At 43.1% G+C, this 265,563-nt stretch overlaps 1 protein-coding gene across 1 annotated transcript; it reads right to left on the reverse strand.

The window, feature by feature from the left end:
• Nucleotides 1-7,776: 7,776 nt before the first annotated feature.
• CPS1 (carbamoyl-phosphate synthase 1) lies at nt 7,777-171,366 on the reverse strand. Its single transcript, XM_029606134.1, has 38 exons — nt 171,091-171,366; nt 153,903-154,012; nt 145,952-146,096; nt 139,945-140,034; nt 136,022-136,078; nt 132,762-132,854; nt 128,411-128,500; nt 122,465-122,593; nt 119,485-119,591; nt 117,296-117,437; nt 116,139-116,216; nt 109,187-109,285; nt 104,976-105,071; nt 104,646-104,835; nt 103,512-103,669; nt 102,176-102,304; nt 100,671-100,815; nt 98,394-98,604; nt 94,493-94,691; nt 87,513-87,689; nt 81,630-81,748; nt 76,597-76,738; nt 72,483-72,548; nt 71,489-71,552; nt 65,442-65,623; nt 64,563-64,757; nt 62,807-62,874; nt 49,220-49,295; nt 45,321-45,398; nt 42,331-42,438; nt 41,218-41,307; nt 38,736-38,906; nt 35,075-35,149; nt 26,869-26,967; nt 11,960-12,019; nt 10,520-10,632; nt 9,481-9,610; nt 7,777-9,026 (listed from the first exon to the last, which is right to left on the reverse strand). The coding sequence occupies exons 1-38, from the start codon at nt 171,214-171,216 to the stop codon at nt 8,928-8,930; spliced, it is 4,506 nt and encodes a 1,501-aa protein (XP_029461994.1). The 5' UTR covers nt 171,217-171,366; the 3' UTR covers nt 7,777-8,927.
• Between the last annotated feature and the right edge of the window lie 94,197 nt (nt 171,367-265,563).

Here is a 265,563-nt window from a genome sequence, read left to right on the forward strand (position 1 = left end):
CCAGCTATCTTACTTAGCCAGATAAGTAGTGCTTTTAAGACTTATTCAACGAAGTAGCTGCAACTGCTGTATGCATGTATTTTTGTTTCTTATTTTAAAAATATATGCGGGGAGATGTTAAAGATGTAATTTACATGCATTTAGCCCCCCCCCCCTCCCACCGATTAATCGGCTTTGATGCATATAAGTTGGCAGAGTTTCCAACATTCGTGTATCAATGAAATTACCAGTTTTAACAATTTATCTACCAGTTTTCCCAGTCCATCTGTAGGTCACCAATACCCTCCTAGTTCTTCAGCCTGAGCTCTCCCCACTTCACCCAGTCTCCCACCCAGTCAGTACTTCACAATGAAGATGTTTACTATCGCTTACGCCAGATAAAGAGCAGGTGTAAATATACGCAAACAAGCTGCCAAATCTGCATGCACACATTTTTTATAAATAGCTTAAGAACATAGGAAGTTGCCAAACTGGGTCAGGCCGAGGGTCCATCAAGCCCAACATCCTGTTTCCATCAGTGGCCAATCCAGGATACAAGTACTTGGCAAATATCCAAACATTAAATATATTCCATGTTACTAATACTGGTAATAACAAGCAGTGGCTATTTCGTATACTAAACCACAACAGGAAGAAGCAATGTGTGATTAAACAGCAGCACTTATAAATAATCATAAAATCATAACAGAATACAAACTCTATTCAAAGCAAGCATAATTTTAAGACAATTTATTATCAAATTTTCATCATTCTTTAAAGAAGTTGTTTGTTAGTACAAGTATCAGTACTAGGGGGACTAAAATGAGTCATTGAATTCTCTGCTGTGCCTCTATTTTCAAAATAGAGCATATCACATTTCTTCATATTTAATGATAAATGATAAAGTATGATAAAAAGTGAGAATGGATAGGTTATGGATAACACACAGTATAGAGCAAATTTTAAGAACCCTACATGTGCCAAAGCCGGGACATATGTGTAGAAGTCAAGCCGGCACGCACCACACAGATTTTGAAAAGTATGCGCGTATACATGTATCTCCCTGTACATGCACAAACATTTTTTGCCAAAAAAGGGGTGAGGATTGGGCCTGGTCTGGGTGGGGCATGGGTGTTCCTAGATTCATGAATAAAACCAGCGCATAAGTATTTACATGTACAAGTGCACATCGGGGTCCCCTACCATATAATGCTATGGATGGCGTGTAAGTCATAAAACAAAAAAAAAAATTGGTTAGTTAGCTGGGTTTAAGGGTTGTGGCTAACAGGGTAAAAGGGAGGCTATTTAACTAGGAGGGTTAGGAAGTCCTATCCTTTACCTTGGTGAACTGGGAATGAACTTGGGAAACTGGTAATTACATCAGCACACATATCTCTTAAAATCCCCCTTCCTTATGCGATAGAGGTGGCATTTGTGCACACATATGTGAACCCATATAAAACTGTGTGCACAAGTATGCGCGAACAGCCCATTTTATACCATGTTATAAAATGACTGCATTCTTTGGTGCAAACCAAATTATTTGGTAGGTGTCCATGAAGATGCTGATATTTAAAGAAAGCTGAGCTTCAGTTTTAGGCATCTAAAGTTAGAAAAATTTTCAACCAGTACCTACATATTGGGTTGAAAATAGGATCCTAAATTACATTACTAAACATAGGCCTGCAATTTAGTTGCCACATTTAGGAACCTAGGTTAGGCTCCTAGCACTGGAAAGCAATGCTGACTTACTTCCCCCTGACCTTGACCTCCCATACTTCCCCATCCTGGCCCTCACACACGGATTCCTAATAAAAATAGGCTTCTAAATTTAGGAGCTTAGTGGGGCTAATTTTCAATTAGGAAGATCTAGGCACCTAACTCCTTAACACGGTAAATTTCAAACCAATGCACGGAGGCACATTTGACGCATGTGTCGGCTCACACCCAGGTAGACGGCTATTTATAACTTGCACGTATGCGCGCAAGTTATAAATAGCCGTGTACCTGCACGCACAGGTGCGCCAAATTTCAAGCAGGCGCACACAAATCCTTCTTCAACCACCGTTATGATCTGCCTCTGGAATTATAGTATATAAAAAGCATAAAAATAAATAAATAAATAAGTTGGAAGATTTTAAAAGAGGAGTGCGCCAACATCATTAGCAGTTAACCAGTTCATCCACCAGTTCGCCCAGTTAACAGCTAGATTCTCCACACACTCCTGGTTTAATAGCATGTATTCCCCCCAGTTACCCCCAGACCTTTTTTAAACTCCTCCTAAAGGCTCAATCATTTTTTATGTTAACTTACACGCCATCCATAGCAGAAGTAAAATTATGTGCCAGGGGACCTAGGCACGCGCCAGGACACATAAGTATGTACCCACATATCTCTTGGCTATGCCCCCACACACCCATGCCCCACCCACACCATGCACATTCTCTACCCCCTTTTGAAAAGTTTTGAAATGTGCACTGCAACAGATAAGCGCATATCTGGGTGGCTTTTAAAATCCACTTGGCATGCGCAAGTCTGACTTATTCGCACATCCCTAATTAATACACATGCCGGGCTTTTAAAATTCTCTTTTAAATTAGGTACCTAGAGTTTTTGAATATTGGCCTCAAAATACCTGTCTAATAGGGATGAGCAGAGAAAATATTTTCTATTCTGAACATCTGAATCATTTTTGGATCATTTTTTATTTGTTTTTGTTTTCTGTTCCTTGGGGGTGGTTCTTCATTTTTCATTTTTCTTTGTTTCAGAAAATAGTGCACACTATTCACAAATAATGTGTACTATTTTCTGAATCAAATGAACCTCAAAATTTTCAGGATTTTTTGAGGGGATTGTGCATTTGTTTTGAAATAAAATGAACTAACGTAAAAATGCTTGATTGGGTTTGGATAAGCAATCATTTTAAAATGAATGCTCATCCCAAATATTTAACGTCACTTGGTAAAAATAAGTCCTCATATAGCATGGATTACTAAAAAGTGATAGATATCCAGGGCACTATGAGACCTATTCTATTAATACAATAGATATACTAATGAGAAGTCATTGTTGGTTTGTGGGAATCTGTAGCCATTGAATAACTGTGACTTTAGTAGCTAACAGGGTCATTCATCAAAATGTGTTATGGCGTTAACACATGCGTTAACACCATAACACATGCGATAATAGCAGTAGCATATGGCGCAAATACAAATTTCAGGAAGAGGCGGGATTAGGGAGGAGATTGGGTGGGAGTTATAAAAATGAGGGGCAATATCGCACCATGCGATAGCATAATACATATGTCACATGTTTTTAACACTGGAAATAACTACACCTATTTTCCTGGCATTCAGCTGTGCATTATGACCGAAATGGCCATAACGCAATTTCTGATACATTTTTTGAATTGCATTTCAGACATTTCTGGGCTTGGAAGGGGAGAGGGAGAGGGGAGACAGCGGGCGTTAGGTCTGCGATATTACAGCATTTTGATGAATCTAGGGGTAAATTTGTTATGCTGCTTTACAGAAAAGTGACAGTGGTTGGTGAAGCACAAACAGAAGCCTTGTTCTTTTGTGACTTCCATCAGATAATCCAGGATTTGGCAACTCTCGGCACATAAACCACAAACCTCCTTACTAATATGCTACCTCCTCTGCAATGCTGGCATTCAGGTGGCTATCATTTATCATTTTCAAAGTTCGTGTGCCTCTGTCCTAATCTCACATTCCAAAAAACTTTGCCAAATCCTGAGATAAACAGTAGTCCAATGATTATATGCAATGATATATTAAGAGCCAGATGTACAAAGCATTTTTCTCAGGCATAAAATGGGGGAAAAAACCTTTTGCACATCTGGCCCTAAATGAGACAACTCTGCAAAGTTCTGATAGTATGACTTCTTCTAGAGGAAATAATAATTTCTTGATAAATTTCAAAGATCAGGCTTTTGCATCATTCACAGATTCTGTCCAATCACTTTTTTCTTGCAGAAAGCTTTTCAATGTGTTATAAATCTTAAGCAGCAAAATGCAGGGACATACTCGGACAACCTGTTCAACTATCTAACTCATATAGTTGACCATCTTGCCTTCTTTGGAAAATATTTAGACATCTGAGGGTCCAGGGGTCCTTGGGATTTTTATTTTTTTTTCAGTTTCAGAATACTCTGTTTAATTTAATACATAATTAATTGACCACGTTAGGGCCTAGTTTAAAACCGTTTCTTAATGGGAGTCCGAGTGGAGAGGAGAAAGTGGGACCCTGGAGCTGTTCCAGCACTGAGAGACTGACTTACCCGCTAACCCGGAGGTGAGAGACCCCAGAACAACTTGATTCCAGCTGGGAGGTTCGGCGGGGGGAGGAGTCCCAGTGACGTCATCGCCCAGCGTCTGCCGATAAAATCGGAGGGCAGACGCTGAGAGACCGGGAGTCCGAGTGGAGAGGAGAGAGTGGGACCCTGGAGCTGTTCCAGCACTGAGAGACTGACTTATCCGCTAACCCGGAGGTGAGAGACCCCAGAACAACTTGATTCCAGCTGGGAGGTTCGGCGGGGGGAGGAGTCCCAGTGACGTCATCGCCCAGCGTCTGCCGATAAAATCAGAGGGCAGACGCTGAGAGACCGGGAGTCCGAGTGGAGAGGAGAGAGTGGGACCCTGGAGCTGTTCCAGCACTGAGAGACTGACTTACCCGCTAACCCGGAGGTGAGAGACCCCAGAACAACTTGATTCCAGCTGGGAGGTTCGGCGGGGGGAGGAGTCCCAGTGACGTCATCGCCCAGCGTCTGCCGATAAAATCGGAGGGCAGACGCTGAGAGACCGGGAGTCCGAGTGGAGAGGAGAGAGTGGGACCCTGGAGCTGTTCCAGCACTGAGAGACTGACTTACCCGCTAACCCGGAGGTGAGAGACCCCAGAACAACTTGATTCCAGCTGGGAGGTTCGGCGGGGGGAGGAGTCCCAGTGACGTCATCGCCCAGCGTCTGCCGATAAAATCGGAGGGCAGATGCTGAGAGACCGGGAGTCCGAGTGGAGAGGAGAGAGTGGGACCCTGGAGCTGTTCCAGCACTGAGAGACTGACTTACCCGCTAACCCGGAGGTGAGAGACCCCAGAACAACTTGATTCCAGCTGGGAGGTTCGGCGGGGGGAGGAGTCCCAGTGACGTCATCGCCCAGCGTCTGCCGATAAAATCAGTAGGCAGACAGCGCACCGCTGCCGCCGGCGCGCTGCCTAAGCCGCGCGCTCCGAAGGGGCGCACGGCTTGGTCCGGCTTAGGCCGGCTGAGGCTGGGAGGCTGGCCCAATCCTTTAGGTCCGCTCTCCATCCCTAGGTGTTTATATGGAAGTAATGTGAGTATTGTGATAATTCTGTATAGTTGTTTAAATGATATTATTGCCTTAAAATAATGCCGCATACCAAAAGAAAGGGAAAGGTTAGGCAGGAAGCCTCGACCCCTGTACAACCTTCCCTAATGCAGACAACTATTACAGGTTTTCTCACATCAGTAGAAGCGAATGCCCCTGAGTGTTCCGTTGAAGAAGGAGTTAAGAAGCAAAGCTCCTTTCTTCTGGAAGAAGTTAGTCTAAGTCCGGGGGCTCCAATAACACCCTCCCCACCTCAGCTGGCTGCAACTACCGTGGGTCTAGGCTCTGTTTCCCGACAAGAAATGTCGGCCTTCTTGAGCCCGATTGAGGGAGAACATGGGTTAAGTATGGCAGCTAGGGGAAAAGAGGTGGGATATAGTGAAGAGTTTCACTCTTCTAGAGGAACAGATTTTACCTCTCCCTTGGTTAACCAAGGTAGACAGGAACCTCATTTGGTAAATATACAGAGTTCTTTATCATCTACACCTATTGAAAATCCACCTAAAGTAACAATGGACATGATATGGCAGGCAGTAATGGTATTACAATCTAACATTTCAAGTTTGAACACTAGCATAAAAGACATGCAAGCTGTATTATTTAATTTAAATCCTATAGTTACAAGTCATGTGGGATCTTTGGGGAAAATTGAGGAAGATATAAAGCAAATAAAGAATGTGCAGTCATCCATTATACAGGGAGAATTGAATTTGTCTAGGAAGGTTGAAAGTATTGAAAATTCTATAAGATACACCAATTTAAGAATTGTTAATTTTCCTAAGTGCAAAATGATATCTCCCAGAGAACAATTGAGGAATTACTTTCAGGAGGTATTGTTATTAACCCCAGAGAGTCTTCCCTCAATATTAAATACTTATTTCATCAGTTGGAAAACTGAGGGCAATATAGATCAAGGAATGGGTGATGTATCATTAAATGTAACAGATTTAATAGAAACCTCCTCAAGTTTGCAGGTAGAAAAAAGAGGCACCTTAATGGTTAAATTTAACCTTTCTTCGGAAAGGGATAAAATTTTGAAATTATTTCTTGTGAAAAGAGCCTCTATGTACCTGGGTCAAAAGGTCTGGATTTATCCAGACCTCGCCAAAGAAACCCAATTAAGAAGAAAAATTTTTTTACTGTTGGTAAATCAGGCCAGAACATTTGGCATACAGGCAATCGTAAGATTTCCGTGTAAGTGTTTAATGTGGGTAGGAGGAGAAAGATTTGTATATTATGACCCGGAACATCTTGAAAGGTTCCTTGAAACTAGACGTAATCAAGGGGAGGAAACTGAGTCCTAATGCAATTGGAATAATTAATGTATTCTGCTTTACTCACATTCATTAGGTAAAAAATATTTTGCTTTATTTTTTGTTTAAATTAGGACTCCTCTACTAGTTTTGTAACATGGAAAGGGAATTAAGATGTTGTTGATTTAAAACTATGGAAGAAAATTATAATTCTGTTTTTCCTGATTTTGGTATATATGTAAAAGTGAAATATGTTATATTAAAACTTGAAAATAAAAAAAAAAAAAAAAAAAAACCGTTTCTTAAGTATCTCCCATAGAAGTTTTGACAGATTTGGTCTTCCCTGGCAAATTTCTTCTGTTTAGGAGATTCTCAATCATGGCAAAGATCAAAATTGGGACCTCTTGCATTCTAGGAAAGTTTAATTAAATTTCCAAATAACTGTAAGCCTGGAAAGAAATAGACATTTAGCTGGATCCTACTGGGTCCCAATGACAACAAAATATATCCCAAATACACACCATGAGACTGCACAAAGAAAGTGTAAAAGTCAAACCCTTACTAACAAAAATGTAGAAAATTGGGAGTGTTACATTTGGTGGCTCATGGGACGGCCCTGTGAGCCATCTCACTCACTCCTGACATGGCTAGACTCGTTCTGTGGTCAATGCACAGCCTCCTGCCCCAAATACCATTCACTGCGGCCCAAGACACTACCAGCCGCCGCTCTCGCCAATCTTCCTTAGGTGCACGCGTGCCCGATGACCCGCCTCTTAAAGTGCCTGTGGTGGGAACTCAGCTGCGGCAACCTTGGATAATGTCACTGACCCCCTCGCTATTTAAGACTCCATCTGAAGAGCAGAAATTGCCTCAGTAACAGGTCTCCTGCATCTGCAGTACATGTTGCTCCTGAGTCTTGGTTCCTGATTCCTGTCTGCATTCCTGGTCCCTGTCTTGCCTTGCCTCATCCAGCCTGTGACTACTTGGAAATTGCAGAGGACTTATTTCTGAGAGTGCACTTTAGCCCTGCAATTATTTGCATTGGTTGGTAAGTAAATCACTTGCAAAAGCAAAGTTTTAAGTGAGTCCACAGTAAGCATGCTAATAAACTCAACCAAGGTTGCATATAAAAAAAGAGAAATCTGATTATAGAAAAGGAAACAAAGAAATAACTCAGATGCAAACAGCAAGTTGGAGTAATATTTTAAAACTCGATAGACTTTGCATAAAAATTAGTTTTTTGCACATACAATTATATTCAAATATCTGCAACTTTACAACATGATCACCATATAATCTTGAAAACTGTGCCATATAGTTTTAAAATTCTTGCCACATAATCTATCCTAGAGATGCTGCAGGAGACCACTGACCTTGATCTGAGTTACCACATGGGATATATTGTTCAATTAATTATGATCTGTGCCTGAATGCTACAGCAGGAAACTTAATAATTTTAATAGTAAGTCTCTGAAAGAGGAACAAAATCTGTTTTCATTTGGTAAACATAGAAAAATGATAGAGAAATCATAGATCCACACAAACAGTAAGGTAACTAAATGCCTCAATAAACACAAAGACATTTTTCTACAGTTTTACAGCTATTGACACAAAGTGTTCTGGGATGGGTAGTTTTTGTCTCAGTAACAATACTTAATTATATATCCCAGAATGCTTTACAATAGTAGTCAAAAAACGGGACCGGTGCAAAATGTCAGGTAGTCACTCTACGGTAGGATATAAAATGCAACCTGGCCCATTTATATTTACTGTATCTTTTAGCACCAGAAAAGTGTTTTAAAGGTGACCATTCCCTTTGTGAGCCTTTGTGTGGGAATTGAAAAGAATCACAAAAATGGCAGGTCTTGCAACCAGGAGCATCATGTCCTCTGATCCCTGTGGGTGGTGCTGTTTCACTACTAAGAAGGACTTTTGGCTAAAATCAAGTGTAAGTTCAGAGCCAGGGACCGAGTGTCCATTTCTTGGCCTTTTGTCTGAGATTAAGAACAATATGGAAGGTTAACACTCTACCACCTGAGTCCACTGGAGAAAAGAAAATGTCATGAGAATGGCCACAAGAGAAGTATTAAACTTCCTGTTAAAATAAAAAACGTGTTTTTGTATTAGCTGAAAATGTGTACACGGGCTGGGGGATGATATAATGCTGACCATTGGTTTGTAGTTATGATAATACTAAGAAAACATAAAAGCATTAAACTCTATATACTACAAGTAAAGTAAAAAAAATAACAGAGCCTTCTGTGTTAGTAATAAGGGCTAGGGATTCCTTCTTGCTCCTTGTGGAAGGTGGTCGGATAAGTAGCAGCAATTCTAGACTTCTTTGCGAACACCAAATTGTCTGTAGTGGAAAAGACTCTTAGCATCCAAGTCTCCTGAGTACTTAATAGCTTCAGCAAAGAGTTTTGCCACCTACAAAATACAAATGTGTGTTTTTAAATAATAGAAAGCAGTAAGCACAGCAATTGCATTATCAATGTATGTTAAAGCTTAGAAGTCTCAACCTGCCTAGTTTGGCTTGGAGTCTACAAAAGGAAACAATTCATTTTTCAAAGCTTTTTTTTTTATTGATGACCCATTCCTCAGCAGTAGAAAGCATGAAAGCTCATGAAACATAAATCCTGATCCATAAATATAGAGGGATAGATTTTTTTTTTTTTACTGAAATCTTAGATATCATTGGAATCTATCATTTTTAGGACAGTTCTTGACTACCAAAATGTTATGTGACATAAAACAAATTAAAAACATTTTTCAGAATCCTGCACTACAAATTATGTCCCATCACATAACTAGGTTACTTATTTTTAAGGGCTTAATGAAATAGCATATTGACCAGATAAAGAGGGAAGCTGGAGTACAGTACCTGGAAATTAGTGATGAGAGCAATTCCGGAGTCAACAGCTGTCCTGCGGATGATATAGTTGTCCCGGATAAACTTGGTGTTGTTGTTGGGGAGGTTGATCACCATGTCAATTTTACCGTCTTTTATCAATCTGAAAAAGAGGAAGATTGGATATTGCATATTTCCACATAATTTCACCAGCATTCATTATTTCTTGTCAGTAAATTAGTAGGGCCCAGTGTAGTGCTCTGAGTGCTAAACCAGATGACAACCTGTCTATTAACGCAGCCGTGGCCCGAGAGTGGAAGATCACACCGGGACCCCCCCACTGGACCCCAGGTAATTTAAAACATTTTGGGGGGGTTCGGGAGGGTGGGGTATTTATTTTAAAGGATCGGGGTGGGTTTTAGGGTTGTTTTAGTGTGCCAGTTTTCCCACCCTCCCCCTTCCCCTCCCCCTCCCCCGATTTACGATTTTTGACGATAAATCCAGAGAATTCCTATTGTATCGTGCCTCTAACGATTTTTGACGATTTAAAATATATCGGACAATTTTTTAAATCGTCAAAAAACGATTCACATCCCTAATGTGTAGTACACCTTGAAATTTTCATATTCTCAAATTCTGTCACTTTTGATGGGTAGTCTTCTAGTATCAGTTAAAAAAGGGAGAAAGCTGTGCATATTGCCTATTTCAGTAGTTACCAGGATGCTGCCAAATCCCAATATACAGCACTATTTGGTTCAGAGGTAGAAAAATATTCAACTGAACAAGGGGAAGGCTCCTCCAGTCCTCGAGTACCACAAACTGGTTAGGTTTTCAGGATATCCACAATGAATATGCATGAAATGCATTTGCATAGCACAGAGGTGGTACATGCAAATGCATCTCATGAATATTCAGTGTGTATATCTTGAAAATCTCACTGGCTTTTGGCACTCAAGTTGAATATTTAGTTGAATATTTTCTTACACACAAAACAGAGGAAAGTGCACAGGAAAGCTAGCATAGGTCATAGCTGCTTATGTAACATCAGAAATCTGTGTCCTCGCAAACTTACTTATTAATGGAGGCAAGGTTGGGGTTCTGTCCCTCTTGGGTTGGCCATGCTACAGGGGTGGCCGGAACATCATTGGCATTGAGCCATGCTGCAGTGGCATCCGTGGCATAAAGCTGCATTGAGAGGAGAAAATGTGTGTTATTTGTATATTTGTTATATTTTTTTTATCTGGGTAAGTAGAAAACGCTCTCTAGTAATGACCTTTAGTATTCAAGTCATTGCTTTAAGTACCATATGATTGCTGCTCCCAGCGAGCTGACCATTTGTTTAGAATATTTTTTGTTATATGGACTCATTCTTGCTCTGTGTCAGTGCTATATGCTGCCATGTGGAAGACCTGGGTTTGATTGCCAGACCAGGACTCTGCTCCCCAGGCCAACTAGGGCTAGGGATACTGTGGAGGCAGTGGTCAGAGCCTCCGGGGTGAGTGGAATCTTAGCCCCGTGACACCTACTGGCTAAATTCAGGGCCCATGATTACACAATCTGAAAGAGCCATAGAGCATGGCCCCTGGCCATGGCTAGGCTAATGTTAGTGAGAAGGGATGTAAAACTGGAGGCAAAATTCATGAGGGCTTATGGTCCTATAGCCCAAAACAGAGAACAGTTCCAATTATGTTGGAGGACAAATGAAGGAGAAAACTGCTGGGCCTAAAACAGATGTTTAAAAAAATCAGTTATATGAAACCCTTTGTAATCAGGAAAAGAAAAAGATTGTACTTGACTAAATCTGGGTTTCCTGCTCAACAAAATAAAAAAATATTTGATCTGAAAATAATCTGAGTGATATCCCTCAAGTATAAACATTTTATAAGCTAGATATTTCTTGCTTTCTCTCTGTTATTATACATATTCTCTATGCTAAGGTAATGTAGTGTGGGGTATATTTTCAATTAATCCCCAACTGAAAACGTATGCATGTACTTTTCACTCCAGGCAAATTAACCTGTTCTTCAAACACAAAGCAACTTCAGAGTTCGTGTTTGAAGATAGGGGTGTAAGGTGGATATAAAGTATGCATATATCTTATATTGTCTCAAATGGGAGCATAGAATACTTAGGCTGAGGATGTGCATACATTTGTGAAACTTCAATAAACGTGCAAAGTCTTTTCACCCAACTGAGTTGTGCTCCCAGAAATGCCTATTTTACTGCTTCTGCTAGTACTACTCATGCTGTGAAAGTACATAACTTGGGAGGATTTAGCCATTCTACATGTCTAATTCCCAAATTTCCCAACAGAGATTGAAAATTATCCCTATAAGCCAGGCAGTAGAGACATTTATGAGGAAGAACCTTGTCAGACCACTAAGTATCCTTCTTGCTTTACTCATGGGTTGTCTTTGTTTGAGGTTTCATATGACATTGACCCTGCTTAACTGTTCTCAGCTAGAATTTGAGAAAAAAAGAAAATATGAAAGCAAAAGAAAAAGGAACCAACCTTGAAACCATCTTCCATTAACTGCTGGGCTGTACCAAGGAACCGAGGCCGGAATGAATGCTGACAGAGAGAAGGAAGCACAAAGAATGTTACTACCTTCTATTGCAGGGGAGCCACCACCTCACCCTGGTCAACTCACAGTCTTATCCTGTGTGCATGGAATTTAGTTCTGACTACATCTCCATGCATGCAGTGGGGCTAAATCAGGAATTGGCCTACCTCTTCAGGATGACTTGGGTGAGGAAGCAGCCTTATCTGCCTTACCCTTCTGTATCAAACAAAAAAAATAAAGAACCCCAAATCAAACAGTCCTATCCAAAAAATCAAAAAAACCAACAAAAGGACACTGTGTATCATTTTCAGTACTGTGACATGATGGGAATAATCATATCTTGATAATGATGAAACCGCATCAGCAAGCCTGACAACGGCAGTATATCAAACTGCCGTCCGGTCTAATCGTCACTTGCGGTGTTGTTCCTTTAGTCAAGGCACATTGCTATAAAAGTGATTCCAAATAACAGTTCAAAAGATGTATAAGTAGTCCATCTGTTCCCGTAAGCATACATTTATTATTAGACCCGACAGCGGCCGGTATTTCGCGACTTAACAGTCGCTTCTTCGGGAATATTTTTTTTAGAATAGATGCTTCATCTTGAGTCCGGGATGAACAGATGGACTACTTATTCATCTTTTGAACTGTTATTTGGAATCACTTTTATAGCAATGTGCCTTGACTAAAGGAACAACACCGCAAGTGACGATTAGACCGGACGGCAGTTTGATATACTGCCGTTGTCAGGCTTGCTGATGCGGTTTCATCATTATCAAGATACGGTTATTCCCATCATGTCACAGTACTGAAAATGATACAGTGTCCTTTTGTTGATTTTTTTTATTTTTTTACCCTTCTGTATGCCAGATCACTCTATATTTTCATATTGCACATAGACAGCAGATAGCTGGCCTCCACAGGTTCAAGCTATAAAAATTCAGGTCAGATAATTAAAGGTCTCAAGTGAGAAGAGACAGATGGTATAAACACCCCAGGAATCTTGGAAAAAAAAAACCCAACATGTATATTCTGAACTTGCCTGCTGTTGTAAGCATGATCGTTTTTCAGAACGTCTGCCGGTCCCTGCCATGTTTGCTGCTGACTTTTGTTTGTGACCATTGGTTGACCATACTATCTCATATCATCACTTTTATTCCTTGAACCAGATGTTTTGATGCTGTGCAAAACAAAAATTCTCCCTCTGCTTAATCCTCCCACCCAGTGCCACAGTCTTCAAGAACTCTGCCTCCAGAAACATTTTGCAGAGCTCAGAATAATCATTTGAAAAAAAAGAAAACTGCTGTAACTATGGTGGAACCACTGTCCCATGAACCGATCTTCATATTATATATCAGACATCTCTGGGGTCACTGGTGTGCACAGAAAAACCCTACCTCTCAGTTAAAAGAGACCTTTTCTCTCCCTCTCTAAAGTTACAGTAAATAGCAATCTGTCTCTCTCTCCAAGACAATAGCACAGACTGAACTTGCGAACATCACTTGACTAGATAAGCCAGAATAATCCTCTCTGAAGGAAACCTACAGAATAATCAAAGTTGAGGATGTAACACCCCCCCCCCCCCCTTACAGGGCTATCTGCTGGAGATTCCCCTTAGGGTAACAATACAGTGAGATTAGAAAAGAAAACATTACAAAATGCCCTTTAAGAACTAGGGAGCTTGAACTGGTAGAAAGCTCATTACAAAGCTGTTCCTTTTCCTTTTTGCAAACTAGGAAAGACAAATATACAACACAACAATATTGACAGGTCCCCAGCATGTGAGCTGCTGAAAACCTTCTAGTCAGGAATGCTGGCTTTCACAACAGTGCTATAAACCTCTATCAAACGTGTATTGAACATTTGTGACACATAAAACAGCTATTCGGCCAAAAGAAATTACAGCTGTCAGCATGCATCAGAGCAGCCCTGAGATTTAAACGCTGATTGAAGCAACTTGCACAAGGAAGCATTTGTTATCAAAGGTGAAAAATATAAAACACATTTACAGGACTGGAAGGTACTTATTTAGGGAGAGCACTACAATAGTAGGAACTGGGGAAGATTTTATGTTATGTGTCATTTTCCTAAGGTTAATGTGTGCAAGTCAAGCAACCTTAGAAAGAAAACTAGCTTCTGCTAAGACCATGCTCCAACAATTATTGGCTTTTTAAATGTAAAGTCCAGTTCAAGGCAGTCAATTCACTTTCTGCCCCACTGAACTTTGATTTTGGAGAGTTCAATCAGGGCGGAATATAGAAATGTGTTAATGGCACCGTGAGATCCTATTTTTGATGATCCTTTCAGCCGCATGCTTGATCTCAGGCACAAAATGAAGAGAACACATTTCCCTTGCTCTCATTGACCTACATTGGCTGCCTATCTGCCACGTATCCAATATAAAATTTGCCAGACAGTTTTTATGTTAATTAACTCCAATGATTCACCTTGGAGTAATGCTTTATTACATATTTATTGTCCTACACGGACTCTGAGAGCTTCCCAAAGAGGATTCTTGGATATACCATCCATCCGACAGGCTAGGCTGGTAGAAACGAGGGAATTGCTTTCTTCATTGTAGCTCCTATTCTTTGGAACCTGCTACCTGAGACCTTGCATTTGGTGGATTGTGGGAAGAATTTTAAAGTTCTTTTAAAGAAATTTCAATTTAAAACAGGCCTATTTTTAAACAAATTCCCAACGTGTACAGTTTTACGTGAAATGGCGACCTTATATTTAACAGATTGTGAGAAGAATTTAAACATTTTATTAAAGATAGCTCCTTTGAAAATAGGCTTATTGCAAGCAAATCTCTCGTGCGAATAGTTTATTTGAGGTTTCAGAAACGGCATTGTTATATGTCTTGTTTTATCTGTATTTTATTGTTTTTAAGCTTTGTCTTCTCTGTGTTTTGTAAATGTTTTTCTTTTTTGCTCATCGCTTAGTGCGCTGAGCATAAGCAATTAACACATTTTAGATAGAGAGATACAGGTGAGAGATCCTCATCATAATGAGTGGTCTTATTCATCCTTTTGATGTGAGAGTCCTGAACAGAAGTCGGTTCTTAGATTCTACATTGTAGAGATGAAGAAGGGCACAAAACTCTGAACTAAATGCAGAAAATGATAGATATTTTCCTATATTTATGGCTGCTGTCAAAATGTAGGTTTGCTACTGCCTTCTGCACTCAAGTGAACTCAGAATTCATCGCAATGCCACAAAGCTAATGCAATGGAATGATCTGCATTAGATACAAATTGTCATCTGGCTGCTAGCAAATTGAATTCTACTACATCAAACTGTCAGAAAATGTTATACTTGGAATATAGTAAATGTAATGGTGTACTTCATTTTAGTTGTTTTGCACCTTTCCTCATTTATTATTCCCAAGAATATTCACGTCACAGCAAGGTCTTTGTTTCTCAAAATTCCTAGGCTCCTCCTTCTCAATCGTATTGTGACCCACTAGGAGGCTAATTTACTAACCTGCAAGATTTCCTGTGGGTTAGTGATCTCATTAACGGATCGATACTGTAAATCCGCGGGAGAGCGGACGAACGCCCGCTCTCCCGGCGCACCCACCGGCCCTTGGCCGGTGCGAGCTATACAGTATTCAAATGAGGTGACGCGGTGCAAACGAGGGAAAGGAGGCGCTAGGGACACTAGCGCGTCCCTAGCGCCTCCTTTTGGCCTGGAGCGGCGGCTGTCAGCGGGTTTGACAGCCGACGCTCAATTTTGCCGGCGTCGGTTCTCGAGCCCGCTGACAGCCACGGGCTCGGAAACCGGACGCCGGCAAAATTGAGCGTCCGGTTTTCGGCCCGACAGCCGCGGGCCGAATTCAAATTTTATTTATTTTTTTTTTTTTACTTTTTTTTTACTTTTGGGGACCTCCGACTTAATATCGCCATGATATTAAGTCGGAGGGTGCACAGAAAAGCAGTTTTTACTGCTTTTCTGTGCACTTTCCTGGCGCCGGAAGAAATTAGCGCCGACCTTTGGGTCGGCGCTAATTTCTTAGAGTAAAATGTGCGGCTTGGCTGCACATTTTACTTACTGGATCCCGCGCGCATACCTAATAGGGCCATTTGAGGGCGCTATTAGGTGCCGCGGGTGGGCCGCGTGTTTTCCTCCCCTTACTGAATAAGGGGTAAAGGAAAACACGTGTCCAGAGCAGGCTGACAGTGCGCTCCAACGGAGCACACTTTACTGTATCGACCTGTAAGTTTTCTACTCATGCTTTTCTACTCATGCTTAAGTTTTCTACTCATGCAAATGAGCCGAGTAGAAAATTTACATTTGAACTTGAGCTCCTGGCATGGCAGAAGAAAGATACCCACCCAATATTGCATTTGGGTGCCAGTTTTTAAAAAAATCATAAATAATAAGCTGCTTTGTAGGTTTTTGCATCATAGCAACTCAACATTTATGAATTTAAATTAATGTTTGTGTGTAGCAGACCATGCATGAAAGCTTACTACAAAGATTGGCCTAAACTTTCACATTTATTCACAGAAAAGGTAATTGTGTGACAAACACACAGAATGCAGAACTGCTGGCATTTTGTGTGCTTTTTAACATAAATAACCTTCTTGCAAAAAAATGTATGCAGGGTTTTTTTTCAGTTTAGAAAAAAACTGACTTCTCGGAGAGCAGAAGAGATCCAAGAAGCTGTTTCTAAGTCAAAATTCTGAGTCATGATTTGAAAAATGCAAAACCAAAAAAATTCAAAAGTGATCCAAACTTCATTCCAATATTGCATGCCTTACAATTTTTCCTGCATTTAGAAATCAAAGATGAGACAGAAAGAATGCATGCCACTTCCATCTTTATTGCTTCTCCAATTTTTACCCAGTAAATGTCATGCTTTGCTCATTATAATCTGTTTTTTGGCGGCTTTTTTGCATCTTTGACATGAAAAAACATATATTATATCCTACCATTTCAACTGCAATTTCCCCAAATCCCCAGTGGTTCCATGCTCACAGTAAGCCTGTTCTTGTAACACCCTGAGCCTGTTTAGTAATCATCATCTGCTGCAGCACATCAGCACTGCTTCAATTAATTTTTGTATTGATTTTTGTGCAGTCTTGCAGGACACTTGGCTTATTAAAAACACTGCAGACTTACCACACGTGGGCCATCAATTTTTTTTATGCAAGGCCAGAGTAATATAATCTAATGTGATTGATATACCAGAAGTAATTCATCCTTTCAGTAGGACAAAATAGGGTAACTGACTGACACTATGAGTACCACCATATTTTATCCTTTCTGATTTATATTGGTTTGTCATCTAATAATAATAATAATTTTCTATTTATATTCTGCCTTTCATGACAATTTAAAGTGGATTACATTCAGGTACTGCTGGTATTTCCCTGAAAGGTATCCTGAGAAATATAGTCCCACTTCTTCTACAGATCAAAATCCTTGACTGCTTTGGAAGAGGACTTGAAAACAGAGTGTCCAACAAAACTGCCCCACTGAACATGGTACTCCTCTGAGTTAGAACTACATTATCTTTGTTACTCCATTAGCCACTTCATCAGCAAATGAAGTCACAATCAGAATTCATTTGCCTTTTAAGTTCAGATATTAAGTATTTATTGCATGTGTTTTATGAAATTATATATGAAATTTAGAGCTGTTTACTGTTTAGCAGCCATACTGAGGGATCTAAAAAGTCACATGTAATCCTGAACCACTGGCTGAGTTGGAGTGAATTACTATAACTCATCACCAACAGCCCCATTTTACTCCTCTCTAATACCCTCTAAATTTGTAGCCATTTTCTGTAGCAGTTCAACTAAATTAGTGAAAATTTCCATTTCTTAATTAGGCAATTGTATAGTTGAGACTAAGACCAAAATCTCTGAATAAAAAAGAAAATACAGACATTTAATCTGGCTGCTTTGAATCTTTTTCAGTGTAACTTGTTCCCCACTCATAAAGCTGGCCATACTATTGATTTATTGGCAGTTACTCAGCCAATATTGGATAATAATATTATGCAAAAAATAATTAATTCGCCTTTGATTTGGTGAGATCATCTGATGATTTTGTTTCCTTTAGTGCAAATTTCTTTTAAAAGGATTAGTTCTACTTGTATCATCTATGACCAATATAGAAATAAGAATGATTTTGAGAAATTCCAGGATTTTCTTGCCTTGGATTGTGAAAGTTTAAAGTTAGATTCTTTAGACAGTTTAGTAGAGAATTTTCAAATGTTGTGTAAAGACATACTGGACTCTGTTGCCCCTTTGAATCCAACAAAGATTATCAAATTTACTGGGGATAAATGGTTTTCTGGAAAGCTTAGACAGATGAAGAAAGAAATTCAGCATTTGCAAAGGTGTTGATTAAGAATGACAAGCTTAGAGATTCACCAAAAGTGGATAGCATATTTTATAAACTATAAAAAAAAGCCATCTTTTCTGCTAAAAATAGCGTTTTTACAGACATATGGCTGGATTTTCGGAAGATTTACGCGCGTAACCGGCCTTACGGGCGCCGGGCCTATTTTAAAAAGGCCCGGCGACGCGTGTGTAAGTCCCGGGGCTTTACTAAAGGGAGTGGGCAGTCCAGGGACAGGATGGGGCAGTCCGGGGGCGGGGCAAGGGCAGGGTCCCGGCACAGTGGCCAATTTGCTGCTGTGTCGGGGATCGCGCGCCAGCAGTTGGCTGAAGTAAGTTTTGTAATTAAAAAAAGAAAACGACAAAGGTAGGGGAAAGGAAGGGAAGGTGGGGTGGGGTGGGAAGTAGGGAAGTTCCCTCCGAGGCCGCTCTGATTTCGGAGCGGCCTTGGAGGGAACAGGGGAAGACAGCATGGCTCGGCGCGGGCTTGGCATGCGCAAGGTGCACAATTGTGCACCCCCTTGCATGCACCGACCCCTGATTTTATAACTTGCATGAGCAAGTTATAAAATAGAGAGTACATGTGTGCACGCCGGGTAGTGCGCGCACATGTACGCTGCACGTGCATGTTATAAAATCTACCCCATAATCCTAAAAGTTAATTGTTTAATAGGGATGTGCATTCGTTTAACTCATTTCGGAATTATGGGGCGGATTTTAAGAGCCCTGCTAGCGTAAATCCGCCCGGATTTACGCGAGCAGGGCCTTGCGCGCCGGCGTGCCTATTTTCCATAGGCCTGCCGGCGCACGCAGAGTCCCGGGACTCGAGTAAGTCCCGGGGTTTTTCGAGGGGGGGGTGTTGGGGGCGTGTCGGGGGTGTGTCGGGGGCGGGGCCAATCGGCGCAGCATTTTGGGGCGGGACGCGGCGTTTCGGGGGTGGGTCCGGGGGCATGGTTTCAGCCCGGGGCGGTCCAGGGGCGTGGCCTCACCCTCCGGAACCGCCCCCAGGTCGCATCTCGGCGCACTAGTGGCCCGCTGGCACACGGGGATTTACTTCTCCCTCCGGGAGGCGTAAATCCCCTGACAAAGGTAGGGGGGGGTTTAGATAGGGCCGGGGGGGTGGGTTAGATAGAGGAAGGGAAGGGAAGGGGAGGGGAGGGTGAAAGCGAGTTCCCTACTCCCCACCCCACCTTCCCTTCCTTTCCCCTACCTTTGTCGTTTTCTTTTTTTAATTACAAAACTTAACCTCTACAACTCCTTCAGAATGCCTCAGCACGCATCCTCACCAATTCCAAAAAACGTGACCACATCACACCCACCCTGATCAAACTCCACTGGCTGCCTATACAATCCCGTATCCTTTTCAAGACCCTCTCGCTCATCCACAAAAGTATCTCTAATGAAAACTCTGACTGGCTCAACCCTCCCTGACTTCTACGTACCTCTACACGACCATCTCGTACTGTACACCAAGGAACACTCCGTACCCCCTCTATCAAATCAACAAAACTCATCTCCACAATGAACAGAGCCTTTTCTCTAGCCGGTCCCACCCTCTGGAACTGCATGCCCCCAGACCTACACACTGAATCCTCTACCCCTAAATTTAAAAAAAAACTAAAAACTTGGTTGTTCCTACAAGCCTACCCATCCAACATGAACCTCTCTCCGAATGTTGTCTGATCCATCTTCGACCCCGCTCAACTTTCACCTTATCTTACCCTTATCGTGCTTTCTGGTCTCTTCTTTCCCTTTTCCCTCCCTCTGCTCTTAATGTAATTTCCACCTATTGTTTGTCAAACAGTATTATATAATGCCGTTCTGCTTTTCCAAGTAATCAATTTTTGTCAAATTTCGTGTAAATATCCTTTTGCCTCCTAATGCCCCAAGCAGTATCTCGACCAGATGTTTCTGCCCATTGTAAATTATAGCCATGTTTATTTAGTTGTTTTATAGTTCCTTAATCTCACAGTTACCGTTCAATGTAAAGGCTTTGCCTAAAAGTTATTAAATTACTTGTAAACCGATGTGACGTGCAAACGGATGTCGGTATGTAAAATATTTTAAATAAATAAATACATTTTTTAAAAATCTACGCCTAAGTGCATAACTCTAAAACAAATGAACTAAATACATATCCCTAATAAAATGTTTGAAATTGTATGGGAGGCATTTATGGGTCAGAGGGGAAATCTTTTGGCTAAAGCTTTAAGGAAAAAATCATAAAAATGTATGAAGCATTAATTGGCATTACCCCTGATATGCCTTTAGAGTAGGGATGTGAATCGTGTCCTCGATCGTCTTAACGATCGATTTCGGCTGGGAGGGGGAGGGAATCGTATTGTTGCCGTTTGGGGGGGTAAAATATCGTGAAAAATCGTGAAAATCGTTAAAAAATCGAAAAATCGAAAAATCGAAAAACCGGCACATTAAAACCCCCTAAAACCCACCCCGACCCTTTAAATTAAATCCCCCACCCCCAAATAACTTAAATAACCTGCGGGTCCAGCGGCGGTCCGGAACGGCAGCGGTCCAGAACGGGCTCCTGCTCCTGCATCTTGTCGTCTTCGGCCGGCGCCATTTTCCAAAATGGCGCCGAAAAATGGCGGCGGCCATAGACGAAAAAGATTGGACGGCAGGAGGTCCTTCCGGACCCCCGCTGGACTTTTGGCAAGTCTCGTGGGGGTCAGGAGGCCCCCCACAAGCTGGCCAAAAGTTCCTGGAGGTCCAGCGGGGGTCAGGGAGCGATTTCCCGCCGCGAATCGTTTTCGTACGGAAAATGGCGCCGGCAGGAGATCGACTGCAGGAGGTCGTTCAGCGAGGGTTCCAGCGCCTCGCTGAACGACCTCCTGCAGTCGATCTCCTGCCGGCGCCATTTTCCGTACGAAAACGATTCGCGGCGGGAAATCGCTCCCTGACCCCCGCTGGACCTCCAGGAACTTTTGGCCAGCTTGTGGGGGGCCTCCTGACCCCCACGAGACTTGCCAAAAGTCCAGCGGGGGTCCGGAAGGACCTCCTGCCGTCCAATCTTTTTCGTCTATGGCCGCCGCCATTTTTCGGCGCCATTTTGGAAAATGGCGCCGGCCGAAGACGACAAGATGCAGGAGCAGGAGCCCGTTCCGGACCGCTGCCGTTCCGGACCGCCGCTGGACCCGCAGGTTATTTAAGTTATTTGGGGGGGGGTTCGGGAGGGTGGGGGATTTAATTTAAAGGGTCGGGGGTGGGTTTTAGGGGGTTTTAGTGTGCCGGCTCACGATTCTAACGATTTATAACGATAAATCGTTAGAATCTGTATTGTATTGTGTTCCATAACGGTTTAAGACGATATTAAAATTATCGGACGATAATTTTAATCGTCCTAAAACGATTCACATCCCTACTTTAGAGCTTAAGCAGGTGGTTATGTCTCAGTCAAGACATTGGTATTGACAAACTATAGGTTTGGAGAGGTCTGATGAACTATAGAGACCTAAATGTACTGGATTTGAGATAACAGAAATGAAAGAAGTAGGTTGGATAGATTGGCCAAGAGTAGAGGTTTGTTAGATTTTTGGCCAGGCTATTTAATGAGCTTCTAGGTAAAGTGGTGGGTGCTGATTAGTACAGTGAATCACTCATTCTAACAAGCACATTACCCAGGGCTACTGAAGAAAATGATTGTTAAACTCTTATTAAAGAAGTCAGCTTTAAATCTAGCTGACTGTGGAAACTATCAACCGGTTTCAAATCTGCTTATTTTGGCTAAAATATTGGAAACTATTCTAACTTCTCAGTTAAGAAATTTCCTAGAGATTTTTGGTGTTTTGGCCCTGTGCAATCTGGTGAATGATTTAGTTTAGTTTATTTTTTATTAACTGCCTTTCTTACAATAAATAGAAAGTGATTTGCAGCTGCTGCTGGATTGAGGGGAGGGGGCGCAGGTTTTCTGGTCCTCTTCGTCTATCGATCTGCAGCATTCAACACAGTGGATCGTCAGCCTTTCAGAGTTGGGGTGGAAGATTTGAGGCCTTTTTGCATGATAGATTGCAAAGTGTAGAAGTTAAGATGCAATTTTTCTAAATCATGTTCCCTTTTTTCTGGAATTCCGTAAGAATCTCCCTTATCCACAGATTTACTTAATGTATACTTTCATCCCTTGGGGAATATCAGTAGGAACCTGGGGAGGTTCCATGGCATCCAAATCTGGTGCCATGGAAGGACTCCTGGCAGGAGTTCATTGGGAAATTAAATAAGTTGTTTGAGACAGTTGCAATGTGGATGGGCAATACTTTTTTGAAATTGAATGGAAATAAAACAGAGATTGTATTTACTACTACAACCCCCCACCCTCCTGACCACCCCCCCCCCCCTCCCCCTTCCCCCCGAAGACTTGCCAAAAGTCCCTGGTAGTCCAGCGGGAGTCCTGGAGCGATCTCCTGCACTCAGGCTGTTGGCTGCCGGTATTCAAAATGGCGCCGATAGCCTTTGCCCTTACTATGTCACAGGGCCTACTAGTGCCATTGGTCGGCCCCTGTCACATGGTAGGAGCAATGGACGGCCGATGCCATCTTGTGCTCCTACCATGTGACAGGGGCCGACCAATGGCACTGGTAGCCCCTGTGGCATAGTAAGGGCAAAGGCTATCGGCGCCAAGGCTATCGGCAGCCAACAGCCTGAGTGCAGGAGATCACTCGAGGACCCCCGCTGGAACTCCAGGGACTTTTAGCAAGTCTTGGGGGGGTCAGGAGAGTGGGGGTTTATTCGTTAGTGATATGTTGTATACGTGGGGGTTCGCCATACGTTTCATGACCCCCACGAATACAACGAATATGGCATATACGTTGCGGATTGCCAATATGTTGCAAACGAATGCACATCCCTAGAGAATACTATAACTCAACAGTCTGGTAGGATCGAACACCTCATAGGTACAGCTTCTACTCTTTCTTTTGTAAATAGTCATATGGTAAAGAAAAATATTCTCCTCCAACAAAAATTAAGAATATTAAAAATTCTTCCAAATTAAGGAATTTTTATTTTTTTCATTTTCCAATATTTAAAAAAGTCTCTGCTATTAGATTATTTCAACAGTATCTTCAGGAGATTTTGCATGTTCTAAAAAGACTATTCTATCTTTGTTACAAGCAATTATCTGCTGAAGTTTGATGAGGTTACTTCTAAAGGACTCTATTTTAAAGTTCTTGATAGTCCAGACTTGGATTTAAATCTAATTCAAGAACTGAAAAAAGCTAGCGATTATAGCCCAGATTTGAAAGGGCTATGTGTGTAAATTTCAGGATTTTCTCGCACTGCACACATTTTAGAATAGGCCCAGCCGCACTTGTAACCCCATTACGAGCAGAAGTGCTGGACCCTGCAAAAGGGGTGGGCTGGAGGGAGTGGGCTGAGTGGGAAGGGGCGGGGGCGGTCCAGGAAAGTGCCATTTTGCTGCCGGCACATGCAACTTACTTCAACTCGGGGCATGAAGTAAGTTCACAAACAAAAAAAAGGGGATAGATAGGTTAGATTTAGGGGTTGGGTGGAGACGGGAAGAGGTAGAAAGAGTAGGGTTAGGGATAGGAATGTCCCCTCCTAGTCCGACCGAGAGGGAACTGGGGACCAATCAATCGCATCGCCATGCACAGGTAATAAAATTCCCTCCCCTGCACATGCTAGTCGCAGACCGCCCGTACATACGTGTGTGGATTTTAAAATCTAGTGTGCATGTGCGCGTGCCAGGAACCGCGCATACGCGGATCTTAAAATCGACCCCTTTGGTTTCAGGAAGACTACTTTGTTGGTCACATCTGTGTTGGACCCAAAGAGAAATTGAGTTTTAAGACTTTTTTGCAAATGCAGGATCATCTTTTTCTTGAATACAAGATTAGGATTTATCCAGATGTTGCATGAAGTACCCAGAAAAGGAGTTCTTACTTTTAATCAGGATGAAATCAAATTAGGAGCTGTACTTATGTTAAAATTTCTATGCAAATATGTGCTTAAACTTAATGGAGATTTGTTTTTACCCTTAACGGTTCTCATCTTTTGTCAAGAGTAGACTGAAGAAAGCAAACTTTGTAAGTTCCCCTAGTTCAGGGGTGGCCAACTCCAGTTCTCGAGAGTTACAAACAGGTCTGGTTTTCATGATATCAACAACAAATATGCATGAGATGAATTTTCATGTACTGCCTCCATTGTATGCAAATCTATCTCATGCATATTCATTGTAGATATCATGAAAACCTGGCCTGTTTTTGACTCTCGAGGAGTCGAGTTGGCCATCCCTGCCCTTGTGAGTATACTCTATCAGAACTATAATTCTATGTTGGTAAAATTTCTACTATTTGTCTATTTCACTGAAGTATTTATTTTTATATTTTTATTATATGTTTGAGATTTAATAATTTGGTTCGCTCTAAATTTATTTATTTATTTAAGTGTTTTATATACTGTGGTAGATAATTATAACTGGTAACATTCTTTTTTCTTAGTTTGAGCTTAAGCTTTGTTATCCTTCACCTTCGTCATCTGAGATAATTTTTAAAATGTATTTCTCAAATTTCAATAACTAAAACATTAAAAAAAAAGATGTCAAGTGTTGACTATACAAACTTGCCCGCATGCAGGAGGTTGCTCTTTATCTTATTTTGTGTTAGTTGAGGAATATAGTCAAACCACCATCCTGCTCTTGATGGGTGACCTACCATCTCTCCCCTAATATAACTAAGAGCATACCAAAACTGCTCAACTTTCCTACGTCCCCCTAAAGGATTAACACAGTCACACCACTATTCTGTACAAATCAGCTTTGTTGCCTCCCCCTTTTGACCCTATATCATCCCAAGTAGATGGGCATATACATTTCATACTTAATTCAACCTCTAGGCACCCCCAATATTTCCTTTTCCTACCACTTTTCAACTTACCCCAGTCATGCTTAAATTAATTTTGTCATGGCTTTAGTTACTTCCACCTCTGCTGATAGGCTATTTCAGGCATCCACCATCTCACTAAAATGGTATTTCCTCCTATTAACTCTAAGCTTCCCTATCTGAAGCTTCATTTTGGGATTTCTTGTCCTTGAATTTCTTTTTCTATGGATAATGCCTCTTTTTTTTCACTTTATTGTCACCTGAAAAATATTGTATGTTTCTATCATAGCCTCACTTACCTTTCCTTCTTCCAGAGAGTACAATTTTAGTTCATTGAGAATAGTAACACCTACTTAGTGTTAAAGTATTTATTTACTTACATTTGATTTCCTCTTTGACTGAACAAAAACTCCCAGAGTGGTTATAATAAAAAAAAATTCTTAAAAATCTAATTTTCATCTCAACTTCCCTAATATCCCTACCCCAATACTCATCTGTGATACCCTAAATATTAAAAATTATACATAAAAATGTATAACCAGTTCAATCTACCGATATAGCCAACTGAATTCCTAGTCTTTGCTCTAATAAATAATACATCCAATCATAGAACAATTACCCACCCTGGCTCAAACATTAGACTGCATAAAACAATCAGGGTGTACTGCATCATTATTCTTGTGAAAACTTTTGAAATAGCCCCAAAAAATGATTGCTTTTCTACTACTTACAAAATTAATAATTAAATCAACATCCATATGCGATAACTGTCCAGTGTCTCTGTGTTACTAATCAAAAGGTATAACTCTAAAGCCCCAAGGTGAGCCTGGTGGCTCAGTGGCAGTGTTGTGCATTATCATGTGGAAGATCCCCTGCTCTTTCCCTGAGAGTTGGGTCTGCAGCTCCTCAGGTCAGCTGAGGTTAGGGATGCTGCAGAAGCAGTATTCACAGCCCCTGGGGGCAGGAAGAGACTCATGATGATCACTCAAGGGTATTAGGTGTATTACAAGAAAACCTGTGGATCTGTTCATTAAAAAAAAAGATCAAAAGTCCAAACAGTTGATTATTCAAGAAGGCTTTAATGAAGATTTCTAAGAAGTCACAAATGTCATCAAAAATCATTCCCTCAAGACAGTCCATGTATCTTTGTGGAGCTGCATGGGGAGGATAACATGACCAACCAAAGTTTATTTCTTAACATCATTCAGGTGCATTAGCTTCATATGCAGCTCCACATGAAACCAGTGTTGGGGAATGACTTGATGATATTTGTGACCAGATTAGATACATTGCAGGAGATATAAAATAGGGGGGAAGATCCCTGCATAGTAGTGCATGATAGTTTGTCAGGATCCAAACCCTGTTTCTGAATGAGCAGGAAGCCCAAAGGAGCAAGAGGAAACTACCAGGTCAAAAAAAAAAAAAAAAAAGGAAAACAGTGCTCCAATACCAAATATATATCATCATGGTGCCACAAAACAAGTCAATGAATCCAGGCAAAAAGATTTGATCAGATAAAGCATATTAGTTCAATGAAGGCATATCATTGGTTCAGTAAGACAAGCATCAAACAATCCTTAATGAGCTATCTTGCAACATTCTCTGAACATGCATTCCAGAGTTTGACGTCATTTTTTAAAGTAAGAGGGGTACCTGGATCCCAACAAGAACTCCTTTCTGCGGTGGCTTAAATCCTGTGGAAAGCATTGCTTTCAAGAAGGAAGAGTAGATATTCTCTCCAAAACAGGCTACCTATTTGAAGTGAAAAGAGAGAAAGGCAGAGTATGAGAATTATTGTGCCAACATTATTTTAGACACAGTGGAAATGATGTCTTATATGTGAATTCATGCATTTTTTTTTCCAAGCATGCATGTATTATATTTTCCTGATGATGACACAGTACAGAACATTAACCTCGGTGGTCCCGGCACGATAAGGGCCCCTGTATGTACCACATCACCACCCGTGGCAGAAGCACTGTTCCCCAACCCGGTCTTAGGCCACCAGGACTCACGGCTGAGATGCTAACGGCACGGCTTAAGGCGGCGTGTCCTCTTTGGGCACGTACGCACGCCCCTTATCTAAATTTAAAGGGACCACTTCAGGAAAGCTCTGTGGCCACCCCTGACGAGGTTAATGTCCTGGGCCTATAAAAAGCCACTTATGCTGATGCTACAGGCCTCAGCAATAGGTCGTTTCGTTCGAGAGGTGCACTTGCCACTGTGTTCCTAATTCCTGCTTCCTGCTCCTTGACTCCTGGCTCCTGTTCTGTTGTGTGTTGTTTCCTGAGTTCTCATCTTCATGGTCAGTCTTCCGTTCATCTGCCTTCAGGGTCTCGTCTTGCCCCTGTTGTCCTTCATCCTCCTCTTTGTTCCCCTCCGCCCCGATTGGACTTCTGGCTTGACCTCAGATCAGACCTTCGGCTTAACGTTGGATTGGACTTCTGGCTTGACCAAAGATTGGATTTCATCGCTGCTTGACCACTGCCTGCTTCCACTTCTGGTTGAACTCTACCTGCCCCAACTTCTGCCTGAACCATGACACTGACTGCCTCTGACCACAGCCCGTACCAGACCTTATTGTCTGCTGCCTCTCCTGACTGCTGGCCAACCTGACTGTGCATTCGTTCACTGTGCCGGTTTGCCACATCTTCCAAGGGATGGATCTTCACCTCCACAGAGGCCTGCATCTAAGCCCAGCCAGGCCCGGCACCCAAGGGCTCAACTTAAGGGGAACGAGGACTGGTATTGGTGAAGCTCCAGTTGGGCCTCTGCTCCAGTCTGCTCCTCCTGCCAACAGTGGGGACCTATAGGGCTCCTCCCTGCGGGTTGCGCCTTCTCCACCTCAGCCCAAAGGTCTACTTCCGCAACACAGAAGGGATTTATTATACATACTGTTCTTGAAATCTTAGAGCATGCTTTCCATGTTAGCTGCCTCCTACAAACTCTGTAAATGCAAGCTATCACATAAAGGAGTTGAAACAACACATACATCAGTAACATCTGGAAAAGTTTTATAAAACACTTGCAGTTATGGTTAAAAGAAAAAAGCAGGTGTAAAGGTCACAGGCAAGGCTGCTTTTACATGTGATCAAAAGGGGGCAGTTGCCCCAGATTCTGCATGAAAGGGGGACCATTGCATGAATACACTTGATTCTGCCCCCTCTGACCCTATTGGATAGTATCCATCTCAGGCAGCAGACAATAGCCCTTTGCTTCCTGCTCTTGCATTTCCCCTCCCAGGCAGCAGCAGCAGGGAACAGGAGGGGAGGAATTGAACCTGGAATAGACAGAGCACAAAGCACAGCCAAGGAGAGCCACTTTGCTCCCTAGTCCAGTATTCCCTCCTCTCATTCAGAGACAGAAGAGAAGAAATGAACTTGGAGCACTCACTGAAGTGCAAAGAATAATCATTCTGCTCCCTAATCCAGCTCTTCCTTCTCTTGTTTATCCCGTTTCCTGTCTGTAGGGAACAGGAGAGGACTGGTAATGCTGGAGTGGACAGTAGAGCAAAGAAGAATTCAGGTTTTGTCTACGTAGTTCTATTTCTAATTTGTGGTCACTTATTCCGTATTTGGTGAGGGTCTATGTTCTGCAAGTGTGACCAAGATGAGGTATTCTGCTAGCATATAGGATCTATGTTGGAGTCTGTACATATCTGAAACAAAGTTTAAAATTTGAAAGTATAGGGGTCCTACTGAGCCGCTATGTGGCTCAGCAGGTTAGTCAGACACACGTATCCAGCACCATTAAATACCCGGCTATCTTAATGTTAGCCTGAAAAGTTTATCCAGCTAAATTTGGCTCTGAATATTAGAGTTAACCAAAAAACATATCTGGCTAACTCGACCTCTCCCAGATCCACCCATTCCCCACCCCTGAGTTACCCAGTTTCGCTGGATATTGTCACTTATCCAGCTAAGTGTGGCTCCTGCTGATCGAGGCTGGATATTCAGCAGCGCCACTTAGCTGGATAAGTCCAACTTATCCAGCTAAGTTTTTCTGAATATTGGGCTCAGTATCTCCAATTATGCTTAGGGATGTGCAAGAAAAAAAATTGTATCAGGAGACAAGGTTTTATTTCAGTTTCAGTTCATTTGCTATTTATTTCAATTTGTTTCATTTGTTGAACTGAAATAAATGTTCAATTTTTTTTACAAACCAAAAAAAGGTCACCCTTACTTCCCTTCCACTGAGACCACATTGTTCCCTTCCACAGGGATCTCTGATATAAAAAGGGGCAGGAGTTATTCCTTGGCAATCCTACCTCACGGGCTCCTGCTTTGAAAATGGTGACAGCCAGCACTGAGGACGGTGCCTTTTTGTTTCACAGCACACAGCCAGATGAGAAAACAGCATTCATTTCAGCCTCAGGCCTGGCAGGCACCGTTTTTGAACCAGGAGTTGGTAGGGCATGAGCAACTGGGGATTGCTCCTGCTCCTTTTTACATCAGAGGCCCTTATGGAAGGATTATAAACATCATCTTGTGAGGAGGGGCGAGGGGGGGAATTTCAGGTCTTCTATCATTGACTGTCTCAAAAGAAAATCAACATACAAAAAAAAAAATCAGATTTCTTGGGGGGTTCACGTCACCTTAAAATAAAACAAAATGCAAGTGTTTCATTTCATTATTCATTTTGTTTAAAATCATAGTCCCCAAATTGTGTGTTTTTACAGGACTGTTCTGGAAGGGCTGGTGGTGCGGTTATAATGATTCTTGAGTTTAATTATCAAAATCTTGAGCTGGGGCCTATGGACCTGAACGTTTAATTAGGGGGGGGGTGTTCAAGGCTGAAGATTCACCTAGGGCAGTGACTCCCAAATCTGCCCTGAGGAACCCCCAGCCAGTCAGGTTTTCAAGATATCGGCAACAAATAAGCATGAGATAAATGTGCACGTAATGAAGGCAGAGCATGCAATTCCACTGTGTTGCATGTGCCCACATGGGCCAGTTGAACACAGAGGTGTGCTTGCACCAGCTTGCATAGGCTGGAAAAAGATGGATTGCTTGTGTTGGCCTGTATAGAACAGAAGTGGGCTGCAGTTGCCCTTCCGTCACCTGGTGCAGAGGAAGAAACCTGCACCAGTGAGCTGGAAGCCTCAGATTAACAGGGAAGAGGGAAAGAGGAGGGTGTTAGGGTTAGGTAGATGAGTCATAATCAATATGGAAAAAATATAAGGGGTCCATTCACAGAAGTTTGTCTAGGGCCCTTTATGTAGTTAACATATTCCTTACCACAGGTGGCCTGTCATTCCCGTGAGTTATCAAAAAATGCAAAGAGTCAACAAATGACTCCCAAGAGGAAGGAAGAGGGTCCTGAGTGAGAACTACTGACCCTGTTAGAAAGGATGAGGCATCACCCTTGAGGTTTGCTCTAAATATGTTATTTTTACAATGGTATCCATTTTATTAATATAAAAATGGGATAACAATAAACATGGTACCATTGTTTATGATTTCACAAGAACCACTTAAAGGCAATACAGTCTTATAATTTCCAGTTACCTAAAATGTGTTCTGTATTGTAATGGGAGATACGTCTCATTACGACAGCTGAACAGGAGGGGAATGCATGCTAGGGCTGAATGGACCAAAAGCTCAGTTGGGGGAGGGGAGGACCACTATTCCCAGAGGGCCGAGGGACAGGAAGTTGAGCGCCTAAAGGGGGAGGAAGTTGAGCATGGCTGGGAACCAGATGTGGAGGGGATTAAAAGAAAGGAGACAGTGACACGAGACTGGTGGGAGTAGCAGGAGGAAAAGAACAGCGAAGGTGGAAGCAACGGAAAGCCAACGGAAAGCCAACGGCAGCAGTAAGAAAATGCGGTGGTACATGTGTTTTATTTAAAAAGTGTTTCTCCAGCTTTTGGGATTTCCCTACAGAAGGGAAGGAGGCAATCTCCCTCAACTCTGGGGAAATGCCCGAGCGGGGGAAGGGAAGGACACTGTGGGGTTTGTGCCTGAATTAAGCCTCTGAAAGTGGTCCAAGCTTCAGGGAACTACATTTAAGGATTTGGCTATTAAGAACATAAGAAATTGCCATGCTGGGTCAGACCAAGGATCCATCAAGCCCAGCATCCTGTTTCCAACAGAGGCCAAACCAGGCCACAAGAACCTGGCAATTACCCAAACACTAAGATTATCCCATGCTACTGATGCAATTAATAGCAGTGGCTATTCCCTAAGTAAACTTGATTAATAGCAGTAAATGGACTTCTCCTCCAAGAACTTATCCAAACCTTTTTTGAACCCAGCTACACTAACTGCACTAACCACATCCTCTGGCAACAAATTCCAGAGCTTAATTGTGCATTGAGTGAAAAAAATGTTTCTCCGATTAGTCTTAAATGTGCAAAGCTTGACTAGTACAGGGCTTGCCACTCTTTCAGTCAGAAGAGGTTTCTACTCTCTGCCACCCAGGATCCCTGTGTGCACAAATCAAAGGGTTGAACCCAGGACCTCTTGCACTTGAAGCGAGAACTGAGCAGTGAAGTTGGGATGGGCACAGCTGGAACTGAACTCTGGTTTCACAGTCAGATGGCTTGAATGTGAAGGAATGTTGGTCCCAGATAAGGCCAAACTCCTGGGACTGTGTTCAGGGCCAGTGCTACCATAGGCTGGGATGCAGGAGCGGGCACACCCTGGCTGGACTTTGTTTTGGGAAAACCCATGGCTTTTCTGAACAATTCTGCTTATAACCCGAGGAGGTGGGGACTTACCTTTGCTTAAAGTCACATCCAGACACCAAGAGACATTGGGATACTGCAGTGAGGAACTAGCAGGAGAAGCCCCAGCAGCGGAACTCCACCCGGTGAGCCGTTACAGTATACAGCATCCATCAAAATAATTTGGAAAAGTCAATTTGTAGCAAGCATTTCTGTTAATTATTCGTCTTTTTATATAGTAGCAGTAGAAGAGTTTCAGATCTGGAGCCAGGATTACTAACCTAGGTCAGGGCAGAGGGGGACGCAGCCTTTGTTTTTAATTAAGCAATAACAAATGGAAAGCAGCACTGTACTGTTGAGCTAGCCCTCCACGGAGCTACAGAAACAGATTCTGCTGTGACTTATTTGGATACAAAACACATTTTCTGGCTCACCGTATGGTTTCCAAAATGTTAATATGACAATGTTTAAATGAAGGCATGCTCATTAAATGCCAAGTGCCAAAGCAGGAATTCTTAGCAGTAAAATTGCATTATCTAGCTACAAGTCAGTAGGGTTAAAATATTTTATCAGTTTTTTAAGTAAGGCTTATTCAGAAATTTCACAGACATTTCAAAGCGTTGAGTAGAGACTGACAATTGTATCCAAATTAGATGAAATGCCTCTCAACAATGACCGCATTTCATAGTTTAAATATTTAATGTGATACTACATGAATGGATGTAGGGATAGAGATATAGCATAGGAATTACATCCCCCTTTGCAAACACAAATGTGTTTATGTGAGAGAGAGAGAGGGAAGTTATATGTGTGGGTAAGCGAGATGGAGGAAGGATGCTATGCTTGTGTGTGCACGCGATTAAGTGTGAGAGGGGCAGATTATTCGTGTACATCTAAGGAAAGCTTCTTAATTTTTGCCTCACATCTTATTAAAAAAATGGTGGAGGAATATGTGTGGTTCTGTGTGGGTTAGAGGATGTGGTTGTGCGTATGTGTTGCTGCTAGTGGGTCACAGAGTGAGTGTGTGTGTTTGTTTCTTTGTGTGTTTCCCCCCACCTACCCTCTCCTCACACTCCTTTCTCCCCTACATTCTCCTCCCTCACTCTCCTCTCTTCCCTCTCTTCACTACCCCTCACTTTCTTGAATTCCACTCTACCTCATTATCCACTCTCTATCCCCGTCCATCTCTCTTGACTCTGCAATCCCCTACTCCCAGTTTCTCTCAGTCTCTTCTCCCCCATCCAGTCTCCTATCATTCCCTCCTCCCCTCCCCTTTCTTCATCTTCCCCTGTAGCTTCTCAACAAACTGCAGCTGGGGAAGATGCATCCATCAACATAGCAGAAAGGACGGCGGCAATGCTGAAGTGCAGTTGGTTCTCATAGGACAGTGACTTTGAGCAGTAGGAAGTAGCTTTGAGATATTACCTACAAATGCAATGGGACCGATGTAATAAGGAGCGCTAATGTTAGCGCAGGTTTTTATTCCTATTTTAGCGTGCATTTTTTCTGGCGTAAACTAACTCTGGTATGTAACAAGATTTTAACTCCTAAAAAATGCATGTTAAAACAAGACTAATCCACTTAAGCATATTAGAGGTAAGAACTTGAAGACCAAAATGGCCTTGCATGTAAGATTGTGCCCAAATCGGGAGGCCCAGTGCCAATCTCACATGCAAGGCCATTTTACCAAGTGAAATCAAAAGGTAAGTTCTCTGGATCAGGCAATTACAGCCATTTGAGATGTACAGCACCAAAAATGCCTACTGTTTAGCTGTAGGTGCCTTCTCTAGAGAGCTTACCCTTTGATTTCACATGGCATCCCTTGCCCAAATGTTCTTGCATGTGAGATTGTACCCAAGTTGGAATGCCCAGTGCTAATCTTGAATGCTAGGTGATTTTGGTCACATTCCTTCCAACTTTAAGCACTTCCTCCTTATTTCTGTTTTTAAAGCACTTTTTAAAGCGTTTTTCTACATTTGGTGCAGATTTTTCAGTTTAAGTCCAGTTTCAATGCACATTTATCATATAGAATGCATTTTTCACTCCTGTTTGATTTGCATCCCATTAGCTTACTGCATCCCAAAGGGATAAGCAAAGCCTGCCCTCAAATTTAACTACAATTTTGAGGTGGGTTTGATTACATCGGCCCCAATCTGAGGGAAAGTTTTTATTGAAGTGGGACCTAACAACACTTACGACATTTAATGATGTGATATACAGCTTTTATATAATGACATGTGCATTGCTGTCATTTTTGTATCCTAGTTATGGCAATAATATTTGAATTCTCTAGTTATGACAGTGCAGCTAAACTGTGTTGAACTGAGTTAAGAAGCGAGAAAAAGAGAACATTTTAGGTTGCACAAAACTTTAGAAGCTTTCAAAAAGAAATTCAGAACTGTGAGGGCATTGTTTATCCCTATTAAAGAAATAATAGCGATGTTAAATGTGTTCACTTGGATATAGTCATACCCACTGTAATTCCCAAGAACCTGAAATAGATCAAATGCAACCCTCAATCAGGAAGCAGGATACTTCGTAAGAAATGTCCTGCTATCCGAACACAAAAGAGAAGAATGGCTAAGTAAATAACCAACCAATCAGAAGAAATAGCATTTGTCATGTGATGCCCTCCCCCTATAATTTAGTAACCTGCACATAATGGGAGTTTTCTCTTTACTACATATATCCACCAAGGAATGCATTCTGCAGGTAGCTCCTTGTAAATCAAACGGGTTTTGTATGGGAAATAGACTGTTTATCCATGACAAACTGCAGAAGTCTGTGCTGAATAGCATAATGTCATTCTTTAAAAAGTGATGCCTCGTCACAAATTTCTCCTGCCGTTGTCTTGCAAGTATAGTTGAGGATTTATTCTACTATTTCTCATACTTTAGATTAATAGATATAATGACAGCTTAACTTTGTTCGTTTTTATATTATATCTTCTTCTTGTGCTCCACACAGAACCTTGGATATGGCGGAATATAAATGTGTTAAATAAATAAGTAGGAACCCTATCATATTACTACCTCATAATGATAGACAATCATCCAACCTTACTAATAGCAAAATCAAGCATTATTCTGAAAAGCATGCAAAGAAATTGGGATGCTCCATCCTCAACTTGCGTATAAGAAGACATGATGTCTTGTTCAAGAAGGATTAGTAAAATATAGCTTATGGAAGAGTTACCTCTCCAGTAGAAGCCATTTCACACCGTAGAATGGGATCTGCACCTCTGAGTCTCGGCCAGGAGAACATTGGAGCCTGACATAAAGAAAAACATAAAGGAAGGTGAAATCTTCCATAGCAGAAAAAATTCAAGGACAAGGAGTCCATATGTGACATTGCAGAGAAGAAATATGAAAAAATGTTTTTTTTTACTGAGAGGGAAGTTGATACTTAATCCTCCAGTAGGCTGTTCCAGGTAACAACCAAAACTATGATGGAATTAATAAATTCTTGAGACAAGCACAGAACACAGTGGTAAAGGGCTGGAGGAAAGGTAACAGACAGAAGACATGAAAGAGAGAACAGTTCTGGAAGGCAGTCAAGAGCAGTCTTCGGAGATCAGATGGAGGATAAGGAGCCAAGTGCTGGTGTTAGTTTAGGTCAGGGGTCAGGAACCTTTTTGGCTGAGAGAGCCATGAACGCCACATATTTTAAAATGTAATTCTGTGAGAGCCATACTAACTACAACCCCCCACCCTCATGACTCCAAGACCTACCAAATTCATTTACTACAACCCCCTACTCTCCTGACGCCCCCAAGACCTGCCAAATTAATTTACTACAACCCCCATCCTCCTAACCCCCCCCCCCCCAAGATCTGCCAAAAGTCCCTGGTGATCCAGCGGGGGTCCAGGGCTCGCTGACAAATCTTTAATAAAAAAGTAAAAATCTAACAAAACCCCCCACCCTCCTGACGCCCCCCAAGACCTCCAAAATTAATTTACTACAACCCCCACCCTCCTGACGACCCCCTAAGATATCCAAAATTAATTTACTATAACCCCCACCCTTCTGATGCCCCCCAAGACCTGCCAAAAGTCCCTGGTGGTCCAGCGGGGGTCCAGGAGCGATCCGGGAGTGCTCTCCTGGACTTGGGCTGTTGGCTGCCAGTAGTCAAAATGGCGCCGACGGCCCTTTGCCCTATGTCACTGGGGTCGACCAATGGCGGCGGTAGCCCCTGTGACATAGTAAGAGCAAAGGGCCGTCGACGCCATTTTGATTACTGGCAGCCGATGGCCCTTTGCCCTTACAATGTCACAAGGGCTACCGCCGACATTGGTCGACCTCAGTGACATAATGAGGGCAAAGGGCCTTCGGTGCCATTTTGACTACTGGCAGCCGACAGCCCAAGTCCAGGAGATCGCTCCCGGACCACTCCCGGACCCCCGCTGGACCACCAGGGACTTTTGGCAGGTCTTGGGGGGGTCAGGAGGGTGGGGGTTGTAGTAAATTAATTTTGGAGGTCTTGGGGGGCGCCAGGAGGGTGGGGGATTTTGTTAGATTTTTACTTTTTTATTAAAGATTTGTCTGCGAGCCAGATGCAGCCATCAAAAGAGCCATATATGGCTCCCGAGCCATAGGTTCCTGACCCCTGGTTTAGGTAATGGGAATTTGTGTGCTCATGTGGTAGAAAAAGAGACTGAAAGAGTCTAATTCTGGGCAGATTGAGTGGGCCAGTTGATGTTTATTTGCCTTTGCAATGAAACAAAGTTAGAAATGAGCCATGATTAATCAGCCTGTAATATTCACTTGAAAATTGATAGCTTTATACATAATCACAGAAATCTCTTTCACAAATCAATGTACTGACTAAATACATATGCTAAATGTAGAAGATGTGTTTCTAATGTAGACTAGTAGTATTAGATTCCTCTTTTGATATGGATGATATTTCTTCTGTCACACAGAATGGAGAGTCAATTGAAATCTTATTTAATTGTTAACCTGTTTAAGTCACTTCTTTACACTTTGGTGCTATCATATGTAGACTATTGCAGTCTCCTCTTCATTGGTCTCCCTGTTAAGAGTTTGCATAAACCGCAAATGATACAAAATGTAGTTGCTCACCATGTGACTGGGTGTCAATTTCAGGAGTGTATTATGCCAACTTTATGGTTTCCTGTATCAGTTAAAAACCAATTCAAAATACTTTGCCTGATCTTCGAAGCCCTAAATTGTTGGCCGCAATCATCTTACAGACACACTACAGAAATATACACCTCTACAAATGTTGAGGTCAAACAATGAGTTCCCTCTTTCAAGTCCTTCTGTAAAAAAGTGTAGATTAGTAAGAAGATCATGTGTGTCTTAATTTGAGGCACCTTCACTCTGGAATTCCCTTCCCAAGTAAGTACAATTAGAGGCGGCCTACCTCAAGTTCAGATGCTTATAGGTGAATTTTCAAAAATTTGCATAATTAAAAATTACATAAGTAGCCCCTTCTCATGTATTTTCTAATTTATAAAAGTAGAAAACTCACATATATATTCGCTTCCATGTGCACATATAAACACTTAACAAAAGGGACTATCTGGGTGCATTCTGGGGCAGGGCCAACACGCACGTAAGTTGCTATTTTGAAAGACATGCACAAAAATTTGCCAACTTACTTGCATATTTTTATACCTGCTAATTATCTGGTGTAAGTGATATTAAACGAGGGAGGTCTGGATGAATGGAAGGGAGTTCAGGCTAAAGAACCAGGAGGATCTTGATGACTTGGGAAAGGACTGGGCAAACTGGTGGACTAATTGATAAAACTGGTCATTTCCTTAGTGTGTAAAATTGGCTGACTTACGTGAGTTAAGTCTTACAATACTTTCATGCCTATTTTAAAATACCTATTTTAAAAATAGGTAGGGAAAGTACTTGGGTTCGATGCATATTTGCTTTCAATGCATTGCATGTATTTATGCATAAGCATACATACATGCGTATGTTGCAGGGTAAAGATACAGTACGTGTATTTTATAACATGTGTGGGTTATAAAATACTATGGTAAAACTACGCGCGTATATGCTGCCGAGCACAGTTGTTTGAAAGTCATTTTCCCAAGAAAAACTTGTTTAACCTTGCTTTTAGTAACATTTTTGTTAGTATTTTATTTAAAATACAAAAAATTACAAATATATTTAGATTCATTCTGTCATGATTTTGTGCATTTTTTTTAAGATATTTAGATTTGGTTAATTTATGCACTAATCCTATTTTCCTGGCAAATCTGATCGTTATGTTTGCTTTAAATTAGGATTAAGCAGCTGTATACATTTTGAGCTGTGATTTTATACTCATTTTGAGTAAATATAATCATGTATAATTTATATTTGTCTTCTTTGGATTTTTTTAGTTGTGTTAAATGTTAGAATGGCATTTTATAATTTTTGTACATTGCCAGGGGCTTTGGGGAATGGTGATTCATAAATATGTATAAATAAATACACAGAATATTGCTAAAGGGTCCTGGATCATCCAAGACAGCTCAGTCAGTTCTGCTTCTTTTAGCTACCTAGCACAATTTTGGGATATATAGTCCTTATCTTCTAATGTGGCATTCAAGAGATGTTAATGTCTCTGTAACATGCATTCTGGTTTAAGGCTGCCACAGCGTCACTGCATTCCACCTTGGGTCTTTGAGAAAGGTGGATTATAAAATAATAAATACGACAAATAAAGAAATTCATGACTCTGTCAAACTGAGTGCCTTCTTCCCGTATATTACATCTTGTTGGCAACATGCAGGTCATCTAACAGCTCAGAATGTTGCCCTTCCTTGAATTTCTCATCTAAACTCTTTCTTGCTTCCTGTCCTATGCATTAATTTCATACATTGCCCTTCCATACCTTAATGCCCACATAGTCTGCAGGAATGATGGGGCTTTCCAGTGTGGGGAGATGAGTCTCATCTATTGTCTCTCCAGTCATCACCTTGGTGGCCACATCAATGAAGTCCACTCCCAGGGTTTTAGATGCAAAAGGGAAGGACCGTGAAGCTCGGAGGTTACACTCAATCACCTAATAAGTTGCAATAAATCATCTTGTGTTATATGTGATCACATTACCATCACCATCATAAGAAAAGTCTCCACAAAAGGACTAACAAAAATGGATTCAAATATTGAGCATACTAATTTCAACATTTAACAAACTGATGGAAGCTCATTATTCAAAACAATGGCAATGCTTCACAACATTAAAGGCTTAGATCTATACTTGAAATGTTTTCATTCCAAATGGCATACCTACTTCCTTATTAATTTAATTCATTGATGATATGCAAGCATTTATAAATACATCAAATTAAAAGGGGGATAGCAAGAGTCAAAATATACTGCCTACCTAAGAGCAATTTTCAACAGTTGCTGAGGTATTGTAGCTGATTCATTTAATAAGGAACCATAACAGAACTCTTAAAAGCTAAATAACTACCCTGTTTGGTACATGTTAGAAACCAGGTTGAAATATATAGCTAAAATCTATAATATGCTCATCTTCCCCCCACCCCCCCCCCCCTACAAAAAGGAGGAGGCAGCACATGCTGGAGGCCATCTGAGTGGCTGTTTCTCTCATAACAATGCTGATATAAACTAAGAATTACTGTCAGAGTACTTCAACAAGACAGAAGGGATCATTTTGCTAAGATCTCTCTCCCACACCAATGCAACAACAGCCAGGCAGCAGTTTCACAAATTCAGTGTACCCTGGTATTACTGCATCATATGGGCAGGCTCAGCACTTTTTCTATCAGCATATCACAGAATGCCACATAAAGGTGAGTGGCATATCAATGGCAGTGTGACAGCACACAATCACACAAGGCAGGCATTATATGCTCAGCATCAGCCCACATGCAACTGCGATAATGCCACTATTCTGAGATAGTATGTATGGATTAAGGGAATATCGGCAGGAGGGGACTTTGTAGCACAGTAGGGCAACAGAAGGCTCACACTGTCCCCTGCCTGAAAAGAAAAACAATCATCGAATACATTGGATATGCCACAGGCTATGTTTAATTCTCTATATCGGAGTGTCTCTTAATTCAGAAACCTGTTTCCAGCCCTGTTTGAAATGAGTGCATAGACTATTGTGCAGAAAGTAGACTGTGAACTGAACTGGATGCTGCTGAATTGCTCTGTCTTCTCAGTGCCTACAGAGGTAATTTTACATCATGATTTTTGGGTGGAAGTGATGGACAGGTTTAGAAGTAAAGAATATTTTGTATAGCTGACACAAGGAACTGTGCTTTGTACTACATATGTTCAGTATCTTTTCAAGTTCACCACCTCTTGACTTGCTCCCCATGCAAAAGGCACACATTCCTTTTTATCAAGTCGTGGAATTTAGCAGCAGAACTGAATACCTACAGTCTGCAGAGAGGTTTGGATAGTTATGTAATTAAGTATTACACAGGTTTTGTTTGTACTCTTTTGGTTGTGCAGTAAAACACTTGTTCTTCCTAAGATGATTTTCTTGCATGTTCTGCCTTTCCCGCATCCTGAGGGTTTCCAACTAGATTCAAAATATTATACATGCTCTCTTGGAATTCAAGGAGTCCTAAGATGTACTGGGATACAAATATTAACTAACAGACTGTTAGATGCTCTCACCGGTTTTGTTAATGCATAGAGACAGATGCCATAGCAGTGGGAAAGCACAAAGCCTTTTACATTCCTCTCATAAGGAAGCACTACAGCAGTTGGTTCTTAGCCATAATGCAAGATAATTAAACCAATTGTAGGACAGCAGGAAGCAACAATGTGGCATCCATTATTTTGCCCTTTAAAAATAGGACATCTCTCAAACTCTTACTGCAATTCTCCTTGTGTTCAGTGTGTTTTTTAACTCATATGATGATGTCTTGATTATGCCAAAATGAATTGGTAAATTACTCATGCCAAAGCTGTGCAAATCTAAGAAATGTATGTAGGTATCTGGCAGCTATGTTCTCACTGTAACTTCCGCTAATGCAGAGTTCTAGTAGACCTATTTGATTCTGGAGAAAACTAGAGACAAAGATCTTGTAGTATTTGGCTTTTCAAGATCACATAGGTCCCTTCTTTTGAGGCAACCCTCTCTTTATTTAATGGCTTATAATGGAATAGACAGTACTATGCACAGTACCTTGCTATTTATTCCAGGATTATGAATTTAAAAGCTTATTGTAAACATCATTGTGAAAAAGAAATATTCTGGACAATCTTAAAACTTCCTTCTTCCTATCACTAACTGGCTTCAGCGGGACTGGACTGAACTCAGCATGACCTGCTATAAAGACCACATCAAGTCCAAGAGTCTCCTGAAACCCAGAATGCAGGAATCTTACCAGGACATCATTTCCTCTGACCAGGAACTGAACATTAAAAGGCCCAGAGATAGCAAAGGCATTTGCAATCTTCTTAGTAGCAATTTTCACCTACAGTAAGGCAAAATAAAGATTAATTTATATATTTAATAACATTTATGAATAACTTTCCATATTTACCAAAAAGAAAATCGCTGAAAGCAATGTACAAAAAATAACATAGAATATAAACCAATAATAACAATACATATAATCGAAACAATAAAATAAAACATTTGGGTATCTGTAGTCTGTAGTAAACCTTTCCATTTGTAACAAATACATTTGAAAATGTTCCACCTACAACAAAAAATAAATGGCAGGGAATGATGATGTAATATAAGAGGAGAAGCCTAGTGCTTAGAGCAGCAAGCTGAGAACCAGGGAAGCTAGGGCTCAAATCCAAATTACTTTAACATCCATTGCCTCAGATATGAACTTAGATAGCAAGCCTTCTGGGGACAGGGAAATAGCTCTGTTCCTGAATGTAACTCTCCTTTAGCTACCAATGATAAGTCATGAGCTAAATCCAACTAAATAAATAACCTACTGCAAACAAGGCAGGTGATGCTCAGTATTAAATATGGCCAGAAAAATAAAATGAAAAACAAATCGTTTGGATGCTGAAAATGAACTTTTTTTTTTTTTTTGCATTAATTGGTTTGGTGCATTTTTGTGTCCTTTTTTATAACATATTACTACTCCTCCAAATCTGATTTAATTGTTTTGCAATGAATTTGAAATGTCTTTGAAACCAGTTTTAAATATATTTTATGATGGTTGAAGGCAGCTTACAAGCAGTTTGAAACTTTTTTTCTAATTTCACTTGGTAACCATGTTAAATGAAAGCTGAACTGTATTATCTTGTGCAGGGTTGGGCAATTCCAGTTCTTGAGGGTCCTTAACTTGTTAGTTTTTCAATATATCCCTAATAAATATGCATGAGTTAGATTTGCATGCACATTGCCTCAATTGTATGCAAATCTATTTTATGCATATACATTAGAGTTATCCTGAAAACCCGACCAGTTAGGGGCCTTCAAGACTGGAGATCCCCACCCCTGATCTTGTGTAACACAAGCATCAAATTCCAACCTTTTCCAGAGCTCCTTGGCTGATGGTCTGTGTTGGTAGCATCAGAGTGGCATCGCCAGAGTGAACACCTGCATCCTCTACATGTTCAGAGATTGCATGGCAAATGACCTATGAAAAAAGAGATCCTTCATCAGTCCCTCGGAATGACACGCTGCTCCCGGCACAGCTGTGCCGAAGGAAAGCACAGGATAAACCTGCATAACAGATGCTGTCCACAGGAGAAAGACCAGAGACAAAGAAAATAAACTGTATACAGGTTGCTGTGCAATTAATGGACACAGTGGGATGGAGGAAATGAAGAGTGATAAAGTAAAAAGGCCAAAAAAAGTGCACAGGAACTATTCAAGGCCAAACTTATTACTTTTGAAATATTAAATAGAGACATAAAGAAGAAAAAAAAAACCCAAATAAATATTGAAATTGAAAAAATCTGTGCACAAGGGCCAGCCCAGAGGCTCAAAGGCCAGTGCTTTACACTGCTAAATACATGGTTTCAAGTCCTGGGCCTTGTGTTTGCTTTACATGCTGGCCAGGGCTGAGGATGCTGCACAGGAAGTATTCCCAGCTCCTGGGGGATGTGAGGGGAGGATCCCCATCATCAATTAATGGTGAAACTTTAGGATACACATTAGCCAGGGACTATGGTTTGTAAGCACCTGGCCAAAATCTGTTGCTGAAATAGCTGGGCTGAGCTGAGAGAGGAATATAAAAACAGAGGGATGGGGGGAACCACTGATGTAGAGGTGACTGAAGGCTCTTTGTGCCATCACCTGATAGATGCCAGTTCTGACTGAGCTGGAATCCCAAAAGAAGTAGATGAAAACTACTGATCAAAAAATAAATCTGTAAAGAGGGAGCTAACCAATCTGAGAAATATTAAGAAAGGGCACAGAGGTGGGGTGAGTTATGTTGATAAATGTAGAAAATCTCTGGAGCTTTATTACATGAGCTAAATGCAAGTAATACACAATGTCAAGAAAGAAATATTCTATAACATCAGAAAATCCTCTCTCTATCTTAAGAAACAAAGCAACCTTTCCACAAATACATTTAAATACTGTATTTGAGGAAATAAGCCTTGCGAATTCTTGTAATATACAGTAATTGGTGTGAAAGAACACAAACTTTGACAAACGGTTGAGCGTTATTGCAGCAAAACAAAGGAACTGAAGACATTTTTTTTAATGAAAAGGGGATTGTGAAGATAATTAATTGCTAATGTAATATTCCAGCCAGGATATATCAGGGATTTTGTAGAAGCTTATAGTGCATCTATAAGAGTATTAAACAGTCAGGAATGCATTTAGTGGGTAATTTATAAAAGTCCACCTAAATAAGGCAATAGAAATGAACATAAGAATATTAGACCAAAAAATTTGCCATACTGGATCAGACTAAAGGTCCATCATGTCCAGTATCCTGTTTCTAACAGGTGCCAACCCAGGTCACAAGAACCTGGCAGGGTCCCAAAAAGTCAATAGATTCTATGCTGCTTAAACCTGGAATAAGCAGTGGATTTCCCCAAGTCCACCTAAATAATGGTTTATGGATTTTTCCTCCAGGAACTTGTTCAAACTTTTTTAAGCCCAGCTACACTAACAGTTTTCACAACATCTTCCACCAATGAATTCCAGAGCTTAATTATGCAATTAACCATTATGAAGGCAATTTTTAGAGAGAATTCCACAAGTAAAATAGTGTTTTAAGTGTTCCTAAGTAATTCAGGAACTAAAAGCTGAGAGGTCAATATTCAGAGGGCTGGTGAGTAGGAAAGATACTTTGATGACTTTTCCCAGATATTAAGTGGAACATATCTGAATAGTGTCCCATTGAATATACATACTTAAAGTTACACAGATAAAGTTAGGTGGGTAACTTTAGGGCAGACATTTTTCTGACCAGACTTACCTGGCTACTTTAGTCAGGTGCAGCTAAAATGTAACCATGCCCCTGAAATACAGTGGACCCTCGAGTTACAACCGGCTTGACTTACAAACAACTTGGGTTACAACCAAAATTTTAGTTTTGAGTTACAACCTGAATGCCGGCCAAGGCCATATGTATCCGCTCGTTTGTGTGGTTGCTTCTAATTGGGAATTTTTTCCTGTCAATCATGTTTTTTTGGGCTTGGTGGGTGGGACTTCTGCTCTGCAGTTGCAGTGATTGGCTGCTGCCGATGAGGCCTGTCCATCTCAGATGGACACCCAGAGCTGCAAATGTTCACAGGAGCACATAGGCAGACCCAGCACGGCATTGCAGCAAGCAACAGCATCACTGGTGACCAAGGAAGCTTCTGTGCAGCAGCAGAAAAGGAGTGTAGCACTCAGCTGGCTATAACAATGTATCAGGAGGAGAGGAATGAGTATGCTGGGAGGGGTAAATGAGTGTTTGGGGGCCAGAGATGTGCTCTGAGGGGGTGGGGAGGGGGGAATCCTCTCCCTCCTCCCTTCCTGCAAGCCAAAGATGTCAACTTGAATGGTGAATACAGTATGAAATTGTTGTTTCTGGTAGGCTAGGCACATTTTATAACTTTTTGGTGAGTACACTAGGAAAATTATAGGTGTTTCTGGTAACTATGCACATTATACAACCCTTTTTTATTATGAAAATGTTAGGTATGGGGTGCTTTGGGTGGTTCAGAATGCATTATGGGTATTTCCATTATTTCTTATGGAAAAAATAGTCTTGCCTTACAACCAACTTGAGTTACAACTAGTCCTCTGGAACTAATTGAGTTCGTAAGTCAAGGGTCCACTGTACCTCCGCCACTGCCTCTTTTTTTTATCCTGCTACATTTTGTGCAAATGGACAAAATTTAGCCAGGAAGAGGATGTCTTTTTTTTAAAATCTCAGGTTTTCCCCTTGTAACCCGAAAAGTTACCTGGACAAAGCCTTTGAACATTGACCTCTGAAGAGTGCAAAATAAATTAAGTATACTTTACAAATCTATAAGAAGACTATAAATATACAGTAATTAAGGATTGCCTTACTCTTCCTTCCTTTGCAACAGCATCCATTTCAACCTCCCGAGCACCCTGAATGAATTTGGTGATGACCACTGGATGTTCCTGTCAAAACAATGGATCATAACATGAATCCTATAAATTTAGCAATGTATAATATAGATCTTCCAATGGCTCAACCAGTGACTAGGGTTATTCTACATAATAGGTTTGTACACCAATATGATAAATCCATGCAAAATCTGTCAAATTAGTTTGCAAAACTTTTTTTAAAAAAGATAGGCCTGCTGCTGGCAAAAATCTACATCTGATCCGTGTAAATCTGCCACAGACATACACATACACATTTACTTTCCATTTCCTTGGATCAGCTGATTTCTTCAAATCTGCTTTGGACTGCTTTCACTGGATTTTGCCAAGACCTGCAGATTTCTCAGTTTGAACCAGGCTGAAGTCTTCTTGACTCAAGTACAACTCAGACTGCTTTGCACATCCCACTCTCCTAGTGCTTTCTGTCCCTCTCAGTTCCTTTCCTTAACCTGTTTCTTCTTGTGCTTTCCAGAGCCTGCTCTAATGTATAAGTACCCAATGCTTTAATCATTGGGACTCACTCATAAGCAATAACAAATTCACAAGACTCGCCACAAAAACCAGACCCTTCCAGTTTATGCCTTTCTGGCATGTTTTTGGTATCATGCTACAAAATTAAACCCCACTCAGATTCTCTGAAAAAAAATCTGGACTGCCCAGAGATATTCCCCAAATGAGGAATATTAAAGAAAATATACAGGATGCAAAAGGCAGAAAGTTCCCCCTGGTTGCCCTGCCATTCTTTGTGGGTTACTTCTATTGGACCATGTGCTAAAGTAGACTAACCCTCAGTGAAACTAATATCTCCTATAGAGTAATACTGAATACACCCTTACTGAAAATGAGCTCTTGCTTATTGTTCAGTTCAATTAAAAAAATATATATACATATGTAGAAAGGGGCTCAATGTCTCTTGTCCCAGGACACATCACCTAATTTTTCATTCTATGACACATTTTTAATAGATTTCTTGCCTCTAAAAGCATGCACCTATTATACAGGCAGTCAATCACAGCACTGGGGACAAACTGATCAGCCTACCCAACACCAAATAGATTTTTATAGTTAAGAAAAAAAAATCAGTCAGAAGGCTATCATAACCTTCCATTCAGGTCTTCACTCGCACTCCTCTGCACACATATAAATACTCCCCAGGCCACCAAAATATCCTTAAAGAATGATATAAGAGGATCCTGTTCATTAAGGGCTTTGTGGCAGAAAACTGAAGAATTCCCTAACTAAAAGGGACCCTACTGAATGGCATGCACTGGTCTTATTTATTGAAATGCTTTCACTGCATCCTGTATATCTGCTTTGAAATTCTTACAGCTTCACGTCTCTCCAGATTTCATTCTCCTCGCGAGCTGATTCTTCCCTGTGAAAAGACCGGCCCCCCAAATAGGCTTTGGAAAGCATTTAAAAGGATATATTAGCTACTTTCATCTTCCGCATTTCAAGCTCAGTAGATCGATGTACCCACTGAGTAAATATTAAGCACAGAACACTGCTTGTGCCAACAGAAGGAAAACAGATAAGAGGGGAGAGGAGATCAGTGAGTCACTGAAAAACTTTACCATCGTATTCATTTAAGAATGAAGTGAGGGGAGGAAAAAAAATCAATAGTGAAGCAGCATCTCAGTGTGAAATGTGAGCTGCTGACAAAGGCAAAGTGACATGATCAGGAAATAAAATAAGATGAAATAAAAGTTAAGGCTATCAAGGTGGCTGAGCGGGTTAATGATCATCACAGATAGATGGTACACCAGTGTGATAAATATAACTCTAGGAGTGTCCAACACAGGAGTGCTATGTCAGATTTATCAGGCTTCCTACTATTGTGGAAGAAGAATGGTTTACAGATTAAAAGGCGAGACGGGGGGAATCCTCATGAATACCAGTACAGCCACTGGCCTTCTAAGAGCCACTTTATCCACTGGTTGACAGTTCTAATATAAACGTTACCTTCTTTGGAGCAGGGATCACAAAATAAATAATGCAGAGTTCACCATAGATTTAGCATCCATGATAAATACTACAATGTTATTACAGCATTTCTATAACACCCTAAACAAGGGTGCTTTACAACAAATTGTGCACAGGCACAATGATTCCCAGAGAGCTTAACAAAGTGAGCGCCTGAGATAATAGGAGATTAAAACATTTCAAAGCAATTTACTCAGGTAATAGTAATTTTCCTGGGTAACTGGGCTTGTCTAATAATTGCACTCCTCTTCTTGGCTAAAATTAAGCACGGGTTTCCATAGCGCCTATGCTTTTAGCTGGGAGGTAAAAAGAGGTGCTCCTGTAGGTATCTCTAGATTGGACAAGGAAAACAGTGTGTGCACATTTGATTTTCAAATGCACAAATGCTGTTTTGCCCCCATCGGCTGCTGGCACCAATAGGAGCCAGCTTTGGACAGACTAGCAAAGTTATCTCCTACCTACCACGCATACTTTGTGACTTCTAATATTCAAAGGTAAATAATGTGGATGGTTTGTCTTTGAAAATTATCTGCAATGTGGATGGTTTCTCTTTGAAAATTATCTGCAATGGACATAGGCTAAAAGTGCCACGTGCATTGAAAAGAATATGGACTATTCAAAATTGCACACACCCTAAAAGTGACTTGCACAAGATCACAATGAGTATCTGTGAAAAAAGCAGGATTTGAACCAGTCTCCTGGTTATTGATTTATTAGTCCACTACAATAACTACTAGGGCCATCTGCTGTCCCTGCTGTAATTCTAATGTACTTTCTTGGGCTGCCACCAAAGTTCAGTGTATGGCGCATAATTACCCTATGAAAATTAGAACACTAAGCCTGAATTAATTTATATTTTATACATTGTGTGCCTCTGAATTAAGTCATATAACCTCTCCCCCTTTGCTTTTCTTATGTATTTCTCCCACTGCCACCATGGAATAAAATGCTGGTATGTGAAATTATCACAGACTTGATTCCTCCATGAGGCTGGCTGCTGATGGGGTTACAACACTACTCCCTAATTTATAAAAGTCTATGGGGGTTAAAATTTTATTTGAGCTCAGACACAAAAAGCCTTGGATTAAAGAAAAATGAACAAAGGTTAATAGTGCATATTTCTTGTAATAATGTATACTATTTTCCCTTTTAGCGCACACAATTTAACTATTTTCTTCACAAATAGCTGAATTTCATATGTAATTTTATACATGCGAAAATATATTTTTATTTCTACTTTAGTGCCTATGAAGCACAATTATGCAAAACAACTCATTAGCTATGAGCGCATATTAAAACTACACAGGAAAATTATCTTCACAAACACAATTTCTCAAAAACTTTAGCTAACACCCATTTTTCTCCCATGAGCATATTGGCCTCTAAGCTATTTGTCATCTTGGAGTACACGAAGCATTCATTAGAATCTTGCATCATTCTCAGAACTTAAGCAGGTGAAAATATCAGTTCTGTCATGTGAAGTCTTGCACAGACAAAGAAATATAAACGAGCAGAGAGTCCTTCCTTATGCCCCCTCTCATCTTCCCATGGTCCTGCCATTGAGTCTCACCAGTATCCTGCAGGAATTACTTGGACTACCTGGGATGTTCAGAGTATAGCATTTAATGGTCAATTTCTCTGCAGAAACTGTCCACAAACGTGACAGTGTGGTTTTTATTTCCTGAAAGGAGTATATATAACTGAATGACTATTGCCTTTCTAGTGAGGGTAGAGAGAGGAGTGGAGGACAGTAATAAAGCAGTTTAAAAAACAAGGTATAATAATAACAATTAAAGTAAAATTAATAACAACAAGGAAGCTCAAACACATGCTGAGAAAATGCTATAGAGTACCGGAGAAAGTCTGGTAGCATCTTCCAGGAAAGTTTTCAGTTCTTCCTCACCATACACCACATTCATTGCAGACCCACTGTAAGAAGGAACAGCAAATCAATTTTATTTGAAAGTTTACGATACAAAGTGTTAAGACTGCATTACATCTCAGTCCAACTGAGACAAATTAGCTGATCTTTTACAACAATATAACTGATCCAACTGGGACTGGAGAGTGTATTTAAAAAAAATCAATGCTTTTCAGTTAGCTAGAGCTGATATTTACATGAGGTACACAGATCTAGCACTGGGAAGCAGAGCACTAGTAAGGAATTTAGTTTAACCAAGGCATGTATCACAATTCAATCTCATTCAAGATCTCTCTCATACTGTATTTACATATCTAGGATATCAGAAAAACCTGACCCCAAAATCTGTGGTAATCGAGCCTTACTCTGCTATGTATGCTTGCTTTTGAAAGCTTGCTCTCTCTGATTCTTACATCTCTCTGATTTTTAAAGTCTATTGTTGTAAAACAAAGGCTCCCATCTATACTTCTACTTTTAATTTTATATGACACTGATTTGGAGATTAATATTCATGATGGCCAGTGCCAGTAGCTTGACTTAATATCCAGTTGGTGACAGCGAGGAAGGACAGAGGGAGGGAAGAAAGGCCACACAATCACCTGCAAAATTACAACAACAGTTACATTTCCATGATGGGTACAGGAAATATATGTGGCCAGATGTATTAATCATTTTCCCATAGACACAAACAGTATTAAATTGCTTAATGATGATTTCCATTGATTATTTGCTATTTAGTTGCAGATCCACAGATCCCTTCTTCCTCTGTGTTCATCCCTCCCACAGAATCAACCACTGAAAAAGAATTGGAACTTTATGTGCAGTTTGTAATTGATCCTGTGTTGAGAAAGATGTAGGGGCGGATTTTAAGAGCCCTGCTCGCCTAAATCCGCCCAAATCCGGGCGGATTTAGGCGAGCAGGGCCCTGCGCGCCGGTGAGCCTATTTTACATAGGCTCACCGGTGCGCGCAGACCCCGGGACTCGCGTAAGTCCCAGGGTTCTCCGAGGGGGCGTGCCGGGGGCGTGTCGGGGGCGGGCCCGGTCGTCGCGGCGTTTAGGGGGCGTGTCAGCAGCGTTTTGGGGCGGGTCCGGGGGTGTGGTTACAGCCCGGGGCGGTCCGGGGCGTGGCCGCGCCCTCCGTACCCGCCCCCAGGTCGCGTCCCGGCGCGCTAGCGGCCCGCTGGCGCGCGGGGATTTACGCCTCACTCCGGGAGGCGTAAATCCCCCGACAAAGGTAAGGATGGGGTTTAGACAGGGCCGGGCGGATGGGTTAGGTAGGGGAAGGGAGGGGAAGGTGAGGGGAGGGCAAAAGAAAGTTCCCTCAGAGGCCGCTCCGATTTCGGAGCGGCCTCGGAGGGAACGGAGGTAGGCTGCTCGGCGCGCGCCGGCTATACAGAATCCATAGCCTTGCGCGCGCCGATCCCGGATTTTAGCGGATACGCGTGGCTCCGCGCGTATCTACTAAAACCCAGCGTACTTTTGCTTGCGCCTGATGCGCCAGCAAAAGTAGGCCAAATCGCGCGGTTTGAAAATCTACCCCGTAAAGCGCAACTGAGAACAGAGAAATGCCAGTAATATCAACAGAGTTTTAGAATCTGCTGGTCATAAATCTTTTCTCTATGACTACTCAGTAGCCTTCTACAAAGGCATCAATGAAGTTTAGCAGGTCCAAAAACTTTTTTCTCTTAAAAATCACAATGCTGAGTCACATGATGTGATGATCATGTGAGGGCATGCTCCTTGCAGGCTCCGGGTGTCCTTGCCCCAATCTAAGGCATCCTGGCCGATCACTAACTCCTTAAACTTTGGCTACTTCATCAATTTCTAGAGCACATGAGTATCGGCACGTACACATCCAAATCGCTGTCGGGTATGCCGGCATGACCTGCCAAACGGGACAAAGAAAAATCAAAACCTGATGATCTCAAGATGGCTCTGGCAACAGACAAGGCCTTGCAGGGCTCATTAGATGAATCGGTGGTAAATGTACTCACACACAGCCCGATACTGTAAAACCGCGGGAGAGCGGACGAATGCCCGCTCTCCCGGCGCTCGCACCGGCCCTTGGCCGGTGCGAGCGATCTTTGAGGAAGCCCTTGGCCGGTGCGAGCGATCCAGTATGCAAATTAGGCGACGCGGTGCAAACGAGGAAGCCCTTGGCCGGTGCGAGCGATCCAGTATGCAAATTAGGCGACGCGGTGCAAACGAGGGAAAGGAGGCGCTAGGGACACTAGCGCGTCCCTAGCGCCTCCTTTTGGCCTGGAGCGGTGGCTGTCAGCGGGTTTGACAGCCGACGCTCAATTTTGCCGGCGTCGGTTCTCGAGCCCGCTGACAGCCACGGGCTCGGAAACCGGACGCCGGCAAAATTGAGCGTCCGGTTTTCGGCCCGACAGCCGCAGGCCAAATTCAAATTTATTTATTTTTTTTTACTTTTTTTTACTTTTGGGGACCTCCGACTTAATATCGCTATGATATTAAGTCGGAGGGTGCACAGAAAAGCAGTTTTTACTGCTTTTCTGTGCACTTTCCTGGCGCCGGAAGAAATTAGCGCCGACCTTTGGGTCGGCGCTAATTTCTTAGAGTAAAATGTGCGGCTTGGCTGCACATTTTACTTACTGGATCCCGCGCGCATACCTAATAGGGCCATCAACATGCATTTGCATGTTGAGGGCGCTATTAGGTGCCGCGGGTGGGCCGCGTGTTTTCCTCCCCTTACTGAATAAGGGGTAAGGGAAAACACGCATCCAGAGCAGGCTGACAGTGTGCTCCGACGGAGCACACTTTACTGTATCGACCTGACAGGTAGCTACAGCAATTACTGTGAAGCTGGATGCAATTTCGGAGCAAGTTTCTGAACTACAAAATTCATTATCCGAATTTGGCCCTAGGTTGGACTTGCTGGAGGGATGTGTATCCTCAGTGGAGGACAACAATCTCTGACCCACGCATGACAAACTGGATCAACTACAGAAATTGGTAACAGCCCAGGAAGAAAAAATTGATGATGTAGAAAACAGATCTTGCCGTAATAACCTACATTTCATGGGCTTTCTCAAAGACATGGATGATGGAGAGTTGGGTAAGGTTCTGACCTCATGGCTGCTATAGGTGCTAAACCTGCCGACTCTTTCTTCTGCCTTAGTAGTAGAGCATGCACACAGGTTGGGTGCCCAAAAAAGCAGAGATAAGAGGCAGAGAGTAGTCATTGCTCGTTTCCTGACTTATGAACATAAGCAGAGCATTTGGTCTGCCTCTCACTGGGTGCAACAGCTACAATACCACAATTCTCATATAAACATTTTTCAAGATTTTTCTTCTACAGTGGTTTCCAAGAGAAAAGAATTCAGCCCTGTATGCTCCCTACTGGCGAACAAACAAGTGAGGCTCACGCTACAATACCCAGCGAGACTTAGAATTTGGCATGACAACAAAGTGCATGTATTTGAATCTCATAAAGAAGAGAAACTCTTTGTGGATCAAATAGCATTTACTTGAGATTTCTCTATGCGCTTTAGATGCTCTTGTGGTAGTTTTGTTTGGTTTAGTGTCGTTTTGTGGCATGCAACAAGGAGCAAGTTTTTTGCTATTGTCGGATACCTTTATTGTCTATGTGATTTGTAGCATTTATGTTTTTTGTTTTGCGGAATGCCTATTCTTCATTTATTGATGCTTTGTTTGCGCTGCCATATTGACGGCTTTTTGGTGGGCTCCGGAGCACGGAGAATATTGCTTGCTCCCCTGCACTGTCTGGACAACACAGCAGACTTCTGGTGTAATCAACACTGCTTTCCGAACTTGTGATGACAGAAATGGTTCTTGCTATGGTCCTTATATTTGTTTTATTTTTGTGCTCCACTGCTTTTAGTTATGTCAAGGAAGTGACAGGTTATGCTTTCTTACATGATGTAGGGGTTGGCCCCTGCCTTTTTCTCTTATATTTTCTTCTGGGGCAAGTCACCCGACCACACTTTAGTGACTCTGGCTCTTCTACTGAAGAGCGTCAGCGCAAACTATGAGACTTGGGGGTGGGGCGGTAACGGAAGGGTGGGGGTGAGGGGTGAATGGGATTATTTCCTTTCATGTTTATTTTCCATCAGTTTTTGTTTCAATATGGTATGTTACATGACACTTGTTCTCTCAACTCTCTCCCTATATTGTATTCATCGGATGGGGTTTGTCTGGAGCATATCACTCTGTTTTTATGCAAGCGGCTCTGTTTAATATCTATTTCTCATAAGGGGTTATGGCTAAGTAACTCTGCTATATGAGTTGGAATGTAGCTGGTATGGGGTCCCCGATTAAACATGAAAATGTCTTGTCCCATATACGGCAGTCTAAAGGGGACATTATTTTTCTTCAGAAGATGCATATGTCTGATAAAGAACATGTTAAATTGCATAGAGGATGTTTTTCCCAACTTTTTTTTTTCTTCTGGGACATCTAGGAACAAGGGGGCAGTGATACTGATACACTCTCAGGAACTCTTTATTCCTCTGAACTCATGGAAAGACACGGAAGGGCGAATTATTATAGTAAAGGGGGTTCTTTTTGGGAAAGATGTTGTTTTGATTTCTGCTTATGCCCCCAATCAATATAATCACTCTTTTTTCACAAATATAATGATGGGATGCTCTCAGTTGGTGGGTGGAGTAGTGATTCTAAAAAGGGACTTAAACTGTGTTCTAGATCCAGATTTGGATCAGTGTTCATCTACTACAATTTCTAAGTTAGAAAATCTAAAGGGGTTCAATTTCTTTGACAGTCTTTCCTTAATAGATATTTGGAGGGCCTTACATCCGGGGGAGTGAGACTTTACCCTCTATGCTAAAGCTCATCCGACTAAATCTAGTATTGATTATCTCCTCATTTCAAATCTCTTTTTAACACTGTTTCTACTGCTGAGATTGGGCACCTGCTTATCTCGGACCATTGCCTGATATTCTGCACATTGGATGTATTGGGGGGCACACTGGTGTATTCCAATGGCGCATGCCGACATGGTTAAGCCTGGATCATGATTTCTGAGACTATTTGTTCAAAAAGTGGCAGCTTTATGAAGTTCTGCAGCCAAATCGTTTCTTAGAGGGAACATATAATATGTTTTGTTGCATTTAAACGTAAATCTAGGAATCTAGGAATCAAAAAATTTTAGCTCTAGGGAAACAGATGTACTATAAGGATCAATCAGGAATGGTCCACGAAAACAAACTGGCAACCGATCCAAGATGGTTGATGGCAACAAACACAAGTAGTTGAATCGGTATAAAAATGGACTTTATTGAATCTTGCCCGACTCTGGCCGAGTTTCGCTCATCCGAGCTGCCTCAAGGGCTTGAGAGCCACTTGAATTGGCTCAGATTAGCATGGATCTCTCATATCATACTTTAGAGAAGCATCAGCAAAAACTATACGAACTGTTGAATCAGTTTTTATCAATGGAATCTCCTTTTTAACCAGCCTCTTTTAACAATACCGCTGTAAGCGCAATAGCGATTCAGTGCTACTCGCTGCTCAACACTGAATGGTATGTTAGTGAAGTTGACTAAGGCCCAACACCCTTCTAAATTTATCAGTAATATCCGTAGACAGGATGGAACGCTGGTCACTTCGTCATCATACATACGTGAAATTTTTAAGAATTATTACCAAAGTTTATATAGTTCTGAAAATTCTAATGCAAATAATCAGAACCGTTTCCTTCAAAATTTGCATGGTTTACCCAAATTAACTGCTACATAACAGGCCTATTCCAGCCATCCAATCTCAAATATGGAAATCGCCTCTGTTATTAAAGAATTAAAATTACATAATTCTCCCAGGCCTGACGGTCTTAACTCATATTACACCGCTCTTACAGCTTTAACTCCATGGCAGCTGAGGAAAAGATTCTAAACTCTATGTCAGAGGCAGCTATTATTGTGCTGCCAAAAACCAGGTAGGGACCTGACAGACCCAGGGTCAGATCAACCTATTTCTCTCTTAAATCTAAACATAAAAATGTATGCTAAAGTTATTGCTAATAGATTGAAGAGGCTTTTACCTGTTCTTATATCTCCTGAACAAACAGGTTTTGTATTGGGCCACAAGCTAAACACTAATATCAGACATCTACATGTGGCATTGGAATCACGTCACCGAAGCCATCCAGTTGACCTGTTATTAATCAGTTTTGATGCTGAAAAAGCTTTCGATAGGGTGGGGTGGCATATTTATTCAAGGTATTGGAAATGTTTGGATTTGGAGGCTTCATTCTGAGTGCAATTTGGCTTTTATAAACACAGCCAAAGGCACACATTAGTGTTAATGGTTCTTCTTCTTCCAGTTTCTTGTTGCAAAGAGGTACGAGGCAGGGTTGCCCCCTTTCTCCTTTGCTTCACATTTTATCTTTAGAACCTTTTATTCATATCTTAAAAGGAGATAGGGTTATTACAGGCAAGGTCACAGGGTGCACCTAAAACTTTCATTACTAACTACTCCCAGAGATGAGGGCTTTGCAGACTTAACACAAGTACAATCTTGGCTATCTATTGCTAGTACTCCAAGAATGGTTACATTCTTTGGTACTCGGGTCACTTGTAGATTTGGAAAGTGAATTTGCTACTCCTTTTAATTCGCAGTATGTCCTCCGTGCATAGTCAGATGACCTTCCGCACTCTTTAACCCAATCTCTAATCATTATTGTGATGAGGAGGGCATGGAAGTCCCTCAAAATACAATTAGGTTTAAAATGGCCGTTTTCTTTATGCCTTCCTTTGGTCGGTAACCCGAACATCTCACCAGGTCTGGGAGGGAGATTATTCTCTTTTTTACATAACCAAGGGGTGACTAGCATTTCTTCTTTCATTGACTTACAGTCAGGGTCTGTTCATTCCTTTACACACTGTATAGAGCACTTACATTTCACACAGAAGGAATTTTTACCATATCTCTTGCACATACTTGTATGCTTATGTGCTGACTTATACAGACCTTTAAAAGTCTGCATGACACATGAAGATTTAAAAATACCATTTTGGAAACTCAGATAAAATATATTTTATAGGGATTTTTTAAAAAATATTTTTGCATATAAACCTTGGCTTATGCACATAAATTGGCTTTTGAAAATCATTAGGTAGAAACGTATGGCGATACTGTTATCAGGGATTGAGGGGTAAAACCTGGAATAAACACTGAGAATCCTTAACATTAGAATCTGGAGTAGTTCTGGAGGACTGGAAAAGGGAAGATGTGGTTCCTATTCATAAAAGTGGAAGTAAGGAGGTGGCTGGGAACTTCAGACCAGTTAGTCTGACCTCTGTGGTGAGCAAACTAATGGAATCACTGATAAAACAGAAGAGAGTGCAATTTTTAGAATCCAATGGATTGCAAGATCCAAGGCAGCATGGTTTTACCAGATGTAAATCTTGTCAGACAAATCTGATCAATTTCTTTGATTGAGTGACCAGAGATTTGGGTCAAAGGAGAGTGCTAGACGTAGTGTCCTTGGATTTTACCAAGCCCTTTGACATGGTTCTGCACAGAAGAGTTAGAAATAAGATGTGCGCCCTTGGTAGGTATCCCAGAGTGACTGACTGGGAGGCAACTAAGGGTAGGGTAAATGGAGTTTTCTCTGAAGAGGGGATTACTACTAGTAATGTGCCTCAGAGATTGGTTCTTGGATCGGTTCTTATCAACATTTTTGTGACAGACATAACAGAATGGTTGTTGGGAAAGGTTTATCTTTTTGCTGATGATACCAAAATCTGTAACTGGGTGGATAGCCAGGAAGGAGTGGAAAACATAAGGAGGGATCTAGCGAAGCTAGAGGAATGGTCTAAGGTCTGTCGGCTAAGATTTAATGCTAAAAAATACAGAGTGATGCATTTAGGTTGCAAAAGCCCAAGGGAAAGGTACAGTATTGTGCTTAGAAATTCTTCTAAGGTCTTTAAGATCATGAGAGGTCTTGAACGAGTAGATGTGAATTGGTTATTTACACTTTCGAATAATAGAAGGACTAGGGGGCATTCCATGAAGTTAGCAAGTAGCACATTTAAGACTAATCGGAGAAAATTCTTTTTCACTCAACGTACAATAAAGCTCTGGAATTTGTTTCCAGAGGATGTGGTTAGTGCAGTTAGTGTAGCTGGGTTCAAAAAAGGTTTTGATAAGTTCTTGGAGGAGAAGTCCATTAACAGCTATTAATCAAATTTACTTAGGGAATAGCCACTGCTATTAATTGCATCGGTAGCATGGGATCTTCTTAGTGTTTGGGTAATTGCCAGGTTCTTGTGGCCTGGTTTGGCCTCTGTTGGAAACAGGATGCTGGGCTTGATGGGCCCTTGGTCTGACCCAGCATGGCAATTTCTTATGTTCTTATGCTTGGCTGTATAGGGAGAGGAACTGACAGAAGAAAAAGGGAGGTGATAAAGCCCCTGTATTGGTCCCTGGTGAGACCTCACTTGGAATACTGTATACAATTCTGGAGACCGGACCTTCAAAAGTATATAAACAGGATGGAGTTGGTCCAGAGGGTGGCTATTAAAATGGTCAGTGGTCTTCATTCTTAAAAATATGGGGACAGACAAATATTTAAATATGAACACCCTAGAGGAAAAGCGAGATAGGAGAGATATGATAGGTACATTCAAATATCTTAAAGGTTTTTGTGCACAGGAGGTGAGCCTTTTCCAATGGAAAGGAGGCTTTAGAAAGAGGGATCATGAAGTCAGGATGAAAGGGGGTAGATTCAAGAGTAATCTTAGGAAATTCTTCTTTACAGAGAGGGTGGTGGATACATGGAACAGCCTCTCGATGGAGGTGGTGGAGACAAAAACAGGATCTGAATACAAGAAAGTATGGGATAAATACAGGGAATCTCTAAGGAAATGATGCTAAATTAATTGGATGGATGGGCAGACTGAATGGGCCAGATGGTCTTTTTCTACCATCATGTTTCTGTGTTTTATGATCTTAATGCTCTGATCAGTTTATAAACTTTAAGTAATGCACTGACGCAAACTCGTGTTTAATGCACAGGGCTTTGAGTGCTGAATGTTAGAATTTTAAATGTTCTTCTCCAGCTAATAGTAACTAATGTAAAGAGTGTAATATGGAAGTGATTTGCTCCATAAGTCAGGTCCCCATTAAAACCCCAATTATCACATTTATACTATCTGTAAAGCCCATAATGTTGATCCTAGTAGTCTTACCTATAAGGAGTCACAGTAGTCTAGCACAATCAAGAATAATGTTTGAAAGATTGTATGAAAGTTATCAGGTGGTATTTAGAGCTTTAATCTCCTAAGGACATATAATTTATAGAATACATTTTAAACTACTGTACATAATATATGAACATATGAAATACCATGCTGGGTCAAATCAAGGTCCATTGATCTCAGCATCCCGTCTCTGACAGTGGCCAATCCAGGTAACAAGTACCCAGCTGATCCCATAAAGTAGACTTATTTCCTGTTACTCACTCCTATGGATAGAAATAGCTTTCTTTAGTATATCTTGCTAATAATGTGTTATGGACTTTTCCTCCAGGAACTTGTCCAAACCTCATTTAATCCCCACTATGCAAGTCACCTTGATCGCATCCTCTGGCAACATATTCCATAGCCTGGTTGTTCACTAACTGAAAAAAATACTTTCCACAATTCATTTTATATCTGCTGGTTGTTAGCTTCATGGAGTATACCCTTGTTTTAGTATTTTTTGAAAGGGTAAATAAGCATCCTTTATTTACCCAGTCCCACCCCACTCATAATTTTATTAATTTCTATCATGTAAGTTCAGTGAGAAATTAGGTTTCATTAGCACCCCAGGGTCCTCACCTGAGAGCAGAATGGAATTATGCAATCATCAAATCGAAAAGGTGGAGAATGGTTAATTTGGGGATCACGATCCAGGAATATCACTTCAGTCTTTCTCATGTTTAATCTCAATCTATTTGTTAGCCATCAATTTAAATGCCTTATGCAACTGGTGTAGAGGGAAAATTACACATGTAACTCGATTACATGCGTACTTTTGCCCACGTTCATAGAATTCAGGGGGTTGGAGTTGGGGTGGGGAAAGCATTTTCACACACATTTTTGATTTTTGAAAATATTCATGTAAACGTACAGACAGAAAGTTATGCCTTCTTGGGAGCAGGTGCAATTTCATGCATGGGAATTTTTAAAAAGTTTTGAAAATTCAAGCTAAAGTCTGTGGGTACAATATAGTGTATCTGGATTTTGAGAACGTATTTGATAGGTTACTTCATGGGAGACTCCTGAAGAAGTTAGAGAGTTATGGAACAGGAGACAATGTCCTGTTGCAAGCTGAGAACTGGTTTAATGACAGGAAACAAGAGTAGGCCTAACTAATAGTTTTCTCCAATAGAGAGGTAAATCATGGTTTATCACCCACAAAAGAAGAATGTGATCAGACAAAGGTTCTGCCCCAGGAACCCGTTAAACCCAGAGAAGTTTTTGGAAGGACTTGTCCTTCCAGAATCAGCCTTGGGCATGTCCCTAGGTACATACTAGTGTCTACTTGTAATAACGAGTTGAAAAAAGCCAAAGACAAGATTGCTCTCATCAATGTTCCCTCTAATTTTTGACAGATTACATGCATGAAAATGTTCTTTTGTGCAGTTTTTTATAAACTGAGTTCAAATTTCTGCACTAAAAGCCAGTATAATTGAAATAATATTGGGATTTCTTATGCATGCTATGTTTTACAATGTACATTGGGCCTCATGACCTGTGTGCATGTCCAGATGTACAGAGTTTCACGGGAACTGTAACGATGCCAAAATATCCATTTTTAAAGATGGCGCCGGCAGTCCATTGCTCCTACCATGTGACATGGGCTGGCCAATGGCACGGATACCCTGTCACATACTAAGGGCAAAGGGCCACGGCGCCATTTTCTTTACTGGCAGCCGACGGCTCGAGAGTGGGAGAACGCTCCCGGGACCCCCACTGGACCACCAGGTACTTAATAATTTGGGGGGGGGGGGTTGGAGGGGTCTGGAGGGTGGGGGGATACTAAAGAACTAATTTTAAAGGGTCGGGCTGTGTTTTGGGGTAATTGGCTCAGCGCAGCTGATAAAAAAACCAAAATGATTGGACCGCGGGAAAAATAATTTCCCGATAGTCCACGAATTCAAAACCAGAACCGGTTCCGATTCACATCTCTAGTAGGCATGAAGATTATCTTAACTCCTGATGACTCACCAATAGGTGATCTTGTGCCCCAATCTCAATTGAGGAAACAGAGTTTATCCTTTACAAAACAAAAGCCACAACCTATATGTATGATGACTAATCAAAAGGCCAAATCTGATTTAGTATGTTGGTTGCAACAGATAAATACATGGAAGGAAAACTGTATGATCCTTTGAAATTAGCAGCAATACACTATTGAAGAAACCATTATTGGATCCTAAAGATCTTTTTTCATCCTGTATCAAATCTCCTCTTCCTTTCAAAAGTAATAGGTTTCCCCCTTCAGACTCTAATGTTGCCTAGAGATCAAGGTGGATTAGCGTGCCCCAACTGGAGGGAATATAACTTAGCGTGCCTCTTACATCATATATATGATTGGGTTCATGGAACAAAGTTTTGTTCCCCGTACACATTTCTTAGGGACTGGTTGCATCCGTTTAGGCCCATCAATCTGATCCAAATTCCGTGTGCTTCCATACCTAGCAGATATAGGAAAAGCCTACTCATACACACGGGTCGACAGGCATGGAAGCTATTATGTAAGAAAATATGTGGACTGAGTTCTATAATGACACCGTATCTTACGCTGCTGGGGAACCCGGCATTTCCAGGAGGACATGGTTCCAAAGTGTTCCTAAAATGAGCAGATTTGGGCCTAACTCATGTGTACCAATTTTTTGATTGGGGGCTGAGAGAGATCAAGAGTTTTCAAGATATAAAGGAGCTTTATGATCTAGACAATAAAGATTTTTATGGCTACTTGCAGGCTAGACATTTCATCCAGTCTCTGAAAGTTTTGCCAATAGACTTGCAGAACTTTGCAGACTTAAGAAGAGTATTTGCTTTCAGAGGACGCAAATACAACTCCTGTGCTACGTTCTCTAAAACTCTTCGCAGTTTCCCCAATAATTCAGCCCTGAAATCAATACAAACCAAATGGCAAAAACAAGCAAACATAGACCTAACTTTGGGAGACATTGTTTGGGTTTTGAAAGGTTGTCATACAGTGTCAGAAAATGTGTTAATGAAGGAAGTGGGTTATAAAGTTATACACAGTGGGGGTAATTTTCAAAGGAGTTACGCGCATAAATGTAACTACTATTGTAGCAATTTTCAAAAGCCATTTACTCACGTAAAGTGAACTTATGCAAATAAATCCTATGGACGATTCAATGGCATATATTGTAGCAATTTTCAAAAGCCCACTTACTCGAGTAAAGTGCATTTACATGCGTAAAACCCAGATTTACGCATGTAAATGCTTTTTAAAATCCGCCCCAGTATGTATATGTCACGTACAGGAATGTTTGCCGCCAAGTTATGCAACTCGGCCCTATGTATCAAATGTGGGAAGGATACAGGTTCTTTCTATCATTGTTTATGGTCCTGTGAGGTGCTGAGTATTGGACGCATATATTAGCGGACATCCGGAAAGCGTTGGGCACCTCAATCCAGAAGGACCCTGGTGCGCGAACAAAAGTACGCGTGTGCGCAGATTTATAAAATCCGCCCCACCCTGTTTTCCTGACTATTTTGGTAGTATAGGGATGAGGAGATCAGGCTAGAGGATTTTTGCACAATGTTTTAGAAAGGTATGGGTTACTGGGGGTGTACAGTGCTGCTTACCACCCATATTAGGAAGCAAGAAAGGATTCTTGTTTTGCTGTGGCACATTTGTGTATATATTGGGAGGAAGGAGGGGATTCAGGGTCACAGCCTAATATTTTTCTTAAAGTTACCTGGCTATATATTGAATATAGCCGGTAGGTTTAAAGTTTTCTGGAACAACTTACTCAGATAACTAACTGAGTGTATTCATAACAAGTTATCTGGCTAGCTTTAGATAGATAGCGTCTCCACTTGCTGGCTTACTTAATATGGACCTCCATGAAACTAACAGTGTAGATACAAAATAAATGTAATAAAGTATTTTATTTTTTTCAGTTAACACACTACTAAGCTATGGAATTTGGTAACAAAGGATATAATCAAGGCCAATAATATAGCTGGTTTTGCAGAAGATATGGTCAGGTTTCTGGAGGACTGTGCATAATCAACTTTATCCAGGTGGTCTTGGAGAATATAACATCTTTCTGCTGGGAACTGGTAGTGAACAACAGTGAATGGATCTGACACTTAGAGACTGTTGCATAAGTCTTCCAAGTGACCCATATTGGCCATTATTGGAGACAGATGCTGGGCTCCGTGGGTCATTAGTCTGATCCAGTATAACATTTCTGATGATCTCAAGTTCTTATATTAGAGCCTCTTCAGATAATCTTCCCAGTTCATACTATAAAGAATCATGCTTTACCTCAAAACATAGGAAGGTCTCAGTAAGCAAGGATATCCCACAGACTTGGTAAATTCAAGAGCATCCTCCTAGATAGGTGAAAAAGCATATACATGTTATACATTCCTTACATTCCTATATGCCTGTATTCTAAAACATTCCTCAATTGTACCCGATGAGTAATGGAGATTAGTTTTTGTTCTTAATTTTCTTGACTGAAAACAGCAATTTGGCTATTTCAAATAAAGTAGTATGGTTGTCGGGTTAATCCACGTGAATGCGTGAAAATAAAGGTCAGCAAAATATAAGGTGAAACCTTTTTCTTGGACTAACATAATACATTTCTTGACTAGCTTTCAAAAGCTATACTTCCTTCATCAGATCAAATTTTGTATTGGCTTGATGAAAAAGAGTATAGCTCCTGAAAGCTAGTCAAGAAATGTATTACATTAGTCCAATAAAAATGGATCAACTTATATTGTTTTTGTTGACCTTTATTTCCAAACTTTTTCAAAGAATCTTAAGACCAATAATGATGTAATTACACTTACAGTGATTTCCTGCTGCTGAAGTTGTTCTCTGTCACAAAGACACCCTCTTCTCCTGACTGACTTAAATGGTAATTGATGTGAGCAAGTGATTTAGAGGTAAAAGATTTCAAATCCTTGTCCCAGTCCATTGATCCATCCAGTTCCTCCCACCTTTACAGCTAGCTTACTCATTGTTTGATTTTCTCAAATGTCTGACTTGTCTAAGAGGCCTAAATGTCTGTCTAAATGAGCTTGCAAATTTCTTACATGGAGCAATCAGAGTATAACCAACATGCCTGTCACTTTTTCATACAGAAAAAGCGATCCATGGGCAAAGTAATTTTAATTAGATTTTACTAATGAGTTTGTCTATTTACATCTTCACCTTTTTCATCTAGCATCTTTATCCTTTTTTATTTTCGGAACAACTTTCTTGTCTTACTATCAGTGAGACTGAAGATTTCACAAATGGGTTAAAACAAAGCAAACTGCTGAAAATACAGATGCATTGGGATACCCTGTTTTCATCTTTTTATTTCACACAAATGTATTTTTTTCACATATAAATACTTTATTTAACTGTCATCTTGACTGCACGCTAGGTTAGTGATTACTGTACCATGATGCAGGATTTTGTATCAGGAACATTGCAATATACTGGCTTTGTATAGTAACCCAGTTAACATTCTCCACGATCTTGGGGTTTATGATTTTTCCATGGCTCACCTTGCATGATGAAGTTGTAGGTGGATAAACCTCTGGTTTAAAAATGATTTCCCCAGGGAGCAGCTAAATGTAACATCCTAAATTCACAAGGCAGGCAAAAAAGGGGCAGTTCTAGGGGTGTTCTTGGGAGGACTTATGACTTCAGAAGTTAGCACTGATTTTCGATACTAACTGGCTGAATTTAGGTGAGTCACCCAAGCCACACAAATGGCAGTCCTATATCTATAATATCTCTCTCTCTCTCGCACATACATATATTAAATTTTGGCCCACTAGATTTTAGTGAATTTACAGCTGAAATAGCAAGTAAGATTTGAGTGAAAAATGCCCTAAAGATAATTGGATAAAATTAGCCAGTTGTCCACTCCATGGCTCTTTGAAAAGTGACTCCATAGTAATACTGAATTCTAGTCTGAATTATTTTTCCCACAGATTTGTTTTCTTTGGTATTATGCTTGGCCAGTGAGATCACATACATATTTTTCCTATCTTCTTTTTTGATCTTTTCTTATACTTCATACCATAGAGTTAACAGCCTTCCAGGGGGCCTGAGCCACATTCAGCTCGTCCAGAACAGCTGAGAAAATGGAACGATCTTCTGCCCGGTCAATCTGCAGAGGATTTGTACCCAAGATCTTCACACCATTCTTGTACAAGGGTACTGCCAAGTTATTGGGAATCTGCCCACCAACAGAAATGATGCAGCCGCCGCAGTGCTAGATAGAAGGAAAAGAGTTTTCAGGAAAGGAAGGAGAATAGGACTGTTGCGACAGTCTCAAGGTCCTGGTATGAATAAACCTTGTACTGGTTAAAAAGCCAGGGTATTTACTGAAGGCCTACAAAACATTTTAATTCCAAACGATTTGAATCCAACTTCCAAACTCATTCCACACATATTCTTAGAATGTTGAGTCACTTACTTATCATTTACTTGTTCGCTATGATTGCTGAGATTGAGCAGATATATTTTCAGGTCAGGAATTAGGTTTGGGATACCTTATAGAGGTTGGCTAGGGGAAGGTAAGCTCAATGTCAGATTTGGCTATGTTTTTCAGATTAGATAGAAAGTTTATGTAACTTAATTTATAAAATAATTGACCTTATAATATACAGTAATTGACTAGATGTAATAAAACTTTTGCACCAATAATGATCTAATTAAAATTTAATTTATAGGTAATATTGTGTCTTCTTTCATATTACAAATACATCGTCCTTTAACGTTTATTATTCATTAGTCTTAAGGTTGTTCCTATAAAGCACATATGCTCCAAACAAAGAGTCATCTTGAGTGCTGCAGTACAGCTGCTGAAAGAAATTAAACTCAACACACACACACACACACACACGAGGTTTTAAAACAGGGAATATTTTTCTCGTTCCTATTTTTTTCTTTTTACCTCTTGTTGTGAGATATCCAGGATTCTCTCCAGTGACAGTTCCTCAAAGTACAGCTTGTCACATTCATCAAAGTCAGTGCTCACTGTCTCTGGGTTACAGTTTACCACTACTGTCTTCTTACCGAGGTTACGCAAGGTGCGGATGCTGGAGACAGCACACCAATCAAACTCCACACTGCTGCCTGAGAGAGAGAGAGAACGGTTTGTTAAAGAATACAACTGAAGAATATGACTGGGAAAACTCATGGCTGTACCAGGCACCAGCAGTCATTCTAGCTAAGGAAGGAGACTGCATAGAATTAGATTTTTAAGGATAAATTAGTCAGGAATCAGATTGTACTATTTTATTTGGGCATGCAGATCACAGGTTTGACAAAATGCTACAAGATCTTCAGCATACAGATGGTGCACCTTATTTTGAGGTCACCTCTGAAAGGCAGCACCTCCTGCGGTGCAATCTTCCCATGATTATGCTGGGAAATGGATTCAATACTGGATTAGTGGGAAGACTGGACCATATTAAATCACCACCACCACTTCCAGCAGTACATGGTATTTTGGGAGAAATAGTTTCCGTTGTTCTCTGCAGGGACTCATTGTGATGTACCGAATTACACATAAGACACTGTTTATGAAATAAGAGGATGACATATGCAAGTAATGAAGGCCCCTGATAGTTTTAGGCTTAGCTAAGATTGTTGTAAACCAGTATGATTGAGCCAGAATACCAGTATATAAAAATAAATAAATACTGATCTATAACTTAAAAGTGATTATGATGGAAAATCTCACTTTTTCTTTCTTTGTGGTCAGTATGATTGCACTAATGTTCAATCAAGAAAATCCTTACAAGTTACTAGCATCATTCCTTTAATCTCTAGACATAACAGAATTTCTACACAAGTTTCAGTGTTTGCATGGACTTACATCAACACGCAGCATTAAACGTAAGTCTAGAAACTCCATAAAAAGTGTTAGTCTAATAAGCCAAAATAGAACAAATGACCCTGGTCTTTTGCAACTTCTTCCTCTGAATTAACTTTTCAGGGAAATGCCCTCCCCCACTCCAAAGCTGAATTCATCCTGCCTGAATCTCTGACTTTGTAACCAGCAGAAGGAGGCAGTTTGTTGGAAAGCAGCAGAGGGTGACCGGCAAGGACAGGCACTCGTGTACCTGTAGGCAGACTGACAGGTATGACCAGAGGCCTAGATTCCACAAACAGCTGAGCCAATCCCACATGACAGGTTTTAAATACATTCCTGCCAATTTGTTGGGTGACTTAAGACTTCCAGGAGATGGTAATTACATTCTTGACCTGATGTTTTGCCTCCAAATGAAAGATGCTGGTGCTCACTTGAAAGGAAAAATCTCTGCAGATGGGATTAGGTAGGGAGAAACAAAGCACATACATTTGAAACTCCAATGTACATGCACATTTTTCTCTGCCAACCAAGTGACGCCCCCTGGAAACAGCTATATTTAGGATTAGATGTACTAAGCATTTCTCCCATAATCATAAAATGTAAAAAAAAAAAAACTTAAGCTCATCAGGACCCAAAATGGAAGACAACCTTTAGTACATGGGTCCTGTAGAAAGGGTAAATATCACTGTATATGAAATTACATGGTTATAGTTAGCTGCTCAGTGATGGAGCAATTTTCAAACAGGAGATTGGGCAAAAGCTGCCCTGAAATTGTAGCATTTTAGGACTGATATAATTGTATGCATCTCATTTATTCCCCCCATGGCATGTCTCTTTTTATTAATCTATCTAAAAGTACATGTGCTGTGAAAGCTCATGCATTCTACTTTTGACTCCTCTGGAAGGTGCAATTTCCAACTCCTTATTTATCTGGCTAAATCCCTTTGAAAATTATCCTCTGTGAGGGAGTAATCTTTTTTCAAGGGGACTTCTAGGAATGGCTTTTTACAAAACTGTCTGCCTGTTGCGTGAGTAAATTTTTGCACATTCGTTTCATGCACAGGTAAGTTTACCCAAACGAATGGAGGTGCTCATGAAGATGGAATGGTAGAGGGATTTGGGTTTACTTGCATACTTTGGGGGGGAAAAAAGGTACATACATTTTCAGTTCTACCCATTTTTGCGGGATTAACTTGTGCTGGTAGTTTTGGTGGGCTCATTTTCAAAATGGGCTTATGCATGCAAGTCCACGTTGAAAACTGGTCTACCTTATGCATACTTTGATGGCTTTCTTATGGGGGGCTGTTTGAAAATGACCCCCAGGATGTCAATTTTCAAAGCCATTTCTGCAGGTGAAATAGTACTTTACTCAGAGAAATGGCTGGTTATATAACTTCCTGCCCACCATCAGGCTGATGCAATGTTGGTGTGGGGAAAATGAGTACTCATGATTGAGCGTCTGCTCTCCCAACACATGCCAATCAACCTCTCCAGGGCACCCAATTTAATATTCAAATTGGCTGCTGCAGTAAAAAGGAGACACTAGGGGAAATTATGTACCCCTAGTGCCTCCTCGGCAGCGGATACCCAGGAGAGGTCAGCTGTCAGCTGGTTAGGAAAATGGATGCTAGTTAATTGAGTGTCCCTTTTCCTAACCTGACCACCAGCACATTTAAAAAAAACATTTTTTTTTAAAGGTTGTCCTCCTTTTTGTTCCTCTGACTTAATATCACCATGATATTAAGTTGGAGGAAGTACAGAAAAGCAGTATCTTCTACCTTTCTGTACACTTTTTTTGGGCTGCTCAAAAATTAATGCCTGCTCCGGGCAGGCGTTAATTTCTGAGGGTAAAAATGTACGCATCAGTATGAGGGGCATAAGGGGTTGTGAACGCGTGTCCAACCATGGGTTAACCAGTGCACTCAGCTGAGCACATTGTATCACATCAGCCTGAATGTGAGGTAAACTTCTCTGCTTGTGTACTGGGTGCATATAAGGTTACTTGGACTGAGCAGAAGCGTTCCCAGGAGCAGAGCTGGGAAGATATTAGGCTTACACGCATACTTTTGGTTTTTCAAAAGCATGCATGTAACTTTCCTTGAAATGTTCCTATGCACAGATTAGCAGGTGTAATTGCATGTGGGTAGCTTTGGTGGGATCATTTTCAAAGCACACATACACATGTAAGTTCACTTTGAAAACTTGTATAACTTAAGGATATGTTTGCCAACTGTCTTATGCAGGCTGTTAAAAAAAAAAAAAAATTACCCCCATATCCTTTATGTACCTTGCAATTTTCCAGCATAAAAGAGGCAAAAATAATCCCGATCCCATCCAACAATTGCCAATTTTTCCAGAATAGGGAGGAGGCTATAGCACTGGTCAGTGATTCAGAAGAAGCCTGGGGCATGAATTCAAGACTCACTTCTATCACTGCATACTAGAGATGTGAATTGTATTTCTGACGATTGAAAATATCATATGATATTTTCGAAGTCGTCAGAAATCGGGGGCTCCCCGAAACCAATAGGAAAACCCCACGAAATTGTTTGTGGGGTTCTCTTATCGTTTTGGGGGAGGGCGGGAAAAATGGCACACAAAAACAACCCCTAAACCCACCCCGACCCTTTAAAATGGCTCCCTTAGCTTCCCCCACCCTCCTGACCCCCCCCCAAAAAAGATTTTTTAAATTACCTGGTGGTCCAGTGGGGATCCCGGGTGGTCCAGCGGGATCCCGTTCCGAGAGCCAACAGCTCTCGGGCCGTCGGCTGTCACTAATAAAAATGGCGCCGATGGCCCTTTGCCCTTACCATGTGACAGGGTATCCGTGCCATTGGCCGGCCCCTGTCACATGGTAGGAGTAATGGACGGCCGGTGCCATCTTTATCCTTATCTGGCTTTTGGGAATGTTGTTTTAACTCCCTGTGCCTCTTGGATGAAGTTGAAAAGAAATTAAACTGCAATTGTTTAAGCTATTCTTTTGAAACTCCTAGAACCCCTGGGAGCAATTGTGTTCTAAGAGTGTTACAAATTACCTCATATCAAGGGAATGAGATGCATACCTTATGAGTCAATTGCATGATTTTATTGGTTAGTTCATACCAATAGATCAGATGGATTTAGTAGGTGTGAGACTGTTTGTGACTCATTTACATGGCTGTACCCAGCTAATTTATTTATTTATTTAACAGCTTTTCTATACCGGTATTCGTGTGAACATCATATCGGTTTAATATTACAAGATTGCTGCATAAAGTGTTTCAAAACAAATGAAATAAAGTTACTTTTTAAAATGATACAAGATAAATGGCCTACATTTGAAATGCTTTGCAACACACAGAGCATAGCTTTCTTATCTACACCAGCACAGTAACTGTAACCTTCTTCATATGTGCAAGGTGGGCATTAGTATTGATTAAAACAGGCCTGTAGCATCTGTTGAGACCTGCTATACAAAGTGATGTTTTTGAAACATTTTCATTAGTGATCTTTCATATACTGCCCCACTCATATGCCTTAAACCTAATCTAAAGGCAAGAAGATAGTTATTTGGGCTTCCTGGTCATGTACGTTTTTGGTATCTCTGCTGAGCTTGCGAATTAGAATGTCAGGAAAGTGACAATGGTGATAGTGGTCTGTAGGGTTATCAACATCTGCCTACTAAACTAAGGTTACAACTCGTCATAAATATGTGGCCAACCCTTTGTTCAGCCACTAAATAGCACTAGATTCCTGCCCATTTGTAATAACAGCTTAGTGGGATTTTCCATTCCTTTTCAGTCTCTCCAGTGAGGTTCACCGTGATTGGGAATCCTTAGGGCATAAGGTGGAGCTAGAGATATAAAGACTGTGGTCATTTTTAGTTAGCTCTTGAAGAGTAAGGAGCTATTTTTTCCAGGCCTACTAACCCAACTTGGTATTTTTCCTGAGTTCAGAGGAGATTTCTCATCAGTATACTCCCTGTCTGAAAGGGTCTGCCTCACTTTTGAAAGAGAGAGAGATTTTTGGAGATTTCAGTCAGGTTTTTTTTATATGTTTTTTCTCATTCTGGGGAACACCCTGTGCTCTTTGGAGAGGGGCAACCCCACCAATCCGGAGAGCAGGGCCTAGAGACCTGTGAGCTAGCCCTCTATTCCCTAGAGGAAGTAAGACCAGTGACAGCATTATCCAGCGTGGTATTTTTGGACTTCGAGCAATTTGGATTTTTCACTTTTTTTGTTAGAGTGGAGGTTGTTTTTTCCTGTGCTTCCTCAAAACTTGGAGTCAGGAGAGTGAGAACTTTAATCAAGGCTGGAAACACCAGACTTTTTCCCCCAGAGAAGTCACACAAAATTAAAAGACAGTGCGGAATGAAACATTAATGAAACATCAAGATCTGGAGACTGCCCACCGTACCTCTACCCCAAAGGGGCCAGGACACAGGCTGTGGGCAAAAGACAGAATGTTGGACTCCGATATAATATTTTCATGATTTGGGGTTCCCCCCTAGGATTTCCCTGTCTGACTAGGCTGTTTGTACCATGATGAGGAAACAGTGGCAAGCTCCCTCCCAGGAGCTAGACAGATGGACACGAACACCCCAGCAGAGAGACTATGTAAATAGTTCAAATGTCCAGTTTCATTTGTGGAAAGTATGTGGGACAGTGATCGATGTTTTGGAAATAATCAGTAAATTTTATTTGAACACCCAGTCTGTGTCCAGCCTGTCTGTCCCTGAGGAGAATGCAATGCCAGAGAAATGCACACACGTAAGGAGAAACACTCCATCACCTGGACCAAGAACTCCCTCCCTGGGATGTGCAGAGAGAAGGGGTAGGATGGAGAAAGTAGCCCCAACTAAAAAATACTTTTATGGTCCTAGGGGAAACAGCAAACCCCCCCCCCCCAAGCAAAGGGTTACTTATACCAGTGAAGCTATCATATTTAATAACTTTTGGTCACTACTATAGTGTCTACAATTTATCTTGCTGCAGAGTGAGGGAAGAGGCCCTGAAGCCTAAAACTTCAAAGACAGCAAGTAGTGCTGTAATCTTAAGGGTTACAACACAAGACCCAAATTATAATCCTGCATGCAATGTCTCTGGAGGGATAATAAAAAATAAGTGCCATCTAATTTACAATACCAATGTGATATGGTCCGCAGCCCAGCACCATCACACCATGATCATCAAATGTTATATCGTGCTCCTTTAAAAGAAAGAGAATACAATTAGGAGGCTTCTCAGCACCAAGATTTCACAGGCAGAAAAGTTTTCTGAACTTTAAAAAAAAAAAGAATGAAGCAGGTCTGTGGGAAATATTCTAGAGAGTGCCGCCAAACACTAATGCTAAAATATCAGTTAACAAATTCTGTCATGTTAAAGCATTACATTATTAATATAAAAGATGAAACAAAATGAGTTAATATAGATAGATATCCACAATGATGAAAAGAGAGGAAGATATTACAAACAGAGAAGGAGAATAGAAATAAGTATTCTGTATGGACTGACAGCTAATTACAACAGATGTTCTACAGTTTCCATAAAACTGGCATCATTTCCAAAATGTTTAGAAGTGTTACAATCACAGGTACAACACAGAAGACAGGGAGTGGGAAAGGGATGCTGAAGACTATGGCATACCTCTAGCAATTAAGCTGTGAAATTTGTTGCCAGAGGCTGGGCTGAAGGCATCTAGCAGAGCTGAATTTAAAAGGGTTTGGACAAGTTCCTGGAGGATAAGTCCACAAACAATTATTAGCCCGATGGGGAAAGATACCACTTATCACTGGGAGTGAACAACAAAGAATTGTATGTGCTCCTTGGGATGTGCTAGTGCTGAGTATTTTCCAATGACCCAGACTGGCCACTGTCACAGACAGGATCCTGGACCCAATGGATACTATGTCTGTCCCAGCATGGCACATCTTATTTTCCTAAGGATTCTATACCTCCAGTATTAAAAAGACTCACAGCCATTGAAACTATAAATAGAAATACAATATCAGCTGAAATTATTTATCATTTATCTGTTAGTTGCAAGGTCTACAGATGCTTTTAAAACTAGTAAAGAGCAAAGGAGGAGACACTGGGTTATTATATTGCATTATGGCATACTATATGCACACTGTATTACCTGCCCGTTGTAGGTGAGGTAGAGGTAATTAGTTACAGCAGGATATTCTGCAGCTAAAGTGTCAATCTATGGAGAAAATAAGTATTAATGATCAAGATCTGCATCTATTTTTAGCATTTCATCATCAATTCCTCACAATTTCATCAGTTCTCACTAGACCCAACAAAAGCAAAGCCTGTTTCCCTGTATAGGGAAGAGCCAAGAGACAGTCAAGCCAGAGCAGAAATTCAATCACTCTAGCTTCACTGTCAAGACAAAACTACAGTTCTGAGCCGCTTCACATGATCTAAGAAAGCTGCAGTGAGTGCTTTCCCCACACTCACTGCAGCTTGTAATGGAAATGCGCGTGAAAACGCTTGTAACATACTCAATGACTTCATTAGGATCAGTGCTGGCCCATTGAACAGGAAATGAATTCTAATGATGGGACATTTAATATAAAGGATTACTCTATAAAGAAGCAAGTTACTATTGAATTGGATGGCTACAGGACTCTTGCTAATCAAGGGCCTGGTTTACTAGGGCTTTTTCCCCATTCTGTGTCTATGGGCAAACAGCGTAGTCAGCCAAGGCCCAAATGCCATTTGCTCATTTGATAGTTCAGCCTTTATGATTTTTTATGCCCTGTATAACTGACTTAGAAAAATAATTATATCTTCATGTAAGTCAAGCAAACATAGATCTTTTTATTTTGTTTAGAAACCTTCCTTTCTCCTGTTTTTCTATAGATTTTGTTAGTACTCTTTCGGCTTAGAATCCCTTTTACACTATGATGTTTTCCCAGAGGATGTTCTAATAGAAGGGGGTCCTGATGTGAGATGGAACGAAGGTAAACTCAGGAGTAACGTAAGAGAGTATTTCTTCACCGAAAGAGGGGGGTGGATGCATGGCACAGCCTTCCAATGGAGATGGCTCAGTGTAACAATGATACTGAAACTTAAAACGACTTGGGACACAGCCTCCGTAACTGTTGGAAAGCACAGATGAAGCGGGGGAGTAGGTAAGGACCAGACTAGAAGAATCTGGAGGGCGTCATCTGCTATCAGTTTCTGTGTTTTGATGTTTAAATCTCACTCGGGCACCAAATTTACTGAGATCTCAGACGAAAGCTACTAACCCAAAATGCCAGACTTCAAATCATCACTCCCCATAAAACGTTATGAGGGAGATTTTCAAAGGGATTTCTGTAGAAATGGACTTTTTATAAACTGCCCACCCGACAGGCAGGTAAATCTGCACACGTATGTCATGTGCATGTGCAAGCTTACTCTGACTGAGCAGAGGCGTTCCCGGGACAGATTTGGGGAGGGATTTGCACTATTTTAAAAAGTATGCACATACATTTTCACAGGAACTTTGTGAGGAAGATTTAGCAGGGGTAACTTGTGCAGGTAGATTTTAGTGGGAAACTTTTCAAAGTGGCTCATGCATGTAAGTCCACTTTGAAAAATCGGTGAAAGTTCTAGGCATATTTGCCAGCTACATACGCACAATGTTACAAAATTACCCTCCCTAGTGCTACTGACCTCAAAACTAATCCTAGTCACTAGGAATATACTTTCATTTGCATATAACATGAAAATATCAATATGTATTTATTTATTTATTTGTTATAGCGTTTGTGTCATTTTCATCCGAAACAGCATTAAGTCCCATAAATGAAATTTTGTTATATTATTTGCCTTGTTTCATTTACCTTTATATAAAAATAAATTACTGTTGGGTCCATGTCCTCCCCCACAACACCACCATCACCCAATATGTGTAAATCAAGTGGCTCCAGGCCTCCCGTCACCCCCCCCCCCCCCCCCCAAGAATTCCTCAAGGCTCCTCAGACTGAGGGCCCAATGCAATACAGTGCGCTCAGCCAAGCGCACTGTATAACCTGTACTCCGATGCAGGTTAAATAGGCACTAATCCACCCCCTAATGCAATAGTGGGATTAGCGCCTATTTAATAGGGATGTGAATCGTTTTAGGACGATTAAAATTATCGTCCGATAATTTTAATATCGTCTTAAACCGTTATGGAACACAATACAATAGAGATTCTAACGATTTATCATTATAAATCGTTAGAATCGTGAGCCGGCACACTAAAACCCCCTAAAACCCACCCCCGACCCTTTAAATTAAATCCCCCACCCTCCCGAACCCCCCCCCCCAAATGACTTAAATAACCTGCGGGTCCAGCGGCGGTCCGGAACGGCAGCGGTCCGGAACGGGCTCCTGCTACTGAATCTTGTTGTCTTCGGCCGGCGCCATTTTCCAAAATGGCGCCGAAAAATGGCGGCGGCCATAGACGAACACGATTGGACGGCAGGAGGTCCTTCCGGACCCCCGCTGGACTTTTGGCAAGTCTTGTGGGGGTCAGGAGGCCCCCCCCAAGCTGGCCAAAAGTTCCTGGAGGTCCAGCGGGGGTCAGGGAGCGATTTCCCGCCGCGAATCGTTTTCGTACGGAAAATGGCGCCGGCAGGAGATCGACTGCAGGAGGTCGTTCAGCGAGGGTTCCAGCGCCTCGCTGAACGACCTCCTGCAGTCGATCTCCTGCCGGCGCCATTTTCCGTACGAAAACGATTCGCGGCGGGAAATCGCTCCCTGACCCCCGCTGGACCTCCAGGAACTTTTGGCCAGCTTGGGGGGGGCCTCCTGACCCCCACAAAACTTGCCAAAAGTCCAGCGGGGGTCCGGAAGGACCTCCTGCCGTCCAATCGTGTTCGTCTATGGCCGCCGCCATTTTTCGGCGCCATTTTGGAAAATGGCGCCGGCCGAAGACAACAAGATTCAGTAGCAGGAGCCCGTTCCGGACCGCTGCCGTTCCGGACCGCCGCTGGACCCGCAGGTTATTTAAGTCATTTGGGGGGGGGGTTCGGGAGGGTGGGGGATTTAATTTAAAGGGTCGGGGTGGGTTTTAGGGGGTTTTAATGTGCCGGTTTTGCGATTTTACGTTTTTTCGATTTTTTACGATTTTTCACGATTTTTCACGATATTTTACCCCCCCCAAACGGCAACAATACGATTCCCTCCCCCTCCCAGCCGAAATCGATCGTTAAGACGATCGAGGACACGATTCACATCTCTTCTATTTAACCCATGTCGGACACGGAGTGAATGTAATAGCGCTCATCACATGCAAATGCATGTGAATGAGCCTATTACTCATTCACTCAGCATGCAAAAAAATCAATGTGTGTCTCAGAAGCACATTTATCGCTCAGCTATTAACGCCAGTCTGGAGCAGGCGTTAATAGCTGAGCGCAGGTAAAAGAAGCACAGAAAAGCAGAAAAAATTGCTTTTCTGTACTTCTTTTTATAAATAAAAAATAAATTGAAAAATAACTTGGCAGACCGCAGAGTTATGAACACCGACACCAGTAAACTCAGCCTCCGTTTTCACTACTGGCAGACGGCCGGTTATGAAAACCGACGCCGAGTTTACCGGCGTCGTTCTTCATACCCGGCAGTTGCAGCGGGGTAGCTTTAGCAAGGAGGCGCTAAGGTCACACAAGCAACCTTAGCGCCTCCTCGCTAGCGTGACCCCCTAATTTGAGTGCTGCATGGCGTCCCTCCCCTTGCGGGCGCCATGCGCACATTAGGAAAGAAGGTGCTGACTTTTCAGCGCCCGCTTTCCGCGCTTTATATTGCATTGGCTCCTGAGCCAGCAGGACGATTCCCACTTAGCTGCCAGCTCGGCTGCTAACTACGCTGGCAGTTTAGTTTGTTTATGAGACTCCTATGTGGGGGCCATATCAAAAGCTTTGAAATCCAAGAAAACCACATCCAGATCACAGCTCACACCCTCGATCTAATCCTTTAGTTATCCAAATAAAGAAACTGATCAGATTTGTTTGACCACATCTCTCTCTCTAGTAAAACTATGCTTCTTTTGGATTCTGTAATCTGCTAGACTGAAAAGGTCACTATCATTTCCTGCAGAAGAGTCTCCATTAATTCTCCCACCACCAAACTAAGGCTGTAGTTTTCGAATGACAGGTTGTTTTTTTTTGGGTGGGGAGGGGGGTTTGCCCTGTTTCTGTTTTGTCTCTATTTCCCTTTTTATCCTCTTCCACATTTCTTTCTCCTTCATCCTCACTAATAAAAAAAATATGGCTTACCTGTTTAACCCAGGGCTTGATATTATTATTCAATCTGAGCTCTCGGGTCTGAGCTTCAGTCAGACCCAAGCATTTCCCAATCTGCCTGTCGGAGAAGCCGATCTGCTTAGCCCTCTGGAATGTTTCCGCTGAGAGAGATTCTCTAGGGTATCACAGGGAAAAAAACGAGAAGCTATAAAAAAAAAATAGGTACATGCCCGAGTGCTCTGTCCTCAGTGTTCTGGTATCTTCCTTATTCATCACTTCCATACCCCTCCCACTTGCCAAAATATACACACACACACAGTTTGAATCTTGTTATACAAACATTTCACATGGAAGGGAAACATCCTAAAATGTGTGGAATATATTGCTAGGTTAGGAATTTTCACTTGAGATCCCACTCCCTAAGCAGTGAATCTAATGCTATGTTGCATGTACTACTAGACAATCTAAAGATGTCTTAGATTTTGTAGACAGACTTGGTGTTTGTTCTTTTCCAGTGTACATATTGAATTTTTAAAAGTTAGACATACAGATCACTGATTGGATGCCTGGCTTGGTCAATATGAACATACATTCTGAATTATGGTCCCAGTTTAGTATTAAATAGAATTAGGCAATCTTTCCAGGTCCTTTGCTCAGTTAAACCCCTACAGTGAAAGAAGTGAGAGAAATAAAACACAGTGGCTGAATTTGAAAGCTTACTGCCAAGTGCTTCATCAGAATGGTTACTAATAGGATGTAATCACCAGCTGTAGGGACATTCATCTCTGCAATATCATGGCATGTTTGTGTTTCTAAGTGCAAGAAATTGAAAATAAAAACAGTGTAAGAAACTCCTAGGGCTTATGGTTATATTGGTAAAGGAAGTCATGAAACCCTTTTATGCTATGATGTTGCAGATATATTAAATCCTCATCAAACGGGGCCCTTTCATACCTATGAAATTTAAAGAAACAAGAGTTGTTAAAAAAAAAAAAAAGTGATCCACTGCTTCCACAGTGTTTTGTTTTTTTTAATTTGTTTTTCATTTCATCTGATGTTTATTTTGGTTTGTTTCATTTAATAAAATGAAATAAAAATGTAAAGCAAAAACTAAGGGAAACAATGGCCCTCCCCAAGCTGAAAAATCCATTTGCTACTACTCACCACCAGGCCTTCCCCAATCCCCTCACCTGCCCCAGAGTCCTCTTACCCCATCTGTGGCATCTCCCAAGGCAAAATTAGGCAGGGGCGATCCCCAGTTGCTCCTAACCCGCTGGGATTAGAGTCATTGTGTTGTACAACCATATGACGATAGGAGCCAGCAGAGCAGGAAGGATTGGGGATCGCTCCTGCTCCCTTTAGCCTTGGGAGATGCCACAGATGGGGTAAGAGGCCTCCGTAAAGGGTAGGGGGAGAGAGAAGGTTTGGGGGGGGGAGGGGTCAGGTTTGTTTTTTTTTAAGCCCTCGGCACTTGGGAGGTTTTTTTGTTTCTGAATGAAAAGGAAATGAAAAAAAAGGTTTTGGTAGGTGGGGGTTCATTTAGTTTTCTAATGAAATTAAACAAAACAAGGGTTTTTTTTTCATTGCGTTTTTCATTTCTTTAGGAAATGAATGGACATTCCTGGGAAGTATCAGGTGGGGTTTTTTTTCATATTTTGATTCTTTCCTAACTTTGGGAAAAGGCAGAATATCAAATGTCTCTAAATAAATAGGATGAAAGCTTATCTTCAATAACACATAATAAGCAGAAATTGGATAGATTTTCCTTAATAAGGAAGTTTTCACATGGAACTGAGGAGCGCGGCGGAAGGCCTGTAGCTTTGGAATTCCCAGGGCAAGCCACACACACAATCCTCTCATGCACCATCGACCCGCAAACAATACTAAGCCACATCACACCTCAAATACTGCCAGCATTTACACCAAAATTAAGTGACCTCTTGGCTAATAACTATTGGACAGGGATGACCCTCAGATCTGATTGTGTTACTTCTGAAATGAACCGGGAGCCAGTGATGTACTTTGTACCACCATTCGTTTCATGCGCGGTTTCTGACACATCTAAGCCTACCTGGTAATCTGCAATAGAAATTTATAGATGCAGTACTGCCAACCTAACTATCAAGTGATATTATTCCTGCTCTTTTTTTTGGTTTGTTTGTTTACTGCTACCCCATCCCAATACACTCTTCAGGACAGAGCATGTATCAGATTGTACTGGGAGAAAAGGGCGAGTCAGAACTGAGTCAGCACCTTACAATGACATAAAGGCAGGTAAATACTGCAAGAGATATCCCAAACAGATCCATCAGAAGTCCTTCAACTTACAGCCTAGTGCAGTGGAGTAGTATTCTGGTTTCTCTTCAGACCAAATAAACCAAAGTATTGTTCTCAGCCTCTTTCTGGCTGAAAGCCAAGTGCAGGGTCTGAACTATGAGCCGAGGACAGTCCGTGTTTGACTGGGAACCTATATAACGTGTGTGTGTGTAGGGGGAGGGGGAGGGGGGACTGTGGTTAACATCCTGCCACCCGACCCTAGTGGAGACACAATGATGTAAAGACTATTGCCAAAACAGAAGGATTAAACCTCCTTTACAAAACAAAAAAACGTATATTAGTACTTTATAGTGTAACCATGACTAATTATTTTAGTATAGTTGATTTTTTTGATCAAATATGTTAAAATTGTTTTAAAGGAGGCAATATGGAAAATGTGCTGATTTGTCTCTAATATACCACATCCCTTCTGCCAGAGAAGTAACCAATGCTCACACTTCCAGCATTCAAAGAAACAATGATAATCCTATGTGCCTGGAGGCAGGAAAGTGCCACCAAAAATGATACCTGCCTGTTTCTAAGAAAGGCTCTTGCACACTACTTTTTTGTTTGCCAGTCATTCATTTCTGTTCAGCTGGCAGACTTTCTAATCAGAGGAGTACATGAATTACAAAAATCCTGCTAGAAAGAAAGCTTAACTTCAGTAAAGGGTTTTTTTTTTTCCCATAATAGATTTATGCCATGCTCTCTCTCTTTCATACCCAATCTACTACTTTGCCTGTCTCTGTACTGTGAGTTTTTAGCATCCTCGTGTGGTAAGAATGTAGTTTTGCAAACTCAGGACACCAATAAGAAAAGAATAATATATTCTGTTGTCTTCAGGTCAAGTAAAGCAATATGATATGCAGCCCTGTTCTTCAATTTACTACTGTCTATTGCTGTTCACTTTATATGGTCACTACAATAAGTAAAGATTTCTGAGGAAAGTAGCAGTATTTTAAAGGGTGAAGATAAGATATACTGGTTTGGGAAGTCAGGCAGATGACCAAGAGATTCCCGAGCAGGAAAAAAAAATTGTAATATGTTTGGATTCTCTTGGAACAGTCAACAATTTTGTAAATTACAAAAAAAATGTTATTTTATCAACTATTGTAAATTGTAATCAAAATCTATTGTTTTCTGATCATCAAAGCTACTAAAAATACAGCAAGTCCTAATCGTATCAAAACCACCTCTAAACCTATCAAAATGACCCCTATATCATTGAAATGCAACAAACCTCTGACGTGGTTTTTGTTTTTGTTTTTTTTTTCTGTACATGTTTGTTGCACGTCAGAGATTTGTTGCATTTCAATGATATAGGGGTCATTTTGATAGGTTTAGAGGTGGTTTTGATACGATTAGGACATGCTGTATTTTTTAGTAGCTTTGATGATCAGAAAACAATAGATTTTGATTGCAATTTACATTAGTTGATAAAATAACATATTTTTTTTTGTAACTTACAAAATTGTTGACTGTTCTAAGAGAGTTGTTTCAGTTTTCCTTGTCTGATAGAACAGGTCTTCCAGCCTCTTTTGTATTAACCATATATTTGGATTCTACTGGAAAAATTTCAAGGAACCATATTCTGAAAAAAAGCAGCATGGAGTGGGGAGTAGCCTTGCGGTTAGAGAATCAGGCTATAAGCCAGGGTTCAAATTCCACTCTTTCTCCTTACAAGCTTGGGTAAGTCACTTTATTTTTCACTGCCTCAGGTACAAACTTAGGGCCTGCTTTATTAAGCATATTTCCCATAGACACAGAATGGGAGAAAAACCGTAGTGAATCAGGTCCTTGGATAATAAGCCCTCTGGGGCTATAAGGAAATACCCACAGTACCTGAATATAATCTACTTTGAAGTGCTGAAAAGCAAAATATAAATAAAAATCACTGTGAACTAATAAAATATCTTTATATTTCACCCCACTGATGAGTCCTAATTGGAATTAGTATGATATCTTTGGTTACAGATCTGATTTCACTCATTGTAATATTCTACTTCAAATATTGCTCTAGGGACTGGGTTGCTCAGTGGATTGGCGCTAGGTTAAAAACCTTTTCATCTCTGGTTCAGTGGTCTGAATTCAGCACAGCTTGGTACAGAAACCGAAAAATTATTGCCACGGCTCAGTAGCCAATGTGAAAAAAAATTGTTGATTTCCGTCCATTTCTCAGTGGCCAGAAGACCATACCACAAAAGCCACTACCAAATTCAGCAGCTCAAATATCTTAGAATGAAAATTACAGTGAATGGGCATGGCAAAGGAATTATGCTCCTCTATAAGGAGGTTCCTTTAGCACAGGGCTCGAGCACATTTGGTACAGCACTTTGGGAAGACTACACTGCTGCTGTTTGCTACCTGTCCTGTGGATTAATGGATATTTTCATGGTTTATGAACGAGTCAGTGACTTTCCTTGCTTATTTTAGTGGATTTTCATGTATACCTCTGGTCCAGAATGATCCAAGTCATTAATAAATAACTGCAATTAATTGCTTGGTTTTATGACCAGAGTAAGCAGATGACTTCATGAACACCAGGACATTATTTTGTCTGAGCCTGTTTGTATTTTACTTACATCCAATAGCATGTAGTGAACCATAGCTCTCATTCATTTTTAATGTTAATATAGGTACAATTGCTGCACAACTAGAGCCAAAAACGTTTATTAAGCGGTTTTTACAGCACTTTGCAAGAGGTACAACTAGGAGCTGCGGCACAGTACAAACTGATGCGCCTGACTTACTTTGTACTTTCCTTCAGTTGCTTCTCCACATCCAAAATGCCTTGCATCTTGTAGAGAAACCACTTGTCAATAGCTGTCAGTTTGTAAATATCATCTATGGGTACTTTGTCAGACAGAGCCTGCCACATGGGAAAGGAGAGAGAGAGGCTTCAGACAACATCTAATCATCAAGCCAAGTAAATTAACACTAGAATGCAGTCAATGGATTATTATTGGCATTTATTTACAGGGCATCAGAAGCTACAGCCCTGCAACTCAACACTCCTGCCTGACATAGCCTTAGTTCTTTAACATCCTGAAGAACCATTTGTCTCTTCAGCAGTTGGAGTGACAACACTAGGGATGAATTCTTAGAAGGCCAAAAACAAGCATTTTTTTATTTGTTTTGTACCATCCCTAATCTGTAGCTCCTAAAGCAGATAGCAGCATTATATATCTGAGGGCCATTATTATAAATAAAGGAAAGAACATCATTTGAGACATATGAACTATGTACCTTTTCTTCACTATCCATGACAGAAAGCCTAACTGCACCTCACTAATGAGTATTATATCTGACTTACCATCCACAGTGAAAGCAGTAAAGGCTTTTGACAAGATTGACCACCGTCATCCTATGAAACTTCTTGGAAGTGCTATGGCCTCTATAGTGGAATGCTACTAGACACCACTGGAAATCATTCCACTGTGTGCCATACAACTGGCAAAGCACTGACACAAAAATGATTGGCAATTTGTATTTGATGGCCCGTGAGATTTACTCTGAAGGGGAGCACGGGTTGTATTGTAGTAAACCATTCCTCTTATTTCAAAAGTCCAAGGTCACAGGTGACCTACAGTGTGACCGTAGCTAACTTAGGGACCAATTTACTAAGCTGCGATAATGTGTTTTCTCGCAGAAAACAGCATTTACTGTGTGGTAAAATGTGTCAGTGCTGCAAAAATAGAAATAACGTGCAGAATTTGCAAGATAAAAGATCCCTACTGGCAAGAGAATTGAACTGAAGCACTGGGGTAATCTACATGGAGCAGCAGTTACAGCCCAAAACAGCAGTGGTATGATTCCATCAAATCTTTGAGAAAACACGGGGTAGTCTGCATGCAGTAAGTGTTATAATCCTATAAGGCAGTAGTAGTACTTTGAAAGATTGGGTGAGAAACATGGGGGAAGTGGACGAATTGCTGTTGGACAGACTGGATGGGCCATACTGTTGGTGCACTAGTTTCTCTGCAGTATTTGTCACAGTAGATCATAACATCCTTTTTTCTCAACTAGCAAGAACCAGACTATATGGTAAGATGTTTACTTGGTTCAATTCCTTTCTGTCAGACATACAACAAACTGTACATTTTGCTGACCACACATCAATGCCCTGGATGTTAGATTGTAGGGTCCATCAAGGCTCCACACTACTTCCAGTACTCTTCAACATGTAACTCAAGACACTGGTCATGATGATTCATGCCTTTGACATAAAGCCTATATCTATGTGCATGATGTCCAACTCGTAGTACCAATGGACACAGATCCACAAAAAGCTATAAAGAAGCTTAGTATCTGTCTTGTAGCCATCCAAGAATGAACAAACTCCATCTGAATCCCAAAAAATAGAGATTCTTTGGTTACAAAGCAAACATAGACAAGTTCTGGACCTGAAAATCCAATTCGAAACCTACAAGCTCCTGTTAAAAACACAGGTCAAATGTGTCAAGAGTCATACTGGATTCAGAACTCACCTTGCTCCCACAAATTCAGTCATCAATAAATGGCTGACATTTTCAACTTAGAAATTTACGAAGGATATATCAGCTCATTGAGAAGACAAACCTACAGTGGCCAATGCCACAGCAATCACACAACTAGACTACTGCAATGCACTGTACAAGGGTCTAAACAGAGAAGGCCCTCCACAAACTCCAGATAATTCAAAACTCTGCTGCACAATTAATGGATGCATTAAAAAAAAGCACAACTGTATCACACCTGACCTACAAAAACTACAATGGTTACCAATACCACAGAACACAATTCAAAACATTGCTATTGATGTTCAAAGTTCTAGAGGAGATAGGCCTATATATCTGAGTGAAAGGCTATCTGTATACTTGCCTTCCAGATCATTAAGATCCTCACTTGGATCCTCAGTGTCAATTCCGACCTCAAAAACAATTATAAGATCAAACCCGAAACAAATCCTTCTTGGGAGCAGCACTTGCCCTCTAATTCCCTCCCAGTAGAGTTCCAAGAAATACATGATTACCGTCACTTCAGGAAACAAAAGCATGACTTTTCTGCCAGGCCTTTAATGCCAAAACTAAAGCACAAAGACTCTGAGGGACCTCAGGACTCTGCCTGACATCACCTTGAACACCTTCGACATTCTGCTTAAACGTGCTGCTACAAGCATTTTGCTACATGTTTATCTATTTTCAAAATTAAATCACTAGCATTTGCACTGTTTATGAAATTCAGTCAGTAGAACTTAGTCAGTATTCGTTGAGCACTTTTTTTTTACTGCTAAACTGAAATATTTAATCGGTGCTATAAACTGCTACTACCCATTGTAAAGCTGCAAATGGCCTTTTGCTCATCTGCTGCAATTCTAATGTACTATAAATCACTTTGGGTGAATTTCATATTCCAAATATAGGCAATAAATCTAAATAAATAAATAAATAAATTCATAAATAAATAAATTCATAAATAAATAGATAAATGAATAAGTCATGTGTGGCAGGGTACTACAGTACAGGTCCCTGTCCCCAAGAGCATATATTTGTGTGAGGCTTAGGCATGGACAATGAGTGCTATTGAATTGCTACACTGACTCCCGGTTGCATATTAAAAGAGAGGCAGTGACAATCTGTAGCTGTCTACTGCTACCAGAAAGGAAAAATAATAAAGGAAACCAGAAGAAGCTGTATGTGCAACCAGACTTGTTTCATTGCAGCAGTTGTGCTTCTTCAGAACCATATACTTCAGGGTAAGACTTAAGGAGCAAAGAGCCTCTGCCTCCCTTCCTGAGGCTGACATAAAGGTCCCATGTTATCTATTAACAGGAGACATCACATACCATTGTTTGTGATCTCTTTGTGTGTGTGAATGGTAGTATGTTTGTATATATCTTCTTTCCAGTTTCTATCCACTACAATGTAATAATAATAAGACTGTTACAATGTTTTATGGTTACAATGTAATAATAATAAGACACCGTAATCTTATTATTTTCCTTGTTAGCATGTAAACCGATGTGATATACCCCAATGAATGTCGGTATAAAAAAGCAAATAAATAAATATCTTTGTGGCCATAAAATTTATTGTTTAAATGTGCTTTATGTAATACACTGACATGTAATGTGGTTTTGATCACGTACACTAATGATGTGATACAGTCATAGGAAATGAAGATTTGACATAGACATAAATAACTTTTTGTATTGTGTAATACAATTTTTGCCCACATTTTGAGCTTGTATTAGGTTGTAGCCTAGAGTTATTTGTTAAAATGCAGATATGCTGTAATACACTGTTCCATATTTGATTGTTTTAAATTGAATATAACAGGTAGTGCTCACTTATTTTAACATGGATAACTTCTGAATAAAATTGGTTTTATTATCTTCACATTACTGCATTATTCCCTTTTTGGGGTTTCTCTAGTGTGTGTATATATATATATATATATATATATATATATATATATTAAAGTGTACATTTTTCTGTTTTTTTTCTCTTTTTGGTGTGTACACTCACTAGACTGGAAAGGTGACTGGGAACAGTATAATACTGTTGTGGGCAACTGTGTAAAGTTACTCTAAGGGTTTGGGGGGTATAAATTGGTATCCGTCACAAGGTATAGCCCAAGCGACCATTTTCTTTATTGTTCTTAATGATCTATATTGGGTATACCTTACTTCATTTTTTGTTATTGCTCCTCTATTAGAATAAGTTTGCCTCTGTTTCTGCCTTATCAATACTGCATCTATTGTGTTATTCCAAGGTTTCAGTAAAATCATTAAGTGTTTACAGTGGAGTGGTGTTTTTCTTTACTGTACCCCGTTCCTAGGTCTGGGGTGCAAATTACAGGAACCCAGAGAAAAAGAGTATCAGGGCACTAGGATTATCTCTCCCAGAATCGCTAATGTAACCCGCAACCCCCCACTCTGTCCCCTCACACCCCGAGTGTAAGTGGGGTTATTCTGCTTCTGCAGCCCTCTCCCTAGGCACTAAGTAAGCATACATTGAAAGGGGTGCTTCAAATGTTTTTAAAATTTTTTGAGGGGGTTTGGAGGGGAGAGGATATTCAGGTACTTTGCCCAATTAAGTTGGAGTTTTTTAGGGGGGTCGCGGTGAAGGATCAGGCCTGCAGGCCTATAATGTTGTTTTCTTTTTTGTTGTTGTTTTTTTTTAGTTTTAAGTATTATTTTACAGCCAGTTAAGTTAGAAGTTATCCAGGTATATCTACCCGGATAATGTTAAAACCTAACCAGCTATATTAAAAAAACAGCCGGCTAAGTACCTGATTCACTAAGGGGTAGATTTTCTAAAAGTGCGCCTGCGCGTACTTTTGTTCGCGAACCAGACGCAAACAAAAGTACGCCGGATTTTATAAGATACGTGCGTAGCCGCGCGTATCTTATAAAATCCGAGGTCGGCGCGCGCAAGGGGGTGCACATTTGTTCAACTTGCGCACGCCGAGCCCTGCGTGCGCTGCCCGTTCCCTCCGAAGCCGCTCCACCCCCCCCCGCACCTTCCCCTCCCTTCCTCTCCCTAACCTACCCTCCCCCCCCGGCCCTATCTAACCCCCCCCACCAGTGTTTTAAAAGTTACGCCTGCCAGAAGGCGTAACGGCCCGGGACCCGTTTCGAAGGCCTCGGCCACGCCCCCGAAATGCCCCCAAGCTGGAACCACGCCCCCTGGAATGCCCCAAATGTCGCATCGGGCCTGACACGCCACCCCCGACCCCCCCCCCCCCCCCCCCCCGGGAAAGCAAAATAGGCTCGGCGCGCATAGGGGGGTTTTGAAGGGTTACGCACATAACTTAACCCTTTTAAAATTTACCTCTAAGGGTTTTCCCCATAGGCACAGAATGGGAGAAAAAGCCTTAGTGAATCAGGCAGTAGGTTTGAAAGATATCTGGGTATATACACCCCCGCTATATTTAGGCATGTATATTCAGTGGAATGTTTATCCTGCTGAATATTCCTGACTACTTGTCTGGCTAACTTTAGCTGGATAAGTTGTGCATTCACCTTCTTTTCTGAATATTGCCCTCAACATGTTAGACAATGGTTTAAGTTCAGCCTAACATATTCATTCAATTAACATACTGAGCCTCTGCAGCTGCTACTTTCTTTCTTTCTTGTTCTGCCTCCTGTCAGTCCCACTCCTCTATAGATTACCTCCTTTCCCTCTTTTTTGTCTTGAGTCTAATCAGAAAACAAATTGCCATCATAACAAGTTTTACAATATTTCCCTTTATGGTACATCCTATATAAAGGTATGCACAGACCATGGAGGTACAGCACAATACACTATTATTCATGTACCTATGTATGTTTCATTGATGTTACTATATTACTCTGTGAGTAGTTATCAGTCTTGGGTCCTATTTACTAGAAGTCAAAACACATAAGACACGTTTCCTCCACAAAAAAAAAAAATCTAAAAATGTTCTCTATGGTTCAAGAGCTAAAAATGCCAGAAAACCACTAAAATCACGGAGGATTTATTAATGGTAGGTATGAGACCACTAAACAGGCACTCAGCACAGATAGACACTGAGAGAGATGGGACGACAGACACTCAGTAGAGAGAGCATTATACTCAATGACATTAACAGGCAATATGACCACAGTCCCCTTCCCTTCATTACAGTACCTTGGCCATTGAGTAGACACGAGTACTGGAGGGCTCGGCCATTTCCTTCTTCAGATCTAAATCATCTGGCCATTCTTTATTCAATGGTAAGCGTGCCGTGAAGCCATCTACAGATGGGTGGCACATTCGTAGGGCCTTCTGGAAGCTCTCCTCAAATGTGCGCCCAATAGCCATAACCTGAAAAAAGGCAGTTTGGGGAGAATAAAACACAACATAGAAACTCTCTGTACTTGTCCCAAGCTCACTTGAATTCTGATACCAACCTTTTCTCCATTGTATGTGTCCACCACTCTTTCTGTAGAGATAATTCCTTAGATTACTCATGAGTCTCCCCCTCTCAACCTCATCCCAGGCCAACCTCCTGTGCATTTATTACTTGGAGATATTTAAATGACTCTATCATGTATCTCCATTCCTACAAGGTATACACATTTACATCTTAAGTCTGCCCCATATGCTTTATGATGAAGATCATTGTACATTTTACTAGCTGCCCTTTGGACTGACTATATTCAGTTTGGATTCTTTTGAAGCTGCTATCATCAGAACTGTACACAGTATACCAAATGAGTTCTCACCAGAGACTTATACAGAGGTACTATCTGCTCCATTTTTCTCCTGACCACTCCTCTCCCTAATAGGGTTGCCAACTGGCTCCTGATTTTCAGGACAAGCTGATCCAGTCCTGGTTTTACCCCATTGCCTGCATGGAGTTGTAGTCATGTTTTTCTAGGGAAATCATTAGGAAGACAAGAACTACAAGTCCATGCCAGCAGTGGGAGTAAAGCCAGGACTAGATGAACCTCTCCTGAAAATCTGGAGCCAGTTGGCAACCCCACTCCCTATGCACACAAGCTTTTGCCATCACCTTATCCACTTGTTTTGCCACCTTAAGATCATCAGGCAAGATCATCCCCTGATCCACTTCTGTTTTTGTGAACAGAAGGACTTCAACTCCTCAACTGTTATTGCAACCCAAATGCATGACTGCATTTTTTAGCATTAAATCTTAGCTGGCAAACTCTAGACCATTCCTTAAGCTTCACAAGACACCTCCTCCTCATGATCTCCACATGGCTGCAGTATTCCTGTGATTCTTATTTTTTGTAAAATAACTAACAATAGGTAAAGAGGGAAAAGAACCCACAGCCTAATGCCCAGCAGTTATCTCCTGCTCCTTTGGGATTCCAGCTCAACTGGACCCAGTCTTTTTTTGGGGCTATGGTGCGATGAGCTTCCATGTTGGGGTTTTTTCCTACCTTTAGCACTCTCCTCCCTCCCTTCTAGTCCAATCATTACTATGACAGTACTCAGTCACAGGCCAGAGACTGTGGTTCCCTTCACAACCCAGTGCATATGAATCCCGAGTCTTGTCATTGTGAGCTGGCTGGAAAGCTCATCCTCTTCCACAGCATCCTTGGCCCCAGCAGGTCCAAGGACAGGAAGCTATTTTGGGGGAATTAGCCCATACACTTGCAATTTTTATTTTCCCAGAAAATGTTTATTTATTTATTTATTTATTTATTTAAGGTTTTTATATACCGGCATTCATGATAAAATCACATCATGCTGGTTTACATTAAAATGTTGAAACTATTACTCTTTAAACCTACCTCAAATGACATCTAGCTATGACATGATCACAGACCTATGGAAGCCAGTTGATGGTGCTGCCATGTAGGAGATGTGGGTCTGGAGACTATCATATTTATTAATCCTTGTGTCATGGATGCCAGGAATATTGTTTACGTATTACATCAATGGGGTTAGGGATCAAATTAGAATGGTACAGGCCAATATGCCATAGTAGTACTTTTCGTATGCCACTCAAGTCAAAGAAAGGAGAAGAATGAGCAGTGGAGAATCCCCAATCTTCCTTACCCTTCTGCTCCAGCCTGCAGCAACAGCAGTAACAATAGCAATGGTCCTTTTTTCCTTCCTATACAACCTCCCTATCCCCCCCCCCCCCCCGATACTAGCTCTGACCCTGTTATTTTTCCTACTACTCTCCAGCAAATACCTAATCCTAGAACCACTCTTCCTTTCACCCTGCACCAGCACCATTCTTACCCCTCCTCCAGCCGCAATGAAAGAACACATGGAGTACATGTTGTTCATTCCTGCAGTGGCTCCTCCCATGTCCCCATGCACTTCCTGTCTAGAAAATACTTGCATAGGACCAGGGGAGGAGCCACTGCAAGATAAGCAGCACATGCTCACTGAGTCCCCAGCCAATTGCTAGCATCCTGCCTCACATTCACTGCTATGACCCATTGGAAGAGAAGCATATGAGGAAGGTAAGGGAGCAGGAGAAGAGGGGAATGAATAGAACTCGGGGGTGATAAAGGACAGAGACAGGCCTGGATTTATGCACAGGAACCCGAGGCATGTGCCTAAGGTGGCAAAAATATGGGGATGGCAGCCACAGCACATAGACCAAATGTTTTGCTGTCTTGAGTGTCATCCATTCTGCTGCTTCCTGCAGCCGTGGGGATAAAGGCCAAAAAGCAGCTGACACCCACCTCATGTGGCCAGTTGGGGCCAAATAAGAGCCATTGCTGCTCCCTTCATTTCCATGGCATGGCAGTGATCAATTGGCCTCCCTAAGATAATGATATCCTCTCTTACAACAATGACCAACAAGCAGTTGTGGGAATGCCAAGCAAGTACACTGATCAAGGGGAGTCTTTGCAGTTTCCATATTGTATGAGGGTCACAGACCACCTCCAGTGCAACTGCATTGGATAGCACCCCAGCATGAGTGCCACTGCTGCTGATTCAGCACTCCTAGCTGCCATAGAACTGCCACCACTGCCTCCCCTTAAGGCAGTCTATGAGGAGAAATAACCACTGCTCTCCTCCTCACTATGCAGCCCAAAAGTGGGAGCTGAAGAAGAGAGCATCTCCCCTTCTCTTCTCCATGTAACCAATGGGAATGGAAAGCCACTGCTCGGTTCCCCTCCTGCTGTTGCTGAGGGAAAGGAACATCGGGAATTGGGATGGAGAGAAATTGAAATGGAAAGTCAGTGATGAGGGAAAAAAGATAGAATTGGAGGGAGGTACTTAAGGGATCAGATTTGAGCTGGGGTAACAAGATAGAGAATGGAATTGGAGGTAGGAATCTGAAGTCTGGGTGATGTTAAGGATCAGATCTGTGGTGAGGTGGCAGAGAATGGAATCTGAATCTGTCAGAAGTTAGGAGACTGGATCTGAGATTGGGGGGAAAGGGGGGGGGGGAACAGTGTAGAACTGACTATCTAGTAATGCCATAATACATCACTGGACAGAAGCAGGAATAGGGTAAGGTGGGAAGGCTAAAATGGAGGGATACATGAAGGGAACAAGAGAACCCTGAAAGGAAGAAGAGAGAAGACAGGAAGATGTAAAAGAAGGGGAAGAAAGAATGATGAAGGGAAGAGATGAAAGAGTGAAAGACAGATCAACATGTGCAGCATTGGAAAAATGATAGAGAAGGGAGAGAGGGGCATAACTATTGGAGGACCAGAAAACAGAAAGAGCACTCCCACTTTTTCCACTTAGAGGCCAATATTCAGTAAGCCAGTTAGTGGACAAGTTATCCAGCTAAAGCTTGCCAGATAACTTGTCCCGTATATTATAGCTGGATGATTTTATCCCTAACCAGCCAGCATTTGAATATGGCTGGTTAGGCCTAAAGTTATCTGGCCTTGTGTGGCTGGATAGCCACTCACTGGATTTCTTCAAAAGATATCCAGTTAAGTGGCGATCCTGTTAAAAAAAACGCCATAAAACATTGTGGGCCTCCTGGCCTAATTCCCCACCACCACAAAAGTCCAACCCCCCCAACCCCTTGGGTCAGGAGGCCCCCCCAAGCTGGCCAAAAGTTCCTTTTGGGCCCAACGAGGGTCCGGGAGCGAACCCGAGGGGAATCACGTGATGTCGGCGCCACGTCGGAGTGACGCCGACGTCACGACGTCACGTGATTCCCCTCGGGTTCGCTCCCGGACCCCTCGTTGGGCCCAAAAGGCACTTTTGGCCAGCTTGGGGGGGTCAGGAGGCCCCCCCAAGCTGGCCAAAAGTGCCGTTTGGGTCCAACGAGGGGTCCGGGAGCGGAACCGCGATGGACCACGTGACGTCGGTGTCACGTCGGAGTGACACGGACGTCACGTGATTCCCCGCGCGTCCGCTCCCGGACTCTCACGGAACTTTTGGCCAGCTTGGGGAGTTTTGGTAAGTCGGGGGGGGGGGGATTAAGGAGGGTGAGGGGTTTAAATTTTTATTTAGATCAACAATCGCGATTTCCAACGTATTCAGCTATGTTGAATAAGTTGGAAATCCGATCGTTTACGCCTCATCACTTTTTTAAGTTAAAAAAAAAAAAAAAGTTGCGTTTTACATTTAAGTTCAAAACGAATGCACACCCCTAGTGTTTGGGAACAGCTTTATCAGGTTTGATATCTGTTTGAGTTTATTACATAGCTTGGTGGTAAGATATGTGAGGGAGGAAAGAAAATTAAATACAGGAATTTATCAGTTTACTTGCACTGGATGGTAGAAAACCAAAGAGGAAGAATCAAAAAATGACTTGGAGATGGAGCAATATATTATCAGCAATCAAGTTTCTACAGCTAGGGTGTGTCTCCTTAGTGTGAAGGGGAGTCCAAGACGTCACTAATATTTCCCTTGTAATTTGGATATTTAGTGGTTGCAGGAGAGATTTTGTATTTTTTATTCCTCCCTATCTGATAACCCCACCTTTTTTGGGGGTATGATAACTGGGGTATATATTGCCCAGGAGCAAGCTCAGAAATTTAGAGGGAAGGAGGCAGCCAGAGATTCCTAAAGGGTCTTGAGCAGTGGGAAGTAGAAGTGGAGCATGGAGTGGAGAGCCAGTGATCCATGCAGGATCTCAACTAGCTGCCAAATTTTAAATCGGCCACCCGTGCAAATATCGTCATGTACGTGCTTGGCTAGGCCCTGCGCTCATTTTCAAAAAGACCCAGCCATGCGTGTAAGTGACAATACACGCATAATTGCTGGGCCCTGAAAAGGGGGCGGGCTGGAGGCCAGCCAGAACAGCGGCATTAGCTGTTGCCCCAAGGAAACACGCGCCGGCAGTCAGCCAGCAGCGCAAGCTACTTCTGCTCCAGGGGAGCGTGCGCACATCAACGGGATCTATAAAGAGGAATGAGGAGTCTGGGACTTTCTACATGGGCCTTTGCACATCGTGTTTGCTTTTGAACTTTGAAAAATTTTGGATTTTTGACTTGATCAGTTTGAAGGGAAGGGTTTACCCCAGGGGATTGAGGCAAGAGTCTGATGGCCAGAGTGACCTAAAGAAGCAAGGGTAAGAAATTTTTGATACTTTTTGATGCAAGGACTCAGAGGGCTTCACCTCAATGAGATGGTAGTACACACACCTGGGAACTCTCCGGATTTGGCCCGGAGGCTCCGAATTCTGAACGAATTGCCAGGTCTCGGGCCAACACCCGAAAACTACAGGTGCCCTGCTGCAGAAGGCTGGAAGAAAATAGGTCTAAAGCAGCATGGGCTTGAGGAAGGAGAAGTGTCAGCACCCATGCCTCAGGAAGACGAAGTGAAGAGCGAGACAAACAGGAGCATTGCCCTCCCTCATGGGAAACAAGAAACTGCAGATGCAGGAGGAGGAGCAACAGCATCGGGCCACGTGCTGAAAATAAAACAAGGGCAGAGCAGCCCAACATTACAGGAGGAGGAGAAAGTGGAGTGCATGGCCCGTGGGCCTGGGGAAAGAGGAGGCTCCTGTGGCTAATGAGAATTGAGGTGAGAAGAGAGAAAGAGTGCATGTGTGTGTGTGGAAGAGGGAGAGAAGTGAATGAGTGTTTATGTGTGTGTGAGTGTATGAAAAAGGGGAGGAGTGAGTGTGCCTGTATATGTATGCAAGAAGAAAAGTGAGTATGTGTGTGTGAGAGAGAGAGAATGTGGAAAAGTGAGTGTGTGTTTGTAATAAAAAAGAAAAGAAATGAGTGCATGAGTGTCTGAGTACATGTATGTGCGGAAGGAGAGAAGTGAGTGTGCATATGTGTGTGAACAAGAGAAAGAAGTGTGTGTGTGTGAGAATGTGCATGTATGGGTGTGAGTGAACATGTGAATGTGCTAGTGTGTGAGAAAGAAAGTTTATGTGCATGCTGCTCCTGCCCTCCCAGCCCCCCACCCCCGCACAATCTCAGGGTGACAGGAAATCAAAACTTCCCAGGTATAGTGATGCAGTTTTTCCAGTTTGAAGAAAAGTTAAAACTTGGACTAATTACAGTTGGATGTATTTGTACATAGGGACAGTTGTCCTGCAGTATTTGTGCATGGAAATTGTATTTTATTTGCAGATTGACTTCATGCTGGAACTCCATTCCAGTTTTCCCACATTGCAAGGGGAGCAGTTTTTCTCCATGGATAATGGTACAAGAGAAGTGAGAAAGGAGGTAACACCTAAGATGGACAAATTAACAATCCTCTTCATTGTTATATTTTTGATCTGTTCTGTATTTTTGGCATTGAGGCTTGGGTTATTTTATTTAAGTTGCAGTAAAGACCATTTTATTTGCACACCATTCTGGGACTCTTGAGAGTGTATTTCCTGATCTTTCTGCCTTTGTTGTTGTTGTTGTTATTGCCTTCAGTGCTCCTTCTCTGAACTGTCTGGCACCTCTTGGAGGTCCTCTACCTTCAGTGTGAGCATTAACAGTAAAGAGTGATAGACACACCAAAGGGGCCCTGGAAGATTATTCTTCCCCCCCCCCCCCCCCCCATCTGGACCGAACATGTGCCCCTACCACCCCACAGTGACGAATAACGCACCCAACTTGGGGACCGGTTACATTAGCAAAGTAGACCAGAATAACTGGGAAAACTGGATAGGCCAATTAGTCTCCATCTGCCACCATCGACTGTGTTCCTACTTGGGAAATACATTTTCTTTTCAGAAAAGAATGAGGAAAGTCAGCTTTGCAGAGACTCTGACTCACTTCTCCCACACTCTTCATGGAACTGCCAATCAGGCTGGATGTACCATGGAAGCGGTCAAGGTCCCAGCGAGGGATCTTAGTAACCATGTAGTCCAAGCTTGGCTCAAAACAGGCTGTGGTCTTCCCCGACACCACATTTTTGATCTGGGGCAGTGGAATCCCCAGGGCTATTTTGGCAGCAATGAATGCCAATGGGTATCTGTGGAAGAGAAGAAACGCTACATAAATGTAAACAGAAATTGTAAAATGATATATAGCAAAAATGAATAAAATAATAAGGACTTTCAGTGAATCAAGAAGCATTATTAAAATATTTTTGCGATATTTTATTTTACTAAACCCCTTCCCAGTGAGAGCATGGTGTGTATGGTATGTAAGTTCAGAGCTGTAGTCAGGCAACTTGGCACCTTTGACAAAGTGAAAAAGTGCACTGTACATGACATCATGAACTGGGAGACTCCACTACATTTTTTTTTTTTAAATTTAACACACTTGATGTGACCTTGGTTCCAAATGTCTGACTTTTAGGTGTGTAGGGCTGTGATCCTTAACTTCTACCAGATCTGACCCTTCACCTATCTAGGGGATGAAAAAATCCTGAATGCCCCAAAAAGCAGCTCTGCCAGTGCACCTCATTCCCGCCCAGCAGCACTCCCTGCTGTTTCAATATTAAAACTCCCCACACACCGCTCAAATTCTGCAGTAACCTTAATATCGGTAACACAAAAGTCTTCTACTGCAAGGCACACTTCAGAAGTGCCTTATGCAAAACCAAATTCAATTTACAGACCTGACAAAGGTCTTCAATACAATCAACTACAATTGTCTATGGAAAAATCTCAAGAAAATTGGCAGCTCAGAGAGGTTTGTTTCCACATATGACTAACTGTCACCCCCCGCCATTAGGAAAACAAACTTTACAACTGAAGGAGCATCACAGATACTTGCCATTTATCAGTATCACACAGTGTAAACTAAACAAATTTCAAAAAAGATCATTCTTCATGGTCTGGACAGATTTTTTTTTTTACTATAAAAAGACACTATCCCAAAGGCCTTCTATGCAATATTTGACAGTGTTGTTCAATCAATTTTTCTATATGGGAGGGAAGTCTAGAGTCCACACCTGATGGGAAAAATCCCCAATATAACCCCTGCTCCAAGAATTCTGTTAACATATCTTGCAGTAACGGAAAGGCATAATTGGACTGCTTCATTTGAAATTGGAGGGCAAGGGATGGGAAGTCAGAAGGCAGGGGGTGGAGAGGATTCAAGGGAGACACATTGAAATATTTTACTCTGCAATATATCCAGAGAAACGCCTTCAACAATGGGTGCAGAGCAGAAATAGGCAGTTTCTTCTTACAACTCTGACCCTAGAAAAAAATATTTAAATTTTGGTGTCATCTCAACAACAGCAACACAAACTCCCTCCACTTTGTGAAGTATAATAAAACCCTACGAAAAAGAATGTAAGAACCTACATAGCAAAGCTGCATTTCATAAGAACACTAATTCCCAGGACTCAAATAGCAACAACCCTACCTGGAAAAAGGCAGCACTGCAAATATTACAAGGGACCCTAGAATACCTATAAAGATCTGCATTCATTTGAAATGAAATGGGAAATTTTAATAAAATTCCTGTTTTGATTCAATTCATTTTAAAAATGGAATGAAAGGAAAACAAGCAAAATATTATTCATTTCCATTCCTTTTATTAAAAAAAACAAAAAAAAAACCACACTCCTAGGCCCTTCACCTGTTCCTCCTACCCTGAACCCTCTAACCATGTTAATGTTCTTCACTGGGCAGGAGCGAGCCCCTCCTCCCAACAAACTGATATCATTGACCTTCCGCCTCTCTCCCCCCTCCTCTAACCGGCAGCGCAGCTCTTCCGCCACAGGCTGCGTTTCCCAGTCTGCCTCTGGTAGCGGCTGTAGTGACAGCTTGGCTCCCCTTTTTTCCTTTGGCGTTGGGGCCCCTGTGGTGGCAGTAGGCAGGTGCACCTCCACGTCCTGCGCACACCTGTGGCTAAGCTGCTGACTAGAAGCGCCTTGGGCAGGCTTGGACTGGTCCCGGGCAGTCTCTTTATCCCAGCTGCAGACCTTCTCTCTTCTCTTTATCCCCCATGCACGGTAGGGAGCAGGCCTTCTTTCCTTCCCTCTGCTACAGCAGTCCTCTCTTCTCTTCTTCCTCCTCTCCACGCAGATCTTCTCGCTCCCCTCTGCCAGTGCACACACCCCCCCCCCCCCCCCCTCTCTCTCTTATTCTCCTCTTCCTCTTGCTGCAGATCTTCTTTCCGGCTCAATGCCCAGTCCACTCCCTTTCTCCCCCAATCTTCCTTTTTCTTCCCCATCCTCAGTCCCCGTTCTCTTCCTTCCTTTCTCAGTCCAACAAACCTCAATATCTTCTTCCCTGCCTGCTCATTAGGGATATGAAAGCTTTCATTTTCATTTCATTTCATTTTGTTTTGTTGGTGGGAGTTTTCACTCCATTTCTTTTTTTTTTTTTTTTTTTTAATTGTGGTTTTTGCAGCAGGGGTTGTGGGCCCCAGGACTGACTACTACTACTGCCTTTTTTATTTTTAAACAAAACAAAACTTTAAATTGTGTCTATTTTTCTTTCATTTCACTTTTCTAAATGAAAGCACATCCCTACTGCTCTTTCGGCAGTTATCCCCTTTTTCAGCTTTCCCTCCAGCTCCCATCCCCCTTCACTCTCCCAAGGGATTTTAAGCCCCTCCTCTTCAGAAACCACTGCTGCTGCTGCTGCTGCTGCCCTGATCCAGCTTCCTCCCTCTTGATCACCGTATGCTGCTGGTGTCTCACTCAAAACCTTAGATTAGAGGGGACAGCAGCTTATGGTGGTCAAGGAGGAGGGCTGGACCAAGGTTTTTCAGCCAAAAGCCTAGCTCCGGCCCTGCTGCCCAACCATATGTTTATGCCTCCTCTCACGAAACCTTGTTCCTAAATCACTCGACCCCCATCATCAGGCTCCTCCTAACATTGCCTCCTCCTCCTGGTTAATTGATGGGGACCACTCATCTCCCCTCTGCAGTGGGTCTCCTGCTGAACTGCTCTTTCCTGCAGACAGTGTTCCTTATGCCTGCCGGTTCTCATGCAGGGTTTGTGGAAAATAGTGCAGCAGGGGGCCTGCAAGGTATGACAGGCGCCTTCTCCAGCTCCTAGGACTCCGTCCTGGTGACTGCATGTGCCCGACGTGCAGCAGCAGCAGAGCACGGCAAAAGGGCACAGCAAGAAGCAGGGCATCTGGGCCCTGCAGTCACTAACGTCCCACACCCAGAAGTAATACCAGTCTGTCTTCAAAGCTCCGATCCACTGGCAAGGAGAGCTTCCCATAGCTCAAGTCAGGTCCCTTCCCCCCCCCCCCCCCCAACTCTGCCAATGGGCGCTGCAGCACCGATTGTGAGGGCCATGAGCACAGGCTGCTCCTGCTCCCCTGGCCTCTGCTGTGGATAATGACAGTAGGTGACACACTGGCAGTGCAGTCTCTACAGAGGCCTTTGGTCACTGTGATTCTGTGTAAGATGTAAGGTCTCCCTGCATATCTCAAGTCACAACAAACTCAGATCAGTTTCCCATTCTCCTCCCCTACTCTTAACATTTTACAAACACTCCTCCATATTTCCAATAATGAGAATCAGGAATTAGACAATATCAACAAATGCTGCATAATTAAATTATCGAGTAGCGTAGGCTAGTTGCTGTATAAGTGTTTTTATCTTTATTTGGATTGAAGACTTTTTTTTTTTTATAACTCACCTGTAAGTAAAGAATGTGTTGTCTTTACCAGAATTATATAAATATGGCTGCTGGGGGGGGGGGGGGGGAGTCTCTGTTCCTTTACCTACTATGAAGTTCACCTTTTGTCTTACTCACCCTGTGGCCTTGGATGCCAGTGCAGAGCTCCTGGACAGCCTGGCATTGACTTCAATGATGACATACTCCAGGGAGGTGGGATGCAGAGCAAACTGAATGTTACATTCGCCAACAATGCCCAAGTGGCGGACCACCTTAATGGAACATGATCTCAGCATCTGAGCCTCCTCGTTGGAGAGGGTCTGGCAGGGAGCCACCACAATGGAATCGCCTGATCATCAAAACAAAATGACTTAGCTGTGGCAAGTGACAAATACATAGGGCAAGCAGATGGAGCCTCACTGCTTACAAGGATATCTACAGTTCTGTCCAGTGTTGCTCGTTTTAATTATCCCAGCAAAGTGGTCTGAATTTTTTTTTTCTATTATTATTTAGCAATGCAATTCACTACCTTTATAAAGATTGTTTCTAGAGTAGATTCCACAAATGGTTCCCTAAACACTGTACTATTTAATTTTTACCAATTGTTTTAATTTGCATTTGAAAGCATGTTCAGGTCTTGTAATCTTATTGGGCTCAATAGACACAAGCAAATAACTTTGACTGTAAGTTTAAAAAATATATTAAGACTAGTAAAAAGAAAAATGTTCCATTGTCCACAAAGTCTTCTAGACTAATCACATTATGGGCTGATGAATGTGAGATCTCCAGGGGTCATGAGCAAGAGAAGGATGCCTGCACAGGAAAGAGTTTCTGTTACAGATAAAAATCTTCAATAAGTAGAAATGACAGTAAAGAAACTGCTACAAGAAAAATGTGCCATACAGGACAGTTAAATAGTGTTTTGGCAAAATATAATAGCTTTTCTCTTATTTGTTTATGAAAGCTTTTGCTACTGTAAACCATAAATTAAAAACAGAAAAGAGTTTCTATGGTAACAATCATTTGCTCAGAAATAATAGCTCTGCACAGTGATGGATTTAGGTTTTTGCTGCCCCTAGGCACTGTTGGTTCTGTCGCATGCCGCCACCCCCCCCCCCCCCCCCCCCAAACACACACACACACAGACACACACACACGCATACTCTCCTGCCCCCCACCCGTCCAAAGGAAGGCTGGAAAACAGGGAGCAAGAGGTCTAAGACATAACCCCGCAGTTTCCTGCAGCAGTGCAGAGATAGATTCTGTGACAGAATTAAATTCTACATTATTTCAGCAAATATTTCCAACTTATACATTACATTATACAAATAAAGAAGTTTCCAACCTTGCTTGTGTCTGTCTAATTTATTTTGTTTTTACTGCATTAGGAAAAAGGGGATCTCAAGAATCAGCAGAGAAAGGAGAGGGTGAGAGGACCAGGGATTGGGGAGACAAGAAGGACTATTGGGCATTGGAGAGAGAAGAGGGAGAAGGACCATGAAGAGAGCGAAGACTGGGGATGGAGGGGAATAAAAGGAGAGAGAGAACCAGGGATGGGCAGATGGGAGATATTAAAGCAAGAGGGGAAAGACAGGGAGAGGATTGGCAATCTAGGATGAGGGAAGAGGAGGAAGAAGAGGAAAGCTATAGGAATGGGGAAGAGGAGGAGACGTGGGGATTGGAGAAGTTCCTGAATCTGGGGGGATAGAATCCAAGATCTTGGAAGGGAGAGTTCAGATGACAGGGAGCAAGGTGTTGTTGCTGAGCTCCAGTCCTGCTCCCCCTTTGCATCTCCATACCCACTTTAACCTCCCACTTAGTCTGGCACACATACACACTCACGAGGCAGAAATCCTCTCTCTCTCTCTCATACACACAAGCAGTGCCCCCATCAGATTCCCCTCAGTGTTGTACACAAGTTTGTGTCATCCAGTCATCCCCACTTACCCCCAAGACCTCTCCTCACTCCCAAATGAACCTCTTCTTATCTCCTCCTAACTCCCCCACATGATCCCCCTTTGTTCTGTCTGCTGAAGGATCACACCCTCCCCTGTTCTCTGCAGACTGCCTGGCATGGGAGGGGTTGCAGCAGGAAGCAGAGAAGCAGAGAGAGGCCTGTTCTCTGCTGGGTGAGAATCATTTCAGTCAGGAGGCTGCAAATCTTCAGCTGGTCTGATGCTCCCAGATCTTTGCCACCCTAGGCACGGGTCTACTTTGCTAATTGGGAAGTCCAGTCCTGGAACCGCAGCAAGAATGTAGGATCTATGTCTAAAACTTCCACTAAGTTCATAATGTTCCAGTTAGTCAGTCAGTGATTATTTCTGCCTCTTTAGAAATTTGCTTCCAAATAATAACTCTCTTACCTGCAGTTGTCCTTGGAATTTCTAATATAAAGATAATCGAAGTTTGTCTTACCTGTATGAACTCCCATAGCATCAATATTTTCCATGTTACAGACAGTGACACAGTTATCAGCTGCATCCCTCACTACTTCATATTCAATTTCCTTCCAGCCCACCACAGACTGCTCCACAAGAATTTGATTGGTCATTGCAAATGCCTAAGGATGAGAGGGTTAAGAACATAAGAAATTGCCATGCTGGGTCGGACCAAGGGTCCATCAAGCCCAGCATCCTGTTTCCAACAGAGGCCAAAACTAGGCCACAAGAACCTGGCAATTACCCAAACACTAAGAAGATCCCATGCTACTGATGCAATTAATAGCAGTAGCTATTCCCTAAGTAAAATTGATTAATAGCCATTAATCAATTGGTTGAAGGAATCAAACAGAAGAAACAGAAAAGAAAAGAGATCCAGTCCTTGAATATAGACCACCAAATCTTAAAAGCCTCTTGAGGGTTTAGAGGTGCTTTGACTCCATTCCAGTGATGAGCCAGCACAAAATTCTCAATCCCTATCATTATGAGGGTAATTTTTAAGGTGGAAAGGGAGGGTCTCAATGACACAACGGGGATCTTGGTGTTGGAACTAGTCTTCATGTTGAGGTCAGGGCTTTGAAAGAAGTTCATGACTTGTTATTGGGGGGACTAGATCTTGAAGAGAGTTCAGAACTTGACGATAGAAGTATCCAGTCTTCTGCAGAGGGGGAGAATCTGCTCATAATAGGGGCTAACTGCCTGGCCCTTTCACTTTGGGCGAGTTTGCATGGGGGATTTCAAGATGCAGTTAGACACTTCAAGGCCTTACCATACACAATAAATATTTAATATCTACTCTGAGGCAGATGTTACATTTTAGGCCTCAGCAACAAGCATGAATGAAATAGTGCATGGAGCCCCTTCTTTGACCAGTTAAATGTGTGTGCCTTGCAAATTTGAGCACTCATATCTAGCTAGTCAGCAGAGAGGAGGGGGCTTTTATTTAACCAATTAGATTTATGTGGTTATAACCATGAAAATATTTTGAATATCTATCCCAGTCTGTGGGACAATATGATTTATAATAATAAGATACAAATATAAATATTTTAAATTGGCTATATCACAGGACAGCAAGATATGTAATAATACGACATATCGCTTTTGTGAAATGCATTTTTAATAAGTTATAAAATAATGTTTAAGAACAATATATTTTATGGTGGTTTGGTGCTAAATAATGTTTCTGATACATTTTAATTGTGCTTTTTAGGATTTTTCCCTAACTAAAAATTGGAACAATCCAATTAGTTTAGAATGATTATTTCTGAAAAGTGACATTTTTCTCAATGTCAGCGTAATTTCAACCTCACCCAGTCAGTCAAGTTACTTGGTTTCATTTTTACTTATTTTATTAATGAGATCAGATTAATATATAAATTCAGCAAACATAAATCATAAATTCCTAGATTGTAGAATCTAACAGAATTGCTAAAATCAGAACCCTTAATAGATCACTACTGCTTTCAACTAAAGGATTACCTTTGTAGCAAGATCTATCAGTTTTTCTTTGTCAGGACACAGGCCTGATCCAAGTCCACCCAAAGCATAGGCTGACCGAATCATGACTGGGTAACCAATCTTGTCTGCTGCTTGCAAAGCATCATCCACCTGGAAATAGAAAAAAATTCATCTCACATTGTAAAAAAATGTAAAATCAGATCTGAAGTATCTACATTTCTAATTGATGAATAGTGACTGGTTAATGAGATCCCCACCACCACCACCCTCCGTAGCAATGGCCAGATTATAGGGTAGCAACCAAGGCCAGTGATTGTGCTATACTGATTTATTGCTCAGTGCAAAAGACAGATTGGGGGGATGAATTACAGCTTGTGTCTTCTATTTAAAACATAGTATCTGAAATCAAGTGGGTCAATGCCAGCAGGTTTGTGGTAGCTGAGTACCAGCAAAGCCATGTGGATCGAGGCGGCCTTGTCAGTTTTGGTCGCTGTTTAGATTATTACAAAGCTTGGTGTAAAACATGGGGTAGCTAGGGGGGAGATGAAATTGTCGAACTAAGTATAGGAACTTACAGTATATTTATTTATTTTATTTATTTATTTAGAGTTTTTCTATACCGGCATTCGTGAATAGAAACCACATCATGCCGGTTTACATATAACAAGGGGGTGAGAACAAAAAAATGGAACATAAACAAGTGCAATACATCAAAAGTTACATTACAACAAGGGTCATATAACTGGGGAGAGAATTAGAGTAAGATAACCGAGCAGTTAGGATTAATTATTTACATTATATTGTGAAGTCTCTTATAAAAAAGTTGCTATCATTCAATTGGGATTATTGAATCCCAATATAATCATGCTGCTGGAACAGTAGAAACCCCAAGAGGAAGGAGGCAACAAAAACTGACTAGAAGAAGCAGCAATAGCCTACAAATGATCTAGCTTTTGCGGCTGACAGCTGGGATATATCCTTAGCAATATGGAGCAGAATAACTAGGCAGAGTGGTAATACAATGTCCTCTTGCTGCATTTATAAAATACTGAGGTAAAACCAAACTTATGTAAAAAATAAATGTCAAGGAGACTCTGATCCTGGCATCCATATACTACAACATGTTAACATGCACATTAATTACCCCATATTCCACGGGGGGGGGGGGGCCTGAGCAAGCTTTCTTTCTTTTTTGTTAACTTATAAAATATTATTAACAAATAAGTGCTTCTGCCTTACAGATCCCACTGAGAGAATTTATTGTCTTATGCATTGATCAATCTAATGCCTCATGAGCCATGCTTCCAAGAACTATAGAATCTGAACAGTCAACAGTCCAAGACTTCAACTTAATTACCGATTCCACTGCAAAGCTGGGAGCAATCCTCTCCTGGATCTCGTTCAACTTATCTGAAAACAGTTGCCTGTCTTCGGTGGCCATAATAGATTCAACTGAAGTTCCCAGCACCTTCACACCATATTCCTTCAGAATCCCTCGTTTGAACAGCTCCACACCTGCAAGAGGAAGGTAGGACAAGAACTAGTAATGTGTCGAGCACTGAACATTAAAATGTATTCTTCATCATCCCAATATTAAAATGCAACTGGTCAATCAACTTCATTGTACAAAAATAAATACATATTCAGGGATAAAATTACTTTAAAAAAATCAGAGAAAAATGATGGGCCTTGTTTTTTTATATTGAAATTTTTATTTTATATTGAAATTTTCAAAATACAATAAATCAAAAATCACACTCTATTACAGCATCTATACCAAAAACTTGACAATAATCCAAAAATCTTATTTAAAATGCATATAAAAACATAATTCCTAAAACTTTATGGTTAAAACTTAATAAATATTGATTTTATTAATCCATATCCGAGAAACAGAGAATGCTAATTCTTTACAATTTCATAAATCATGATAAGCAAATGTTGCCATCAAAATCAATCATAAAGTTTATTTATTTATTTATTTAACACTTTTCTATACCGACCTTCATGAAAAATTTCATATCAGATCGGTTTACATGTAACAAAGGGTATAACTTAAACAAGAACAATTCACTAGAAGCGGAAGTTACATATAACAAGGGTAGATAACTTGGAGGCTAGGCTAGTCAGAGGTATAGGACAGTATAACTGAAGAGAACTAGAAAAGGCAATGAAACAAAAGAAACGGCGGCTTAATTATAATGTCTAAACATAGCGTGGCGTTAGCCGGTAAAGCATAGTCCTGTCCAGTTGACAATTAATGGCTTAGAAAGTTAGGGGAAGGCCTGGAGGAAGAGCCAGGTCTTAAGTTTTTTGCAGAAAGTTCGAAGGCAAGGTTCTAGTCTGAGGTTGTCCAAGTGTTACAGTTTTCAAGGGCCTAGACTGTTTTTAAGATTTTAGAGAATACATGTTTTTGTTTACATTCGGAGCCCCAGTTGTTTCAAATGGCCTGGCACTTACTATAATCAAATACATCTAAGCTATTACTTACCACAGTTAAGGGCAGTCTGACCACCCATGCCTAGAATTAACCCATCTGGTCGCTCAGCTTTGATGACCTCTGTGACAAACTGAGGAGTTATAGGGAGGAAATACACAGTGTCGGCCTGCTTTATGCCCACTTCATTTGTCTGCACCGAGGCAATATTGGGGTTCATGAGCACCGTTTTCACATTTTCTTCCTGCGAATGAAATTGCACATCAGAGCTTCATAGTGATAGTAATAAATTGCAATATTTATCATTCACAGAAGGCAGAGATATTCTTCAGTACTGAGCGAGGAACAGTGGCAAGGCCAAAGAAGAGGTATATAGCATCTCACCTTCATAGCTTTAACGGCCTGCGACCCAGAGTAATCAAACTCGCCAGCCTGACCGATGGAGAGACCTCCAGAGCCAAGAATGAGAATTTTAGAAACCTGTCAAAAGGGAAAAAATAAATTACAAGAATCTTAAAGGTGAACTTTAAAAGCCCAATGCGCACATTAATTAGGGGATGTGCGAATATATCAGGCTCGTACGCGTCGATAGAATTTTAAAAGCCGCTGAGATATGCGCATAGTCCCCGGAAGATGCTCATCTCAGGAGTTTTGAAAAAGAGGCAGGGCGGGATGGGGTCTGGGCAGAGCATGGGCGTTTCAGGGCGTGAACCTGAGACGTGCGCATAAATACTTACACGATCCGGTGCGTGAAGGCCCCCTGCCATGTAACTTAATTCTGCTATGGATGGCGTGCAAGTTAAAAAACGAAGAAAGATAGGCAGATCTGTGGGGATAACTGGGGGGGGGGGGGGGTTGATGGCTGTTAAACTAGGGGGGTTTGGAGGACCTATCTCTTAATTGGGCGAACTGGTAAAACTGGGAAGTAGCATCGGCGCATGCCCTTTTATGCTGTAGAAGCGGCATTTGCACGCACATGCGTGCACCCACTTAAAATTCGGTGCACATCTGCACGCGGCCAAGGCCATTTTATAACACGCACGCATATACGCACCCAACTTATTAAAAAACTGCATCCCTGGGTGAGCGCGCCTGCGTGCTGTTTTGAAAGTTACCGTCCTTGTGAGTAACCCCAGGCCTGTAATACGTACTGTGGCCATTTACTGTAATTGCAGCAATCACCATAACAGCCTGGGCTCAGACCAACAAATGACAACATGAAAAACCTTCTTTAGACCTTTTTTTGTTTTATTTTTAGAGGTTTTTCTAAGGGTTTTTTCCTGTCATTTTGAGCTCTGATGGAGGAGGATAATGAAACTGTATTTCTCAGGGGTAATTAGTGATGAGGGCATGGTGAAATCCAACACATTTCTTAGTACTTTAATTTCTTTTGTGGTTTTAAAAGGCCTTAGAAGAATTTGTACAACTTTCCCAAACATTTAGCAGCAGAGCCTGCGCGACTTTCCCTTACCTGAGCGTCCATGGCTCGGGTACATTCAGCAAGTACCAGCATGATGCCTCAGTGTTTGACTTGCTTCTTCTGTCCTGCCCTATAGGACAGCCCATTTTTAAGTTTCCAGATTTAATACTTGTCCTGTCCGGTTATTCTTTTAAAGGGCAATTTTCAAAGCTATTTACCTAGGTAAACTGACCTCTAAAAATTGCCTTCTTCTGCCCAGGTAAAAGTACACCCGGCCCTCGCCCTAAATCAGGTCCTTGCCACTAGAAATCTGCCCTTTACATTGCTTTGCATTTTTCCACTTAACCTCTAGTATGGGGTTAAAGGTAATGTGCACTGTTGCAGAGATCTATTTTGGGAATTTGCCTATCTCTTTAAGGAAATATGTGGGAGAGGACCTCTAGGAGGTGTCGTGCCCTGTTCCAATATAAGATTGTACTCGAAGGGTGTGTGTGGGTGATTTTTTATTTTTTGAGGTGATGCCATGCCAAGAAATGTGATTTGTAATCTACAAGGGCCAGGTGTCCATGGAACTCAAAGTACCATCACTAGGCTCCTAGATAGTGCCCAGCGGCAGCCCAGGGTGAGCTTATGGACCACAATGGCTTTGTGGGAATGTAAACGCTGTATGGCTGGAGAGAAGAATTCTGGGAGGGGCTGTAGGTACTGAATATCATCATATAAGGAAGGACTAAGCTACTAAAATTGATCATGATGCAGATTGTATTTTTATTCAAACTTTGTCTTACTATTTAATTTTATTATTTGAATTTTTGATTTTGTTTATTATTATTGTAAACCGCTTTGCTCAATCTTGTATTGGTAAAACGGTATATAAATATTTTAAATAAATAAATAAAATGCAAACCGGCCAGAAACTATAAAGCATACTTGGTTTTGTTTTGTTGTAACATTCCAATGAATTTCATCCATTTTTTGTGGTTTCTGTACATTTTTTTCCGTTAACTGCTGAAAATCCCAGAAAAGAAAAGAAAAGTTTCTATCCTTTGAACAAACCTTTGCGGGTGAGACTGCTTAAACCCAGGGAATAGCTCTGTAATTGTGAGTCTGTCATTCAAAGGAAGTGAAGAGTGAAGGACTTTGTGGTTTTTTGGGGGTGTAGCCAGATGGTTCACAGAGGGGCACAGGGATGTGAATTTGTTTGAAAACAAAATGAAAAATGCAACAAAACACGCTTATTTTCGTTTCATTCTGTTTTCAAACAAAACAAAAAATAATCCTGCCGAAATTCAGATTTTTTTTGTTTTTATTCATTTGCGCTATTTGCATATAGGTGCACTATTTGCCAAAATGAATAAATGAATACATAAACAAATAAAACCCCAATAAAACAAAATTTGGATGAAAACTTCCCCGAATGAAACAGCATGAAAGGAAGTTTTTTGGCCTGCATACTCCTAGACAGGAGTATTTGAAGTTATTTCCCTGTCCAGTTTTAGGTAGGAGGAGTTAAACATGATACATATGTTCAATTTTCAAATGTGTGCATTCTATTTTGGCCCTACTTGGCACAAGTAGCAAGTACAAAATATGTGTGCACTTTTAGTGCACATAGGGCTTGAATTACTAAGGCTTTTTCCCCATTTTGTGGCTATGGAATAAAAGCATAGTAAGTGAGGCCCAAAGTATGATGCAGCTAATTTTGAAAAGGAACCAATGCAAGTAGTTTCCCTTTAAAAACTGGCTGCAGTGTACCTGCTAAAAGTGCCTGCATATATTGCAAACAGCATGGGCTACTCAAAATTGCCCCATTAATGTTCTTTAGTTCTGCTGGTCCTCTCAGTCATGGGGTAGATTTTAAAAATTTGCGCGATCGCATACTTTTGTTCACGCACCAGGCATGAACAAAAGTACGCTGGATTTTATAAGATAAGCGCGTAGCCGCTCGTATCTTATAAAATCTGGGGTCGGCGTGCGCAAGGGGGTGCACATTTGCACCCCCTTGTAAATCCGGCCGGATTTACACGTGCAGGGCATTTAAAATCCGCCCCTCTGAATTTAGGTTGCTTTTTTATGGAAGTGTCTTCAGATAAAAATCTGTTTTCATCTCTTTCAAAGTCCCAAAATATCTTTTTAATCTCCATGGAATCAATAGATTTTCTGAGTGATTATACTTCTTTAGATGACTAATAAGAATGTCCCAGTTCTGTTCTATTCTAGCTTAGAACCATGTCTAAAAAGCCACCTAAAGCAAGCATCTTCCTGGCTTTTCCTATGCCATATGACACTTTGATTAGTGATCTACTGGACCTTTTTAAATTGTTTTTGGAGGTGGCTGAAATCACTGTTCCCCACAAGCATACCCAAGTCATTGTTAAATAATCTGATAAAGCAGTTCTCATCCCATCCTGTTTCTTCATTTCAGTGTTCAACTGTCTTGCAGCGATTGTATACCGTTCAGCTTCCACAATGCAAGACTGTTATTTTTGGGTAACACACCATTTCAGTTTTATGCTTCTTGTAGAAGGCTTGTGAATTGAACCTCCATGAAGAGCATTGAATCATGGATGCATCTGAATAAGTGCTGTGCTGGCAGAGGGATGCTCTTAAAGGTCAAGCAGAAGGAAGAAAGAAAAAGAAAGCTATTTTGCCAAAAGTATAAAGCTGGGGAATTCCCCTTCTAGAGAGTCCATAAAGAGAGATATCTATGCATTTGTTAGAGTCTCGTTAAACATACTCGTGAACAGCTTTCAGAGTTGGCACAGTAATGTGGTTTTTCATGCCCCTCCGAATCCCAGTTGCAACATTTTATCTTCTTTTGCTACGGTAGCTCATTATGAAACCACTAATGCTTGGTGCACGAGAAATCTTTAGAATTCTAAGCTTGCCCTATTTATTTTGCATAGGCAGATTGAGAAATGTGCTCATTTCATAGAACTCTTCTAGTGACAGATCAATTTCCTACTACACATCGCACTGTATTAGGTAGCCACGTACTCATGGTTGATCTGGTGCACAATATATGGGCATTTCTTTTAATCATTGTGATGAGTTCTGCAAGAACTGATGCTATCCAGAACTGAGTAAACAAGCAGCATGCTTTGTTTTGCTTTCAACAGAGACAATATACACTTAAGAAATATATAAAAGGAAAACCAAAATCAGATATACTTACATCAACCCTGGAAGACTCAAGTGCCGGCTTAGGCATTACAGAAGCAAGGGTGGTTCCTTTGCCCTTGTTTATCATTGACATGAACACATCGAAAAGAAACTGAAAATATCAAGGAAATCAAAGTTACTTTTGGAATGTGAAGCACTGAGCCATCCAGGCCACTGAGAGCAAGGAAACAAATCTTTGAGAACATTTTCTTTACAAGCCTAACCTTGCTAATGTTCAGATGGCCCTACAGCCGGGTGACACACGTTTGATTATTAATAACAACTTGCATTTTTACTGAGCCACTATCCCAGGATGTTTTATGGGTATAATACTTCAAAAGCATGCATACGGTCATCTCTGCGAAAGAAACTCAAGCTACCAATGTTGAGCTGCACTAGGGCTGCTAAAGAAAGAAGAAGAAATGATGTTCTATTTATGTTTCCCGGGAAGAAATATTAACAGAAATGAAAAGTAAAACACTGCTATATCACTGGGCTTTTACAGAAGTGAGACCTAAGACCCGATTCACTTTTGGTTCTTCTCCCCCCCCCCCCCCCCCAAGAAAAAAAAAAGCTTAGTAAATCAGGCAAATAATGTGTGTAATTTGTGGTATCATGTTAGAATAAAATTGCTGGATTGTGCATTAAAACAGTTGATACAAAGGAAAATATTTTCAATCTGATTATATCACCTCCCGCAATGCTCATGAGCGCCAGCTGAGCAAAATGGTAATTCTCCTTTGGAATTCTTAGTGGCGTCATATATTTTTTGTAATTGTTGTTGCCATTCCATGCATTCATGCATTTCTTCTGATAATGCACAGGGAGGGTCCCCTTTCAAAGGGGCTGCAGCGGGGTAAAGTAGGGCTTCACCCACAGAAATACCCCTTTAGGAAATAGCACGACCGATGCTCACAGAAAATACTGAGAGCATGCACTGCATGCTTACACACAGTCCAGGCAAGGTAAGGACTGGCGTGCATCCTTTTTCACTTTCAGAAGTAGGATGATAACGTTGAAACAAGTGCATGTGCGCCCACCTAGGCTGAAATTTTTAAATCGTCCATGCAAGTGCGTGCATATGTGTACTCCTAATGTCAAGCATTTACATGAGCATCTGATAATCGGGCACGTTCCTTGGGAATTGTCAGCTTTTACGTGCACAAAGTGAGGTAATTTTATAACCTGCACGCATGAAGGAAATGACCAGTTTAACCAGTTCATCCACCAGTTTGTCTAGTCTCTCTCTAGGTCATCAAGACCTCGCCTGGTTCTTTAGACTGCACGCCCCCCCAGTTTCCCCAGATCCCTCACACAGTCCATATTTGGCTATAAATTGTTTTACTCAGACTTCCATCTCATAAATAGCAGACTATACTTGGCTGCGCATAGGTTGGCCCTGCCCCGGCAAGCCCTTGTCCCGCCCCTTTTCTCAAGAGGGAAAAAATGTGCACATTGGTATTTGCACGAATATGTGCGGTGTTTATAAAACACAGAATAAGCGTTATATGCATGCACATCTCCAACTATTTGCGCACCCAGCACTTTTAAAATTCACCCAAAAGCAGGTAAATTCCACTGGGGAAACTACCCGCAGACACGTGAGCTGGTACTTTTCTTTTCCTGGGATAATTTTCAAAACAAATGTGCCTGCACACTTGCACTTTGAAAATTAGTGAAACGGCTGTAGGCATAAAGCACCCACAGAATTTACACTAACAATTACCCCCCCCACCTCCCCCCACCCCCCCGGATGTGCGGACCTTTATGCACAAAGGGGAGAGACCTTCCAAGGGGTGGAATCTCAGCACGGTTGGGAATTACATGCATGCTTTTTGATTTTAAAATGTATGCATTTCAAAATCTCTTGGCAAAACCATGCGCACCAAATTTCAAGTATAATTGTGTGCACGTAGCTTTGACGTTACAAAATGACCTCGGTTAGGTACATCCCTAACTTCCCACTTTGATGTAAATTCCACATGTATTTTTTCCCTGCAGGTTTTGCATCAATTTTCAGAAAGAAAGAATGCGTAAACGTTTAGCCATGTAACGGGTGGGTAATTTTCAGACAGCTCTTTTACTCAGGGAAATCGGTGTTACCCAGGGAAAAAGCTTATGAAAACTGTCCTCATGGAATACATATGTGTAGGAATATGTACAATATAAATTATAGATTGGCAATGATTTATTGCAAAGCAGCACTAAAGACTGCAAGAATTTTGCAGCTTTCTTTCGTGAGAAAATTGTCATTTTGACTAATGAGTTTGATTCAGATCTCCATCTAGAGAATGATAGGTTTCCATTAGATGATGTCCAGTGGGATAACTTCACATCCGTCTCAACAACTGAGATAAAGGCTCATATAACAAATCTGAATAACTCTGGTTGTCTTTTAAATCCATGTTTTACATTAATAATGAAGGGACTGCGCAAGGAACTTGCTTCTCCCATTGCTACCCTTGTAAATCAGTCCCTGTCAGAGAATCATTTTCCCAATTCTCTCAGACGGGCAAGTGTGCAAACTCTTTTGAAGAAGCCCACAGGTGATCAGAGTGAGCCAGCAAATTATAGCCCTATATCCTCTCTTCCATTCCTGTGCAAGATAATTGAAGGAATAATATAAAAACAAATAAAGGATACTTTTTAGATGAGCATAAGGTATTTATATCATCAACAGTTTAATTTTAGAACAAACTACAGGTCTGACACTTTATTAGTAGCTAGTCTGAATATTTTTCGTAGGGGTTTTGATGCTGGAAGGCAACTTTTGTTGATATGTTTTGACATTTTGTCAGCTTTTGACACCCTGAATCATGAGTTGCTATCAACTCAACTTTCTGATTTAGGAATTCATGAATGGTACTCTCTTGGTTTTGATCCTTTCTTACTGATAGGGTGCAGAGAGTTTACCATAAGTAGCTCATTTTCATTTTGCTTTCTATTGGAGACCAGAATTCCTCAGAGGTCTGCGCTCTCCGTTATGTTGTTTAATATTTACAGAAGACCTATCTGTAGGATACTGGCAGACTTGGTAGTCATCTATCAAATTTTTGCTGATGATATTCCGTCTGCAATTTCTATCATGGATTTGATTGATGATACATAGGGAGGATAAATTTAAAACAAGCGTACACATGCCCATATACAAGGCTATATGGACGCGAGCACATCTGCATATCACATGTATTGTATATTTTGCATGCAGATGCACATACACCATATAAAATACGCTTAAATCTACCCATGTTTGCATAGCTAAAAGATACACGGTGTGTATTTTCAACATAGATGAACAAGCAGTGTTCTTGAGACTTATGCGGCTGTTTGGCAACAAAGTTGATACCCGGAAAAGAAAAAATTTATCCGGATAAGTAGAACAAATCTCCTATACATGAGTATTTGTGCCCCTAATTTTAAGCATTTACACATGTAGATTTCACTCACATATTTTCTTTGGCTCGTCAGCTTTTATGCACGTAAATCTTCAAATTTTGTAACATGCATGCGAAAAGCAGAGTTGCTTATCTGTAACAGGTGTTCTCCGAGGACAGCATGATACATGGGTGACATCATCAGATGTAGCCCTGATGTGGAAAACTTATTTCAAAGTTTCTAGAACTTTGACTAGGCACACTGAGCATGCCCAGCATGCCCTATACCATGCGTGCACGCGGGGTCCCTCTCCAGTCTTGTAACATAGAGTTATAATTAAAACAAAAAATAGGAGAATTCCAACTCTGCGGAGTGGTCGTTGAGTTTCATGAGTTCTAACATCCTGCTCGCAAGTGCGCCACTGATGCTGCCATAACTCTGACAGAATGAGCCTTGACATGACTCCCAGGATGCAGCCCCGCCTGGGCATAACAGAAGGAGATACAATCTGCTAGCCAGCTGGATAGTGTCTGTTTGGCAACAGCAATGCCTATTGCCTAACCTATTCTTGACAAAAGAAATAAAAAAACTGGGAAGACTGTCTAGGGGCTTCTGTCCACTCCAGATGGAAGGCTAAGGCACGCTTGCAGTCCAAACTGTGCAGTACTTGTTTGCCTTGGTGTAAATGGGGACTGGGAAAGAATATTGGCTGGACGATTAGCTGGTTAAGATGGATGTTCACCACCACCTTAGGCAAGAATTTAGGGTGTGTATCCAAGACCACCCTGTCATGATAAAACTTAGTATAAGGTGGATAAGTCACTAAGGCCTGGAGCTCACTGACCCTCTGCACTGACCTTCCAGGTCAGATACTTCAGGTCAAAAGGAGCTTTCATCAGCTGAGCTGACACCACATTGAGGTCCCAAGACACAGCGGGAGGACTTAGGAGAGGCTTCAATTGAAGGAGGCCCTACATGAAACGTACAACTATAGATTGTACAGAGATGGATGTACCATCTACATCGCCAATTGCACTGAGATGAACTGTAACAGAATTGGTTTTTAAGCCAGCTTCCGATAGGTGTAGAAGGTAATCCAGCAGTTTTTATGTGGGGCAGGAGAATAGATCTAGTGCCTTCTGTTCAGTCCATAGGACTTTCTAGAGGAAGGCCTTCTGGTAGCCATCAGGACACAAGACACATCTTCTGAAAGATCAAGCAGCTGCAGGAATAACCTCTCAACATCCAGGCTGTGAGCAAAAGGGTCTGGAAGTTGGAATGCTACAGCCTGCCTTGATTTTGTGTGATGAGATCTGGGGAAGTCCTAGATCAGTCTCTGGATGGACAACTCCTGAAGGAGTGGAAACCAGACCTGTCTCAGCCAATGAGGGGATATGAGAATCATAATCCTTCTGTCCTTCCGAAGCTTCAAGAGAGTCTTTGCCACTAAGGAACTCGGAGGATACACATACAGAAGACCTTTCCTAATGATGGGCAAGGGTGTCTAAGACTGGTTTGCCATATGACCTGTACAGGGTGCAGAACCAAGGCACCTTCCTGTTGAAGGGAGATGTGAACAGATTTGTGTCTGGGTTCTCCCAGAGGCAGAATATATGATTTGCTACCCCCTGGTTCATTGACCACTCATGGGGTCTCTGAAGGCTCAACTCAGCCTGCCGCTACCATGTACCTGACCATTTCAGTCAGGTACATGGCCCTGAGCACCATCCCAGGTGACAAGATCCATAACCAGATCTGGACTGCTTCCTGACACAGAAGATATGATCCTGTGTCTCCCTGCTTGTTGACTTACTACATGGCTACTTGATGGTTGATGTGGATCAGGCAACTTTGTTGGACAGTCGATCTCTGATAGCCCATGGTGCGTACCTGATCACCCGAAGCCGTAGGAAGTTGATTTGACAAGAATGTTAGAACGTTCCTGGGCGGACCAGAGACACTGAGTGCTGAGCCCATCTACATGAACTCCCCACCCCAGGTTAGGACAATGGTTAGGATAATTTGGGTAGGGGACTTTGAAATGAGATCCCCCATTCCAGATTTGAAAGTACCCACCACCAGGACAATGAGTCCCGGAGAGATTTGGATGCAATTCTGGAGGCACTGAGTCCACTGGGCTCTGCACTTGTGTAAACGTGCCAAGGGAGTGACATGGATGGATATAGCCATATGGCCCAACCACCTCAATATGTACCAGACTGATACCTCACTCTGTTGGATCTCTGAAGCAATGGTCATCAAGGTAATGGCCCTCTGGCAAAGCAGGAAGGCCTTGGCCTGAGCCATGTCTAGCAGGGCTCCATTGAAGTCCAATTGAAGTAATGGATTGAGATTGGAATTTGGGTAGTTGAGAATGAACCCTAGTGACTCCAGTACCCAGATGGTCAAGCACATGGACCTGGTGGCCCCTGCCTGAGACATGCTCTTGACTAGACAATTGTCCAGATGCGGAAAAACATGCACTCCCCACCTGCGGAGGTGCACCACTTTCATGGCTAGGCATTTTGTGAAGATGAGTGGGGCTGACATGAGCCCAAACAGCAGCGCTTAGTACTGGAAGTGCTGTTTTCCTACCACAAATGTATATTTTTTGCCTGAGCATTTAAAGTTGTTTCTTGAATCCCGGAAACGAGCTCTTCAAAGCTCCTCTCCGATATTAAGTCCCATAACCTAGGTATATAAAATAGTGGGTAGGATGCATGAGATAATTTCAGACAATGTTATTTCTTCTTTGCTGTATTAGCTCCTAATTTCTTAATTCTTTCATATCCAAATTTCAGCCTCTTAGTGGTCTAAGTTAGAAAGAATGATTACTAATGGATATGTATTATAACTTGTTAAAAAAATGTTTTCTTTATTTCTGTGCAAAGTTTATTGCTTTGTAAATTTATTGGAAATGCTAATAAAAAAAAAAAAAAAAGTTGAAGACTGATGGGAGAGCAACAAAGAGTGAAATACACAAGAGGACCCTGTCTGTGTAATTTTCCTTTATTTCCATACTTCCATAATAAGCGAAACTGTGCAAAAATACTACGTAGGGTTTTTTTTTTTTAATGGTAATACTTTGAAATTAGCACAGTTTTAGGGTCACCACCATGTTGGTTTGTTAACACTGGAAACCTAAAGTCAGCCTTTACAAGACACAATTCCTATCTTTTTCAATCTCAAATAAATGAATTTAATTTCAGGTCAGAGATTTTGGAGGGATGAAATCAAAACATAGGATAATGGGCACTCTTTCTGACTGCCTTTCCTGCCAGTTCAGTAATCTAAAAATCTTTTTTTTTTTTACTAGCAGTGCTGCTTCAGAGAGGAGGGAAAGTCTCCAGGATGTCCTTTATTCCCCCTTTCCTTATCCCCTTCCCTCTTTACGAACAGAAAACGTCCTACACCTTTCACAGATACGTTTTAATAAAGGAAATTTGAGGAGGAAAAACCTTCATTTGCGCAAACCCTTCCTGTGCGCGGCTTTTCCAGACCCGCGTTTAGAATGCTGCCCACCCTCCCAGCAGGTTCCCCCACATAACCCCACCTTCCCAGGGGGATGCAGAACCCAAAGTATAATGCACCTCGGTGTCAGATGGTCCTGAATTGCCCTCTGGATGGAATTGGGCTGTGAAGATGGGTTTTGTCTCATGCATTATGCCCTGTGAAGGAGATAAAGAAACTGCAGTTAGCAAACCATTGGGTTATGATATGTACTTATGCAGTGCATGAGAATGGGTTCTATTTGTCCATTTCCTCTCTACGTCCCCCAATCCATACACCTTTTTAATCAAACAGTAGGACTCTGAAACTAACATATAAAAATCAACTCAATGCCAGCAGGGATCAGCCAAACTACTGATTTGCATATAAAAAAAAGGTTCACTCTACTTTTATCTCATCTGTAACGTGTTTTCAACACGGTTACTTCCATTGCTTCTGAATATTAATCAGTTACAGATTATTGATTACATGCACTATAGAGAAATGAGTTCCAGAGTGTCGATTATTTTTCTAGAGGGTATTCCACCACTGATTACAATTGGGTTGCAATAGTACCAAAATATGTCAGACCTTGATGTGGTACAACCAGAAATGTATTATTTATTTATTTTATTTATTTTAGTTTTTTCTATACCAGCATTCGTGAGAGTATCACATCATGCCGGTTTACAATAAACAGGGGGTGTGATAAAAGTTACAGTAAAATAAACAAATAACAGGTGCTGAACAAAAACAATTACAGTTACAATAAAACAAGGAAAAGTACAACTAGGAGCAGAGAAAGGTGATAGGGATTTAACAGAATATATTAACCAAACTTTAACAGAATGCAGTTACAGAATTTATGGTATTTACTACAATATGTCATTTGCCATTTTGTAGTTTTCTGCGTAAGGGTAATGACTGGAAGTTGGTTAGAGGTGAGTTAAGATTTATCACATGCAGAGTCAGACCAGAGCCTATTCTGAAAAATCTTTCGCCCTAACAGGGAAAAAAAAAGTCTTGTAGGAAAATGAGGGAGATTTTGAGCTATATTCAAAGAATAACTGGCACAATGCGGAAAAATAAATAGTAAGAAAGTCTTATTCTGTTTAACTATAAAGATTAATTAGAGAATGAACTGGATTGCAAGTAATTTACTACAACTAGCCTATTTTAGCAGCTACAGCTGTTTACAGTTAATCCAAACTAGTTGTGATTGACAATGGTATCCTGGGGAAAGAATTCATATTTGTACCTCATTGGTTTGATCATTGATGTTCACAAAAAGAGGTTTCCAGCCAGCGGGGAGGGAGTTGGCATCAACCCCATAGCTGTGGTTTTGAGCTGTAATGAAGGCTTGTCCATACATCAAGTTCACTACTGGCTGGTTCTGACCTCTGAAGAGACAGTAAAGAAAAGAGCCCAGCAATGAGTCAGGCCATAAGCAGCAGCCCCAATCCCATAAATGGTATATCCACCACAGCCTGATAAAATCAGTAAAGTAGAAAATAAAAGATTTTGCTATTATCAAAAGAGCGGGAAAACTATTTCTGAACAGAGTTCCGTGAACTTTATATACATAGGGCTAGGAATTTAATTATAGAAAAAAATATGAACATTTTTCAGCTGTTGAAACTAGATATATTTGCATACTTTTTTATTTTGCACAGAAAAATGTACCCATGTATGTTGGGCATATGGTAATACAAACAACTTTGAATCACAACCAAGTTTCTGTACTATTTCAAAACACTCGGGCAGATTTTAAAACCTACATGCACGGCCTACATTTGTACGTGCTACCCGGCACGCACAAATGTACGCCCGATTTTATAACATGTGCGCGCAGTCGCGCACATGTTATAAAATGTGGGGTCGGCGCGCTCAAGGGGGTGCATACTAGTGCACCTTGCGCGCGCCAAGCCCTAGGGGAGCCCCGATGGCTTTCCCTGTTCCCTCCGAGGCCGCTCCGAAATCAGAGTGGCCTTGGAGAGAACTTTTCTTTGGCCCCCCCACCTTCCCCTCCCTTCCCCTATCTAACCCGTCCCACCAGCCCTACCTAAATCCCCCCCACACCTTTATTTTGTAAGTTACGCCTCTGGCAGGCGTAACTTGCGCACGCCAGCCACTTGGCCGGCGCGCGATCCCCTGGGACAGCAGCAAATGGCCAATGTGCCAGAGGCCTCAGTCCTGCCCCCGCCCCCGGACTGGCGCTCCGCCCCATCCTGCCCCTTTCACAAAGCCCCAGGACATGCGCGTGTCGCCGGGCCTATACAAAATAGATTCAGGGCACACAGGAGCAGTTACGAGCGTAACCCTTTTAAAATCCGCCCCTCAGTCTACCACTGTGCATTTTCTGGTGATAGGTGATATTATTCGCAAATAAATTAAATGGTTGAAATATCACAAGTTTGAAACTTATGAATAGCTAAGGTTAAGGCTTTGATGACTGACACTACTGTTCACAAATTTCAAACCTGTGCAAATTCACCCCTTTCATTTGTTTGTGATTCACACAGACTGTCTGACTGGACAGTAAGCAGAGGCAAATGAAATCACTTGTAGACAAAAATGCACAGTTTTGAAAAGTACAGAAAATTTGTTGTGATACAAATTTATTTCTAGGATTAAAAAAAAATCTTTCCATTTGTTAATAAATAGAAGCTGTGTTTCTGCTCACTTCATGCAAGAAGTTCCAATCAATTCAGGACTAGGAATCTTTTTAATCACCTGAGGCAAAGATATTGCTTAGAAGGAGAAGACAGAAAGCTTCCCTCCTTCATATTACTCATCCATGAGACATACTGTACTATATCATCTACCAATCTAATGCAAGAGATGGTTTATCACTTGGCCACATATGTCACTTGTATCACAATCACACTATTTATTTATTTATTTGGTTGAGTTATATTCCACATATTCCACAGTTTACTGCAGATTACATTAAAAACCATTCACAATATAAGTGCAATTCTACTTTACTGCGCAGTTTATATAGTTTAAGATGATGCTCGGCCAATCAGATTGCACAACTGATTACGCATTATTTCTTAATTATAAATAATAATAGTGCTGAAGCAAACTGGCCATGAGGTACTACCACAATACTGTTGATGAGGCAGCTTAAAGTTAGTTTCAACTAAAATTTAAAGCAGTTATAAAACATTGGATAATAATAAAAGTCTAGCTAGTCTATTATTCGAGTTATATTCTTCTAAGACACAATAATATTGTGCAGCACACTTTTTTAAAAAAATGGTATAGGTTGGGGTTTTTTTCCTGTACTAATGTCAGAATCTCTCTCAGTTTCATGTTCTGTGGTTCTGGTCAGCACAGCACTTGCAGGGCACAATTGTCACCCCTTACAGCTACAGTAAAATGAACCGCCCCTAAGCCTTGCACCAACATGTAGTATTAGAAAGCAAGTGATTTGCTTCTTACCTATTTGCCATGGGCATCTTGAAGGTTTTCCCACCAGCTGCTAATGCAGCAATTTCATTCCCCTTACTGACCCCAAACACTGGCTCTTTACGATCACTCTTGAAGACCTAAAGTAAGATTAGGAAGGAGACTTTTTAATATTAAGGCAATTTAATAATCCAAAAAAAAAAAAAAGGATTCATGGGACCCCTGAGCAGCTCCTCAAGATGAGTGCAAAAGAGAAACAAAGAATTTCAATTTTTTTAAATATCTAAGAACATAAAAGAAAATCTCTTTATAATAAACATCTGACATGCAATAGGTTTTTTGCAGTAGGATAATCCCAAATGTAGAAGAAAGAGTTGAAATTTCCTATTTAATATATACCTGAAACAAGCAGATATAAGTAATGATGAATAAACTATATGCACATATACATTTATGTCTTAGATTTTGTGATATAAATGTAATTATGCCCTCTATGCATTTGCACAAAAGTTTCCACTGAAAAGGTGTAATATCAATGTGAAATATAATCTCCAACACCTTCAGAGTCTGAGCTCCTTATATATACTTTATAATTATTTTTTGAAATTTTTAATTGCAAACTAAGCTAAACAGCCAAGAAAAGAAAGTTCCAAAAATTAATTCAATAAATATATGGATGAGGTGGCAGGTTTCATATATTCCAAAGCAAAAATTCCACTCAGAAATCAATTTCATATACCATATCTGGAAATCATATGTTAGTGAGAGATGGGAGGAAAGGACCTCAGAAATACAGTCATATCTTGTTACACGAACTTAGTATGTCATGGTTCATTATAATCATCGGTCAAAAACCTCCATCCTTCCTAAGATCTTCAAACAATCCTCATTTAAATTTATTATCTTCTTATCGATATCTTATTCATGTTATAAATAAAAAACGGAAACTTGTCTTCATAATTCAACAATTTTTTTTCATTTTTTCTTTAAAAATAGGAACTTGTCTTTTATGAAACAATCTCCTGCGTTTCCCTTCAAACGCTAAGGGCCAAATTTTAAGACCTACACGTGGGCATAGATTTGTGCACGCAACCTGGCGCGCACAAATCTACGCCAGATTTTATAACATGCGCACGCAGCCTCGCTCATGTTATAAAATCCAGGGTCGGCGCATGCAAGGGGATCACTTTTGCACCTTGCGTGCGCTGAGCCCTAGGGGAGCCCCGATGACTTTCCCCGTTCCCTCCGAGGCTGCTCCAAAATCGGAGTGGCCTCGGAGGGAACTTTCCTTTCGTCCCCACCACCTTCCCCTCCCTTCCCCTATCTAACCCACCCCCCAGCCCTACCTAAATCCCCCCTACCTTTATTATTTAAGTTGTGCCTGCCTCTGGGCAGGCGTAGGTTGCTCGATCCCCCAGCCTAGCAGGCCTTCAGAGGCCTCTGGCCGCGCCCCCGCCAAGCCCCTTTTTTTGAGCCCCGGGACATACGTGCGTCCCGGGGCTTGCGCGTATCACCGAGTCTATGCAAAATAGGCTGGCGTACGCAGGAGGGGTTTAAAAGGGTTACGCGCGTAACCCTTTTAAAATCCGCCCCTAAAGGTGTCTGGACACAAACCGCCACTGGGAACTTAACTTTTATGTGACAGTCCTCTGCAGTTCCCTCCAGATGCTTAAAGTATCCAGGGTTTTGACAGATGATTATAACGAACCATGACATACTAAGTTAGTGTAACAAGATATGTCTGTATTTCTAAGGTCCTTTCCTCCCATCTCTCACAAACATAAGAATTCCAGATATGGTATATGAAATTGATTTTTCAGTGGAAGGATTGGTATGGGATTCATTTTTTTCTTTCACTGGCCCGTTGTTTTGGTTTGAGGTTTCATATATTCAACCCTACTGCCTGTTAATGATATTAACTTATTTTAATCATCAATCTCATCCGTGGAAGAGAGAAGTGTCCGGTTCATTCGGGAGATCTTATGTGTATCAGCTGTATGATGATTGACATCCCCTGAGGAAAGACTTTTTGTCCGAAATGTAGTCTCGTTGGGAGGGCAGTAAGCTTCTTTTGAGTCGGTGCACAATGTATTGAACTATAAATTATTTCAGTGTTATTCAACATCTATTCACTCTCTCAAATCAAGAAATGAACAGACTGCGTAAATCTTGTATAATCTTTGTAGAAATTTAACCCATAGTTTTAAGTGATGTGCACATTTTTTAAATGCTGTAAAAAAAGACACAAAAATTATTTAAAAGCTGTAGACGTTGTACACACCTAGCAAGTTAGCCTGTGGCGATTGATGATTAAAATAAATTTAAATCATTATTGGGCAGTAATGTTGAATATATGAAACCTGCCACCTCGTCCATATATGTATTTATTGAATTAATTTTTTGAACCTTCTTTTATTGGTTGTTTAGCTTAGTTTGCATTTTAAAATTTCAAAAAATAATTAAAACGTATATATATAGAGAGCTCAGACTCTAAAGGTGTTGGAGATATTTCACTTCTATGCATTTGGACATAAAAGTGAAAATTTAGTTCAAAATGATATTGCCCTTAGAACAACATGTCCTCCCCAGCGTTTGCTCACTATCAATTCATCCCATTGTATCATCAGATTTTACACATTTTCTGTATATGAACTGTGTTAGCATCATGGGTGAAAAATGTGGAAGTGTGGTGGATACAAACCAACAGTAATTGAGAAGTCCATCGACAAAGATCTAGCTGCAATTTGACAAAAGATTCCCATTTTAACTCCTAACCAAAAATATTTCCTGCCTAAGTAAGGCTAACAGGTTTTTAGAAAACTACAACCCTAGTAAAATGAAATTCAGCAGTTCTGCTAAGCACATATAAATGTGAAATATGATGTGCTGTGGAAAACAGAAAAAAAAAAAAAAAAAAGCTCTGTCTATACATTGAACACTTAGAGACACTCAATAGACAAATAATTGTATGGAGTTGAACGGAAATGCATATTAGAAGTGACCATGCTCTTACCTTCCTAAGATTCTGTATCAGTGGCTCTGCCAGTTCTGGGTTCCCAGGTCCACTTGTGATGAAGAGACCATCATACTCCATCTTCGAAAAGTCATGGTTCCAGGGAATTAAATTCACCTCAGCTCCTCGCTAGCAAAGAGAAACAAAATAGAATAAGATTGTGGAACTGGCTGAACATCCCTAACTTTTTTTAAGAGAACATCTATTACTGGGGTTACAAACAGACCGCCATCCTGAAATTTTAGAGCTGCTTTTATCAGAAGCAAGCACATGATGCCACTCTTGTTAGCATGCGCCTGTAGCATCTGCAGTGTGCTTAAGAACATACGTCTCAGAACCTCCTATTGTCTGATTTTGTCACATTCACAACTGGGATCAGAGAATGTGGTTTAAACAGTGAACACTTTGTCTAGAATGGTCAGTGAAAATGTGAGGCTTTGGAGAAGGAAATATAAACTTGAAGGGGTACATTTTTGAAGATTTGGTTTCCTTTTAACCCACCTAAGTCAGCCATACTTTCATAATGCATGGTCTTTTGGCTGCATAGAAAAGCAGCATTATGGCAGGGAGGCCTTTTGGAGGCAGGTTTGGAAACTATGTTGTAAGGTCCCTGTCCCGATCTGGTCCTGGAAACAAGGGCTCATGGGGAGGCTCATGGACAAGAGCAGGCCCCCTGACCTCCTGGGGTTCCCACACAGGAGGGAATGAAGTCTCTTTTTCATGTAGGGATTTTTCCTTCTTCTACTCATCAGCCCGATCAAAAGCACAAAAAATCACCACATTGACTCCAAAGAAGTTGTTCAAAATAAAAGTTCTTTACTGTCAATGATGGCAGGAAAAACAAAGCTGAAAGAAATGAATCACAATTGCTAGTGCACCAAACAGCATCACAAAGTCCAAAACAGCCAAAAAATATATAAATTCTCAGTTACTTACAGAAACATTAACAACTGCCCTCCCTAACCAAGTCAGCTTTTTTGATAGCAACCCTCTTCCCTTGGGTCTCCCAGGTACCTGCTCTAATGGCAGCTCTCCTCCTTTCTCTCAGCAGCTTCTCCCACTCCAGAAAGTCTCTGGCTGAGACATCTTTCAACCAGGGACTTCTCAGACCTCCTTTCTTAGTTAGGCAGTTTCTTGTAACCCAAAATGCCCACCAAGGACAAAAGTCCTCTCTCAATGAACACTGCACCAAAACATCTCTCAAGACAAATGAGGCAATTCAAACACCTCTGCTTCTTGATAGCTTCTACTCTTCAGGTCCCTTAGGATCCTCCTGGTTGAATCTCAGGACCTTTTTACTCCCTGTTAAGTACTAGGCATCCCGACCTTGGGCCCAGTTGCTTTCCACTGGACAGGAATTCTTCTTTTCCAGACACTCCTCAGCCATGAATCAGAACCACTCGTAGTACTTTCTCTGTTCAAGGAAAGATTCGCACTAGCACCACTCCGTGGGGAGGTGGCATCCTCAGACTGCAGATGGCAGGCTATCTTTTCCGGACTCTCTCTCAGGACTTTGTTTGTCTCCATCTCCTCTTGTATCACATGGTTTATTAAACCAAAGACTTTGTTTGTCTCCATCTCCTCTTGTATCACATGGTTTATTAAACCAAAGACCACTCCCACTGCAGAGTGTCAAACCTCCTAACACACTCCCAGCTACACTGCCTTCACTAGTATGGGCAGGGGCTGTTGAGACCACTGAATCTAAGTTAACAAAGGGCAACTCATCTAGAAAGGGGAAAATGTGGGGCTTCCCCTTTCACAAATATATTGACTTTCCTCAAAAACCTACGCTTGCTGCACGCATCCTGCTAAATCAGCTACTTAACACCATCAAATTTAAGTGTGTAAGCCTATGCAAATACACAGCTACCATGTGTTTGAAAAGTGGCTCGATTTTTGCAAACTTAAAAGTGTATTTGTATTTTTCCAATTATATGCCATATTGAAAATTTATTCCTAAGTGTAATTTTAAATTAAAATAATTTTAAGGGCCTGATTTACTAAGCTTCTTTCCCATAGACATAAAATGGGATAGAAAGCCTTAAAGATGAATTTTAAAAACCCAACATGTGCCGAAATTAGAGGATATGCGAATATGTCAGGCCAGTGTTTGCCGAGCAGATTTTAAATGCTGCCCATATACGCATGTTAATGCTGCTGTACGCAGAAATGAAACATTTCCAAAAATGGGTGGGGCGTGGACATGGTCTGGGCAGGGCATAGGCATTCCGGGATTTAACCATGAAATGTGCACGTAAATATTTACGCACACTGGCGCATGCCGGAGATCCGCTGCCATGTAACTTTACTTCTGCTATGTATGGTGTGTAAGTTATAAAATAAAAAAAACTAAACAGATCAGTGGGATTTTAAGGGTCAAGACTAAAGGGGGGAAGGAGGGCTGTTAAACTAGGGGGGGTTAGAAATCCTATCCCTTAACTGGGTGAACTGGGAAAACTGGCATTGGTGTCGGTGCGCGTGCCTTTTAAAATCCCGCTTACATGGTAGACATGGCATTTGCGCACATGTGCGTTCAGTCAGGCTATTTTATAACATGCGCACACATACACCTGTATATTATAAAATGGCTGCGTCCCTGGGCAATGTTACCATCGTAGTGAACCAGGCCCCTGTTGCCAATAACTATGAGCCATATATTCAAAAAGCTCTAGATGCCTAACTTTAAGATTTGGGCGCTTACATCTGTACAATTGGAATTTTTCCCATTGTGAGCGATTCAATTTAACTCCCTAAATTCACAAGGCATTCATTTGGGTTCCTCAAAAGTGGATGTGACCAGATTAGAGGTGGAGGGGGATAAGAGAAAGGAAGTTAGGTGCTTAGCACTGATGTGCAGCATTAGGTTTCTAACTTTGGTGAAAAAATCGGAGCATTACCCAAGCATCGCTAAATTTGGCCATCCATCATCTCCCATGGTTAAAGTTATGTGAGAAGGAGCCCCCAATCCCCTACCCTTCAATATTCCCTTTCCATGAGTAAATAAAGTTATACCGGGGGGGGGGGGGGGGGAGCCATCAGCCCACCAGCATCCCCCCAATACTCCCACATTGTAATAGACATGCCAGGGGATGCCACCAGCGCACTGGCATCCCCTCATCTCTCCTGGCTATAAAAATGGGAGTAGGGGGAGGCAACAAACTTTGTAACATTCCCCATTGTGATCCCCTCTTCCCAGCGATCAAACCCCCTCTACCCTCCCTAAGCCATGCTTGGAGAAGGACAACATCTTATCTCCTCCTGCCATGGTTGAATTCTCAGTGCCAGTAGGCTCAGAGCCTATCGGCACTTAGTATTCATTGATTCACTGCCCTGTCAGTGAAAAGAGCAATCTTCATTCAGAACTGATTCACAACCTCCAGGAAGAAGTCCTCGCTATTGCTGAATAGCAACACTGGTTCAGTATAGCACTTATTTATTTATGAACTTTTAATATCCCGAGATTCGTAGAACACATCACGCCGGTTTACAATTAACTCAAAGAAAGGAAAATTACATTTAACGGGGGGGGGGGGGGGGGGCGAGGGGAGCAGGCAAGAAAAGGGGAGAAGATAAGGGCTGGGAACGAGAGGGGCTAAAAGTAGAGAACTGAAACGAAGTAAAGAGGAGAGAGTGGAGAGGAACCAAAATAGCTATAGAAACTTGCTGGGTTATGAAGTAAATCACTGTTCATGCTTCGCAGTCACAATAATGGTAGGAGGAGATGAAAATATGGGAAAACTCCTGAGTATAAATGAAGCAAAGGTGATGCATTCAAGTTAGCACCTTCCTCATACACCCGCCAACAGGAAGAAGCATTATTACTGTTGTATGGTTCAGTCTCATAGAAGACTTGCACTACCTGGGCAATTGTCCAAACAGATAGGATAAAAATGTTGAAGACACATAAAAGGAGCTTCCACTTCCTCTCTGTCCCATCTGATTGCAATGTCAGATTTAGCAGATTTATTACATGAACCAATCATGCCTTAAAGAGTATCTTACCAAATGAGACACAGCAATTTAATTGACCAATGACTTTTGTAATATTAATAGCTAAATCACAGTTGTCTCCTTTGAAGTTAATGTTCAAAATAGAATATCTAAAAATCCAAGTCACTATTTTACTTCTCAAAGTAGAAGTCATTTCCCAGTCTCACTTTTACTTCAAACCTATTCTAGCAGAATCTATTTAAAAAACTTAGTATTCAGTAATTTAATAGATGGCTATTGATCATCAATGACGGCTATGTATGTGAGGGGTTTTTTTTCCCATTCCAATGAATCTGAGGATTTGTTCTGCTTTTCTTGGGAAAAGTTAGAAAAACAAGTTACAGACTTCGATGAGATAGAAAATACAAATCCAGCAAGTAGCTGGGAGCCATATCTATTATCCACTTTGCCATCAGTTTTACACTGTTGGCAAAGTGGATAATAGATATGGCTTGGAGTCAAGACTTATTCTCTTGTGGATACCAAGAGCACCTTCATCATTATCTTGGAGTCAAGACTTATTCTCTTGTGGATACCAAGAGCACCTTCATCATTATCTCTCTGTAACATTAGGCAAATTATGTTGCCTCTGCATGGCTCTGTTTTTCATTCATAACTGAATATAACATATAGGGGCGGATTTTCAGAGCCCTGCTCGCGTAAATCCGCCCAAAACCGGGCGGATTTACGCGAGCAGGGCCCTGCGCACCGGGAAGCCTATTTTACATAGGCCTCCCGGCGCGCACAGAGCCCCAGGACTCGCGTAAGTCCCGGGGTTCTCCGAGGGGGGCATGTCGGGGGCGTGTCGGCAGCGTTTTGGGGGTGGGTACGGGGGCATGGCTACGGCCCGGGGCGGTCCGGGGGCGTGGCCGCGCCCTCCGTACCCGCCCCCAGGTCGCGGCCCGGCGCGCAGGAGGCCCGCTGGCGCACGGGGATTTACGCCTCCCTCCGGGAGGCGTAAATCCCCCGACAAAGGTAAGGGGGGGGGGTTTAGACAGGGCCGGGCGGGTGGGTTAGGTAGGGGAAGGGAGGGGAAGGTGAGGGGAGGGCAAAGGAAAGTTCCCTCCGAGGCCGCTCCGATTTCGGAGTGGCCTTGGAGGGAACGGGGGTAGGCTGCGTGGCTCGGCGCTCGCCGGCTATACAAAATCCATAGCCTTGCGCGCGCCGATCCAGGATTTTAGCAGATACGCGCGGCTCCGCGCGTATCTACTAAAATCCAGCATACTTTTGTTTGCGCCTGGAGCGCAAACAAAAGTAGGCTATTCGCGCGCCTTTTAAAATCCGCCCCTCAGAGTATAATGTTATATGTGAAGGAATCTCTGACAACTTCAGTCACTGGTATATGTAGGTATGGAGGAGAGGCACAGATACTGCCTCACCCTCACTCCTCCCAAATCGGAACACAGTGCCGCAGGCCATTGTTTTAAAAAAGAAATCATCTGGTGCTGTGATTGCCATCTGCCGATTTATGAAGCAGAGAGAGAGTTATCTCTTTGCTTCTCCTCCTATTGCTGTTGCCTACCAGCTATTCTGCTCCCAAATTGACTTAAAAAAAATTAACTCAAGAACTTAGCAAGGAGGATATGGCTAGAGGAGCTGCAACTACACAAGAGAGAACCTGCTCCATACTCTTGCTGCGATTACTCTGAATTTTAAATTTCATGCACTGGCCAGCTGAAGTAATGGAACTGTACTTTCAGCTCAGAAGGCATGTCCGTGGCTTGGAGTTCTAAGACTGTACATTCATATTCCCTTGTTGAAAAGCTACACAATAGGAGAGTCCTGCACTAAAAATACAGTCCCCAGAAGAAAACACTATTGTAAAATCTTTGAGACATACTATTGCCCAACACACTGCCAGTGCTGTATAGTGCTACCTGTATAGTGCTAACTAGTATTAACACTAAAGAAATGTTCTGTAATCTCCAAGGAAGGCAAATGTGACAGGCTTACCATTACTAACTGGCGGATCATGTTATGTTTTACTCCGCAGTCCACAGCTACAATTTTAGTGGGATTCCCTTTTCCATACACTCTGGGTTCCTATTTGAAAAAGGAAAAGAAAAAAGATTTTTGATTATCATAGCACAGTGCATCTTTATGATTAGAGAAAACTGAGGACACTGAGGGTTCAATCCATCCCCCTCTACTTTCACCATTTAACCTTGATGAAATCTCTTAGCCTATTTGTACTCAGATTCTTTGCTTTCTATTTTCCTTAATAGTTTGTTTCCCCTCTGCCAGGATAGACTATGATTATACATATAAAAGTGCTACTTTATTTTACCGCTGAAGCAGCTTCTCTAACTCAATCAGCAGCTGAAAGTGCTTTAAACTGCATAAATGCCATTCTCCTGATACAAACTGCTAGTGACCACCAGTATCTCAAGGAAAAATTCTTAAAGATAATGAGGCTCTTGTACTAAAGGCAGAATAGAAATCTAATAAATAAAATAAACACTAAAGTGTGCATTTTTACATGCACTATTGCAATTTTTGCACATTATTTTTATACTCATGGAAATGAACTCCAAAGAAAAATAGCATGTAGAGTTTTGCTATGCTAAATGTCACAAAACAAAAAACATAGAAGTGAGTTGGTTTTTTTTTTTTTTTTTGTTTTGGTTTTTTTTTGCGAAATTTGGTCCATAAGACAATATTTTTGCAGTTTCACTATGTGCTAAGCGTTAATGAGCTGTTTTGCATGATTTTACAACACAGCAGCTCATTAACTATTAATTTGAATACAATTTTGCAAGAAATTTTATTAATACCTGTGCGTTGTGCCTGCATTAGCTGTGCATTACCAACCACCGGTTCGGACATGAGAGAGACCAATATGTAACTTTACTATTTATACCACTGCAAAAGGGGGCACTTTTAATTCGGGGTGAGGTTTGGGAGGTGGGGTAGGTTTTGGGGGCAGATTTACAAACATAGTCAGAGGTACGAACAGCAAAGTTGACATCACTGAAGATTTTCTGTCATTTGGAGCAATGAAAGGTAAAAGAGGAGTTGATTTGTACAATGTATTCTTTACCTAGCTTGATGCACTCTCTACCTAGCTTCAATTGAGCTAGGTAGAGAGTACATTGTACAAATCAACTGTATATATTCGCACATAAGCATACATATGTGCGTATGTTCCAGAATAAAGTTACATGTATTTTATAACATGTGCGCATATGATCCATGTATATTATAAAATACTTCAAAACAAAACAAAGTACACCACTGTCTTCCATGAATTATATGCATTGAGGATAAGTGGAGCAAACATAACAATAATAATGTTTTAATCCTCCTTTCCTCTATTTGTAAATGCAAATTTGTGTCTGATTTAATAGCAGTTTACAAATAGAGGATTAATATCTACCTTATAAATGGCCTGTGACCGACGGCCCGCAAATGCGCAGTAGAGACCAGCTCTACCGCGCATGTGCGGGCGAGCACGTCGCTCTGAGGCAGCTTCAGAAAGAAAAAAAAATGGCGGCGTCCAGTGGCAGCAGTGGGCGGCGGCGGCGGTACCGGCAGCGGGCGGCAGCGGGCGGCGGCGGTACCGGCAGCGGGCGGCGACGGCGGTAGCGAGCGGCGGCGGTACCGGCAGCGGGCGGCGACGGCGGTAGCGAGCGACGGCGGTAGCGGGCGGTAGCGAGGGAGGGAGAAGAGAGAGAGAGGGAGGGACGGACTGAGTGGGAGGGAGGGACGGAGAGAGAGAGTGGGAGGGAGGGACTGAGTGAGAGGGAGGGACTGAGTGGGAGGGAGGGATTGAGTGAGGGGGAGGGACTGGGACTGAGTGAGAGGGAGAGGGGGGACTGAGGGAGGGAGTGGGACTGGGAGAGAGAGGGAGGGAGTGGGACTGAGGGAGAGTGAGTGGGACTGAGTGAGTGAGGGAGGGAATGACTGAGTGAGGGGGAGGGACTGAGGGAGGGAGTGGGACTGAGGGGGAGGGAGGGAGTGGGACTGAGGGAGAGGACGGAGGGAGTGGGGACTGAGTGAGAGTGAGTGGGACTGAGGGAGTGAGAGGGAGGGAGAGAGGGGGGAGGGAGTGGAGTGAGACTGAGTGGGAGGGAGGGACTGAGTGATAGGAGAGGGAGGGTGGGGAGGAGTGGGTGAGGGAGGGGGTGGTGAAGAGTGAGGGGAGAGAGAAAGAGGGGGAGGTGGGAGACAGAGGGATGTAGCCCGTTTTAACGGGCTTAACGGCTTGTATTATTATAAAATATTATCATAGATGTTCGCGTGGCCATAAACACGTATATATGCCGCCATGCACAGTTGTTTGAAAGTTACCCTTCCTGTGAACTTTGTCAGTTAGAGAGCTTATTGCAAATTTAGCTCACCACAAATAAAATAAATGTATAAGATAGAAGAGATGAGCTAAAATCAATTTAATTATAAGATTACTGCTCCTGAAAGTAATATCTTTGAAAGTGCTGAAAGACTCATAGCAATTTTAGTTAGTCTATCTTGGCATCCAAAAAAAAATATCAGGAAGTCTGTAACTGTAGCACTTAGTGATAAGACAGCACATTTTGACTCTAGACATTTTAAATTGCATTAAATATGTAGCTATTCATTAGCAGATATTTATTTATTTATTTCCCCAGTAATTAATGTCTTTGGAGAATTTAATTGCCAGTTTTACTTGTAATATTGCTTTTTAATGTCCATTAATGGAGAGCACAAACAGAAACATCTTACATCAACATACATCTTAGTTTTACAGATCTACAGGTTATTCATTTCTTTGATAACTTCATAAAGGGATTCTTTCTTATTAATTAATGGTTGACTGATCAAGTGCTCTCTTTCTCTGTTCTCCCACTGAGTACAGTAGAGCTGAGGGCTGTGCAAGCTCAACATTTAAACATGCAGATAGAGGTAGAGGTCATACAGACAGAAGAAACAGATAATCACTGTAACCAAAGCTACTACATAGAGATAGAGTTAGATGCACATAGCGATGTACTGTTAGTTTCTTATAAAGAAAATCTCACTGCTACCAGTCGTTATCAAGGGGCCCTCATCAATTGTGCTCCATCTGATGACCCACTCTTTGATTTCATAAAATAATTTAACAAGGAGCTCCCAACAACACATTTCTACCTGGATAGATTAGATAGAATAAATTAGACAGAATGGATAAAAGAGACAGATACCAGAAAAAGGAGGGCTCTTTTTGGGAAGCATTATTGTGTTCACTTCAAACAATGGGTCCTTTATTAATTACAACCATAATGGACTTTTCAGGAAGTATAGAAAAGTAAAATCTTGTAAGAGGAGTTCATGCAGTTCTTGTCTGCACTTTTCAGGGTCAGCATAAGTGCCTCTAAAAATGGAATACAATAGAAAGAAGCATACTAGAAGAAACTTACAAAAGTCAAAAAAAGAGGTTTCAAAAATGAGGTTTATGAGAAATTTAAGTACCTGGAGTTAGTAGACAAAATTAAAGTTGTAAGAAAAAGTGGAAAGGAAGACACAGGCACTTCCTCAATACTGAATCAGGCTAAGACAACTTGAGAGAGGGAGATAGATAACTGCTGAAAAAATGAAAATGTGACCAGTAGAGAGAAGATATCGAAGATGGATGCATGAACCATATCAGGAATAGTGACACAAGAGCAAGAAAATGTGATGACAAGAAGATTATGACTTGAGCATGGAAGGCCAGAATTACTAACTGGTGAAAGAGAGGGGAAAAAAATATGTCCAGATGGTAACCCTCAGAATATTAGTGGCAGCATGAAGAAGAAACTTTAAGAGCTGAGTAAGGAAAGTATTGATGAAAAGGTAGTTAAAATCTCTTAAAAGAACAGTTGGGTGAGAAGAGCAGGACAGAATAAGAATGAAAGGAATAACTCCAGATCATTCAGGAAAGAGCATAATAAGTTGAGAATGTAATAAAGCACAGCAATAGCTAGATCAAGAGATGTGAAATCTAGCATAGATACTAGATGATGGATATTAAAGTGCCAGAGTTTAGAGATCAGTACGTTTCTCCTTCCACTCCTACCACTTATCCCCTTGTGCTACTGACATTATTATTATTTTTTTTATATACTGACATTTGATCTCAATTGAGATATCACACCAGTTTACATTCAGGTACTGTAGGTATTTCTCTATCCCCAGAGGGCTTACAATCTAAGTTTTTGTACCTGAGGCAATGGAGGGTAAAGTGACTTGCCCAAGGTCACAAGGAGCGACAGCAGGACTCGAAACCTGGTCTCCTGGTTCATAGTCCACTGCTCTAACCACTAGGCTATTCCTCCATGCAATATCACTCAAAGAAACTGATTCTCACCTTGGTTGAAACTTCAGCGATCAAGTTCCTCTTATTTGGGTCAACAAACTCCACTGGCTGGCCTTCAAATTCAATCTTACCAAGGACAGTACCCTGTAAAATAAAAGAAATCAACAGCATGTGAAAAACGGTGGGCAATGAACAGCCAATTAAACTTTGAGACCAGAAATCACTTGCAAAACATGTACTTGTAGAAACTGAAATATTTGCACCAGCTAATCAGTTGTAAGATCCACTGGTCATGATCTGACTATAGAAACCTTCTGGATTCCACTTCTGACTGGAAACTATATGAGCAATTTGATCTAGTGGTAATGACCTAGCAAAGTAGAGGGATGTGCAATCTTCCCACAATATGCACAGTGCAGGTTGCTGCGCTGCTATGATGTTGTCCTGTCTGTATATGAGCAGGTGACGTCAAGGTTCAGTGTGGCAGTTTTGGTCTGGAGATGAATCAGAGGATTTGTCTTTTCAGTAGTTCCCCTAGCCTTACCCAGTATTGACTCAAAAACCTTTGCTAAAGTGGTTGAGAAGTGAGAAAGCCATCTTTTCTGATCCACGTCCAGCGGTTGGATGGTGGATCTCAGTGTTTTGAGTGATTTTCTGTCTTGAGACTGTATCTGGGAGAAAGTATTTCTGTCCACACTTTCTGCATTAGTTTCAATCCAAAGGATCTCAGTGACTTCTATAAGGAGGCTGAGAGAGTGAAAGAATATCATCTAGAAAGAGAAAAATCTGAGGCTCTCCACTGGAATTTCTACCGAAGAGAAACAGGACAAGGCACGAGAAGCTGGCACCTCTTTTTGGTGACAATCTGTGGACTACAGGTATTTGGAAGGGGAGATCCATGAGGAATAGGAAACCCATTTCATTTTCACCCTGGACAGCCTAACACAGATTCATTTTTTTTGCATTTTGTTTATTGAATTAATTATGGATGTAGCAAGAAGAAAATGTGCTTGGTGCCATCTGATTATCATTGAACAAGTTGAATAGTAAACTTGTATTTTGGAAAACCTTACTCAAGTGTCCAGTTTGCTTATTGGCAGAAGGAAACATGGAAAATAAGAGACTGAGCATAAATCTCCAGAAAGAGACTTTTCACAGCACTTTATGCCTTGATGGTATATCTTATTCTCCCACCACTACCATCTGGAGAATCCATTTCAGCATTTGGGAAGACTTTGCCTAGACTAAGCCCTGGTAATAAGCCCCTTAGAAGCTGATGTGTTAACTCACATAATTTCTGCAGATTAGCCATTGTTTTCCATGCAATTTTGCATCACATGCTAATGAGCTCAGAATTCATTAACATGTGTAGCAAATTGCATGTGAAAATTTTCATGCTTTGCCACACCCAGGAATCTTGGGTGTTCCTGACTATGGCAATGCATGACACTGGCCAAAGATCTTTGAACCACCGTTTGGATTTAAAGGGGCTCCATGGTCCATGTGAGCACCCCCCAAGTATAACTGAAATTTCCTGGTGGTCATAGCTGTTCCCTCACCACAATTCCAAGCCTTTCACAGGCTGCAAATATTAAATTTAAACCCCTTTTGTAATCCTGTCTCCTTACTGCCCCAAATCCATCAAAAAAATGCACTAGGAGTCAGCCTCTAACCCTGTGCCCCCAAAAGCCCAATTGAAAAGGTGTTCTTCTAGGGGTAAGAGCAATCCCTATTTGTTCCTGGTACCCAGTTTCAAAATGGCACCAACTGACCACATGAGCTCCTTTGCTTGTGTCATAGGAGATCATGAGATCACATGAAAGTTTACTACCACAAAGCTTTTTGCTATATTTTTTTACAGAAGGGTTTTCACAAAAAAACTTTGCACAGAACACCTGGTCTTTAACTTTTTTTATACAGTTGTTGGCAAGTTGCACTATTTTTCTTACAAAAACACTTTTTACAAAAATATTTCACATTTTAATTCATCAGCCTCTTGGCTTGGCGTACAATGATAAGTAATTTGTTCGCATCTAACTCTACTAAAAAAGTTTAAAAATTTTTAAAAAAAACTCTCAAGTTTTCCTTAAAGCTAGCATGATTGATGATACCTATGATTACAACGATAAACAAGTCTCTTTAGCGTAAAACCAATTGGTGGTGAACGCTCGAAATGTGACATGTTTTTTTAAGAGCACTCTCAAAAAAATCGAGTGGCCTTACATATTATGAGGTATCACAATCTAAAAAACAGCGATAATTTATGATGAAATATCAAATGGCACCAATGCACAGAGACTCAAAAGTATGTTAGTTCTAGGAGATGAGGCACCCATTCTTAACTCCCAAGACTCCATGAGGTCCATATTCAGTGGCATGGCTGCACCGCTGAATATACCCAGCGATCTAAAAGTTATCCGGCTAACTTTAGGACAGGTCTCCAGCATGATCAGAGTTAGCTGGATAAGTTATTCAGCTAACTCAACTCCTCCCAGTTATGCCTCTAACTCACCCACCAGTTAGCCAGCTATTTAGCTGGATAAGTAATTAACCAGTGGCAACCACTAATCCCAGGCAGATATTCAGCCACTGCGCCAGATAAGTCGAAACTTCATTTACTCCACGACAAAGAAGGAAAGGGGAGACAAGAGATACCAGTCTAGAAGCTCCAACCTCTTACCCCAAGAAGGGTTGAGAGAAGTTTTTGCATCTAGCAAGGGAATTGGCTGTGAGAAAGGAGTTATAGGGCATAAGCAGATGAAGATCTGTGGAACTGAGGCTGGAAAGCTCAATTAAGACTGCAAAATCATAAGAAAGTTAGCCAGAACAAAGATTAAAATAAAAACTTTTAAATATAGAAGGTGAATGGGTATTCTGTAAGACGCCTCAAAAATGAATCTCATGCAAATAAAATCTAGTTGCTAACATCCATTTGTATGAAAGTGAACATTTATCTCTTAAAATGCACTGCTTTCTACTATCTCATTTTAAAACTGTTCTTACTTGAAAGTACTTCATTAAATATTATATCATTGTTGTCTTTACTCCTAAAAGTCCCCATTCTGTTAGCCTTCAGATGTTGACATGCATTCTTCCAAGTCAGCCAAATGACTAAGCCCCAATTTTGGATTTATATTGCCTTTCTCAAGGTTTTCTGGGACATGTAGTCCTGCCTGATTAATTATAAATATTTTCTTTTAAATGGGATATACAAATACAAGAATGATTCACAATCCAATTTATACAGTTTAATTTAAAGTACTTTATGATTCAAATAAAAAACATGGAAATACACGTTTTATGTGGTTTACCTTATCCCGAATTATTTTAGCCAGCATTCTGGTGTCAATTCCATAAAGGGCAGGAATCTGTAGGTAAAAGAAACATCAACATTCACATCATTCAAAAGGGAATATGCTCTAAAATTAGACTAGAACAGTATATCCAAGGGATTGCCTCAGAAATATAGTACCTGAAGAGGTAAAACAATACTGGATAATGACATTAGTCACTGAAAATATAAACATAGAATTAATTTTCTGTTAATTTTCTTGAAGTGTGCTGTTGGTTGAATTGGTAGGCAATAAAGATAAATCAATTCATGACATAGAACCTGATTCAAGCTGAGGTAGATCTTCAAAACATACGTGTGCGCGAACAAAAGTACACCAGATTTTATAAGATACGCGCGTAGCCGCGGGTATCTTATAAAATCCGGGGTCGGCGCGCACAAGGCTGCGCAAAATCGGCAGCCTGCGCGCGCCGAGCCGCACAACCTGCCTCTGTTCCCTCCGAGGCCGCTCCGAAATCGGAGCGGCCTCGGAGGGAACTTTCCTTCCGCGTCCCCCCACCTTCCCCTCCCTTCCCCTATCTACCCCACCCCCAGCCCTACCTAAATCCCCCCCTTACCTTTGTTGGGCAAGTTACGCCTGCTTGAAGCAGGCGTAACTTGCGCGCGCCGCACCGGCATCCCCCGGCACAGGCCGCAGTGCCGGGGGACTCGGGACCGCCCTCCCGGCCCGCCCCCGAACCGTCGCCACGCCCCCGGACCTGCCCCGGACCGCCCCCTGCCCCAGACACGCCCTATACATGCCCCGGATACTCCCCCTCCCGCCCCTTTTATGAAGCCCAGGGACTTACACGCATCCCGGGGCTTTGCGCACGCTGGCAGCCTATGCAAAATAGGCGCGCCAGTGCGCAGGGGTTTTAAAATCTACCCCTAAGGTTTTTCTCCAATTATTTGTCAATGGGAAAAGACCCTGATGAATCAGGCCCATAGACTGAATAACATTGAACCTTAAGAGTGCACATTAGTATAAATCTTTCATATTTTCAGGATTATGGTGATGTCTATTGAAGCCCAGTAACATCTATAAGAAGGGCCGGATTTTCAAAAGGCCTGGCGACACGCGTAAAGCATCCCGGGGCTTTTCAAAAGGGGTGGTCCAGGGGCGGGGAGGGGCGGGGCAGAGCCAGAGGTCTCCGCACGGCCGGGGATCGCGTGCTGGCAGTTGGCTGGCGTGCACAACTTATTTCTGCCCCAGGGCTGAAGTAAGTTTTAAAACAAAAAAAAGTGGATTTACATTCTAGAATCAGAAGTAGGGTGACCAGGCTTGTGAACCGGCTTCAGAGCTACTGTTTCATGGAGTGCCAGCGAGTTTCAGAGGATAGTCCCTTTGATATTCCAGGACAATTTCCAGTAGTTCATCTTTGGAGAAGGACATCTAAAACCTTTCTTGGGTATCAATACAGGAAAATGTCCCAATAGGAAGTATCCCTAAAGGTAAAGTACCTGCTCTCCTTCCTCCCCTGCTGGAGGAAGGAGAGAAGAAAACCCCATAGTCTCCAGATGGTAGGACTATAACATTTCTTCTATATGAACTGCACTAGAAAAAAGTGTTTGCCAAATCATTCAGGTTTATAAAGTACCTCAGTAAACCTTCATTTATGAAACAACACGTATCCAAGTGAATGTATTTATGATAAAATTGTAAACCGCCTTGTAGCCTGTTAAAAGGAGAGGAAGTCAACAAATGTGGAAAGAAAGAAATAAAATGAATGTGCCATTTTATATAGGATGGCACAGACAATACAAAAGCCTAAAAGCCCTAAAAGCTTGGCTGTCTCCCCTGGCAGCAGGACCCCAGGAGCCCTTTGGGTTGTTTGATGAGCCCTCCGCTTTCTGATGTGCCCCTTCAGTGGCTTCAAGGAGGACAAGGGGACTGCATAGGATTCAAATGTTTTTATTCACTGAAGTTGAAAAATGTTCTTTGTTGGAAACTTTTCTGTCCTCAATTTGGGTGAATTGAACCTATTAGGAATATCTAGCATACACTGGCCACAAGAGGTCTCTATTGCACCATTATCAGTACCTTGTCAAGCAGAGGTGTCATTAGTAAAAGTATATTATATGCGTCTAGCCATAGTCCTACATCAGGTGCATAGCTGTAAATAAGCCTAGGCCCAGGGGTTTTTAGAAAAGGCTGCAAGGTCTGAGCATATTGCCTTGGAATATCATTGACTCCTGTGCATTTCAGTAGAAACTGGAGAATTCATCAAGCCTCCTTAAACTCTCCCAATTAAAAGCTCTAAAAATACTGGCATGCAATTTACTTTGTAGGATCAGAATCGGCATACCATCCGCTACAATAGGATTATCAGATCACTGCAGATCAAAAGGGACAGAATGAACCATTTTTAACTTTGCCCTATTACATGTAGGGCCTTATACTTCTGATTTTCCTACAATAAATGCAGTGGGGCAAAACCTGAACTAACAACCTGTTCCTGGTATTTTGAAACCCAATAATTTGAGATCTAACTTGAGCCAGGCACATTTCAGCCTGTTTCAAGTTCTGCAGGGGATTTTGTTTTTCCAGATTCCCTCTAGGTCTGCTAGGTAAATTCATCAGATTTTTTTTTTTTTTTTTACAGATCCAGCTAGGATTGCCATCTTGTTTATAGAGAATAACTTGACCCTCCCATATTGTCCCAGACTATTGGTTGGCCCTCTTCACTCAAGCCCCTCTCCATAGACCCCCACACTTTGTTTCATAAAATTGCTATGTTTTACAACTAAATTAAAAATAAAATTATTTTGCCACCTTGTTTTTCAGGAGTTTTTATCCCAAACTGTATATTTTTGGCTCTTCTCTGCTTTCATTTGGTCTGTCTTAAAACAACTTTTCCAGGATCTTCTGTCTTCTTCATCCTTCCATATGGCTTTGTTATGTAGCTTTCATCTCATATCTTTAAATTTTTCTTTTTTTCTGCTGCTCTGTCCCTCCATCACCACCTCCTCACATCTCTCTACTCTTCATCACTCTTCTTTCTACCTCCTCATCTGTAGTGTCATTCCGCTATCTCTCCCTCTCCTATCCCTCCTTTATCCTTATCATTCTTCTACCTCCAGCTTTATAGTTTTCATTCATCCACTTGCCCATCTCTCACCTGTCTCTCACCCCTACTGCCCTCAGTTTCCCCACTCTGATTTTCAATGTTCTCTCTCCCTCTCTTGCTTTCCCCACTCCTCTTCAGTCTTTCATTCCTTACTTTGGTTCCCCTGTCCCCTCCCGTTCACTATTCCCCCTCAGTTCTTTGTATTCCTCTGTGATGTTCTCCTCTCACATCTCTGTCTTCTCCACCCCTTTTTAGCTGTCCATCACCTTCTCTGGTTCCTCTTCCTATCCTTCAACTGTCCATCCCTTTTTGCTAGCTCCCCTGCCCCAGTCTGCTCTTCCTTCCCCCTCTCTGGATCTCTCAACCCTCTTCACCTCTCCATACCCCCTTTTTCTCCCTCCCCACCACCAACAGTACTGCATCCATCATCCAACTCAACTTTCTAATAATAAAATTCTATAAACAAATAGAATTCCAAAACTTAAAAAAGAATTTAAAAATTAGCTCATACACACAAAACAAGCTGCAAAACAAAATAAAAAAAATCTCTCTCTCTCTCTCTCTGCTTTTTTGCACAGACTTCTAACAAGACTCAACACTTTCTGAAATTATAATGAATATGTTGAACCTGGTGACAACTTCCATTGGCAGATGCAACAGAACTGCCTGATTTTCAGGTCTGTTTTGCATTGACTGGTTTTGGTAGATATTTTTCTTTTTTAAAAACTAAAGTGGAATTCTGCTGAACCAATTTTTTTAAAATATCATCTGATTCCTACTAGCAATCATTTCTCTAGTGTATGAGGCTGAAATGTTTCTGATTCCCACAGTTTACCTTTTCCTCATGCAACCACTCTGCCAGAGATCTGACAGCTCTCCAGTGACTGTAGTTTTTGCTGTAGTCGAGTACCACCATACCTGAGGCCTGTAGACAGAGCAAGACGTTCTGTTAGCCAGTGGAACACAATGAATACAATGAAAAATAATCCACAAGGTCAGTTAGCATCTTTATTGATTTATCATGAATTTTTCTAGAGTAGTTAGTGGATCAAATTATTGTTAACTTTCCAACATCTTCACAATGACCATCATCCAAGGATTTTAATGAAATATAACAAAATTCCATATTTCTGATGCTGGCAGAATGTTCATCCTTAATGATCTAAAAACAATATTCAGGCAACTCAATCTAAGCAACTCAAAAACTGACAAAGGTGACATACTCCTCTGCAGGTGATAGGGGTGTGCACTTAAATTATTTTAAATTTGTTTTATTTCATTTCATTTATTTGACATAAAATGAAATAAACTAAAAGAATGAAAAAACATCAAAATGAGAGGCCAGGATCCCCCCACATCCCACACCCTGCCCCACTGAAAAACACCTCTGTACAACAAAATGATGTAGACAGAGCAAGACGTTCTGTTAGCCAGTGGAACACAATGAAAATTAATCTACAAGGTCAGTTAACATCACTTTCAAAAGGGAAACTTTGATAAAATGAAGAAAATAGTTTAAAAAAAAAACTGAAATGTGCAGCTGCAAAGATTAAAAGTGCTCATCAGGCATGGACATTGTTTAAAAATACAATCCTAGAGGCGCAGTCCAGATGTATTTCACGCATTAAGAAAGGTGGAAGGAAGGCAAAACGATTACCGGCATAGTTAAATGGTGAGGTGAAAGAGGCTATTTTAGCCAAAAAAACATCTTTCAAAAATTGGAAGAAGGTTCCATCTGAAGAAAATAGGATAAAACATAAGCATTGGCAAGTTAAGTGTAAAACATTGATAAGACAGGTGAAGAGAGAATTTGAAATGAAGTTGGCCATAGAGGCAAAAACTCATAAAAACCTTTTTAAATATATCCTAAGCAAGAAACCTGTGAGGGAGTTGGTTGGACCATTAGATGACTGAGGGGTTAAAAGGGCTCCTAGGGAAGATAAGGCCATTGCAGAAAGACTAAGTCCTGGATTTATCAAAATGCGGTAAATATTGCATGCGATGGGAAAAGGGGTGTGATTTATGGTAATAGGGAGGTTATTGCAATAATAACTTTGAGATAAATGCCACCACTGGAGGGACCATGTTTACTATCAGGAGAGAGAGAGAGAGAAAGAAAGAGAGAGAGAGAGAGAGACTAGCCATAATGCCCTGACCCTAGATAGGTATTTATATCTCTATGGGAGGCCCACCTAGTAACTCGAGGTAAGGTTTAGGTATTAGTGTAGGGGATTAGGGGCCACTGTCTACCTGGGTAACATCAAGCTAGGTTGAGAGAACATTGCACAAATCTCATCTTTGGGTGAGTTTCCTCACTTTGAGGGTCATCAAATGTTCACAAGAAAGCACTGTTCTGTTCGAACGTCTCACATTGAATGTCAAAGTGGCCCCTAACCCCCTACACTAATACCTAAACCTCACCTTGAGTTATTAGGTGGGCCTCCCATAGAGATATAAATACCTATCTAGGGTCAGGGCATTATGGCTAGTCTCTCTCTCTCTCTCTCTCTCTCTCTCTCTCTCTCTCAGGTCTTTGATAGGTAGGTAGATGCTCTGGGAACTTCAAACTACCAAAATCACAACAGGTGATCAGCCATAGCACAGCTTAACACTCCTGAAAAAGGTGTAGTTAAAGCCATGTGATAGGGTTTCACAAAATGGTAAACCCACTCCTCCTCTTTTCCAGATTTGCATCGCACCATACAATATGGTGCTATCACATGCGATAAGCCCTTAACGCATTTTGATAAATGAGGGGGTAAATGAATTCTTTGCTTCCGTGTTTACTAATGAGGATGTTGGGGAGATACCAGTTCTGGAGCTGGTTTTCAGAGGTGATGAGTTAGACAAACTGAACCAAATCACTGTGAATCTGGAAGATGTAGTAGGCCAGTTTGACAAATCATCTGGACCGGATGGTATGCATCCTGGGGGTACTGAAGGAACTCAAAAATAAAATTTCTGATCTATTAGTTAAAATTTGTAATCTATCATTAAAATCATCCATTCTCTCTGAAACAAGAGGGTGGCCAATGTAACCCCAATATTTAAAAAGGGCTCCAGGGTGATCCGGGTAACTATAGACCAGTTAGTCAGTGCCAGGAAAAATAGTGGAAACTATTCTAAAGATCAAAATCATAGAGCATATAGAAAGACATGGTTTAATGGAATACAGTTAACATGGATTTACCCAAGGGAAGTCTTGCCTAACAAATCTGCTTCATTTTTTTGAAGGGGTTAATAAACATGTGGATAAAGGTGAACCAGTATATGTAGTGTATTTGGATTTTCAGAAGGTGTTCAACAAAGTCCCTCAAGAGAGGCTTCTAAGAAAACTAAAATGTCATAGGAGGCGATGTCCTTTCGTGGATTACAAACTGGTTAAAAGACAGGAAACAGAGAGTAGGATTAAATGCTCAATTTTCTCAGTGGAAAAGGGTAAACAGTAGAGTGCCTCAGGGATCTATACTTGGACTGGTGCTTTTCAATATATATATATATATATATATATATATATATATATATAAATGATCTGGAAAGGAATACGACGAGTGAGGTTATCAAATTTGAGGACAATACAAAATTATTCAGAGTAGTTAAATCACAAGCGGATTGTGATACATTACAGGAGGAGCTTGCAAGACTGCAAGATTGGGCATCCAAATGGCAGATGAAATTTAATGTGGACAAGTGCAAGGTGTTGCATATAGAGAAAAATGACCCTTGCTGTAGTTACATGATGTTAGGTTCCATATTAGGAGCTACCACCCAGGAAAAAGATCTAAGCATTATAGTGGATAATACTTTAAAATCGTTGGCTCAGTGTGCTGCAGCTGTCAAAAAAGCAAACAGAATGCTAGGGATTATTAGGAAGGGAATGGTTAATAAAACGGAAAATGTCATTATGCCTCTATATCGCTCCATGGTGAGGCCACACCTTGAATACTGTGTACAATTCTGGTCGCGGCATCTCAAAAAAGATATACCGGTAGTTGCGATGGAGAAGGTACAGAGAAGGGCAACCAAAATGATAAAGGGGATGGAACAGCTCCCCTATGAGGAAAGACTGAAGAAGTTAGGACTGTTTAGCTTGGAGAAGAGACGGCTGAGGGGGGGATATGATAGAGGTCTTTAAGATCATGAGAGGTCTTGAACGAGTAGATGTGAATCAGTTATTTACACTTTCAAATAATAGAAGGACTAGGGGGGCATTCCATGAAGTTAGCAAGTAGCACATTTAAGACTAATCGGAGAAAATTATTTTTCACTCAATGCACAATTAAGCACTGGAATTTGTTGCCAGAGGATGTGATTAGTGCAGTTAGGGGTGGATTTTAAAAGGGTTACATGCATAATATACACGAGTAACCCTTTTAAACCCGCTCCTGCGCGCGCCAATTCTATTATGCATAGGCCCAATGATGGGCGTAAGCCCTGGGACACGCGTATGTCCCGTGGCTTGAAAAAAGGGGCTGGGAGTTGGTGGGGCGGGGTGGGGGCGGGACCGAGGCATCTGGCACAGCAGCCGCGCTGGGGGATCGTGTGCCACAGGCAGGCGCAACATAAAATAAAGGTAGGGGGGTGATTTAGGTAGGGCTGGGGGGCGGCTGCGCGCAAATGTTATAAAATCAGGCTTAGAATTGTGCACGCCGGGTTGCGCACACAAATCTATGCCCGCACATAGCTACTAAAATCTGGCCCTTAGTGTAGCTGGGTTCAAAAAAGGTTTGGATAAGTTCTTGGAGGAGATGTCCAGTAACTGTTATTAATCAAGTTTACTTAGGGAATAGCCACTGCTATTAATTGCATAGGTAGAATGGGATCTTCTTAGTGTTTGTGTAATTTCCAGGTTCTTGTGGCCTGGTTTGGCCTCTGTTGGAAACTGGATGCTGGGCTTGATGGACCCTTGGTCTGACCCAGCATGGCAATTTCTTATGTTCTTATGTTCTTATAATGTAAACCTCGGGGGTCTGATTGCACCATTTTTAAATACTAACCTGGAGGAGCAAGAGTAACTGAGAATCATCCCTGCCCCATTTGAATATCTAGTTCCCACAGACAGGGTAAGATGGATCTCATGATTTTGAGACTAGGCTAGGAGAAAGCCATGGGGGGTATTCAGTTTCAAGTTTTGACAGCAGTGGTGCCAGTATTTTGCAAAGTGGGGCAGGAGGGAGACGAGAGAGCTGGGGCCAGTGCTGATGGATGCTGCTTTATTGAAAACAAAATGAAATAAAAATGAACAAAATTTAAATCATCTATTTTTTCATTTTGTTTTCAAAACGAAATGAAATTAAACCACATGCCTAGCAGGTATATAGCACTTTGTGCAATGATAAGCAATGTAATTGCCTAATAGCATCATATAATTATGCAACAAAACCTTACATAATTAATGTAGAGAACCCATGGATATCTCCACTAGTGAATCTGGCCTAGTGTTAGGACCATGCCATGTAGATCAGTGCAATTTTCCATCTTTCCACAGCACCACCACTAGAGGTTGCTACAATGGTAATTTCCTGCCTGCATAGGATCATCCTGACCCTTAGCTCTACTGTGGCATTTTTGGTTTGAAGTTGAATGAAAATGATCTGATATTTTGTAGTTTCCTTATCTTATCCTGTATTGATTAAAAACATGTGTTGAATAGGTTAAGAAATGAGAAAACCTCATCTTTTCACTCACACTCAGTGGTTAGATTATGGATCTCAGTCTTATGAGTGTTTTTGAGTATATGTGGCTTATGTGTTTGGAAAAAAGCTTCCTGCTCTAAAAGAGGAGTGGGAAAGAAGGAGTATTTTTCCTGGTTTACAATATTTTACCATTCAGTCTGAAAGATCCCAAGGACTTCTAGTAGGAAGTTGGAATAGTGAAAGAATATGATCTGTCAGAGAGAGGATAAAACCTAAAGAAAAGCAGGAAAGGAGACGTTTGGAGATTTCAGAATCAAGCAGTGGACCACAGATATTTGGAAGAGGGGATCTGAGAGGGATAGGAGAATCCATTCCGTTGCATTCTAAGCAGCCCAGGACAAGAAGAACGGGTACCCTTGGAAAGAAACTACACAGATCAATTTGGAGTTTATTTATTAATTTGATTATGATTATAACAAGAGGGAAATGTACCTGGTGCCAATTAATCATCATTGAATGAGATGAACAGTAAACTTTGTATTATGGAACATTCAGCTCATGTGTCCAGCCTGTTGTCTAGTATCTCCTATTCAGAGACTTAGAATGTGAGCTTACACCTACAGAAAGAGACATTTACTACAGAAAGAGACATTTACTACATCTTGGGCCATGGAGGTCTATGCTCCCTCGCAATCAGAGAATTCACAGCAGGGTTTAGTATTGGATTAAGCCCCAATATCAAGTGTGACCTCCCTGCCTTCACAGCAACCACTAGAAGAGGGGTCACATTAATAATAATAGGTATAATGAAATTTAAATTTTAAAAAATTGAAATATGCATAATAAAATAATAACCATCTGAAAGGACCATATTGTCACAGTTCATTTTTGAGTTGACTATACTCTAGTGCTGCTTCAAGCCCAAAAGAATATCAATTTTAGATGGCTATTACTTTTACCCTTTTGTTTTTTTGAAGGTTTTGGCAGTTTTGGCAGCAAAAATCTTCCACCACCATGGGTTAATGATAATAGTATGCCCACTTTGCTATCAACTACAAGTGAAAGTCAAAGAGTGAATCATCAAATGTTTTCTTCCATTCCACATCTATAAGGACATTTTATACATCAAGTCCATAGAGATTATTAGGAACCTTTGTAAATCAGATGTATCATAAAGTCTTAAAAGAAAATCCCAGTCTACCATACCTGGATGTGCTCCGATTCTAAGAATTTCATGAGTCCTATTTCATCCACTACTTTGGTATCAGGTACACCTCCATTGCCTATGATTGGGTATGTCAATGTGAGGATCTGTCCCCGGCAGCTTGGATCTGTAAGGGAGTCGGTGTAGCTGAAGGAACAAGAAAGGACAAATGACAAACAGCATATGGCCCTCAAATGTTCTTCATTATGGAAGGCCTATTTTAAATTCAAAACTCCTATATCTCTGCCATGGCTAATGAAATGTCTTGCTGTGTTCATTCGCTGCCTCCACCAGTCAATTCTCCACTTCTCAAGATTATATGTTGTATCAAAGGCGTTGAGCTGAATTTTTCCGATCCAGGAAAAAAATACTGTACAACATACTGAATGAATTCCTACGCTTTCAGGACAACAAAATGTCTGAGTTTAATATTATGGAGATGAGTGTGGCTTCATTAAGGGAACTTGAATCTAAATTGTAAATGTGAGTGTCCCCTTGGAATTGAGCACTTCAGGAATTGTTCCTCTAGCCCCCCGATAATTCAGTTCTGATAAATCATTAGATTAGGCAGTTGTACCACATCATATTTCAGTTAACTTTTAATTTTCTGAAATTCACCATTTCATCTCTACAAATTTGGAAGCATTCTTACTTTTTTTGCAAAGCCAGACTTATAAGATCACTATTCCTGTCACCTCTGGATATCAATCACTTCTACTCTCTTTCACACAGCATTTTATTATATAATCTTTATAAACCAAAAAGCAGTTGCAAGGTCTGATTCAATGACTCAGTGGCAGTGCTGGATTTGATTTATGAGCTTGGCTCCTTGGACTGCCTGGGACTGGTCGGGCTGCTGCAGAACCAGTGTCACAGTCTCTAGAGTGGAGGGAGTCTCAGTCATCACACAATAGCAACACCTAATGGCTAGACTCAGAGTGCATCAGAATCGAGCTCCAGAGAGTGATGTGGTCCTGGCCAAGGACCATCTATTAATTTTTCCCCCTGCTATGTTGGCCAGGCAAACAGCAGGGGGAAATGATTAAAATGGGGATGGGGGAAACACAAATCATTGTTAATGAAGGCTCGTGGTGGCCTATTTCTAGTTCTGGATCTGACTGAACTGGAAAATCAAAGAAGCAAAGAAAAACTGCTGGGTCAAGAAACAAAAACCAGTTTCAAACTGAACTTGCTTGAAAATTTGGAGGTGAGGCATTGAAATCTGAACATATAGTTTTCTCTAATAAGCTTATAAACTGATAGATTGGTGTTGAGTTCTCGTCCCCACTTTCCTCTATGTCACCTTCCTCCGCTGCATGTTTTCATGTATTTCATTGTCCTGCATTTTAATGCATATTTCACTCTGAAGCCTCAGCTGAATAGATTCAATGACTAAAATATAGGTCATATTTCTTGAGAACAGAAAGAGAAAACCTGGAATATATACATGTTCCAATGTGGTCTTCTTTCAGTCTCAACAATTCATGTATGTCTCATCCCTACAGAAGAAATCTCTGATGCCATTCAGCACTATGCTGGACACATCTAGAATTTTGCTGTAGATCTACTGATTTTCATAGAGACTTAAATACATTTCATGGATACACTTTCACTAAAAATGACAGACACAAGTGAAACACGGAATGCATGGTATAGACAAGCATTAAGTTTCAACAAATTCAGAGGTATGGGTTGTATATGCCTAGATTTAGCCTACAGGCCTCAGTAGCATGAAATGGGTACAATATTAGTCATCTCCGGTTATCTATGTCTTTGTACTAATTGAGGGTAAGATTCATGTAGTAGCAGAACTCCATAGATACAGAATCTATTTTCTCTGACTCTGTGGGGATTTTTTTATTCTTTTACTCCCTTCCCAGGTTCTTTTGTGTGTGTAACGCTTGGCCGGCTGCAGAACGGCCCCGCGACCAGCCGTGCTCACCTGTCACACCCCTGAGCCTCAATGCATCAAGGACACTGCCATTGTCTGCCTTCCTCTGACCTACTGGTGCTACCTCCTTAGGCGCATGCGCACGCCACGCACAGGCCATGAAGGCCCCATGGTGAAAAAGCCTGGCAGAGGTGCTTCCCAACGATGTCACATGGCTGCATATGTAAAACCAGTCATACTCCTCTCCTTACTTCAGCAGCAGGTCCTCCTGCATTGCAGTGCATGTTGTTATTTCCCTTGTGCTTTTTGCTTTGTCTTGCCTCCTTTGTCGAGCCTTCTTGTACATTTCCCTGCCTTGCTGTTCCCTTGCCTCATCTGCCTTGCTGTACCCTGCCCTTCCTGCCTAGGAGTTGCCTATCCTTGCTATGTTTGTGTTCCTGGTCCCCTGTGTCTTGTCTTGTCTTGTCTTGTCTGTCCATCTCTGACTGACTTCTGGTTCTGACCCTGGCTTCGGACTCTGACTACTCTTTTGGACTCCTGCCTGCCCCAACTCCAGCTTGGATCTTGACACCATTTGCTCACTGCCTGCCCCAACCTTGGCCTGATCTCAACACCATTTGTTTGCTGCCTGCCTGACCTCTGCCCGCTGCTTGACTTCATCTGACCGCTTCACACAGAACTCCCGCCTGCCGGCCCCTGGAACCCAAAGGCTCAACCTGCGGGGAAAAGGGCTGGTATAGGTGAAGCCCTAGAACCAGTCCTAGTAGGAGCAAGTTCACCAGTTGTCGGTATGGGCCTAGTAGGTTCACCTGCTAGAGTCCAAGGGCTCACATCTGTGACAGTGTGTCCTTATAATCTATTTCAATAATACTCATAGATAATTACAAGAATATTCATAAATATTTGTAATCTCCTCTTATTCAAGAAGGCATTTCATGTCAGAGGTTTGAAGAAGAAACTTTATAAGTGACAACTAAATTTCCATAGGGTTGGTCAGTTGCCAATCACAGTTATGGACAACCCTATATTTAAGCACCCACCAGAGAGAAGAAATTAACATATGCAAATGTGTCTATGATCTCTTCACTAAGGTTTATGGTCCTCCCAGTAGAGAGCATATTGTGGCTGTCAATGTAGTAAGTGGACTGAACCATTTGCCATGATGTGGCCACAATGGTGTTAGCTCAGGGCATTGATCAGAGAAATTTAAGGTCTGGAGCTAAGAAAGAGAATGAGAAGTCCAGTCTCTTGTCTCTCTGCAGGAGTTTGGAGTTTAGGAAAGGGGAAAAGCCTGTCTTCTGAGCCCAGTATCTCTTGTCCTATAGTGAGTGTAGAAGGCAACACAGAAAGATCCCTGTGATGGTGCTTCTGATAGTGCACTGCACTATAAGCAGCTGTTCCTGAAGGCTCCAGCAGAGGGATGGAGCATATCTCAACTCTTTCCATGGGCAAAAGAAGACCCTGATCTGAGTTCTGTATGTGAACAAAGATCTTCACAGAAGATGTGAGAATTGGGTGTCAGGTGCCTGTCCATAGGTAACGAGCAGTACATGGAAAGAAAAAAGGAGAAAAGGAGGAAGCTGCCCATCCTGTGCTCTGATCTAAAAGTCCAGAGGAGTAAAGGAGAAAGATGTGCAGGAGAACGATTCAAGCATTGGAGAATCAGGTACCAAAAAGGGTCTTTGAGCATCAGGGATCAAAACATCCTTCCAAGGGAACCTAAGCCCCAGGAAAAGGAGTAAGGGGAATATGTCAGCAAAGATTAGCAAACCCCTTGTGAAATCACAGTGCCTGCTTTCAATGCTCAAAGATGTACTTGGAAGGGGTCTACACATACACATACCGGGTCAGGAGGCCCCCCCAAGCTGGCCAAAAGTTCCGGTTGTGTCCAACGAGGGTCCCGGAGTGAACGTGCGGCGAATCACGTGACGTCGGCGTCACTCCGACGTGACGCGGATGTCACGTGCTCCTCGCAAAGGAATACAGAAATGGCATCCTGACTCCCCGCTGGACCACCAGGGAGTTTTGGTAAGTCTTGGGGGGGATTAAGGAAGGTGAGGGGTTTAAATTTTTATTTAGGATCAACAATCGCGATTTCCAACGTATTCAACATAGCTATGTTGAATAAGTTGGAAATCCGATCGTTTTCGCCTCATCACTTTTTTAAGTTAAAAAAAAAAAAAAAAATAAGTTGCGTTTTACATATGCGGTCAAAACAAATGCACACCCCTAACATTTGCCATCTACCTAGAATGGTAGAGGGCCAATAAGGAGAAACAACAAATACAGTACAGTTACGTCAAGCTCCTAGAGAGAAGCAGCAGGGTTAACTAGCATGGACTTGTGGTATGCTCTTAGGTATAATTGGGAGAAAGTGGTAGGTCACCATGGCTACACTCCCCAATTGATGGGACAAAGGATAAGGGATGATCTCCAGTAGATGGTCAAGTTTCTTCAGCTGACAGTGTGTAGATCTCCTTTAGCACAGATGGCAGGGTGAGGACCAGAGCTAGCACATGGAACTTAAGCAGATTGTGCAGGCAAAATATTCCTTCTCTGCCAACATACACATTGGATTTATCAAACATTATGTTAAAATTTTCAAAGAGTTTCAGAAGAAAAATTGAAATGTATGTAATTTGCCATCTACCTAGAATGGTAGAGGGCCAATAAGGAGAAACAACAAATACAGTACAGTTACGTCAAGCTCCTAGAGAGAAGCAGCAGGGTTAACTAGCATAGACTTGTGGTATGCTCTTAGGTATAATTGGGAGAAAGTGGTAGGTCACCATGGCTACACTCCCCAATTGATGGGACAAAGGATAAGGGATGATCTCCAGTAGATGGTCAAGTTTCTTCAGCTGACAGTGTGTAGATCTCCTTTAGCACAGATGGCAGGGTGAGGACCAGAGCTAGCACATGGAACTTAAGCAGATTGTGCAGGCAAAATATTCCTTCTCTGCCAACATACACATTGGATTTATCAAACATTATGTTAAAATTTTCAAAGAGTTTCAGAAGAAAAATTGAAATGTATGTAATAATACATTATAAACACAATGCTTATCAATAAAGAAGAGTCCAGAGAAGCTTCCTTATAAAAATAAAGGGAGAAAGCATGGTTGCAATGTTTTGGGGAAGTATAGTGAGAGACCAGACAGTGGGGAAGGAATTTGGTAACGGGACAAAGTAGTGTAGTTGCTGTGTTCAATCAGTTGCATATGGGTTGACCTTTATTTTCTGGGTTAGCAATCAATACTACCAAAAGATCTATTGTCACAGCAACAAGGCAGACTGAGAGCAGCAATACTTTCTCTATATGTCCAGCAATCATCTATTCAGACATTTGGATTGCAAGTTCCAGGCGAAGAGGAAAACTACTGGATCATGCTTTTTCTCCAAAATATATTTATGGTTGTTTACTCCTCTAGCCTAGGCTCTCTACTGAAGGTTTCTTCTCTACAGAGGGGAAGCTTGTGCGTCAAGACCCTATTCAACGTGGGAATGCACACATAATGTGTTATGAATCAGCGCTGCCCGCGGGTTCCCCTGCGAGCAGGCCACTTACCCTCGCTGCCTGTCTTCGCCGACGCGGCAGGACACCGCCGTCGGCCTGCCCACGCGGCCCGGAGGCCGGCTGCATCTCTCCTCCGTTCCGCGGCCGGAGCCGCGGTCTCCCTCAGGGCTGGGAGTGCCCCCGTCGTCATCCACATCTTTGTGGCTGGAGGTCGCAAAAGCCCCGGGCTGGAGTAGCGGCAGGAGCCGCCCCCGGGCCTCCGGCAGCGGCTGGAGCCGCTGCTCACGTTGGAGCCTGCTCCCAGGCTCAGCCCTGCCTCTTCTGGCGTCTGACACACAGACGCTGTGCAGGCCGCTGGCCATGGTCCTGCACAGCCTCTGCTTCCTGTTACTAGGCGCGCGGCCGCGTCTCTTTGCAATATTTAAAGGGCCAGACAAAGGAAGTGTCTGGGCCCCACCTTGATGACTGTTTCCTGCTCAGCCCTATAAAGGGCTGCTCCGTCCATTGTTCCTGGCCTTGCATAGTTGTCGTCTCTTCACTCTGGAGGCTCCTGCCTGCCAGAGTCCGTGTAAGGTCTTCTTTTCGTGGAGCTCCTCATCATGATGTCTTCTTGTTCTTCAATGTCATGTCTTCGTGCCTGAGGTCCTCGTCCAGGTGTCTTCATCTGCTACGTCCTGGTGTTCCTGCCTTCCTTGATGTTCCTTCCTATGCCATGCCTCGTCTTCGCTCTCGAGCCTTCTGGTACCGGTAGGCCAGGGGTCCCTCAGATGCAGTACTCCTGAGTGGACTAGCCTGCCGGTGGACGGTTGTCCTGTGCTCCTGAGCCGTCAAGTCCTGATGTGTGTTCCTGTGCTGTCCCGCTCCCGTCGTGGTCCGTGACCAGTCTGCAAGGGCTGTGTAGGGCGCGTAACGGACAGGGTGGTCCGCGACTCATTCCCGCGGGTGGCCTGAGAAGGGCGCCCTCAGAGACAGTGCCAATGTCCATGCCTCGTGTTGCCTTTGTGGATGTCAAGAGTCTCGCCCCGGATGCCGTTGCATCAGCCATGTGTCTTCGTCCCTGGATGCCGTTGCATCAGCCATGTTTCTTCGTCTGGATGCCATCGCATCACTCCATAGTCTTGTCTTCATGTCAAGGCCCGTCTGCCCTCAACTTCAGGCCAGGCCTGCTGCTCCATGCTGCTCGCAGCAGGTCCGAAAGGGCCTGGAATGGTCGGAGGACCATTCACCTTCCAACATCTTTGGATGTTTGGCCATGGGAGCTTGCTGGCCTGGCGGAGGGTAGACTGTCAGCCATGCGGAGCCACCGTCAACCCTTGGCTTGGCCTACAAGGTCTGGGTCAGGCTGAGGCCCATGGGCACACAAAACCACCAGTACACAACATAATGCACCACTGAATGATGTTTCAAAATTGTTATCTTTACTCCAGTTATTGTAATAAATCAAAAAAGGTTTACAAAACATTTGCAGTCTATGTACATTCCATCAATGATCTATTAGTCGGATAACTACTGCTGTTGTTCAGTAATGATAGCAGGTCTACTGGCAATTCCTTTTTCAGTCCTGGACAATTCAGACTCTACATAAATAATGTCATGCTGGGTCAGAACAAAGGTCTAATGAGCCCAGCATTCTGTCTCTAGCAGGGGCCAATCCAGGTTACTTAGAAGTATCCTGTTCCTCATTTCCAAATGTAGGCAGTGGCAATCCACATGCTCATAAGTATTAACAGATTTGTCCTCCAGAAATTTGTCAAACCTATTTTACACCCCACTGTGCTATTTGCTCTGCATTCTCCTGCAACAAATTTCACAGCTTAATTGCGCATTGACTGAAAAATTACTTTCTCAAGTTTGTTTGAAATCTTCTACCAGATAGTTTCATGGAGTATTCCCTAGTCCTAGTAGTACTTTTTACTGATGATTTTTGCACCGCTTCTTTCAACAGATAATTTTTTTCAACCTAAACAACGTATTCAATTTTGAAAATCCAAACCTATGCATGAGGTTTTCTATCCCAGATTAACCCCTGCCTCCACTACAGTGCACAGGAGGTAGTAGTTAGAATGCCAATTTACGCAGGTAAAATGCTTTTTACCCATGGAAAGTCTTTTGAAAATTGCCCCCTAAACAAATACTCAACCTAGGGATAATACTCTTAAGGTCAGTTTATGCACAGGAAATGCAACAACTGGCTCAAGAAGGAGAGGCAAATAACTCAAATGTATAAACAGGTGCAGTGAACAGAGTGCTGCGCTAGCCTGCTTTGCCACATGATACATCATGCCCATTGAGTTTTAGCTCAGCACTAACAAGTTATCACTGAGCAGAAGAGGTTAGTTACCACTGATCTACAGATATAATGAGAATCAATTTATCAAGTAGTTACATGAGCCTCCCAAAAAATATTTGCTACAAAATATTAGCAATGTTTGTAAAAGGGAATGAAAATGTGCAGTCCCTCATTTTTAAGCACTCGTCATATACTAATTTTTTAAACAATTCCTAGCCCTCTTGATTATTACTAGGTCATTTTCAAGAGACTCACCCAACCATCCCAGTGTTGAAGACAATTTCTCCAGCAGCAGATGATGGATACCCAAAGGAGTATCCTTTTATCTTAGTTCCATCTTCTAGCACCAAGTTTGCAGTCTGTGCCTAACATAAAAACAATCATTGAAAAAAGAAAATTAGAATGCATTTGAGATGGATCAGATAAAGTAGTAAGAGGATCCCTTAAAATAACAATAACATTTTTTAAATTAAATTTTCAATAATTTGTTAACAAAGTGGAATAAGACACTGATTTGCCCTACAGAAGTATATCATATTCTAGCTTAAGTTTCACTTAGAAAGTCTTGAGATACAGGAAAAACAGAGGTACAGACTTGATCAGAGCCGTAGCTAGCCAATGGCCGATATGGCCAAGTCCATAGACAGCATCCACCATGGGGCGCTACCACTCTCACAGTGGGGCCGATGCAATACAGTGCGCTCAGCGTGGAGTGAATGAGATAGCGCTCATCAGAATGAGCCTATAATAGTGTTCCATTCTTCCTCCCCAGTCAGAAGCAGGAAGAGCAGCATGGCCACTGGCCAGAAGATGCAGCATCAGCCTTCCCTCAATCACAAACTGGAGCAGCTTAGCCCCCAGGCTAGAAGAAGAAGGAAGACTGGGCTGTGGGTCTGAAAGAGGCGGCTGCTGCTGCTCCTGCACCTTTTGCTTCCAGAGGGGGAAAACAAAAGCGAGGGGGTGTGTATTTGTGTGATTGAGCATGGCAGAGAAAGAGACAGAGAATGTGTGTGTGTGTGTGTGTGTGTGTATGTGTGTGATTAAACGTAACAGAGAGCATGTGTGTGTGAGTGAGTACGGCAGAGAGAGAGACAGATAGTGTATATGTGTGTTTGTGTGCATGTGAGCATGGCAGAGAGAACATGTGGGTGTTAGTGATTGAGCATGGCAGAGAGTGTGTGTGTGCCCAACTGAGAATGACAGAGAGAACATGTGGTTGTTAGTGATTAAATATGGCAGAGTGTGTGTTTGCAACTGGGCATGACAAAGAGAAAGTGTGTGTGTGTGTGTGTGTGTGTGTGTGTGTGTGAGTGATTCAGCATGGCAGAGAGTGTGTGTGTTCATTTGTGATTAAGCATGGCAGAGACTGAGTGCATGTGTGTGTGGTGAATGAGCAGGTGTTTGTGCACTAAGGTTGCCAACTGGCTCCAGATTTTCAAAACAGGTTGATCCAGTCCTGGTTTTACCCCATTGCATGCTGGGACTTATTCTGATTTCCCTATTGTATTCCCTAAGAAAAGCAAGATTTTAAGTACCTGCATGCAGGTGAGTAAAACCAGGCCTATTTTAGATCAGCCACAGTCCGTGGCCACCTGGTGGTGCTTTCAATGCATATCCAGCATAGCTCTCTGCTTCAACGGCAGGGGGGAAAGACTGATACTTCACTTTCAATGCATATCCAGCATAGCTCTCTGCTTCAATGGCAGGGGGAAAAGAGGATTTATATTCAGGCAACAACCAACAAGGACTGAATTATATAGTCTGGGTAAACAAATAATTATGGGTGTAGCTTGCTTGTTACGGCGATTACTACCCCAAATTAGTTAAGCCTGATACTTCACTTGGAATATATACCAGCACAACTCACTGCTTCAACGGCAGGGGGGAATAAAGAAAAGAGGAATTATATTCAGACAACAACCAACAAGGACTGAATGGCACAGGCCGGGTAAACAAATAAGTGTGGGAGTAGTTTGCTTATTGCAGCATTTACTACCCCTAACCAATTAAGCTAGATACTTCACTTAGATGCAGCTCCAGCATTGCTCTCTACATCAATGGCGGGGGTGGAAAGTAACTAGAACCAAAAAGTTACTAATAAGGGCCAAGAGTAACAGATAAGTATGAGAAAAAAAAAGTGTGAAAGCTTGCTGGGCAGACTGGATGGGCTGTTTGGTCTTCTTCTGCTGTCATTTCTATGTTTCTGTGTTTCTTGCCTCACAAATCTGCTTCATTTTTTGAAGGGGTTAATAAACATGTGGATAAAGGTGAGCCAGCAGATGTAGTGTATTTAGATTTTTAGAAGGGGTTTGACAAAGTCCCTCATGAGAGTCTTCTAAGGAAACTAAAAAGTCATGGGATAGGTGGTGGTGTCCTTTAGTGGATTACAAACTGGTTGAAAGACACGAAACAGAGAGAAGGATTAAATGGTCAATTTTCTCAGTGGAAAAGGGTAAACAGTGGAGTGCCTCAGACATCAGTACTTGGACTGGTGCTTTTCAATATATTTATAAATGATCTGGAAAGGAATACGACGAGTGAGGTAATCAAATTTGCGGATGATACAAAATTACTCAGAGTAATTAAATCACAAGTGGATTGTGATAAATTGCAAGAGGACCTTGCAAGACTGGAAGATTGGGCTTCCAAATGGCAGATGAAATTTAATGTGGACAAATGCAAGGTGATGCATATAGGGAAAAATAATCCATGCTGTAGTTACACGATATTAGGTTCCATATTAGGAACTACCACTCGGGAAAAAGATCTAGGCGTCATAGTGGATAATATATTGAAATCATCAGCTCAGTGTGCTGCAGCAGTGAAAAAAGCAAACAGAATGTTAGGAATTATTAGAAGGGAATGGTGAATAAAACAGAAAATGCATTAATGCCTCCTTATCGCTCCATGGTGAGACCACATATTGAGTACTGTGTACAATTCTGGTCGACACATCTCAAAAAAGATATAGTTGCGATGGAGAAGGTACAGAGAAGTGCGACCAAAATGATAAAGGGGATGGAACAGGCTAAAGAGGTTAGGACTTTTCAGCTTGGAGAAGAGACGGCTGAGGGGGGGATATGATAGAGGTCTTTAAAATCATGAGAGGTCTAAAATGGGTAAATGTGAATCAGTTATTTACTCTTTCGGATAATAGAAGGACTAGGGGGCCACTCCATGAAGTTAGCAAGTAGCACATTTAAAATTTAATCAGAGAAAAATTTTTTCACTCAACACACAATTAAGCTCTGGAATTTGTTGCCAGAGGATGTGGTTAGTGCCATTAGTGTAGCTGGGTTTAAAAAAGGTTTGGATAAGTTCATGGAAGAAAAGTCCATTAGCTGCTATTAGTCAAGTTGTCTTAGAGAATAGCCACTGCTATTACTGGCATCAGTAGCATGAGGTCTTCTTAGTGTTTGGGTACTTGCCAGGTACTTCTAGCCCCAATTCGCCACTGTTGGAAACAGGATGCTGGACTTGATGGACCCTTGGTTTGACCCAGTATGGCAATTTCTTATGTTCTTATGGGATGATGGGAGCCTCAGAGTCTGCAGGTTCTGCACTACCTACAGACTCGTCAGCTGACTGCTCATCATCCCTTGCCTCCCCACTGCTGAGGATTTCAAAGCTCTCCCCATGATCAGGGAGAAACTTCCTCCTCAGTTTGATCTTAATTGGTCCCTCACTGCCCCGAGATGGTGTCTCTGATTGTGAGGGACCCATGGACTCCCCAGTGGTAGAAACTGGAGGCACTTGGTATGGCACCTCTGGAGCTGAGGAGAAAGCTTCCAGCAAAGTGACAGGCTTCCTTCTCCAGGTGCTCCTCCAGAGGGGTTATGGGACCTCAGGAGAATGGCTAATGTGAGGAGGAGCAACGTCTAAGGAGGCTGCAGATGTTTCTTTGTCTCCCTCCATTGTTTCAGCAGTGCCGGTCTCCATGGCCAAGTCTGGAGTCACTGAGAGTCTGAAAACCCTTTCCTCCTCAGACATTGTCTCTGGCTCCGTCTCTCCTGAGGCCAAATCTGCCCTGCTGATTGTCTCGAACTCGGTGTCTGTGACCGGGGTAAGATGTGGCTCCCCACCCTGGCCAGGTGATAACCCTGAGGGGCTCTCCCTCTCTTCTTCAGCAGCTCAGGAATCAGAGGTCTGCGGGCCAGCTGGTGGTGGTTGGAGAGAGGGGTGAAGGGTTTCCTTGGCAGTTCTGCCAGGAGGAGGATTTTCTGCCCCCCCCCCTCCCCCCGAGCCACAGTGGCAGAGAGGGGATCTTACCAAAGGAGATCTGCTCAGGAGCTCGCTCTGCCCACGAGAGCTGATGTTCCGGGGATCAGACCTCTGATGGTGTAACTGCTTTGGGGCCTGATATTTCAGGCCTCTGCTCCAGGCCCTTGCTGGTAATTGGGCCTAGATTCTCAGAGTCCGATTCCAAGTCCCTTGTCCTATAAGGGACCAATATCCTCCTCCTGACTTTGGGTGCAGGTTTTTCCTCCCCTATGCACTTAACCCACACCCAGTCCACCCTTGGCTCCTTTCTTTCCCTCTTTCCAGTCTTTATTTCTCCTCCAGCAGAGGTGTTGTCAAGAGAAGAGATGACTTGGAAGGGGTCAGGAGGGTTCAATGCTTCCTCTATGGGGGTGGACTCAGGTGTGGATACTGACAGGGAAGGCATTTGTTCTCCTTCCATAAGCAGCTCCACTATCTTTTCAGCAGCGGCCAAATCTCTAGAGGCTGTCTCCACCCCCCCTGCTGAAATTGGGGGGGTGGCCAAGTCTTCTGCTGATAGTGGTTGCATTGGGGAGACAGCCACATTCTCATTAGATGCAGTCCCCTGCACGATGGAATTCGCAGGGGTGGCTGCCACATTTCCATCAGCCCCCTCAAGTTGGATTTTGCAGGGGTGGTTGCCAGTTTCTCATCTGAGGCAGTTCCCTGCAAGTTAGAATTTGCAGGGATGACTGCCACATACTCATAGGGGGCAGTCCCCTTTGAGCCAGATTCTGCAGGGATAGCTGCCTCATTCTCATCCAAGGCTATTCCCTGTGAGGTTTTATTTGCAAGGGTAGCTGCTTCAACAGTACTGGGGTAAGGAGCAGACCTCTTTGGGATGGTGAGTGGAGAGACTGCATTTTCACTGTCACTCTGGCATGCCCTGTTGATTTTCTTTGTAGCTTTTTTTTGGCATGCTAGAGGAAGTTGTCAACTTATTGCCATATTTGGCAGTAGGGGTTCTGGCTGTGATGTTCCTGGGGACCTCTGAGATGGTTTTAGAGGGGCCCCCCCTATCAATGCTTGCTGTTCCTCGGCACTGGCAATTATATTGGGGTGATGAGCATCTGCAATTTTTGGCAGTGGAGGGGGAGGCCCAATTGGCATCAATTGGGCGGGTCTTAGCAGAGGTGGTAGGGATACTAGGATCTTGGCCCCCAGAGGTACAGGTGGAGTTTGGGGTGGAGGGCTTTGCAGCTGCTAAGGTGTTAGCAGCAGCTACAAATGAGGGGGCAGCAGAGGAGGACAGCTCAAGGATGGAAGACTTCTTGGCTTCCTTTGCCTTGGGGCATACTTTGTGGGTATACCCCATCTCCTAGCACAGGAAGCACCTCACCTCCTCTGTGCTGTAGCAGATAGTGTGTGGAGCCCCATCATGTTGGATAATAAAAGAGCCCTCCACTTCCTCCTTTCCCCTGAGGTAGCTTCATGGTCACCTGCAGTCTATAAGGACAGGAAGTGGCATATAGTCCTGTGCCTTCATCTAGGGATATCACAGTGATGGGAGAGCGAACCTCCCCCAGAGTGTGCAGGTAACCCATTATTACTGCCTCAGGAATATAGGGTGGCATATTTGATAACACCAACTTGGTTCCAGGGACCTCCAGAGGCTCATCTGGTACGAAGATCCCCTCCACCACTATGCCCTTTACAATTGCCATATGTGTGGCAGCCAGCGTACGGAGGAAAAATACTATTTTTCCCGTACATCCTGCCAGCCGCTACAATGGCTGCAGGACCCACCACATCAGCCAATGCCAAGACGTGGTCCTCAATAGTTGCCACTCCCATTGCTGGACACCTTACTCCATGCTTCTGGGTTAGCCCATGGAAGGGGTAGGTGACATATTGTATTGGTTATGGGGCTCTACTGCTTGATCCTGGTTGTTGTGCTCATCCTACATCCCTCCCGGCAGAGCCACCAGCTGCTGCACCTGACACCACCACCGCATAGGACCTTGTTTGTGGCGGGTTTGACTGCAGCAGAAGTGGAAGCAATGACCTGGGAGGAAACTGGGCTCTGAGCTTTGTCTCTATTGTGCCCTGCTGCTGCTTGAGGTGTTTTATTAATTTCCGCAGCAGCAGGGACACTGCTTGTCTCTCTGGCCAGCGATGCAGCCACCTCTGAAGTGGAAGGAAGGGTAGTGTCGGCCAGAATGGTTACCTCAGTGGTGGAAGGAGCTGAGGCAGGAATGGTGTTTTCCATGGCTGGCGCAGTAGTGCAGGCCACTAAAGGGTCCCCCAAAAAAGGGGTCTCTGTCCCAGCAGATAACAGTGCTGGGACAGGATAATTGTGCCCACCACCACCAGAAATGCCATTATTAGCTATTGCTGGGTTAGATTCTGCATTTTGAGGGGGTGCAGCAATAGGAGATGCTGGGGGTACAGCTGATGTTGTTGCTGCAGCTTTGGGGTGCCAGCCTGAAAGTCACAGATGTTCTTCTTTGGTATTGACTTCCAGCTGACACATATTGTCCCCCCAGCTTTCTTAGGGCCTGCTTGAGGCTGCTTCTTTCCCATTGCCCAGGCTGTTCTTTCTATTGTAATATAGGCAATAGGGACTAGGATTGAAGCAGCCTTTAATGAAATTAAGAGGGAGGTGATAAGGGTCGCTTAAAGTGTGACTTTTTTTTCTAATTTTTTTAAAATTTAAATTAAATATGTAAAAATAAGTGAAATGACAGTGAAGTTTTAATTGAACAAGTGAACCTGTGCTCCAGAATTAAAAAGAGAGTGCACAGGGGAGTGAGAAGTACAAAAAAACTGGAAATAAAACCTACTTAGAAAAGAAGGCTCCTTGGCTGCTCCGGGAAGGCTTACAGCAGGTGTCTGATCAGAGCTCAGCCGGGCTTCAGAGCTTGTGGCCTGACTGAGTAGCTGAGCCCTCCCCCTGCCAGAGCTCCAGAAGCCTCAGTGATTAAATGAAGAAAATAAAAAGGTACGAGCTTGCTGCTCTTTTAACTTATAAAACTAAAATAAAATAAAGGCAATTGTTGGGGGAAGGGTTGAAATTAAATAACTAAATCAAACAAAACAGTTGAAATAAAACTCTTCCTTCAGCTCCAATGAGAAGCTGAAGGAAAGAGCACAACAGAATGTAAAACTATAAAGCAAATAGGAAAGGAAATGTGCTTTGAAACTAACCCTGCCTAAAACAAAATTCACCCTCAAACTAAATCCCTGAAAAACTGTCCCTGCCTATCTAAAACTTCACCCTAAAACAAAGAAAAATGTGTATATGTGTGTAGTGAATGGGGGAAGGGAAGAGAGGCTGCAGTCAGTATACAGGGGAAGGCAGAGGAGCTGCCTTCCCCTCAAACAAACAAATAAAAGCTAAATAAATAAAATAAACGCTAAATAAAAGTGAGGACTGATGCCTCAACACAAACTAAACTAAAATATGTGAAAAGTAGAAGGCTAAGGAAATGAAAATAAAGGTTTCTATATCTCTGCTGCAGGAGCACGATGCAAATACAGCCTCTCTAGAAAAGAAAGCTAGGACTGGATCAATCTGTCCTGAAAATCTGGAGCCATTTGGCAACCCTATTGTGCACATATGATTGAGCATGGCCGAGAATGAGTGCTGTGTACGTGAAATTGAATGCAGCAGAAAGAGAATTCACATATGTGTGTGTGTGAGATTGAGTGCTGAAGAGAGCGAGTGCACGTGTGTGTGTGTGAGATTTAGCATAGCAGTGTGCAGGTATGTACATGCAGAGGATTTTTAAAAATCCTTATTAATTTTAATTTTGGGTGTTATTTGATGTGTCTGCTGTTTTGAAAAATGTAGTTGGCTTTTAGAAAAGTTTTATGAATTTTTAATTATTGTTATGTTCTATTCATCATCCTATTTATTCTTTTTGTTGTTTTAAATTTATTGATTTTATCATCATTTGTTTTATGTTGAATGGTGATGTTTCTGTTTTTCCCATTGTTGGACTGCATATAGGGGTAGATTTTCAAAGAAGCAGGCGGGCGTACATGTGCACATGCTACCCGGCGCTCACACATGGACGCTTGATTTTATAATATGCTTGCGCGCAGGTGCGAGCAGATGAGAATGAATGGCAGGAGCTAGGAAAACTGAAAATGGAAAAGGCCATGGGAGCTAGATGAGGTTCATCCCAAGATACTAAGGGAGCTCAGAGATTGCTGGCAGTCCACTGAAAGACCTGTTCATCATTAGAGCCCTAGAAATGGGAGTGGTGCTGTGTGATTGGAGAAGAGCAGTGGTGGTCTTACTTCACAAGAGTGGTAGCAGAGAGGAGGCTGGAAACTACAGGCCAGTTAGCCTTACCTCAGTGGCAGGAAAATTAGTGGAGACTCTGCTGAAGGAAATGATAATGAACTATCTACAAACAGGTAGGTTGCTCAACCCAAGGCAGCATGGATTCACCAGGGAAACGTACCATCAGACAAATATGATTGATTTTTTTTTTTATTGGGTGACTAGAGAATTGGATCAAGGAAGAGCATTAAATGTGATTTACTTGGATTTCAGCAACGCTATCAATGTGGTCCCAAATAGGAGGCTTGTGAATAAAAAGAGAAGCTTTGAAGTCAGAGCCAAGGTGGTGGAGTTGATTACAAACTGAGAGACAGGAAACAGCATGTAATGGTAAATGGAACCTAATCTAAAAAGAGAACAGTGTTGTAGAGTACCATTTCTGTTCAATATCTTTGTGAGCAACATTGCAGAAGAGATAGACAGTAAAGTTTGTCTATTTGCAGATGATACTAAGATCTGAACAGAGCGGCCATGCCTGAAGGAGTAGAGAGATTAAAAAGTGATTTAAGAAAGCTTGAAGAGTGGTCGAAGACTTAGCAGCTGGGATTCAATGCCAAGAAGTGCAGAGCCATGCATCTGGGTGTGATAATCCAAAAGAGCTATATGTGATGGGGGGTAAAGACTAATGTGCACAAACTGGAAGAGGGACTTTGGGGTGATAGTGTATGGCAAGTTAAAGGTGCAAAGCAATGTGACAAGGAGATAGCTAAAGCCAGAATAATGCAGGGCTGCAGAGAGAGAGGAATAACTAGTTGAAAAAAAAAAAAAAAGGAGATGATAATGCCCTTGTACAGATCATTGGTGAGGCCTCACCTGGAGTACTGTGTTCAATTCTGGAGACTGTATCTAAAAAAAGATAGAGAGTCTCGAGACAGGATGGAAGCGGTCCAGAGAAAGGAGACCAAATAGTATAGGGTCTGTATCAGAAGACTTATGAGAAGAGGCTGAAGGATCTAAATATGTATACCCTGGAAAAGAGGAGGTGTAGGGGAGATATGATACAGACCTTCAGATACCTGAAAGGTTTAAATGATGCATGATCTGTGTACCTCTTCCACTGGAAAGCAAACAGAACTAAGGGTCATGAAATGAAATGAAATTTGAGGAGGGACGACTCAGAACCAACATCAAGGAATATTTCTTCATGGAAAGGATGGTGGATGTCTGGAATGTCCTTTCAGAAGAGGTGATGAGGAGGAAAATTGTAAACAAATTCAAAGAGGCATGGGATAAAGAAAAGGGTACATGGGGGTAACCTGCAAGGAGCAGCAGCAACTACCCCTACCAGAAGGCATGGGGATTTCTACCCTAAACCAATTAGCTTTCATGATATTGATGCAACTAACATCACTCTCCATTTCGATGGTGAAGGGAATAAAAAGAGAAATTGGATTCACAATGACAACCAACACTGGGCCCTGACTTTTATGATCCGGCGTACTGATATGCAGACATTAGGGAAAAAACGCAGTACTTCTTCTACAGCCAAGTCCAAAAGCAAAACACATTCAAGCAGCACTGTTTGAATTTTCAAGAAGGCTGCTCACCCTGTAAAATTGTTGCTAGCAGTAATTTTGTTTTGGGTTTGCCAATTGCTTGGTTTTCATTGTTAATATTGCTACCCTTAATAGAAGGCATGGGGGTAACATGCATGGAGCGGCAGGTACTACCATAAGAAACTTGCTGGGCAGACTGAATGAACCATTTGGCTACCTTCTGCCATCACTACTATGTTACTATATTAAAGAGATGAGAAACTGAAGGGTGCCAGTCAAGACCTCTTGAAGAATTTTTTCTAGTTTCTGAAAAATGGAAGTCTCTGAAATGCATATCCATTACGGTTATCCTAAAAACGAGACTAGTCCATGGCCCTCGAGGACCAGAACTACCCACCCTTTCTTTAGTACATAAGATGCTAAATGTCTTAATTAATTTTTTTCAAAGCTTGCCATTTGTCAGAGACTTAAGAATTCTACAAGAGAAGTCGACTGGCACCCTTAATTCTCTCACATCTTTAAATACACTGTTTCCAAAGATAAAGCAAGACTCTGGACAAGCAGTTATGCAAGCAGAAAAACTGAGTAATCACCTGATTCTGGGTCATAAGGAACAATTGAATGAGCATTGATTTTAAAATTCTGGATAAACTTATTCATTTCTTACAGTATGAAAGAAAATGAGAAGGAAGGAGGCAGTACAGACCAGGAAGATCTCCTACAGACAGTGTATGAATAAGAAAAAGACTGGGAGGGTGTTTGCTGAAGTGCAATATGAAAAGTGTTACTCCTAGAAGTGGTAGACATTGCTCTGAAATATAGGGTTACCTTGTGTTTTATCAGTTTTGTCATTTTGTGAGCAAATTGTACAAATGGTGACCTCTCTCTCCAGAGAAGTCAGGATCAATATTCTGGAACACATTCCACTGCCATGATCTTCTCTATGCCAACATAATCCCCAAATCTTGTTTTCTCTAAATGAAGAGCAGCTGGTTCAAGGTGATATTAGATTGGTATTTATAATATTAACTATGAACAAACAGATATCAAAGGAAATCTACAAAATGCAATGCATATTTGTCCTTTGCTGGTTCCTTGCCATAAATCAGAAGGTCATAGTAAATGATTTCAAATGAAGTAGTTGCCAAAACTGCTTCATGGACCAACCACATGGAAGGGAGAGAGAGGAGAGGTAGAAGGGTAAAGGACAAGTTTAGTAAGAGAAGCTCCATACTTACATATGAGAACTTTTATAGAACACCAAAATTGTCATAAGATGGGATCTCCCTGAATGTAGACTCTTTATATTATGGACATGATTATTGGTCCAGATAATTTGCTCATTATCATGTATGTACTATGGAATAAAACCTGGATCATAAGTAGCTGGGCCAGAAATTGGGAACGGAGGTCGATATGTCTGTTGCAAGGTGAACTACATGTTAAGAACACCACGACCATAGAGACACAAAATTAAATTGCTGGCAGATAAAGATCCCCAAACCCATCTAGTCTGCCCATTTTAACTCCCTTCCCCAACACCACAAACCCATCTGAATCTCGGTCTTTACCCTTGCTTTCCTTTCACTAAAGAGCTTCTCTGCTCTAGTCCTATGCTTTCTTGAATTCCCGTACTACTTTTGCCATACCACCTTCCTTTCTTCTGAGTCTAAAGACCTCTGCCCACACCACCACTACTTATATTATAACTCCTTGTTATAAAACTGTGATTCTCAATCTGGGTACATCCATATGGTTTGTTTTTCAGAATATCCTCTATAAAATGCAGGATATATATTTGCATATTGGGAATCACTGCTCTAGAGTAATTATAGGATGTAATCATTCACTATTTGAAAAGGCTGATTTAGGCATTAGTTTACAAAATAACTTTTCTTTATTTTGAATAAAAAATGCATATTTTAGAAGTGTTATGTTTTTGTAATATTTATATGTCAAGTACTCTAATCAGATAATAAATAGACTGGCATCAGATGTTAATCTGATTAAGCTTCATTATATTAATATGTCTGATCTCTTTACTATATTTAATAAAGTTCTACACCATCCATAGAAAATATAATCACTACCACATTCAAGAAATGTACGTTTATTTATTTCCAAATATTTAATATTCTGCCTTTTTATCAAAATGGCCTGAGAGCGGATAACAATCAATAAGGATAATCTCACAGATACAAACAATAAGGATAGACAATAGATATTAGATATACAAATGATAGCATGTGTTCAAGAGTAGTGTGCAGCTATTGACATAGAATCAATTTCAGGCATAATTGATAGATATTTCTTCCTTATTAATGAACAGTCTGACAGAAGGCCTGGTTGAACAACCACGCCCTTGCCTTTTTCTGAAAAGTGAGAGAGAACGGTTCCAGGCAAAGGAAAAGCGGCATCTTGCTCTAGATTTTAGGTGCATAGCAACTGATAGCCCGGTCTTGTGCAAGCCCAAAGTCTTGCAGAAGTCAGAAAAGGACAAGAGTGAAGGGCCTTTTGGGGAGGATCAGAGTCTTTGGTGGAAGTGTAGAGGGCAAAAAGAAGGTAAAGATATTCTGGGGCCCTATATTTACATGTTTAAAGGCAAAGCAAAGAGATTTGAATTTAATACTGGTTTCTACCAGGAGACAGTGCTGTTTATGTTAGGCATTATGCAGTCTGTTGCTATAGCCCAAAACAAGATTCTGACCCCAGCATTTTGTATGAGTTGAAGGTGTTTTGTGCTGTATTGGGAAATGGCATTCAATAGAGAGTTAACCTAGTCAATCCATTTGGTGATTGGTGCATGAATTACGGGGGTTAAGTTGTGCTGATCCAGATAGTTGCGTAATCATGCCCGGCGCCACCAGGTGCGCAAACTATGCGGCACACCCAGTGTGGCGGTGTTGGGAGCAGGGAGAGGCCCGTGCTGCCACAGGTAGAACCGATCCCACTGGTGGCAGAAGAAGGAGGTCCGTGTTGCCGCCAGTGGTCCCAATCCCACCAGAGGCAGAAGAAGCGGAGGTCCGTGTTGCTGCTGTGGACCCAATCCTACTGGTAGCGGAAGAAGGAGGCCCATGTTGCCACCAGTAGACCCGATTCCACCAGCGGCGGAAGAAGCAGAGGACTTTAATTCCATCTCTTTCACTGATTGTGTTACTTTGGGTAAGTCACTTTATCATCTGGTGCGGAAAAAGCAACATGGATATCTCCTCTAGAGGTGACAGCAAGCATTCAAGTAACTGTGTCTCTAAAGTACTTTGAGATACTGCTTGGATAGAAGATGCAATCTAACTCCAAATTATTATTATTGCTGTGTAACACACACACATATTTATTTATTTATTTATCCATTTTTATTTTTTTATTTAGATATACATACAGAACCCAGTGAATAAAGAATGATATTCATAGTTCTATTTCATCAATAGTTACTTATTTAATAAGGTTCAATTGTTGTAGGAAATATTTTTTTTTTGGTACAGAATTATTTTTTGACCCTGCAATTTCCAGCTCAGTTATAACGGGGGCTGAGATATGACTTCATGAGCCTTCATTCAAAACAATCCAGGGGTTATTTCTTCTATTTTACATCTCTTCTCAATTTTCTTTAGTCTAGCCATCACAACAACAGTGTCAACTAACGACCATTCAGTGCGGCTCCTTCTGGAATCATGAAATCCAGCACTAGGAATTTAATTTTTAAATAGGACTATCAATAATTCATGTAACAGCATTTCATTACAATTAGGCATATGTTTCAATTTAAGTGATTTCCACAAATTATTTGTAACTTATTATATACAAGCCCGCCCTTTATCATGAACTAAAGCTCAGTTCAGATTGTACTGGGATACTGGTTTAATGAGCCATCTTTAAATGATAAATAAGCTGTAGCACTCATTTTCCTCTGTGAGAATCCTGATCCCCCCCCCCCCCAATGCTGTTTAACATATTTATAAATGACCTAGAAAGATTGAGGTGATCAGATTGCTGATAATATCAAATTATTCAAAGTTGTTAAATCACAAGAAGATTGTGAAAAATTGCAAGAAGATCTTGCAAGACTGAGATACTGGGCATCGAAATGGACCAGTGCAAAGTGATGCACGCAGGGAAAAGCAACCCAAAGTATAGCAACACAGTGCATGGTTCCACATTGAAGTCAGGAAAAGGATCGGGACATCGTTGTGGAAAATATGTTGAAATCCTTTCCTCAGTATGTGGCAGTAGCAAAGATGGCAAAATAGAATGCTAGGAACTATTAGGAAAGGAATGGGGATTAAAACAGAATATCATAATGCCTCTGTATCACTCCATGGTTTGACTGCATCTTGAGTACTGTGTGCAATTCTGGTCATCACATCTTAAAAAAGATATAGCAGAATTGGAAAAGGTACAGAGAAGGGTGATCAAAATGATAAAGGGGATGGAAGGATTCCCCTATGAGGAAAGACTAAAGAAGTTAGGGTTCTTCAGCTTAGAGAAGACACGATTGAGGGGAGATACAACAGAGGTCTCTAAATAATGAGTAGAGTGGCATGGATAAACGTAAATCAGTTGTTTACTCTTTCAAGAAGAAGAGAGACTAGGAGACATGCAATGAATTTACTGGGTAATACATTTAAGACAAATAGGAGAAAATATTTCTAACTCAACACATAATTAAACTTTGGAATTCATTGCTGGAAGATGTGGTAAAAGTTGTTAATATAGTTGGATTCCTGGCAGAAAAGTCCATAATTAAAGTGGACTTTAGGAAATCCACTGATTATACTTGGTATAAGCAGCATGGAATCAATCAATTTTTTGGGATCTTGCCAGGCACTTATGTCCTGGATTGGTCAGAATGGCCACTGTTAGAAACAGAATACTGACCTTGATTGACCTTGCTCTAACACAGTTTGGCAAATCTTATGTTCTTAATTTCATTTTAGTTATTTTGTTCTTCTACTGAGAAACTCAGATATAATATGCTTATATTTTTAAAAATATTGTATATCTTTTATCTTCAAGTGAAATTTTTTGAAAAGGTATCAATCCAATTTTGAACCATCAAGTGCACAATTCAATTTTTCCTGGCCCTAACTTGCAATCTTCAATTTTGTGAAATTTCTTCCTTACCCACCAGACTTGTATAATTTGGAAATCATTTTAGCACACAAAAATATGCGGTAAAACAGAACTAATAAAGTGCACTAAGACATTGCACATCAATGTTAACAGTATAGTTGATTCTGCTTTCTATCATGGATATACATCGGGGCAATTTTCAATATCCTGTAGTGTTGCAACTTTCTAACAAACCCAGGGAGTTTCCCTTCAAAAACTGCTTACAAGGTACAGGTATACATAGTACACATGTATGTTTGCATCTGCTATTTCTGTGGGCAGCCAACAATGGATGATACAGCATGCATAGGGGTAATTTTTCAAAACGTTATGCCTGTAAAAACAAGCATATACGTGCATAAGTAACCTCTACTTGAGTATTCCATATACAGTTGCTTAATCGTGTATTTTTACACCTGCTAATTATCTGGCATAAGTGATATTAAACATGTTTATTGTGTAGTACTGACTGAGTGGGAGGTCTGAGTAAACTGGAGGGAGTTCAGGCTGAAGAACCAGAAAGGTCTTGATGACCTGGAGAAGGACTGGGTGAACTGGTGGACTCACTGGTAAAATGTGGATGTTTTAGAATTGGTTGACTTATGCAAGTAAGTCCTACTTTACTTTCATACGAAAAATATCCGCACGTATATTTTTGGAAATAGAAAGGAAAAGTAAGCACATTCATTGCAGTCATATACGTTGTTTCAATGCTTTATATGTATTTGTGCATAAGCCTGCATACGTACATATTCTGCAGGGTAAAGATACACGCATTTTATAAAATGTGCGTAAATCACACTTGCGGGTTATCAAACACTTGCATACATCTGCTCATGGCCATATACGCCACTGCATGCATTTGTTGGAAAGTTACTCTCAGAGTTTTGAAAATCCAAACTACATGTGATGTTTTCCTCCCCTGACCTAAATTCACCCCTGGGAATAACTTTTTAGTCTGGCCTAAAGTATACAAATTGTGAAAGCCTGTTAGCACTTTTAGAGATTGTGAGAAGGACAACCTGCAGCCTGGGTGATCTAAAACCTTTGAAAATTATCCTCAATGCCTCTTTCAAAGCATTTAGAGTCAAATATAAGGACTGGGAGAACAAAAGAGAGACTACCGGTTAATTTGCTTACACAGTTCTCAACATGGTAACTTTCATCCAAAGGCTTTAAATTCCCGAAACTTTGGAAAAAGAGAAGACAACCCAAAAAAAGAGTGCCACCAAAAACGTCTGTAAACAGTGCGATGGGCCTCTCTCCCCAAAATACCAAATTTAAGAACAGAAATTGGTAAAACTCCCACAGGGCTTTACTTGCACCATTTTAAATGTTTCTAAAAATTGCAGAGCATTAGAGACTTGGACAAAAGATATGTTATTTCAAATTGTGTAAGCAGACTAGATCACACATCTGGTTCTGTGAATCCAGCTCTGGAAACACAGAATATGGATACTGGTTGTGTTTTTCCATAAATCAGCACTTTGAGAATCTGATTTTTTTTCTCTAATCAAATGGGAGTGGGGGGGGGGGGATATTTGTTTGGTTTTAGTTAAGAATGAAATCTGCCCAATGCAACAGGATCTCAAGGTTTACAGACGGTTAATTAGTCAAAAAGTGCCTGACCCCTCAAACTGTAAATAAGCCTGCATGTGTCAACACAGGACTTAGAAAACCAGCAACAGCTCAGTTTTACTCTGCTGTCTTGATTTTTTTTTCTTGACAAGCCTCCCAAATTATCTGCACTGCCTTGATGGTGATGTCTTTGGAACATATCTGCCCAGGTCTATTTTCTGAAGATGCCTGAAGCAGGAAGAATGCAGTTTGACTTTTCTATGCCACTTTCACTGAGCAGCCTTGTTATGTGCAAAATGTGAGCTTTCATTACAGCGTAGGAGAAAAGCAAACATAATTTGGAAGATGTAGAAAAGGTGTGTATACAGTTTTCAGCCAAAAGATAGCATTTTTACATAAAAAAATTTTGGCAACAGAAAGATGCTGTACAGTCAGCAAGGATCACTTATCTAGCAGAATATATCCTACTAAGATGCTGGACGTTTCCAAGATTTTTGTTAGATGTATACTGATTATCTTGCTGCAGCTTCTAGTAGACTGCCAGATGCTAAACATGGCACAACATCCAACAAAAAACAGAATCTAACTGCTGAAAGTGCTGGAAAAAAAATGCTAAAAAGCTAGTATGAAAGAAAGAGGCAAGGCATGTACATTTTAAAACATAGAAAAGAACAGAAAACTAAAAGAGAGGATATTGATTAGATGCTACCTTGACACTCAGGAATCTGGTCCCAGCTCTTGAAAAATTCCAGCGATGTTGAGCAGTCTTAGTGCAGAACCCAAACCCCTCTTTTAAAGTTTGTGTTGCTCTGAACACTGTCAAAATCCTGGTCATATTGAAAATGTTATGTTGCAATTTAATTTAAAAAAAAAAATTAGCCAGAGATGAAATCTCTGCTTTTCAAACAGGAGTTACAGTATGAGATGTCTGATGCTGTCTCTATACAGGGGACAGACAGCACAGTAATCGGTCTCTCAGAGTGACTGCAGCTTGGAGAGGGATCTGAGAGCCAGTGCCACTTCTATTTAATGCCTATGGCAGAGGTCCCACCTCCATCCTGGCTCCTCCCACTCGGTGGCTGGGATGACACAGTCACATAGGATGGGTTTCATCACACATCAAATGCCTTTAACTCTAGATGTACTCATGGCACACTCTGCATCCATTTCACATTGTGCCCAGGGTGAGGAAACATTATGGATATAACTTAGGTGCACATAAAAATAAATAACAGCTGTGTGTAGTTTCAAAAGTTATTCATTTTTTTTATATTTCAGTTCGATGCATAGAAAATACATAATTTTATCAGTTTTATTTGAGCAAGGAGACTGGCATTTATTTATTTGAAATGTACATAATGCTTTCCCTAAACTGCAACATGAAATATCGTAAAAACATAAACCTAACTTCTGAAAAATAATGTGTCATTTGAAAAGAGAGACAATGTCAATGACATTATGTCTTTTCATGTTGTTTTTTAAACCATATGATAGAAACAAACCACAAAATTTTGTGGTTTTTCCCTGTCATTTTTTTATGCACATACATACCCTCAACAAACAGCGCAACCCAGGGGTTTCCAGAGCCTCCCCGTCCCACCTCCCACCCACCCAATGACACCAGAGAGCCCCTGTCACATGATAGGTCAAAGAGCTGGCTGGCACCATTTTAGAAAATGGCATTGTCTGTGTCTTGGAGCAAAGGGGTCAATTCCAGACCCCTCCCCCCAGACACCACGCCGGATTTGGTGAATCTGGAGGGGTCAGGAGGGTGGGCTAGGGTAGGGTTGGTTGGGGGCCAGCTTCTAGGGAAGGGTAGTTTTTTAACAAAGTGAAGGGGCCTGGGGTTGGAGGTGGGGCCTGTGGCCAGGATTTTATTTTTAATAATATTAATTTTTCTGGAAAAACAGCTGCCTTTAGGGGTGTTGAGGGGGTGAGGGGTGGGATAAGGGGTCTCTGAAGACCATTAGGTTCTTACTTGGGTTTTTCTGTCATTTCATTTCGGAAATGTTTTGCTTTTCTTTTTTACCTTCGTTTCCTTTTCCATTTTTTATAGGTTATCAGTAAATAGCATGTACTATTTACAAATAATACTTTCGCTTCAAAATTCTTGGAAAGTGCACAAACTCCCCAAGGTATAGTTGTACTTGCTCTGGGCATGTCATAAATTGTACATGTGTATTTAGCTCATACTTTTTAAAATCGAAGTATGCATCATATAACTCTGAATTCCATTCCCTAAATGCCCCTTTTTTGCATGCACACAAGTACATGCATAGTTTATGCATGAAAAGATCGGTTTAATTCCTTCCAATAAAATAGCATGAAGTAAAGCACTGTGGTTTGCAAGAGAAAGCACCCAAGAAACCTTTAATTCCTATTTGTCTTTTCTCTGCTAGTATGTACCGGTACTTAGTACCAGCACCTGTCCATCAGCTGTAGCGCAAGCCTGGTGCCCCTTTCATCTATATTCTGTCTGAATCGCTCTTTGTTGACCCAAGGAGGCAAAAACTTCATTCCTTGCATTCCGCTCAGAATCAGCCTACGCTCCCCTCTGCCTTTATGCCTGGCCCCAAGGTGCCTCTAACCCAGTCCCAGCTTGTCCTCCCACTGCCAGGGCCAGTGATTCTTCTCTTCCATCATCTGTGCAATTCAAACTTCAGCTGTTTGAACCACGTGGGGCTTCCTAGATATGGAGTGCTGCATTGTTCAATCAAGTTGATGTTTGAACTGTGCATGACTCAGGCAGGACAGAAAAAGAGAGAAGATCACCTGCCCCGGTGGTAAAGAATCAGCCAGACCTAGGTTAGAGTCACTGTTGGACTAGGTCACCAAGAGAAAGGGAGACAGGAGTTGTACATAGACTTGAAGCTCCTTGAGACAGGAAGAAGAGCAGGGGAGGGAGAGAGAAAACAGTACATTAAGAATGGGGATTGTGGAGAAAGCAGGGGTACTTGGAAATTGGGAGGGTATCAGGTGTGAAGAGAGCAGAGGCAGGGAAATAGCAGAGATGGAGAGAGCAGGGATTCATGGAATTGGGGCAGACCTGGGATTCCAAGATAAGGCAGGATGAAAGGAAATTGAGGGTAAAGCAGAAACTCTGAGATAGGGTGAAAGAATGGCAAGGTGAGATAGAGAAGGAGAGCACAGCAGGGACTTGGGGATGAGAGAGTAGGGATAAAGACAGGAATGGGGGGGCAGTGGAGACTCGGCTGTTGGATGAGTCAGATGGGCTGAAGGAGTTATGAGTGAGGGTGTGATATGGGGCAGGAGAATGGGACTGAAATCAAGAGGTGATTTGAATGACCTGGAGGACTGGAGAGAGGGGGAGAGGCAGTGGAAAGGGATGAGGGTGCTGTGGAGGGAGTGAGAGAGATAAGGGATGAGTCTGGGAAGGGAATGGGACTGGGGAATTGACGAGAGGGATAATAGGCTGAGTTAGTGATAAGAGACAGAAGACAATGGCTGGAGGGGATGAACAATGAGAGAGAGTTCAGTTGTTCAGGACTGCAGATGGAAGATGGAAATGGTACTCGGGAGTGGAAGAACAGTAGACTGGGGAAGGATTGAGAAAACAGAGAGTTGGGATGGAATGAGAAGGGAAAGGAAAGGGGCAAGAATAAAAGATGGAAAGCTGGTAGGTAGATGAGAGATACAAAAAGAGAGGTTGAGAACTTGAAGGTGATAGAGAGGGAGAAAGAAGGGTGAAATCTAGCTATGAGTGGAAAGACAGGCAAAAAAAGAAGAAAACAGATGAATGGGAAAGGTCAGAGTCAGAGACAGGAGGCATGCAAAGACAATGAAAAATGACAATGGAGCTACTGAAAAAGAAGTTGAGGGAAGACGGAAAAGAGGAAAACGTAAAAGAAAGACCAGGAACAATGAAATTAGAAAAATAAGAAGTCAAGACAGCACAGGCGAAAACAAATATTTAATGTTAGTTTAGTGATTGGAATATGTCAGCTCTGGGAATATAATATGTCACCTCTTATATCTTTGTATTTTGCATAGTATAGGAGTTGCAGTACTGCTTCTCTTTCTCCTAGTTTGCACTGCATGCAGGGTCTGGCTTTTCTGGATTTCCAATTCAGTCTTTGTCTGCACATTGCTAATTTCTGGCCTTTTTTCCTGAATTTGGTAAGGGCCTTTCTGTGTCCTGCCTGTGCAACTGAGGTGATGTATTCTGCCAGCATGTGGTTTCTGTGTAGGGATCTGATTTTCCCTTTTGAAGATATTTTGGTGTTCTAGAGACTAGTATAATATTTGCAATGTTGCCTTTTCATTAGATCTGCAGCTGGTTTCGGGGAGTGAGGTTACTGTGGGTTAGTGGACCCTTGGGTGGTCCCCCTGATTCTTCTTCCCTCCCTCTCCAATGATGGCACTGCATCTGAGTACTGGCACCTTTTATTTTTTTTTTAAGAAAAAAAATAGCATCAGCTATAAAATGTATTGGAGAAATTATCTTAATGCATCAGGAAATTCACAATTCTGCGTAAAGAACTGTAGATTACTATATCGCTTCTATGGTACCTCCTAATATTATACCATATAATGTACAGAGTGTACATAGGCATTTCTGCTACACCAGCCTAACACGGCTATCCCTCTGAAGATTTTTCATAGGCTTTTCTGTTCCTTCTGCCTGACTGTATCCCACTATAGGGCCAAATGTACTTAGTGTTTTGACACAGACAGAAAAAACCCTTTACTACATCTGGCCCTTATTCATAAATGACTTTTTCCTATTCTGTACTATAGAAAAAAAATACTTTATTAAATAATGCCCTTAGAGTACATAAGATGCATCTTACGTTTCTCTTAAGTATGGTGCACATTGATAAGAGATGCCTACAGCAGATGATGCATAGCTTTTATTTATTTATTTATTTACTTTTCAGATACCGGTACATAGAAAATATGAAACACATGGGAAATACTGTATAAGCCTGGTATTGAAACAAACATTACTAGAGCAAAGAAGAAAATACTAATCCTTGGCTTAATACATGGTTAATAAATCAGCCTAGAAAGGGGGCTATACTTGTGGAGTACAAAGGAAACTAAAATAGGGAAAAAAAACCCATAATCCTGAATAGAAGAAGCTGCTAAACAGAGTTACAAAAACTTTGGATCTCTATGAGTGTTGAAGCTGAATAGATGTATCAAGAAAAGCTCTCAGCTGTTCTGGGGCAAAAAAAGATGTAACCATCACTATATTTCTTAACTATACATTTACAGGGATATCTTAATAGGAAAGTTTCCCCTAAGGAAACAGTTTCTTGTCTCATAGCAAGAAACCCCTTTCTCCTTTCTTTTGTAATCTTAGAGATATCAGGAAACATGCGGACATTTGAACCATGGAAAGGAGAATTTAAATGATGAAAATAACAAGACATTAATTTACTAATGTCTTGCTCAGCTATCAGAGAGACAAGTAAAGTGGGATGATTGATGATTTCAAAACCAGAAGAATCCAAAAAAGTGGTAAGGTTTTGCATATCCAGAGGAAGTCCCCCAGAGTCCACTGGCGGACATCTTTCCACTGAAGTAGTAGATAAAAAATACACTTTGTTAATTGTAGGAAACTCGGTCTCTGGAATAAGAAGTACTTCCCAAAGATATCTCTTAAATGTAAATCGTGGAAGTTCTCCCATAATTCTAGGAAAATTAATTAATCTAAGATTCAGATGGTGACTCCAATTCTCTATTAATTCAAGCCTTCTAGATAGAGCACTTCTATCTTTAATTGTAGCCACATTTAAACTGTGAATTTGCTGAATATCTGTCTCCATCTTAGCAACAGAGGACTTTAAAGTTTGTAAAGTGTCCTTGTGAGCTTTCATTTTAGAATTCAAGGAGGGAGTAAGCAAGTCCATTTTATTATTACAAGATTTAACAGCAACTGAGAGCCCAGCTATGAGTTCCCATAGAATATCCAATGTAACCACGGCGGGTTTAGTTGGAGACAAGATAGGCTCACCCGATGTAGAGGGGGCACCATAAGGGAAGGGTAGCATTGAAGATCCTGCAAACGTTGAAGAAGCACCCGTAAGGGAATCTTTCTTTATCCCTGACTGCAAAGACGCTGAAAGTACTGGCTCCTGAGACGTTCCATGTACTCCCTCCTTGCAGCACCAAGTCACTGACATCATCATTCATCAATGTCTGCAATGCACCTGCGGCTGACTCTCTCCAAGCAGTTGGTGGCCTGATGTCGGGGGGGGGGCTGAGGGAAACCTCTCCCCCAGGCGAAAACAGCTCTCCTCCAACCGATTCCGCAGTGGGGGAACCCCCACCGGTAGATGTCATAAAGATAGTAATCAGAGGCTGCTCAGCAAGTTGGGTAGAAATAGAGGGAAAAACTTTCACTTTGCCCTTTCGTTTAGCTGGCATGATTGAAGAAACAGCAATTAGCAGGCAAATCTAGGAGCAGCTCTCAAACGTGGTTTTTCTGTGGTGGAATTTTAACTAGTCTCTCTGCATTAGACTTAGTCATGATATTGGTGTTAGCCCTTATATTTTGTTAATGCCATATCACTACTAATATCCACAAAGTAAAGAGGTCTTGAAACTAATTCTTCACTCAAACCTTCAACAATATAGTTCCTGCTGAAGCACTGACTCGATACTAACTCCAAGTGAAGTTTGCCCTTTATTGAGCTGCCAATACTGCTTCCAGCAATATCCAATTGTTCCTTGGAGGTCTTCCATCCAAGCACTGAGCAAGTCCATCCTTTAGCCAGATCTCACTGAACCAAAGCTACAGAGCTTCAGATAGGCATGAGATTGACTGTCTAGAACAGCAGGGTCATTCATTATAACAAACACTCAAAGAAGATGCATTCACTATCAGCTGAATTTTAAGAGGCCCACGCACGCAAATACCGGGGTTTACGTGCGTGGTCGGGCCTTGTGCGCACTGCGCGCATTTTACAACAGGCCTGGCCATGCGCATAAACCCCAGTATGTGCCAAAGTACCAGGCCTCTCCAAAGGGGCGAGCCGGGGACAGGGTCTAGGCAGGGAGGGGCGGGTAAGGGGGTGGGCCGGAACAGAGCCATTCAATGCTGACCCGGGGAGGCGTGCGCCGGCTGCTGGCCGGCGTGTGGAGATTACTTTTGCTCTAGAGGAGCAGTAAGTACTAAAATAAAAAATTTGGGGATAGTTAGATTAGATTTACAGGGCGGAGAGGGAAAGAGGGAGGAAGGTTAGGTAGGGGGTAAGGAAGTTCCCTCCCAGTCCACTTCTTAATTGGAGCAGACTGGGAGGGAACTGGGAGGGAGGGAATGGGAGAGGCCCGATTGCGTCGCTGTGCATATTTAGAGAAAATCCCCCCCCTCCCCTCGCGTGCATTGCCTGCACATGTGCACAGCCATCAGATTTTATAACATGCATGCATGTTATAAAATCAGCGTGTCCATGTGCGCGCGCTGGGAACTGCGTTCACATGGACAGGTGTGTGCTGCTTATAAAATTGATCCCTATGGTAGGAAACTTACTATAGCAAAGATTATTCAATGAAATTCACTGCAACATGTTCCACTTTGCCTTTTTTGGACAATTTCTCTGTTGGTGACCTTCTCTGCACATATTGTGAAAATGATATGTTGCACAAAAGTTAATATCTGTCTTTTGTTATGTAAAAGTGCTACTGCTTGCACATTTGGCAAAAGTATCATAAGGCAAGAGCAGCAAGGGTTCTGCGAATCAGATACCGTATGTTTTGCTCCATAAGACGCACCTGACCATAAGACGCACCTAGGATTCAGAGGGGGAAAATTAAAAAAAAAAAAATGTGTGCTAAACCGGCTCTGCGTCTGGGCGTCTTATGGAGCAAATTAGGGGAGTGCATAGCTTTTTTTTTTTCTCCCCATTTTGTTTTTGGGTCTGGGGAGGGCCATTTCGGTCCACTCCCCAGATCAGAAAACTTTTCTTTCTCTGGGAACCCCTCCCTCCCAACAAAACCCCCATCCCAACACTTTAAATTAACAACCCCCACCCTCCTGACCCACCTCCAAGACCTGCCGACTTAATTTACTACAACCCCCACCCTCCTGACCCCCCCCAAGACCTGCCGACTTAATTTACTACCCCCCCCCCAAGACCTGCCAAACGTCCCTGGTGGTCCGGGAACGATCTTCTCGGCTTCGGCCGTCGGCTGCCAGTAAACAAAATGGCGCCGACAGCCCTTTGCCCTTTCTATGTCACTGAGACCGACCAATAGCAGCGGTCGGTCCCAGTGACATATTGAGGGCAAAGGGCCGTCGGCGCCATTTTGTTTACTGGCAGCCGACGGCCGAAGCCGAGGAGATCGTTCCCGGACCGCTCCTGGACCCCCGCTGGACCACCAGGGACGTTTGGCAGGTCTTGGGGGGGGGTGTAGTAAATTAAGTCGGCAGGTCTTGGGGGGGTCAGGAGGGTGGGGGGTTGTAGCAAATTAAGTCGGCAGGTCTTGGGGGGTCAGGAGGGTGGGGGGTTGTAGCAAATTAGCAGCCCGATACTGTAAAACCGCGGAAGAGTGGACGAACGCCCGCTCTCCCGGCGCACGCACCGGCCCTTCGCCGGTGCGAGCTATCCAGTATGCTCCAGCATGCAAATTAGGCGACGCGGTGCAAACGAGGGAAAGGAGGCGCTAGGGACACTAGCGCGTCCCTAGCGCCTCCTTTTGGCCTGGAGCGGCGGCTGTCAGCGGGTTTGACAGCCGACGCTCAATTTTGCCGGCGTCGGTTCTCGAGCCCGCTGACAGCCACGGGCTTGGAAACCGGACGCCGGCAAAATTGAGCGTCCGGTTTTCAGCCCGACAGCCGCGGGCCGAATTCAAATTTTTATTTTTATTTTTTTACTTTTTTTTACTTTTGGGGACCTCCGACTTAATATCGCTATGATATTAAGTCGGAGGGTGCACAGAAAAGCAGTTTTTACTGCTTTTCTGTGCACTTTCCTGGTGCCGGAAGAAATTAGCGCCGACCTTTGGGTCGGCGCTAATTTCTTAGAGTAAAATGTGCGGCTTGGCTGCACATTTTACTTACTGGATCCCGCGCGCATACCTAATAGGGCCATCAACATGCATTTGCATGTTGAGGGCGCTATTAGGTGCCGCGGGTGGGCCGCGTGTTTTCCTCCCCTTACTGAATAAGGGGTAAGGGAAAACACGCGTCCAGAGCAGGCTGACAGTGCGCTCCGACGGAGCACACTTTACTGTATCGACCTGTAAGTCAGCAGGTCTTGGGGGAGTCAGGAGGGGGGGGGTTGTTAGATTTTTAGTTTTTTTTTTATATTCGCTCCATAAGACGCACATACATTTTCCCCCCACTTTTGGGGGAAAAAAAGTGCATCTTATGGAGCGAAAAATACGGTATATGAACAGTAAATCGGGCACATATTGAAAGGATTCATCTAAGGGCATATTAACTAATTAGAAAGCATATAAGAAATATATAATTTATAATGAAATTGTTAGAATGTATTTAATTTTTAGTTATTGTATTTGTATGATTTAATTTATAAATTTGTAAACCACTTTGATGATTTTTCGGTAAATTGAAATAAGGTATATTAGATAAATAAAAATAATAATTATAAATAATTGCAGTTTTCTTTATCTTAAGCTGTTGCTTCAGGGGTAATTTTATTTAGTGTTTTATCTATCATCCTACTGTGTTGGGCAGCAGCATTGTCCTAATTATTTTTTAAAGGCGGCAGAGAGAACCAATCCAGCAATTCATTGTTTGTCCACCCTAGTATATCTTAAGCTATTGTATATGCAGTGCATTTCTTTCACTGCTACCAATTATCTAACTTCCTGCCAGTATCAGTAGGATAAGCTGCTACAAGTACTTGATGACTATTTTAGAAAGTAAGTGTGTGCTGTCAATAATATACCAACTGACTGTTTAGTAGGAATTTGTTAAGCGATACCATTCTGCATAGCTCAACCAGAGGAAGAACCCTCAATCACATACAAAAAATGTACTCTTTCCCAATATATTTAATAGAGTTGAAATCAAAGTCTTGATTCTGGCTTCAGTTAAATGCTAAATGGACTTTAGATAAGCCCCATCCCTATCCAAGTAAAACAGGACCTATTCCAAGTTCATCCTAGAGATTAATAGAAGAGAAATGTAAACTTTGGTTTTGCTTCTAAGCACTTTTTTAAAAAGTGTGGCCATGGACTGGCCAGACAGTTCAGCAGCAGCATTGCATCCTGCACTATTAAGGAGGGTTGAGTTTGATTTCTAGTCCCAGTACCTACTTCTTCTCTTTGGAGTCATCTAAGCACATTACAGAGACAATGTTAACAATCCCTGGGAGGGATTTCCAGCCATCAGTCAAAAGCAAAGTAATAACTACTAGTTTGTCAATGGCATACTTGTGTCAGATTCTGGAGAGAACCCCAGTGCATACCACTCAGTCATACCATTGTCACTGTAATGGCTGCTCTAATTGGGAAAGGAATTCAAATTAGGGAAAATCCCGAATAACCTTGAATTAAATTCAATGGTATAATAACACCTATTGAAGCCAAGTTTCAACTTAGCTAAAAGTCCAAGGAGCCAAACAAAGATTTGGAAAAAAAAAAAAAAGGAAGCTAGATCTTTACACCTTTAATCTCCATTTGTCAATTTATTTCTTGCTGTTTCCACAACCTTTAAACCCTAATCCTACCACTACTTTCAATATAAAAAATATTACTCTTTGAAGACAATTGAAAATGCACTGTCGAGTAGATTTTAAAAGCCCTATGCTCGTAAATCCGGGCCTTGCGCGCCCCTGGCGAGTTTTCAAAGAGGCCCGGCCACGCGTGTGAACCCTGGTACATGCACAACTGCTGGGCCTCTTCAAAGGGGCGGTCTGGGGGCAGGGTCTGGGCAGGGGGGATGGGCCGGGACAGCACCATTGATCGCTGTCTCGAAGACTCGCACGCTCTCAGCCGACCAGCGCGTGCAACGTACTTCAGCTCAGGAGCTAAAGTAAGTGATGAATCAAAAAAAAAAAGATAGGTAAGGTTTAGGGGGTGGGGAGAAGAGGGGAAGAGAGAGGAAGGTTAGGTAGGGTGGTAGGGAAGTTCTCTCCCAGTCCGCTTCTTAATTGGAGCAGACTGGGAGGGAACTGGGAAAGGCCCGAATGCATCGCTGAATGGAATTTACGAAAGTCCCCCCCTCCCCCCCCTGTGTGCACTGCCCGCACATACACATGCGGATTATAAAATCCAAGTCCCAAGGGCACACAAACTTATTTATTCTTTGGGGCTGCTCCGGCTAACACTTCTCACTTAACTTTAATCTCTACCAAAGGGTGGAAGCTCTCGCTTATGGCCCAGGTGATGCTATATTTCTCTTTGTGTGGTGTTAGCTGCTGCACCCCAGGGTGTGAGATGCTGGGACAAATAAGGCAGGATAAGGCTCTGGCTGATGACGTTACATCCTCTGGTATAAATAAGGAAGTCTCTTGCAATCAGCCAGCATCTCGGCAACAGGTCTCCTGAGTAGCCTGCTTCTCAATGTGTATTGCTAATTCATGTCCTCTGCCTCTGTCTTCCTGGTTTTGATTCCGGTTCTGAACCCAACTTCTGCTTGCTCGCTGACTGCCTTGAACTTGGACTGTCTTCTGGATTCTGCTTCCTTGCCGCCTGCCCCGACCTCTATTTGTCCTGGACTCAACCTGCAGGAATGACAGCCGGTACAGGTGAAACCCTCATTGGTTCCTCCCAGACACTTCTGTCCATGATCAGGGTAGCCACAGGAGTTCACCCATGCAGCGCATTGTGCTACCTCTCCAAACAGGGGTCCACATCTCCAATAGTAGTCCGAAAGAGCTCCTGGAGTGGCCGGCGAGCTGACTCCCTAACAGTTTGGATTTCAGTTTTCTACCTAAAAGCCTAAATTTGGCAACCAGAACCTCCCTCCCTCATTTTCCTACGTCATCGATGCTCACATATACCACAACAGCCAGCTCCACCCCAGCCCTTTCTAAAATCCTATCTAGGTGATGCGTGAAATCTGCCACCTTCACACCAGGTAGGCATGTTACTAGGCAACCCTCATGTCCACCAACCACCCAGCTATCTACATTCCTAAAAATTGAATCACCAACTATGATGGCTGACCTAACCTTTCCCTCCTGGGCAGTATCCCCAGGAAGCACATCCAGGACAATGCATCACCTGGAGAGCAGGACCTTGCTACAGGTCACTTACTGCTGCACCAGGATAATGCACTTCAACCAGGAGACCTTCCTCCTCCAAGACAGCACCAGGGCTGCCAGACTGGAGTTGGGACTTGTCTGCTATGTCTCTGAAGGTCTCATATCTCTCTGTCTGCCTCAGCTCCTCTGGGTCTGTCACTCTAGCCTCCAGAGATCAGACTCATTCTCTGAGAGCCAGGAGCTCTTTGTACCGGGTGCATACATACAATCTCTCACCGGCAGGTTAAAAAAAATCACACATGTGGCACTCGATGCAGAAGACTGAAAGGCCCCCCTCTTGCTGTTGGATTGCTGCCTTCATCTTAATTTTGTTGAGTTCTTAATTAAGTTTAGGTTGCTAAGGGAGTAGGAATGTGTAAAAAAGAGTTCTTTAAATTTATTGGTATATTCACTATTAATCTGGCAGTGACCTGCAATGAGATAATTAAACTCTTGTTAAAGACTGGGGCAATCCTGTGTTTTAGATAAAAGGCTGATTGATTTTTTATGTGAAAATGTCTCTCACCTATAAATCAAAGGATGAGCTAGGGGGATTAAAGGCAAACACACAAACTCTAAGCTATTTCCTACCTTTTGGCTTCATTTTTTTAAAATTCTTTATTTATCATTTTCAAATACAAACTAATCATCAGTTTGCAACAGAAATATATGGTCTTGCCATTTCAACAAACATAAATATAAATATAATAGTATTTAACTCACTTTATTATCTCCGTGCCAATTCCATTTTAATAGTACGAACAACCAATTGGAAATTCCAACAGAGACAGAAATTTTAAGGGAGATAACATCCATCAACATTAGAAAAGTAAAGGCTTTAACATAGTACTCCTGTACATTATCTATCATATTCAGCTAGACACAGGGGAAGAGGTGGCTAGTTTCTTTGTTCTATGAAATTTTTAATCGATCAGGCATGAAGAAAATGTAAAGATCCTCTTGTTTCCTAACCAAACACTTACATGAAAAACGTAGAACCCCAAGGAAATTACTTCTTGGCGAAAGGCTAAAAGCCTTTTTGCTGAATCTATATAGATATATACAGATTTTTTAGCCATTTTTTAGCCATTCCCTATATTTATTCACATTATTTTGACGAGTTATTGTTGTCTATGTAATATTTATTTATGTTCTTATGTTCAGAAACTCTGTTTATTGTAACGCCTTAACCGCGACAGTTTTGTTCTATGGAAACCGACCTGATTTGATACTTGTATTGAGAAGGTCGGTATATAAAAATCCTAATTAAATAAATATAGATATTGCAAGATCTGGGAAGATCTTAACCACTTTACCATAAAACATGATGGGGTATTTACCGAAATATTTTTTCATGATTTGATTTAAGTCATTTGGACTGGGAAAAGTTACTAGTAAAGTGCCCCAATCAATAACTTGTAAAGCTGAGTCTTCTAAGAAATTTGTAAGATCCCCTTGAAACATCATTTCAGTCCTATTATTTGAGCTTCTTGCTTTCAGAAGAAAGTAGCATTGATTAACCATGGGATAATCTGCTTCAGTGAAGCCAAGCTTTTCTGACAGAAACTTTTTAATTGTAATTAAAGGTTCTTCCCCCACCAACTTGGGGAAGTTAAGAAATCTCAAATTCAGTCACTTGTCATTATTTTCAAGAGACTCAATCTGTCTGGATAAAATCTCTCTATCCTTAACCATAGCCACATTGAACTCTTGGGTCTTTTTCTCTCTTTCTTCAAGTATTTTAATTCTGTCCGCTGAGTTTTTAATTTGTTTTTGAGTATGGAGGAAATCTTGTGGATTCCTAGCATTTATAATGTCCAATTTCTCATTCAGTCCTTTAAGATTATTCAACATTCCAGCTATCATTTCCCACAGTGTGTCTAGCATGACCACAGCAGGACAAGCTAGAGTTCCCAGGGACTCACCGCTGACAGCTTATTCCTCACCCCCGCCTAGGGTGTTCAATGAGACCAGTCCTCCACTCTCCCTCTCTGGTATCGGGCCGACGGCTTCTTCTCCCAGTCCCTCATCGCGGGCTTGCACAACTCCCGCCTCGAGACCGGAACTGATGACCTCTGCTGGAGTACCTCCGGGGCTCCCATCGCTTGTTCGCTGCGCTGGCGGTGGTCGGTTGTTAGGGAAGCCTCCTCTGTTGGCTCGAGCAGCCCTTCCAAGCTGCTTGGCACACCAGGATCCTCGATGCCTTGTATTTTTTGTACAGGTGAGGTCATATAGCGGCTTATCTCTTGCTGAATAGGTGAGGGTAAAGGCAGGGAAGGGTAAACTCTCACCTTTCCCTTTCATTTCACAGGCACTTTTCTTTTAGAAATTGTCTCAATCCCACACGCAAGGAGTAGCTCCGCTCTGACCTCAGGCTATGCCGCCATCTTGCCTCTGGCTTGATTTTTATAACAAATGCATACACACACTAAAGAATATAATGCAATAGTTTACCTCTCCCCAAAACTTTTTAATTTCTAAAATTTTCCAAAGCAATACTTATCAACCCTCTTCAGCTATCACCAAGATGATCTTCTCCTCTCCATCCTCCTACTGGATTGGAATAGAGGGTGAAGTTACTTACTGAAGGTCACAAGAAGCATCAGCAATTTTTTTTCCTCAAGTCCAACTATTCTGACATAGCACCTTGGTCTTTGGTGGTGCACAAACAAGTGTATCTCTAAGTCGGGTCCAAACTGCCATATATACACATCTGGATATATCCGTTGACTGATTTGCCACCTTACTTTCCTAAGTTATTGAAATAAATGTGAAACAATATTATTATTATTGCATGAAAAAACCTGTAATAAATTGTGTAAGGGTAGGTTTTATATATATATATATATATAAAATTATTATTATTTATTTTTATTTTATTTTAAATTCTTTTAATATACCGATGCTCAAGACCATGTCTTATCGTACCGGTTTACATAAAACCAGGGGAAAACCATAAATAATAAAAGTGAAAGTTACAATGAACGGGGAGAGTAATTCAGAACAATTGAAAGTAGAAGGAATTAGATTTAGATAACGCTTTTTAAGAAAATGTGCAACAGGCAACTATATACAGTATAGAAGTTTCTGGCTCTCTCCTGGCTGGCCCCTGCCTTGCATTCTCTTCTGACCATAAAGAAGTAATCACCAGAGAGCAGAGTATAGATGGAATAAATTGGTAATCCCTGGACCCAACTACTTTATGCGGCCCAGGCTCTGGTTCCCTCCCTGCCTTCCACAACCCTATGAACTTGCATTCCTCTCTTTAGCCCTTCCACTAGCTTTCTAATTTGTCTCTTGATCCCTCCTTCTTTTCCCCAGGCTCCTCCCTTTCCCTCTTCCTGTTGTACATTTCCTTTTCCCTCGTCTTCTCCACCCTCTCCTTCTTCCTCTCTTCCAGGACCTAACTTTCCCATACCCTCCCCAACAAATTCTTCTCTTATCCTCTTCTGTTTATCTGGTCAAAGTCCATTCCTTTTCCTCCATGTCCAGTTTTTTTTCACCCATCCCTTCCTCCCATGGTCTCGTCTTCCATCTCTTCTCCCATGTGTTCTGTTTCCCTAGGCCAGTTATTGGGAGGAAAGCAGTTCTTCTTAACATGTTGATTACTCTTTACTGCACAGCTTGTTTTCCTCAGTTTGTTGCACCCACAGAGTTCAAATTGAGGAAAGAAAGTCACATGGTAGAGAGAGGTCAACATCAGCCTCACACCATTTGGCCTGGGTTATCAGAGAGTATATGGGGAATAAGAGAGGGAGAGAAACCACACTGGGGGGAGGAGGGAAAGAGAGGGAGCTTACACTACATGGCAGGGAAGAAAAAGGATGATCAAACCACAAAGGGAAGGGATATAGTGATGACTGAACCACATGGGAGGTGTAAGAAATTCATGCTACATGAATTGGTTGAGTGCAAGTTTCAGTTCCCTCTCTTCCTTGCAAAGGCTATGGGGTCTGGATCCCCTGATGCCAGCATCATTCTGCCCTCCTTATATACTGAGATGCATGGAAGGGATCGCCTAGTACCTGCTAGATCTTCTGCACTCCATGGCCATGGGGTGGGAATCTCTAAACCTCTGCTGGGATTCTTCAACTCTGAGACTGCAGATGGGGAATTTATGGGCACCATTGGGTTTTTTGCACCCCAAGTTCACAGGGAGAGGATCATCATGTCTCCTTTGCTCCAGGGCCACATGGAAGGGTTTTCTCAACCCCTACCAGGTCTTTTCAGTGGATGACATGATTGGCTGATAAGCCTGGCAGTGATTTTCACAGTGATGGCTGTAAGAGCCTCCACACATAATTTTTTTTATTTCCACTATTTTTTTTGTAAATATCAAAGTTTTGATAAAATATCACAGTTTTGTTCACAAAGCTATGGCATTTACTCTTTCAAAAGAAGTCTGTGTTTGCACAGAAGCATTGAGCTTCTTATCAGTATAAATGTTATCTTTGAGGTCCATATTCAGATATAGTCCAGATAGCAAGTTAGCCAAATAAACTTATCAGGCTAACTTTAAAGGTATATTCAACAGTACCACAATACTATTGAATATAGTTGGCTATCTTAAATTTAGCCTGCTAACTATAGCCGGCTAACTTTAGGACAGCTTTTTCGCCTACCAAACTTGGCCAACTATGTCATCCAGCTAACACTGAATAACAGAGTTAACTTACCCGGCTAACTCAACTCCTCCCAGTTACATCCCAGAACACCCCTAAATTATTTGGCTAAATTCTAGCCTCCTAACTTATTAGCTGGTTAGGATTTAACTGGATATGTGCTCAAATATTCATTTAGCCAGCTAACTTCTGAGTTAACTGTCTAAATGTTTTTGAATATGGACCTCTTTATGTATTAAAAACAAAAAATGCATTGGCTAAATGATATTAATGGAAATTAGAATCCCAGGCCTTAGCAGGTAAAGACTGGAAAAGAACAGAAATGAAGAACAAAAGCAATTAGGAACTCTGCTATTAAAACAGTACTGTTTCATGAATACTGAGGAAGGAAATTTAGGACAAAGAATGTGTATTGCTCTTATTAAGACAATGTTAGATAAGATCGTTTAAAAAATGAGAATAAAATATCAATCACTATTCTCTGACCAGTGGTTGGTGGCTAATTTAATTTGTCGAGTGGAAGATATATATATTTTTTAATTATCATATTATCTGTCTGTTTTCTGTGTATGCCAGACAAAGGTTGGAAGTGCAACTGCAGCAGTTTTTGCAGTGATTAGCTATTACTAAGCAAACATTTTTGCAAAAGATTTTTCTTCACCCCCAAGAACACAGATAAATATGTTTTGCAAGCTTGTGGACCTGTTGTGTGGGCACCGAAAGACTATCTGGAAGGATGCCATAATCAATCTATAAGTAGCAAAATAGGCAAAGCTCAATCAAAAGTGTTTTTTCTTAGAGAACTTTGCAAATGTTGCAATCCTACTTTGACACTGGTGACCACAGGGGTTATCAATGGAGCAGCATAGCACTCCATCCCCATGACTGTCACGATGGAAAATTTTCAACTTGTCTGAAAAAAAGAAAAAAGGACCGTATATTTTATTCCAGCAATACTATAAAGTCACTGTAGAATAAACAATGGGGCCGAAGTACTAAGTTAGCACAACTTTAAAACAGTTTAACAGTGCGCTATTTAACTTTGGATTTACTACACCATTAACACACCCGTGTTCTAATCCCTGATAAGCTGAGTGCACTAAAACATAGCACACTTAATTACCGTAAGAAGGGAAAAAAAGACTCAGCCCTTTCAGGTTCTCAGGTGGCTCTTGAAGCGACAACAATTCCTTTTAACCACCAACTCCATAGCCTAGGATTCATTCTTACTTTCAAACCTTTTTTTTTTTTATTTGTTTATTGAAATTTCAAAGGAAACTTACACAAAGAATCCACTTTGTCTCAGAAACATGATACGTGCAATACACAGATAAAGTTAAAGAAACATATCCATTCACAATAATTCGCTGTATCTATTAGATCACAACCACTGGGAGAGGACAGCCAAATAAGGAGAAATAAAAGTAATTCTGACAAAGGAAAGACTTAGTTTACTACGGCCCCCAAGTTATATATTAGATGTCACCTAAGCTTCATGCCTTCCGAGTGATAACATTTTCTTAGAATCAACAAAGATCTTAAGTTGCTCAGGTGAGAAGAAAACAAAGTTATCTCTATTATCTTTGACTATATACTTACAAGGGTATCTTAGAAAGAAGGTAGCTCCTATGGCTAAAGTATCCTGATGTAATGCCAGGAATCCTTTCCTTCTTTCTTGCATGACCATTTTTGTAATTTTGAGCTTTTATAATTTGATAATCTTTATGTTCTTTTAAATTTAAATCTTTATTTACATTTGTTTTTTATTTAGTTATGTAAACCGTTTTGATTAAACACTGTTTGTAAAGACGGTATACAAACACTTTTAAATAAATAAATAAAATAAAATTCTGTAAGGAAATATCCTTACAGAATATCCTTACATAATATCCTTACAGAATGGCCCATAAAAGGTATGGTGGATTTCCTAAAATATTTCTTCATTACTGAACTTAAGTCACTATCAGAGAAAAAAGATACCAATAGTGTAGCTCATTCTATCACTTCATAACTCGATGATTCAAGATATTCCGTCAAATTCGCCATGTCAACAGCAGGTAATTGAGTTTGAGAGCCTGGGCTAGATGATAGAAAATAAACTTTATACAAGGGGGGAGTTGTATCAGAAGAAAACTCCAAGACTTCAAGAAAATACTTCTTAAGGGTTAGCCATGGTAACTCTTCCACAATCCTTGGAAAGTTCAACAGTCTGAAATGTAAATGCCTCAGTCTGTTCTCTATGAATTCTACTTTTCTATTCAATGAGCCGCTGTCTTGAATTAAAGTATTCTGTACTCCTTTTATAGTGTGAATTTCTTCTTCAACTAGTATAAATTTCTGATGAAGCTCCTGTTTTTGAGATATATTGTTTCTACACAAAGAATCAACTTGCTGAGATACAGCATTAGCCTTAGAAGAACACTCTGAGATAGCTTTGCCCATCATGGAAACAAGGTCCCGCAATGATCCCAATGTGACCACCGGAGGCTTCTGAATCAAAAATGGAACTAGAGATGTGAATCGTGTGATCGATCGTCTTAACGATCGATTTCGGCTGGGAGGGGGAGGGAATCGGATCGTCGCAGTTTGGGTTTTTTAAATATCGTGTAAATCGTGTAAATCGAAAACCAGCACACTAAAACATCCCTAAAATCCACCCCGACGCTTTAAAATAAATCCCCCACCCTCCCGAACCCCCCCAAAATGCCTTAAATTACCTGGGGTCCAGAGGAAGGGTCCCGGTGTGATCTTTCACTCTCGGACCTCCGTGCGTTGTAGAAATGGTGCCGGCGCTACCTTTGACCTGTCAGGGTGGGTTTTAGGGTTGTTTTAGTGTGCCAGTTTTCCCGCCCTCCCCCTCCCCCTTCCCCTCCCCCTTCCCCCGATTTACGATTTTTTTGACGATAAATCGGGGGAATTGTTATTGTATTGTGGCTCTAACGATTTTTGACGATTTAAAATAAATCGGACAATATTTTAAATCGTCAAAAAATGATTTACATCCCTAAACGGAACTCCCTCCAAGGCCTGAGATCCAACCTTCTTCTGCTCACCTCCGGTCCCCTCATGGGGATTCTCTTCATGCAAGGGATGGGGGGGGGGGGGGTCCAAGCCACCGGTACAGTTCGTGAGAGCTCTCAGCACAGGGGGATACATCAAAGCTGCTCCCTCGGCGTCCATGGCTTGAGGAACCACTTCGGGAACCCATGTTGCCGGTGGTAAATGATCATCTAAGGGGCTCAGAGATGCCTCCTCCGAAGCCGGGGTGAGTTCTCCTCTAAACACCACGGCAGCCGGATCCAAGATCCCCAAAACGGGAGCTGCTGCCAGACATTGCAGAATTGTTTGCTGCCAGTAGGAGGAAGAGGATCCAAGGGAAAAGTTCTAACTTTCCCCTTCCTCTTGGATGGCATTGGTAAAGGCGTTTTAGCCTGAGAAAGAAACTAAAAAGAAAAGAGCCAGGCAGAGCAATGTCAGCGTTAAGCTGTCATCTTGGCTCCTTCCCCCGGAAACTCCAGCATTTAACTGAACTCTACTTTCAAACCTTTGTCGCTCCTTAGACAGCCCCACCATTGCTACAATCATTCAAGCTTTAGTGATCACTACTGCAACTCGCTATGCATTGGGATCACAAAAACTTGCCTGGCACCTGCAGCTCATACAAAACATTATAGTTCAAATGCTTTTGCGTGCTAAAATGTCCAAAAGGATCACACCTATTTTATAATCCCTATACTGGCTACTGATAGTTCACTGAACAAATTTAAAATTTTTCTTCTGGCCTTTAAAACCTTAAATGGCTGCACCCATGCCTTCTTGTTCAGTAAGTTCACTACCACAAGTGCACCCAATGGTACAGCCACTTAAGGACCAACACCACACCTGTTCCAAGGAGAGGACCTTCTCAGGTGCAGTTCTAAAACTGTGGAATTCTCTCTCTTTCTCTCTCAACATCAGACTAGCAACAAACATGCTTGAATTCAGAAAACTACTGAAAATGTGGCTTTTTGAAACTGCCTTCTCAGCGCAGGATGCAGTTTAGATATGTGTCTCTGACAAATGTGTCTCTCTGAGCCTCAACCACTCTTAAATGAGGTATAAAACAATCTTTCTTATAGTTCTACACTGTTAACACCAACTCTTAACTAGTTGTATATCTCTGACCTACACCTTGGAAGTTGTGTACCCTCAAACTCCAATAACCAAACCAAAATATTACCTGCCCTAATTGCAGTACAAATGCTCACCCTAATTGCACTTCAATTGTAACCATGCATCTGTGTATAGTATCCTACTATATGTGCCTGCCTCACTTAATGCTAACCCTATTGATGATACTATATCCAATACTTTATTCTGGGATTACAATAAGTAGAATGGGGTAAGTCATTGGGGCCATGACCTAACCAAATTTTTGCCCTGCATGGCGTCAGCCCCTAGAGAGGATTGAGGGGGGGGGACGGACAGAGGAAAAAGTTGGTTTGTTTGCGCCCCCCCCCCCCCCCCCCCTCCTCTGCTTCTGATCTGGACAATATACTCCATTTTTTGGGCAAATAGACAAGCATCTTTGCAACTATATGCTTCTCACCTGGGCACACTGCAAAACCCTTATAAATTTGCTAGATGGTAAGGCATAGCATGCTCCGGCTCAGTTCACATCGGTAGTCTGGATGGCCTGATAATTTTTGTAGTTGGCAGCAATCTTGGTGACTTCTCCTGCTGACGGTTAATTTAAGAACATAAGAAATTGCCATGCTGGGTCAGACTAAGGGACCATCAAGCCCAGCATCCTGTTTCCAACAGAGGCCAAACCAGGCCACAAGAAGCTGGCAATTACCCAAACACTAAGAACCCATGCTACTGAGGCCAGTAATAGCAGTAGCTATTCTCTAAGTCAACTTGATTAATAGCAGTTAATGGAGTTCTCCTCCAAGAACTTATCCAAACCTTTTAAACCTAGCTACACTAACTGCATCCTCTGGCAACTAATTCCAGAGTTTAATTGTGCATTGAGTGAAAACAAATTTTCTATGATTAGTTTTAAATGTGCTACTTGCTAACTTCATAGATTGCCCCCTGGGTCCTCTTATTATCCGAAAGAGTAAATAACCGATTCACATTTACCCATTCTAGACCTCTCATGATTTTAAAGACCTCTATCATACCCCCCCTCAGCTGTCTCTTCTCCAAGCTGAACAGCCCTAACCTCTTTAGCCTTTCCTCATATGGGAGTTGTTCTATCCCCTTTATCATTTTGGTCTCCCTTCTCTGTTCCTTCTCCATTGCAACTATATCTTTCTTGAAATGCGGCAACCAGAATTGTACACAGTATTCAAGGTGCGGTCTCACCATGGAGCAATACAGAGGCATTATGACATTTTCCGTTTTATTCACCATTCCCTTCCTAATAATTCCCAACATTCTGTTTGTTTTTATGATGAATGCCACAGCACACCGAGCCGACAATTTCATTGTATTATTCACTGTGACGCCTAGATCTCTTTCCTAATATGGAACCTAACATCGTGTAACTACAGCATGAGTTATTTTTCCCTATATGCAACACCTTGCACTTGTCCACATTAAATTTTATCTGCCATTTGGATGCCCAATATTCCAGTTTCGCAAGGTCCTCCTGCATTTTATCACAATCCACTTGTGATTTTACTACTCTGAATAATTTTGTATCATCTGCAAATCTAATTACCTCGCTTATGGTATTCCTTTCCAGATATTTATAAATATATTGAAAAGCACAGGTCCAAGTACAGATCCCTGAGGCATAGCAAGCATTCCATCATACACTTGTAATCAGTTTTGGTTTTGGTCCAAGTTTTCTGTTTTGTTTTTTATTTTCATTTTTTTGAATAAAGCTATAGCCTTAGTTTTCCAAACAATCAGGTGTATTTGTATATGCTGAGGAAGAGTTGGAGCCAACCATATCATAGGGTATACATATACAATCTGTACTGAGATACAAATGTAAATGTTCAAATATAAGGGAAATGTTTATATATATTTTTTTTTTTGAACCCTTAGCATTTGGGTATTTTCCTTAACAGTAAATCTGAGAAGTCAGAATTTGAAATCTATATAACTTTTCCAGTAACTCTAGGTTTTTGGATATTTACAATTTTATAAATGATTTTCTTTCCCCATTGCTTTATTTTGTCCAAAATCTAGGATTATTCTTTTTCAGTTTATCTTTCTACTTTGGTTGTGACTCTTGGATCTCCTTCATGATTCAGTTTTCTTTAACAGTAGGCATTTGTAGTGATTTGATTTCTCTCTTCTTCTTTTTTTTTTTTTTCCATGTATTTATTGTGTTGTCTTTTGTTATTTCCACAATTAGCTGCACTATTTTCCTGAGGGTAAAATACTGCAGGATTCACAAAGCTGTTGTAATCATTCCCACAGTGTTTTCCCTGGCAGTATATAACACCACCAGGAAAAGTACTATGGATTAGTAGACACCCAGAATTAGCCTGCAATGGCAGCCTCACCTCACAGGGCTGCCATCTTTTAAAGGGCCCAAGCAGTGCAAACAGCTCTCCCCATGTCACTGTAAAATCCCTGAGCATCTTGACAGATCCCTTGTCCCTCTAGCCCAGACTGCCCCTTGAGGCTACCAAAGTTAAAAAGACATTTTCCAAGTTGACAGTCCCTGCATGCAGAACCCAACCCTTCCCCCCCAAACCCTCCCCCATTTTGAAAATAAACAACCTCCAGACCTCAAAACCCCCATCCCCTGGCTCTAATGTGGACCACCATGGCTAGTTAGGTATAGGCCAGGGGAGGCAAAGGTTTGGACTTGGGTGGGATGGGCTTTGAGGCCTGGGGTGGGGCTTTCATACAGGGAGAGTGGTTTGTGGGGAGAGGATAGAGCCTGTTCCTAGGGACTGTGAAAACTTCTTTTTTCAATTTTGGCCACCTCAAGAGCAGCGGGGAGGGGACCATGGAGTCTCTTAAGACCCCCGAAGGATTTGGAATACTTGGGGGAGGGATTCTTTGGGTCGGTGGGGCCCTTAAAATCACAGCCCCAGGAACATCAAAAAAACATGTTAGCATCCAAGTGCTCCCAGGGAAAGTTAGTTATAACCCTTGAGATGTAGCTCACTTTAGATCAAATAACACAGCTTGCAAGTTTCAAAGCAAGCCATGTTATCTGAGTTGCATGCAGATCATCTTATTGCCATTCTTGAGCTGTGCCAGGGTTTTTTGTGGGGATAAATACCACATGTTATCTCTGCATTAAGGGTTTTACCACACAGTAAACGCTGTTTAGTGCACATTAAAGCACTAATGCAGTTTAGTAAATGACCTCCCTTAGTTTGTACAAATTTTGAAAAATTACAGATAATATTTTAGAAAACTATTAATTCAACTTTGTCTAGTTGCTAAGGTTTCTTTTTTATATTCTTAATAAATATGTTGAAATGCAATTATCTGGCTGACATTACGGATCTAGGAAAAAATCAATATCTATTTTGCCGATTCTTTGAAATTATTTTCTGTGATCACATGCCGAGTTGGAAGCAGGAAGGGATCTTTGGAAATTAGGAACAAAATCTCCATTGATGTCATTCCCCACTCACACCACATCCCTGCCTCCAGCTTGGTAGAAACTCAAAGCTATATCAAATGAATCAATTCATATGTAAATAACACATGACAGCAGCTGGACAGCTATTTGCTTACTTTGGCACCATCATCAGAGGTAACCTTAGTTCTGACCAGCTATTATAGTAAAGCATATCCTAACTACTAGAATGTCATCTACAATGTGCACATCATCTCTCTTTTTGCTAATCTATGCCTTGTTTTCCTTATACTGATATATCTACTCCATCGCTCTTTGTTCATACTCATTTAATCACACTTCACATATTCCCACTTGTATTATATACACTTTCTGCTACATACATGAAAACCCTTTTACACATACACATCTCTCAGCTACTCAAATACCTCTCTACAAACTGTCAGGCCGATACAGTACAGTACGCTCCGGTGGAACGCACTGTTAACCAGCATTTGGGCACGCGTTTTCGACGAGCTAGCTTTCAGTAAGGGGTAATAGCACGTCGAAAACGCACGTCCAACCCCCCCAAAATTAATAGCGCCCACAACATGCAAATGCATGTTCATGGCCCTATTAATTATTCCCACGCGATACAGAAAGTAAAATGTGCAGCCAAGCCGCACATTTTACTTTCAGAAATTAACGCCTGCCCAAAGGCTGGCGATAATTTCTGCCGGCACCGGGGAAGTGCACAAAAAAGCAGTAAAAACTGCTTTTCTGTGCACCCTCCAACTTAATATCATGGCGATATTAAGTCAGAGGCCCCAAAAGTAAAAAAAAAAAAAAAAAAGTAAAAATCGGCCCACGGGTCGGAAGACGGACGCTCAATTATGCCGGCATCCATTTTCCGAACCCGTGGCTGTCAGCAGGTTTGAGAACCGACGCCGGCAAAATTGAGCGTCGGCTGTCAAACCCACTGACAGCCGCCACTCCTTTTACTGTGGGCCCTAATTTGCATAGGCCACCCCCCTGAATCGCGCACCCAGGAGAGTGGCCTGTGCGCTCGCCGGGAGATTGGACGCTCGCCCGCTCTCCCGCGCGTTTTTCTGAATCGGCCTATATGTATTCCCAGAAATGCAGGACTAGCAAAACATATACAGCATTGTCAAGCCGCTCTTTCACACTAACTGGAATGACTGCCCCATACTGACTATTCATAGTACTATGAGCCTGATTCACTTAAGCTTTTTTCCCCATACAGACAGAGAAGATAATTTCAAATCCATTTATCTGGCTTTATAATGATTTACTTAGATACATTTACCCTCTTTTGTCCAGCTAAAAATACATGCAGGCTTCCAGAGGTATTTCCTTGAAAATGTTTAGGGTGAGGGAGTAAAACAGCATACATGCATTAAATTTCAAATGTATGTATGTTATTTTGACTCCGTTTGGCTGCCCACACAATTAAATGCAAATTACACAATCAATTTTAATGTGGTTGCTAATTTTCAAAGGGAAGCAATGCAGGTGGTTCCCCTGTGAAAGCTGGCTGCAACTCATGTGGGATAAAAGTATCCATTAAATTGCTAACAATACTGGCTATTCAAATTGCCCCCTGAGTGGAAGAAAAGCCTTAGTCAATCAGGCTATATGTAACACTACTACAGACAGTAATATTTCTAACAAACAACTTACTGAATACATAATTCATACATAGAAACATAGAAATGACGGCAGAAGAAGACCAAACAGCCCATCCAGTCTGCCCAGCAAGCTTTCGCACTTATTTTTTTCATACTTAGCTGTTACTCTTGGCCCTTATAAGTAACTTTTTGGTTCTATTTCCCTTCCACCCCCGCCATCAATATAGATAGCAGTGCTGGTGCTGCATCTAAGTGATGTATCTTGCTAATTGTTTAGGAGTAGTAACCACCATAATAAGCAAGCTACTCCCACGCTTGTTTACCCAGCCTGTGCAATTCAGTCCTTATTGGTTGTTGTCTAAATATAAATCCTCTTTTCCTCATTCCCCATGCCGTTGAAGCAGTGAGCTACGCTGGATATATATTCCAAGTGAAGTATCAGGCTTAATTGATTCGGGGTAGTAACCGCCTTAACAAGCAAGCTATTCCCCTGCTTTTTTGTAGATGCAAATCCTTTTTTCCACATTTCCTCTTGCCGTTGAAGCATAGAGCAATGTTGGTGTTGCATTAACCGTGTGTATGTTTATTGAATAAGGATATTAATCTCCAGGTAGTAGCCGTCATTCCCACAAGCCACCCCCATGCCTCTTCTCTTCATTCACATCCTCTAGACTAGTGGTTCTCAACCCTGTCCTGGGGACCCCTCCCAGCCAGTCGGGTTTTCATGATATCCACAATAAATATGCATGAGAGAAAATTTGCATGTTATGGAAGCAGTGAATGCAAATTTTATCTCATGCATATTCATTGTGGATATCATGAAAACCCGACTGGCTGGGGGGGTCCCCAGGACAGGGTTGAGAACCACTGCTCTAGACTTTATGGATCCACAGTGTTTATCCCACGCCCCTTTGAAATCCTTCACAGTTTTGGTCTTCACCACTTCCTCCGGAAGGGTGTTCCAGGCATCCACCACCCTCTCCGTGAAGAAATATTTCCTGACATTGATTCTGAGTCTTCCTCCCTGGAGCTTCAAATCGTGACCCCTGGTTCTGCTGATTTTCTTCCGACGGAAAAGGTTTGTCGTTGTCTTTGGATCATTAAAACCTTTCAAGTATCTGAAAGTCTGTATCATATCACCTCTGCTCCTCCTTTCCTCCAGGGTGTACATATTTAGATTCTTCAATCTCTCCTCATAAGTCATTTAATGAAGACCATCCACCTTTCTGGTCGCCCTTCTCTGGGCTGCCTCCATCTTGTCTATGTCTCTTTGGAGATACGGTCTCCAGAACTGAACACAGTACTCCAGGTGAGGCCTCACCAAGGACCTGTACAAGGGGATAATCTCTTCCCTTTTCTTACTTGATATTCCTCTCTCTATGCAGCCCAGCATTCTTCTGGTTTTAGCTATCGCCTTGTCACATTGTTTTGCTGATTTCAGATCATTAGATACTATCACCCCAAGGTCTCTCTCCTGCTTCGTGCATATTGGCCTTTCTCCCTTCATAACACTCGTACCACTCATGCACTCCTCTCCCTCATACCATTTTAATTTATAAACCCATACTTAGATCTTCTAACTATAATAAAAAGGAAAGTTGCCCAGCGCCTGCATTGCCAGTATGCAAATTGAGCTCGGCCCCTCCCTTTCTGAACTCTCCAACTCCACCCCTCTCTCTGTATGGAACTTGAGCTCACCCCAGAAGAGAAACATTAGTGGCAGTGGATGGTACATTTACCCTCTCCTGCCCACCCTAGAAAAGACATATTGGTGGCAGTGGACAGTGCAACCTATCCTCCCCACCCCTGGACCCCCTCACTTACTAGCTCTTTTTGACCAAACAGGAGGAAAAGGATGGCAGCCTTGCAGTGCCTCCTGTGTGTTTTCCCTCCTTCCCTGTCTGGGGCCTGAATGGCACACATTGAACCATGTGGTTCAAAGTGTAATACTCGGGCTCTGGCAAGAAAAGGAAGATGTATCAGGGACACTACAAAGCAGCCATCCTCCTCCTCTTGTTTGGCCCATAGAAATCTATGAGTGAGCAGGTCTATAGAGGAGCAGGGAGAGAATGAAATGAGGATTACAGGGTGGGGGTAAGAGAACAAACCAAATGGGGATGGGGGAAAGTGAGTGAACCAGAAGAAATGGGGGAGTGAATGAGTGAATTGAAGATGGGAGGAGTGAATCGGGGTAAGTGAGAGGTTCATGGGGTTGGGGAAGGAGGGAGCCAAATGAATGGGGAGGATAGTGAACCAAAGTAAATGAGGGGTTTGGGAAGGAGAGAATAAATCAGGGTGAGTGAAGGATTTGTGGGAGATCCAGAGTGACTGAGGGGATCAGATGGGGGGAAGGAAGTGAAAGATGGAGTGTGATCTGGGGGGAAGTGAGTGAACTAGGGGAAGTGAGGGAGTAAATAAGTGAACTGGGGATTGGGAGAAAGTGAATTGCAGTAAGTTAGGCATTCATAGATGGGGGGGGAGGGAGAGAACCAAGTTGAATGAGCAGTTTCTTGAGTAGTGAACCGGGGGAGTGAGCAGTTTGGAAGAGGGAGTAAAATTGGGTGAATGAGTGGGTCATGGGAGATGTAAGGGGGAACCAGGGTGAGGAGGGGGTTTGTAGTGAAAGGGAAAGAACTAGGGTGAGGGGATTGTGTGGCGGGAGAAAGGGAAAAAGGGAGAGTGAAGTGATCAAAGGGGCTCTGGAAGGGGGAATAAGGGAAAGAGGGGATGGGTGTGTGGTTCTACTATTACACATCTAAATTACACACTTGGTATACTTTGCAGTATTTCCCAGTCTTTGGATGAGTTTTTACTACTAGTCCTTATTATAACACATCATAACACAAAACTTTTCAGGAACTAATATCGCACAGTACAAATACAAGAAAATATAACTTATTTCTGGAAAATATAAAGAAAGCTTTTTGGCAGACTGAGTGGTTGTATTTCATGGTTATGTTTCATATACAATATCTGCAAGTGATCCTCCTTTTTATTGCCATTTTAGGAAGCAAGGAGCTTTCAGCTACAGTATTCCTGATTAAACAAGAAATCATGAATAGCTTAGTTTGTTGGTGTGCCATTCAAAAGAATAGGAGACACAAATGGCATCACTCAGTGCTCTGTCTCTAAATATAAATGAAATCCCTGTGATAGATGAAACAGGATAGTAATTCCAGAGGCAATATCTCACATTATAGTTTCAAGCAGTTCACTTTAAGATGCTTCCAAACATTAATGCAGGGTTCCCTGAGTAGGGGGAGAGATCTCTTTGAAGGCCTTTCACATTGGTACTCTCAGTTCTCAGTTCAAGTGCTTATATACAGCACTGATGATAACACAAGTCCTTTCCTCATCTCCTTTTCAGTATCAAGGTGATACCTTTTGCTTCTCTTCCACAAATCTCCAGTAGATGTTCCTGGGCCCTTCTGTGGATCCATAGAACTCCTTTTCTCCCCTCTCGCCTTATCATCCAGATGGCTGAAAGTCATCCTTCTCCTTGGTTCTTGATGATCTCAGATGCCTCTTACATGAAGGGAAGCTCTCACAATTGATGTTAGAGCATTAAAAAACTTAAATTAGTTGAGTCTCTATCTAATGGGTACTCGAACTTAAATAAATCAGTTTAAGAATACAGAATGGATTGGGAGGATAGAAAGAAACTTCCATCCAAATTAAATGCTCCTTGGAGGCACCAACTCAATTAATAGAAAAATCAGAGGACAGCTGACATGCTGCTTCTACAAAAGAAATAGGGATTCCACAAAGTAAGATGGTAGTCTGGCTTTATGTACCAGAGGAGCTTACCATTTACCAGCTTCCATATGGGGGAGCTTTACACCCACAAATTTGATAGCGCAGGGTTTAAGGGGGCAGAAAGAAAAATATAGTACATTGATTTGCAAGATTTCGGGTTGGGAAACATAATCAAATTTGTCCCAGTAAACTACATGTGGACAAGCATCATTCAGCAGAGTAAGGTTATTGACTGGGAAAGAGGCACAGAGGTTGGCAATCTTGGAGGTAAAGAAGGTGGCAAATGAATTGCATAGTTCCGGTTGGGAGTTTCAATAGGAAAGTTACTGGTTGAAGATTATGGCAATGTTTTCATAGTCTTTGCTACAATTTGTGTAATATTCCTTCTTTACTGAGTTAACAGCAGTTCAATTGTTGGATAGCTCAAGTCTGTAAATTTCGAGGTTAACACCAACTGAATTCTAATCTTTGGAAGTCACATTTCTGTAGGGATAATTAGCAAGTATCTCAAGCAGCAGAGGTCTTCCTATGGGGAATTACAGTTTTCAGGGAAGCAAGTTCACGAACTACATCTTGGAGGGGTTTATGCCAGTTATTAATCATTTCATCCAAGGATGCATCTGAGAAATCTACCATCAGTGGTCCAGTCCTCTCCTTGAATAAATTTGAATCAATATATCCACATTTAACTATGGGTACAGTTTTGGAACTGGCAGCAGGAGGTAATGTTAATAAAGCTAAGGTAATGTTAATTAAATGATGGCCTGACCATGGGACTTTTGATATGAATAAGAAGAGCAAGTCTAAAATATGCCTGGCCCTGTGTGTAAGTCAGTCAATGGCTTGATTCCAACCACAGGCAGTCATGGCATCAAAAAATAATTTGCATGCGTGAGACTGGGATACTTGGTCGACATGCAGACTGAAGTTATCTAGGACTATGTTAATGCATGAGAGAAGTTCAATGGAGGGAAAACAGCTATGGGTTAGGACAGTATACTACTCATAGATTGAAATCTTTGGATATCACTATCATCACTTCATATGGTACAGAGATAACAATTGGGACTGACACAAAGTTTAAAGATTTATTTTTTTTTTAAATAATAGAGGCCTCCACATCTGAGTTGGCCTCAAGTTTGGGAGATTTATGAATAATCGTTGGAACATTGATTTTGAATCAGGATATCGCTGTCTGTAGTCTGTCTCAGTTAAACAGAAACAGTCTGGTTTAACAGAAGATATCAGGTCTTAATAACAATAGATTTTTAGAGATCAATTGAGGGTTTATCAACAGGATAGACAAGGTAGTTGATAGAGTCCGAATTTTAAAGGGATGACAAGGAATTGTTAAGAGAGCTGACTTGGTAGATTGCATGTTTCCTGGGCATCTTGGCAGGAGAGAAACATAACTGCCATAACCAGTAATGGTGGTATATTCATAGTGGTGATGGCAACTTCAACAAGGACTGAAGGTCAATTCCAAAAGGGAGAAGAGAAATGTTCATGACTGTGCACACAAAGGGGACAATCACCATCTGAAAGGGAAGTACAAGCAAGCTATCACCAGGGATTGTAGCAGCAGGGCAGCCAAGATGGTACACAGGCTGGCTCAGCAGTGAAAGCATAAGAGTATCAGGTAAGAGGAAGGTGAGGCAAGTCCTCCAGCATCCATAGGTCAGATTTAATTTAAAAGATCTGGTGCCCCTTGATGATGTCACAGGAGGGGAGAGAAGATTAGTGTCTTGAGAGGGAAGCACAGGCTGTCATCAGGAATTACAGCAGCAGGGCAGACAAGACCTCAGATAGAGCGCAGATTAAGAACATAAGAACATTCCATACTGGGTTAGACCAAGGGTCCATCAAGCCCAGCATCCTGTTTGCTATAGTGGCCAATCCAGGCCATAAGAACCTGGCAAGTACCCAAAAACTAAGTCTATCCCATGCTACTGTTGCTTTTAATAGCAGTGGCTATTCTCTAAGTGAACTTAATTAATAGCAGGTAATGGACTTCTCCTCCAAGAACTTATCCAATCCTTTTTTAAACACAGCTACGCTGACTGCACTAACCACATCCTCTAGCAACAAATTCCAGAGTTTAAATGTGCGTTAAGTGAAAAAGAACTTTCTCCGATTAGTTTTAAATGTGCCACATGCTAACTTCAAGGAATGCCCCTTAGTCTTTCTATTATCCGAAAGAGTAAATAACTGATTCACATTAACCCGTTCTAGACCTCTCATGAATTTTAAACACCTCTATCATATCTCCCCTCAGCCGTCTCTTCTCCAAGCTGAAAAGTCCTAACCTCTTTAGTCTTTCCTCATAGGGGAGCTTTTCCATTCCCTTTATCATTGTGGTCACCCTTCTCTGTACCTTCTCATCGCAACTATATCTTTTTTGAAATGCGGCGACCAGAATTTTACATAGTATTCGAGGTCTCACCATGGAGTGATACAGAGGCATTATGACATTTTCTGTTTTATTCACCATTCCCTTTCTAATAATTCCCAGCATTCTGTTTGCTTTTTTGACTGCCGCAGCACACTGAACTGACGATTTCAATGTGTTATCCACTATGACGCTTAGATCTCTTTCTTGGGTGGTAGCTCCTAATATGGAACTTAACATTGTGTAACTATAGCATGGGTTATTTTTCCCTATATGCATCACCTTGCACTTATCCACATTAAATTTCATCTGCCATTTGGATGCCCAATTTTCCAGTCTCACAAGGTTTTCCTGCAATTTATCACAATCTGCTTGTGATGTAACTACTCTGAGCAATTTTGTATCATCTGCAAATTTGATTACCTCACTCGTCATATTTCTTTCCAGATCATTTATAAATATATTGAAAAATACAGGTCCCAATACAGATCCCTGAGGTACTCCAGTGTCCACTCCCTTCCACTGAGAAAATTGTCCATTTAATCCTATTCTTTGTTATCTGTCTTTTCGCCAGTTTGTAATCCACAAAAGGACATCGCCACATATCCCATGACTTTTTACTTTTCCTAGAAGCCTCTCATGAGGAACTTTGTCAAACACCTTCCTAAAATCCAAATATACTACATCTACCGTTTCACCTTTATCTACATGTTTATTAACTCCTTCAAAAAAGTGAAGCAGATTTGTGAGGCAAGACTTGCCCTGGGTAAAGCCACGCTGACTTTGTTCCATTAAACCATGTCTTTCTATATGTTCTGTGATTTTGATATTTAGAACACTTTCCACTATTTTTCCTGGCACTGAAGTCAGGCTAACTGGTCTTAGTTTCCCAGATCACCCCTGGAGCCCTTTTTAAATATTGGGGTTACATTAGCCACCCTCCAGTCTTCAGGTACAATGGATGATTTTAATGATAGGTTACAAATTTTTACTAATAGATCTGAAATTTCATTTTTTAGTTCCTTCAGAACCCTGGGGTGTATACCATCTGGTCCAGGTGATTTACTACTCTTCAGTTTGTCAATCAGGCCTACCACATCTTCTAGATTTACAGTGATTTGGTTCAGTCCATCTGAATCATCACCCATGAAAACCTTCTCCAACACTTGTATCTCCCCAACATCCTCTTCAGTAAACACTGAAACAAAAAAATAATTTACTCTTTCCGTGATGGCCTTATTTTCTCTAATTGCCCCTTTAACCCCTCAATCATCTAACGGTCCAACTGACTCCCTCACAGACTTTCTGCTTCAGATATATTTTAAAAAGTTTTTACTGTGAGTTTTTGCCTCTACGGCCAACTTCTTTTCAAATTCTCTCTTACCCTGTCTTACCAATGTCTTACATTTAACTTGCCAACAGTTATGCATTATCCTATTTTCTTCTGTTGGATTCTTCTTCTAATTTTTGAATGAAGATCTTTTGGCTAAAATAGTTTCTTTCACCTCCCCTTTTAACCATGCCGGTGATCATTTTGCTTTCTTTCCACCTTTCTTATGTGTGGAATACATCTGTACTGTGCTTCTAGGATGGTATTTTTTAACAATGACCATGCCTCTAGCACATTTTTTACATTTGTAGCTGCTCCTTTCAGTTTTTTTCTAACTATTTTTCTCATTTTATCAAAGTTTCCCTTTTGAAAGTTTAGCACGAGAGCTATGGATTTGCTTACTGTCCCCCTTCTAGTCATTAATTCAAATTTGATCATATTACGATCACTATTGCCAAGCGGCCCCACCACCTCTCTCACCACCTCTCTCACCAAATCCTGTGCTCCACTGAGAATTAGATCTAAAATTGCTCCCTCTTTTGTCAGTTCCTGGACCAATTGCTCCATAAAGCTGTCATTTATTCCATCCAGGAACTTTATCTCTCTAGCATGTCCTGATGATACATTTGCCCAGTCAGTATTGGGGTAATTGAAATCTCCCATTATTACCGCACTATCAATTTGGTTAGCTTCCCTAATTTCCCTTAGCATTTCATTGTCCGTCTCACCATCTTGACCAGGTGGACGGTAGTATACTCCTATCACTATAGTCTTTCCCAACACACAAGGGATTTCTACCCATAAAGATTTAATTGTGCATTTAGTCTCATGCAGGATGTTTATCCTGTTGGACTCTATGCCATCCCGGACATAAAGCGCCACACCACCTCCCGGGTGCTCCTCTCTGTCATTGCGATAAAATGTGTTCCCCGGTATAGCACTGACCCATTGGTTATCCTCTTTCCACCATGTCTCTGAGATGCCAGTTAAGTCTATGTCATCATCCACTGCTATACATTCTAATTCTCCCATCTTACTTTTTAGACTTCTGGCATGAGCATACAAACATTTCAAAGTCTGTTTTTGGTTTTTATTTTCATTCTGCTTTTTAATTGATAGGGATAAGTTAGAATTTTTTAGCTCAGGTGAGTTTTTAGTTACAGGCACTTGGACTACTTTTCTTATTATTGGAACCTCACTGTCAGGATGCCCTAATTCTATTGCATCATTAGTATCCTTTGAAGATACCTCCCTCCAAACCATGCGCTGCTGAGTGACTGTTGGCTTTCCCCTTGGGTCAGCAGTGAAGGTACAAGGATATCAAGCAGGCAGAAGGTGAGTCTTCCTTTTTCAAATCCATTTTGATGGCTCATGATTGAGGAAGAGCTAGATATTTCCAGCTTTCACAGGGAGAGTCCCAAAGACACAGATTCAGCTAACAGAAGGAGGGCAAGGTCAGGAAGGATAATGATACTGCTGCCTTTTTGGTTATTATTTTCTTGTTCCTTTTTACTATTTTTGCAGTGTTGGCCTGTATTTTATTTTTCAAGCTGCAATTAATTGGTTTTATGTTGAACACTATCAAAAGACTCTGGCAGTAATTTTTTTCCAGACTTCTTGATATGTCTACCCTCCTACTTCAGTGAATATTACTTGAAAGGACTGTTAAAAGGGAGATTATATTGGACTATTCTCCTACCGCACTGTGGACCCTTGCTGCAGGTAGAACCCCTGTCACCCAGTGGCTTATTGGTTCATAGTGGAAAAAAGAGAGAGGTTTGGGACTTTTGTGTTAAAGACCTGGGAAAACAGTAGTCCTTTATTCAGTCTCACAACAAAAAGGGGGTTACATCCACAATAAAGTTGATCTGCCATTTACAGTAGATGCCAGTACCCCAGTCTTGCAAGATCCTTCTGCAGTTCCTCACAGTCTGTTCATGTTTTAATAACTTGGAATCATTTTGTATCATTTGCACATTTGATTACCTCACTTGTTGCTCCCTTTTCCAGAGCATTTATGAATATGATAAACAGTATGGGTCCCATTACAGATCCTTAGAACATTCCATTATTTACCTTTCACCATAGGAAAAACTGACCATTTAGTCCTTCTCTCTGTTTCCTGTCTTTTAACCAGTTACCAAGCCACAATAGGACATTACCTCTTATCCCATGGCTTTTTAATGTCCTTGGGATTTTCTCATGTAGGACTTTTTCAAATGCCTTTTGAAAATATGATACACTACATCAAATGGCTTACTCCTATCCACATGTTTATTAATATCTTCAAAAAAATCCAGTAGATTTGTGAAGTGAGATCAGGTCCAGTACTACTGGATGTACAATCTGTGCAATTGTACAAGATGGCACACCCGGGGAGGAGAAAGCCAGCCATGAGGAAGGGGCCCAAGAAAGGAAGCAGAAAGAAGAGGACCATGCAGCCAGCAGTGGATCCCATCCACCGGCAACTGAAAAAGGAAGAGAGATGCCTGGGTGGCCACTTGTGGGACCCATCCCACCAGCAGTGGAAAATACAGGGTTGCCCATGGAAAAGTAGCCTGCGTCCAATGCACTGGTATTGGAGGCGGGCTACATTTCCATGGGCCACCCTGTAGAATAGGCCTGTGCAACTGCTGCTGGACACCAACCCACTGGTGGTTAAAGAAAGGAGAGGTCCTCACACAACATGAACTGACTGGGAGCAGAAGAAGAGGAAGCTTGTTTTGCTGCTCCTTCTCATGTGCCAGCCCCATGGTATTCAAAACTCACAATCAGTGGTATTATGAGGGGGGGTGGTCAGGGGGCACCCAGGTTCTTTTTTATTTTTTTCTTCTGTGCCAAGGTACTCTCCTGAAAACTTCAGGTTCTGCTGCAGAAGCAGGCCTGGATAAAAACATCGCCTGAGCCCCATGTGGAAGGAAAACAAAGATTGTGCCATCAGACCACATACTTACAAAGGCAGAGCAGGGGCATCCTTAGCCGTGTAAGCAGCTATTGAGCCACAAAGAAGGAGAGGCCCATCAAGGCTGCCACAGACCCCATTTTGAGGTGGCCAAAGAAGAGGTCCATTAGGCCACTGGTGCATCCCAACTTGCCAGTGGCCGAAATCAAGAAGAGGCCGTGTGCTAGACTAGTGAGAAGGAGACTAAGGGCATTCTCCCCCCCACTTCCTCCTCATATTTCATTAGAGAGGCCCGGGTGAGAGAGGGCGTAAATATGTATTTCAGAGAGAAGGAGTTTGTGTGTATGTGAGTGAGAACATGACTGCGTGTGTGAAAGCCAGTATATGAGAGAAAGGGAGCTTGGGTGTATATGTGTGAGAGCATGTGTGTATGAGAGAGAGGGAGCATCTGTGTGTGTGAAAGCCACTGCATATGAGAGGGAAGGAAGGTTTGTGTGAGCATGTATACATAAGTAAGATGGAGCATGCGCATGTGTGAAAGCCTCTGTATTTGAGAGAGAGGGAGCATGTGGGTGTGTTTGAGAACCTGTGCGCATGAAGGAGAGGGATTTTGCATGTGTGGGAAAGCATGTGCGTATAAGAGAGAGGGAGCTAGGCACTAGATGCCTAGCAATGGGCCAAATAATGACCTGCTGGCGAGCTTCTCACATTTGGCCAATAGTAAGAAAACTAAAACCACCGGGGAAAGGGTGAGTCATATGTTTGTGACTGAGAGGGAAGGGGTATGAGTGAGTGAGAGAAAGAAAGGGGATGAGAGTGAGGGATGGCAAGGGAAGAGAGGAAAGGAAGGGAAGGGGTGAGGGTGGGGAGTGTCAGAGGGGAGGGAGGGTGAATGAGTGAGAGTGAAGGGAAGGGGGTAAGTGAGAAGGAGGAGGTAAGTGACTGAGAGAGGAGGGAGGTGAGAGTGAGGAACAGGGGGGTTGAATGACTGAGAGGGAAGGAGAAGGGAGTGAATGACTGAGAGATGAGTGAAACTGTGTTGGTTTGAGGCATAGTGTGGACTCTTAGTCGCAGTGGTGATGACTCATCCCACGGGGAGGGGCCCCGTGGGGAACCACAGCGATAGGCTAGACTCAAAGAGCAGACACTGGAGATGGAAAGCTTTATTGTACTGCTGTACAATGATGGTAATGGTGCAGGAGGATGTGGCACAGAAGTCCAGCAAAGTGCCAATATGTTCAGACAGTCTCAGATGATTAGGTCTCACCCAGATGTAGAAGGTTGGTAGTGTTCTGCAGAGCGGGATAAGCCGAACTTGGTGAGTGGAATTGGAGAGCTGGATCATAGAGGTACTCACTGAAGAGTAGTGCAGGAATCTCCCTGGTGGATGGTAACGGTGGGACTCGAGGTCCATGGTGCAAGATACTCTGAGCTGGATAGGCCCTTGAGGAGCGAGTACCTGGAAGCACAGAATCCTGAAAAGAGAAGAATGACCCCTGAGGAACGGTTGTCTAGTTAGAGGTAGAAACCCCGAAGGGTAGTTGGAAGTGAGAGGCCCCCGAGGAGCCGGTGCCCAGAGCTTCTTCAGGAGCAAGATAACCCAGAGGGTAGCGAGGAGTCTAAGCGTGCAGCTTAGAAGCGGTCAGAGTAGCTAAACCGAAGTCCTTGCTAACTCGTTCGTTCTGAATGGAGCGGAGGCTTAAATACCCGGAGGTATGAATGTCAAGCGGTGAGGACGTCCCCGAGTTTCCCGCCATGACGTGTAGATAAGCATAGGCAGCGTGCGCACGCATGTCCTAGGAGGCCACGGGAAGGAGCATGGCGGATGGGGACGCCCATGCTGAGTTGGAGACGCCGAGGGTTTCGGCACTTGGCACCGGAGGCAGCCATCTTACCCATGGAGGCGAAGAAGGGCAAAAAAGAGGTGAGGCAGAGCGGTCGCAGCCATCACTGTCCAAATGCAAATTCCACAAGGAGTCTGTATAGTTCCTAGGGTACATCGTGTCTAACAAGGGTTTCCAGATGTACCCACAAAAGCTGGAGAGCATTCAGAAAAGTTACCAACCTACTGGTCTGAAAGCTCTCAGAAGGTTTCTGGGATTTATAAATTACTATAGGACATTCATTAAAAACTACTCTTCACTAACTGTGCCTTTAACAGCTCTGACAAAGAAAGGTGCAAATGTTGCCAACTGGCCTACTGAGGCTGTGACTGCTTTTCAAAAGCTGAAGGATGCTTTTTCAGCAAGCCATGTCTCCATCACCCGGATCCTACATGCCCCTTTATTGTTGAGGTGGATGCCTTTGATGTCGGAGTGGGGGCTGTATTAAGTCAAACCAGTGACTCTAAGATCCTGCGGCCATGTTCCTTTTTCTCCAGATGATTCACTCTTGCTGAAAGGAACTATGGAATCGGAGATAAAGAATTGTTGGCGATAAAGATGGTGTTCGAAGAGTGGAAACTCTGGCTCGAGGGTGCTCAACACAAGATTACGGTTTTTACTGACCATAAAAACCTAGAATACCTTCGTAATGCCCAAAGCCTCAACCACAGACAGGCCAGGTGGTCCCTGTTTTTCAACAGGTTCAATTTTGTCTTAAAGTGCAGACCTGGAGACAAGAATATCAGAGCGGATGCCCTTTCACGCTCATTCCTATCTGAAGATGTGCCTGATGCTTCTCAACACATCATTGAACCTGAGAGAGTCATTCTATCCGCCACGCACCCAGTACCTGCGGGCAAGACGATAGTGCCTGCCAATCTCTGGAAGAAAGTACTAGCATGGGCTCATGACTCCAAACTGGCTGGACATCCCAGTCAAAGGAGAACTCTAGCTAAGCTGCAAAAATTCTACTGGTGGCCATCTATGAGAGAAGATGCCTTCGCTTATGTTGCAGCCTATACCAACTGTGCTAAGCAAAAGTCTCCACTGGTCATCCTTGGGGCTAACTACAACCTCTGCCCATAACAGATGAGCCCTGGACTCACATCGCCATGGATTTCATGGTGGACTTACCCCTATCCAGGGGCAAAAACACTATCTGGGTAACAGTTGACAGATTCTCAAAAATGGCTCACTTTGTGGCAATTCCTGGCTTACCTTCTGCCAGTGAACTTGCAAAGTTCTTCATCAGCCACATATTCTGGTTGCACGAAATATCCAAGCACATAGTCTCAGACAGAGGCGTACAGTTCACAGCCAGATTCTGGAAGGCTCTTTGCAAGAACTTCGATATCACTCTTGACTTCACGTCATCATATCATCCGCAATCCAATGGACAATCCGAGCGGATGAACCACACCCTCAAACAGTTCCTCAGAGCCTATGTCTCTTCACACCAGAATGATTGGGCTGAACTTCTACCATGGGCGGAGTTTTCCATCAACTCTCATCCAGCAACATCTACTGGATTGTCACCATTCAAAGTGGTATATGAATGACTACCTTCACCACCTTTGCCACTTCCGCTATCCGTGTCATCCCCAGCAGCTCAAGCCACTGCCGATGAAATTCACACTGTTTGGAAGAAGACAAAGGAGATGCTTATCAAGGCTGGAAGCCAAGCAAAATGAGACTATGACATGCATCACGGCAAGGCTCCTGAACTTAAGCCTGGTGATAAGGTCTGGTTATCTACTAAACATCTCAGATTGAAGTTGCCTTCTGCTCACTTCGCTCCACGCTATGTTGGACCATTCCCTATCCTCCGATGTCTGGGAAACCTCTCCTACAGTCTCAAACATCCACCAGCAATGAAGATCCATAACGCATTTCATGTCTCATTGCTAAAACCACTCATACTCAACAAATTCAGCACCAAGACACCAGAGCCTCCTCCTGTAGATACAGAAGAAGATCTTGAGTACAACATCGATACGATTTTAGACGTTCAAAAAAGAGGCAGAGTATGGGAATACCTCCTGTCATGGGAGGGCTTTGGACCAGAAAATAATTCATGGTAACCTATGTCTAACATTTTGGACAAAGAGATGCTGAACCAGTATCATCGTGCACATCCTCGGAAGCCAAGACCAGGTAGGGGGTCTGGAGGAGGGCCTTTGAAGGGGGTACTGTTGCGTCCATCAGGCTCAGATGACTTCACCCAACATGCCTCACCTTTCTCTCAGCTTTCTCCACCAGCCTCGGAAGTATGACGTCCGTGGCATCTCCTTGCCGCAGCCTCCGGCTTCCCTGGAGCGGCTCTGGTGCGGTGTTCGGCCATCTTGACCCGAGGCCTCCTAGGGCACGCGCGTGCATGCACATCCCTACCTTTGTAGCAGTGTTGGTGCGAACCTCGGGGGCATCCCCCTCGAGTGACATCACTGCCCATTTGCTGACTCTTGCTGAGTTAGCAAGGATCGGTTGCCCCGGTCTGAAGCTACTCTGCCGCTTCTATCCACTGGAAGCTATCTTCACCCTTCGGGGTTCTCTGTCCTGGGTACCCACTCCTTGGGGGCCCTCTGCTTATTTACAGGTGCCTATCCTCTTACAGGTACTCACCCCTCAAGGGCCTGGGTGTCTTTCCTGGTGCCTGCTCCATTCTTTAACCTGCTGGAAATCCATCTATCAGCTACAGAGAGTGAGCACAACTTCTTCCAATCTGTCTCTCCCACGGTGCCTTATTGGACATCTGCATTGGGGCCTTACACCACCATTGTGGGATGGGTCTCCCTCGCCAAGGATTACAGACTGCTACCAGCTAACCTGCTCTCTACTGCCACCTCTGGTGGTCATCCTAGCTGTACAATAAAAGAAACTATCTCTGTGTCTGTGCTATTGAGTCTAGCCCGGTGCATCAGTCTCCCTAGAGGGCTCCTCCCCGTAGGAGATAACATCACTTTTGCTCCTGAGAATCCACCAAACACCTCAATATCATAACACATAAGAACTGTAGAATCTCAGAAGATCATGTTCAGTAAAAGCGTTCTTCAAGTCACTGTCATTCTTAATGTCAATGAGTTCCATCTGATTTTTATCAGCACAGTCTTTCGGATCAGTTTGAAATGGATTACTCAGTAGCTTCATGACATCAGTATGTTTTCTGAAATCCTCGAACCTTTGTTTGAAGTCATCAATCAGTATGACAACTAATTCTAAGTATTTCTCATGTTGCACTGTGTCAGTAGGCATCGTGGAAAGGACTGTCAAGTGTACAACTTTTTTTAGAATCAACTGAGAATGAATAAGCTCCAATATCTCAATGAATGTAATGACATGCTCATACAATTTGTGCACCAGCTGATTCGTTCCTTGAAGTTTCACATTCAAGTCTGCCATATATTTGGTCATATTGACTAGAAACACCAAGTCACTCACCCACGAATTATCATCTAGGAAACATATCCTTTCCTTTGTTGGCCATGAATGTCTTTATTTCATCACGTAAACTCCAGAATCTGGATAGCGTGGCTGACCTGCTGAGCCATCGATCTTGGCTGAAGTAAATTACATCATCATGATCTGAGCCCAATTCCTCCAGAAAAGATTTAAACTCCCTGTGATTCAGACCTCTGGATCTTAAGAAATTGACACTTGATGCAACTTTTTCCATCACATTCTTCATTTCCAGTTTGTTTGCGCACACGTTTTCCTGGTGAATGATTCAGTAGTAAATAACGACTTCCTGTGGCACTGATTTCTCCAATAAGGACGCAAATCCGTTCCGCTTCCCTGCCATGGCTGGCGCTTCATCTGTTGTTATGTCAATCAGCTTGTTCTCACACAGACTGAACTTCTCCATTACCTGCTTGACTTTATCAAAGATCTCCTTTCCTGTTGTCGTGCCCTTCATAGGACAAATATCAAGCAGTTCCTCAATGACGGAAAACGTTTCTGTAACTCCTCTTACAAATATTGCCAGTTGAGCTGTGTTACTTATATCTGTGCTCTCATCAAGTGCTAAGCTGTAAAACCCGCAAGCATCAAGTCTCTTGATCAAAGTCTCTTGAATGTTTGTCGCCAGATCATCAATTCTTCTAGCAAAGATGAGATGAGAAAGGCTGACATTTTGCACCACAGCCTTCTTATCTGGGCAAACCACATCCATAAACAGTTTCAAGCATTCCTTAAGCAAGTTCCTGTCTGCAAACAGTTTTCCTCTCTTGGCTATGGTTTCTGCTATTAAAAAGCTGACATTTGGTGCTGCTTTGGAACTCTGATTGGCTACTTTAAACAAAGACTGTTGGCTGACGATGCTGTTTCAACAAGTTGATACAATCAGTTTGTGGTTGACCAGCAAAGCTATCGAATTTACTTACATACTTTGTGGTGTAATGTCACTTTATTTTGTACTCCTTTTGAGCAGCAATTGTTTTTTGGCAAATCAAGCACAAAACTTTACCTATATGTTCCATCACGAAAAAGTAATCTGTCCATGAACTTTTGAATACGCAGTTTTCGACATCAACTTTACGTTTTTTACTCATCCTACTTCCACTCACAGGTGCCGCCATTTTTGCTGTCAATATTTACAACAGGAGTCTGTAAAAGCTGGCATGGATTGAAACAGACTTTAACTCTCTCTCTCTCTCTGCCCCCATCTTCAGGCAACTTCTCTGTGTCCCCCTCCTTATGCAGCTCCTCTAGCTTCTCTCTCTCTCTCTGCCCCCCCATCTACCTTCTTTTTCTCTCTCTCCCTCCTTCCTCCATGCAGCAGCTCTCCTCCACGCGGCGACTGAAGACCTGCGCGACCGGCGCCGGAGCCCCACCGGGGGAAGGTCAGGTCAGTTTTCGGCCTCCCCACCCGGGGGACCCCGACGCCAGCCGCGATCGCTGAAGCCGTTTCCGGCGAAGGAAAACCTAAAAAAGAAACAAAAAACGCGCCTAGGCCCACCCTGAAACTGAAGGCAGCCAACCAGAGAGAGCCCGGCAGGGCTTTAAATCCTACCCTGCTCGGCGCCGTCTCTCTTTCCTCTCTCCTCCATGCGGCGACTGAAGACCTGCGCGACCGGCGCCGGAGCCCCACCGGGGGAAGGTCAGGTCAGTTTTCGGCCTCCCCACCCGGGGGACCCCGACGCCGGCCGCGATCGCTGAAGCCGTTTCCGGCGAAGGAAATCCTAAAAAAGAAACAAAAAACGCGCCTAGCCCCGCCCTGAAACTGAAGGCAGCCAACCAGAGAGAGCCCGGCAGGGCTCTAAATCCTACCCTGCTCGGCGCCGTCTCTCTTTCCTCTCTCCTCCATGCGGCGACTGAAGACCTGCGCGACCGGCGCCGGAGCCCCACCGGGGGAAGGTCAGGTCAGTTTTCGGCCTCCCCACCCGGGGGACCCCGACGCCAGCCGCGATCGCTGAAGCCGTTTCCGGCGAAGGAAAACCTAAAAAAGAAACAAAAAACGCGCCTAGGCCCGCCCTGAAACTGAAGGCAGCCAACCAGAGAGAGCCCGGCAGGGCTTTAAATCCTACCCTGCTCGGCGCCGTCTCTCTTTCCTCTCTCCTCCACGCGGCGACTGAAGACCTGCGCGACCGGCGCCGGAGCCCCACCGGGGGAAGGTCAGGTCAGTTTTCGGCCTCCCCACCCGGGGGACCCCGACGCCGGCCGCGATCGCTGAAGCCGTTTCCGGCGAAGGAAAACCTAAAAAAGAAACAAAAAACGCGCCTAGGCCCGCCCTGAAACTGAAGGCAGCCAACCAGAGAGAGCCCGGCAGGGCTTTAAATCCTACCCTGCTAGGCGCCGCGCGCCGAGCGTCGCGCGCCGAAGGAGCACGACAAAGGGGCCTGCCCCTTTGTCTCGCCCCTTCGTAGAGCCCCGAGGATGCCCCGAGCCTTACTCGCGGAACAACCTAAATCTTCAACAAAGGCAACAGCCAGCAAAGATACAGATTAACCGTTTCAGCCATAGGGAATTAAAGTCCGCCTCTCCAGCAAGCTCTCTAGCAATCGTCCAGCCTCTCCAGCAAGCGTCCAGCTCTCATCCAACCTCTCCAGCAATCGTCCAGCCTCTCCAGCAAGCATCCAGCAATCGTCCAGCCTCTCCAGCAATCGTCCAACCTCTCCAGCAATCGTCCAGCCTCTCCAGCAAGCGTCCAACACTCATCCAACCTCTCCAGCAAGCCACAAACATTCATACAACATAGACCCCACAAATGGCCCCATTTTTCACAATTCCAATTCTCCAACATAGTACTCCACCTAAAAGAATTTCTGTCCGACATGCCCAACAACACAACCTCAAATCCCTCTCTTCAATTTTAGTCTCTCCTTCCACACAACTTCTAGGCCTCACCCTTTTCTCTTTAAGCCTCTTCAATGCTCAATCCCTTACGAAAAAGTCTGTAATATTGAACGACTACCTCATCGATGTGAAACCGGAGATATGTGCAATTACTGAAACATGGTTAAAACCATCAGACACAGCAATAATTAATCAACTACCTACCGAGGCGTACGACTTCTTCTCGCTACCTCGTCATAAAAAAAAGGGAGGAGGCATTCTCTTAGCAACTAAAAAGGACCTCAGATTCTCGCTACAGCAATCCAATTCCAACTCAAAACTTGAATTCGGCTTCTTCACCTCAGACAAGCTACAAATCCTTCTCGTATATGCCCCCCCAGGACTCTTGGAATCAGATGCCTCACCACTGGTTGAATTAACCTCTTCCCTCATCAACTTTGACTCGCCAGCCATCATTCTAGGGGATTTCAACATGCACGTTGATAACCCTACCCCATCACCTAACTGTGAAACTCTCCTCACTGCTCTCACAGCACTAGGCTTCACTCAAATAGTTAATAAACCTACCCACAAAGCCGGCCACACGTTAGACCTGATCTTCGTTAACACTGCAATCAAGCCAGTATCTATACCTAATTGCACAAAGGTCCCGTGGTCAGATCACTATCTCATAACTACTTCATTCTCTATAAAAGATACCAACCCGGCTTGCATTCCTTTGCCCTCCTTCAAATACAGGAAAACTTGCTCCCCAGAAGACCTTAATAATCACCTATCTCCATTAGTCCACCAACTGGACCTTACAGATCCGAACGCAGCACTTCGATCATGGAACACAATCACCAAAACTATAGCCAACAAGCTATGCCCTCTTATTACAAAAAAACCACACCAGAATTCCTCCAAAAGACAGCCATGGTTCTCAGCAGAATTAAGAAATCTCAAACTCCAACTAAGACAAAATGAGGCTAAATGGCGCAAAAACCCAGGAACCATCACCCTTTCAATCTACAAATCATCTCTGCATCAATACAAATCAAGCACCCTAAGATCCAAGAGGGACTACTACGCCTCGAAGATACACGACCTTGTTTTCGATGCCAAAGCCCTCTTCAGCTATGTAGCCAACCTCACACAAGTAAACCAACCAGAGATTACACATGACCAAGCTCAATCAAAAGCAGAAGAACTAGCTCTTTTCTTCAACAACAAAATCAATATTCTCCTATCGCAGCTCCCCACAAACCCCACTGTTCCACTAACTACTCCTCAACCCTCAATCAACTACACTCGGTTAGAAGAACTTGACACAACTTCATCCGCTGAGATCCAAGGAATTCTAAGGAAAATGAAACCATCCTCTCATCCCTCGGATCACATCCCAACCAAACTACTACTAGCAATTCCAGAATCTATCTCCAAATCCCTGGCTGACATCATAAATTGCTCCCTCACACAAGGACTCTATCCGGACAACCTCAAACTTGCCTCACTCAAACCCCTTCTCAAAAAACCAAATCTCGACCCAAACGATCCTAACAATTTCAGACCGATAGCTAACCTCCCATTCATAGCCAAGATAATGGAAAAATTGGTAAACTCACGACTCTCAAACCACATTGAAGACAACAACCTTCTATTTCCATCACAATACGGATTCCGTAAAACCTTAAGCACGGAAGCCCTCCTCATCTCTATGACTGACCACATCATCCTAGGCTTAGACAAAGGACAAGCCTTCCTTCTGATACTACTCGACCTCTCGTCTGCATTTGACACGGTCAATCACTCCCTTCTCGTCAACCAATTATCAGCCATAGGTATCTCAGGCACTGCCCTATCATGGTTCAGAACCTTCCTCAGCAACAGAGGTTATAAGGTCAAGATTCATAATAAAGAATCCTCTCTACACCCCGCAGCCGTAGGAGTCCCCCAGGGCTCATCCCTGTCTCCTACCTTGTTTAACATTTATCTGTTACCCTTATGTAAACTTCTCACTGACCTCAATCTCAAACATTTTCTCTACGCTGACGATATTCAGGTCCTGATCCCCATCGAAGAATCGCTCGCAAAAACAATGTTGCACTGGGAATCCTGCCTCCAAAATATCAAACAACTTCTTACAAGTCTCAACCTGATACTAAATTCATCAAAAACGGAACTTCTACTCATCACTCCAGAAAACAGCTCCATCACATACACTCATCCTACAGTACCAAGCACTACACAAGTGAGAGATCTAGGAGTTCAAATTGACAATCACCTAAACCTGAAAGCTAACATCAACAAAACCGCCAGAGACTGCTTTTACAAGCTCCAAGTGCTGAAAAGAATACGACCTCTCTTCCACACACATGACTTCAGAACGATCCTACAATCAATCATTTTCGCAAAGCTGGACTATTGCAACACCATCATGCTTGGTCTCCCTTCATCACACACCAAACCATTACAAATGGTACAAAACGCCTCCGCCCGTATACTCACCAACACCAGGAGAAGAGAACACATAACACCTATCTTGATGGACCTCCATTGGCTGCCCATCCACTTCAGAATAATCTACAAGGCCATTCTCACCATTTTCAAAAACATCCATCAATTAGCCCCAATCGATCTCCATATTCCCCTCCGATTACTCCATTCCACAAGACCGACAAGAGATGCTTACAAAGGATCACTTCAAGTACCTCCAGCCAAGACTACCAGACACATCACGCTTAGAGATCGGGCATTCTCCACAGCCGGTCCAACATTATGGAACTCCATTTCCCCGGATCTTAGAATGGAACCCAACATCTCAACATTCAAGAAAAGACTCAAAACGTGGCTGTTCACGCAGGCCTTTCCTAACTCCAACCCCATCTAACTCCCTTCATGCAACAAGCTCCGCTAGTATTAGCGTTAATAGCCACCTCTCACAATGTTATTTATACATATATATAACTTTCTAATCTTCATTTCCCTTCTCATTCCAAGTTATTGTTTTCCTTGTTATATGTAACTGCTTTTCTGCACTATTGTTTAAATGGTAAAGTTTATTATAATTTCACCCCTGTTTCTTGTGAACCAGCATGATGGGACCACCGTCTTGAATGTTGGTATATAAAAAAACTTAAATAAATAAAATAAATAAATTGTGTGTGTGTGTGCATGCCTCTCCCTCCCGCCCTCCTCAGGCAGCTTCTTCTCTCTCTCTCCCTCCCCCCCCCCCCCAGCTTCTTTCTCTACCCTTTGCAGCAGTTTCTCTCTGTCTCTCAATGTTTTTCTGATCATGCAGCATCTGATTCCCTCCTCAAGTGGTTTCTGCTCTCTCTCTCTCTCTCTCTCTCTGTCTCCCTCCTTATGCAGCTGCTGCATGCGTGTGTATGTCTCTCTCTTCTCAGGCAGCTTCTCTCTCTACCCATCCTCCAGCTTCTCTTTCTTTCCCTTTTGCAGCAGTTTCTCTCTCTGTCTCTCACAGTTCACTTGATCATACACCATCTTTTCTTTCTGATTCCCTCCTCAAGCAGCTTCTGCTCTCTGTCTCTGTTCCACCCTTTATGCTGCTGCTTCTTGTGTGTGGTGTGTGTGCGTCCTTCTCCTCAAGTTCAGCACATCTCCAGCTCTCCCACATACTTCCCCCTTTTTAGGTCCAACAAGTCTCCAGCTCTCCCACACATCCCCCCCTCCTCATGTCCAGCAAATGTACAGCTCGCTCACACACACACTGTCCTCTCCCCTCATACTCCCCACCCTCAGATCCCTGATTCTACCCCCTCACCTCCCACCTGCTGGATCCCGGGTCAATCGGCACCAGCTGCAAAGGTGATTAAAGGTTTCCTTCACCTTCCTCTGCCGGCGTCAGGGCCTTTTCTGCTACACAGCATCCTGCCCACACAACAACACGAAGTTGTATCAGAGGGGGCAAGACGTGGTGTAGCAGAAAGGCTCTGATGCCGGCAGAGGAAGGCGAAGCAAACCTTGAATCGCCTTTGCCAGTATTCAACTCAGGACCCAGAGGGTGGGAAGTGAGGGGGTAGTGTGGGACTTGGAGGATGAGATGTTGCGCGAGTAGTCCATCCACCCCTGTTGCAGCACCTGAGTCAGAGTGCATGGGCTTGTTTTCTCGGAAGTGTTTTTTACTTTTCAAATCGGAGGGAGGGTTTCCCATCAGAAGGCAGCTGCGACTCCATATGAGAATTCTGCAACCCCATTTGGGGTCACGACCCACCATTTTGGAACTGCTGCTTTAACGGCTGCTAGATATGGAAGGGAATTTTCCCTCGGCCCGATCCTCTCCCCAATAGTCCTTGAACCCGATCCGCAGGCCAGATAGAAAGGCTTGGTGGGCCGCATTCTGGCCCGCGGGCCATACATTGGACAATCCTGGTCTACAAGAATGCATGCTGTGAAAGTGTGCAGAAGTTTAAAGCAAATGGAAATCCACTGATGCAATTTCAGCAAATCTAACCATGTTACTTCCTAATGTACTGTATTTGTATAGATCCCAACTAAGCCTTAGGAAACATACCCCTTATTATGGACAGAGCCATAGCTACCCTATGTCACTAGGGCCTGGGCCAAAAGTGCTATTACCACAGGAGCACATGATGCTACTGTTCCTGTAATAGAGAAGGGGAAAATAACAGGAAGGGAGGGACTGGATTAGGGAGCAAAGTAGCTGTTCTTTGGTCTGTTCTGCTCCAAATTCTTCCCTCTCCCATTATGGCAAGACAGAAGGGAAAAGGCTGCATTAAGGAGCAGAATGACTCTTTTCTTCTCAGATCTTTCTGTTCCAGCATTTGCCTTTCAAGCCTCTCCATCCCCTAAAGTTTTCCTGGTAGGGAAGAGGCTGGAAAGGAAGCAAAGGATTGTTCTCTGCTATGTGAGATTTCTTGCACAAAGAAGGGGAAAGTGCTGGGGTCAGTCCAGGTATAGAGATAATAAGTGTGAAAGAGAGTGTGCGGAGGGGGGACTGGAAGAGAGAAAGATGATGCATGTACCCCTTCCCCCAATCCACACTTAGGGTGACCACAATTCAAAAGTTTCCAGTTATGGCATTTAAACAGAGGTGACTGAGTGAGGAAAGGGATTGGAAGAAAGAAGGTTTTGCTGTTTCAGAATACAAACATACCACAAGTCATCCAGCTTCATCTGACCAAAGGTTCAAACTGAAGTATCCTGAGGCAAAGCACAGTATAAAGCAACCATCTCAGAATGTCTTGATTTAAGATAAGGGTCAGGAATACTGGAAATATTACCAGACCTGGCAGTGTCCTCCGGTGGGCTAAATGCTTGAACCCATTCATAAAAATAAAAAAATAGAGATTGGCTTAGAAAACTAACCATTTATGAAGAAGAAGCATATAGGTGTCAAGATATATTCAACTTATTGTTATGTTATGAGTAAAGTCAATAGTGGACCCTTGGGCCGGCTGAGGTGGACAGCGTCCACAGGAGTTAATAAGCCGGGAGGCGGCACTCAGCTGGAGCGGACTGATGGCGTCTTCACCCTGGAAACCCAAGACCCCCCCAGGAGGAGCCCGTAGGGGTCCGAGTCGCTGGGACTTAGGAGAATCGTGAATGAGTCCAAGGTCTGTGGCTGGCTGAAGACAAAGGAGAATCGTGAAGAAGACCAAGGTTCGAGGCTGGCAGAAGACAAAGGAGAATCGTGAAGAAGACCAAGGTTCGTGGCTGGCTGAAGACAAAGGAGAATCGTGAAGAAGACCAAGGTTCGTGGCTGGCTGAAGACAAAGGAGAATCGTGAAGAAGACCAAGGTTCGTGGCTGGCTGAAGACAAAGGAGAATCGTGAAGAAGACCAAGGTTCGTGGCTGGCTGAAGACAAGGAGAATCAGGAACCGGAGCTGGAGTCAGGATATGTAGACAGCAAGTAGAGCCCAGAGCTGGAGCCAAGGCACAGCAGGACCAAACAGAACCTGACCTGGAAGCAAGGCACGGCTGGGACAAGCTGGAACCGGAGCTGGAAGCAAGGCACGGCTGGAACAAGCAGGAACCAGGGCTGGAAGCAAGGCACGGCTGGAACAAGCTGGAACCGGAGCTGGAAGCAAGGCACGGCTGGAACAAGCAGGAACAAGCAGGAACCAAGGCTGAAAGCAACGCTGGGAAGCAACTAAGCACACAGTAGAGTGACCTCGTTGCAAAGGCAAAGCAAGGAAGTCAGACGCTGGTTTAAATAGCCGGCCAGCGTCTGACGTCAGGAACGGGGCGGTTCAGCACTTCCGGGTGCTGGACCTTTAAGAGCCCCCTGCTCGCGCGCGCGCGTTGCCTGGCAGTGGGAGGAGTCTGAGTCGCTCCTCGGCAGCGTCTCCACGTGGAGAGAGATGCTGCCATGCGGCCCTGCAGGCCCCAGGAGCAACGGAACGCGGCGAGACCGGGAGAGGCAGCAGAAAGGTAAGGACCCGGTCGCTAGCCTAGCAACCGGGACCGCAACAGTACCCCCCCTTTTACGCCCCCTCTTCAGAGGACTAGGCCTGTCAGGATGGTCCAGATGATATTGCTGTAGGAGAGTCTTGTCCAAGATGTTGCGGGCAGGCTCCCACGTATTGTCTTCGTCTCCACAACCTTCCCAGGCCAGCAAATACTCCCAACGTCTGTTGGCGAAACGAGCATCCAGGACCTCTCGTACCTGAAACGTAGGATCCCCATCCGTGGTGGTGGAAGCGTCGTCAAGAGGCCTGGGGTGGAATCTGGAAAGAATTACTGGTTTTAAGAGAGAGACGTGAAAGACATCATGAATGCGTAAAGTGGTTGGGAGTCGTAGACGGTAAGAGACCAACCCTACTCTTTCTGCTACGCGGAAGGGACCACAGAACTTGGGAGAGAGTTTCTTGGAAGGTTGCCTCAAATGAATGTTCTTTGTACTAAGCCACACTCGATCGCCTGGGAGGAAGGTGAATGCAGGTTTTCGGTGTCGATCATAGTAGCGTTTAGCAGTGCGTGCGACCTTCTGAAGACGGTGTTGAGTTGAGGACCACAATTTACTCAATTGGTCCGCGGACAATTGAGCAGCGGGTGAGGAGGTTGGTACAGGTAGAGGTAACGGTGGTTTGAGCTGTTTACCGTACACAATTTGAAAAGGGGATTTCCCCGTCGCCGTATGTATCTGATTATTATAGGCGAATTCAGCCCAAGGCAAAAGCTCCACCCAATTATCTTGTTTGTGGTTAATGAACGCTCGTAGGAACAACTTTAAAGAACGATTCATGCGTTCAGTTTGCCCATTACTTTGCGGGTGAAAAGCGGAAGAGAAACTCAACTGGATCTTAAATTTTTTGCATAAGGCTTTCCAATACCTGGCTGTGAATTGAGGACCTCTGTCTGAAACAATGTCCTGAGGCAGACCATGAATACGGAATACATGGTGTGTGAACAGAGAAGCCAGTTCAGTGGCGGAAGGTAATTTGGGTAAAGGCACAAAGTGAGCCATTTTAGAGAAGCGGTCCACCATGACCCATACCACAGTCTTGCCTTGCGAAGGCGGGAGTTCCACCATAAAGTCAGTGGCAATATGTGTCCAGGGTTCCGTGGGTATAGGTAACGGTTGTAGTAACCCTCTCGGGGGGCCATTAAGCGGTTTCTGCAGAGCGCAAGTGGGGCAAGAACTCACGTAAAGGGAAACATCACGTCGAAGACCTGGCCACCAATAGAAATGATTTATAAGATCCAAAGTTCTTAGTCTACCAGCGTGCCCCCCGGTCAAGGAGTCGTGGCCCCAAGACAGGACTTCCCTCCGAAGCCTTTTAGGAACCGTAGTCTTACTTGAGGAACAAATGGAAGTAGTAGTTAGTTGAACACAGGCAGGATCCAGGATGGTTCGTGGAGAGTTGTCCTCTTCCTCCGGCTGACAGGTACGAGATAGAGCATCGGCTCGAACGTTCTTCTCCGCTGGTCGAAACTTGAGGATGAAATTGAAACGACTGAAGAAGAGTGACCATCTTGCTTGCCGCGAGTTTAGTCGTTGAGCTCGGGCCAAGTACAATAAATTTTTGTGGTCAGTGTACACTGTCACCGGATGATTAGCCCCCTCCAGCCATTGCCTCCACTCCTCGAAGGCTAACTTAATGGCTAGGAGTTCCTTGTCTCCGATGCCATAGTTACATTCAGCAGGCGAAAACTTTTTAGAGAAGTAAGAACATGGCATCAATTTGCCCGAAGTATCGTGTTGACTGAGCACCGCTCCAACAGCCAGATTCGAGGCATCGACCTCCAAGATGAAGGGTCTTTGTGGATCTGGGTGTCGTAGGCAGGAAGCGGCTAGGAATGCTTGTTTTAAGTCTTCAAAGGCAGCCGAGGCGGTAGTGGACCAATCGTGAGCGTTAACCCCTTTGCGAGTAAGCGCCGTGAGAGGAGCTACCTTCTGGGAGTAATGTGGTATAAAATGCCTGTAAAAATTGGCGAATCCAAGGAATTGCTGTAGCGCCTTCAGGCCAGACGGGCGAGGCCAATTGACAATGGCCGCCACCTTCTCTGGGTCCATCTGGAAACCGGACGAGGAAACAATATATCCCAAGAACGGAAGCGACTCGCGCTCAAACTGACATTTTTCAAATTTAGCGTATAGATGATTGTCCCTTAGAGCCTGTAAGACTTGTTTGACGTGTTGGCGATGGGAAGAAAGATCTTGGGAATAGATCAGGACGTCATCAAGGTACACTATGACGAAGGAATGAAGCATCTCCCGGAGTACCTCATTCATCAGATTCTGGAAGACAGCAGGGGCATTACATAAGCCGAAAGGCATTACTAAGTATTCGTAATGTCCATCTCGCGTGTTGAACGCTGTCTTCCACTCGTCACCGGGACGAATACGAACCAAATTGTATGCTCCACGTAAATCCAATTTTGTAAAGATCTTGGCCCCCTGAAGTCTATCGAGCAGTTCTGGGATCAGAGGCAAGGGATAGCGATCTTTCTTAGTGATGGAGTTCAGACCTCGATAGTCTATGCACGGCCGGAGGGAGCCATCTTTTTTGGACACAAAAAAGAATCCTGCTCCTGCAGGGGAGTGCGAAGGACGAATGAACCCTTTGGCAAGATTCTCCGTAATGTAGTCTGACATTGCATGGGTTTCTGGCAGAGAAAGAGGGTATACCCTACCCCGCGGAGGAGTGGAACCAGGTAGTAAATCAATGGCACAGTCGAAGGGCCAATGGCATGGAAGCAGTTCAGCCTTTTGTTTGGAGAACACGTCAGCGTAATTCTGGTACGGCAAAGGAAGGTCCAGGGCAGAGTGAGAGAGTAATATCTCCGGTCTAGGAACGGGATCCAGGCAATTCTGGAAACAGGAAGGACTCCATTGCGCAATTTGGAGAGAGTCCCAATGGATCACCGGAGCATGTTGTTGCAACCAAGGGAGTCCCAGGACCACAGGGTGCACCGATTTATCAAGTAGCAAAAAGGAGATTGTCTCAGTGTGAAGCACTCCCGTCCGTAAAGTGAGAGGCATCGTAGTTTCAGAAATGGATCCAGGTAGAGGGGTTCCCTGGATAGAGGTAACCCGTAATGGAGGTATCCGGCGCTTAGTAGGTAGTCCTAATTGGTGTACCAGTTCTCTCCAGATAAAGTTCCCTCCGGCTCCGGAATCAATGAAAGCTAGAGTCTGAAAGGAGCCACCTGGATACTCCAACGTTATAGGAACTGTACATTGAGGAGTAGCATTAACATAGCCTAGGGGAACCTCCTCATCTCTCCCTAGACTTGAGCTTTTCCCGGTCTCGCAGGACACTGACCCAGGAAATGACCCTTAGTGCCGCAGTATAAGCACAGGCCTTGAGTGCGGCGACGTGTCTTCTCCTCCTCGGTTAGGGGCGCCCGACCAAGCTGCATAGGTTCCTCAGAGGGGCTGTGGGAGGCTGATGATGTCTTGTGAGATAAAGTCAGAGACCTGGAGAAGGAGGGTGCCAAAGAGACAGGCCGACGAGGAACTCGACCCTCCTTAGCTCGTTGCTGCAATCGCCGGTCAATCCTCCCGGCCAAGTCTATCACCCCGTTCAGAGTGAAGGGCAGGTCGCGAGCCATCAGCTCGTCCTTGATACGGCCTGCAAGGCCTTCCAAGAAAATACCCCGCAAACAGTCATCCTGCCAGCCGAGTTCTATCGCCAGAGTACGAAATTCAATAGCGTACTCCGCCAGAGAACGGGATCCTTGTCGTAGCTGTAGAATTTCAGTGGTAGCGGTGGTAGCACGAGCTGGCTCGTCAAAAGTCTGTTTGAAGTGAGTCACGAAATCCTGTAAATTGTGCAGCATGGCGTCCTGTTTCTCCCACATGGGAGAGGCCCATAGCATAGCTCTCCCATCGAGCAGAGACAAAATATATGCTACCTTGACGGCATCAGACGGGAACTGCCCTGGTAGCAAAGTGAAGCGGATGAAACACTGATTCAAAAATGCCCTGCACGATCTGGCATCCCCGGAGTATCGAGTAGGCGCTGGAAGCTGAGTCTGCGCGGGAGCTAGAACCGCCGGTGGAGGCGGGGGTTGTGCCACCGGAGGAGGATTGGCGTCCAAGCGACTGGCTAGGCGATCCACCGTAGCAGCCAAGACTTCCAGACATTGCTGTTGCTGCTGGATTCTTTGGGCCATGCCAGGGATGGCCTGCATAGGAGCGGAGTCCGCCGAGTCCATGGCCTTTGCAAACTGTTATGTTATGAGTAAAGTCAATAGTGGACCCTTGGGCCGGCTGAGGTGGACAGCGTCCACAGGAGTTAATAAGCCGGGAGGCGGCACTCAGCTGGAGCGGACTGATGGCGTCTTCACCCTGGAAACCCAAGACCCCCCCAGGAGGAGCCCGTAGGGGTCCGAGTCGCTGGGACTTAGGAGAATCGTGAATGAGTCCAAGGTCTGTGGCTGGCTGAAGACAAAGGAGAATCGTGAAGAAGACCAAGGTTCGAGGCTGGCAGAAGACAAAGGAGAATCGTGAAGAAGACCAAGGTTCGTGGCTGGCTGAAGACAAAGGAGAATCGTGAAGAAGACCAAGGTTCGTGGCTGGCTGAAGACAAAGGAGAATCGTGAAGAAGACCAAGGTTCGTGGCTGGCTGAAGACAAGGAGAATCAGGAACCGGAGCTGGAGTCAGGATATGTAGACAGCAAGTAGAGCCCAGAGCTGGAGCCAAGGCACAGCAGGACCAAACAGAACCTGACCTGGAAGCAAGGCACGGCTGGGACAAGCTGGAACCGGAGCTGGAAGCAAGGCACGGCTGGAACAAGCAGGAACCAGGGCTGGAAGCAAGGCACGGCTGGAACAAGCTGGAACCGGAGCTGGAAGCAAGGCACGGCTGGAACAAGCAGGAACCAGGGCTGGAAGCAAGGCAACGGCTGGAACAAGCAGGAACCAAGGCTGAAAGCAACGCTGGGAAGCAACTAAGCACACAGTAGAGTGACCTCGTTGCAAAGGCAAAGCAAGGAAGTCAGACGCTGGTTTAAATAGCCGGCCAGCGTCTGACGTCAGGAACGGGGCGGTTCAGCACTTCCGGGTGCTGGACCTTTAAGAGCCCCCTGCTCGCGCGCGCGCGTTGCCTGGCAGTGGGAGGAGTCTGAGTCGCTCCTCGGCAGCGTCTCCACGTGGAGAGAGATGCTGCCATGCGGCCCTGCAGGCCCCAGGAGCAACGGAACGCGGCGAGACCGGGAGAGGCAGCAGAAAGGTAAGGACCCGGTCGCTAGCCTAGCAACCGGGACCGCAACAGTACCCCCCCTTTTACGCCCCCTCTTCAGAGGACTAGGCCTGTCAGGATGGTCCAGATGATATTGCTGTAGGAGAGTCTTGTCCAAGATGTTGCGGGCAGGCTCCCACGTATTGTCTTCGTCTCCACAACCTTCCCAGGCCAGCAAATACTCCCAACGTCTGTTGGCGAAACGAGCATCCAGGACCTCTCGTACCTGAAACGTAGGATCCCCATCCGTGGTGGTGGAAGCGTCGTCAAGAGGCCTGGGGTGGAATCTGGAAAGAATTACTGGTTTTAAGAGAGAGACGTGAAAGACATCATGAATGCGTAAAGTGGTTGGGAGTCGTAGACGGTAAGAGACCAACCCTACTCTTTCTGCTACGCGGAAGGGACCACAGAACTTGGGAGAGAGTTTCTTGGAAGGTTGCCTCAAATGAATGTTCTTTGTACTAAGCCACACTCGATCGCCTGGGAGGAAGGTGAATGCAGGTTTTCGGTGTCGATCATAGTAGCGTTTAGCAGTGCGTGCGACCTTCTGAAGACGGTGTTGAGTTGAGGACCACAATTTACTCAATTGGTCCGCGGACAATTGAGCAGCGGGTGAGGAGGTTGGTACAGGTAGAGGTAACGGTGGTTTGAGCTGTTTACCGTACACAATTTGAAAAGGGGATTTCCCCGTCGCCGTATGTATCTGATTATTATAGGCGAATTCAGCCCAAGGCAAAAGCTCCACCCAATTATCTTGTTTGTGGTTAATGAACGCTCGTAGGAACAACTTTAAAGAACGATTCATGCGTTCAGTTTGCCCATTACTTTGCGGGTGAAAAGCGGAAGAGAAACTCAACTGGATCTTAAATTTTTTGCATAAGGCTTTCCAATACCTGGCTGTGAATTGAGGACCTCTGTCTGAAACAATGTCCTGAGGCAGACCATGAATACGGAATACATGGTGTGTGAACAGAGAAGCCAGTTCAGTGGCGGAAGGTAATTTGGGTAAAGGCACAAAGTGAGCCATTTTAGAGAAGCGGTCCACCATGACCCATACCACAGTCTTGCCTTGCGAAGGCGGGAGTTCCACCATAAAGTCAGTGGCAATATGTGTCCAGGGTTCCGTGGGTATAGGTAACGGTTGTAGTAACCCTCTCGGGGGGCCATTAAGCGGTTTCTGCAGAGCGCAAGTGGGGCAAGAACTCACGTAAAGGGAAACATCACGTCGAAGACCTGGCCACCAATAGAAATGATTTATAAGATCCAAAGTTCTTAGTCTACCAGCGTGCCCCCCGGTCAAGGAGTCGTGGCCCCAAGACAGGACTTCCCTCCGAAGCCTTTTAGGAACCGTAGTCTTACTTGAGGAACAAATGGAAGTAGTAGTTAGTTGAACACAGGCAGGATCCAGGATGGTTCGTGGAGAGTTGTCCTCTTCCTCCGGCTGACAGGTACGAGATAGAGCATCGGCTCGAACGTTCTTCTCCGCTGGTCGAAACTTGAGGATGAAATTGAAACGACTGAAGAAGAGTGACCATCTTGCTTGCCGCGAGTTTAGTCGTTGAGCTCGGGCCAAGTACAATAAATTTTTGTGGTCAGTGTACACTGTCACCGGATGATTAGCCCCCTCCAGCCATTGCCTCCACTCCTCGAAGGCTAACTTAATGGCTAGGAGTTCCTTGTCTCCGATGCCATAGTTACATTCAGCAGGCGAAAACTTTTTAGAGAAGTAAGAACATGGCATCAATTTGCCCGAAGTATCGTGTTGACTGAGCACCGCTCCAACAGCCAGATTCGAGGCATCGACCTCCAAGATGAAGGGTCTTTGTGGATCTGGGTGTCGTAGGCAGGAAGCGGCTAGGAATGCTTGTTTTAAGTCTTCAAAGGCAGCCGAGGCGGTAGTGGACCAATCGTGAGCGTTAACCCCTTTGCGAGTAAGCGCCGTGAGAGGAGCTACCTTCTGGGAGTAATGTGGTATAAAATGCCTGTAAAAATTGGCGAATCCAAGGAATTGCTGTAGCGCCTTCAGGCCAGACGGGCGAGGCCAATTGACAATGGCCGCCACCTTCTCTGGGTCCATCTGGAAACCGGACGAGGAAACAATATATCCCAAGAACGGAAGCGACTCGCGCTCAAACTGACATTTTTCAAATTTAGCGTATAGATGATTGTCCCTTAGAGCCTGTAAGACTTGTTTGACGTGTTGGCGATGGGAAGAAAGATCTTGGGAATAGATCAGGACGTCATCAAGGTACACTATGACGAAGGAATGAAGCATCTCCCGGAGTACCTCATTCATCAGATTCTGGAAGACAGCAGGGGCATTACATAAGCCGAAAGGCATTACTAAGTATTCGTAATGTCCATCTCGCGTGTTGAACGCTGTCTTCCACTCGTCACCGGGACGAATACGAACCAAATTGTATGCTCCACGTAAATCCAATTTTGTAAAGATCTTGGCCCCCTGAAGTCTATCGAGCAGTTCTGGGATCAGAGGCAAGGGATAGCGATCTTTCTTAGTGATGGAGTTCAGACCTCGATAGTCTATGCACGGCCGGAGGGAGCCATCTTTTTTGGACACAAAAAAGAATCCTGCTCCTGCAGGGGAGTGCGAAGGACGAATGAACCCTTTGGCAAGATTCTCCGTAATGTAGTCTGACATTGCATGGGTTTCTGGCAGAGAAAGAGGGTATACCCTACCCCGCGGAGGAGTGGAACCAGGTAGTAAATCAATGGCACAGTCGAAGGGCCAATGGCATGGAAGCAGTTCAGCCTTTTGTTTGGAGAACACGTCAGCGTAATTCTGGTACGGCAAAGGAAGGTCCAGGGCAGAGTGAGAGAGTAATATCTCCGGTCTAGGAACGGGATCCAGGCAATTCTGGAAACAGGAAGGACTCCATTGCGCAATTTGGAGAGAGTCCCAATGGATCACCGGAGCATGTTGTTGCAACCAAGGGAGTCCCAGGACCACAGGGTGCACCGATTTATCAAGTAGCAAAAAGGAGATTGTCTCAGTGTGAAGCACTCCCGTCCGTAAAGTGAGAGGCATCGTAGTTTCAGAAATGGATCCAGGTAGAGGGGTTCCCTGGATAGAGGTAACCCGTAATGGAGGTATCCGGCGCTTAGTAGGTAGTCCTAATTGGTGTACCAGTTCTCTCCAGATAAAGTTCCCTCCGGCTCCGGAATCAATGAAAGCTAGAGTCTGAAAGGAGCCACCTGGATACTCCAACGTTATAGGAACTGTACATTGAGGAGTAGCATTAACATAGCCTAGGGGAACCTCCTCATCTCTCCCTAGACTTGAGCTTTTCCCGGTCTCGCAGGACACTGACCCAGGAAATGACCCTTAGTGCCGCAGTATAAGCACAGGCCTTGAGTGCGGCGACGTGTCTTCTCCTCCTCGGTTAGGGGCGCCCGACCAAGCTGCATAGGTTCCTCAGAGGGGCTGTGGGAGGCTGATGATGTCTTGTGAGATAAAGTCAGAGACCTGGAGAAGGAGGGTGCCAAAGAGACAGGCCGACGAGGAACTCGACCCTCCTTAGCTCGTTGCTGCAATCGCCGGTCAATCCTCCCGGCCAAGTCTATCACCCCGTTCAGAGTGAAGGGCAGGTCGCGAGCCATCAGCTCGTCCTTGATACGGCCTGCAAGGCCTTCCAAGAAAATACCCCGCAAACAGTCATCCTGCCAGCCGAGTTCTATCGCCAGAGTACGAAATTCAATAGCGTACTCCGCCAGAGAACGGGATCCTTGTCGTAGCTGTAGAATTTCAGTGGTAGCGGTGGTAGCACGAGCTGGCTCGTCAAAAGTCTGTTTGAAGTGAGTCACGAAATCCTGTAAATTGTGCAGCATGGCGTCCTGTTTCTCCCACATGGGAGAGGCCCATAGCATAGCTCTCCCATCGAGCAGAGACAAAATATATGCTACCTTGACGGCATCAGACGGGAACTGCCCTGGTAGCAAAGTGAAGCGGATGAAACACTGATTCAAAAATGCCCTGCACGATCTGGCATCCCCGGAGTATCGAGTAGGCGCTGGAAGCTGAGTCTGCGCGGGAGCTAGAACCGCCGGTGGAGGCGGGGGTTGTGCCACCGGAGGAGGATTGGCGTCCAAGCGACTGGCTAGGCGATCCACCGTAGCAGCCAAGACTTCCAGACATTGCTGTTGCTGCTGGATTCTTTGGGCCATGCCAGGGATGGCCTGCATAGGAGCGGAGTCCGCCGAGTCCATGGCCTTTGCAAACTGTTATGTTATGAGTAAAGTCAATAGTGGACCCTTGGGCCGGCTGAGGTGGACAGCGTCCACAGGAGTTAATAAGCCGGGAGGCGGCACTCAGCTGGAGCGGACTGATGGCGTCTTCACCCTGGAAACCCAAGACCCCCCCCAGGAGGAGCCCGTAGGGGTCCGAGTCGCTGGGACTTAGGAGAATCGTGAATGAGTCCAAGGTCTGTGGCTGGCTGAAGACAAAGGAGAATCGTGAAGAAGACCAAGGTTCGAGGCTGGCAGAAGACAAAGGAGAATCGTGAAGAAGACCAAGGTTCGTGGCTGGCTGAAGACAAAGGAGAATCGTGAAGAAGACCAAGGTTCGTGGCTGGCTGAAGACAAAGGAGAATCGTGAAGAAGACCAAGGTTCGTGGCTGGCTGAAGACAAGGAGAATCAGGAACCGGAGCTGGAGTCAGGATATGTAGACAGCAAGTAGAGCCCAGAGCTGGAGCCAAGGCACAGCAGGACCAAACAGAACCTGACCTGGAAGCAAGGCACGGCTGGGACAAGCTGGAACCGGAGCTGGAAGCAAGGCACGGCTGGAACAAGCAGGAACCAGGGCTGGAAGCAAGGCACGGCTGGAACAAGCTGGAACCGGAGCTGGAAGCAAGGCACGGCTGGAACAAGCAGGAACCAGGGCTGGAAGCAAGGCACGGCTGGAACAAGCAGGAACCAAGGCTGAAAGCAACGCTGGGAAGCAACTAAGCACACAGTAGAGTGACCTCGTTGCAAAGGCAAAGCAAGGAAGTCAGACGCTGGTTTAAATAGCCGGCCAGCGTCTGACGTCAGGAACGGGGCGGTTCAGCACTTCCGGGTGCTGGACCTTTAGAGCCCCCTGCTCGCGCGCGCGCGTTGCCTGGCAGTGGGAGGAGTCTGAGTCGCTCCTCGGCAGCGTCTCCACGTGGAGAGAGACGCTGCCATGCGGCCCTGCAGGCCCCAGGAGCAACGGAACGCGGCGAGACCAGGAGAGGCAGCAGAAAGGTAAGGACCCCGTTCGCTAGCCTAGCGACCGGGGACCGCAACACTTATGGCAAACAGAGAAATCTTGCCCCTTTCCCAGTGCCTTGGATGGACTAAGCAGTGAAAAGTATTTAGAAAATGAGCAAGTTAGTCAGATAGATCTGTGAAGAAAGAAGCCTGTTGTGCAAAGGGCTTTAGCTAACAGGAGCTTCAGACCCTACAGTAAGGTTGTTGCTATAGGAGTCCTGGGTGTTAGTTCTGTTATGGTATGGCAAGTTTGGTTTGTTTTTTGGCAGGGCTTTACGTTGCATCACAATGTGCATGGTAGTGGAGAGAGTTTGCTTTGCTGTTAATGAGATGTATAAAAATAATTAGTTTAATACACATAATCATCAAAAGTCATATAATTCAATAGAAGTAAAAAGGCATGACATCATGATAGCTTAAAGGCACACATCCCTTTTCAACCCATACTGCTTAGCACAGTAGAGACTGCTAATCAGTTGGCTAGAGATAACAAGTCTGTTCTGGTAGAGGTTAAGGCTCATATCTATAAAGACCTAAGGATCACACTTTTGTCTCCTTATAGGTTATAAATAATAATAGCGTTATGCTTATGTTTAAACAAAGTTAAACATTTAACAGTGTCTCCCAACTCGTGGCATCATGTGTAGTGTACAGGGTGATGGCACACTTTTTTTCACTTGGCCATAGGTTCCAAACTGCCTGGCTTTGGCTCTGATTATGGCATGTGGCAAGAGGAGACAAGTGACAGGTTTATTTGCCTGTAGATGCTTCTGTTTATTTTACCGCATGTCTCCTTATGGCTGCTTGGGAGTTTGTAAGTATTTGGTTCAAGACCTTGAATGTTCCCAGTTGTAAAATGTAAATAAATGGGTTTAGAGATGAGAAAACAAAGGAAATTGGAAGGGAAGAGTAGTTGGATTGGCATGGGAATTAATCGTTTTTTACCTCTAGGTTGATGATTCACGTATGACTTGTGTCAGGAGTCAATGAAAGCCTTTATAACCTGATGGCCATTTGGTGGCCTGTGTGATATAAATAGGTGACACCAATTCATTACTTAGTGGATAAGTATTCAATTCACTAAAGCTACTAGCATAATTATCACTAATTGGCATAGGTCTAAATCTGCATATAGACAGAATCATTTCCTTCCCCAACCTCCAACTCTGACCTCTGCAGTCCTCTAGAATAGGGTAAAAACATATGGGAGATGAGCCCTAAGGTGTGCAGAAGTTGTGAATTTATGCACATAAAGTTTTCTAATAAGACTTGTATGCAAGTCGAAAATTAACACGCAGAAGTTTATTATTTGCAAAAAAGCTGTTTTTTTGCAAAAACCAGCTTGCAAAGACATTTTAATGTATATTTTAGCACTGAAAACATAGTTAATGAGCTGTTTTGCAAAGTTTAGCATTGCAGCAGCCCATTAACTTTTACTTTACATGAAATTTCACAAGAGTAAACTTACATGCATATGTTTATTACAAGCAAAACTAACAAAGTTTGAAATACTGCTTCATGCATTAAAAAGAAAACTGTGTTCCTAAGCCCAGCTTCAGAGCAAAAGTTGGCATTTTTAACATGCGAAGCAGACCTAGAGAAATTCAGCACACTTCAGTACATCAGCCTCATTGACAGAAAATGTTAGCACACCTGTGTAGGTGTTATACCTATATGAAGGATAAACTGCCGCCTTTTACTACTAGTAAGAAATTTGCTAGATATAACAAAATTCCTTAATCCTCTTTACACTCGTTATTTTCTTGCCTCAACTTTGGGATCAGGAGGATGCCTACTTGATTTCTTTTCAGGACACCTATCACTTTATAATTGCTAGTGGTAAGGCATGCTACGTGCAAGGAGTGCCCATTTGGAAACTCAACAACTTATCCGTTTTCTGAAAATGTGCCCAATCAGTGCCTGATTTGAAGACTTTCTCATACAAGTGAAGAACTTGTGATTTCCCCTACATGGCTGCTTCTCAAGAAGAATACCAGTGCCAAGAACTTACAGCAGCATCTCATAGCCTCGTCATCTGCTGCGAGAAGAATTGGACAGTAATAAAACCATAGTCTTGCACATACTCAATAAGTTCATCACTCTCATTTTTCAAAAAAGGTCGTTGTCAGTCTTCATACATTTCTTATGGTCAGAGTGAGACTTGAAGAAAAAAAAGTAGTTTCTTTTTCTCTTATATGCCACAAAAGAACAATTCCATTCTGGAAACATTCTAGCTGAAACAAACAGCTCTTCGTTCATTTGTTTATTTGGGATTCTCAAATCCTCTTCCATTTGAAGGAAAACGTGCAGATGTCTGTTCAAAACAAGCAAGCATCTGATTAAAAATTGTACTGGGTATTTGCAGTGAATTGGGTTTTTTTTTAGGGGGTGACTGATTTTGCTGTTAGTAATCTGTCCTTGGACACAGTGTACAGCACATCTTATCAATCAATCTGCATATGCCAGATTTCCTAATTCTCTCGCTCTACACAGTTGCAGCAGTTTCAGTGTTTGCTTTGTGTTGTTGGTCTTGGCAATCTAAACTTGAATTACATGGTGACCTGACCTTACCTGACCTGACCTAAACTTATCCATAAGGATCAGTAAGTGGTGTGGCCATTCATTTTCACCTATGAATCTCCTAACTTTGGGATTTTATTGGTTCTTCTTCATACTCAACACCTGAGGGTCATGCTAAGAAATCTCAAGTCTCCAGTCCACAGAGTGTAGAAGGACAACCTCATGCTGCATCTTGTAATGCAGCTCCTTGAACAGCAGTGTTTAACAAAGTTCCATATGCCCCCAGGTACTTTCAGTGATGTTTGAGAATATCACTTCTGTGATACACCAAGAGCCATCCAACTTCACCTGACCAAAGGTTCAAACTGAAGTATCCTGAGACAAAGCACAGTATAAAGATGCCATCTCAGATTGCCTTGATTTAAGATAAGGTCAGAAATACTCATGAATACTGCCTGCCACTTATAGTAAGATATCTACTGAATTGGGCCCTATTGAAGAATTTCTGTACATGGATTTGCAGACAATTAAAACAATTGTCATAGTTCATTCTAGTGCCCAAGCTCTAGCAGGATAGAATTTGAGGTGAGAAACCATAGGGGAATATAAGAACATAAGATATGCAATACTGGGTCAGACCAAGGGTCCATCAAGCCCAGTATCCTGTTTCCAACAGTGGCCAATCCAAGTCACAAGTACCTGGCAAATACCTAAATATTAGATAAATCACAAGCTACTATTACTTATTAACAACCATAATAGCAGTTTATGGATTTTTCCTCTAGGAACTTATCCAAACCTTTTATAAACCCAGTTACACTAACTGCTGTAACCACATCCTCTGGCAATGAATTCCAGAACTTAACTATGCACAGAGTGAAAAAGAATGTTCTTCAATTTGTTTTAAATGAGCTATTTGTTAACTTCATGGAGTGCCCCCTTGTCCTTCTATTATCTGTGAGAGTAAATAACTGATTTACATTAACTTATTCAAGTCCTTTCATGATTTTGTGGACTTCTATCATATCTTCCCTCATATATTCAAATAAACCCATGTGCTTTAATAATTACGTAATCAATAAAAGTGTCACTTCATGTAACATTCTTTATAAAAAAAAGATTAAATTCCTTCCCACTGATTTTGAAAATTTGATAACACAAATATAATGTTAATAATCTGTCCTTATGATAGATTTGCTAAATTTCCTTATCCAAGAAGAAGGTATGACATTTAGGTCTGAGTCTGGAGAAGTCCTGAGATGTGTTTTAAAGATTCTCCTCTTCCTTGGCTTCTGGGTGATCCGAGGCAATACCAATGAACAGGTGAATCTGTAATGAATTTGCACTGAATGTATCGAATTTCCTCCAAATTCAATGGAAATGTTTTTGACAAAACCCCAGCGAAACTAAGAAAAATTTGATAATTTTATCTGGCTAACTTTAGGACTACTCTAAGCACAACCAGAGTTATATAGATAAGTTATCCAGCTAACTGAATATTGGAGTTAGCAGGATAACTTATCTAGCTAACTTATATCTACCCCTGAACTCCCCTAAGTTATCCAGCTAAAACTTCTAGGTAACAGCTGAAAGCCTTTTTATTCACGGAGGCTTTTAAGATGATGTGATGATGGCATTTTTTAACTGGTTTAAAATGTTGCAGATAATTGAGTGACAATGGTTATAAAAAATAGATATGCCTTGAAATATTATTATGCAATTGTAATTTGATGAGATATGGATGCAAAGAATAGCATTTTTCCTTGCTTTTTATTACACTATTCTTTGTTCCTTAAATTATTTTATAATTTGTTTTTATGTTTTGTTATGTTTTATGTATGTGATTTTATTGGATTATGTATGTGACTAAATTTGTAAGCTTTTATTCATTTTTGATGTAATGGGATATAAAATGTTTAAATAAATAAAATAAATATGTATTTATTTAGCAGCTTTTATATTCCACATTCTCCACAATACCATCAATGCAGATAATAATAGTCATATTTATAATTTAGACACAAACAGTATACCCAATTACTATAAAACTGCAATAAACCAACTGATAAAACAATATAAAACATCAATGTAAATTTAGAAGAATAGTAGAAAGGTATGCCTTTACCTGCTTTCTAAATACCCTAACATCTGTTATGGCACACAAATATGCAGGCAAGGCATTCCACAATGTGAGGGCTACACAACTAAATGCTCTCCTGAGTGTTGTATATAATTTATAATCTAATAGATGGTACACTTAAATCCTGGTCTTGTGATCTAAGCACCCTTGCAGGAGAATATCTCTTCACAATATTGCCTAAAGAACATGGGGTTATCAGTAGTTAGTAACTTAAAAACTATCACCAACAACTTAAAATGAACCTTGTAAGCAACAGACAACCAACGAGGCTCACAGAGTATCAGTGATACATGCTGTGTAGGTGATGTTTTCATTAATATACATGCTACAACATGTTGAAGCAGTTGCAGTGCTCTATTATGCTTCTTTGTTAATCCAAAATACAGACTGCTGCAGTACTCAAGCTGTCCAAGCAATATTGCCTGTAACACTGATCTAAACAATGACATTATTAACAAATATTTCAATGGTTTGAGCACTTTTAGTCTATAAAAGTGCTCAACCACCAGTCTTATCTATAGCAAAAAAGCTTGGAATCAACACCCAAGTTTTTAGATTCTGTTACTACCTGTCATGGTTAGAAACCAACACAAAATTAAAACTAGATAACTGTCATGCTCCAGGAAATGTGAGCCCTTGGGCCATTGCTAGGTTGGCGCAGCCTGGGGTGTGCAATCATGCATCAGGCCCTAGCAGGTAGCACCTGACATGCCGCCTGGTTGGCCCCCTCCCCCTTGGATTGAACCCGCAAATTCTGGTGGCCAGTAGACTTCTCTGGTGGTGCGCAAGGAATGATGAACCAGACAGGACCAAGGCAGACTGAAGTCAGGGCTGGCAGAGTTTAGACAGTTTCAAGAGTAGGCAACAGTCAGGGTTGGTGGATAACTAGTGAGGTCGGTGTCTAGGCAAGTATTGAGGAAGGTAGAGAAGAAGCAAGGTCAAAATGTTGTTGAGGTGCTGGTTGGTTGCAAAGGACTTCCTTATATACCTAGACAGGATGTGATGTCATCAGCCAGTGCCCCATGAAGTCCTGGCAGCAGGGCCTATAAGAGGAGCTCCAGATTGTAGAAAGTACTATACAGGACCCTTTCATGCAGCACAGAGGGGGACGCTATGCCGGAAGTGCTTGGAGGGAAGGAATTTTACCAATCCATAAGACTGGTTTTGGACACATTAAGAGTTAAATGGTTTATATGTAACCACTCATTAATAGTAATTATACTATAAAAGAATGATTGCATAGGAAATGCATCATCATCACTAGGGACATAAAACAGTATGTCATTTACATACAAGTAATATAAAACACTGAATTCTTCAAGACAGATAATAATGGTAATAATGACAAATCCAGGAATATATTGAGGTAACACCAGAATTGGATTAGCATGTTTTTTGTGACATGGAGCCCGATAGCAATCCTACATCATTGCTTATACATTGCTTATACAGGAAATCCTCCGACTTAAGACACAATTGGTTCCTGAAAACTACGTCTTCAGTTGAAATGATGTAAGTTGAAACCAATTGTCCCATAAAAACAATATTGTAAGTGTGGGCTTGGCTCCAGCACCAAGGCCCAGTATTCTATTTTCACCATAATAGAGAATTTTTGGTGGAAGAAGAGGCATGCCTAGAGGACATTACACTGACATTGTTTTGAGGGGAGGAATTCCTGGTACTCTTCTTACTGACATCACTTCTCCAGATCTCATGGTCATTAGCATCTCAATGTGTGCCTCTTGGAAGATGCTCGAGTGTCTTAGTCAAAACAAGTGTTATAAGTCAGATAATAGGTGTCACTTTAGAAGCGCAGTAACTCTGAATCATTGTAACTTGAAACATCATACGTCGAGGACTTCCTGTATACTGCAGAACCAACTCATAATACCTGCATAATGCAGTAAACACCACAATTCAGTCACTTGATTTTCTATAAATGCAAGTACTAAGTACATTATCTTACTTTTTGATGGTAATGTCCAAAAAATTGATGGTACTAAAATAAGTCATTGTAAAGCGTAGATTCTCTTATTATGAAAGTCATTTCAACAGTGTCTCAGTGAATAGTATTCTGTTAATAGAGGAAAGGAAGACTTACACATTTGTAATTATCTTTCTTTAGCCATCCCAGAAGCTCAGCTTTACAGGCAAGTTTTCTACCCAGCTCATTTACATGGGAAGAAAACCTGTTTGTGAATGATGCCGCTAACCTGTGGGAAAGCCAGAAGGTAGTATGTCGGCCCCCAAGGATTAAAATATAAAAATAGGAACATGCCCAGAAAATCCCCACTTGGGACCATGGTAAACATGATCTACAAATTGTCTCTTTTCTTTTTATACACTCATGGTTTCTGCTTGGAGCAATGCAATCTACTGAAACAGCTCTCAAACAGCTGTGGAACTTGATTCCAATGGAGAAAATTTACTCAAATTGGGAACTTACAAAAATTTACAACCCACAGGTATTTAGTCATTTTGATGTGTTGCGTTTGTGGACCCCTGTACCAAGGTGAGGTTTTTACTATCCACAGGGTTGGCCCTTGTAGGTCCTCACCATTGACTGGCAGTGTTGGTCATAGGAGAGGCCTTCCAGAATCTTCCAGATCTGGTTCTGCAGAGGCAGGCAGGAGACGATCCTCGCTCGAAAACCACAAGTCCAGAAAACCATCCGAGAACCGGGCAGGGAGTGAACAGAGTCCAGTAACAATCCGAGGTCAGGGCAGGCAGTGAGCAGAGAGTATCCAGAAGCAATCCAAGGTTAGGCAGGCAGCAAGCAGAGTCCAATAAACAGTCTGAGATCAGGGCAGGCAGCAAGCAGAGAATATCAAGAGGCAATCCAAGGTCAGGCAGGCAACAAACAGAGAGTCCAGAGGGAATCTGAGGTCAGGCAGGCAAGCACTTCATGAATCAAATGAGCAGCCAAACAGCAGGAACAAAGAGGACCTGTTGCAGAGGCAGTCCCTGCCTCGCCACAGTAAAAACACAGCCCAAGGTAAAACAGTGAAGCTTTTCCTCAGCAGAGGTGAGACCTTCCCAGTTGCATGGGCTCCTCAAGGTGCCTAGTGTTAGGAGTGGCGGATGAAGGTCCAATCAGCGGGTGAGAGAAGGCAGGGCCAATACCACTGGTCGTCGAGACTTTAGTTCCCAAGCTCGCTGTTGTAATCAGTGATCATTCCAACCCGTTAGGTCAATTAAGCCTTCTAAGGAATCAGGCAAAACCCTGGCTGCTAACTCATCCTTAATTTGGGGGGACAACCCTTCCAGGAAGATGCATCGAAGCCTGTCCTCTCTCCATCCTAATTTGATGGCCAGTGTCCGGAATTTGATAGCATAATCCATGAGTAGACGTGTCCCCTGGAGAAGATGCAGGAGATTCGTGCCAGCAGTATCAAGTCGACCGAGCTCATCAAAAACTTGCTTGAAGGCCTTGATGAATTCTTGCAAATTTTGAAATAGCAGGTCCCCTCGTTCCCAGAGAAGGGAGGACCAGGCCAAGGCTTCCCTTCCAGGAGGGATAGGATAAATGTAGTCTTTACTGAGACCCTGGGGAATTGCCTGAGCTGAAGAGCGAAGTGCATAAAGCACTGGTTCAGATATCCCCCTGCACTGTGCTGGATATCCTGTGTGCCGAGGTGGTACGGCAGACGAATCATGGGTGCAGGAGTTGCTGCAGTAGAGAGTTCCAGAGGGGGTGTAACTGTAGGAGTGTCCACAGCATCCAGCCGAGCACTTAGACACTCTAGGGAGTTGGCGAGGAGTTCCAGACACTGTTGCTGTTTTTGAATCCTCTTAGCCAATCCCAGAAGGGCCTGCAGGCCTGCGAGATCTGCCGGGTCCATGGCCTCTGCAACCTGCTGCGTTTGTGGACCCCTGTGCTGAGATGAGGTTGTTACTACCCACAGGGATGGCCCTTGTAGGTCCTCACCATCGACTGGCGGTGCTGGTTGTAGGAGAGGCCTTCTGGAATCTTCCAGATACGGTTCTGCAGAGGCAGACAGGAGAAGGTCCTTGGCCAATAACCACAAGCCCAGAACACCATCTGAGAACAGGACAGGCAGTGAACAGAGAGTCCAGTAACAGTCCGAGGTCATGGCAGGCAGCAATCAGAGAGTATCCAGAAGCAATCCGAGGTCAGGCAGACAGTGAGCAGAGAATCCAATAAACCATCTGAGATCAGGGCAGGCAGCGAACAGAGAATATCCAGAGGTAATCTGAGATCAGGCAGGCAGCGAGCAGAGAATCCAATAAAAAGTCCGAGATCAGGGCAGGCAGTGAGCAGAGAATATCCAGAGGCAATCCAAGGTCAGGCAGTGAGCAGAGAGTCCAGAGGCAATCTGAGGTCAGGCAGGCAAGCACTTCACAAAGCAAGACGAGTAGGCTGAACAGCAGGAACAAGGAGGACCTGTTGCAGAGGCATCAAAGAAAGGAAGTGCAAGCCTGATATAGGGCCTACCTCCTAATATCATGGGGAGGCAACAGGGCTGTTTTCCCGCCACGGGTGCTTTAAGGGAGGCAGAACACCACACACGTGCCTAAGCACACTGCCTGTGCAGTGGCTCAGTGCGGCACAGAGCAGCTTCGCGGCGGTTGGCTACGTCTCCGGAGAAAGTGAGAACTGCCAGCCATGGGACGAGGATGCGACAGGCCGGGCGCAACAGCATCAGTGTGGCCATTTTCCAAACAGTGGCATGTTCTCAACTTTCATTCAACATTTTCTGAAGAACCTTTGATTTCCTATAAATGTGGGCCTAATATCAAGAATCGTATGGTGAGAGCATTATTATTTATACTTGGGCATCTATTATTTCTGAAGCTTGAATATTTTTCATGCAATAACTGTGATATGTGTGTGATAACATTCCAAGGTGCCACATGGGAGCATCCCATAACCTGTGTGATTTACAAACATAAGGTATGTGCTAATTGCAACTCTAAGAATGTGGTATATATCGTTCAGTGTACTTGCCCAAAGATCTATGTTGGTAGACTGTGAGAACATGGAAGTCGACTGAACACTCAGAAAATTTGATGCACCAATTGTTGAACACTGTCTTACTCATCAACATACTTTTGCAGATCTCTGTTGGACAATCATCGATTCAGTATTGCAATCATATAGAGGGGGAGATTTATCCTCCTCTTTAAATTTTAAAGAACAACATTTGATTTTTAATTTAAACTCAATTTACCCAATGGGGATGAACAATAATTTTGAATGGGCCTCTTTAGTCTAGCAGCATTTTCCTTTTGGAGATGAGGAATATTGTTTACCTTGTTGTGATTGGATCCCTATTTGCATGTACCAAACATATTGCTGAACCATGAATGGTTGTTTTGTAAACTCTCTGCTATAATTGGCTGTCTTAACATCTCTAACTGAATACTTATTTGAAAAGAAAATGGTGAATTCAGAGAACAATGTTTAAAAACCACATGGAATTCATGAAGCTTTGTCCTCTACAAGAAAGTCATTATATTTTGACATGTATGTCTTTTATTAATTTTTTTATGTCTTCTTTTTTGTCAACTTTGTTTAATAACTGTTATGTGTTGTAAAGGAATCATGAGAATTCTGTTTGTGTTATGTTTGGCTGTCCATGAGCTTCTCCCGCGAACCGCTGCACTCACCCCTCGGTCCGGGCCAGTGCCATTGACTCCCGATGCCACCAAGCTCTCTCTTCTGCCCGCACAGCAGGATGCCATACTTCCATGGGACAGGACACCACCGATGCCCTTCGCAGCAGGATGCCACTGACGCTCATCCAAACATTACCTGGGCACATGCGCGCCCAACATCATGATATTTAAAGGGCCCACGATGGGAAATTCCCCGCAAAGCCTGTTGATGATCTCACAGGCTCAGGCCTATAAAAGGCCTTCACTTTCTCTTCCACACCTCCTCAGCAACAGGTCTTACTCTATAGTAGTATGTGTTGCTCCAGTGACCTGTCACCTGTTCCAGCATCCTTGTCTTCAGTTCTTCAGCCCAGCGTCCCTTGTATTCTGTTATTCGGTTCTTCAGCATCTACCTCGTTGCCTGCCTGTTCTTCTCCTTGCCTTCCTACACTGCCTATCCGTCCTGCCATTGCCTTCGGATGAATACCTATTTTTAAAAAATTAGTGCTGCACTTTTCTAAGAGATCTATTATTAAAAGTCTGAGCTGTAGGACATTTAATTGGTATGTGCAAAACTTAAGCATTCTTTACTGCTTTTAAGTGAGGTTTTGCAAACTCTTCATTCATATTATAGTCTCAAGAATGTGATTTTTGTGGTGTCACATCATTTTGCTGGTTCTTTTGATTGATTTGTATTATTTACCACTGAAAGTTTGGGTTTATAATTTATTTTTAAATAGTGGGCTGGGCCAACCTTGCCTCCTTTAGCATGAGACAAGAGAGACAGTAGTGGACTGTGCCCTGGATCTGAACCACTGCCCCCAACCCCACCACTGGCATCATGTTGTACCTGTGCCCAGCAGTCCTCAGCCATGTGTAATAGTGGCCTTGGCTCCACAGAGTGTGCCAGAGTTGGACTTAGGCCTTCTCGCAAACAAAGGTTTTTCATTAGCTACAGAAAAAAGGGATCATTGTACAATCTACTTACCTTAGTTAACCCTGTAGTGAAGTTAAGGTTTCCCTTTCACAAAGTTAGGGCTGTCAGACAAAGTAATGTCTGCTCTCTCTTCCTTTCATCCTAGGCTTCTCCACTTGCTCCTGGGCCTTTGCTTTTCTGCCTCTCCCCAGGGATTTTGCCGTGGCCATTCTCCTGGGTGTTCCTTAAAGTGGACCAGCTAGATAACTGGAGCTGATCCTTTAAGGTAGTGTTTCTCAACCAGTGTGCCTTCAAACTGCACATGGAAAAGTCACCTTTCTGATGCTTATATTCAGGGCTCTGCTATCAGGATCTCACAGGAATAAGGGAAACCAGCTCTTAAACTTGTAGAAACTCCTTTCTGACAACATGTGTAAGCATGCATGCCTCCTCTATGAACCCTGGAGTGTGGTAATTAATGGGCAGCATGTAGGACATAGATTCCCTGGCCCCATTTTGTGCAGCACACACATATTACACACAGTATCTCTCCTCATCTTCCCCATCTTTGAATTCTTCCAGCCTCTGTCCTATCCCTGGGCCGAGTGAGATGAGAAGAGCATGCACTGAACACTGGATATGACTCACTTTGAGTGTTTGGATAGCAGAAGCCACATGCAGCAGCCAACATACTTAACCGAGTCGGCAACCTACTTCATACTGACTTCTCCCTTCTCATGCACTTATATATAGAGGGAGCTGGTCCATTGTGATGAGTTAATTTGTATCCCTGCCCTTTCTCTCCCTTTGTTTTCCGATTTGGAAGAGCGAGTGCTGGAGCTTTGACAGCTTTCCTAGCTTTCCTTTTGGCCAGATAATCCTTCTCCATGTCCGTGCTGTCTGCTCAGTGGAGGATGGTCTGCCACAGATTTTTGCTAAGGTGTGTGTGCCTTGTTGTGAACAGGTAGGGAAGCACTGCTTTAAGGTATTCTGGGGGTCTCTCTTATGTACTCTTTCACACCCTGATTATTATCACAATATGCATGCCCTCCTTACCCCCTTTCCATTATGCAGTCTGAAATTGAATGGAGAAAGTCATATGCTAATGTTCAAGTTGTGATGTCAATGAGAAGTAAGGACAGACAGGAAGTCATAACACTTGGCCACACTTCATTAGCCAGTAGAGATGTGAATCGTGTCCTCAATCGTCTTAACGATCGATTTCGGCTGGGAGGGGGAGGGAATCGTATTGTTGCCGTTTGGGTGTGTAAACTATCGTGAAAATCGTTAAAATCATGAGCCGGCACACTAAAACCCCCTAAAACCCACCCCCCGACCCTTTAAATTAAATCCCCCACCCTCCCGAACCCCCCCCCCCCCAAATGCTTTAAATTACCTGGGGATCCAGCGGTGGTCCAGAACGGCGGCGGTCCGGAACGGCCCCCTCAATTGAATCGTGTTGTCTTCAGCCGGCGCCATTTTGCAAAATGGCCGCCGCAAAATGGCGGCGGCCATAGACCAAAACGATTCGACGCAGGAGGTCGTTCCGGACCCCCGCTGGACTTTTGGCAAGTCTTGTGGGGGTCAGGAGGCCCCCCCAAGCTGGCCAAAAGTTCCTGGGAGTCCAGCGGGGTTCCGGGAGCGATTTCTTGCCGCGAATCGTTTTCCGTACGGAAAATGGCGCCGGCAGGAGATCGACTGCAGGAGGTCGTTCAGCGGGGGTTCGGACCCCCGCTGAACGACCTCCTGCAGTCGATCTCCTGCCGGCGCCATTTTCCGTACGGAAAACGATTCGCGGCAAGAAATCGCTCCCGGAACCCCGCTGGACTCCCAGGATCTTTTGGCCAGCTTGGGGGGGCCTCCTGACCCCCACAAGACTTGCCAAAAGTCCAGCGGGGGTCCGGAACGACCTCCTGCGTCGAATCGTTTTGGTCTATGGCTGCCGCCATTTTGCGGCGGCCATTTTGCAAAATGGCGCCGGCTGAAGACAACACGATTCAATTGAGGGGGCCGTTCCGGACCGCCGCCGTTCTGGACCACCGCTGGATCCCCAGGTAATTTAAAGCATTTGGGGGGGGTTTGGGAGGGTGGGGGATTTAATTTAAAGGGTCGGGGGTGGGTTTTAGGGGGTTTTAGTGTGCCAGTTTTCCTGCCCTCCCCCTTCCCCCGATTTACGATTTTTTAACGATAAATCGGGGGAATTGGTATTGTATCGTGGCCCTAACGATTTTTGACGATTTAAAATATATCGGACGATATTTTAAATCGTCAAAAAACGATTCACATCCCTATTAGCCAGGGAAATTTATAGACAAAACAGTGCCCAGAGGAAGAGTTAATTTCATCCCCCCCCCCCCCCCAAACAACCATCTTTGAGTGCAGGGTGTTCGCCTTGCTTGCCTACCCCTTGAAATGTCCCTGACCCCACCACCTCATTTATACATCCTCTGAAATTTCCCTAATCCGTAGGAAACAACTGAGAAAAAAGAAAAGAAACATGAAGAACCAAGGCAGAGGAAATGAGGAGGTGAATGAAAGGCATGTACATAGGGCAGAAGTGGACAAACTATGACTCATGGGCCATATCCATGGTAGCAAGTACAATTTTGGACTGCAGCAGCTAAAGCATGTCACTTCTGCCTGGAAATTATATTTGCTGTAAACCGCCTTGATCTGCTTTGTAAGTTTGGTATGTGTGGTATATAAATATTACGTAAATAAAATGAAATGAAAATAACATTGTTGGGCCAGAAGAGATGTCACTCGCTCCAGACTGGGCATCAGTATGGCCCTCTGATCAAAAGGTTTGCTCACCTCTGTGCTATATTTTACCATTGTTCGGGGGGGAAGATATTTATTTCAAGTGAGGCATGTCCCAGAACACTTTGAGAAGTAAGTTTATAAAAACAGGTTGGCAGAAATAACAGGTGACTGTGGGGTAAGTTGGAAGGATTAATACCATCCCCAAACCACAGAGTTAGCTGATATTGTACCTGTTATGGGAGTCTCTGTTTAGTGGACCCTTGGGCCGACCTGCTGGAGACTGGGAAAGGTGGTCAATGTCTCTAATGAATAGCAGGCCGGGAAGCAGATGTTCAGGCAGGACGTAGATGCTCTTCACCCTGGAAGCTGGTACCCCCCCGGGAGGAGCCCGTAGGGGCCCAGCCGCTGGGACTTAGGCGGGTTGTGGATCAGGACAGGTAACTGGAACCAGACTAGGACAGTAGCAATACTGTAACTGGGCTCGAGTTCTGGAACCAGGCAGGAACTGTAGCAGGATTCGGGTACTGGAACCAGGCAGGAACTGTAGCAAGACTCGGGTACTGGAACCAGGCAAGAACTGTAGATATACTAATGGGCTAGGCTGCTGGGAGACTTAGAACTACTGGAAAAAAGGGCCACTGGGAGACCCAGACAGGACAAGACAAGGACAGGGCAGGAGTACAAGAACAGGGCATGGTGTACACAGATACAGGCAAACAGGAACCAATGGCAAGACAAGGTTAATACAAGACAAGACAAGCAGCAAATGAGGAGGGCCACTGGGAAGCCCAGACAAGAACTAGGGAACGAACAGGGACAAGAAGGCATAAATAGTCCACACTGAAAATATGGCAAGGCAAGGCAAAAAGGCCTCTTAGGCCACATGGAAACTAGGAAAGGCAAGAAGGCCGCTAAGGCCACATGGAAACAAAGCAAGGCAAGACAAGGTTGGCCAAAGCAAAGAGCCAAGGAGACTCAATGATGACGCACAGAGGAATCTGTGAGGGAGGTTCTTATAGGACTGGCCTTGGTGCATCATGCCACCTTCAAAGCAGCAGTTAGAGCAGGGCAGAGCGTGGCTCAGTGATGGCCCCTGCTGGCGGAGAGGCTGCCTAGCAGCCAAAACTGTGACAAGCAGCTTGTATTTATATACCAAAAGAGGGAGTTCCACAACTGAGGTTTCTCTAAAAGGTATCCTGATAAGGTCAGAAGAAGGTTCTGCTACTAACTGATGAACTGTATAAATGTCTATTTGGATTTTTGTTTCTGCTATGAATGTTATCCAAAGAAGGTGCACATTTTGTAAATCATTTCCATTCCACAAGTACCTCAGTAAACTTATTTTTGGAATAATCCCAACCTGTGGCTGTTTTATTTTTCTTAAGGTAACAAAAAGGGCCAGAGCAAAGTTGTAATTTTAAGACAGAAATTTTTTTTTTGTATTTTAGTCTTTTCAAATCATTATACAAAGATACAAAACAGAACTTCAATTATACTTATTGTATAACATTTGCAACACCAGATGAATATAAACATTTCACTTAAAAAAGACAATGCATCTAGTTTTCACTGTAAGGTCTATAAGACTCCCTTTTCAAATAAAGTCAAATATAACCAATAAAGACAGAAAGGAACAAAACTTTAAAAGATTTCTATATATGAAGGAAAATGACATTTTATTAAAAAATAATAAGTTTTGACTGAAGTCTCATTTTTATATGTGATGGGGGTCTCAGTCCATCACTAATATTTTTCCCCAAAGTATATTTTCTCTAAAGCACATTTTTTAGGCTAGGGGTAGGAGGAGGAGATAGATATTTTGGGACTACTCCCATGGCTTTAACCCCACCTTTTTGGGGGAGAGACTGTCTTTTGTGGGTTTATAACACCTAGGAGAATGCTCAATGATCAGATGATTAGGCACAGCTGAAGGAGCTAGAGATCTCTCCAGGATCTCAACAGAGTGGGTGAATTGGCTGCAGAAAAAGGAAGGAGAGAGATTCCTCTTGAGTCTCAATTCATAGGAGTTATTTTGCAGAGATTCCTTCTGAATCTCAACTGAAGAGAAGAGTTTGGCTTTGAAGATTTTTGGATTTCTAGGTCTGAAGGGAAGGGTTATGTTGCTTTTGGTGACCCTCGAGTCTCCCCCATGAACCACCGCATTTACCTCCGGGCCCGAACCACCATCAGCCCTTGACACCACAGAGGATCCCCCGTGCAGTCGCGTGGCAGGCCGCTGCGTTCCAACAGGCCAGATGCTTCTGAGGTGGCTTGCGGCAGGATGCCATTGACACTCGCCCAGGCCTCCCCTAGGCACATGCACCCAATGTCACCATATATAAAGAGCCCGCGGCTAGAAATCCCCCGTGACGCCCACAGATGACCTCATAAGCTCTGGCTTATAATAGGCTCTCGTTTCCCTACAGTCTTCGCCTCGGTAACAGGTCTCCTTATGTTCCTGTACTGTGAGTTGCCTCAGAGTTTCTTGTCCTCGTTCTCCAGTTCCTGCATTCCGTGTCTTCAGTTCCAGCAGTCCTTGTCTTCGTCTTCAGTTCCAGTGGTCCTTATCTTTGTCTCCAGTATCTGTGGCCCTTCTTCAGTTCTTCGGTTCCTCGTCTGCCTGATCTGCTCCTTGCCTTCCTGCCCTGCCTATCTGTCCCTCCTTGCCTATGGACGGATACCTGGTATTGACCTTGGCCTGACTCCTAGACACTCTTTTCTGCTACCTGCCACTGTTCACCGCCCACTTCCTGGATATTCTTGCTTGCCACCTGCCACTGACCACTGTCTGATTCCTGGACATTTCCAACTGCCTCCGACCATAGCTTGCCACTGGATACACCTCAACATATTTCTTTACTTGCAGAGGCCCCCATATAAGACCTACTGGCTTTGGCATCCAAAGGCTCAACCCGAGGAGAATGTGGGTTGGTAGTCCGGCTCCTGTGGACCCTGATGTCTCGGAGGACGAGTCCGAACCCCCCGAGGAGGGGGAACTTCCCTCGGGGATAGAGCCATATCAAACTATGAGGCGGTTCTTTCCCAAGGAGGATCTCTCCGGCCTGGTCTCTCAGTGCCTGATGGAGTTGGCTATTCTGGGCCCCAGCACCATGGAGGCATCTACGCAGAACCCCCTGCTGGAGGGTCTTCGTCCCACAGCCTGCTATTTTCCCTTCCTGCAAGTGGCGCAACAGCTGATCGATTTGGAGTGGAATGCGCCGGAGGCCTCATTCAAAGGGGGTCGGGCCCTGTCCGGCATGTACCCCCTGGACCCGGCAATCAAGGATATGCTGGCATGCCCTAAGGTGGACGCCTTGGTTAGCGCTGTGGTCAAGCGCACTACCATTCCAGTGGAGGGGGGGGTGGCCCTCAAGGAGGCTCATGACTGACGCCTGGACGCCATCCTGAAACAAACCTTTGAGGTGGCAGCCCTGTCTCTGTGAATCGCAACCTGCTGCACAGTGGTGACGCGTTCCTGTTTATCACAGGTCAGGAACAATGCTCCGGCAGCAGACATGGAGTCAGCTCTCTCGTTCCTCACGGATGCCGCCTCCGACCTAGTCCGTACGACAGCCAAGGGGGTCTCATCCTCAGTAGCAGCCAGGAGGCAGCTCTGGATACGGAACTGGTCAGCCGACGCTCCTTCTAAGACACGTCTCACTAGAATGCCGTTCAAGGGGTCTCTTCTGTTCGGCAGTGATCTAGATAAACTGGCCAGCACATGGGGTGCCTCTCCAGTACCTCGACTGCCGGAAGACAGGTCCAAGAGGAACCAGCGCACCTTTCCGAGGCCCTCTAGAGGTAGAAGCTCCCAATGCTTCACTCCCTATAGGAGTCGCTACCAGGCACCTCGTCCTCAGGCCAGGAACCAGTCCTTTCGGACCAAGCAGCATAAGAGGGGAGCCGGCTCGGGTTCGGGTCCTGGCCGCACCCCACAATGAGAATCAGCCGATCCATCCGGGGGACGAACCATAGGGGGCAGGTTAACCCTCTTCTACCCCAGATGGGTCGAGATTACGTCGGACCAGTGGGTCCTCGCCATCATCCGAGAGGGGTATTATCTGGACTTCCATCACATCCCTCCGGACAGGTTTGTGGAATCTCCGTGTCCAATCCACAAGAAGGCAGCATTGGAAACTACCCTGGCGAGGCTCCTGTCCTTGAAAGCCATAATCCCAGTACCTGCATGGGAAATGGATTCTGGGCACTATTCCATTTATTTCATGGTACCCAAGAAAGAGGGCACTTTCCGACCCGTATTGGACCTCAAGTCAGTCAACCGATACTTAAGGGTCCCGAGGTTTCGCATGGAAACTCTGCGCTCAGTCAAAACCGCAGTACAGCCAGGGGAATTCCTCACGGCCTTAGACTTGTCAGAAGCCTACCTGCATATCCCGATCCATCGGGACCATCAGCGCTACCTACGCTTCAAGGTTCTGGGACGACACTTCCAATTCCGGGCTTTGCCCTTCGGGTTAGCCACGGCGCCGCGGACCTTCACCAAGGTGATTGTAGCGATGGCAGCGGCGCTCAGACGGGAAGGAATCCTTGTCCATCCCTACCTAGACGATTGGCTGATCAGGGCGAAATCCCGAGAAGAGAGCCATCGGGCAACCAACAGAGTAATCTCCCTGCTGGAAAGCCTGGGATGGGTAGTCAACCTAAACAAGAGCTGCCTACAGCCTTCCCAATCACTGGAATACCTGGGAGTCCAGTTCAACACCCAGGCAGACAAAGTCAGCCTCACCACCAAGAGAAGGTTAAAACTCCAGACGCGTCTACGGTCCTTGATGGGAGCCAGCCGGCCCATAGCTTGGGACTATCTGCAGGTTCTCGGTCTCATGGCATCCACCCTGGAAGTGGTACCCTGGGCGCGGGCCCATATGAGACCACTACAACGCTCCCTCCTCTCTCGATGAAGCCCACGCTTCTGGAATTACTCCGTGCATCTACCTCTACCAGCCAGACTGCGGACCCAGCTACAGTGGTGGTTGCAGTCCAACCACACGAGCAGGGGGTCGAAGATGTCCCCCCCCCCCACGTGGACTCTGCTCACCACAGATGCCAGCCTGAGCGGATGGGGAGCACACTGCGAAGAGCTCACCGCCCAAGGGCGGTGGAACAGAGAAGAGTCGGGGTGGAACATCAACCGTCTAGAGGCACGGGCAGTCCGATTAGCCTGCCTGCGATTTGCTCACAGACTGAGGAACAGAGCAGTCAGAGTGATGTCCGACAACACCACCACGGTGGCATACATCAACCGACAGGGTGGAACCAGGAGCCAACAGGTGTCCCTAGAGATAGCCCCGCTGATGGCTTGGGCAGAGGTGAATCTCCAGGACATCTCCGCCATCCACATTGCCGGAAGGGAGAACACCGCGGCAGACTTCCTCAGCAGGGAAAGCCTAAATCCGGGAGAATGGCAGCTGTCCCCCACAGCCTTCCAGATGATTGTGGATCAGTGGGGGACTCCAGACATGGACCTATTAGCGGACAGGTCCAATGCTCAAGTACCCAGAAAATTCAGCCGCAAGCGAGATCCGTTCTCTCACGGGATCGACGCCCTGGTTCAGCCATGGCCTCCAGGGACACTGCTATACGCCTTTCCTCCGTGGCCCCTGCTGGGCGCCCTTATACACAAGATTCAGAGGCACAGAGGCCTAGTTCTTCTAGTAGCACCAGACTGGCCAAGAAGACCCTGGTACGTGGACATGAGAAGACTACTGACAGGGGAGCCCCTTCCCCTGCCTCCTCTCAGGGACCTGCTTCGTCAAGGTCCCATCCTCCACGAGGATCCGGCTCAATTCTCTCTTACGGTCTGGCCATTGAGAGGGCTAGACTGAAGAAAAGAGGTTACTCGGAGCCGGTGATAGATACACTCCTCCGAGCATGCAAGTTTTCCATATCCCTCACCTACATAAGGATCTGGAGAGTATTTGAAGCCTGGTGCGACACTCATGGCACCAATCCACATGCGACCTCAATCCCTATTGTTCTGGATTTCCTGCAGGATGGGCTTCAGAAGGGTCTCTCCCTAAGCTCCATCAAGGTCCAGGTGGCTGCGCTGTCTTGCTACGGTCCCAGGAGGGATGGCAAGACCATTGCCACGCACCCAGATGTTTCCCGCTTCCTGAAAGGAGTCAAGCACATTCGTCCGCCACTGAAGTGGCCAGTGCCCCTGTGGAACCTCAACATAGTTTTGGATTTCCTCGCGGGATCCACCTTCAGACCGCTTCGGGGCCTGTCTCTCCGTTCGCTAACTTTGAAGATGGTGTTCTTGCTGGCAGTGTGTTCCGCACGCCGCATCTCAGAGCTACAAGCGCTGTCCTGCCATGATCCCTTTCTCAGAATCACTCCAGAGGCTATCCATCTTCGCACGGTTCCCTCTTTCTTACCTAAAGTAGTCTCACAATTTCACCTCAACCAAACCATTTCTTTGCCAACCACGGCGGGTTTGAAGAAATCAGAAGAAGGGCGTTTGTTACGCCATCTTGACATCGGCAGATTGCTGCCCAGATACCTGGAAAAGACAGAAGCAGTACAAAAGACGGACCATCTGTTCGTCCTTCACAGCGGGAAGAAGCAAGGGGAAGCGGCCTCTCGGCCCACCATAGCCCGCTGGATCAAAGAAGTTATCAGAGCGGCCTATGTAGAGGCCGGAAAGTCACCACCTCTGCAGGTCAAGGCTCATTCCACCAGAGCGCAGGCGGCCTCTTGGGCAGAATCTAGGATGCTGTCGCCCGTGGAGATATGTAAGGCGGCGACATGGTCCTCCCTCCATACCTTTTCCAGATTTTACCGTCTGGATGTCCAGGCCAGGGAGGACACAGCATTTGCGAGGGCAGTCCTACGTGGTCCTCAAGCAGCCTCCCGCCCAGTCCGGGAGTAGCTTTTGTACATCCCACTTGTTCTGAGTCCATCTGGCTACACGCCAGGAAATGTTGAGATTACTTACCTGATAATCTCCTTTTCCTTAGTGTAGACAGATGGACTCAGCATCTCGCCCGGCTGCCGGTGTACATGGGTTTCACCGATTCAAGGTAAGCCATGTCATTTTCTTACATAAGAGTGTCCACTCTACCAGGTGTCGACGCCTTCCGGTTGGAAGCGCTAGCGGTCTCCAGCTACTATCAATCGATCAGGGGAATCCTGTTTCACTAATTCATTGATCATCAGTACACATATATCCATAACAGCTTTTGCAAGGAAGATTACTGAGTTGCTTCACTTCCTGTGGGGGTATATGTACCCGTGCTGACGTCAGATCCGTCTCCAACTGCTAGCACGAGCACACTATACCCACTTGTTCTGAGTCCATCTGTCTACACTAAGGAAAAAGAGATTATCAGGTAAGTAATCTCAACATTTGTGGCACCACAGATAGATAAAATCATTTCACCAGAATAAAACAGTAATAAAACCAGAAAATTAAATGGGGAAAGTACTACAGTGAAGTATAATATAAACTTACAGCTTTCTTATTTTAAATTAAGCAATGCAAAAATAACACTGGGTATGGACTGTTAACTAGGGCAACCAACATACTCATGTAACACTTAGTGGGGTTTTAACCCAGGGCACACAAACTTATTTATTCTTTTTTGGGGCTGCTCTGGCTAGCAATTTACATCCCATGCTTAACTCTTAATCCTGGGGGTATTCTTTTTATGAGGGAAAGCTCTTGTGTGTTGCCTGGACCATGGACCTGCTTCCAATATGTTTAGAGTGTAGTTGCATCCCATGGTATGAGATGCTGGGACAAATCAACAGGATCAGGCTTGGGTATTAAGTAAAGTTTACTGATTTGATAATAATTAAATAAAAGTCCATTTGTCCATAAATAGTGAAGTTATATCTGACTGTGATACCTGAATGATCTTTTTCTGTAGGTAGGTGTCCTTTGTTCAGGCATCTGAGTAGAGCTCCCATGGTGATTTTAATTGTACAAAGCTCACCCAGCGGCTAACCCAGGAATCCTGTTTCAAAAAGACCCACTTCACAGATAAAATCCTACCTTGCTTCATCTCCTTCCTGGACACCCAGCCTGTCCTGGTCCCATGGGTGGAGATCTGGTTGGGGTCTCCCAATCTTGGTCTTTCATCCTTATTTGATATTTCTGGGGACTTATCTTGGAGAAAAGTCTGAATGGGATCAGGTTACCTATGCACTGCAATCTCTGTGGAAAGAGGGGATCCAAAAACCTCCCCACACTGTATGTGTCAAAAAAATATTTCCAAATATAAATGCTGGATATACCTTCAGCCTTCACTGTCTCTCACAGCAGGAACCATCACTGGTGCTTGTCCACCTAGGGTTTAGAGTGAACTCACAGGTCTTCGGTCCCCTAGTTAAGAGCCCTTTCACCCCAAAGAGAATCAGGTTAAAAAATTGTCTCTTCTGTAAATTAGTGGAAGAAGGACTGGCAGGGAGAACACAGTGAGGTATCACTTCAAAGTGAAACTCTTTCTTTGTGAAGCTGGTGGGCTTCACCAGAGTGTAAAATCTAAACATACTCTCTGTTCCAAGGCTTCCTAAAACTGGTCCCCCAGAGTTCTAAAATGGCTGGGCTAAATAGGGTTGACAGGTATCACAAAATATTCAAAATTATGAAACCATGCAAATTTTATTACAGTGACTTCATTGAAAGGTAGCGCCGGCGCCATTTTGTTTTTTGTCCCCCGACATCAGGAGCGTAGGAGATCGCTCCCGGACCCTCGCTGGACCCCCAGGGACCTTTGGCCAGCTTGGGGGGGCCTCCTGACCCCCACAAGACTTGCCAAAAGTCCAGCGGGGGTCCGGGAACGACCTCCTAAACTTGAATCATTTTGCCATATGGTCGGCGCCATTTTGCCATACGGCAAAACGATTCGAGTTTAGGAGGTCGTTCCCGGACCCCCGCTGGACTTTTGGCAAGTCTTGTGGGGGTCAGGAGGCCCCCCCAAGCTGGCCAAAAGTCCCTGGGGGTCCAGCGGGGGTCCGGGAGCGATCTCCTACGCTCCTGACGTCGGGGGACAAAAAACAAAATGGCACCGGCGCTACCTTTGCTCTGTCATATGACAGGGCAAAGGTTGCGCCGGCGCCATTTCTACAACGCACCGGAGGCCCGAGAGTAAAACCGGAGGCCCGAGAGTAAAAGATCACACCGGGACCCCCCCCACTGGACCCCAGGTAATTTAAGGCATTTTGGGGGGGGTTCGGGAGGGTGGGGGATTTATTTTAAAGGGTCGGGGTGGGTTTTAGGGTTGTTTTAGTGTGCCGGTTTTCCCACCCTCCCCCTTCCCCTCCCCCTTCCCCCGATTTACGATTTTTGACGATAAATCGGGGGAATTCCTATTAAATATCGCCTCTAACGATTTTTGACGATTTAAAATATATCGGACGATATTTTAAATCGTCAAAAAATGATTCACATCCCTACTAAACAGAAAGCGGACCTGATTTCAGTCTCTTACAGAAAGACCATGGTCCATCAGCTTCTCTTTCCTTGTCATATTTCTTGTGGCTATAGCAAGGGTTTATGCTTGATTTCAGCTGAAAGACTAAAGCAGTTAAGATAAGCTATTGAATTTGTGACAAAAGGCAAGGAAATAAACCTTCTCCCTCCTCTGCTAAGATGCTCTCTATGCAAAGTTTAGATTACTTAATTCAGTCTCTAGGAAGGTGATCCAGCCATATGTTCCTGGGCCTGGACATCTCTGGAAAGGAAGTCTCTCAGCTCCTGGTTCCTCTGTCCCCCATTGGGACTTTATATGTAGCTCGGCTATGAAGCAAGAACAGCTGTGTTTCTATTTCCTCAGAGCACAGACTTCTGTCTCTCCCTCTTGATAATTAGTTCTTCATGAGAAGAACTGTTTGCAGAGCTGCCAGATACACTCCTTTCTTCCTGGCTTCTGGCTCCAACTCCTTGCCATCCCCACCCTCACACACAGACAGAGCCAGCCAAATTGCAACTTTTCATACTTAAATGGTCTCCCAACATTACTTTGGCTTCCTCCTCTGCTGGCTATGCAGTGCTGTTATCTGGGAAGGCTAAACAGTATAGCCCTTTTCCTAACTTGTTAGCACTGTGAATGCTGGATGCTGGTTCTTGCAGAATATTGGTCATTCACAGGACAGCACTCGGGTTTGACGTATTTTTATATTCCCTCACCTTAACTGCAGCGGCTTGCAGTCTCTGCAGGGTTGAAAAACCCTTTTTGGCAGATCCAAAATACATTACTCTGATCCAAACGCAGCTTGGTCCACATTGTAAGGCTCCAGCACATAAGCTCAAGGAGGAAGGAACCTGGCTTATAGTAGCTTGCTACATCAGTTGAACTTTTTCTTGGTTTTGGGGATATATTTTTCCACTGGTTGTTATTACAAATTGGAACTGCACTCTAGTTATCCTGCTCTCACTGGTGAGGTTATTTTTTCCATTAGGATAAAGGTGCAAGGGAAGTGAGAAGGGAGATATCACCTATGGTGGATTAACTGAAAATAATATTCATTGATGCTGTTTTTAATTTTTGGTATTGTAGCTTGGATATCCTTTTTTAAGTTATAGTAAATACAAGATGGTGCCGGCCTTCCATTGCTCCTACCATGTGATGGGGCCAACCAATGGCACTGGTAGCCCCTGTGACATAGTAAGGGCAAAGGGCCATCGGCACCATTTTGATTACTGGCAGCTGACGGCCCGAGTGCAGGAGATCGCTCCCGGACTCCTGCTGGACCACCAGGGACTTTTGGCAAGTCTTGGGGGGGGGGTCAGGAGGGTGGGGGGTTGTAGTTTATTAGATTTAAAGGGTTGGGATGGGTTTATTTTTTGTTTGTTTTTCCAACTTTAATGGAAAACGAATACCGAATACAACTAATGGACGAATCTGGTTTCCCCCTATGAAAACGGATGCATCGGATTTGGATCCTGGCGCAACGAATACCGAATAGCAACGTATCTTTTCCCTCTGCACATCCCTAATCATTAAACCTTTCAAGTATCTGAAGGTCTGTATCCTATCTCCCCTGCTCCTTCTCTCCTCCAGTGTATACATATTTAGGTCCTTCAACCTCTCCTCATAAGTCATTTGATGGAGACATCCCACTATTTTGGTTGCCCTTCTCTGGACTGCCTCCACCCAGTTTCTGTCCCTTTTGAGATACGGTCTCCAGAACTGAACACAGTACTCCAGGTGAGGCCCCACCAAGGACCTGTGCAATCTCCTCCTAAAATTAACCAATATGTTATGAATCAGCGCTGCCTGCGGGTCCCCCCGTGAGCAGGCCACTTACCCTCGCAGCTTTCTTCGCCGACACAGCAGGACGCCGCTGTCGGCCTGCCCACGCAGCCAGGAGGCCACCCTGCTTCATCCTCCGCTCCGCGGTCGGAGACGCGGCCTTCTTCGGGGCTGGGAGTGCCCCCAACGTCATCACCATCTTCGCGGCGCACAGGCCGCAGCCCTGGGCTGGATTAGCGTCAGGAACCGCCCCCGGGGCCTCCGGCAGCGGCTGGAGCTGCTGCTCACATTGGAGCCTGCTCTCAGGCTCAGCCCTGCCTCTCTGACGTCTTCCGCACAGACGCTGTGCAGGCCGCTGGCCATGGTCCTGCACAGCCCCTGGTTCCTGCTCTCTAGGCGCACGGCCGCGTCTTCTTCTCCTATTTAAAGGGCCAGACACAGGAAGTGTCTGGGTCCCACCTAGATGACTGTTTCCTGCCTCAGCCCTATTTAGGGCTGCTCCGTTCATTGTTCCTGGCCTTGCATCGTCGTCGTGAGTCTTCGCTCTGGAGGCTCCAGCCTGCCAGAGCTCATGTAAGGTAAGAACATAAGAACATAAGAAAATGCCATACTGGGTCAGACCAAGGGTCCATCAAGCCCAGCATCCTGTTTCCAACAGTGGCCAATCCAGGCCATAAGAACCTGGCAAGTACCCAAAAACTAAGTCTATTCCATGTAACCATTGCTAATGGCAGTGGCTATTCTCTAAGTGAACTTAATAGCAGGTAATGGACTTTTCTTGTGGAGCTCCTCACCGTGATGTCGTCTCGTCTCGTCATGCTTTGCCATGCCATATCATGTCTTCATGCCTGAGGTCCATGTCCAGGTGTCTTTGTGATCTTCCATGTCCTGGTGTTCCTGCCTTCCTGGATGTTCTTCCCTATCCTTCGCCTCGATGTCTATGCTCTCGAGTCCTCTGGTACCGGTAGTCCCGGGGTCCCTCAGATGCAGTATTCCTGGGTGGACTAGCCTGCCAGTGGACGGTTGTCCTGTGCTCCTGAGCCGTCAAGTCCTGATGTGTGTTCCTGTGCTGTCCCGCTCCCGTCGTGGTCTGTGACCAGTCTGCTAGGGCTGTGTAGGGCGCGCAACGGACAGGGTGCTCCGCGACTCAGTCCCGCGGGTGGCCTGAGTAGGGCGCCCTGAGAGACAGTGCCAATGTCCATGCCTTGTGTTGCCCCTTTGGATGTCTAGTCGTGGATGCCGTTGCATCAGCCATTTGTCTTTGTGCCATGGATGCCGTCGCATCACCCCTAGTCTTCATGCCATGGATGCCGTCGCATCAACCCAAGTCTTCATGCTATGTGATGCCGTTGCATCAATCTACATGTCTTCATATCAAGGCCCGTCTGCCCTCAACCTCAGGCCAGGCCTGCTGCTCCATGCTGCTCGCAGCAGGTCCAAAAGGGCCCGGAATGGTCGGAGGACCATTCACCTTCCAACATCCTCAGATGTTTGGCCATGGGAGCTTGCCGGCCTGGAGGAGGGTAGACCGTCAGCCATGTGGGGCCACCGTCAACCCTTGGCTCGGCTCAGAAGGTCTGGGTCAGGCTGAGGCCCAAGGTAACACTAAAACACCGTTCTCAACAGAATGCAAGGCCTTTCGAGGCCGTTCTCAACACAATAACACAATAAATGATTTACAAGAGAAGATAAAAAGGGTTTGCTCATGATTGCTAGGAGTATAGATGTTGCATAGCACCACCAGGGAATTCCCAATTTTCCCTTCAACAATTCTGATTCCAATAACAGAATCCATCACAAAATCACTCACGCCTTAAATCGATCACCAGCCTCCTCAACAGTCTTAATTTGGTCCTTAACGCATCTAAGACCGAACTCCTCCTCATCTCCCCCCACCAAGACAACCCAATCTCACAGACCATCCCCCATACACAGCTCACGCACACACATGTAAGAGATCTCGGGGTACTACTTGACAATCGCCTAAACCTAAAGAAAATGATCAACACCACTACCAAAGATTGTTTCTATAGACTTCAGGTCGTAAAAAAACTCAAACCGCTTCTATTCTTCCACGACTTCAGGACAGTTCTGCAAGCCTTGCTATTTGCTAAAATAGACTACTGCAGCACTCTCCTCTTGGGTCTCCCCAGCTCTACCACCAAGCCTCTACAGTTGATACAGAACGCCGCAGCAAGAATCCTGACCAACACCAACCGCGGAGAACACATATCACCCATCCTCCGTAACTTACACTGGCTCCCAGTGAACTACAGAATCCTTCACAAATCACTCACCTTAATTCACAAATCCATCTACAACCACCTGCATTTGGACCTTGAATTCCCCCTCAAACTCCACATATCCAACAGACCAACCAGAGAAGTATATAAAGGAACCCTACAGACCCCACCTACAAAAGCCACTCGCCTCACCTCGACCAAAGATCGATCCTTCTCGATAGCAGGCCCAGCTATCTGGAACAACATCCCATACGACCTTAGACTGGAACCCTGCCTCTTAACATTCAGGAAAAAACTGAAGACCTGGCTTTTCCACCAAGCCTTCTCAGATCCACCCGATACCCACTAGATGACCGAAATTCCCTTCATGAACTATGGATCTCCATACTACATTCAAGTTCTTGATAAGAGCCTCTCCTGACTCTTCAATTGTTTATACTCTTTGTTTACTGTGTTCTTAGGCCTTTCTGTCTTTCCAGCAGTCCTTGCTTCCAAGTTTGCTTTCCTTGTTAAATGTAACTTTGTTCTTCCTTCTTCAAAGTATGGTTTGTGTTACAGTTCCCCAATTCGATGTAAACCGATCTGATATGGTCTCTTAACCATGAAGGTCGGTATATAAAAGAGTTAAATAAATAAACAAATAAATAGTTTGGATCCTCTAAAATAGTTTTATTTTCAAAGGATATTGTTTTATGAAATAATATTGCCATCCCCGCCTTGCATGTACTTTTAGACACAAAAATAATGTCATCCTCCCACTGATTTTTCAATATCAGGTGTTCACCGTCATCTAAATGAGTTTCCTGGAGCATCACAACATCCATTTAATGTCTTCGCCCATCTCATAAGAGAAAGATTGCTTTATTCTACTCACCATTCAAAACAGCACACATGAGATCCCCAGCCTAGGCCCCACCCATCAAATCAAATTTATTAGCAAAGTACAGTCAGGAAACTGCATCCCCATCGATTCAAACAAAGAAAAATTACCATTAATACTCGTTCATTAACCTATGAGTATAGTCAAAAAAGACCCATTCCCATGACACCCCGCACCCCCATCCCCACACATATAGAGGATAACAGTAATGAAGTGGAGCAACGAAATCTACCCACCGCTGACAATGTCCCTGTGAAAAAAAAGGCCTCTCAGCACAAACAGTACAACAGCAAACAATTGCAATAGTCCCAGGCCGGTTCCTCGCAGCTTCATGGCCCACTTGAGTCTAACAAGCTAGGTTTGCTCCCACAAGTCCATGACAATCCAGTGCAAAAGAACACCGCCACTGGAATGCCAGTTCCATTTGCATACAGTCCAAAATAAGGATAATATAAAAGTTCAAAAATAGAACAAAGGTCAAATTAGGTAACAGAGCATTCCTCCACCATTCTGAAAGGAACATCCCAGAGCTCAACCACAAAAATAAGATAGGAGAAAGGAACAGTCTATTCAGGTTACTGCAAGAGAGTCCACAAAAACCTGTGCTGCTTGAACAGTGACAAAAGCTCAACATTTACCATCATATTGTACACATAGCCAAGCTGGACATTGCAAAGAAAATGTAATCTGCTTAGAAAACAGCAAAGAACAGATCTTCACAAGTTCCTTCCTTCTCTGAGCCACACTGATCCTGGAAGACCAATATTTTCCATCTGTCATACATCAAGGACTGGCACTTGCGGTAAGCCTGTAACACCTCCATTTTATGTATACAGTTCAATATCTTAGTGACCTTGCCACCCCATCTACCTTTGCTCCTAGGCAATGTTCCTTTTCTATATGCAGAGGGCCATGTTGTAATGACAAGTTCAGCACCGATGGCAGCCATGCTTCTAAGAACACTGATAGCTCACCTTCTTTCAAAGATCCTGGGAACTCAATGAAATGAAGGTTATTGCAACAAGACCTATTTTCAAGGTCTTCTTGAAAATAAATCTTGTCTACATATTGTTTTACTTCTTTTCTGATTTTACTTAAGGCATTAATAGCAGCCTGCATGATGTCTTCCAGGCCGGAAATGTAATCATAGGCCTCAGTGAGCCTTTTTCCATAGTCATCAAATTTATGGTTTACAGTGTCAATTTTCCAGCAACTGAGTCAAGTTTGTCCTTTAAAACTTTTGACATTGTCTCAGCCACCAACTTTATCGCAGTTTCTGATATTACAGGAGTCAGGCCAGGTAGCAGGCAATTGTGGTCAGGGCCAGGCAAGGGGTCAGGTTCAGGCAGCAAGCCATAAGAACATAAGAACATGCCATACTGGGTCAGACCAAGGGTCCATCAAGCCCAGCATCCTGTTTCCAACAGTGGCCAATCCAAACCATAAGAACCTGGCAAGTACCCAAAAACCAAATCTATTCCATGTTACCATTACTAATAATAGCGGTGGTTATTATCTAAGTCAACTTAATTAATAGCAGGTAATGGACTTCTCCTCCAAGAACTTATCCAATCCTTTTTTAAACACAACTATACTAACTGCACTAACCACATCTTCTGGCAACAAATTCCAGAGTTTAATTGTGCGTTGAGTGAAAAAGAACTTTCTCTGATTAGTTTTAAATGTGCCACATGCTAACTTCATGGAGTGCCCCTAGTCTTTCTATTATCCGAAAGAGTAAAAAACCGATTCACATCTACCCGTTCTAGACCTCTCATGATTTTAAACACCTCTATCATATCCCCCCTCAGCCGTCTCTTCTCCAAGCTGAAAAGTCCTAACCTCTTTAGTCTGTTCCATTCCCTTTATCATTTTGGTCACCCTTCTCTGTACCTTCTCCATTGCAATTATATCTTTTTTGAGATGCAGCGACCAGAATTGTACACAGTATTCAAGGTGCGGTCTCACCATGGAGCGATACAGAGGCATTATGACATTTTCCATTTTATTCACCATTCCCTTTCTAATAATCCCAACATTCTGTTTGCTTTTTTGACTGCTGCAGCACACTGTACCGACGATTTCAATGTGTTATCCACTATGACGCCTAGATCTCTTTCTTGGGTAGTAGCACCTAATATGGAACCTAACATTGTGTAACTATAGCATGGGTTATTTTTCCCTATATGTATCACCTTGCACTTGTCCACATTAAATTTCATCTGCCATTTTGATGCCCAATTTTCCAGCCTCACAAGGTCTTCCTGCAATTTATCACAATCTGCTTGTGATTTAACTACTCTGAACAATTTTGTATCATCTGAAAATTTGATTACCTCACTTGTCGTATTTCTTTCCAGATCATTTATAAATATATTAAAAAGTAAGGGTCCCAATACAGATCCCTGAGGCACTCCACTGTCCACTCCGTTCCACTGAGAAAAGTGCCCATTTAATCCTACTCTCTGTTTCCTGTCTTTTAGCCAGTTTGTAATCCACGAAAGGACATCGCCACCTATCCCATGACTTTTTATTTTTCCTAGAAGCCTCTCCTGAGGCACTCCACTGTCCACTCCGTTCCACTGAGAAAATTGCCCATTTAATCCTACTCTCTGTTTCCTGTCTTTTAGCCAGTTTGTAATCCACGAAAGGACATCGCCACCTATCCCATGACTTTTTATTTTTCCTAGAAGCCTCTCATGAGGAAATTTGTCAAATGCCTTCTGAGAATCCAAGTACACTACATCTACAGGTTCACCTTTATCAACGTTTATTAACTCCTTCAAAAAAGTGAAGCAGATTTGTGAGGCAAGACTTGCCTTGGGTAAAGCCATGCTGATTTTGCTCTATTAAACCATGTCTTTCTATATGTTCTGTGAGTTTGATGTTTAGAATACTTTCCACTATTTTTCCTGGCACTGAAGTCAGGCTAACCAGTCTGTAGTTTCCCGGATCACCCCTGGAGCCCTTTTTAAATATGAGGGTTACATTAGCTATCCTCCAGTCTTCAGGTACAATGGATGATTTTAATGACAGGTTACAAATTTTTACTAATAGGTCTGAAATTTCATTTTTTAGTTCCTTCAGAACTCTGGGGTGTATACCATCCGGTCCAGGTGATTTACTACTCTTAAGTTTGTCAATCAGGTCTACCACATCTTCTAGGCAATCATGGTCAAGTCCAAGCAAGAGGTCAAGATCCAAAGAGTCAAGCCAAGGGTGGATGGAGAAACACTGAAGACACTGGACAAGACAAGTAGGACAAGGCAAGGCTGAACAAAGTGGGCTGGATGAGGAAGGCTGGAGAAGACAAGGCTGGACGAGACAAGGCTGGAAGACGAGTGAATGAGGCAAGGCTAGATGAAGCAAGGCTAGAAAACAAGGCACAGGAACCAGGAACACAGACAAAAATCAGGAACCAACTCAAAGAAGCAACACACGTTATTTCAGGAGAAGACTTGCTGCTGAGGCGAAGAACTGCTGCGAGGCCTTAGCTTATATAGGTCAGAAGGCTGATGTTATCTGGAGGCGCCACTGTGGATTTCACGTTATAGCGTGCATATTATGTTCGCATATGCACACGTGCCTCTAAGAAGGTAGCAGCCTGGCTGGGATGGCAGCATCAGCGTTGGTCAGTAGTGTTCAGTGATGGCAAGACACTGCCACAACAGGAGGCCTCTGGCAGCGTCAGACAGCAGCAGGGGTGAGTGCGGCGGTTCACTGGACTGTCCCGTGTAACATTCTGGGTCTGATTTTCAAAGCATTTACATGCTTAAAACTGGGTTTTCCATGTGTTATTGCACTTTATCCATGGAAGTGGGCTTTTAAAAATTGCTACAATATATGCCAGGGCTTCCCAAACCTGTCCCGGTGACCCCACAGCCAGTCAGGTTTTCAGGATATCCACAATGCATGAGATAAATCTGCATATTATGGAGAGCAGGCATATGCAAATTTATCTCATGCATATTCATTTTGGATATCCTGAAAACCTGAATGGCTATGGGGTTCCCAGAACAGGTTTAGGAAGCCCTGATATTTGCCATTGAACTGTTAATAGGTTTTCCCCACATTAAATGCACTTAACATGAATAAATGGCTTTTGTGTTGAGGAGGTGGACACTTGGCCCGAGGTTGTGTTGGTGCTACCCGTGGGGGAAGCCCCCACGGTTCCCCACCGTCAGAAGACGAGGCCAATCGGGAAGCGGAGGCCAACTGGAGCTTCACCAATACCAGCCCTCGTTCCCCGCAGGTTGAGCCCATGGGTACCGGGGCCAACTAGACTTAAGTAGGCCTCTGCGTGGTTGATCCCTGAGCAGGTGCCCAAGGCGGAGTGCCAGGAAGCAGCGGTGAGGCAAGATGCAGGTCAAACTGACTGAAATAAAGGCAGGTCCAGACCCCTGGACAGGCAGAACTGAAGATGAGGCTGGGTTCCAAAGTCCAGACAGACTGAAGCAGGAAACATGGCTAAGAACAGGGTTAAGTCCGAACTGTGAGTAAGCAAAGCCTAAGACGAGACCATGTCCAAGCAAGGATCCAGGCGGCTGGAGACAAAGTCAAGTTCAAGTTGGAGTCATGGCAGGCGGCTGAAGACAAGGTCAGGTTCAAGTAGAAGTCAGGGCAGGCGGCTGGAGACAAGGTCAGGTTCAAGCAGGAGTCAAAGCCAGGGAAATCCGTCTGAAGGGTAGAAGGAGCAGGAAACTGGAACAGGTATTGGAGCAAGGAGCAGGTATTGGAACGCTGGAACAGGAACTGGTATGCTGGAACAGGAACTGGAATGAACAGCAACAAAGCACATGACAGGAAGCATAGAGACCTGTTATCAAGGCAAAGTCTGAATGGCGGGGACTGCCTTATATATGGAGGTTAAATGACATCATCATCCGGGGCCGTGGGACACTTTCCCACCACAGTCCCTTTAAAGTCAGGGAAGGTGCGCACACACGCGCCTAAGGCAGACAGGCCAGAAACTAGGAGGTTTCTGGCCTGTCTGCCTTAGGCAGAGACACCGGAGGGACCTGGAAGTACAGGCGGAGTGAGAGGGTGGAGGCAGCTGCCCACCGTTGCCAGGGAAGGTGGGCCAAGTCCAGGACCCGGGCATCAGGGGTAAGTGGAGCCGGCCGTGGGTCTGCTGCGGCCAGGAAATGCAACATTTTGAAAATTCCTACAATATTATATTACATTTGCATGCATAATTCCTTTGAAAACTCACTTGAATGTGTTCCTATACTGTCCTTTTCAATAGAACAGTGTGTTTTTCACTTTTTACTATGCCTCAGAGAGGAACAAAAGCAAACCACTCCTACTAGCAAAAACTAGGGTTGCTCTCCCTAGATTCTAAACTGTAAAACAGGATTTTTTCCCCACTTGGTATCCCTGCTCCTGTGATGACATGCATAAAAATAATTATTCTTCTAACTGAAAGTTACATGAAATCACCCTAGACAAACTCCTTTTCTCCCTGCTAC

The sequence above is a fragment of the Rhinatrema bivittatum genome, chromosome 6 (assembly GCF_901001135.1).
Source record: "Rhinatrema bivittatum chromosome 6, aRhiBiv1.1, whole genome shotgun sequence".
In the NCBI taxonomy this organism is placed as follows: domain Eukaryota; kingdom Metazoa; phylum Chordata; class Amphibia; order Gymnophiona; family Rhinatrematidae; genus Rhinatrema; species Rhinatrema bivittatum.

Coding starts and splice junctions, on each gene's coding strand:
- CPS1 (XM_029606134.1), bottom strand. CDS start 171,216: ATGACCAGGATTTTGACAGTGTTCAGAGCAACACAAACTTTAAAAGAG. Junction 105,072..109,186: donor TTGAGTCTTCCAGGGTTGAT/GTAAGTATATCT, acceptor CCCTTTTGACAG/GTTTCTAAAATTCTCATTCT. Junction 10,633..11,959: donor TAATGGAAGATGGTTTCAAG/GTTGGTTCCTTT, acceptor CTCTCAATGCAG/CTTTATGCCACGGATGCCAC.